The 288,358-nt window shown below is 46.9% G+C and overlaps 2 protein-coding genes across 7 annotated transcripts in view; both read right to left on the bottom strand.

Annotated features, from left to right (window-relative positions):
- MBNL3 (muscleblind like splicing regulator 3) overlaps window positions 1-82,116 on the bottom strand; it is a 117,855-nt gene extending 35,739 nt beyond the window's left edge. The window contains exons 1-3 of one of the 6 annotated variants that reach the window (XM_048514764.1): window positions 81,842-82,116; window positions 44,034-45,133; window positions 453-617 (exon numbers count right to left, since the gene is read on the bottom strand). In XM_048514764.1, the coding sequence (XP_048370721.1) occupies window positions 453-617; window positions 44,034-44,207 (339 nt within the window). In that variant the 5' untranslated portion in view covers window positions 44,208-45,133; window positions 81,842-82,116. Of the gene's footprint in view, window positions 1-452; window positions 618-44,033; window positions 45,134-73,249; window positions 73,570-81,841 lie in introns of those variants that run through there. The other 5 variants (XM_048514766.1, XM_048514767.1, XM_048514768.1 and 2 more) reach the window with 5 other exon arrangements.
- Window positions 82,117-113,294: 31,178 nt separating this feature from the next.
- HS6ST2 (heparan sulfate 6-O-sulfotransferase 2) lies at window positions 113,295-287,604 on the bottom strand. Its single transcript, XM_048514023.1, is given in 3 exon segments — window positions 113,295-113,980; window positions 113,982-114,204; window positions 286,810-287,604. Coding segments are annotated over 3 exon segments (1,257 nt in total). The 5' UTR covers window positions 287,349-287,604; the 3' UTR covers window positions 113,295-113,485.
- Between the last annotated feature and the right edge of the window lie 754 nt (window positions 287,605-288,358).

Here is a 288,358-nt window from a genome sequence, read left to right as displayed (position 1 = left end):
CAGTCCAGAGCATCCATAATTTCCCCTTCAATATTATTATAACAACCACCCTGTGAGGTAGGTCAGGCTGAGAAAGGGTTTGCTTGAAGGTCCCCTGGGTCCCACAGGTTGCAGTAGTCTGACACTCTTAAGTCCTTTACCACAACTGGCTAAGAATTTTTCTTCTTAAATCCAACACGGTATTAATACTCATGCAATGTGGCTAGCTTTGGCCAGTGCCTATCAACTATCTTATGACCCTAGTTAATGCTAACTATGGTTAGCATATGAATATAACACCGCAATATGACTGACACGAAAAAGGGAAGGGGTGGGATTTAACAGAGAAGGAAGAGTAGGAGGAGGAAGTGCACAAGCCAGGATATGTTCCCTACCTCTTAAAGAGGGCTGTGTCTACACTAGGCCCGAGTATCACAACATTAGTAAGCAAGAACATTATTTCTGCAACTTACAATTGGCTGTAACTGTGCTCCTGGTAGCATGAATTGCATTTGCTGTGCAAACATGGCTGCGGCTGTCTTCTGCTGAATCAGGTTGTTGCGTCCATTGATTTCGAGTTGCGTTTTTAAGTGCGGTGGAGGATGAAGGTATTTGCAGTTCTCTCGGGTGCAGCGGCCCTGGGGTGGGGAGGGAACACGTTTTGGTGAGCAGAGCACCCACAATAGTAGAAGGAAATAGATCTATTTATTTATCAGAACATTTAGCTCCTGCCTTTCCTCGTGGTTCAAGGCGGCTTACAATAATAGTTAAAAGCAACTTCAGTTAAATCCAAAAATAAAATCGCAAGCCCCAAATCTCTCCCTTGAAAGATACCTGCCATTCAAACCCCCTCAAAAGCCCTGGCAAACCAGCAGGCCTTGCGACTCTTCAGGGAGCCCATTCTGCCAAACCAGAGCCACGATGCAAAAGGCACGGGCGATGCCAGACGGGGCGCCCTAAGTGGTGGGATGGCCAATAGATGGCTGTCAGACAACTGCAGTTGGTGCCCAGGGACATATGGAAGGAGGCTATCCTTCGAATTATTATTCAAAAACTGGTAAAAAATGCATCTTACCACCCTGAAAAAGACTATATATTTAGAATAGAAGAATAGAATAGAATAGAATAGAATCTTTATTGGCCAAGTGTGATTGGACACACAAGGAATTTGTCTCCGGTGCATATGCTCTCAGTGTACATAAAAGAAAAATACATTTGTCAAGAATCATAAGGTATAACACTTAATGATTGTCATATAGGTCTAGTAAGCAATCAGGAAACAATCAATAGTAACAAAACCATAAAATGTAAAATCATAAAATAAAATGAATTAAAATGAAATGTCAGCACAGGCTATAGTCATACAGTCATAAGTGGGAGGAGATGGGTAATAAGAATGATGAAAAAAGTAGTGCAGTAATTATATAATAAATATATAATAAATAGTTTAACATTATCGAGGAAATTATTTGTTTAACAGAGTGATGGCATTCGGGAAAAAACTGTTCTTATGTCTATTTATATTGTTCCCACTTTCAGATCCTGGCTTCTATAGGATACACTGGAGCACAGAGACGTATTGCTGGGGTGACAAATTATGGGGTCAACAGAAACACCAACTTTTCTTAATATATTAACTATTATAATTATTTTATGTATTATCCTTGTACATTACCCTTTCCCCCCATGAATCCAGGGTAGAACACTTTGCTTTTTTCCCATTTTATCCTGTGAGATGCTGCTGCTATTGCTAATTTAGAAAAGCACACAGAAAGATACAAAGGCATTGAGTATTTTGCAAAGTCAGACCATGCAAGTCTCAGCTATGTCTGACTATCATGGATCCTGCAGGGACTAGGGGTTTCTGTCCTAGCCTAGCTGGCCCTTGACATTAGGGATACCCTGGCAAAAAAACAGTGCTGTTCTTGAGGCCGGTTAACTGTGCTTAAGGGCTACATCAAGGATCAGCAGGACAAAGCGCCTGCTAACCAGAGACACTTGGCTTAACCCACCAGAACAGCTGATTTCCCCAGGGATTCTTGCAATGCCTCTGAGGTGACTCGGGCAATTTCTTATTTCATACTGGAACAGGTACCAAGAGGGAGTGTAGAGTGGCTCTGTTAGTGTTGCTGGTCCCTTCAAGGCTTAAAAGAGAAAGAAGGAGTGATACCCTATTTCCTCCCCCAGGAAGGCATGTGTATGTGCACGCATGAGCACATTCTGGGGCTCTATGATTAGTGGAAGGGCCACTGGAGTGCATCTTCCCCAAAGCTTTCCAAACCTGCAGCTGGCTCCAACTGTTCTATATAATAGAGAATATTTGTGAGGGTTGTGGCTATATCTGCAAATCTCTTCCAGCTGAGGTCTCCCCAGACTTGATATGCAAGACTGACTCTGGAGACAATGAGCATTTCTACCAAATTTAGAAATTTGGATGTTTTTGCATGCAGAGGAATGAGTATGCTACTGGCTTCCCAGGCGGCATGATCCCCGAGCCAAGATTTAACTTGGAAATGTGTTATTTCAATTGCTGCCTTTGCAGAGAATTAAATCAGCTTGCGGACCACGTGGAGGGGATGAGGAGTTGAGCAGACTGAGGGTGGGGGCAGCGTTTGGTGGAGAGGCTCCTGAATCTGCATGCTGGAGATGTGAAAAAGCCTTTGTCTGAAAACAACTTTTTCACTCAAAGGTGCTACAAAATTCATCCTGTGAGAAAAGCCTGAAGCATTTCCATCCACTTCCAAAACTGACATGTCTGCCTCCCTTTCTCAGTGTCACCAATGATAGTAATTGTAAGAATATTCTACTCATTAGAAAAACCTATAAGCCAAATGGCAGAGAGCTCAAGCTTTGTACATGTGACGTTTTCAGGCCGAATCCTCAGCTTCTCCAATTAAAAGGACTTCAGGGAGGATGGGTGGGAAAAAAACCCTGCCGACCTGAGACCCTCCTGCAGAGCCACTGCCCATTAGTGGACAGCACTGGGCTTAGTGGTCTGAGGATCCGACTCAGTATAAGGAAGCTTCAGTTTAGCACTTGGAACATACAGCCAGTACAATCCTGGGGAAAGGAGACAAATTGCCCAGATTATATTTCTGAAAGGGCTCTTGTTGCATTCTGATCATTTTTGTGGCAAACATCAGTAATAAAAACTGAACAACTTGGAGGGACATCATATTCCTAAACCCAAGTTATTCTACAGGCTTTCATTCTTCTGCATTTGCTTCTCAAAAACATAATTGCCAGCTTATCTTCTGGGGTGAAAGATACACATCCTATCATCTTCTACTTGAAAAAAAATTTTTACCACGCTTTCTGCATCTTTAGAGGCTCTCTTATTATTGTGTTATCATTTCACACGCATTTCACACATTGTGTTATCATTTCACACAAGAGAAGCTGGCATCTGAACTACAGGTCAATCCTGGATACATATAAAATTTCACAAATTTCCGAGAGACCCCTGTATATGTGCATTTTGTCATGGGGGAGGGGGCGCATCTCAAATCCAGGTTCATTTTGATCGAGCTAAAAAGTAGGCTTCATCTAATCATAGTGACTAAAGGGATCCTCCATATGCAGAAGTATGAATGGCCCCTTCCGCACATGCAGAATAATGCACTTTCAATCCACTTTCAGAATTGTTTGCTAGTGGATTTTGTTATTCCGCACAGCTTCAAAGTGCATTGAAAGTGGATTGAAAGTGCATTATCTGCATGTGCGGAAGGGGCCAATGTAAGTGCTAGGGGACAAATGAGGGGAAGACCTTGACCCTGCTTCTTGGACTAAGTGGACCATTGTTTGTTTGTTGGACTTAGTAGACAACTGATGTGATTTACCAGGGCTCATCTGACATACAATTGATTCTGTGGCTATTTCTTACAGGATTATGACAGACAGACAGACAGACTGAACATTGATATTTTGTTTGAACAATGCATGTCTTATGCCTTAGAAGACTTTTGGAGGAGAAAGGAGGGATTGTAAATCAATTCAATAAAACAACAAAGGGCATACTCTCTGACATCCTTTTAATTGGGGATGCTGAGGTAGCAAACAGCCAACATAAGTTTTCAGATGGAGTAGTCTGATCTTGGGGAAGAGTGTGTCAGTGAGAGAGCAAAAAACTGCAAAGGTGATGAGGGCTGGCAGAATCTTCTCATTTGCATCATCCCTTATTCAGACTGTACCTCCAAACTATTTAATATGGCCACTGCAATGGAAAATCAGTAAACATAGTAGTCATCCCCACCCCACACAACACTTTCACTCAAATCTCATAATCCAATTCCACAACTTTCCCTGCCTGACTGAATCTCCCCCTCAAGGTCACTTGGGGATGACGCTCTCTCCGACTTTCCTTTGGACGTGTGTGTTGAACACTAAAGCCCAGCATTTGGCCTACCTCACACAGACAGAGCGGAGGCCATCCAGGCTCAAGAGAGTAAATGTCAAAGCACCAGATTCACACGTACAGATTGCAGTTGCTGCCACAATGCCTAAACAAATTTCTCATTATCCTGGACTGCAGACCAGCTCTAGACCTGCTTTAAACTGTTGGGGAGGGGGGGGCGGGTTGGTGAAAAAAGCCAGGGTGACTCATAAGAGTCTCAGGCTCTTCAAACAACCTGCGAAAAGTGTCAGGTCTACATGATGTCTTTATATCAAGCACACTCAAACGAAAGCGTGTTTTATATGGAATGCTTTTGTTTATTTAAAATACAGTGCAGACTCTCTTTTTAAGTAGTTGAAACCAAGACATATTGGGGCTACATGAGGCTGTTTAAGGGCCACATTTGGGCTACATACGAGGGGGTGTCCATTCAGTAAAAGCTGAATTTAAAAACCGCTGAAAAATATTTGGGAGCGTTCACCCAAAACAAAGGCAATAATTAAGGGGAGTCACAGGCAAGACGCACTGATTTCCCTGCAATTCTGGAACTGTGAATTTGGTGACACCCAAAAGGTATGGGGTATTCAGTAAGAAAAAGCGGTAACAAAAACACAGTATAAATGCACTCCTATGAATAACTTTGCACATTTTATGTCAAAGTTGTCAAGCGACGGGGGGGGGGGGGGGGGAGGGAGGTACCCAACCCAAGGCAAATTAATGTTTGTGTTGTTGCTTAGCCTAGAAATCAACAGCCTAATGAACATAAACAGTTTGTGGATTTAAAAATAACAGCCCATCTGAGCCGACAACTTGGTTTCAATCTGGAAAAACAATCTATGCCAGCAAAACATGATACACACTTGCAGGCTTGCCTGGAAAAAAATTCACAGAACTGGGGAGTGGAAGGCGATAGAGTTCTGACACTTCCTGTTTTTCTTTATATGGTGCTTGCAAACAGCTTCTTGCCTACAGTAAGTACAAACCCCCTCCTGGCAGGCAGGCAGAAGCATTTTATAGAAGTCAGTTCTCCCCACCCACCCCTTTCAGGGCACAAATGATTGATCTGGGCAAATTTAGTTATGTGTGTGAGTTGTAGGCTAGTAACTATTATGCGCTCGCTTGCAAAGCTTATACAGATTCAACAGTGTACAAAATAACATGAGCAACATAGACAAAGGCGTAAGGGTTGCCAGCTGCCTGGAGGAAAAGAAATGTCCTGTCCTTTGAGTAGAAGTTTAATGGGATGTTATATACAGGTGATGTTATTTACCTCCACACCATGAAAAGCTTCTGCTGCCCTTTCCCACACATTAAGCTTCTGTTAAGGGAGCTGGACATCTTTTCTTCATGCCTGTGGGCATCCCTAACAGGAGACCCTCCCTAGAAACAGCAGCAATGATAACAAAGGAAAGGCAGTAGAGAAGCCAAGTGGCCACGAAAAATTTTAAAAATTGGTTTGCTGCTACAAGAGGGGATTGCTATGCAGAAGTCAGTAGCTGAAGCTTTTTACAGCATGGCTGACAGTCTGATCACCTACTGTCATGGGTGGACTGGTCATATAACTTACAGGAAAGGGGTGTCCTAGCAGCCTGCTGGTGACCAAGCCCCAGAAATTCAGCCAGGACTACCCAAGTTTTCCTTATCTGCTGTAGATCATTCCCTCAAGAACACAAACAGGTAAAAGTTCAGGCTTGCTGTGTTTGTAGTTATGTGAAAAGCATACTAGGGACCTTGCCCAGGGATTATTGAGCCCTCGGGATCCAGGCTGCTGTGAACATAGAATGCAAATGGAGCAAGGGAACACTTCTCTTGCCACAGGCATCCCGGCCTCAGCAATTCCCCGTGGTGGCAGAACGTCCATTGAGCATTTATCGAAGGAACCTTCAATGGGCTGCCAGCTGACACCGGAAATGGTGTTTCCAACCGCTCTCAGGGAGGTAGGATGTGTTTTTCATCACTTCCTGTGAACTGCTTGTCACCCAATCTCCAGTAGATGACTGACGAGAGCAGGAGAGTCACTGGCGCGTTAGTATAATATAACAGGAAGCTTAATTAAACAACTTAATAAACTATAACACGCCAATGGTTAACAGCGAAAGGACAGGCTCTGGCGCCAACTTTTGAAGAATATGTACAATGCAGGAATCCATCATCGGGGATAATGCTGATCCAGAGGGCTATGACGTTTCAACGCTTCCAGTAGAAGGACCTTCTCGTAAACCAATGGACCGCTCTACTGACGTGGAAGGATCGCCTTGAACAACCCCAGAGCAGTCCCAAGATGGGTACGGATCACCTTCCGACGATGTGTTCCAGCACCGCCTACCAAAGGTGGCCCTGATGCTGGCGAGTGAAGTTTGTAGTGCCTGACAAAGGTTGATACTGAAGACCAAGTGGCAGCCCTACAGATGCGTTCTGGCAACCCAGCCTCAGCGCTTTTATCACGCCGCACCGCGCCGCGGTGGAGTGAGCAGTGATCCCATGCGGGAGAGGATGGTTCAATACGCCTGTAAGTCAATGATGCAAGCTTTGATAGTTCTGCTGATGGTTGCCTTGTTATGCCCCCCCCGTTGGGGGGAAACATTGATGAAGAGGCTATGTGGACACGCCACGGGACTCTGTCCCAACCATGAAGCGTTTTAGAGCTCCAATGGACGCCCGTTGTGCCACAGTTTTCAGTTGGTGTGACGGAGCGTACAAAAGGATGGTATGACTATTTGTTGAGACAGGTGAAACTTGAGTTGACTTTGGCACGTAAGGTGGGTCCAGTCTGAGGACCACCCGGGTCTTTAGGAAAGATGCAGAATTTGACTCTGGCGGAGAGGGCGAATTTCTGAAACCCCTTCGGCTACGAATTGCTAGAAGAAGAAAGCAATCCTTCATTCGCACCCACTTCAGATGGATTGTCTGTATGGGCCCCAAAAGCAGTTTTGGTAAGAGCTCTATAGGACCAGATGCAATCGCCAAGTCGGAAACCCAGAACAAAGGTCGGTGGCTGAATTTGTTTAACACCCGTAAGGTGGAATCTGATGACACATCAGGATGTCTAGAGATGGTAGTCCTTGAAAGGTTGGTAGGACCGTTTAGTGGCCGCTGATTCATACCAAGGTTGCGTCTGTAGGCCCTGGCTAACCATCCCGTGGTGTTCACAAGATCGGCAGTAGTCGGGCTATAGCCTAAAGATCTTCTTCCGCGACGACCTTCAACAAGGCCTTCCACCGCATGAGTTGTAAATGTTCTTGGTGAAGTCCTTCTTGATGCTAGAATGGTGTTGGAAACTAGTTCAGAGTAACCCTTACTCCTTAGAGGTTCCTCTGCTTACGCGGTCAGCTTGTACCACCTGTGGTTTGGGTGGGCGATTGACCGCGCTAACCGTGGTGTGGGAAGTTGAAGGTTCGGGAGGATGTGCCATCTCCAGACGACAGATAGCTAGGACGGCGGGGCCGTAATTTGGGCCATTCAGTATCACGCCGGCCTGTTCTGCTGCTATTTTCCTCAAGACTTTGGGAATGACTGGAAGAGGAGGGAAGGCATATAGCAGGGTTCCTGTAATACGGTGCTGGCGCCCCACCCTGGATGCTCTGGGTGGAAGAAGTTACATGAACTGGGAGTTTGATGTCGCCGATGCGCATGTCCCATTACTGTGGTGGGTAACCCAGCTCCGCTAATCCACTGGAAGATGGTTGGTTTCAGCTTCCATTCTGCTTCATGGCGGATTTTCTGTTTAGCCAATCGGCCGTGACATTCAACTGGCTCCCCGATGTGTTCCGCTGAGATGGATAGCAGGCATTCTCGCCCAGAGAGATCCGGAAACTCGCGCATTTGTGTTGACCCCGGACCCCCCTGATTGTTGAGGAAAAATGCCTGGTCGGTGTTGTCCGTACAACTAGACATGTTTCCCTGAAGAGCTGTTTGGAAGTGAAGAGTGCTGAAAATGGACCTGTCTCCAGGGATGCGTTGATGGTCAGGGACTCTTCCTCCGTCCAGAGACCTTGGGTCTGTTCCTAGGTTGCCCCTCTCATCCTCTGAGTAGGCTGGCGCCGGTGATTAGTTGACCTCCAAGTCTGAGTGGGAGATAAACTTTGCCTTTGAGTTGAGTTCGCTAACAACCACCATCTGAGCCCTTCTTTAGTCGGGTAGCCTACAGTTCATCTTTGTTTGTCGGCGATCTTGTATTGGGAACGCTTAGAAAAAACGGTAGGTCTGGCGTGGGAATCTGGCCCATTGGAGCATGTCGAACGCATACCATCAATCCCATCAGGCTCGCCAAGAGAAGGAGGGAGGCTGTTCCCTGGAGATGATGGAGATCACCGTCTGTTGGAAGCTTTCATGCACCTTGGTCGCTGGGATGAAGAGGGAATTTAGTGCCACCTGAGCCCTGCGTTCACATGCTCGGTGATGAAGGATCGCGCTCTTTCCAAGTTGACTATGAATCCGGTATTCTGAAGAACTGTTGAGCTGTCTGACGCCCTGTCGCCATTGGCCGCTCCCCGAAATAATCAGATGTCGTCAATATATGGGTACGCGACCTCTGTTGCCCAGCCGCGATGGGGCATAGAAGGATTTTGAGAAAACCACAGTTGTGGCTAATCCGGGAATAAATGCTCTGAACTGGAACTGCCGGCCTATCGCTGCCGCAGGAATTTTGTGTGTGTGGTGGATCGGAGCGTAGATATGTCGTTAGAACCGAAGAGGCTAGAAATCCCGTTCCAGGATTTTCACCATTGATCGCTAAGAGTTCGTATCCTGAACCGGTGGAGTTGCAGTTGATTGATGAACTCAGTCTGTGGGATTGCCCGCCAGTCTCCGCTATTGGCACAGTGAAAGTGAGAGAAAACACCGAGGATCTCTCCGGATTTAAGAATTTCGGCTCTATCGCCTGATGCCGAGCAGATGTTGAATAGCGATCTCGCTCCTCTGTGTTTGACCATGCTGGCGCTGAATTCGGAAGCGTCCAGCCGCTTGGGGGGAAGGCGCGGCACTGGATTGAGTACCTATGAGTGTAAGGACCTCCTGGGGACCACCGATTCACGTATTCTTCCATTGTTGTTTGAAGACCTGAAGAAGGCCTCCCACTGTAATGTGTAGGTAGTCACGTTTGGCTGATTATCGCTATGAAGGTCTCGCCGTCCTTACTCGGTATTGTTGTTGTTGTTACAAAGGAACTGTTGAAGTTTCCCGTGGCGCTTGTTAAAACCTTGCTTGGTTTCTTGCTAACGGGTTACCGCCTTCGTTGGAACCTAGAAGCGCTTTGTGTGACCTGGAAACTGGTGTGGGTTTGGAGTCAATCCTGTTCAGCCCAATCATGACCGGTACTGGCTTTTTTGTTGTCTTCGGTCTGATGAGTAATTTGTTCTAGTTTTGTCCCAAGAGCCGGTTTACCCCGAAAAAAAAAAAAAGCAATGAATTCAAGCCACTCAGGGTAAGTTTAGACAGCATGTCAGCGGCCAGGCTCTAAGCCATATCTTCATTGACTACGCTGTTGGCTGGCGATTTTGGCCGTGAGGGAGGAGTCCCTTCTGTTTGAGTCAGCTAAATAAGATGAAGTCTGTAGAATTCTTTCCCCACCCCTCTGATGGCTTTGGATTCTGGGTAGCATCTCCAGATTCTACCGTTCAATAGATGCCCGGCCATGGTATTGGCCAGGCGAGGAGTTCACGCCGCCGCGCTCCTGTTCGCCCGTCCATCGTCCGATCCCGTGCACCGTTCCGCCGCTCATCCACACTCTTGAGAAATTTTCGGCCTGCGTTCAAAATCCTAAACCGCAACCGTCCCCTGCAACGTCGAGAACCCCCCATATCTCGAAGAAACCACCGGAAACGACGAAAGCCGGGTTAACTTGAGGGTTGTTTCAGCAATTTGACGGCCTCTGTGTTCAGAGAAATGCTCGATTCCTCCTTCTGACCCCTCTCCGCCGCTTCGCAGCCCCGTCATCTCCGGAAACGCTATGTTTCCTATGTTTAGACTGCCCTCCGGTTGGGGCTCTATGTGAGCATTAGAGGGGACGGGGAACGCCTCCTCCTTCTTGACCCATGTTCCTTCCATGATGTCTGGATTTCTCCTCATGGCTTTTCTGGAACAGATCAACCAGTTGATTTGGGGAGGCATCTGCTGCACTGGGTTGTGGCAGAATAGGACTCAGGCTCCTCTCCTCTTTCCCCCACTGGTGCGCCTTTGCCTGGCGGGAGGCACGCCTCCTTCCTCATCTGTGGAATCAGCTGTGGCGCTGGGCCAGGCTGCGCAAGGCCCGGCGGGCGGCGTTCTCCGGCGCCGGAAGGTATTGAGGCTGGTGCATCCGGCCGTGAAGAGGGAGGCTCCCCGGTCCTCGGCAGCTCAACGGCTCCCCGAGGGGGAAGGAGGATGCCGGTAAGCTGGTCAGAGCAGACCGCGGAACCGGCCCGCTGGAGGGCGCTGCTCGGCCCGCCGCTCAAGGCCCTGCCTGACGCCGTCGCCCGGTCACGCTGCCTCCGCGCGCCGGCTTCTTGTAAAGGTGCTGAGGTTTTCCCCTGGGAGAGGCTGTTTTCCTTTCCTCTTGTTTTTGATGGAGGAAGCCCTGGCTTTCTGTCGACCATTTGGAGAAGATCTCCTTGGTAGGTGCCGGTCGGCCATTTTGCCTTTACGGAAGAAGTCTGGGTAGACCAGACTCTTCCGAGTAAAAAATGGAGAAACGGCGGGAAAGGGGCAAGATAGGGAGACAGAAAGGCTAGGGCAGATGAGACACGGCTGGCGACAGACACTACAGAAATCAAGACAGAAATTTTTGCAGAGCCCTCAAAGTTGTTGCCTCCCTGTTAGGCAGGGGAATTAAACTGGAGAATTGCGACCCATGAAGTTCATTGTGGAAGTGATGAAAACTACATCCTGCCTCCTGAGAACGGGTTGGGAAACACCATTCAAGACGCCCACGTCCAGTAGAACGGGTCCACTGGTTACTTATCGAGAAGGGTCCTTCTACTGGGCGCTAGCGATCGCCTTGAAATGGGTGTTTCCAACCCGTCTAGGGAGGCAGGATGTAGTTTTTTCATCACTTCCTGTGAACTGCTTGGCTCACCCACCTCCAGTAGATGACTGGACTTTGAGAGCAGTGAGAGCCACCAAGGCATAGTATAATAGCAACAGGAAGTTTACTCAAACAACTAATAAACTTTTATAACACGCCAACGGACAACAGTGAAAGGACAGGCTCTGGCGCTAACTTTTGAAGAATATGTACAATGTAGGAATCCATCATCGGGATAATGCTGATCCAGGGAGGGAAGAAGACGCCCTTCCAACGCTTCCAGTAGAAGGACCCCTTCGGCAACCAATGGACCGCTCCCACTGACGGAAGGACGCCTTGAATGGGAACTCCCAGAGCAGTCCCAAGATGGTGGCCGATCACCCTCGATGATGTGTTCCAGCACCACCAAAGGTGGCCTCTTGATGCCAAAGGCGAGTGAAGTTTGTAGTGCCTGACAAAGGTTGATACTCGGAAGACCATGGCAGCCCTACAGATGTCTATGCAGGGGGAACTCTGTTTCGAAGGCGGCGCTTAATACGCACTGCGCGTGGAGTGAGCAGATCCCAGCGCGGGAGAGGATGGTTCGATGCCTTGTAAGCTTCCAATGATGCAAGCTTTGGCTAGTTCTGCTGATGGCTGCCTTGTCATGCGCCTCTCGGGTTGGGGGAAACATTGATGAAGAGGCTATGTGACACGCCAATGGACTCTGTCCCAATCCATGAAGGCTTTTAGAGCTCTAATGGACGCCCAAGTTGTGCCACAGTTTTCAGTTGGGTGCGTGACGGAGTTGCACAAAAAGGATGGTATGGATCATTTGTTGAGACAGGTGAAACTTGAGTTGACTTTAAAACGGAAGGTGGGTCCAGTCTGAGGACCACCTCGGTTCCTTTGTGAAAGATGCAGAATTCTGGACTCCTATGGAGAGGGCGCACTTGAAACCCTCGGGCTGATGTAATTGCTAGAAGAAAGAACTTTCTATTCGCACCCACCTCCAGATGGATTGTCTGTATGGGCTCAAAGGGGTTTTGGTAAGAGCCGATAGGACCAGATGCAATCGCCAAGTCGAAACCTGTGAACAGTCGTGGTGGCTGGAATTTGTTTAACACCTGTAAGGAATCTGATGACATCAGGATGTCTAGAGATTGGGGTGGTCCTGAAAGGTTGGTAGGACTGCGGTTGAGGGTCAGCGATCTGGCGCCTCAAGGTTATGCCCGTAGGTCCTGGCTAAATCCATCCTGTAGGAACGACAAGATTTATGGTAGGGTTGGCGCAAGGGGGTCGAAGATTTCTTCAAGACATTTCCCAATGGGCCTCCACGGCGAGTTGTAAATGTTCTGTGGAAGTCCTTCTGGATGCTGAAATGGTGCTTAAAACTAGTTCAGAGTAACCCTTACTCCTTAGAGGTTCCTTCGTTTGGCGCGGTCAGCTCTTGTACCCACTGGGTGGTTTGGGGTGGGCGATTGGACCCCGCGTTAGCATGTCCGTGGTGTAGTTGAAGGTCTGGGAGGATGCCATCTCCAGGATTGATGATAGCCAGGGACGGGCGGGGCCAATTCTGGGGCTTTTAATTAGGCATCACGGGCCGGCTCCTGTTCTGCTATTTTCCCTCAAGACTTTGGGGAATGACTGGAAGAGGAGGGAAGGCATATAGCAGGGTCTTCTTTGGCCATGGTGTTAGCAGCGCCATTCACCCTGATGCCTATGGGGTGAAGCAGCGCGACATGAACTGGGAGTTTGATGGTTTTCTGGCTGGGATGCAAAGAGGTCCATTGTAGGGTAACCCAGCTCTCCCGCAATCCACTGGAAGATGGTTGGTTTCCAGCTTCCATTCTGCTTCGCGATGGATTTTCAGCTTAGCCAATCGGGCCGCGGACATTCAACTGGCCTCTGATGTGTTCCGGGCTTTGAGATGGATAGCAGGTGATTCTCGCCCAGGAGAGTGATCCGGAAACTTCCTGCATTTGTGTTGACCTGGACCCCTTGATTGTTGAGGTACTTTGGTCGTGGTGTTGTCCGCGGCTAATCCATAGGACATGTTTCCCTGAAGAGCTAAGGTTTGAAGTGAAGGAGTGCGCTTGAAAAATGGACCTTGTCTCTGGATGTTGATGTGGTCAGTAGGACTCTTCCTCTGTCCAGAGACCTTTGGGCTACCTGGGTTCCCAGGGTTGCTCCCCATCCCCTGGAGGCTGAGCGCCGCGGATTAGTTGACTCCTGTCTGAGTGGGAGATAAACTTTGCCTTCCCTTTGGAGAGGTTGGAGTTCGCTGGTCCACCATCCGAGCTCCTTCTTTAGCCGCGGGGGTAGCCTCACAGTTCATCTTGCTTCATTATGATCTGGTATTGGAATGGGCTTAGAAAAATTTGCAGGGTCTCTATGGAATCTGGCCCATTGGAGCATGTCGAAACGGACACTATCAATCCCATCAGGCTCGCCAAGAGAAGGAGGGGAGGCTGTTCCCCGAGATGATGGAGGTCACGGTCTGTTGGCTGGCGTAACCTTGGTCGCTGGGATGAAGAGGAATTTAGTGTTGGTATCGATGAGAGCCCCGCGCGGTTTGAGATGGAAGGATCGTGCTCTTTCCAAGTTGACTATGAACTGCGGGTTCTGAAGAACCTGTTGAGCGGTCTGGACGCCCTGGGTCAGCTACCGCTCAGCCAATCAGGATGTCGCCGTAGGATATGTGGGTATGGATCTTCTTGCTGTCGCAGTGCTGTGATGGGGCATAGAAGGATTTTGAGAAAAAACGCTGGGGCTGTGGCTAACCCGAATGGGGAGCTCTGAACTGAACTGTTGCTGGCCTATCGCTAAGCCGAGGAATTTCTTTTGTAGTGTGTGGTGGATCGGGATGTGTAGATGTTTCGTTAGATCCGTTGGAGGCTGTGGGAAATCTCCGGGTCTGAGATTTTCTACCATTGATCGGCAGTTTCCATCCCGAACCGGTGGAGTTGCAGGTGTTGATTGATGAACTTTAGGTTCAGGATTGCCCGCCAGTCTCCGCTAAGTGCTTGGGCACAGTGAAAAAAGGGAGAGAAAACACCCGGTGATCTCTCCGATTTGGGCACTGGCTCCATCAGCCTGATGCTGAGCAGATGTTGAATAAATAGCTGCGATCTCGCTCTCTGCGCTTTGACTATGCTGGCGCTGACTGGGCAACTGCTGCTGGGGAAGCGGCGAATTCGACAGCACCTGAGTGTAATGACCTCCTGGGACCACCGACCCACGTGGTCTCCTTTCCATTGTTGTTTGAAGACCTGAAGGCTCCTACTGGGATGCAGGTAGTCATTGCTTGGCTGGATTATCGCTATGAAGGTCTCTGCCCAATTTTGGTGGTATTGCTGTTGTTGTTGCGAAAGGAACCACAGTTTCGGCGCTTATGTAGTAAACTCCTTGTTTGGTTTGCTAACGGTTACCGCCTCCTCGCTGAACTCTAGGAAGCGCTTTTGGTGACCTGAAACTGGTGTGGGTTTTGGAGCTTTGGACCTGAATGGTCTGGTCTGGATGGACTTGGGTATGGCTTTTTTGTTGTCTCTAGTCTGATGAGTACTTGTTCTAGCTCTTGTCCCAAGAGGCATTTCACTCTGAAAGGAATAGCCTGCCACTCAGGTGTTTAGACAGCATGTCAGCGGGCCAGGCTCTAAGCCATGTTGTCTTCTGGCCACTCACGCTGTTGGCCAAGTGATTTTGGCCGCGGAGGAGGAGTCCTTCATGATTGGAGTCAGCTAAATAAGCATGAAGTCTGTAGAATTCTTTCCACCCCTCTCTGATGGCTTTGGACTTCCCGGGTGCATCTCCAGGATTCTAATGCTAGCCAAACAATAGGATGCCCCGGCCATGGTGACCGTAAGAAAGGAGGAGCTTGGTTAAGGCCGCTGGCTATCGTGGCTTCTCTCCTAAGAATGGCTTCGGTACGCTTGTCTTAGTTGGTCTTTAATGGTGCTCTACCCTGCCTTTAGAGACTAAGTCCCCCCTGGACTGTCAGGGCTACACTCAATCGGCCGTACTCAGGGGAACTTGAGCATGTTGTTGATATACCTTGGGACCGGGTATAATTCTTTTTAAATGATGAGGAGAGGTTTTTGGCCGAGGTGGTGAAGCTTCCACTCTGGAGAATGCCCCCGTGGAAGAATTCGGAACTGGCAGAAACTGGGTGCGGTTCCTGTTGTGGGAAAAATCTCCTTTCCTCCCTTTGGGACACCCTCTTAAGGGGTTTGGCCCTCGCTATGTATATGGGGTCTACTGCACAGAGGGAATCCTGAGATCTAACATGCAAATGGTGGTTTGGAGATGAGGTTGGAGATATTTTCTGCATTGAAGAATTTGGAGGGTTGCTCTGGTAGCATCAGATTCTGCCTCTTCAGGTTCAGAGAAATGCCTAGATTCCTCCCTCCGACCCTCTCCGCCAGCTTGTTCCTCATCAGTCTCCCCTGGAAACGCTATGGGTTTCCTATGTTTAGATCTGCCCCTCCTTCTATTGGGGCTGGGTCTAAGTGGGGAGGTAGAGCTGACTAGAGGGGACGGGGAACGCCTCCTCCCTTCTTGACCCATGTTCCTTCCTATGATAGGTCTGGATTTCCTCCCTCATGGCTTTCTCTGAAACAGATTAACCAGTTGATTTTGGGGAGGCATCTTGCCAAGAATTGGGGTTGTGGGTAGAATAGGGACTCTGCGGGCTCCCTCTCCCCTTCCCCACTGCTGGGGTGCGCCTTTGCCTGGGTGGGAGAAGGCATCGCCTCCCTCCTTCCTCATCTGTGGAATCAGCTGAAGGCGCTTCAGGGCTGCGGCGCCCTGTAGCGGGCAAGGCTCTTCCGGCGCCGATGGCAAGGCATTGAGGGGCTGGAGGCATCCGCCTGTGAAGAGGGAGGCTCCCGGGTCCCTCGGGTAAGCTCAACGTCTCCCCTCAGGGGAAGGAGGATGCCGGGTGTTGGCCAGAAGAGACCATCTGCTGAGCAAACTGGCCTCATGCTGAGGCGCTGCTGGGCTTCACTGCCGCTCATGCCCTGGCCTGGACGCTGTCAGTCTCGGCTTTCTTCCGCCGCTGCTGCCTCCGCTGCGCTTCTTGTGCTGCGTTATGCTGAGAGGCTTCTCCCTCGGGGAGAGGCTGTTTTCCCTTCCTCTTCTTGTTTTTGATGCGCGGAGGGAAGTTCTGGTATTTTCAAGTCAGACGCATTTGGAGAAGATCTCCCTCTGGCAGGGGAGAAGCGGTCGGCTATTTTGCCTTGGCGTGGAAGCAGTCTGGGTGCAGGACCCCAGGACTCTTCCCCGGAGAAAAAAACACCGGAGAAAACGAAGGGAAAGGGGCAAGATAGGAGACAGAAAGGCTTAGGCAGATGAGACACGACAAGGACAGACACTACAGAAATCAAGACAGAAATTTTTGCAGAGCCTCAAAAAGTTGCTGCTCTCCCTGTTAGGCAGGGAATTAAACTGGAGAATTGGGTGACCAAGCAGTTCACAGGAAGTGATGAAAAACTACATCCTGCCTCCCTGAGAACGGGTTGGGAAACACCCATTCAAGACGTCCTTCCACGTCCAGTAGAAGGAGTTGTTTTTGTAGTTAAGCATCTGCATGGACAGAATACTGGTCCTCAGTGTTCCCCATCTGTACAATGGAATAAATGTAATCTGGATGCACGTGTGTTGCGAGCTCAGTGCGCATGTCTTGTGCCCACAAAGCGAAGACAGAGCTGCGTGAAGGGGACGTTATCACCAGTGCTTAATTTTTTTTCTGGCACAGATTCAGTGAACGGCCTTGAGCTGGGTGTTTACCTCAGCGCCCCTTAACTGCAAATTGGGACAGATGTCCTGCAAGAGGTGTAAATGCGTAATTTTTTATTTCCCCTTTTCTGGCCCATGAGAACTGTTCCTGGCCCTAACCAGGTACTCATGCAAGGAGTGTTCCAATTTTCATTTCTGAAAGGGATGACAACATAGAAATGCTGTAAATTGCAAGAGCGGTATTCCAAGGGGCCTCTCCCCCATGTGTTTTGTTTCCCTCAATCCAGCCTGATGAGGAGTTCGAGGGAATTTAAAAATGGCTGTTGTGGGTTTTCCAGGCTATGTGGCGGTGGTCTGACAGCTTTTGCTCCTAACTTTTCGCCTGCATAACATGCAGGCATGACATGGTAAGATGTGAGGAACACAGCCACGAAAGCCTTCAAAAATACTTGGAATTTGAAAGCTTGCTATTTTGTGATATTTTGGTTGGTCCTAACAAAAAGATATGACATGACTTTAGGTTTTAGAATTTTCCTATGGGCCAGCTTGGCTACCTATGATCTTTGAATATTGGGGTTTGGTTTTTGTTGAGGAAGTGGAATGAGTTGTTAAGCCAAAAGGTAAAAAAGCAATTTTGAGGGGAGACCTGAAAAGAGACAGACAGGATGACCCCCCCCTTGTAAAAAGATCCCCTCCACAAGCAAAGAAGCCAGCAAATCAAGAGAGCAGCTGCAGATCAGCCTACTGCTTGCTGAGCTAATATTCTGCTTACAGAGACAGAAACTATCAAAGAAGAAGAAGAAAGGTTTGGATTTATATCTTGCCTTTTTCTCCTGTAAGGAGACTCAAGGTGGCTCACAAGGTCCTTTTCCTTCTTCTCCTCACAACAGACACCTTGTGACGTAGGTGGGGCTGAGAGGGTTTGGAAGAACTGTGACTAGCCCAAGGTCACCCAGCAGGCATCATGGGTAGGAGCGGGGAAACAAATCTGGTTCACCAGATAAAAGTCCGCCCCTCATGTGGAGGAGTAGGGAATCAAACCCAGTTCACCAGATTAGAGTCCGCTCCTCTTAACCACTATACCACACTGGCTCAACTTCCAAACAGAATCTCTCATGAGTATAATATATATATATATATCTTCCTTGAAATACTGTAAAAGGCCTGCTGTGACTTGCCATGTGGTGCTCCAAAATTACTTGTTTCTGTTTTGCTTTGACCTTATGAATTCGTCCATAACTAAACCCCATCAAAACAATCTGGATTAACACAGCATTTGCTAACATTCTCAAAACCTTTCCAAACCATTTATCTTAACAAAAGCTGCAACAACACTCTCCCCACATGCTTAATTTTCATCCCAAAGAAATCAATTTTTATTTAACTGCTCTATATATTGGACACTCACTAACCTGGCAGCCAATTGTTCCTCCCCACAAAAGCTGTTGTTTGGACAGGAGATGCACATGGAGCGCGCCCAAAGTCTGCACAACATGCTTGCACTGACCTCGAGACCTAGAAATATGCCACAGTCGTGACTGTATTGCCATTCAAAGCCCTCAAATCTAATAAAGGCGTTTCATTTTCTCCATGCATTGCCAAGAAGGCGGATTAACGGTAAATGCAATCATGACTTCAGAAGCTGGAAGGTTAATTCTGCAGACTCACCAACAAAATCTCTCCCTCCTTTTTCTTTTGTCAAGGCACTCCTACAACAAGCCAAAAACTTGGACAAAATTATTTGTAGGGTGTGTGGCCAGGGCTGCCCTCAGCTACCACAAGACTCAGACAGACATTCCTTCTGCCCAACCCGGGTTCACACATACAAGTCTTGATTAGAACAGGGATACTGCTACTGTCCTTCTGGATGGTGCCCCAGGACTCTCAGGACCTGGAATTTTATACCCCCGTGCAAGGATACTGCTTTAAGCAAAAACTAAGCAGTCTGGACCACAATCTGCTTCCCTATTCCAAGTAAAATTAGATGCATGGCCTTTTTGGTTGGGTTCACTATCTGAAATAGCAACTTATATGATCCACTGTTTCAATCACTAGCTTATTTTCCTGGAGTACGGTATGTGAAATAGAATATATACAATGCATTTCTTTGTTACTGATACCTGTGTGAAGATTCTCCTGTGGGCATACCTTTGTAATGGCTAACTGGAAGCAAAAATATTTCTGCTCTTTCCAAATTTACTGCGTTCTCAGTTGTACTTGTGAACATTGAGTGCCCCAATCTAATGGAGACCCTATGAATTAATGATCTCCCAAATCTCCTATTGTTAATAGTCTTACTAAAGGTCTGAAGTACGATAGCCTCAGTGCAGTCATTTTAGCTTCTAGGGAGAATTCAGACTCAATTTGGTCTGTAACCCGCTGATTTGTCCTGCAAATTTCTTAAAGGCTCATCTTCCAAAATGGAAATGATTAGCTTTCAGATGGAAAAAAATGTTTCTAGCCCTCATGGATACAAGGCATAGTAATATACTCCCCTAGCAGTTTAGATCAGCAGCAGCTTGAACAAAGAGCCCAGTATCTCCCATTTAGAAGTGATCAAATTCAGTCACCAAGCTGTGAATTCCACTTCTCCTGGGGATACTTTAATCTGCCCTCTGTTTTTCTATGCAAAGCTTCATTACCTCTGAGCAGTGGAATACAAATGTGCTGGCATTTAACCCACAGTGTCTCCACAGAACTAACATGTTGCATTCAAAAGGCACATTTTTCTTATGAATCTACTGTCTGAAACTGGGAGGGTAATTTTAGAGTAGGGGGAATTGACTGCTTTGCTCTGAAATAAAAACTCTTGACTTCACAAAGTTAACTTATACGATGTTGGTCTCCTAACCACTCACTTTCCCCCCCATTAATGTAATTTAAAGAAGAAAATATAAACATCTGAGACCAAACACAGTACCTTTCATTGGGGTGGGGGGTGGGGGTTCCAGTTTTTTAAACCATAATGTCAGCAAATGGGATATTGAATGCAGGCTATTTTCCTCAGGTATTTAGTATTTTACTCTCCCTGCCACATTTAGCTCTCCCTGCCATATTTTTCAATAGAGTGCAGAGCATTTGCACAATGAAAATAAGGTTTTTATTTGTAAAGAATCCATTCAAACAGGAGGCCTTGAGAACTGCCCTTAGAAAACCCAACGCTGTTTCGCATTTTCTGCATTCCATTCCCGCATGACAGCCAATTACCCAAAATCAGAACTACACAACTTGTGATCAACTATGTATAATAGCCCACCAGGAGACTGGTTTATTCATAGGTCTGCTCTATTAATGAATTGTGTGTGTTATTTTTAACATAAATGATGTGAGATGAACCAACACCAATGGGTTGAATCTGCATCCTCACCCTCTATCAGAGGTAACACAATCACACGAGTTGTGAATTCTCCTTAATTCCTGAGTGGATGGGGACTGCAATGCCCATGGAGGAGATTCAGCTTTGCCCCCGGCTACATTTTGCCGTGTGTGTGTGTTTGGGTGATTTGATCTATTGGGGAAACCCACATGTATCCCAAGGAACATGTGGGTTTTCCCAAACAGCACCCCACCAGATTGTTTCAGGTTCAGAAAATAGCACGGGGGAAGGCTGAAACCCATCTCCATGAGCAGTGCAGTCTTCAACCTAATCAGACATTACACACTCAGTAATTCAGTAGACCCTGCAATTCATATGGGATTCCGCAGCATTCTAGGCAGAGTTACTCCAGCCCATTGAAACCAATGATCTTAGACTGGAATAACTCTGCATAGGATTGAACAGTCAGTCACCCAAGCTCTTTTCTTCCCATTACAAGGTGTGAGCCAAAGCTGGAGGACAGTGCCTGAATTAACATGGATGGGGAGGGAAAGCAACTGGGTGGTAGAATCTGCCTGCCCCCCCCCCCCCATGTTATAATGTGACTAGGAATTCTAATGAACTTTACAGGGATGGAGTTTGGGTTCAAAAATGCTCATTTCAGTGTGTTTCTTCTTTATTTTCATGCTGTTTCCCCATGTCAAACATTCCTGGTAAATTTATGCATTTTTAACATTTGAGTCATTTTTGGCACAAAAGAAACAAATTGGAAACACAAGCAATGAACACAGACAAAGTTTATAAAAAGGATCACTACAACAACATACAAAAACCAAAAAGAAACAGAGATATGTTTCTGAATGTATTTGTAAATTGATAAATTAGATCCACAGTCAGTCGTCACATGATCAAATTTTGACTGTTGTCTCCAGGGCTGAAAAAAAATTGGGGGGGGGGGGGGGGGGCTGTTGCTGTCTAACCAGGCGATGATGCCCAGTTGTGCAGGCCTGTCCAAAAAAATGCCCAGTTGTGCAGGCCTGTCCTCCCCCCAAAAATCAAACACCATGCAGACAAATGTATGCTGTGTTTTGATCTCTGAAATACTGACTCAGAAGGCTTCTTGCAGTCAGACAAGCCTGTTGCGTTGCCCTGTCATGTGAGAGAATCAGGCAAAGCGGAGGCTGCAGTGGAAGGAGGGATTCCCATCAATGGTTTTTAAACACTGAGAACCTCAGTAAATCAATGGTGAGACATAGGAAACGTGGGGCACACAATTTGGCCAGGGTCTTTTATGCCGCTGCTTGTGTGGCGGTGCTTGAAGGAGCTAATCTCCGTGTGACTGTTCCCCCAGCTGGCTCTGAGGGATAATGTGTATTTAGAAAGCCACAATCCGGTAATGGACGCGTGAGCACAAGCCAGGCCGCCCTCCACTTCAATATCTCCCCATGAGCTCCCAACCCAGACGACACAATAAAGACAGACACTTGACATTCTCTAGCGACAGGCGCTGCTGAGGAAAGGTCGCCGGAGGGCAAGGAGCGAGGGGGAGGATGGGGGATACTTACACTCCATTTAAAAAACTCTCCCTGCGGCAAATTACAGGCAGTGAAAAACTTGAGAGGGGCAACAAGACAGGAAATTAAGAATTAATAAGTGGGTGGGCAAGATTAGGTCCCAGCCGCTACTGCTGGACTGAAGCCCAGAGATAAGAGCACTGAGGTGAATCAGAAGAGTTGTAGGGCTCACACTTAGTAAGCAGTTGGGGGACTTTGAGTGTGGTTTGGTAACTGCTAGTCTGAAGCATCTCAGCAGCACAAAGGAAGTGCTAACTGTTTGGGTCCCTCCAGGGCCAGAAATAGACTGCTACAGTTTACTGAAGAACTACAACCACCCTCTGCCTTCTACAACGGTGTATGGAGACATCTACTTTCAGCACAGGGAGTAGCAGACAGGCCCAAACTGCGTGTGCAAACTGTGGCGAAGTCGCAGCTGACTTGCAGCGATCCCAGCAAGGGCTTTCAAGCAAGAAGCAGAGGTGGTTTGTCCTTGCTGCCCTCTGCAGAGCCTTCCTTGGTGATCTCTCTTCTTAGTACTGACCCTGCTTAGCTTCCAAGATCTGATGAAAGCGGGCCGTTCCATGCCACCTTCCCTCCCAGGCCTGAGCTAAGGGTTACCTTACACATTAATTGGGAAGTGTTATGGTTTCTCCTGAACTCTTCATTTTCTATTGCAAGTAGGGGATTGTCTGAATGCTCTCTTCAGTCAGCAAGTGGGAAAAACCTTCCTGGCGACAGGAAGAAAGATCTTCAACATTCCAGTTTTAGATGTATAAGGAGCCGTATGTATACATTTTGCCCATTCTTCTGGCATTTCTCTGCATGTGTTGCTATACCTGCCTCCCAGTTAAGGACACACTTAATGCAGCAAAGGGGTGCCACAAGACTTCTTTTTGTTTCATACAGTATGGGAATAGAATCACTTTTAATCACTGGGGTGTGGAAAGGTCAAAGCAGAGGGAGAGGGACAAGTCTTCTGAGGTTATTCAGAAAGCCATGGGAAACCCAAGCAAAACGAATGCATTTTCCAAGAGTCTATATCAACCACTACCTGTAATATTTTTCCTGAGATTTGTTATGCTTTCCAGAAGAAACTATTAGAGGAGCTATCTAACTGCACCATAGGGAATACTGTTAGTTGTTATCAGAAGCATTTACTTTCTCTGTGTAGCCTGAGAGGAATTCATGCCAGAGGTGGTAAACTGCCTGTGCCAACTGACTGTGTATATGTTTATTTCATGAAAAATATGTTTATCTATTCTCTTTTCAAAATAAAAAATGACAGCATACAAAAGAGCACTTCAGACACATTATCTTGTTAGAGCTTATCAACTCATCTTAATATTGTTGTGTTTAAATCTATATAGAAGCAATTCGCCTAGCGAGTGCCAAATGGCTGCATTCTAATGTAATGACTTCAAATCCAAAACAAAACCATTTAGGGATGCGAATAAAGCAAGGCTAAGAGCCAAATCAACCTTTTTGAAATGATCTACACCAACTCTCCAAAAAGCCCCAATTTATTTCACTGGATCAACCTAGACAGAGTCTCACAGTGACTGTACCATTGGAGACTTAAACAAGCTGAGCTTTAATTCTGCAATTCCTCCTCTTCAAACTTATCAACTTCACAGACCAATGGAGTTCCGACTTTCAATTGGAGACAGTGATATTCAAAGGAGACCTGGCTTAATGACTAAGTGTGTGTCCGCTTGCACATGCATGCTCACACTGCAACCAACTGGTATTATAATCAAATACTAGCTTCTGCTGACCTTACCTAGTATGTAAGTGCCATCAAGTCACAACTGACTTATGATGGGGTGTTGTGTGGTTTCCGGGCTGTATGGCTGTCTTCTAGTAGCATTTTCTTCTAGTAACTTTTTGCTTGCATCAGTAGCTGGCATCACCAGAGGATCCTCACAACACCCCAGTGATTCCGGCCGTGAAAGCCTTCAACAATACATTGAGTTACGATGACCCCAGCAAGGGACTCCAAGGGAACAGGGAAGCAGAGATGATCTGCCATTGCCTTCCTCTGCAAAGCCTTCTTTGGTCATCTCCCATCCAAGTTCTGACCCTGCTTAGCCTCTGAGATCAGACGAGATTGGCTGCAACACCATGCCATCTTCTGTCCCCACTTCACTTAGTACAGTGATGATGAACCTATGACATGTGTGTTAAAGGTGACACGCCACAACGTTTTGGGTGACAGACCAGTGTTCCCCAACTCCCAACAACTGCTCTTCCTGTTTGAGTCATTTTTGTAATTATTTGACATTTCTTTATATAATGAATAGAACCACACATGACTGGACTGTATTTTTTAAAATAAATGAATATGCAAATAATTGCTTCTCTTTTGCTTGCGGGGAGGGGGTATGACATGCCAGTAGAGTCAAGTAGGCATTTTCCAAATCTTTGACATGCCCATCACTGATTTAGTACATCACCTAAAACTAAATTCCAGCTCTCTTAATGTAAGAACTACAATACTTTGCTTCTGCTCTGTGGAATAAAAGGGACTGGATAATTCAGCTAGGTGCTAAGAAAACCAATGATTAACTACTAGATTTGATTTGAATGAGTAGTCCTTTTTGTTTTCCTTTTAAGTTCCAGCACCTTCTGACTTACCTTGAAAACTGTTCTGCACCCAACATGGCCTAATACAATTAAGTCTGCAATATATCCTTCTTCTATTTTAACTGTTTCTGGTTTGGGCTTCTCTCCATCATGTCACAAAATGTAATTTTTCCCCCTACACCACCTATTTTTTTAACTAAACATCTAGTCTGATGAAGCATTTGGTATGACACTCAAAAGCCTGCTTGTTATTTTTTTATTAGGTTTGACCAAAGCATATTTCAGAATTGTGAATCCCCCCCCCCCCAATATTTTTAGGACCAACATGACAACCTGTAACTTTTGTGCCCTCACTTTTTCACAAAATTCTGAGAGGAGATCTACTCTGGAGGCATGTTTTATTCTCCCACTGGAAAATGTTCTTCTCAGAATGTAAAAGAGCTCATTTCCACTTGCCTTGGGGCATGGGAAGGAGACCAACTTAGAACAGTGACTCATACTGAGGTAGAACAGGCATGTTCATTCTGAAGATGAGTAACTATGCTGTGTCTTTTGTAGGGAGGGGGATGCTAGAGTCAACCTGGTGTAGTGGTTAAAGTATCAGACTAGGAACTGGGAAAATCAGGTTCAAATGTCCTCTGAAATCATGGAAACTTGATGGGTCACCTTGGGCCAGTCACACACTCTTAGACCTGACCCTGACAAGTATTTGGACGGGCCGTCTTCAAGGAATACGATGTTATGACACAAAAGCAGATAACAGCAAACTGCCTCCAAATGGCTCTTCCCTTGAAAATCCCATGGCCGTGGTGGCGAACCTTTGGCACTCCAGATGTTATGGACTACAATTCCCATCAGCCCCTTCCAGCATGGCCAGTTGGCCATGCTATCAGGGGCTGATGGGAATTGTAGTCCATAACATCTGGAGTGCCAAAGGTTCACCACCACTGCCCTATGGGGTCCCCATAAGTCAGCAGTGACTTGATGGCAGAAAGGAACAGAAAAGAAATGTCAACCCAATGCAAAGATACAGTGGGATTACACATATTCTGCAGATGATAGATCAGCAGAGGACAGAGCATGCAGAGCATGCAGAGATGCAGCAGGCAGCCTCCCAAATGTGTTAGTACTTTGACATGACAGTAGCCAATCACTGTTTTCTCACAGTACACCAACAGTTCTTTTGAGGCCTTTAAGTGGGACTGGTAGGCAGTGAGGGAATTAATAGTCTATGCCACCCTCTCCTGATCGTATACCTGAAGGTCATAGCCCTTCTCCACTCAGCGACTGCAATGCCACCGTTTTGGAGATCCCTCCTTCCCTCCCTCCAATTAGTGCTGTTTCTCAGGCTGTGTTTCAGCAAGCATTGGCTTGTTTCACTGAGTGACCTTATTAGTACTGATCATGTTTCTAATAATATCTGACATTGTCAGATGACCATCTGCTGCAGTATTTCACTTTCTCCCCCTACTAAAAAAAAGTGATAAGGGGTTTAGTTTGGGATCCCCCCACCCCACCCCCGGCAATTAAACAAAGCAAAACCATTTTAAAAGACAAATCCACAAACTGCCAATAAATTATACAAAAGAGACCAGCACCTCTTAAATTCACATCAGTTGTAATTCAACAACCTCAAAATAACAAAATTACAGTTGTCTATATCTGATATAGATTTCTTGGTTGGATCCAGACTAAATTGGCAATTTCCATGAGGGTTCCACGACCTCTGTCTCTCTCACACACTCACGAACACACACAAACAGAACCTTCCTTGTGGCTAATGATCCTCATCTTGCCCCAACACTACAGAGAATCTGCCTTTCTTCATCCTGACCACGATTCAAGATATTATCTAATCTCCTTCTGATGGGAACCTGGTCGCTTTTCCTCTGATTAAAAAAAAGAAGGAATACTGAACTCAGAAGCAATCTAGTCATCTTTTATACAGTTACCCCTTTTTCATCAAGGGGGTTAAATCTGGAAATCCACATAAAAAATTTTGGCCCTCCCTACCAGAGGAATAAGTTGATTTTTTTCTTTCTGCTTTATTTTAACTTTTTTTAAAAAAAATGTGTACATTTATGGTATTAAAAGATAAAATATGTTGATATTATACAATTCTATACACATATTTATACAATACTATACACATGTATTTCTGAGTTTCTAAATTTTTTATGTGTTGTCTGCTGGCCTTGCGTGATGTCTGTGGCTTTCTCAAAATGTCCAAAAGTTCCCATTTAATTTCTTATGCCAACCCGTGATGTATCAAAACCACGATGGGGAAAGTTGCAATGTGGAACAGATAATTGTAATAAGAAATTTTGGACAATTAAAGCTGAACAAATGGGTGTGGTTAAAAACCAGCGCAGACTACTGGTTTTACCATATGTATCCCAAGATGCTATTCTCCAGCTATTATTGTAGCCTAGTTGTTGCAGTATCACAGTGGCACCCAGTTCTCTTTTAGGTGGTCTCCAGAACCAGCACATAAAAGTAAAGGAAGTAAAGGGAAATGTTGAGGGTCTTTTACCAGGGAAAATCACTGACAGATATCCTACTAAATCGTGCCTCCTGCCCCAATAACAATAATATTCCCATATTGTCAAAAGGAGGGCATTGGAACTGCAGCCTGAAATCCCCTAAGTAAACTTGTGCACAGGTAAGATTTGAATCCAAGATCTTCTCATATCATAACTTCTAGCCAACCTGCTGCACATCTGAAGGAGCTGGACTGGGAACTCCATCCAGCAAAACTAGCATGAGGAAAAAGAAGAGTTGCCAGGTACAGGGCCTGGACAGGGCTGTAGCAACAGTAAGGAGGCCTTCTAATTCCATCTCAGAGAGAAAGTAATCCGGGGCGTTCCTTCCCACCATTTTAGATCGAATGCTTCTAGACTCAGAGAGGGATAGCCCAAAAAAGAAAGTCAAATGAGAGAAATTGAGGAGAAAAGCGAAAACCAATGAAGGGAATAGCAGTAATCAGAAGAAAATAGCCAAAATAAATTAGATTAGAGATAAGTAGGGTAGGAATGAAGTGATGAAAATACAGAGCCTACTTTAACTCTTGTCTCCCTTTCCTAGGCAGGAAAAGAACTGGAGAAGGTGACTCCCACTAGGAACAGGAACAGGAAGAAAAAAATTGCTCCTGCCTGTACCAAGAGGTGGGAATTACCCACTTAAGATGTCCTCCTGCCTTCAAGGGAGAAGAGTTGCCAGGTAGTTGGTAGCTGTTGCTTGGACCATCAAGGCTCTATGTCACTGACATGGTTGTCCATTAAGACTCTACAAAGTAGAAAAACTGACTGCCAAAACAAAATAATCAGAACGATAGTTCACAATATAATCAAGTTTAGGAGTCACTATTCTGGCTGATGCAGCTCAGTGCTAACTCTCCTCACTGTAAAGCCCCCACAAGCCTGGGGGAGGCAAATAAAAAGGGCCTTTTACAAACAAAGCTGTATTTAGTCAATGCAAGATCTACAAGGAATCGAAGCAAGCAAACGCTGCCGTTCAGAAAGGGACGCCACCACACCAGCCAACATGACCTGTTATTTTCAGAGTTTATCATTACCTTCTTTAAAGAGCGGTTTCATGACAGCAACCCTTAAGGCTTCCATGAAGACGTGTGTCTCAAAGGGAATTTACACAAAGACAGGCGAAGCACAGAAGAGCAAGCAGATGCTGAATATTTTATGCTCCTTTGGTTTTCAAGAGGGAAGAAAGGGAAGAAAAGGAGAGCCTCAGGTGGTTGAAAAGGGAAAATATGTTTTAGATCATAGGGAAACAAAATCTGTATTCTGCATCATAATATTAGAAGGTGAAGCCTCTAATATTTGTGGGTGAAGCCTCTGGCAGCAATTGGCTGGGATGTCATGATGTCACAGAGAGGCAGCAAGGCCTAGGAAATCCTCTGAGAGTAGAGGGCTGAGGAAATGAGGGATAGGAAGGGGGGCACTGTAGAAGATTCAGAGCAAAAACAGAAAGAAAACTAGGCAGAAGGGATGAGTCCACATTGCCTGAACCTGCAGAGTTGGGGAAATCACATATTTATTAGAAACAAACCAGTCAGATCTTCTGGTTAAATCTCACAGTAGGAACAAGAGCACTGTTGAATCTTGAGGAGATTCACAGCATATGCATACCTAAAGCATTCTCAGACTTTCTTGCCTGTAAGTAGATTATTAAAGTCAGCCAGTGTGGAGTAGTGCTTAAAGTGTTAGGCTCATTCCGCACATGCAAAATAATGCACTTTCAAACTGCTTTCAGTGCTCTTTGAAGCCGTGCGGAATGGCAAAATCCACTTTCAAACAGTTGTGAAAGTGGTTTGAAAACGCATTATTTTGCGTGTGCGGAAGGGGCCTTAGATGAGACTGGGGGAGACATGAAACTCACTGGATGATCTGCAGCCAGTCTCTCTCAACCTAACCTATCTTACAAGTTTGATGTAAGGATAAAATGGAAGGATGCTAGCATACTGCCCCAAGCTCCTTGAGACGAGATAAAAAATTTTTTCACAAAAAGAATAAAACTCAAGTACAAAACCCAGCAACTTTTTGCATAAAATAATTTCTTGAAATCAATACAATTTTACCTAAATAGACTTGCTGTTCTTAGTTTTGTTGCACTGTGCACATTTTATGGTGCCTTGGGCAATAAATTTTATTGGAAAAGCTGCTTAGCAGTGCTCCTGAGGAATGTAAATAACATTTCAGTTAGGTTTATTTATTTAAAATATTTATAAGCCCGTCTGCCTCCTAACCAAGTTGCTTGCTTGCAACCTCAACATTCTGATTCCCTAACCAAAATAAAACATTAACTGTGGTGGAGGGGAGAGAGAGAGTATTGGGGGAGGGGAGAGGAGAGAATAAACCCCTCCTCACAAAACTAAGCAGTAACAAAGACTGACAGTATAGCAGGCAAAGTAATGGCAGCTAGAGCCAACATGGAAAACCTGGACCATCAGAAGGCATGTGGCCATAGGAGAGAGGTCACAGGTTGAGAATGAGAGAATGCTGGGGAGATTCAATGACACGGCACATCATACCAATTAACCTTTTGCTTGTGTGTGTACTTCTATCAAATATTTCACATTTTAATTTGTAACCAGGGTTCTATGTGTACTTGACAACCAAAGCTAATAAATTCCTTGTTTTATAAGAATAAAATGCATCTTTGAGGAATCAAACACCTGGTACAAAATGCAGACTTCCTGAAAATTTCTAAAGCATACAGATCTTCTTATAATGGTATTATTTCCCAAAGCTGTTGACCACCTATGAACCACAATTTTTTTATTTAATACATTTTTAGCCTGCCTTTCTCAGAAAAGCAGGCTCAAGTTGGGTGAAAGAGGGAGATTGATAATCATTCTGTATACCAAAAACAGAATTAATATTTACACCAATCACACAACAAATCAATTGAGTTCACTTAGACTGGAATTCTGTATTCTTTCTTTTTCCCTGTCTACCTGTTGATGCTGTTGCTATGAAATGCACTACTATGAATTGCACTTTGTACAGGATGCAGGGTTAAGCAATGGGAGCACTAGGTAGTCATGACAATCTCAATGCTACCTAACAGCAGCCATCAAGTATAAAACTGGAAGCTGAACTAATCCAGTCAAAGGATATATGTCTACCAAACCAATCAGAGTGCAGTGCCAGATGACAATGAGCTAAACATTCTTAAGTATGAATGAGTCCCAGATGGAATTTGCTGTGCTAAAAATTGATGAATTTGATCTTGGAATTAAACCAGATTCAATTCTAAAGTTATCTTCGAACTGAAACAGACCCAGCACTTTCACATTCTACCAAATCATTTGAAGAAGCATCTTTCCAGAGGCTAGGTAACAGCAGTTTTGGAATTTCAGCTGTCGTAAAGCTACCTAAATATACGAACCCATAAATTTGAGCATTCTTACATTACACCTTCCTACTCCATCCCTTTATGGTGCTATTTAGCAGCTTCCATCCTATAGCAGGCCCCACAAGAAAAGCCAAGATAGAGTCTATGACAGGTTAAGTGTTCCAAGTGCACGCTTTAAACGCTAAACCCACCCGTCTCGAAAATGCTGTATTTGCCACATCCTGCTATGACCAAAACTATGAGAGTACTTACAGACAGATAATCAGATAATCAGAAAAGACAGAAGTCCTGAAACCTCACATGACAGAGCTGTGCCTTTGCTGGATACCAAATTGTACTGCATGTGAAATGGATGAGGGAAGGGTCACAGTCCAGGGTATTGAAAAATTCCTAAGTATTCTGGAACTGGAATGTCTGACCTGTGCTCACAACAAGCAATCCAGACAGCTTCAAGTCCAAGACAATCCAGACTGAAAAGTCAAGATACCTGCGTTGAGAATCTAAATTATAATGAAAACCAGCTTGCCTTTCTCTTGGCTTTAATGGGGTATCTTTAAATTCTGTCATGGGTTCATCAACAAGATAACTAATTATGGAGGACAAACTTCTCTGAAAGAAATCTGGATCACCACAAACCTGCTGCAATGTGCAATTGAACAGGATACTGGATATGCACGAGTTGGACAAGCAGTAAGGACCAACAAACCCACACAGATTCAGTAGAACATATGAAGAAGTCCTATGCTGCGTCAGGACATTGGTCCATCAGTCTCAGCACTGCCTACTCTCACTGGCAGGAGCTGTCCGAGGACTTCAGGCAGCGAAAAGACTTTTCAAACACCTACTTCCTGAGATCCTCTAACTCAGTGGCTATCAACCTGGGGGTCGGGACCCCTTTGGGGGTCAAACGACCCTTTCACAGGGGTCACCTAAGACTCTCTGCATCAGTGTTCTCCATCTGTAAAATGGATAAATGTTAGGGTTGGGGGTCACCACAACATGAGGAACTGTATTAAAGGGTCGGGGCATTAGGAAGGTTGACAACCACTGCTCTAACTATAGATACCAGGAACTAGACAGGAAATTTTCAGCAGTGATAGTATCTATTGGTTAAAGCGGAAGAGCATAACTTGATTGATGTTCATAGTACATATGAGTCACGTAATATTGTGGTAGACCATTGGTCCGTCTAGATCAGCACTGCCTATCTGACTAGCAGCAGATTTTCAGGGACTTAACTTGAAGTCTCAGGTAACTTAGAGTCTTATTTAATTTGAAATATCAGGGGATTGGACCACTGGGTTCATGTGTTCTAGGCTGAGCCACAGCCTCTTAGGGCATTAAGATTGCCTGAAGATTGCTGAACATGAGCAGTACCTGGACTACAACTGAATGCTCCTCTGAACATCACCACAATTTCAGGCTTTAGAAAGCCTCATCCCTCCTGCCAACAGAATCTCTATTGTCTTTCTTACAGATAAGAGAGAGAGAATGTGTTAGTTTGCATTCAGGAAGCATCCTCTCCCATGCTCCAACTACAGAACAAAATAATATGCATTTGACCATCATTAATGGATTGATAGTTATCTTAAAGAAAGCATAAACTTCCCAACTAGGATCCTTGAGCTCTCTTAGGATTTCAGGCAGTACACAAGAGATTTCCTTTACATGTGACTCCAGATACAAGAAACAATGATCTGTAACAGGAATTTTTCAGGACAACTGTTATTCAACTTCAGCTCACAACTGTTCTGATGTCAGGAGCTGTAGGGCTCCAACTGAGAACCCCACAGACTAATAACAGGTTATCTGCTCCCTGTGTTACCAGGGTTACTGGCTGGAAAAGCACATTGGGAAATTCAAGTCAGCATAATCACATTGTAGTCCAGAATGCTCTTAAGAACAGGTGACACCAGTGGTCCAATCCCATGATACTGCCTGATATAAAGATCTGTAGCTGTCCCTATGTCTGAGAAACTGCCTGATGCTCAGGGAGCGCCGGTATGAGCATTACCACTAAAGCAAGGATTGACTGAGTCCTCCAACTTCAGAAGTTTCTCAGCGCCTGGATATTATACCAACAATCACATCAGGCAGATCAAAACACCGTTTTGCGTTCCAAGTTGCATAAAGACACACCACCTCCATGTGGTGGAGGCAAACCCATTGGAGCAGGTTGGCAAAAAAGCACAACATGCATGCTACGTGCAAAGCATGCGATAGCGTGTGTAACAGCAAAGAGCTCCTGAAATATTCATGTCGCTTCTAGCTCAGTGTGATGGTAATTTTCCCTTTTTAGTTTGCAAGCTTGTCCCCAGAACACCCCCTCCAGCAACAAGGGCCAGCTGCAAATGTGAAGAGAATATAGGCTGCACAGAAAGGCTATCCAGCTATCTATGCATAGAAAAATACCTCTCCAAGAAAATCAAAAATACTATCAGATCTGACTTGTACCCAATCTTGTTCATGATATGACTGGCATCCAACATTGTGTCCCCCATCCCCCACAACTTGGTAAGATTTTTTTTACATCTTCATTCAAGAGAGCACCAATTCATAAATCCCCTGGATATTTGTGAGAACAAAGATACATGTTATAAGAAACTCAGGGCTGCCAGCAAAACGGCAGTCCTGTGTTGATTTCTCCTCTTCCTGTATCATACTATGTAAAACAAATTGCCTTGCATTCCAACTACATTTGTGCTGCATGTTTCGGGTCATCCTGCTCCACTTCTTTGGTTGCCATTGGCAGAAAAATACTGAACATAACGATGTCAGAACATGAGGTTGGTTGTGCTACACATTTCAGAATGGGAGATGAGGGAATTGCACAGAGTCACCATTTTCACAGGCAGCTCCATAGATCTTACAATACATAGTTCTGCTCATCAAAAACATCTAGGACTAGATGCTCACCTGTTCTGTATTAATTTATTTTCAAAGCAATGATGTGAGGGATGCAAGATTGAGAGACAGAGCACACTTCATATCAGAGCGGCTGTTTCATGGCTGAGCAAAGATTTAAATTCCTCAGATGCAAGAACAACACTATGCTCAATGTACTGTTGAAGATTTTCACAGCTGGATTCAACTGGTTGTGGTGGGTTTTCTGGGCTGTGTGACCATGGTCTGGTGGACCTTGTTCCCAACGTTTTGCCTGCATCTGTGGCTGGCATCTGGACACAGTGTGTAACAGACTTCCCTCTGTGATACACCTCTGAAGATGCCAGCTACAGATGCAGGCAAAACATTAGGAACAAGATGTGCCAGACCACGGCCACACAGCCCGGAAAACCCACCACAACCAACACTATGTTCCTTGATTTCTTCCTTTTGCAAGACCTGTTTGACACAGTTGTATCAGTTACATCAGGATTCCTCTGTCTTTGTTGATCCTGCAGGCAGTACTAGAATTTTAGAAGAGTTAAACCACCAAGGAAACCTCCATGAAATTACTGCCACAGCAGGTGAGACCAATCACAAAATGGTCACTACCACAGGGGGCATGTCCAATGAGAAGTTGCTGGATGTTCCACAAAATGTTGGTCAGTTCCTAGTCAACTGCCTACACAGACACTTGAATCCAAGAGGGCATAGTTCGATTCGATTCGATTTCGATTCGATTTCGAATACCTTTAATGGCATATAGATTGTTTAAGATTAGCTTAGCAAGATAATAACAGCCTTTACAACTTTACAATTTCTGACGAGTTAAAATAACACCATTTAAAAATTTAGCCACCGCTTCCAACAGCTCGTAGTTGTGGCTGTTTAAAAGATATATAACCTTCTGTTTATCTGTAATGCCTTCACTTCCATGCAGGAAGGGGATTATGTGCTTCTTCCTACCTATCTCATAAAAGGGACAATCCAACAGCATATGAGATACTGTTTCCACAGAACCCATGCCACACGGGCATTTCCTTTCTTTATGTGGGATTCCAAGGTGGCGTCCAAGGCTAAAGGAAGAAGGCAGGGCATTACACCTAGCTAAGGTGATTGCTCTACGCCACCGGGCCTCAACCAGGAGATAAAGGTACTGGGCTGCAATTAGTCTATCCATAGGTATTCCCAGAGAGATCGGGGAACAGGTTTTATTAGCTTCCTCTAGCATCTGTTGAAACTCTCTGTCAAAAAGTCTCTTCTTGATAGCCCCATAGACCTCCTGCTCTGTTAGCATTAGCAGGTCCTCCAAGGAAATGCCCAACTCATTAAGTTTGGCTCGATTTTAACCCACCACTGGGTTGTGTGGAGGATGGAGCGTCCCTGGGATGTATAGTCCAGTTCATCTCGATTAAAACAAATCCTGGCCCAAAACTTGAATGTACGGCACCAGGCCAGAGTTTCCAGCCGATGCTGGCCTGTTTCTAAGCACAGGGAATAGAATGGGGCAAGCCAAGGATTTTATACAGAAAGTATGACTGGACCCTTTCAACCTCTCTGCTCCATGCCCCTATCCAGATGGGGATCCCATAAAGGATTTGTTGACTCACTTTGGCATTAAATGCTCTCAACGCTGCAGGGATGTATCCTCGGCCTTTCCCATAGAGGAAGCGTATAATGGCTGAGGCACTTAATTTAGCGGCGGAGATGGCCCGATTTCTATGTAGTGTCCAGGAGGCCCTATGATGGTAGGTAAGCCCTAGGTATTTATATGACTGCACCTGCTCGAAACTACTGTGGCCTATCCGCCAATTGGTGGCTTTCCATTTATGGGTAAATACCACAATTTTGGATTTATCTAAGTTAAGTTAAGTTGCAAATCGTTGAGTGTGCAGTATTCTATACAACACTCTAAAGCTCTCCTTAGTCCGACTCGTGAGCGGGAAAGTACAACTGCGTCATCAGCAAACAGAAGCAGGGGTATGGAAGTTGAGTCCAGAGTTGGACTATGTACTTGGGCCTCACTTAGTGTGGAAGCTAGATCGTTAATAAAGAGCTTAAAGAGTGTAGGAGCCAATACGCAACCTTGTTTTACCCCTTTAGTAACTTGAATTTTTGGGGTTAACAATCCCTCCATGTTACATCTCACGTGGCAATAGGTGTTTGTGTGCAGGATCTTAATTAATTCAAGCAACCTTGGCTCTACACCTTGGCTGCTGAGTTTCTTCCAGAGAATCTCTCTATTAACAGAATCAAATGCGCCCCGGATATCGATAAAGGCTGCATACAAGGGGCTCTTTTTCCTCTTATATTTAGTTATCAAGCAACTTAACACCAGGCAGTGGTCGAGGGTTGACTTACCCCTTTGGAATCCAATTTGTTCCTTCCCTATGACATTTTTATCAACAATCCAATCAGTTAATTTCCCAAGCAGGTATTTGGCATAAAGTTTTCCCAAGACCGAGAGAAGACTGATTGGTCTATAATTAGATGGACTGTTAGGGTCACCCTTCTTATAGATAGGGATGATAATTGAGTAGCTCCACACAGTGGGAATTATGCCTGTTTGGGCATAGTTACAAAGGAGATGCCACATGGGTTCTACAGAACCCACTGCACTGATTATATGGAGGAAAGCCAGAATCAGCAGTGTGCTTTGAAGAAGACGACATGCTATTTGGTTTCAGTTCTTTGTGTGCATGCCCTCAGACACACATTTCTAAGACAACAGATGTTAGTAAATCTGTGTCCACGGCCAAGCAAGGATTCACAAGAGCCGAGGCACCTGCCCAAGGAGAACTCTCAAAGCCATGCTAGCTAGGTAGCTAGTAGGGATTGGTCCAACGTTTTCTTCTGTTCCATTCAGACCCTCTAGATTTCATCCCCAAGACTCAAGAAACATGGACACCAGGAAACATACTAGGAGACACTGAACGTCATCTTCTGGAAGGGCTACTTTTAGCTCTGAGCTCTTGCAATAGAGACTTTTCTATGTCTCTCTGTCAAAAAATATGTAGAGTAAGATATTAAATCAGTGAGAGGTTGGACTGGGCTCAAGGAAACCTGGGTTCAAATCTTCATTTTGCCATGCAGCTAACAGGGTGACATCAGGCTACTGGGGCGTCTTCTCTCCCTCCTTCTCTATTCCTGACATAATTCTCAATGTTTATTATGAGAATAAAATAGGGGAAAGAACCACGTGTACCAATGGAAGACAGAAGGGTGGAAAAACAATATAGTTATATATACAAAATAATGATTAAAGCAGCCCATGCAACAATAGCCTTGGGCTGGAAAGAAAAGAAAAAATGGACAATTCAGAAATGGTTAGAATATATTTGGGAACAAGTGACATTGGATATTTTCGATATACTAACCAAAAATAAGACGTGGCAAGACAAACAGAATGAAATTTTGAAAATATGGATAATATACGTGGACTGGATGAAAGAAGTTCGAGTCATCGAAGAAAAATGGGAGAAGAGGCTACAAAGAATGAACTTACTGCTGTTTGTGTGAAAAAACTAAGAAGAAGCAATGGGGGGTGGGAGAAAAGGGGGAAAATGTATTGTTTTGAAAATGTATGAAGAAAGAAATTATTATCATAAATTGTAAAATTCAAATGATACAATAAAAAATTAAAAAAAAAAAAGAACCACGTGTACCACTCCAAGTTCCTTGTAAATGTGACAGATAGAACTCTCTCAATTCAGCTCTTACACAGCAAGCTGATGCTCTAAGATCATAAGAACTGTGCAAAATGGTAGACTATCAAAACATGGACATGCCACAGAGAAAGGTAAAGAGCATTGCCATACTTAATTCTGTCACATTCAGGGCTGGATGTGCTTAGAATTCAAATAAGGCTTTCAGTGTTCCAGAGCATCACACACATATGATCACAGTAAGTCTTACAACAGCCCTGTAAAAGCTAGCCAGCATTAGCATCATCCAGACACTGTCTTGTGCTGAGATAAAGCAGCTCTTCTAAAGCTACACAATGAGTTCAGGACTAATACAAAATTTAAAATTGGCAACCAGTTCACAGTTCAGTCTCTTAACAAATATGTATGCCAGTTAAAACGAACTGTTTGGCATGCCTGAACATTTGATCTCTTTCCTAAGAGCTATTAACATTCATTAATGGCTACTAGTGGCTTTTTCCACTGAGATAATAATGAGGATGTACACACCAAAAATGGGCACAGAGATTTCTCCCCAACTTTACCCAAAGTAGCAGTTAGCACTTGGTACCCTGCAAGAGGTACAGTAATTAAATAATGCAAAGCTTGCTAGAAGCCCAAAATATCCACTCATACAGAGATGTCTGAAACTTTGCATTCATCTCTCTCCTTCCAAGAGACTGGTAAGTGGGAACATCTTTGCATCAGGAGTATTTGTGATACAGTCACTCCTGACAGACACACAACATACATAACCTCAGAGAAAGCTGCCTTGATATATTTCTGCTGCGGGCTTGCATCCATCCAAACAAACTTGAGGTAGCATACTTTACAAGGTTGTTGTCAGGAACATGGCACATTCCCCATACTCCATACAAATACTGCTGTTATACGCAGCAAAAATTCGTGCAAATGCACATACAGCGCTTCTGAATGTGTGCTCTTTCGTACTCCAAAGTATGCTTTTTTGGGAGGTGCAAATGTGAAATGTGCTTCTACTTCTAGTGCAAAAGAGGGGAGGGAAACATCCATCAGCTACCACAACTCTGGGAAATACTGATCTAGAAAGGTGGAGACTCACTACAATTAAAAACCATCCTGTGGAACTAGTATTTTTCCTCCCATTTGCTGTGTGCGCTTTTAAGGATCACTGTCAGTTCATTCACCTTAATTGCATAGCTCTACCAGGTTGAAACATGATCGGAAACATGACGGAGGGTTGCAGTGTCATAATTGCCACTGGGTTTTCGCTTAGACACAGAGATTTCTGGGCAGCTGTTTGCTTTTCCCATCAGATGGCGAGTGCAATCAGGCATCCATCACAAGCAACAAGCATCCCATAATCCCCCCCTTCCTGAAGATTTCCATGCCAAAAAAACCAGACTTCAAATGTGCTGGGTGATGAAGACCCCAAATGCCCCTCTGCAAGCAAAATTCAAAAATAAGAACAAAATCTCCCTAACGCTGTTTTTGTCAGTCCTCTTCAGTGAGTTGGGTTGAACAGTTTCCAAGAAAGAAAACAGTGTGCAAGAAAACTGATATGTTCTGGGATCAAAAAATTAGTCTGGTCACTATGTTGGATGCGACCCTTACCGGACTCAAAATGGATTCTTACACAAAACATTTCACTGATGTGTTATAAAAGCAATGCAAACATTAAATATTCTTGTCCACAATATTTGTGCTTCTGTTTGCCATGGTTCACAGCCTTCAAGGACACAGCAAAACAAAACTAAACAAACATTTTTAACAGCGACAAAATGACTATAGTTCAAGAAGCTATTGAATTCCTCTTAATGAAAACAAAACTGGGAAACTAATTTGTCTGCTATCCGATGGCGATCCATACATTTCCAATCGAGTGATGATGCATTTTATTATTTGACAGGGATATTTGTATTAGTGCTAATTAGTTTGTTCCAGTTTTATTGGTATATGGGGTGCTTTTGTGTGTGTTGAATCTTTTTATGTTGTGTATAAGGAGACTGTGAAGGCCAACAGCCAAGACAATAAATTTACTACTACTACTGAGATCAAAACTATAGGGTTATCTAGCTCCTGTAGCTTTTGAGCGTGTGTATGTTTGCAAGTCACAGCTGACTTATGGGGACCCCATACGATTTTCAAGGCAAGAGAGGTTTGCTACTTCCTGCTTCAGAATGGGCTAAGAGAGTTAAGAACTTAAGAAACAGCCAGCTGGATCAGACCAGAGTTCATCTAGTCCAGCACTCTGCTACTCGCAGTGGCCCACCAGATGCCTTTGGGAGCTCACGTGCAGGATGTGAAGCAATGGCCTTCTGCTGCTCCCGAGCACCTGGTCTGCTAAAGCACTGGCAATCTCAGATCAAGGAGGATCAAGATTGGTAGCCATAGATCGACTTCTCCTCCATAGCTCTGTCCAAGCCCCTTTTCAAGCTATCCAGGTTAGTGGCCATCACCACCTCCTGTGGCAGCATATTCCAAACACCAATCTGAGAGAACTGTGACTGGCCCAGGGTCACCCAGCAAAAGAAAGAGAAAGAATGGGGAATGGTGCCTGGTGCTTCAGATAAAACACTGCACTATGCTGGCTGTCTTTTGAACAACCACCTCCAGAGAAACCACACACACAAAGCAGAGGGACAGCTATTTCAGGCTAAAAGCTGGTACCTTAACTGGCATATATGCCAACATTCCTAGGGGGCTGTCAATTTCAGATAATTTGCTTATTTTTATATTAGGTTTCTACCCCGCCCTTTCCCTGCACAAGCCAGGCTTAAGAATTCTTCCAAAAACAAAAGCAAATCAGGACACAGACTGCTTCTTCTGCAAAAGTCTAAACAGTGGTCCTGTTCTATTGGTTTCTTTGCTCCTTCCCAAAAGGAGAAGAGGCAGCAGCCAAGCATCCTTCCATGAAACCTGGATGTTTCTCTAGCTTGCCCTTCTTCCAACTATCAAAACGTCATTAGCATGGTGACAGAGTAGACAGACAGAGGCCAGGAATATACCTGGACATAATATTTTTAAAAATCTATTTTAATTAGCTACATTGGTTTCTAATTGTATTATTTGAAAAAAAAACCCTACAGTATTTTTAATTGCTGCATCTGCTTTTGGATCCATTTTTCTCTGTGCAAAATTATTGTTTCACAGGCTCTGTCAAGTAGACCCTTTTCACTGTGCTTTAGGTAGGTTGCAGTTTGGTTCCCTCTATTTTTTACTGACTTAATGTGTTCGCTTTTAAATTTATGTAAGTTGCTTTGAGTCCCGTTGATTGGGAAGGCAGTCGGATATAAATATGCTAATTAATTAATCAATCAATATGGCTTGCGTAGGAGAACTTCTCAGCCGATTGTATTCTTTAGCTCTGAGGGGAAAGCTATTTCTGCTATCCAGTCAACTTTAACAATCCAATCCAAACTAACCATCTAAAAATATAATATAAAATTTGTGTTAAAGGAACAGTAAAAATCATCCAGGCAATTACTTTTGTCTCATGCACACCCCTTCTCACAAAACCGAATACTGGCAGTTCTAACCAAACCTAGCCAAATTCGTCTGATTTAATCAGCTTATGTATTTATGCAACTTAAATTTAAATAAATTCTGCATCCTGTAGAGTTTCCTAGAGCTACATTCCTGATTACAGGATCAACCAGGGTTTGGCCATGCACATAATCTCTCTACACTGCAATTCTCTCCTAGCAAGCATAGACAGCAAAATACAGGCAGCAAAACTGAGTAAAGCTAGCATGTTTCTTAAGCGTTCAAAGGTTTTCCACCTGAAAATCAATAAAGCTGTGTCTACTTCTGGAAAAACCAGCCATACTTGAATGACAGCTGGCAAACAGCCTAGCTCTTTCATTCCTATTTCAGTTGTACAGCTGCCTACCTCAGTATCCTTTCTACTAAGACAGCCCCAAGGTGTATCCCTGCTCAAATTCCAGGTATGCTAGCAAGAGTGACTGAATTCTTTTAAAAGGCTCCCTTGATTTTGACCAAGTTCTACCATCACCAAAAGTCTGTCCTACAGTCATAGTTAAGTTGTTTTCCTAAACTCAAACAATGATTTGCTGGTTTCAGCTACTAGATTTTCTGACCTCTTCATTTCTTTTTCATTTCCCCTTAGGGATGAAAGCTACAACTTCATCTAGACCTTGATTCTCTCTCTAGTGTCTCAGACAATATATACCAACTGATTCTCAGGGACTGAAGACTTTTATCACATAGGTCCCTATTCCCCTCATGGCCGGAGTTCAGGATTACATGTGAGCACGGCTGCCCTTACAGTCTTCCTCAGGCAAGACACTCCCTGTTCTGATGTGGAATCCTCAAGAAAGAAAGAATCCTCTAGAAAGAAGAGTTGAAGGAAACCACTTTGATGCTTCTCAGAAAGGCTGGATGTTGATTGTGAAACACTATCTGTAAACACTCTCCATGATCCTCTCCGGCTGCTATTTTTTCTCCCCATCTCTTGGAAGTCAGTTTCAAGTCCTACTTCATTTACTTCTGGTGAGGCCAGTAGGAGACAAAACTTTTAAACTGTGCCTAGGTACACAGTTTTCCTTATTAACTGCACAATGAGTTCTCTTTTTCAAGGCCAGTCAAATACTGTCAAGAAATCCGACAAGCAAAATTAGGAGGAACTGATTTATGGAGGGCTGAAGGAGGTCTTCCCAAGTCTTTCTGGTAAACTTCCCATTTCTTTCCACATAACATTTTATTTCTAAGAATTTTTCTTGTTGGGGGGAATAATCCAATCTGAACAAGAACACAGATACATGCAACGAACACCCCAAACTATTAAATATTACAGAAAATAAAGGATTGTTCTCAGTGGAGGGCGGGAGGGGGGGGGAGAGAGAACAGGAATAGAAACTCTTACAAGCAGCTTGTAAGAAGATGGTAAACTTTCATTAAAAAGAAATGTTCTAACTCAAGAACAGTAAAAGGATTGAAGTGATTTGGGATGGGAAAAGGAGGAGAATTCCACTTAAGGAATAGCTGGACTATTCACCTTGCCTTGGAGAGACTGGGCCATGTATCCTGACCTCAACTGGAAGAGACTGAAAATTGAAGGAAACTATGGTGGATTCCGCACAGAGCAAATATAATGGTGTAAGGTGCAATGCAAACCTTTTTTTTTTTTGGGGGGGGGGGGGACTTCACGCAGGTCCCATCCCCAAAACAAGTTTGCCCCGTTTTATTTCCCTCAACTTTGGATTTTTGAAAATCGCTAAGCCAGCAGTCCTTTTGCAAAATCCCAGATTGGAGTCACTCCCGGAGAATGGCCAGGTAGGAGGCACATTATTTCTCTCCCTTCCAGGTGTTCACTATAAGTTCCACGCCACTTGCCATCTGGGAGAATCTGCCCGCCTGCCATTCTTTGCAAGTCACCCAGCAGTCTGTGGGCAGATTCTCTGAGGGTACAAAGTCCCCCAAGCATGTTTTCTCCCCATGGGAGCAAGAGTATGTCCAATCTAAAGCAACACTGTCATTACTGTATTGTCGAAGGCTTTCACGGCCGGAATCACTTGGGTGCTGTGTGGTTTCCGGGCTGTATGGCCGTGTTAGGAGAGAATGCTGCTAGAACACGGCCATACAGCCCGGAAACCACACAGCACCCAACTGTCATTAATGTCATGCAGTTGAAGGGAGGTCCCCTTTTCTTTTCTTTTGCATGTTGCACATGCACAGCTATACAGGTGCAGCTGATCATATTGTGGGACAATCAGCATGGCTGCAGGGGTTCATTTCTGTATGCCTGCGAAGTTATGCATGTGCTGCAGGAAATAAAAAGAGAGAGAAGCATCTCCGTACGAAGGCGTGAAAGAACCCGGATTATTTCCATGGGCTCCAATTGCTGCCTGAGCAGCATGCATGTGAATAGGAAAAAGGAAACCGGGTTCTTTTATAACAACTGCAACCTACTATACATTTGCTGTGCAGAATCCACCATTGTCAAACAGCCTGTAACAGCTGAAATTATGACCTATGGTGGCCCGAGACATAGTATCCTGTCCACTGCCAGTCTGGAGTGCCACATGCCCTAACAAAAGAATCCCCTATCACATTCAAATCTGGAGTAGAAAGGAGGATCACAGTAATATTGCCTAACATATCTGCAAAATTGCTCAAAGTCACCCAATATAGAGAAGTATAAGGACATCTAGGTTTCTTTGTGACACCCAGCATTAAATTGGCTGGGCAAAGAATACACTACACACTCTGACCCCCAAGCACATTTGAGAAGGTACAGATTTAAACCCACAAAGGACTCAATATAGTCAGTGAAGGTCAGAGGTCAGAACTGATTCAGAAAGAACTGGGTTCAAATCCATGAAGCAACCAAACTAGGTGACCTCAAGTTGGTCACACTCTCTCAGCCTTGCCATCTTCACAGGATAACTGGAAGAATAAAAACAGGACAGCCCCTGTGTATACCACTCTGAGCACTTTGGGCAAAATACAAACACAGCAGATAGATCACTTCAGTGTTTCAGCCTTCCACAAATTCTCTGAAGAGCCCACAGAGTTCTAGTTCAAGTTTTGTCACAGCCACATACAGATTAAGCAACTTCAGGAAAGCTACTGTCTCTTTGCCTTGGGATCTTGAAAAGGGATTACTTTACAATTTATGCAAAGCAAACTGGACATTCTCTTAATCACTGTGTGCTACGGCAGACATATCACCTCTTCTCTCTCACATTTTCACTACCTATGAGCTCTTCTTCTACTCAGTCAGTCCACTGGTCCAGTTAGCCCCCAATGCTAACCACTCTGATTAGCAGAAGTTCTGAAAAGTGTCAGACAGTGGTCTTTGCAATTCTTGCTCCCAGAAATCCTTCTGAATAGAGATGCCAAGACCTTTTGCATGCAAAGCACATGCTGTACCACAGAGCTATGGTCTCCAATGTCACTCTCTGGAGGCAGCTGTATGCTGGCAAAGGAAATTTTTTCCTGTACTTCAGTTTGATAAATAAACCAAATGTCTGGTGAAGCAAGAAATGCAGTCTCAATGCAGAGTCAAAGACATAAGATCCAGCAAGACAAGTGTTAAGGCAAGCCTTACCTTGAGGGAGTCAAAGCAGGCGATAACTCGTCCATTTTCCACATGGCAACTCCGTGACGGGTGAGCAAACTTGCACTCTGTGTCAGACCGAGAACAAGTACCTCTCTGAAATTCTCGACATACTTCTAAGGTCAGCCATTTTGTATCACGAACCAAAGAAACGTTCATAGCCATATTTTTAAAAAGCACACACTCCAAAAAAAGAGAAAAATGAAAATGCAAGCAACTGCGCCCTTCTTTAGGAGAGCAGTGCTGATGATTTTAAAGGGGAAAAAGGGTTTTAAAAAAAGCTTTTTAAAAAGTGAAGAAATAACTAACTTGTTGCTTTGGTAAAATTTCTCTTCTCAGCACTTAGGTTTCCATTAAACTTAAACTGTGTTTGTTGAAAACAAGGATTAACATAAAGCCAATCATAAAATAGAAATCTCATCAGAATTAACTGAAAAATTAAATTAGAGGCCAGCTCCTAAAAGTGCAATTGTTGAAGTTAAAATAGAAATGTTATATATATATATGTGTGTGTGTATATATATATTTATATATATATATATATATATGTATATAATATTTTGTGCCACTGCCGAAATTATTAATTCAAAATAACTGGCAGACTTTCCAAGGGATTCTGTGCTCTCCAGTTACTGGTTTCAGTTATTTTCACCCAAAACAAACAAACAAACAAAAAAGCTGTTGGCAATGCTGCAGTTGTGGGATGATCCTGTGGTTGGAGGGGGAAGAACTCTGAAAGTTCTGAGTCCTTCTTGCTTCTACAAACTGATGGAGTTGCCAGTGTTCAAACAAGAGGAAGGATTTCCTTTTTCTTGTAAAATTTGTTTGCTACATAATCAGGAGGGAGGAGGCGATGGCTGAGAATATTGAGCGAATAAGGGGAAGGGAAAAAAATAAACCAACCAACTCCAGACGGATGAGTTGCTGTTAGGATGTCAACTGTAAGCAAATGCCAAATTTTTTTTAAAAAAGTTGGGGGAGTGAATATATATGTATACAGATATATATTTTAAAAAGCAAGCGAGGCAAAGCCCTAGACAGAAATCCAAGCAGCGGTGGTGGCGGCTTCAAGGAAGGCACTTTTCAGCAACCTGCAGGAAAGAAGAAACAGAATCAGCTAAGCCAAAGCAGTCTCCACCCCTGGCTTCCAGCTTTTGCTCGGAGAAGAAACCAGAAATTCATTTTAACAAGAAATCTCCAGATACTGACAGTGCAGTGTACTCAAGTCAGCCATTGTAGATATACATATATATATATATTAAAAGAGAGAAAGAAAGAGAGAGAAAAGAAGGGCATTTCCTACATGGAGTTGCGCATGGTAGGAGGAAGCAACCAATTACATTTACCGTTGCAGCAGAAAGTCTGGGCAGCCATCCAATAACAAAGATTGTTTCATATTGATCTAATTCTGGCAGACATTCTCCCTCGCTTTCTCTCTTTCTTTCTTTTCAGCGCCCACTGCACAGAAAATGCCTCCGCCTGGCGTCACGACGGACGGCCTCTGGTGCATCCATGATGTGTCTCCGGGTTTTAAACAAGAAGAAACCAGCACAGACGCCTTTCTGAGCATGCAACTGGCACCGGGAAAATGTGGCACATCGCTTACCTTATGCCACAAATCCCTCAGAACCATGAAACTCTTTCACTGGCAAGGTTAGGGCGCGAGAGGGAACTACCGTTCTTGCCCCCACTTTCCCCACACAAGCCGCTCTATCGCACCCTCTTGTAACCTGGAACGGCTGGTGGCAGCGTGCCATGATCAGAATGCAGCACGGCAGAAAACTGGGTGGGGAACCTTGGCCTCAGCAGACAAAGGCTAAATTAACTCCCCCTCTGTTCTTTTCAATGTACTATAAATCCTGGGAGGGAAGAAGTGTTTGTATACATTTGGGTCTAGAGGGCGGAAGATTTCTTCCCCCCTATCAAGCGAGGGTTAGCAAATGGAAGCCTAGATATTGCCTGTTTCATGTACAAAGAACTCAAGCAAAAGGAACTGCCACAGGCTCAGCTCTCTGTCTCACCCATTAACTGCTACATGCCCGTCATGAATTATGTTTAACCCACTGGCTGCTAAGAATAATTCACGCAGGAGAACTGTAGTCACAAGGTTTTGCTGGAGAGAGTTTCTTGTCTTGACAAAGTCAACAGAGAAGGTTGCTAGTAAAACAGGAGGAAGATTCCTTTTCTTTTTAAAAAAAATAACAGCTGTATTTTGTAGCATCTCCCAATTACTGGCATTTCTGACCAGTTCTATTAGCTCAATCAAAGAGTTCCTCTGGCAAAGACAGAATTAGAGAAGACGAGCAAAGCACTCTCAAACTGTTGATGAGGAAGCAGTGTCTGCTCTAAAAATGGGACAATACTTGTCAACCATCACAAAAATTGTTTTAATACAGGTCTTGTGAGATTGCAAAAAAAAGGTATGGACAGTTAATGAGATGAATGGGGATGCCATGGTTTGTGAAAGAGATTTATGGTATGATTTACTACCAGAGGCCTCCTTTAGAATTGGGGGGCGGGGCGGGGGGGATATGACAGAAATAAGACAGTCTTGTCAGCTGTGCCCAGAAAATGGGCCCAGAAGGCTATCCTTTGGACTTCAGAACCTGGACAAAATTAGTTGTTCACCAAAGATCTACAGCAAATGCTTAGAATATGGTGAAGAATATTACAGTGGCATGACAGTATTACAGTGACAATATTACTGTAACACCTTATGACCTCTGTATGGAATGCTGAACCTCAGTGATCTAGATTCTAGTTATATCACAGATTCATGTCTTTGCCTGCAGAATAACGTTCAGAATTGCTTTCAGAATGAAAAATAACTGAATGCATCAGATGAAGCTAACTCAGAAGCCCATCAAACTCAGCTAGCTGACTTTTTACTCAGCTGAACATCACGTATCAACAACTTTTATTACAGTCCAAAGACTCATTTCCAAAAGAGTTAAATAGGAATAAAATTGATTAACAAAGACTATAAAATTGTTTCCATACAGTATAAAATTGAAATAAGCAAAGTAAAACATTACATTAATAAGCTAAAACTATAAATTCATATCTTCATTAACTTAGCAGATCTAATTCTTAATGCTTCATATAGGAATTTTGCCACAGCTAAGATTAATTTAAAAACTCTATCCTTCAAGAGATATTTTACTAAGAGCAGTTCAGAACATAAAGATCTTTCGTTTGTCCAAGGCAGTATCAATTTCTGACAAGGAGGATTATACCAAGGACATTTAAGCAAGATATGTAACACCATTTCAATATCATTATTAATACATGTACATAACCTGTGTTCAAAGGGAATTCCCTTCAGCCGACCATGCAACACTTATGATTCCAGAAAATTTTATCTCGCCCTGGAAAACAAGTTCCTCTAGCAATTGATAGTTAGATTATTTAAATAGTCTGCAGCTTTAAATGGGTTGGGATAAGGCAACCCAAATAATATTGGAGAACAACTAGTAGCGGCACATGACCTTAATTCTGCATATGAAATGTGTTTAAATCTTTGATAAACATATTCTAATTATTGTATGTCTAATTCTTAACCATGCCATAGAGCAGGGGTCTGCAACCTGTGGCTCTCCAATTGGCCATGCTGGCAGGGGCTGATGGGAATTGTAGTCCATGAACATCTGGAGAGCCGCGGGTTGCAGACCCCTGCCATAGAGGATATGAGCTCTCAATTACCATTTTGGAGGTTACTGGGCAACTCCAGAAATATCAGCGAGCCTTCCAAATCTTGGTTTCTGCAACGTAAAGTCACAGGGGGAGGGGTGGACTTGGAGGCCAAAACAACTATGGAAAAGATCTTGCCCCTCTCCCCTGTCTTGTGCTCTGATGGCAGAGAACTTGCCAAGGACAGGCCCAGTGTTGACCATCAGAAACACGTCACCCAAACAACTTGGCCTGGTGGCGGTGACCACCATACATCTGGGCCAGACTTTATCCAGGTAAAGGCTGCCAGTGGAGGGAAGGAGGGAAAACTGAAAGGTATTGGAGACAAATGTAGGCTGGCCAGTGGGTAGGAAGAAGAGAAGGAAGCAGGAAGAGGGAAGAGGCTATGGGGGCTGTCAGGGAAATGAAAAATGAAATAGTGGAGAAGGGGATACATCATACAGGGGAAAATGAGATTCTTCCCACAAGTCCTTGCAGGTTCCCCATTTGTAATATACGTGAAATCTAAATCAAGGCTGGTTCATCCTTCGTGACTGTTGGAAGGATGGCTTGCACTGCAGTCGTTCTTATTTATCTGGATACCATTCATCTATGTACTTATACAATGAAAGTTTTTTTTTAAATGAAGCAACTCTAGACACAACACAACAGTCACTTTCACCAACAGTTCAGCATCCATCCCACCGGAGGAGCTGAAGACATGAAACATCCATCGTAAACAACAGCTTAGAACGAGCAGGGCAGAGCCCTGAAAACAAGCTCATGCAGGCTGTGGATGAGGGAAGACAACATGGAATTTTCTTAGGAAGTGTGCCAACCCAATTTAAAGAAAACAGGGTAGCTCTCGTTGGAAGACTAAGAGCATTCTTCCAAGTGAGGCTTTAATAGAAATCAACGTTCTGTTACGTCTGCTACATCACCTAGCTACTACTAGCCTAAATTTGCCACATAAATCATTGTGCGGAGATGGGCTAATTTAAGGCTACCCCCATTGCAACGTCCACTTTCAGTCAAAGCATTTCACATGTTAACTGAATTCCCTCTTTCACTCAAGATTCTGTTTCTTCATCTACAGACGTCACTATACCCTACAAGGATCTCAATCAATAAGCCCAAGTAGATCCAGTAGGTAGAGTGTCATTCTAGATCTAGAAACAGTCATGTTGAAATCCCAGCTCTGCCACAATGCTCAGTAGGCTACTTTGGCCCAGTCATTCTCTCTCAGCTAACCTACTTCACGGGGTTATTGGGAGGATAAAGTAGAAGACGGAAGGATCAAATATACCTTCTAAGCTTCCTGGAGGAAGGGAAAGATGACAGATAATTAAAATTCCCATTTGGAAAAAATGCACTGAGACGCACCCCTGGCCTCCTAATGGGAAAGATTGGGGGCCTTGAATGGAAAGTTTTACCTGTGGCACAAGGTTCTGATGTAATATTATTGCCCCTTAGCATGGTACTACCCCCAAGACATATGCTGGTCACTGATGACTCCTGCCCTATGTAACTTTTTTCCTGAACATGCCACAACCATTTTCCTGCAGGTTACTTCAACTGCTGCTGAATATTGCCCAACCCTTGTTCCCATCCATGAATTCCATTTTTATCCAACCCTTCCAGATCAAAGGTTACCCATGGAGCTTTACAGAGAGTAACTCGCTCACCCATGCCCTTGTCTTGGTCTCCCATCCTCGAAACATATCTTTCACCAGGTGGTTCCTAACTGGATTGACCATCCAGTTATTTGTCAATCCTGTGGCCACTCAAGGCTCTAAGTCAATAACGCAGACTACCTACAATGGGTAACTTCGCAAACTATAGCGATCTTTGAACTTAACCCCGCCAGATGCACATCCAAAACTCTTTCCACAGGGCCACACAGCTCTTTGCCATCCTTATGAAGCATCTAATTAACAAGAATATGCAATGCTAAATGTTATGAACACAAAAAACTCAACAGTTCAGTTTGGACCTTTGTGTCTTAAAGGCCCACGTTTAAAGTGTTACATGTTCCTCCTTTGCAGACTTGATACCTGGGCAAAAGGCACGTAACTAAACAACAGTTATTAAGGCAATATGGCAAACAAAATCTTAGCACAAAGTCAAAGGAACAGACCAAAAACCACTTACTCCAAGTGCCTATTTGGGGGAAGGGTTTTCAGAATAAACATAGGTATCTGTTTGTTTGTTTATTCAGTTTCTATCCTGTCTTTTTCCAATAAGTGGAGCTCAGGTCAGCTTAACAGAATTCGCAACAATTAAAATCTAAATATAACATAAAAAATCCCAGTTAATAAAACTCAATGGCACCCAAAACAACAGGAGGACCAATCAGAGGGGAAAGGATTTAATAGGAAAAAAGTAAAACAATAATACCATACTAATAGAAAAAGAGGAGAAGGGAAGAGCGAGACTAGCAGGATGAAAACTATTCCTGTCCTCAACCACAGGGCTGATGTGGAACATCTCAGTTTTGCAGGCCCTATGGAATTGGATCAGGTCCCACAGGGTCTGGGTCTCACTTGGACGAGAATTCCACCAGGCCAGCACCAGAGACGAGAAGGCTCTGCCCCTGGTTGAAGACAGCTGGATCATTTTTGGGCCAGGGACTGACAGTAAGTTGTCACCTAATGAATGAAGTACTTGGTGGTGGTGGTGGTGGTTGTGGTGGGAGGGGGGGAGGGGGGGAGGGGGTTAGCTAAAAAGCCTGGCTCCCAAGAGACTCAGTTAATGGGCACCAGGACCAGTCTGAAGATTAAAGGACACATTGAAGATGCTGCTAATGGCAAGATGGGTCTGAGACAGGACCCAGAGGGAGGCAGAACAGAAGCCCGCTCCACTCGCAATCAAATTCATCTTAATTTCATTTCCTCACCACTAATCCCTACTCAGTCACACAAGCATACTTTGCAATGGTTAATGGACTTCACAGAACTTGTCACCAGGCAGACAACTAGAAACATCACCTGACCCTGGGCTCAAAACAATGCTGAGCACAGGGGGATACACATACCATGTTTCCTGGTACACTGACCCCATTCAGGAAGGGAAGCTCCACCCAGTGACAAAGAAAAATGGGTGCACTTGTTTTTGATTACAGGCAGACACTATGTTTCTGAAAACAATGACTTACAAATAAGAACTTCAATACAACCCATGATGGACCTTTTGCATTTAGATATAGGCAATATACATATTTTGCCTCCAAAGTCATTTCCTCCTGCCCTGATGCCAAGATGTTCAGAATTTGAAAAACTAATACATGTCAGGTAAGGTTTTGGACACAATTAAAGGAAGTCGTACAGTTCATCGCTAGTCAGAGTAAGTTCTCCATCCTCTTCATTCCTCCAACCCCTCAAATCCTTCCTTCGCTCCTTCAATATTTCTCTCCTAAGTCACCTACTGCCCTGTGTCCATGGCTTCCTGTATTCTTTCACTCAACATTTTATTAGTTCCATGACATCCATAATCCTCCCTCCCTCCCTTTATTTATTATTATTTATTTTATTACATTTATATCCTGCCTTTCCCAACCAAAGTCAGACTCAGGGCAGCATAAGTGCAAGTTAAAAACATTAAACAATACAGGGATTTTACCATAAAACTAATACTAAAATCTAAACTTAAAATCCCTAGATGGCAGATAATCAGATACATGCAAACAATAGAAAGAAGAGGGGAAGATACACTAATGGGTGCGGTGGTGATTGGAAGGCAGGTAAGATGGAATCAGACAAGTGGGTGGTCTCAACCAAAAGCCAGGTGGAACATCTCTGTCTTACAGGCCCTGTGGAACTGATTAAGGTCCCTCAGGGCCCTGGTGTCAGATGACAGAGTTCCACCAGGCTGGTGCCAGGACTGAAAAGGCCCTGGCTTTGGTTGAAGCCAACTTCATGTCTTTGGGGCCAGGGATCATCAGGAGATTACTATGAGAGGACCGAAGTGTTCTCTGTGGGCAATATGGGGAGATGCGGTTCAGAAGATACAAGAGCCCCAGACCACTCAAGGACTCAAAGGTCAAAAGCAAAACCCTGAACGTGATCTGGAATTCAACTGGCAACCAGTGCAGCTGGTGTAGCAGGCTCATGTAGAGCTAGTTACAGTACTCCAACCTAGAGGTGACCATTGCACGGATCATTGTGGTCAGGTCAGAATGGGATAGAGAAGGGGCCAACTGCCTAGCCTGTCGAAAATGGAAAAGGCCACTTGGGCCTTGTGAGTGACCTGGGACTTCATGGATAAGGAGGACTCCAAGATGATGAAGAAGAGTTGGATTGATATCCCTCCTTTCTCTCCTGTAAGGAGACTCAAAGGGGCTGACAATCTCCTTTCCCTTCCCCCCTCACAACAAACACCTTGTGAGGTAGGTGGGGCTGAGAGAGCTCTGAAGAGCTGTGACTAGCCCAAGGTCACCCAGCTGGCATGTGTTGGAGTGCACAAGCTAATCTAGTTTACCAGATAAGCTTCCACAGCTCAAGTGGCAGAGCGGGGAATCAATGGCGGTTCCTCCAGATTAGAGTGCACCTGCTCTTAACCACTACACCATGCTCTTGGCAGATGAAACAGGTTGAAAAAGTCACTCTGCCTAGACATAGCAGCTGAAAACCCTCCACTGGCACCCCGACCCAGTCACAAGACCTCCAGCTTTGATGGATTCAGCCTCAGTCTGCTCTTCCTCAACCATCCAGTCACAACCTCCAGACACTTTGCCAGAACATCTGGGGCGGTGGCCAGTTGTCCGTCCATCAACAGAAAAAACTGGGCTTCATCCACATACTGATGATAATCCAGCCCAAAGCTCTGAACCAGCTGTGCATGTAGATGTTAAACAACATTGGGGAGATGATTTCATCTTCTTTCATCCTCCCCAGCCCAGTCTGCTCTCCTTCTATTTTCCTTTTGCCCAAGGCTTCTGCAACATCACAGCAGAGATCAACCAATGGTCAGGGAAGCTCACAGACAGAAAAGTCACTGACCTCTGGTTGAGCCCTGTTATGAAGTGCTGCTATCCTCAGAACAATCCAGTTATACTCCTTTCCCGCACCATTACTATTTGAACTGAGGCCTATGGATTCTACGCTCTCTGAAAACTCAACAAGTTAATAAGGTTTGGGGCATGTGTGCTTATTTGACGAATGCGAGAACCAGATGCGTTTCACTGCAACTATTTAAATCTGAGGTTTCGAACCCAGAGACCCAGGTGCGTCAGGACATCAAAATGGCATCTGTATGCTGAAGGGCAGTTGAAAATTATACGCAATGACTGTGGTGAGAGGCAACAATTGCTGACTGTTAAACAGCTTCTCCCCTTTGCATGTCTAGGCCCTCTTGCGCTCTCTCTCACTATCTCAATTAGAGGAAAACGCATTCTTCTTTCAAGTTAAACCAAAGGAGCTATTATATTAAAGCAAACACTCTGTGGGACTGATTAGACATTTGGAATATTTTTCTTCGTGAACATTCTGTACCTGGACACTTCCCACCCTCCGGGGAAAGTTTACTTAATTTAAGGTAAACCTTTGGCAGCTCAGAAGTAATAAAAACACTTTTGTTCTTCAAGCTGGCTCCCTATAAAAAGACTTGTGCCTTCCTGCATGCGTCTGAGAAGTGTCCAAGAAAGCTCTATTCACTGGCAGGTGGTGCCAAAAGCATGCCTATGTGGCACAGAGTCAACTCCAGCTCAGGCTATGCAACCAAGGCCAGACCTGAGAAATCGGACCACATACCACAGCTGTGGGCCAAATGTGCTGTATGTTCACTCCAGATACTGTTGGAATGCAGAGGTGCTGGCCACCAGCCTGGTTTGCCAGTTTCTGAAGAATGCTACATTACCAATGCCCTTTGAAAACCATCAGCATCCTTCTTCATTCTGTAGCAGCTGTAGTGAACACACAGTGACAAATGGGAAGAAGGAAGCATCAGTAGTGGACATATTTGGACATATTTGTGGGTTGTGGACCCACATTGTGGACCCACATTGCGGACATATTTTTGTGGGTTCATCATTGTTTGCCTCCAAAGGTATTTTGGGGAGAGGGAGTATATTACTGGCCTCTTCCACACAACTAAAATAAAACATTTTAAGGCAGGAAGTAAAACATTTCCTCCATGCAGTCCCTTATATTCTGAAAACATTTTATTTCTATCCTCAAAATGTTTTAAATGAATCCTCTTTTATAACAATTCTTGCGCCCAAAATGTTTTGAAAACGTTTTCTCCTTGTTGTGTGGTCAAACAAGAAAAGTTTTATTTCTCCCGCCTGAATTTGCAGCTCCCCGCCCCTCTCTCTTCTTTTCTACTTTCAATTCTCTGGCTGTCTGCCATTTTCTGCTGTTTCCTAAGCACGTTTTCTCATCTGCCATCACCACAGTCCGCCATTTCCTTAATGGATGTACAGAAATGCATTCATTATAGCCTGCCTATTAAACAAAACGTGCTGTTCTCTGCTTGAGATCTCTGCAATGTAATGTCAGTGGGAGCAGAAAGTACTGAATGACATGGACCAACCAATGCTATAAGGCAGTTTTCATCTCTTCAAACTAGAGTATCAGGCTTATCCAGAAGGGAGGGGTAAGTCCGTTGGGAGCAGTGGGGGCTGTGCTGGCGGATTTGCTCTCCCTGGGTTGAATCTGTTGGTGAGTGGCCGCCACAGCCCTCCCTGGCAGTGGGATGTGGCACAGGTCGCTGCACCAGCTTCCCTGTGCCCCCTCTGCCAGTGCAGCAGGGGCCGTCCAGGGGCACAGTCCAATGGGGGCTTCCTGGCAGAGGCTTTGGGGGCATTTTAAGACTCCCCACGCTGCTGGGAAGACTCCTTGGGGGCGGTGGAGTGGGGCAGCCACAGCCGGGCATCCCACTCATTGGATTGGGCTCTAAGAACGACTGCTTTTTCAGAACCACTTTCTCATGCTGATGGTGTGAAAGAGTTTCCTTAGCATTTTTCCATTTTGCTTAATAGCGACAGCAAGTATCTATAAATGGGGCCAGATTAAAAATGTGATATATTGTAAAACAGGCTAGTCTAAAGAAAGCAAGTGTCAGACAATAGTGACTTACCAGAACAAAAATGAATGAGAACGTTACCATTTTTAAGGGTCAGTAAACAAGCAGTTCAGTGCATAAGTTCCAAGAGGAGGGCAGCCAGTCAAAAAACAAAAATTCTATTCTGCAGGAAATTCCATGGTTTCAACATTTGTTTATGACCTGAAGTACAGTGATCTAAACCATTCTCAGGGACAAAAAAAGAAGGTCTGAAAAGTCTCTATTACAGTGCCTCTTCAGACAAGCAAAAACACCCTGGAATTCATGCTCTCCTTTGACTCATAGCCCTGCTGAGCCCCTTGACCTCAGCCTCGGGACCATTTTTCAGACCCGGAACAGGTTAACAATAACAGGATGCACATAAGCGTGGGTGGAGTGGAGTTCCTTCTCCACTGGATATTTGCATGTTCTAAGAGGCAGCTCAAAGCAGATGCACAAGGAATCTGCACTTTTAATTAATGTGCAAAGGGGGATGGGTGTTGCGCATCTCTTCAGCACTGTATAAAAGCAACAGAAATGATAGGTTTGGGAAAAGAAACTTTGCTAATAGAAACCATAAGGCAGAATAGCTTGTAAATATCTCTTGCCAGATATGCCTATTCCAGACCAATTTCAATAGAAGAGGGAGACCCTACCAATATAAGGTATACACAATTTAAAAAACAATTTGAAATTATATAAAAACAGCACAAAATAATTCCAGCTAATTTCCAAACCACTAGCAAAAAAAAAAAAAAATTCTTCACTTGCCCAGGGAACAATTCATGGATTCCCCAAAGAATCCTACTTGTTATAGCATTAGGGTCGCTACAGAAAGAGTCCTGCTCCTGTCAAATTACAATCTCATAACCAAAGTTGCTTTTATTTTTTCTTTACCTTTAAAGCTAAACATATGTCAACACTGAACAGCACAGATATGGTGGAAGCTGGACATACACACACACACGCTTTGTACTCAGAAGCTGAATTCATGGATCATATTAGGTTTGTTCTCCTAGGAGCATTCATTCATCCCTAGAATGTACAGCAAAGAGGGATCTTCAGGTCGGTGCTGGCCATTCCTTGACAAAAAAGTCATCCTGAAAGTCCTCGCAATCTCCATTCAGTAGAACTGTTAACTTTAATTGCATGCATCATAGTTTCTATAGGACAGTGATGGCGAACCTTTTCGAGACAGAGTGCCCAAATTGCAACCCAACACCCACTTATTTATCGCAAAGTGCCAACATAGCAATTTAACCAGAATACTGAGGTTTCAGTTTAGAAACGCGTTCTTCGGGAGTAAGCTTGGTGAAGCAACCATGCGACACTTCAAATGGGTGAATCACGACCTAGGAGGGTTTACTCAGAAGCAAGCCCCATTGCCAGCAACCGAGCTTACTCCCAGGTAAACGATCATGCCCAGGTCAGCCTAGATGTAGATGTGTGTGTGGGGGGTGTGTGTGTGATTTTCCGCCCCTCCACATGACAGACTCTGGGTATGCGTACCCACAGAAAGGGCTCTGAGTGCCACCTCTGGCACCCGTGCCATAGGTTCGCCATCACTGCTACAGGAAATCTGTTTATTGTTCAAAAACTTGGGGGACATGCAAGCCATCTTTGGCAATAATATACTGACCTGCTTTTTAATTATTATTATTTTTTTTGCAAAAAATACTGCATTCTTTAGCTTTCAGAACTACACCTCCCCATTCATTACATTATTTAAGTGGTGTGCTTAATACTGTAACCCTTATCTGGGCAAGTCCTGCAAGACTTTCCTGTATAAAAGGGATAATCATGAGGAACAAAGTGCTCTGATCTTGACACTCAGCACTCGCATCTATGAAGTCAAACAATGAGAAAAACAGGCATAGTTTCATCTGACCTGAGGATGAGCCCTGGGAACTTACTTTCAGTGTTCAGCTCCTGGACATGCAAAGTAGGGTATTACTGCATTCCTTCGATATCTCTAGCTAAAGAAGGAAAATCTTTACTCACAAATCCCTCTGCCACACCCATGAGTCAGATGCTACAAACCACAATTATGCATGCAGATACTGGAGTACACAACAGTAGTACTCAACAGTGGGGTTGATTAGACCATGCAGGATCAGATCAATGGTGCATCTAGTCCAGGGGCGTCCAACTCTGTGCCCCAGATGCTCATGGACTACGTTTCCCATCAGTCCCTGCCACCAATTGGCCATGCCGGCAAGGGCTGTTGGGAATCATAAACCATGAACAGAGTTGGACACCCCTGATCTAGTTCAACATCCTATTTCACACAACAGCCAACCAGTTGCCTCAAATTTTCCACTATGCAACTGGACCTGGCCCATAAGCCAGCACTGCACAGCTCAGCCAAACATTAAGCAAGGAGAGGCTGCCAGAGATAGGGAAAGAGGGAAAACTGTGGGGGTGGGTGGGGAAGAGATAAAAGTAGGTTGCCAAACATTATGCAGGAAGAGGTGACCAGGGGTAAGGAAAGAAGGAAAACTGATGGGGGGGGGATAAAAGTAGGATACCAAGTGGGCTGGAAGAAGAAAAGGAAGTAGAAAAAGGGAGAGGCTATGGGGGTTTCAAGGAAGGGAAAAAGGAAATAGTGGAGCAGGAGAAAATGAGAGGCCCTCTCCACAAGTCCTTGCTGGTCCCCCACTAGCACCATTCTAATTCCCACGCAGATTTAATCTGGAAGACAGCACTTTTCCCTACAGCTAATCCTAGATTTTAGTCCTATGTTGTAAACTTTGCGTTTTCACCTGTTTTCCATATTAAAAATCAGAAGAAATGCCTTATCACAAAACAACAACCCTTTCTGGATACCAATTATGTCTCTGTGTGCCAGCCAGGGAGAGAATAAGACTGCAAAAAGCAAGAAATCGACTATATTTGGGCAGACTGCAATCAAAATATGCAGCTACAGCCCTTTTAAAGTATGTCTGTTGTTAACAACTGAAATGTGGGTTTCTTATGAAACTGTATTACTACAGGATGTAAGACTCAGGAGGGGAGAAAGAACCTAATAAAAATAAGGAAACTGGGACAGCTCTGGGGAAGAAAGAACCTTGTAAAATAAGAGAAGTGGGACAAAGTTCTGAAAAATGGCTAGGCTGGGTTGGGAAATAGAAAAAAGAAGAAGAATTCTCTCTTGACCCTCGTATTTTCTCTATCAGCTCTTTCTGTTATCTCTTCCTCCCTGAAATGCAGACCTCTCCTTATCAGATGAAAACTAAACATTTGTTTTTCACAGGGCTCATCAGAAAGGACACTTATGACACTACTGGGGCATGCGAAAAATAATAATAATAGGAAGAAGCTTCTCTCTGCATGCTGGTAATGCCTCACTGGACAGGAGTCTGGAAAATTTATCTTGAATCGGATTTCTGGCAGAGGCAGACAAACCAGTATGGCTCAATGTCCTGTAGTTATTAAAAGAGAAATTCTTTTTCTAAAGGTTCTTCAAACGTTCCAGTTCCTGGGGAGGCTTTCCCACATGGAGTTTATTTATTGAGCAGGGCCTGTGGATGAGTGGCAGACTATCTGTTGTGAGTGCAAAAAAGTCCCTGGTTCAATTCCTGCCACCTCCAATTAAAGAATCCCAGGGAACAGGGAAGACTTTTCTGGGGCTAAAGACCCAAGATAGTCACTTCCAGAGTATAAGCAGATTTGGTAAAAGGCACAGATTTGGTACATTTACAGATGATCTTGAAGCGCACCTTATTTACTTATCTCTTCCATTTATACCTTCCCTTCTCCTCCACTGAGATCCCAAATAGATTACATGGTTCTCTTCCCCTGCACTTTATCTTCACTGTGAGGATGTAGTTTGGATAAAGATGTACCCAATCTGTGCATCTTTACCAAAGATGATCATTGGGCTTTCTAACAATACTGTGTACTCCAAATAGAAGGTTAGACTGAGGCTGTTTCTGAACGGCCCCAAAACAGCGCCCTATGGACGGTAAAAACACTGTCCCTGGGGCGCTGTTTGCACAACTCTGCAGCAGCGCCATGCTCTCCCCCCCCCCCAAAATGTCGGGAAAACGCTGCTTTCAAAACTGGCTCCATGAGCAAGTTTTTGGGAAAGCGGAATCTTCCCACTGGCGCCATGCAAAGAGCACTAGCGTGAGGGTGCAGCTTTCAGGCGCTGCCTGTTTGTGTGTTTTGTTTACCTTGTCTTCCCTCCGAGGCTCCGGAGGGAGAAGGGACATGCCCACGCTATTCTCCGACCCCCCCGTGGGTCAGAGGGCAGCGTGGGTGTGTCACTTCTGCCCTCCGGAGCCTCGGAGGGAAGACAAGGTAAACAAAACATGCAGATCGGAGGTGGCTCCATGTAGAACAGCCTCTGCTGTTCACACCAGCTTTGGGGCCGCCTGCATAAGACCGTGAGAATGGTCCCGTAGCTCCACCGGCATTAATCATGCCGGTGGACAGCCGTTTCTGCCACTGTGCAGAAATGGCCTGAGTGTGTGGCTGGCTCAAGGTCACCCAGTAAGCTTTGATGGCTAAGTGGAGATTTAAACCTGGGTGTTCCGGATTCTAGTCCAGCACTCTAACAACTACACCACCTGGCTCTCAACTCACATGGGGCACTGATCAGACCTGGCCTGCTGGACCTCAGCATTGTGAGCCTCAGAGCACATCCGATGCTCCTCTGCAGCTGTGCAATGTGGGGAAAGATCACTCATGATCGGCAAGGAATTTTTCGGAGAACCTTTATCTTTGCTGATCTCAGGGTGCTTCCTAGAAACCCCCAAGAGTCTCAAGGAACCCCACAGTGTCACTGACCAAAGTCCCACAGACCATAACACAGATCTGTTATTTCCACATTTTATTTTGTCAGGACACAACAGATGTATCTATTCCAGCTGCCAAGGGTCCAAATGCTCCTTACTTCTGATCTTGCAACCTGAAGGCTGACAGATACATTTTACCATCATAAAAGGACGAGTCTTTTTCTGCAGAAGTATTCAGAGTCCATATGCAAGCTTCAGACTGCAAAATAAGGGGGGGGGGGGTCAAGTAAACAGTATCTTGGTACCAAAAAGAAGTAGATTTGTTCCTGAACAATTTCTCCAGTATACTAAAATACAATTCATTCTTATGCAATGGCTGCCTTGTACGGCTGCCAAGGTCAGGCAGACCTTGCTTTATCTGCTGCAAAAGGCATGGCTGCACAAGTTTTAACTTGAGTGCCTGCTTATGTATTTTTTATTCTACACATTTGCTCCAGTTTGATTCCCCAGCCATCTGTATAACCCTGTATGCTGCACTCCCTATCTACACTCCATGCTATGCTGTTTATTTGTACAAATATTGTGTCCAGATATGAAGACACTAATGTGGGTTTCTCGGAAAAATTAAAAATTGAAAAATTTCCAGAAAATTATTCAATATTCTAAATAGAGTGTTATCTGATGTAGCATGTTTATTTTGACATATTTTATAAGAACATTTAAAAAGCACTTCAAGCTATTTTCCTATCCCAATAGCTTTAAAAAACACCTTGAATTGAAATATTTAATTAAGAAAAACATAAATCAAATATGGTTTAAACGTTATATTCAAACATTCAAAACGTTATGTGATTTTTTTCTAATGGAATAACACTTGTGCAGCTCAAAGATGATACAGCATTTACTTTTCTCATATTGTTTAAATTTAAAGAGGGGGAAACTCAAAGACATTAAAAACTGTTGACACAACTGTGTATGATGTACTGAGGACATTGTTGTCTGCTCCCTGATTATACAGCAGAATTTAACTCTCATCCTGGAGGTCATTGGGACACCTTATCATTTGCATTACTAAATAGTTCCATATCAGACTAGGGATTACTGGATTGTTTCTCCCATGTGAGAAGAGACCCATAAATAAGAATTTTGGCTCTGCGAGTGAAATCAAAATGAAAGCTAACCAAGTGAATTTATCACTTTCACCAAAAAACACAACAAAATATTAATTACAACTTTGAAATTGCTAATCAGCTTGCTTAACATTGTATTGGCAAAGGCATCCGTTCATTGTTATAAAACAGAGAATTTTCTGGAATTGATTTTTTCCCCTGCAAAACATAAAGCTCTAGAAAATGTTCAAGTTTTAGAAAATGTTATATCCCACAAATCTGTACGTAACCAGAATATCTTTTCTAAAACATCTATTGACTCTGAAGAGGCTACACATCAGGAGGAAAATAATGGAATGGTTTGTATAAAGGGAACTGATTTGCCATTCTGAGAGGCTGGTAGTCCAAATTCTCAGCAGCCTCAATCCGCCTACAACTGCAGGATTCTTTGAGGAAAGCAATTAAGCTGGTATCAAATTCATATCACTGTCCTCTGTGTATCTGTACTCCTTGTCAGTTTTGCTAAAATTGTAGCAGCCAATAAGATCCCAAACCAGTAAGTCCGAAGCCTTGGCTGCATTTTTGGAGGTTTCACCTACATGTCCAGGTGGCAGATGTTGCATAAAAGTACTTTTTGCCAGCTTGGCTTTCTTTTGGATAGAAGTGATATGAACTCTGTTAATCACACACTTGTTATATCCAGGCTTGACTACTGCAGTGCCTGAGAAGACTGTTCAGAATCATCAACCAATATGGTTGGACTAGGAATAGGAAGAACTTCTGCTCACATCCCCACTCAGCTATGAAGCTCTCTGAAACTCTGGGTCAATTTTTCTCTCAGCTCAGGTTAATTTTCAGGGTTACTGTGAGAATAAAATGGAACGGTCCATTGGTTACTCACCGTGAAGGGACCTTCTGCTGGACGCGGAAGGGCATCTTGATGGGTGTTTCCCAACCCGTTCTCAGGGAGGCAGGGTCTTAAACTTGTCACTTCCTGTGAACTGCTTGGCACGCCCATCTAGGTCCAGTAAACGACTGTCCAGAGTAGTGAGAGCTCTAATATACTAACATGCGTGCCAGGAAGCGACAGAATAACATGAAAAACGACAACTTGTCAACATGTAACAACAATAAACGCTCTGCAAGTGAACTTAGTGCTGTGCTGGAACGATTGAGAACCCATTATCGGGGACTAATAGCTGATCCAGGGAGGGCCAAGATGCCCTTCCGCGTCCAGCAGAAGGTCCCTTCACGGTGAGTAACCAATGGACCGTTCTACTGGAGGCGGAAGGGCATCTTGATGGGAACTCCCAGAGCAGTCCCAAAACGGGTGGGTCAGATCATTCCCCGATAATGTGTTCCAGCACACGTCTGCCGAAGGTGGCTTCGGATGCTGCAAGGGAATGTAGTCTGTAGTGTCTGACAAATGTGGATGCAGTTGACCAGGTAGCGGCTCTACAAATGTCCAGGAGGGGGACTTGTTTCCTGAAGGCCGCATTGGCAGCCGCCGCCCTAGTGGAATGAGCTGTAATTCCCTGGGGAAGTGGATGGTTAGACGCTTTGTAGGCTTCGATGATGCATGTTTTTATTGCCCTACTGATGGCTGCCTTCGACATTCGTCCCCCCAGGTTGGGGGGAGTGACGTTGATGAAGAGGCTGTGGGAAGTCCGGATGGACTCGGTTCTTATGATGAATGCTTTCAGAGTTCTCCGGACATCTAGGTTGTGCCACAATCTCTCTGTTGGGTGAGAGGGTGTAGCGCAGAAGGCGGGTATCACCAACTCCTGAGATCGATGAAATTTGGAATTCACTTTGGGCATGAAGGTGGGATCGGGTCTGAGTATTACCCGGTCCTTGTGGAAAATGCACAGTTCTGCCTCTACTGACAGGGCGTGGATTTCAGATACCCGTCGGGCTGAGGTTATGGCTAGCAGGAATAAGGTCTTCATTCGTAGCCATTTAAGGTGTATGGTCTGTACCGGCTCGAAAGGTGATTTGGTCAGAGCGGAGAGTACTAGGTGCAATCGCCAGGTGGGGAACGGTGGATCACTGGTGGTTGGATTTGCTTCACCCCCGTAAGGAATCGCACGACATCCGGGTTCCTGGAAAGGGGCATTCCTTGGATTACAGGCAACACCGTACTCAAGGACGCTACTTGTCTCCTCAGCGTGGAGCTACGCAGGCCTTGATGGAGTCCATCTTGGAGGAACATCAGGATTTGCGGAAGGGTAGGAGCAAGTGGGGAGATGGATTTTCGCCTGCACCAACGCACGAAAGCTTTCCACGAGGAGTTGTAGATTTTGATGGTGGAAGAGCGTCGTGATGCTAGGATTGTATTGGCGACCTGGTCGGAGTACCCTTTACGTCTTAGGAGGTTCCTTTCAAGCGCCACGCGGTCAGTTTGTACCACCCGGGGTTCGGATGGGAGACTGGCCCTTGGGTCAGCATGTCCGGTGGTGTTGGAAGTGGGATCCCTTGTGAGGTTGCCATCTCCAGAATGGAGGAGAGCCAAGGGCGTCGTGGCCAGTGTGGGGCCACCAGTATCACCTCGGCTTGCTCTATTACTATCTTCCTCAGAACCTTGGGGATGATGGGCAGTGGAGGGAAGGCGTACAGTAGGGTCTTGGGCCATGGAGCTACGAGGGCGTCCACGTCCATCGCTTTCGGGTGGTAAAACCTGGACATGAACTGTGGAGTCTGGTGATTTTCGGCTGAGGCGAAGAGGTCTACCTTGGGAAGTCCCAGGTTCCTCGAGATCATGCGGAAGATGTCGGGCTTTAGTTTCCACTCTGCTTCCGCTATGGTGGTCCTGCTGAGCCAGTCGGCCGTGACGTTCAATTGGCCTCTGATGTGTTCCGCGGACAGTGACATCAGGTGAGTCTCGGCCCATGTCAGGATGCGCATGGCCTCTTTGTGCATGAGTGAGGATCTGGACCCCCCTTGATTGTTTAGGTAGGCCTTGGCCGTGGTGTTGTCTGTTCTTACTAGAACATGGGTCCCCTGAAGGGATGTCTGGAAGTGGAGGAGGGCATTGAAGATGGACCTTGTTTCCAGGATGTTGATTGGAAGATCCGTTTCCTCCGATGACCAGCGCCCCTGTACGCACTGGTCCTGGAAGGTTGCTCCCCAGCCCCGCAGGCTGGCGTCGGTGATCACCTGGTTTCTCTCCTGATGAATGAAAATTTTCCCTTTCGACAGGTTGCGGTCGCAGGTCCACCACCTGAGTTCTTTGCCGAATTAAGTGGGGTTAGTTGGACGATGCGATCTTGTTTTTGCATAATCTGCCGTTGGAATGGACGCAGGAAGGATTGAAGGGGTCTGGCGTGGAGGCGACTCCACTGCAGCATGTCGAACACTGAGACCATCAATCCCATCAGGCTTGCCAGGAGTAGCAAGGATGACGTCCTCTTGGCGACAATGAGAGACACGGTCTGCCGGATGCGTATTCTCTTGTTCTGTGGAATGAACAATGAATTCTTGGTGGTATCTATGAGGGCCCCGAGGTGTTCCATCGTCTGTGAAGGAAGAGTTGTGCTTTTCTCTAAGTTCACTAGGGACCCGTGGTCTTGGAGCACTTTTTGTGCCGTCTGGACGTCCTTGACGGCTTGTAGGGCCGATCCCGATCGTATGAGGATATCGTCCAGGTAGGGGTATGAGTGGATCTTCTGTTCCCGAAGAAGGGTGATGGGACACAGCAGAATCTTGGAGAAGACCCTCGGGGCGGTGGCCAGCCCGAAGGGGAGGGCCCTGAATTGAAATTGTTCGTTGCCCACCGCGAACCGTAGGTACTTCCTGTGGGTGTGGTGGATCGGGATGTGGAGGTAGGCCTCGGTCAGGTCTAGGGATGTCATGAAGTCTCCTGGACGGATGTTTTCTATGATGGAGCGGAGAGTCTCCATCCTGAAGCGATGGAGGTGTAGGTGTCGATTGACGAATCTCAGGTTGAGTATCGCTCTCCAGTCTCCGTTCCGCTTCGGAACAGTGAAAAAGTGAGAGAACACCCCCGAGGATCTCTCCGATTTTGGCACTGGTTCGATCGCCTGGATCCTCAAGAGGTGTTGAATGGCCTGTTGAGTTCTTTGCGCCTTGTCTATGTTGGAATTGACTGGGAAGGCGCGGAAGCGTTGAGGGGGCAGGTGAGCGAACTCGATTGAATAACCTGACTGGATGACCTCTCGAGACCATCGGTCCACATGGTTGCCTTCCCACCGATGACTGAAGTGTTGAAGTCGGCCACCCACGGGAAGGGAGTGGGAGTCATTGTTTGGAAGGTCCTTCGGGGCGGAAGGTTTTTCCTGCTTTGGCGTTGTTGTTACGAAAGGAATTGTTGAAATGTCCAGTGCGTCTGCGAAAGCCCTGTTGAGCTTGCCAGCGTTTGCCGTCTCTGGAAGATCTGGGAAGAGTCTTGTGAGATCGGAAGGTGTGTGAAGGTTTGTTGCTTTGGTAGGGATGATCGGTCTTGACCGATTTTGGCATCGCTTTTTTGTTGTCCTTGGTCTGTACCAGGACTTGTTCTAGTTCTGGACCGAACAGGGTATCTCCCTGGAAGGAGTAACCCGCCACCAGGTGTTTGGATAGCATGTCTGCGGGCCAGGCTCTAAGCCAAGCGTGTCTCCTAACCACTACTGTGTTGGCCATGATTTTGGATGTTATCAGTAGACCTTCGTGGTTGGAGTCAGCTAGATAAGATGTACTGAGGAGGATCCTTTCAATCCCTTCCCTAAGTGCTTTGGATTCAGGCGGGAGCATGTCTAGGATTCTTCTTAACCATACTATGGCTGCTCTAGCCATGGTGGCCGAGGAGAGTAAAAGTTTAGATAAAGAGGCCAGGCCGTCATATGCTTTTTTAAGGATGGCCTCTGAGCGTTTGTCCAGCTGATCTTTAATGGTGCCAACCCCGTCTTTGGAGACTAATCCCCCCGACTGAAAGGCGGAGACGGGTGCATCCACAGGTGGGACCTGGAGCATCTTGTTAATATAGTCTGGTACTGGGTACAGCTTTTTAAAGGTTGGGGACAGATGTTTAGAAGATGTGGGAGAAGCCCACTCTTTAAGAATGCCCTTCTGAAAATATTCAGGAACAGGTAGGTATTTGGGGTTGCGGTTCTCATGTGGGAAGATCTCTTTCTTCCCTTTAGGGACGCCCTTGATTGGTTTGTCTGAGGTGGAAGTGGCTGTAGGGTCCACTGCGTCTGCGGAATCCCTGAGGTCTAACGCTGTGATAGCTTTTGAAATTAACAGGGAGATGTTTTCGACGTCAAAAAATTTAAGGGGTTGCTCGGTATCTGATGCTTCCCCCTCTGACTCTGAGAAGTGTTCAGAATGACCCTCTGATTCGTTCTCACTGAATTCCTCCTCCTCCCCTGGGAAGGTTAGTGGTTTCCTATGGCTGCGTCTAGTTGCCCTTGCTGGAGACCTAATAGGAGATGCAGGGGAAAGAGAGCGCCTTCTGCGCTTAGAACCATGCTCTTTTTTGTGGTACGACTGGATCTCCTCCCTCATTGCTTCTCTAAAAAGCCCCACTAGTTGCTGGGGGGAGGCGTCATGCCATCTATTGAAGCCAGGGAGCGCCACTGTATGGCAACTATGCCCCTCCCCTTTTCTTGCTGTGCGGCCTCGTGCGTGACTCACGGAGAATGAGTCACTTTCCAAGCTGCCCTCCGTTCCGCTATCGGAGGGGGCGCCATCTTGAGCCTCGGCAGCGGCGCCCTCTGCTGTAGCGAGCAGGGAGGGAGAAGAGGCGGCCGCCGCGTTGTTCGAGGCCTCCGGGTCCTCGACGCGATCGCCGGCCCCCGGGGGGGAAGGAGAGCGTCGGTTGGGGCTAGAGGAGACCCGGGACTGGGCGGCGCCCTCCGCGGAGACGCGGGGGTTGCCGCCGCGAGGTTCTGAGTGCCGCGTTTTATCTTGCCGCTTCTTCCCGCGCGGCTCTTCATTCCGCGGCTTTTTGGCTTTGGGTTGGGTCTGAGGGGGGGGGAGGAGAGGGGACGTTGTTTTTGCTTGTCCCCTTGTTCTTGCGGGTGGCAGCTCTAGTGCCCTCCGCTGAGGATCGTGCAAAGTTCTCCCTGGGGGGAGAAAAACGATCAGCCATGGCAGGGTCTTTTGGGCAGGAGTTCCCTGCTTAAGAGGGCCCTGGCGGTTTAAGGCAAAGGTAGAAATAGAAGAACACTAAAAAGGTAGAAGTAACAGACACAAGAGACAGACTAGGACTTACAGTACAGTAAAAAACTTGCAGAGACTGAGAAGGATGCTGCTCTCCCTATCAGGCAGGGAAGTAAACTGGACCTAGATGGGCGTGCCAAGCAGTTCACAGGAAGTGACAAGTTTAAGACCCTGCCTCCCTGAGAACGGGTTGGGAAACACCCATCAAGATGCCCTTCCGCCTCCAGTAGAAGGGACAATCATGTACATTATCCTAAGGTCCTTGGGGAAAGGGGACATTAAAAATGGTAGGTAGTCTGCTAGTCCAGAAAATGGCTGCTGACTTTTGTTTGGAATGAGCCATTAAGAACATTTCACTTCAAATCTGAATAAACTATGCTTGCTTCCCATCACTTTTCCAAGCACGGTTTGAAGAGCTGGCACCTCCCTTTAGAATATTGGGGAGCTGGGAATTTTCAAGTCTACTTACTTCCACATGAATTTGCCCACGTTCCCCTGTCCTTTGAAGTTAGACGGGCAGTTGTCAGAGAAAGGTTCTTCTCAATAGCCGCGCATCAGTTATGGAATATCAGAATGCCTTAAACAGAGTAAGGTACTTGGTCCATCTAGCTCAATACTGCCTACTCTGAGTGTAGTGGCCTTACTTATTACGACATTTATACCTAAATATTCTTTCATCCTGTCACACAAGAAGGCCCCTGCTCTGACCAATCTCATGCCTGCTTAGCTTCAGCAAAATTGCCTGTTAATCATACTTAGGGACCCTGAGATCTTGTATCTAGAGATGCTGGGGACAGAGCCCAGGACCTTTTGCAGATATTACACAATGGGCGCTAGAGCCTTTCTGGACCATCTTCAGAGATGTCATTCCACTTCTTTCACCAGCAAACATCGGAGATTGTTTTGAATCTGAGATCCTCAAACAGAAAACTCCCATCTCCAAAAACTGCGACGCTAGGGATTGTCATATTATCTCCTTTACACTGTCTAGACATCCCACTGAGCTATCACAGCTGATCTAGATGGATACACCTAATTTCCATGAATATGAGTAAAAATAATCTATTTTGTATGCCATCTTTCCTAAGTGGCTGTGGCATGCACAATAGGGATGCTTCCAGGACTTTTCGCCTAGCAACTAGTTGATTCTCTGACGGACTTCAAAGGATTTGAAAAATTTGTCCTTTGTGGAAAGACATTTAAGTGCCTGCTTATGGCTTCTGTTTTCTGCTCCTCTGGAAGGCAGCACATAGCTATCTGTCTTGTGAATTTATTGTATTTTTAATTGGGTCTTATCTGTGTTTCATTATTTGTTGATATGCAACCTGATTTGAGAACTTGTTACCAGGCTAATCACAGGGAACAGAAACACTAGCACATATGCATAAATGAACAAATGCATAAATGCATAGGCGGGTGGGGAAGGAATTTGATCTCAACCTTTTGTGGGTAGGAACCAGCTTTGTCACAGTTTGTATTAAGTACACAGAGTATATATAAGGAAACTGCAATACAATTTTAGATGGACTGCTAGAATATGATCCCATATAAAACAGATCTACAATATAATCCCAATTATTACAATGTCCGGAGAAGGCCAAATTGTCTTGGCTATAGAGTATCCAAAACATGCTACATTAATTGTCTTAATGTTTTTCAATAACAGATTTGTCCAGTAGGTCAATACTAGCACCCCCATGTTGCAGAGAAGGAGCTGAGGGACGTACAGAGAGAGACTTGCCAAAGATTGCCTACAGAGACTGTGCTGGAGGTAAAGTTCACACTTGGCTCAGAATCTTGTGACACGATTTTAAAGTTGCACCCAAGCAGCACTTGTGTTGGGGAGAAGATGGGACTATCCCCACCCTCTCAAGCTGCCCGCACTGGCAACCCACACCAACCCTGTCACTTTGCTTGTTCACAGCGTACAGAGCAGCAAGCAGACGTCCAGTGTGGATCCATGGGTTCTGCCCTGTGAGTCATACATGTGATCATTTATGAAACCTGAGTCTTCTGCTTTTGGCTTCCAGGGCTTGACACATAAATGCCATATGGGGAATGTGGGGGAATTGAATTTGGACATTTCTTGAACATCAGGTGGGAGGGAAGTCATTTTCCAATTGTGGGAATGGGAACTGGCAGACAAAAGTCAGACTCCACTGTAGGGACTGAGAAGCTCAGAAGGATCAGGGTGCATCAGAATCATTGAGGGAAATGCCTGATTTCCCACTATATTCTCTCACCCTCTTTCATGTAGCTATCTTTGTACTACAGAGCTAGCTATTCTTCTATCCACATTTTTGTTCTCTTTTAATCAAACTTGACGTACAGATGTCAGCTGCATCTCAGTTAAGTCAACAGGACTGCCACGGCCCTCTTACCCTTTGGCTGGATTCCTCAGACTACTGCTCCGTCTAGACCTGACCTCGATCTTTTACCCGAGAGCTTAATCCTTCACCTCGAGGGCAATGAACACACATTGGCTTCAGCTAAGGCTTCTCAGAGCCTGGTCCTCTGGCTGCCAGATACACTTTTATCATTCGATGTACAAAAACTAATTTAGCAACTCCAAAGAATCTGATTTTGGTGACTCTTCAAAGATATTCAAATTTAGTTAGGGATAGAAAATGCAAACTTGCCAAAGACTAATCCTGAAGAGTTCAGAGGTTTGTAAAATACAGAAGTGCATTTTGTGAGGGCCTCTGTTCTGTGTTCTAGACAGCAAGCCATTATTCTCACTCAAAAGTTGCCATCTGATCAGAATAAAATGGTCCAGCTTGCTCCTTTTTCTGTTAACAGCAGCTACGTTTGCATAAACTAGCCAGTAAGATAAACACAGTCCCCTGCTCACCTCTGTACTTCATGCTGCTGTTTAAAGCACAGGAGCAGCAGCCAGTAAAAAGAATTGGCAATCCTCTTTTGGCAAAACTGAAGGGCTTATTTCTTCAAGAAGATCTCATGAAGGAAATATGAACAAAGGTATATACAGACATTGGCTCATAGCAAGCACTGCTTTATTTAAAATAGTTTCAACTCACCTTTCTGGAATTGCGTAAGGTAACTGACTTCATTAAAATACATACATGAACACAGTGGATGCATCTCTTTTCCCTGTGGAAAAGGGGTGGGGGGGATCAGGATCATCCTCCAGCAAATTAAAAAAACTTTTTTTAAAAATCAAAAGAGGTTCTGCATCTTTTAGCGAGACCAGCAGAAATACTCCTGTTGAATTTCCACCTGCCATATAGCTACAAGAAGCCTACCCTCTCAGGAATAAGCAGCTGAGAACAGCAAAATATCTCTGCCTACCCACCCTGCAGGATCATTGTGAAGATGAAGTGGTAGGCTGATATACCTGCTCATCTGGAAAGAATTCTAAATAAATGAAAGGGTGGGAAAGGACCAGATTTCTGCATTGGCTTCTGCAGCTATAACTTTAATGGCAGCTTGATCTAGAAGAATTAGCTGTCGGGACGGCAAGTGGTCAGGGCACAGAGATAATAAACATTGCCACTTGATAATTGCTACATGAGAAGATGCCGTTAAAGGGGCAGCGACAGCAGTTGCTTGAAAGTGGGCACCCCTGGGTGAATATCTGGCTGTTTCCGCACGGCCATGCTGGGGGGGGGGGTGCATCGGCGTATACAACGCCGACACACACACACCCAGGACCGTTTGCATGAATGGTCCCGGTAGGGGCAGGGAAGACGGCGCGATGGCTCAGCGCCCGTCTTGATGCCTCTTGATCGGCGATAGACTCTTCCGCGACCTTCCGGTGCATCGCCCAGGCCAGGGGACACGCCCCCCTGCCCTGCATGACAGCTCTGGAGGAAGTCCAACTGAGAAACCCCAACTTCATGAATCTGTGATAGTAAACATCATGGTTGACTGTATTAGAGAAAATAAGCCTGGGGATCCTAAAAGAAATAGTGGGGGAGTGATAAATAACATTTTTGTTGCGGTTGGACCAGACTAAAGTCCACTTATTACAGCAAGAATCTCAGCAACCTGCAGGCAACTGGTGGCCCAGAAATTAGCTATTGATCCCACCAGTGGACCACAGTCTACCTTCTGCTCCAGGTCTTGGAGGTACAGGAGGATCGAGATAAAATATTTCAGCAAGGATAAGGGGAAGCCTACAATTTGTGTGAATTCTGGAGTACCTGCCCTACCAATCTCCAAAAAACACAATGCATACCACAAAAAGGAACTTTGTCAAACCAATCTGTGTTACTGGGAAGACCAATCATGGATCTTCCAGTATGATTTCTAATCCTGAAAAGCATGAATGATCTCATCAATGCAGAGGGAAGATTCACTGGCCATAAATATAAATCCTTCCATGTTAAGGTCTTTGCACATTACATCTCTTTCTGTGCCTTTTTTGTGTACTGTGCTTAGGTCTCTAAGCAGCCCAGAGCCACGGGTGGAATCGGATGCTGCACCTCATTTGCTCTGACCAAAGAAATGGTTTTGATTTCTTACTTGGCATTTGGTCCATCTTATCAACTAAGGCAAAATGCCAGATTCTTGTTAATTACAACCCCCTTCTTACAGAGAAAAAATTCACAAATCACCCTTCTCTTTCTCCTTGGGTGCCGGCACTTTGGTGCTCAATTGAATTCTGAGGGCACAAAGTAATTAAAAGAGACGCCGAAGATAACCCTGGGGACTAAACTCCACATTGCAAGGATAACTTTGTCAACTAAGCAAATCTGCAATTTGAACCTTGCAGTTTATGATGCAACTTGACTGCTGTGCTGAATCTATTTCTCTGCAACCCATGGGGCACCTAAACAGGGTTTTGAACCTCCCATGACATTACATAATAATGTCTCAGGAATAACTGGTTTTAATGCTTTGGAGATTTATTTATCCCTGAGAGGACAGTCTGCATAGCACAAACTCCCTTTGGCAAAAAAAAGGGTAGTTCTAAGAGAATACATCCTAGCTTGCCTTGCCTAAAACATGTATTACTCCACGTCAATAATGATGGATGGAAAGCCAGCAATGCATTTTACAGGTCACAAGTGGAGGTATTCTTTTTTGCAGGTTGCAAGTGGAGGTACACTGTTGCCTTACAGACCTCAACTATTTTATACCTGGATGGTATGTGCATATGCATACCATTACTGCAGCCACTCATACACGAGGACAACTAAAGGTATAAGTGGTACCACTAGTAAAAACGTACTAAAGGCAAGGTCATAGAAGAAATCAACAAGTTACCATTTTCCCAGCATGGAAATCATTTTACCTGTTGAACAAGTGTCCATTACAAAGATACTAAAAGCATCCAAAGCCAAAATTCTCTTCATGTGTATGTCTGCTCCTTTAGAACTGTCCAGTGTACTCTGAACTCTTATGCAACTGTTAAAGAACTAATAATTAGTTCTTTAACTGTTAAAGAACTAATATATCCTTCACATATTAATTTTACTGAAAAGGAGTCTAGTGTTTTGCAGTAACTGATTCAGTATACTTTTTTGTATTTTGTGTGTTATGTTCCTGACACGTCTTTTCACGTCACAAAACTTTGTTTTTACATTATTACTAAAAAATTTCCATGCATTGAATTAAAAAAATCAGTATATACAAATAACTCTTGTACCAGATTCATACCCATTTTGACATCACTAAGTATCTGAATACAAATGGTTGTACTCACTGTTTACCACAATCCCACCCAGCTGTGTACAAGCAGGGTGTGTTTTTAAAAAAACACAACTGTAATATCTCTTTTCCAAATTAAAATCAGAGACTTTCCTTTTTAAAAAAAATCAAGGAACACACAGTACCTGGGTCAGAGTTATGTTCTAAAGGAACAGAATCAAGCTATCAGATTCCTGGCATGGAAAAATGCAACTACTTTGACCCAAACAGCTTGAGAACAGGAAGTAAAAAGAAATTACCCAGTCCCGGCCTCTCGCGTTAGGAACCAGAGTGGGGAAACCGGCATTTCCTGCCATTGCTTGCCTTTGTTCTGACACTACCCAGCACTGCTCAGCAAAAGCTGCTGGGTTTCCCCACCCCTCCCCAAAACGGTCCAAATCTGCTGGCAGTACATTCCTTAGGAATTTCACTCAGGCTTTTTCTCAAGAGCAGAGAATAAATAATTTGGGCAGAAGCAGGGTAAAGCTTTGGGAGAAGACTGCAAAGAATTTTTCCCCTTCAGAATTACAATACAACTCACCAGGCCCAAACCTGGAAGCAAACACTCTCACAAACGTGTGACATTCTACACAGCAGCTCCACATCGGAGGTTACTCTATTCCCTACTTGTTCTGTTCCATACCTTCTCCCCCACACATCTTGAGACACAGGTCGGGTGCCCACCTTCCCTTTGCATAACCGTATGGTACAACCTACACATTTTATACAAGGGGATTCAGATACAACATTGCGGGGGGGGGGGGAATCTCAGACTCGCCTGCGCACAAATGCTTTTGCTCTCTGCCAGGTATGTAGTGAGAAAAAGACATCCAACTCCTACCTCATTCTTCTAAACTCTGCCATCTTCTCACTCCTCAAAAGAACAGCAGCTCAGAGGTTTGCCTCACTGAGTAAGAAACACTCCTTTTAGCACATACTGGTGGCACGGCCCAAAGATTCCGACTGTCTCCAAACACTGCCAGGTTTCAGTTGGGGTCAGGGGGGAGAAGGATGGGCTGTTTTCACGCTAAGGGAAGAACAATAAACAGCACTCGGCAGCCGAGTCAGAGAAGGTGCCGCCAAAACCTCCAACTCTTTTTCTCTCTTTTTTTTTTAAAAAGGGGGGAGAATGAGAGGGAGAGACTGCCCTCCCTTAGGAAGGCTGCCAACCAGCTCTCGATCATGAGGCTGTTTTCAGAGCTGAACAGAGATCTTATTGACACAGCTTACAGCCTTCTGCAAGACATTTGACAACAGATCAGATTACAATACACACTCACATTTGGCCTCCTTTTAGGCACTGGGGACCCTTTGGACACACAGTGGCTGGCCACCATAGGCAGCAATACTGAAGCAGAAATAGAGGAGCAGAGTTATGCCAGAAAAACTTTGTGGGCAGTTCCCTCTCTGAGTGACTCACCACGAATAACCAAGGCTGTTTACTGCGAGGAAAGCGATCAGCCTTTGCTGCCGAATAAGGTGCTAGTCAATATGAGCAATGCCAACAGCACCAAGAGAGCGGAAAGTACAACACTACTCATTTAAATTAAACAATATAGCACCTATGTTCTCACTACCGCTGCAAAATATGTACTAATAGCCGAGGTTCATCTGCCAAATCATTGTACTGTCAGGTCATGGTCATCAACACAGTCTGTCTCGCTGCAAAACGGATTCTAAAAAATTCTGCCAAGCGAGATTTTTTTTAAAAAAACCAGAAAACAGTCACATCTTTGGAAGAACATTACACAGAATATCAGTACCTGACATAAACCCATAAAAATATTGGAGATTCCTGCCCCCTCACCTCCCATTTCAGGGAAGGGCAGGCAACATATTCGACACCCTAGACAACAAGTTAAAGGACTGCACCTATTTTGCACACTTTTGTTCATGTGGGCTGCGTACTGTTTTTACAGTGCCAAATGAATTTGGCAAGAAGACGCCTCACTGGGCTCCTGGAAACATGTGGCACTTAATTCTCCAGAATTTCTGTTCTGAAACTGTTGCTGTCAGTTGTGCAGGGGTAGGAAGTCAGCACTTCCACATATCTCAGACTTATACAGCTATAACACTACAAATTGTAGCATTGAGCCTACTCATGTCAGCGTAACAGGCACTACAATTTGGCTACAGACATGCTGTTTAAGAATGTCTAAAAAGTCTTTCTACAAGCAGGATATTTGCAAATCAAGAAGAAGAGTCCTAGTCTATTCTTTGTTTGTTTGTTTACTATTTACTCTGCTTCACATGGTAGTTTTCAAGATGACTTGTGTAGCTCCCACCTGCACTCCCAAGACCCCTGCTCACACATAGAATGACCCCTTCCATGACAATGAGGCCAGAGGATACTTCCAGACAGAATGTCCATTAATTTTCAATTTAAAATGAAGTTTCAAATAAATGCGATTATGGCAGAGCTATGTGCCAGAATCAGATGGCCACTGGACACCTATCAAGGAGGGTGAGTGGTAACAATTTAGAGTATGCTTGAATAGGTTTAGAACTCTTCTCTGTTATCCATCTGTGTTTCCTTCTCCCATCCAGCTTTTTCTCCCAGTAGGGCTTACAGACCTGAAGTAATACCCTCTCTAATCACCACCATGAGGGCAAAAAAACTCTGATCAGAGGTGTTCTGTTTTGGTGCGAGGAAAGGCTGATCCCACCAGTGAGGAAAGGGGATGGGTGCAGCAACCTCCTCTCTCCCTCCCACACCCCCTTTACAGGAATTCAGCCAACTCCTACATGATCCTCAGCTCTGGTTGACCAACCATCGGCTTGTGGATGTTTCTAACACAATATAACTAAGTTCCCAGATTTAACACACTACAGTTCCCCAAACAGTTACACAAGGGAGGCCAAAGCAGCAACTGCAAATTCTAACGTCTCAGTCTTGTGGGATTAGATAAATTCACGGTCTATCTGCAGCCATGACAGCTAAAACTGTACTTTTAAAAATCAGAGGCACAGTCAAAACACATCACACCCATCCCTTAATGCTCTCATTTCTTCCTTTTTGGGGACAGAGGAACATATTTATTTGCAAAACTGTAAAGTACCATGTATATGGACAGAGACATATTAAGAATGCAAACAACTTTCACATCCTGCTGGGGTTTGTTTCAGAAGCCACGGTCTGACACGAGAGGATGCTGGGCTGGCCGAGATGAGTCTTTGGTTTGACCTGGCTGACCTTCTCTTCCAAGTAAGGAAACCTGCATCTGTCAAAATTTGTGCGCGGGGGCGGGGGGATCTGCAGAAATCCTGGCTCTCGCTTGAACCCATTCATCTGAACCTAGGCTATCTTTGGGGCCAGGCGGCAGACTGTGTGACCCTCCTCAAGGGCCCTCCCCATCCAGATACTGGTGCGCACTGCTGCTGCCTGCTTGGATGTAACGCAGCCGTGGGCGTCTGCTAGTCCCGCTGCCAGAGCCCGAACTGAAACCGCAGAGCAATGACAACTGAAGGAGAGGAGGGAGAACTAAATGTTGTCTGCCTCAGCCCTCATCAGCAATGTCCGCTGCCAGACGAATTCTGTCCTCAGGAAGCCTCGCTGCAAGCTGCTTAGTGCTACAGTCAGGAGAAAACAAAAAAGAATGGGATCTTGAGACCCGTTTGAAGGTTGAAAGCCATACTGCTGAGAAAGGAAATTTGCTTCCACCATGTGTGGATGGCAAGCTCATACAAGGCTGCCAAATCTGTATTCAACTTTATTTCCTCAGTGATCTATCACTCTCTCTCTCTCTCTCTCTCTCTCTCTCTCTCTCTCTCTCTCTCCTCTCAAACTCAAACTTTCGCAGATCTTCCCTGCCTCCCTTCTCTTCCAGCGCATCCCTGAAATTTGGCAAGAAAGGCCATCCGAAGTCAGGCAGATGACTTTCATGAGTGACCCTGTACCCTTGGTTTCCAAGGAGCCCAAAAGACGGATTTCAAGAAGATGGTTTGTTGTTGCCTAACTCTGCATAATGACCCTGGAATTCCTTAGTGGTCTCCCATCAAAGTATTAACCAAGACCAACCTTGCAGTTTGCATCTGAGAGATGAGAAGATCAGACTAGCCTGGACTATGCAGGTCAGGGTACGGTGCCCAAATATCACCCAGTTCAGATCCTTTTCATCTTGCTACACAAAACTGTTCCCACAAGCCACAGCCAGAAAGAGACTTCTCACAACCACTACGTGAGGATTCAAACACACACACACACACCAGCATCTTACAATTCAGGTGCATTCCCTGCTAGTTTTTGAGAACGGAGACATCAACTTCAGGAATGTTAACTGGTTGTTGCTGTTTGGGAGGGGTTTTTGCCTATAAAAACTGCCTTGGGAGACAGGAGTTATACAAACGCAAAAAAAAATTCACAACCTCCTCTCCTTTTCTTGCTCACTGTCACTTCTTTCCACACAGTGCAGCTTCACCACAAACAGTAAGGTTTTTCCCCCTTAATACAATCACAGACAATTAGGGATTAGAGAGGTAGTGAGATGACACCACGCAGTGATGCCACAAAGCAAATCCCAAAAGCACCATTTTACAGTCCTCAGGGGCAAAACTTTTCCACGTAATACCCCCTCCCAGATTGACCCAGCTCTAAACTCCAGGAAAGTACTTTCTGCCTCCTTTCTCAAACTGCCACTATGGGGTGGCAAACACCTCATTTTTGAAGGAAAACAGAAACAGCTAGTATCCCATAATTCCTTTCACCAAGGAAGGCAGCGTGACCAGAGTTGCCATCGGAAAGCTAAAAGTCAATTTTTTTCCATCCCCCAGGACGAGAAAAATGGTAACTATCAACAACAGGGACACCTGCACTATCCTGTTACCAGCATCTCCCCTAGAATTAATCACAGTGACTCAAATTTGTACGAAATTGTCTCATACTGAGTCAGAGCTTAGGTTCATTGAGCGCAATACTGTCTTCTCTCACTAGCAGTAACTTTCCAGGTTTTGTCACATCGAAAACCCTTTCTAACCACCTACCAATGGAGATCCTTTAACTGGCGATGCCAGAGATTAAACCTGGCATCACCTGCATGCAAAGCATCTGCTCCACCTCTCCCCGTATCACTGTATCATTTTGCAGCAATGTAACAACAAGCAACCTTGGATCAAGTGTGAAAACCCCGCATCCACAGCAGAAATACCAGCAGTGAACTGAGAATTATTTGCTGACACAGGAGAGTCTGTTCCCCGCCCCCAACTACCCTCTTTGTGTGGGCACAAGGGTAATCAAAATACCTTTAAAAACATCTATATTGACTGGGTTTCTGAGTGCTGCCTAAATGCTTCAGAAAGCTTCCTGCTGCAGTCCTTGACCATGTTTAATCTCTGTTTTCTGACCTCTGTAGTGGCATTTGGCTCAAGCACAAAGAGAGAATTGGGAGAGGAGGCTGATTTAACCAATGAAGGGAAAGGGCAGCCTCGGGACAGTGCAACAGGCAGTACGAACCACTGCCCAGGGTCTTAGAAGTCAAAAAGAGCTGGGTTAACTTTGGAAAACAGGAAAACTCAGGGGTGGGGGCACAGTAACTACCTCACCTAGGACGTTAAAGTCACAGCTTAAAGGCAAGAGACTTTCCTCCCCTCCCCCCCCCCCAATAACTTCCCCAAATGCAGTCCCTTCACCTGCAGAGCACGGCAAAGGATCTTTGACTGGAGAAACCTATGACAGGAACAAAAGTATACACAAGATGGGGCAGAAGTTTTCACCTACAGAGGGCAGGCAGATTCAGCCTATTCTGGACAATTCCTTAGGGTAACAGGAGCTGACACACTTCGCTTTTCCTCACAGAAGCCACTTAGTATAGTCCCCTACAACTGGTTTTGGTTCAGACATGTTGGTCAAGGGCCAGGGCCAGCTCTTTTGGTCGACACGGACTACTCAAACTCATTTTCCTCCTAGCAATATGGCAGCACCACACTCACCCGCTTGAAAAAAATAAAATAAAGCAATCACACTTATTTAAAAACTGGAAGACATGATGAGGGTAGGAAGTCTGTACAAGACAACTTCATCAAATTAGTATTTGGGAAGGGATGTGTGGAATCACTTTATGGTCAGCTCTTCCAGCTCAGAAGCAGCCATTAAATACAGATAGCCCTATGTGTTACCTACCATTTTCCTTTGTAACAAGATAAAAAGGTGGGGAGGAAGCAATCCTAAGCTCACTGATAGGAAGTCTCACTAGTGGCCTAGCAATGGACCAGTAATGGTCTCAGACCCTTGAAGGACAGCCTGCTTCATCAGTATCTGATTTTAGCCCTACCCCGGTACCTCCAGGTAACTAGGACAGACTCCCTAACAAAAAATCCTTTCAGCACCCCAAAAACTAATACATACATGAGTCACTGAGGTATCACAGGACTTTTTGTATCACTGTCTCTCAGAAATGTGTTGTAACTGCACAGCTAAAACTTAGTGGGTGGTGAATCCTGGACCTAGGATCTTCTCCTTCATAGAGCCTTTCTCTAGGCCAGATGAGCTCCTTCCCAGTTTTTAAAAGGGGAGTGCAAGAGAGTTTGTTTTGGTCAGACTTCTGACAGTAGCTGCGGTTGCTGTTGATTTTACTAGAGGCAGCCAATGCCTCATGTGACTCGCTCTTAAGGCTTTTATTTTGATCAAGATGCTGTTGTCATACAAATTGCTATTAACTTTTAACATCTTTAACATTTTAACATATTAGCTTTTAACATCTCTGAGCCCTTTTGCAAACCAAACTTGGGTAGGGGGGCGAAAAGGTAATCGACCAGCAGATGTAAAACAGAGCAAATGTGTGCAAAAATCCTCTGGGAAAAACAAGTGAATCCAAATGGATGAAGTAGGAAATGTTTCCCCATCAAAAAGACACACATTCTGTCCCTCACTTATTTCATCATTCTGCAAAGGATAAAAACTGCAGCTCTGACATCCTGTCATGGTACAGGTTCCTGGAAGGCAGCTAAACACCAAGACTACTGGTTTTGCTAATTTCTAACTCTTAGCCATTAGTCAGGCTATTCCAATTTTATCTTGCATGTTTTAAGGGTCTATGACACTTTTACCGTTACCCATTGCACTTCATCGCCTTTTGGGGATGTTACAGAATTTTCTCCATATCTGTCTAGCCCCAGCTTCATGCACCTGACAGAACATGGGCTCTGACTCCCAAGGGATTAATTTGTCCTGGTGCTCTCCAGGATTCGGACCAAGCATGTGATTTCAGTGGTGGGATTCAGCCAATGTCACACAATGGTAAGATTAGGGGAGAAAGCCCCCTAAAGAAGGAGATTGTTTTCCCACAAACTTGCATCTTTTCCCTCTGGAAGTCAAGAGCTGATTATGCCGCAATTAGGAGAGCCAGTGTGGTGTAGCGGTTAAAAAGTGTCAGACTAGTATAGTATCTGGGATCTCCAGGTTTGAATCCCCACTCATGCCATAAAAGCTTGTTGGCTGACCTTGGGCCAAGCACACACTCTCTGCCTAACCTACCTCACCAGGTTGTTGTGAGGATAAGATAGAAGACAGGGGAATGATGTAAGCCATTTGGGTCCCCACTGGGGAGAAAGGCGAGGTATAAATGAATTACAGAAATAAATACGGTTGTTGCGGGCGTTCCGGGCTGTGCAGCCATGGTCTGATAGATCTTGTTCCTAACGTTTTGCCTGCATCTGTGGCTGGCATCTTCAGAAGTGTCTCACAGGGAGAAGTCTGTGTGTGCAACACAGCCGAGTTTGAATCCGGCCGTGAAAACCTTCGACAATACAAATAAATAATTTGTTTACCATCAAGAGGAACAGCATTCTTTTTACTTTTGCCATGACACCCAGGAATTTCTGATTGATTGAAAATCAAAAATTGCCATTAAATTTTTTAAAAAAACTAGTTTTAGAATGAAAAAAACTCTACGTGATGTTGCAGGGTTCTCCGCTTCCTCCTGCTGGCCGGTAGTTTTGGACATCAGGAGACCCGTGCGGCAATGATTCAGCAGCCAGGAGGTGCCCAGGCAACCAGAAGGAACACGCTGCCTGGCAAGAGATGTTATCCTGGGCTGGCAAGTTCCCCTCCCTGCCTCTCCAAGGACTGCAGCGCAAGGCTGGGGGCCTCTCCAAGCTCGCCTCCTCAGCCAACACTCTGGGGGACACTTTGGGCAAGCATGGGCATCCTGGCCCGCAGACAGGGGGGACAGCCTGGCAGCACGTGGAGGAGGGGGGAGTGGGTGTGGGTGGGCAGATGAGCCACGCCAGAGAGCCCACGCCGTCCACTTCTTCGCACTCCTGTCCTTTGTTTCCAGGCAGACTACAGTGCGGTGGCAAGACCGGGCAAATGCGCATGCTTTCCCCCCTCCTTCCTGAAGGCTCTTAAAACACGCACACGCCCCACTCTCCCCCCCCCCCCACCGCCACTCTTCGCGCACTCCAAGCCTGCGTGGTTTATGCAAGGACAGGGCCAGCCACACGCCACTTTTGAGTACGATCCGCCCCAAATCCGCAAAGCACGAAATGCAAAAGATACTCCAGTTTTATTACACTTTAGCGTTTCCCTCCCGCCACCTTCAGATCTTACACGATATATATTTTCCTTGCCCGGAGATTTCTGTTCGGATTTGATTTAAAAGGAAAGACGGGACCGAATACTGCGAATCTAACTTTAACCAAAACAAACAAAAAACGTAGGTTTTTGACCGGCTATCCGAATTTGGAAGGGGCTTGGGGGTAAAAAAGCAAGCAAAATATATGCGGGAAAGCCCTCTCTAAAACACGCCCTTCCGCATTAAATACTCTTGACAGGTACGTCGCCTTTCCCAAATCAAGAACTTTGCCAGTTATTTTTTTGCGCCCCAAGAACCCACCCTGACAGTCTTGGGCAGAGCAGAGAACAATGTAAGCGTCAGTCGAGCCACCCAGATCGCTGCCCAACGGCTGTCCTAACCTTGCCTACATGGCACCGAGTGGGGAGGAGGGGAGAGCGGGGGAGGGCCGGCGTGAAAATAATTGCAACCCAAGTTCTTTCTAAACAGCAACAACTATTCTGCAAGCATGCCGTTTCTGAGGCCGCCGCCGCCCCCAACTCTCTCCATTGTCTCGCTGTTTTTGTGGCTCTTGCAAATCTCAAGAACACGCGCGCGCTGGGGGGGAGGGGGGGGATGGAGATCAGCGCTGCGAAAGGCTCCTGCTGCAAAGGAGCCGCCTCCGCAGCCAGCAGCCGCGCCTGCCAGGCCGAGAAACCTCCCCTGCCAAGCCCGACGGGGGGCTCGGGCGGCGAGGGGCTGCGGGGAAGCCACAAGGGTGCGCCCACCCGGAGGAGAGCGCGCCGCGGCCAGGCGGGCAGCAGAAGCAGCAGCGTGCCCAGCGCCCCGTCTCGCCGCCGGCAGGCAGGCAGGCAGGCAGGCAGACAGACAGAGCCCTTCCAGGCTGGGGGAGACGAGCAGGCGGGCTCCCCCCGACGAGGGCTTACCTTCTGCTTCTGCGCTGCTAGCAACGCGCGGCCGCCGGGCAGGGCAGCGGCTCTAGGCGGCAGCGGGCCATCGGCGCGTCCAAGGGCAGAAGCGCAACAGCGGCGGCGGCGGCGGCGGCCGAGTGGTGGCGGGGCGGGGGCAGGGCTGGGCCAGCTTCTCCCCCCCCCCTAGCATGGGTGCCTCATGCAGGCCGCCATTTTAAAAAGGAAAAAAAGGGGGGGGAGCGAGCTGGGCGGCTGCAAGCGCCGGAGCCGCAGAAGCGAATCACAGCCCGGCCTGCGCGCTCCGGGACGCCGAGGCGGCCGGGAGGAGGGACCAGGCGCGGCTGGGGCGGGGGACGCGGCGGGCGGGCGGGCGGGCGAGCTGGAGGCAGAGAGAGCTGCGCCCGGAGGGAGGGAGGGAGGGAGTGGGGGAGGCGCTCCGGCCCCGTCTGGCCCAGGGAGATGTGGAGCGGAGGGTCCGGTGCGCTCAGGCAGGACGGCGGAGTTTGGCTGCTGGCTGGGATATGCCACCTGGGCGCGGAAACGTAGCCAAAGCCTTCCTGGGCTGCGAATGGGTGTCGAGCACGGAGTGTGCAGCGGTGCGATCAAAAGGGCGGCAGAATTGCGCCTGGGTGCCCAGTTCCGCCTGGCAGTGGAGCTCAGGCTTCGAGGGAGTCCCTGCCCGACAGGATTCCGCGCGCCCCCCCCGGGAGGGCGAAGATTGAACTCCTAGCATGAGGCCTGCCGCCAGGCAATCCGCAAGGGGCGCTTGAGAGGCTGGAGGGCGCTTCTGGCACCGATAAATGCAAACCGCTTTGCTAGAATGCCTGGGGGCAGCCGGTGGAGATATCCAAAAGGCCTCTAGTGCTTCTGAGGAGAGCAACATCATCAGGCCTATAAGTTTTATTTTTGTTATTTTCAAACTTTTGCATCTCACAAATACTCATCTGAGTTTGTTTCTGGTGGACGCTAATCTGGTGAACTCGGTTTGTTTCCCCACTTCTACATATGAAGCCTGTTGGGTGACCTTGGACTCGTCACAGTTCTCTCAGAACTCTCTCAGCCTCACCTTGCTTACAAGGTGTCTGTTGTGGGGTGGGGAAGGGAAGGGAAGGGAAGGAGTTTGTAAGCCACTTTGAGACTCCTTACAGTTGAGAAAAGTGGGGTATAAATTCAAACTTGTCTTTTTCATCTTAGAGGTACAGGTAAAACAATGCATAAAGGCAACAATAACAGAGGTGTCCTAAAAATGCTGAGAAGGTAGAAATTAAAGACAGAATGGGAAGTGCTCAACAGAAACAGTAAAACAAGCAACAGTGTACCAACAGATCAAAATTTAAAAAACTTATACAATATAGCAGCATTATCAGTAAAAGCTCCCTGTTGGAGAAGCCAACAGAAGCACTGACAAAAATAAAACCAGATTTCCTAAGCTCATTAGATAAGTCATGCTTGGAAGAATAAAATATATCTACACCTGGAACCAAAAACTTCAGATGCCAGGCAGTTACAGAAATATCATTTTTTAATCAGGATGTGACAACCATGTTTAGTTCATTGGCCTTTGGACAATCAAGGGTCATAGAGCAGGGCCCTTCACATAATATTGACAGGTTAGCACACAGATCTAAACCCTTCTGTGGCTACTGCCCATTTTAACAGGCATAAAACAGTACTATAAAATCATAAAAACAAGAACCAAATAATTACCAATATTAAAGCAAGGTATTAAAATAAAGGTCATAAATATAGCCTAAAACTAATAACCAACTTTAAATTATATCAAAATACAGCTTTAAAAGATTAAATCCATCAGTTAAAGGCCTGGGGTGAAAATAAATGCCCTCTATAAATAAATAAGGACTATAAAGTGGTTACCAAGCCTCTGTCACATTTTGTTTTAAAACCCAAATGCATAAAAGAGAACAGATTGTCTCTAGTAATGGTCATGTGGTAATAGATTTGTCAGCAAGATTATTTTTTGCATTCTATTTGTGAAGCAACTTTCAACAAAATATTACAAGAATGTTATAGAACAGTAAGCAGTCTCAACCACTATCATAAAATAATGTGACATAAAAGGAAAAGTGCGTTATAAATTTTTAATAAATAAAATAAATTTGTCCTTTAACTCCTAAATTTAACATCTGATGAGGAATAGTTACTTCTGATGTATTGTTAAACTGAGTCCAAACTTGGTAAAATCAAATGTGAGTGGCATTGTAGCTCACCATTTTGCAAAGACAATGTGCTCCAGATTTCAACTGAAAATTGGCTCTCTTCCATTCTGTGTCTACCCTATGTCTGGGTTGGGTTTTTTTTACATGTGATGCTAACATCCCAATGGGGGGATGGGGGCGGGGGGCGGGACAGCAGAGCAGCAGTTGAGGGTGTGCCTCCACAAAAGAGGGTTCTAGTGGAGAAGGAGAACATTCTTTTCTTTCCCAGGAAAGCCCATTGTCCAGTTTGACATATGCCACACTTTTTAGTGTTGTTAAGTCTGTGCCACAAAAACTGGGTATTCCTGGACTGAAACTCCTCTGGGAGCTGACTAAAGTCAGCACCATTCTGGGAACACCCCCTCCACACCAGTGTGGCCTCCTCTGGCAGAGGATTGCTGGCCTCATGGGTGAACATCTAGATTCAGGCATCAACACCTCCCCTGCTGGGAATTGCACTGTAGGAATGCTTTTTAAGACCAAAACTTTTCACCAGATGAAATGTTGGATACTCTACTCTCAAAAACCACTGCAAGATAGATTCCTTTGAAGAAACCTCTTGGACGAAACACAAAGAGAATTTTATCTGAGTAATAAAATATATATTTTACCTACTTTGCACCTTTGGCCTTGATCTTATTTTTTTATCTCCAATTAACAATGTAACAACTTGCCTAAATCTGCCATTTGTAACTGGGGAAGCAACTTTGCCCCCAGAGCTGTAAAGAACACTGGTTAGAAGAAGTAACTTAAGTTGATTTAAGGAAATCGGTATCAGTTGCCAAGCCTGTGAAGTTGATGGATGAAGTTGATTCATGACAAACAGAAGCAAATATTGCATTAGTCAAATCATAAATTCATGGCATTCAGATTCAGTCTCTTAACCGTGGTGGCTAAAGTGAATGTCAACATTCACAGGCAAACAACCTGTGAATACCACTGGAGAGGGCTTGATCCTTGAGCTCTATTTACTGGCCTCCCAGTGCAATTCATTGGCTATAGCGTGAAACAGGATGCTGGACAAAATGAGTGGTCTAATCTAGCAGGGCTCTCCTTATGTACAAACCACACACAAGGGGAGAAGGCTAGGGTAACGTAAGTTTGACTCTATCGAATGTTGGAAATAGAAGATGGAGTGATGCGTCCTTCTTGTCACTGATCCTGCCTCTGCTTGGTGTCAGAGGTATCAGCTTTAGCCACCTGGCTTTCAAAATGCCCCGGGCAGGATTTTTTTAAGCCTATTACAGGTACTGCAGAGATCCAAAGCTGATATGTTCAGGCCTCAATCAGTTCTCTCTTCTGGCTCTCAAATTAATCCAAATCAATGATTATTGTCTTAAAAAGAGGGAAAGATAATTTCCTTGTTAAAGCAAACACTTGTGTTCAGAGTTTTTGATCTTTGAAAAAGTGACTTTACAGATGGCATTGGGAAGTTATTTGTGATTAATTAAGCACTTTATAAATGTAGGCAACATAATAATAAATAGTGAATAAAAGGATGTGGCTCTCTGGTTGAAAATGATGTCCCTTCAGTCTGACAAAGGTTGCAACTTGCAAATCAGATGTAAAGTTAAAGATGGCGTCAGAGTAAGATTTCGGCTGTGACCTGGGTAACAGTGAGAGTCAAGCCCCAAGTGGATATTTTGTTTACCACTGAATATAAAAATCGTTGCATATAATTACGAGAGTTAAGCTTGCTCAGGGGAGATCCAGCTGGGAGCACACGCAATGTTGCAAGGAAGGGCTGAGGTGTAATCAGCAGAATGACGCGAAACAAAAGGAGTATGTTTGCACATCTCCTGCAAACACTGGCAATTTATACTTAACCAAATCCTAATAGGAGAGAATTTGATGGCCCTTATTTACACCAGCTGGGATAACAGCCCCCAAACAAGCTGCTGTCTAAGCCTTCTTTCAACTTCAGTGTGGCTTAGTCATTAATGATGTGTGCCTGCAACTGAGTTACCTGTGCAGCAAATCATCCACTTGGATAGACTCACCCAACTAAGAGGAGGATAGGAAAGCGGGTTTATCTAGTTTGCTTAGTCTACAGGTTGCAGTTTTGAATTTACATCTGGCTGGCCGGGGTGGCAAATTTGCAGCAGAAAGCTGGTTTGTGCTGGCTTTTACATTTAACCTATGTACTTGTTTTGAAGAAACCATGGGTCTGCAAAAGAGAGCAGTGAATGTTGCTTGGGACTTCTCATCCCCTGGGAAAAGGGAAGGAAAATTATTTTAAAGTTGATGGGATGGTTATGAACTTTGCATGTATATCCCACATCTGATGCTAGGGTTGCATTCAGGTGTAATGATAAACCATGAGTCATTTACCTGTGGTTTATGCAACTAACTAGGCAGTTCTATCTGATATAAGTAGCAAGTCCTTGTATGTCTGCATCTTGCCTCTGTCCTTTAAGTAGAAAGGGCACATCTGTCTGCTACTGTCTCCAGCCAAGCAGCTGCCGTGGGTAGTGTGACTCAACAACCTGTAGGTTCTGCTGCCAACCAATAATCCTTGTTGATTGGTGTTCAGATATCAGAACTAAACTAGGCTTTTGATCTGTTTATATTTCATGATTTCTCATAATGTCTACACGTCACCAAGATCTAACTAACCAGCACAATTTCCTGTCTATGGTTTTTTAAAAAGAGATGCCTAATAGTTATTTCTGTTAAATGCAAAATAAAATTAAAATATTAATACAAAAAGTTAAATACTTTTACTGCCTAAATATGTGTGGGCAAAGAAAAATACAAGTCATTCCCAGAATCTGTAGATGGAGCAGCAGGATTCCAGACCCATTTAACCAGCAAAATAGGTCATGCTTGGGGGGGGGGAAATCAATTCTGCCACATGCTGATCCATCATAAATCAGAAAAGATCCACTTAAATGGGTAAATCTCAAGAGATACAAAAGAGCTATCTGAAGGAATAAAAGGGAGAGTAGGAGGAAGATTTTTGCTTTCTCTCCTCCTGCTAGAAGTTGGGGGTCACCAAGTATAATTGATTTACAGTAGGTTTAAGAGGCAAAATGTCACAATACACAGTTTCACACAATGCATAGCTAACTTTGGGAACTTTCTACCTCAAGATGTTGTGTAGGTCAACCAGTTTAAATGGCTTGAAGAACAGTATTCCTAGGGAATAGATATTAGTGATGATAGCTAAATGGAACCTCCATGCTTAGAGGTAGTGAACTTCACAAGGGAGTGTGTTACCAAGAATTCCTCAGCTGCAGTGTCAGAATCTGCTACACTTCTTATGGTCAGAAGACACAGTGCAGGTCGTATCCAGACATCCTAATTGTATAAAGAAGTTTTCATCAACAGACGCAGTCCTTGCAGTTTAGCATGGTGGTTCCTGGTCCAAAGAGTGATGTGAATGAAAGTTTTCTCACCTGGACATACCTCCTTAACTGAACTGGGGAGTGAAGCTGGGTTTCTCAGCCTCCCCAAGTGAAGTCACCCTACTCAAGAAATCTACTGTGCTTGAGAGTCTCTGGGATGGGAATGGAAGAGGGAGAGGCTTCCAATTATGAATCTCATTCATAACTTTCTAATTAAACTCTGATACATTTTCTTGTATTAAACATGCAAATGATATTCAGGAAACGACTGGGTCCTTCAGTTCTGTGTTTTAGTGCAGGGAAGCCAGTGTTTAGGCATTCACAGTTGATGAGGCATATGCATATGCTTCACCATTTACTGTCAGGAAATGAGGCTGTTACGTGATGTGCAGCAGGATTTGCATTCACCATTAAGCAACCGCACCCAAACCCTAATCCCTAGAAAGTTGTACCTGTGAGTAGGTGTGCTGGCCACATTCCCATGGTACGCTTGCAGGTGTTCCTTTGAATCAATTTAGGCATAACCTCTGGGTGGGCTTGAATCCCACAATCCCTAGCAGCTTGATTTCACAAGACAGACCCTCGATCCAAGTGTGTACATTCCTCTCTGGACAACTTTTGTATTCTTGTGGTGCCACAAAGATGGATTTCTAGATAACAATATTTATGAGCCTAAAATGGTCAGGAAGAATATCCTCCGAGCATATCCTTGGCCTCTTTCTTCCCCACCTTCAGTCTCTGTTTCATTTTATTCAGGTCCTCTGCAGGGACTTAAACTGCCTATTAGAATAAATTCAGGTTATTTTCAGAATCTAATCTGAGAAAACAAATTAAAACAGCCAAGCCCTTCATTAGTTCTCAGGGAAATCATTTCTCAAGTCAAGGAGGGCAACAACATGACAGGCACAGGCCCAATGAGGGGCATTTATTAATTAGCCCCTTGCATACATAGACATGGCAGAAAGCTCTCCCGGAGGTGCAGAATAATAGCCACTCACAGCAGGCACACACATTTACTTATTTAGTTGTTTAACCCTCCTTATCGCCTTTAAAGTATCTTGCAGTAGCTTCTCTGTGTGTACATGTGTGTGTTTAATCCACCGGTGGCTTCCTTAATGACTTCAGATAATTTGTCTGCATTAACACACACCCTCTCTTGAGTCACCATGTTCTCTTTCCTTATATTTATCTATATTACATTTATTACATTTATTGGCAACAATTACAAGACAGAATGACTCATGCACACCGTTTAGGAGGATTGACAAGAAGAGATTTGTGACTTCATTTATGCCCCCCTTTTATCCCTTCTTCAGATGTCTCAGTCCAGGAATAATCTGAATCTCTTAGAACGGCGGTTCCCAACCTTTTTTTCACTTGCGTACCCATTTCCCTAAAATTGTACACCCATATTAGCAAACCCATTGTGTAATTTTTGTGCACCCCCAAACGCCTACCCTTGGGGTACCTGGGAACCACAGTTCTAGAGTACTTCAAGAAAGTAAGAGAACAATCTGGTGTGGCTGGATTGTTCCTATGAGCACCAATGGGATATCTCCTCCCAAGTTCACCTCAGCTCAACTGTAAAAATGCAAGATGAGCCCTGCTGGGTCAGATCACAAGACCACCTTGTCCAGCATCCTTTGCACCACAGAGATCAACTAGATCCCCCCCCCCCCGAGGCCTACAAGCAGGGCACAAAGCTGCCACCTGTTGTTTCTTACAAATAACTGGAATTCAGAGATATATAGTACCATCCTAAACAGTTGGTCTAGACTAAATCTATTGAAATCAATTGAAGAGGAAGGGTTTGGATTTATACCCTGCTTTTCTCAACCTCAAAGTGGCTTATAAACTCCTTTCCTTCCTCTCCCCACAACAGACACCCTGTGAAATAGGTGGGGCTGAGAGAATTCTGAGAGAACTGTGACTGGCCCAAGGTCACCCAATGGCTTTATGTGTAGGAGCAGAGGAACAAATCCAGTTTACCAGATAAGAATTCACCACTCAAGTGGAGGAGTGGGGAATCAAACTTGTTCTCCAGATTAGAGTCCACCACTCTTAACCACTGCTCCATGCTGGAGTAACTCTGCATAAGGCTGCATTGATAGTACCTCTGTATATGCAGCCAATTACCATCAATGTTGCTGTACTTCGCTAAGGTAATGAATCTTCTTTGGAAGTGTCTCAACAACTTTAGAATTGCCACTGGAGACCAATTATCAGCACCTATCTTGTGGGATGCCAAAGGGTACAATCCTATCTTCCATACTCTTCAGTGTTTATATAAAGCCCATAGGCCAAAGTATTTGCAGTTAGGTGTGGGGGTGGGGTTTGGCTGTCATGAATATGCAGCTACTACAAAGCTATATATATCATTATCCAAATCTCCTAGTGATACAGTAGAGGTCCTAAATCACTACCAGGTTGCTGTGGTTAAATGTCTAAGAGAGAACAAACTGAAAACAAATCTTGAAAAGATGGAAGTAATGCTGGTAAGGAAGGTAGAGGTCTTGCAGGGCGTTTTGCTCCCAACTTTTGGGTCCATCTGACTGTTGCCAATTCACTTAAGAGCCTCAGGTTATTCTGGCCCCAACATTGTTGCTGGAGAGGCAAGTTGATACAGTTGCAAGAAAAGTTTTCCTCCAACTCAGCTTAGCTGGAGCTGAGCTTTACCTTGATATGGCTGATCTGACCACCTGGATCCCCACCATGGTGACATCAAGATTAGACAACTGTAACGCAATAGATGTTGGTCTCCCCTCAGAATTAATCTGGAAACTCTAGCTGGTACAGAATGCTGCAGCTCAGCTATTATCTTGAGCTAGATGGAGCATGCATATTTCTCTATGCTGCAGTCACTACATTGGCTACTCATCAGTTACTGGGCTCAATTTAGGGAATCATGTACAAAGCCCTTCATGACCTGGGACCCTCATATCTGCAAGACTGCCTCTCCCCCTATATTCCACCATGAAAGGTTCATTTTATCTGAACTGGGCCTTCTGTAGATACCAACCTGCAAATGGGCAAAGTCAGTAACTGCTCATACACAAGCCTTCTCTGTATTTTGCCACACTTAGTGGAATAGTTTGCCTGAGGTGGTCAGGAAGGCTCCCTTCCTCCTGGCTTTCTGCAAACCACGCAAAACTGAATTATTCAAGAGAGCATTTTCTACACAAGCAATAGGGTACCACCATACAAAATCCTTCACAAAGTTACTCTGTACTTTGCTGTGGATTGGAGCCTCTTGTGTAATTTTGAATAATTTAGTGTGTCATGTTAACACTTATGCTTTGTTTCAGTTCTGTTTTTCAGACATCTGGTGGGTTCTACAATACAAGTCCTATTTTATTGTTTATTGCATGTCCCATCCTGATGTTTTTATGGACTCGCACTGTGTCATCTGCTTTGAGTCCCAGTGAGAAATGTGGACTATAATTAGCATAAACAAATACATAATTGGCTGCTTCTGAATTTTAGTACTTGGGGTTGGGGAGGACATTTTCCACCACCATCTCCATAAATCTATTATTCCTCCTGCTGCAGATCATATTTTTTTCTAATCTGAAAAGCATCTTGTACATTTGGGTTGCTCATTATGGTACCTTTTCCAGGGGTGTGCCACTGTTTTTTGAGATGGGCAGTCATATCAGGCCATGGGTTCTGAACTTCCCATTTGGTCAAGGTAAGTGATGATGCTGACTTATGCCATAGGGTCATCAAAGATGCAAAGTGCCTCTAGTGCTCCAGTGAACAGCACAAAAATGCAAATAATCTTTTTATAAAGACCAGATCCTCCATGGCTGTCATGTAAAGCCAATATTCAAAACCCCTGGTTACTCCCATTTACATGTCCTACTTGGCAACATCAATACATGTAAAAAACTATCAGTTTGAATACTGACGTATTAAAATGTTGAGATACTTCCAATGCAGCACAATGGAATCCTGTACGTCATATGGGGGGAGGGGGGGCACAACCCCAAACAAACAACAAACAGCAGTCTGTAATACTAGAGTGGAAACACAGTAGTGGTATTCAAGCAGAATAATTCCTCTGTAGTCAGTTTTTGGGGAGTTTCTCCTAGGACTTGGATTCTGATGGTGATTAAGGACATGGACAACATGCAAAAAAACATGCAAATTCTAAGTTTCATCAACAGATTTTGTGGAGAACCTGCTCGGCCGTGTTTGATTCTACTAGTGCCATTTGTCCAGCTATTCTTGCAATACTGGAAATATTGGCAGGCCTGTAGCTCTTATGTTCACATGAAAATGACTTCACTAGTACCAGGCTCCAGATACGCACTGCACGATCTAAATGGTTTCTGAAAAGAGAAGTCCTTGACTGGACACTTCAAAGCCTGCAGGGTTTCCCTAAGCATAGAAATTGACAAGGAAAATGCCACATGCCTCTCTTTGCGTTTTATGTGTTGGCTGGATGAAACACAAGATTGTTTGAGAGCAAGCTGGCTGAAGCTGAATCCAGTGAAGACAGAGGTTCTGTCGGTGGGTCAGGGAGAGAGACCGGCTGACTTTTGCCTGCCTATGCTGGATGGTGAGACCTTGCATTTGGCCTCATCTATCAGGAGCTTGGGAGTGACTCTGGACTTGGCACTGTCACTTGAAGCCCAGGTCACTAGGACTGCCCAGGTGGCCTTTTACCATCTGCGGCAGGCACGGCAATTGGCTCCTTATCTCTCCCGTTCTGACCTGGCCACAGTAATCCATGCAACAGTTACCTCCAGATTAGATTATTGTAACTCGCTATACCCTTGTCTGTGCTCTGGAAATTAAAGCTTGTCCAGCACGCAGCAGCTTTCAGGAAGCTCCTCTAATTTCTGGAACATCTTAGGCAGGGACCGGATTTACCCCCGGTCCCTATTCCTTGAACTCTTTCACTTTGGCTGCCAATCATATTCAAGGTCTTGGTATTAACCTTTAAGGCCATTAGTGGTCTTGGACCAGCATACCTGAGAGACCATGTCTCCCCGTATTGCCCTGTTCGGTCCCTCTGCTCCTCAGAAGGAAATCTTTTGGACATCCCTGGCCCACAGGATATCTGGCTGGCCAATGAGAGCCAGGGCTTTTACGGACCCGGCCCTATCTGGTGGAATAAGCTCCTGGATGAGATCAGGGTCCTGTGGAACGTGAATTGTTTCCGCAGGGCCTGTAGGATGGAACTTTTCCACCAGGCATTTGGCCGACTTGATCTGAATGTTATTCTGGCTCCTGTGGGCATGGCGGAGAGGGAGGGAAGTCGCCATCTGAGCTGAGTTGTTTTATTGATTTTATTGGATTTTATGTATTTTATACTGTTTTATCGTTATTTGTTGCTTGCCACCATATAAATGGAAAAATAAAAATAAATAAACAAAGCATAGGACTTTACTCCAGTCATACAACAAAATACTTTCTCCTATGCAATTAGCCCCCTCTCCAAAATACGCTGTGTTTGGAAACATCGACGTTTCTGCTCATGCAGCCTTTTCAGCAAAGCAAGATGGCACAATCTCTGCTGCAGGGAGACACACGGTGATGCAAGAGGCCAGACGGGGATGCTTGGGATGGTGCTTAATGACTTGTTGAACAACAGATTTACTACTGATCTCTGCACAAGGCCATCTTTAAAATAAGGAAAGGCAGACTGGGTGTCGTGGCAACCGCCGTGGCACTTCTGCTCTCCTCCCTGCGGATCTCGCTGATTGAGAGGGCAGCCACAACAACAGGAATCAGAGACATGAACCTTGGATGTTCTGGGTCTCTGGGTGGCCCTGAAGGGGTTGCAAGAAATTATTGTCTTCCCTGTGTTGGTGCAACCAGTTAGAGAACCTTGTGGAATCCAAGCACACAAGCACCTATGGACTCTTGCTGGGGTCTGAGTCCACCTGGGTTCTCTCTGTTAACGGGGAATCCAAGGGTCACTCTAGTCAGGGCTGGTCATAAACTGCAGCTGAGGTGGTCAACTTTGGCCTTGATTCTACCACTTCAAACAGCAGGTCCACATCTCCTATGATGGAATGCCACTCCCCAAGATTCATAAATGCAGAAAACTAGATTGTTGGAGGGTTGCGAACCTTCTGCCTACAGAAACTTTATTTTGGCATAGAGAAGCATTCACTCAGGAGAACCTCCACCCATCCTGCCAGACTCTGAAGCAGAACAGAAACCAGGTTCTCCACCTCCTCTGCTGTTTGTGAGAATATGGATTTCAGTGAAACCTGAAAGGGAGTTCTGGCTGGGCAAGGCAGAGGGATCAGTGCACTGAGCGGAATGCACATTTACAACCTGGTAGGAAAGAGAGAAGAGGCTTGGGAAAAGCAAGTCAGGTTTATTGCAGGGATGATGTAATGCCCAGGGGGCAGCGTTGCCTCTTGCTGGAAGCTTTCCAGGCAATGGCCCCACCTGCCGCGCAAATGATATTCCCTTGATGTGGGGAACCATCCAACAGGGTAGGCTCAAGGCGGAGATGCTAATCTCAACCATGCTCTGCACAGCTAGCACATCTGGTGATCTTCCATGGCAAAGAAGGGTTTGAGATATACTGTGCCCTTCAATGCTGGATGAAAAGAGTCACAATTTCTCAATTCAGTGGTGCAGGTGTGCAAGTTTGAAGCAAGGTGGAAGCTGCCCCACTTACTTCAGTGCCAGAGGAAACTGGCAGTGACTTATTGGAACTGGCAATGTCTGGTTTTCCAAGACCTTGCAGGGGTCAGGCAAGCAGTCAGCTAGACAGGGATATAAGGTGAAGGACCCTCCATCCTTTCATGTGTCATGCTTGTCTGTCCTTAGATAGATATTCGCAGGCAATTTCCTTCTTCTCAGAAGTCACTTTCTCCGTTCTCTCCTTTTAGCCAGCAAGGTAGCTAGAGGCTAACCCCGTCCCTTAGCTTTCCTAACTATAATGTAGTTCTCTAATTAAGATATGCTTTTTTCTTTAATCACTGAGTCTGCCACTTCTCTGCATAACTAGCATCCTGCCAACAGCACAAGCAATCAACTAGGGGAGTGGAACACCCCTTAAAAATGCAAGGCGGTATCTGCTTGCCAAGAGCTTCATGCTAGGGGCCCAACAAAATGACACTGTTGTCAGCTCCAGAACTCCCAACAGTTTTGCACACGGAGGTGGGGGGCATTGCTCAGTGGCTTGGGATCCACTTCGTATACTGGAGGTCCCAAGTTCAATCTGCCTTTAATTAAAGGATCAAATAGTAGGGAATTAAAGGATCAAATAGTAGGGAATATAAAAGAAGACCTCAAGCTGAGACCTGGAGAGTTGCCACCAGTCAGAACAGATGCTGGTGGATCAATGTTTTGATTCAGGATAAAGCCATCTTATCTATGAATTGGGTGGAGTTGCTGTGGAGTAGCTATGGAAACAAAACCAACTGTGGTGTTTGCTTTCAACTTCCTGGGACTGCTGATCCAGCATTTGATTGCAATGTGTGAGCTTTAGGAGCATGAGTTCTAGTACGTGCCGAGTGTAGTATTTTTCCTTACTGGCATCCCCTTTCGCATACCACCACTCTAGACTTGCCTTCAAATTGCCTTTAATCAAGGCCGTTAGGCAAGAGTGCAATCAGGGATCATGCACAGAACTGATTTTATTTGCATTTGTAAAGTTCTGCAGTGAGCTTGCATAATGCCCCCCCCACATGCAATAAATAATAATAACAATAATTCCTTCACACACACACAGGTGGTTCTCTTGAAGTGACACATTCTATTAGTCATAAGCAAAGGCTCTTTGTTTCTGCTTGCTTTAAACTGAGTATGCGTGCAGTAGGGAGGAGCTGAGCACCTGACCCAAAGACACACAAGGCAGTATTTGGGTCAAGGACATTCGGCCTGTAACATGGCCAGCAATCCAATTCTCCTCCATCAGGGCTCTTAGTTAACTCATGGAGCTGATTTGCAAGCAGAGTTCTATAAGGACAGTAACCCCCAAGAACTGTTTCCCACAACTCATGGAAAAACATTGAAGGCAAATGGAGAAGCTCTGTGTCCATGCTGAGCGAGCGAGCACAGAACTGCTTATCTGTGTGCAATTCCTGCATTTGCAGTGCTTGCAACGTTGGAAGCAGTTGGATTTTTTAATGCATCTTCAGACAATTGCGAGTGGACAAGAATCGTAAGGGGGAGAAAAAAACCAATAGCAGAAACCTAGCACATGGATACAGGCTTTCCGTCAGATATTCAGTTGGGCATGGCTGCCACCTGCAGGCTACTGCACGCAATTGCAAAGGGCTCTTGTGTTTTGACAGTAGGAAAATCAGAGTAGAGAGCTTGGGGTGGGGCGGCGGGGTTTCCTCTCTTAGGCTGGCCAAAACTCCTGGTGAACCTTTGGGATTCATAGGCTTAAAATGTTTTAATAACAGAACTTTGTGCCCTGGCTACTTTTGCGAGCCCTACTACATAACAGAAGCAAATTCCTCCTCTGTTGCTCTGGTTTTGTTCATAGCAGACAGCGGTCCGCTACGGAGGCTACTGTTAGCAAACTCATGAACCAGTTCTAGGGGTAGCCAAGTTAGTCTATTGCAGCCAAAGCAACAGAGCTGATTGTGGTATAAGTTTCCATGAATCAGCATCCCTTTTGTCTGATAAACGGGCTCTGGCTCTCAAAAGCTCGTGCCCCAGCACATGCGTTTTTCTTAAAGGAATCGTTAACCAGAGGTTTCAGCAATATCCCATCCTAGTGTTTTCCAAACTGAGCAATGTTATGCAGAGTTCGGGGCTGCACACTACTTTCTGAGCAGTGGCAATGCTTCTGGGCTCCCCTCAGGCCTGTTGGTTGTAACACAAGGCACATCAAGGAATCCTGGCGCAACTTTATACGTAACCCTTGGGATGATGTTACTCCTCATCCACTGGCAAACAGGAGTGAGAAATCAGTGCTGCACAGGATCTGTACTACTCTGAATGCCCGCTGGATGCATCCCATGTGGTAAATTTTGCAAAGCCAGTATTATAGCTTTTGGAATCCCTGTCCTGATCCTTATTTGTGAGTGGAATGACAAAGTCTAATGGCCTAGTGCCCCCTAGTGGCAACATGTGTATTTGACACTCATTTAGAGACTTCAATGCCTGCTTCCCCTTTCAATCCATGCTTCACCAATTGATTTTTTAAAAGGTGCTTACTGGAGTTTAAGTGTGCACTTTAAAAAGATAATATTCCCAGTGGGGCAGCTGTGTCAGTTTGTTGCAATAAAAATAAATACGAATTTTGTAGGGATTTTCTTTCTCTTTGAACCTGCAGTTCACCATTTTTTGTCATCATCTGTAACCTATTTTTCTTCCCAAGGAGACCTCCAAGTGACTTATACATTATTTCCTTCGTTTTTCTTCACAACAACCTTGTAAGTAAGTTAGTTAGGCTGACAGAGAATGACTCAAGGTCATCCAGAGAATTTCCACAGCACTGTGACAATTATTCCTGGATCCCCAGATACTAATTTAACACCCTGACCGGTGCCCCAGATGTGGAATGGCACGGTATAGCCTGATTTAATCCGATCTCAGAAGCTAAGCAGGATTTGTACTTGGATGAAAGATTACAAAGAAGACCCTGCAATGGCAAACCACCTCTGTTTCCCACTTGCTTTGAAAGCCCCTTGCTGGGGTTGCTGTTAGTCGGTTGCAAGCGCTTACGTAACCAGTATACCACACAGGCGCTCACATATCAACTCACACATGTCTGCCCAATGGGAGCTAACTACATGATAACAAAAAAATCAATCAACACTGACTCAAAACAGGATAGAAACGGGAAAGTCCACATTTCCTGTGCCACCTGGTGATGGATAGTAAAATAGTTGGGGAACGAAGGTCCTGTTTCCTCCAAACTCCGCTTGGTAGCTGCTACTCTCTTTGCCAGACAGTGGAAAGGAAAACATTCCAGGACAAGTCACAGTTTCCCATCAATATGACAGTTTCCTGCCACACAATGCAGGCAATGGTCTTTAATGGAAGAGAAAGGGGCTTCTACAAAAAGGTTAGCTTAACGGAGCTTCTGTGTCCAAAGGCAGTATTTCTCAGAAGACTAAATGCTGGGGTCAACCAATAGCGATCTCCTCTCTCCACTGCACTCTGCCCACAAATGCTCCAGATATATCTGTCTGCCTGTTGCTGGAGACAAAGCAAATAGCAACGGAGGTGACAGTCTTATAAGCAAAACGAGTCCAAGGAATTAAAGAGATTTTTTGGTAGCCCCACACAACTACAGTCCTCAGGACCCTTGAGGGCAGGGGTGTCCAACTCTGGCACTTCAGATGTTAATGGACTACAATTCCCATCAGCCCCTGCTGGAATTGTAGTCCATGAACATCTGAAGTGCCAGAGTTGGAGACTTCTGCTTTAGGGGAAGCCTAAAGTTAAACTGGCAAAAAAAGAAGCTCAACTTGTCAATTGAATCCATTTGCTGATTCCCTCCTCCTCCACGTGGCGGCTTAATGTGTCGCTGGCAACAATACATTTACTTGATTGGGGCTTTTTTTCCACAGTGGTGGGAGAGATCTTTTCAGAGAAGACCTATTCTTACCCTCCCTGGGGATCACTTTAGTATTCATCAGTTCCTACTCACTTTTTGGATCAATAGTGCCGCACAGCTTTTTCAATTCTCCCCCTTCAGGAGGGGGGAAGACTGAACTATACAGAAGAGAAAAGCAGACAAGTTTGTTAGCATTAAATAACAGAGCAGAGAGTTCAATGTATTTTGCACTTTATTAAAAAGTATCCATAAGCAAATCCAGAGGGTGGGGGGCATTTGGGGTCACATGGGGGTGCATCTTGGCCCCTCCCCCCTTGCGCCTAGCCCCTGGCTAAACTTGCATGGAGCTCCGGGTCTGCCAGCCCCATTGACCCCGTTTCCGGGTCTGGGCTGACCTGCTACTGCCCGGGCACCCTGGGTGCCCAAGGCAGGGCCACGCAGAGCCTTCTGCACGCTGGGGAGTGGGAGGTTCACAAAGCCCCATTCTCTCTCCCCCTCCCTTCCCTTCATCCTTGGGTGGGAGACGACCAGATGATGGGCCTCCTCTTTCCCTCCCCTTTCCTCCCCCTGGGGTGGGTGGGCCACAACATGATGACGAGCCCTTTCCCTACTTTTCCCCCTAGGGTGGGTGGACCATGACCCTTCCCCTCTCCCCCTCCCTCCCCTTCCCCCAGGGTGGGTGAGCCTCAACCAGATAATGGGACCCCTCCCCTCTCTCCCCTTCCCTCCCCCCTCGAGGCTAGGGGGCATGGAGCGCAGCACACCCTGGAGTGGCTGCTGCTCAGCCCTGACTCATCTCTCCTGGCAGTTCACCCACATCCGGCTGTCCTCCCTATCTCCCTGCCACTGGCCTCTCCTCTCCTCCTCGGCATGGTCAGGGAGTAGTGAACACAGCAAGCTCTGGAGCCCCCCGCCCAGCACTCCCTCGCCTCTCCTGGCAGCCTACCCATGGTTGGTTGGCCCCCTCTCCACCTGGCACCAGCCTCTCACCTAGGGGCACTGTGGCTTGCATGTGGTGGTGGCAGGTATGCAGTGGAGTGGAGGGAACGTGCGGCTTGCAGCACCTGGCCCCCAGAGTGAGTGAGCGCCAGCCTGGCCTGCCCACTTTGGAAAGGAAGGGAGTGGTACACACCCTTGGGGAGCGCAATTCCAGTGCTTGCACCTGGCCTCATTTTTTTCAGATACGCCACTGACAGTATCATAAAAATAAATGGGGTGTGGAATTTTGCTACGAGTAATCAAGTGAGCAGTTAATGTCCAGAAGTTCTAATATACCAGTAAGTTAGTCACCAAGATGTAAGCTTTCATAAACACAAAGCTTTACCCAGGGGCATTGCTGTGGAAAACAGTGCCTAGGGCAGTGGTGGCGAAGCTTTGGCACTCCAGATGTTATGGACTACAATTCCCATCAGCCCCTGCCAGCATGGCCAATTGTAGCCCATAACATCTGGAGTGCCAAAGGTTCGCCACCACGGGCCTAGGGTAAGCACTGAAAACACCTCTCCCTCCATCCCTCACCTGCAGTTTGGCCATGTCCAGCATTGAACTGTGTGTACTCCATCCAGCTTCATACTGTTGGCTTCCAAAGTCCTTGTGACTTTAGAGGCAGAGCTTGGGAGGCACAGTTAGCAGTATAAAGCTGGACACAGTTAGGCCAAGCCTGCAGTTCAATGCTGGGATGGGCTTGGCCAGGTCCAGCTTTAATCTGTAGGCTCTGACTCCAGCCTCCACATGGACTTGGGAAGTGAAGCCTGCAGTTTAAAGCTGTACCCATCTGAGGTGGAGCAGAGTTCTTGGTTGGCAGTGAGGGGGCCACATGACAGAGGGTATCCCCCTTCAAGTGGTACCCAGGACTGATGCCCTGACTGGCCATCCCTAGGTACACCTCTGGCTTTACCTGCTTCAGGATGGCATTCAAAGGTACCATGAACAGCACCAGGAAGACCCTGAGCTCTAATGAAAGTTTGGCCGAGTGGCGTTGTACCTGGAGCTCCAAAGCTGAAGTTTTTGAAAACTGACTTCATTGTGCTCAGTCAACAAGCAGCTCAGACCTAAATGGGTCAGCTAACTTCAAATTTCAATTCCATTCTGACAGGCTTGCCAGCTTCCAGGTGGGGCCTGGAAATCTCTAGGGCAAATGGTTGGTTGCTGGCACAGTAAAGGACTAGACAGACCACTGATAGGGTTTCAAACCTACAGGTGAGTCCACCATATTCATTAAGGGGGTAGGTGCACCAATAGGTAATGTGAAATGTGCATCAGCAGCTATAAGTGCTAATGTACCAAAAACCATTCACTTGTCTCTTTTACAGCCATTAATTAAAAGATGCCATTCATAACATACAGTGAAAAAGTCAACAGGTAACACTCTCAATTTTTGTTCAACAGATCAACACCTTCACAATATTTGGCAAAGAAGACAGAATGTCTATAACCAACATTCAAAATGAAGTATTACAATATATTGCAGTCTAGTGTGTTCTAATTTACATATGGTCAGTGTCAACCTGATACTTCCAAACATATAAATCCTCTAGCAAAAACCTCTAACAAGAGACTGCAGTGTCCTCTGATGCTTTAGGTTGTTGTTTGTAAGTTATGAATGGCACTTATATCAATGGTTGTAAAAGAAACACATGGAATTTATTTGGTAAGTTAGTATTTATAGCTGCTGGTGGAGAGTAGTCTTTCACATAATTTCCAGGTCGGGCCTGACCATCTCCAGAAACTTCAGTTGATCTCTAGACTTCAAAAATCAGTTCCTTTGGAGAAAATGGCCAGCTTTGAAGGGTGGATACTATTATTCCCCATTATACCTCACTGAGGCCCCTCTCCTCCCAAAACCCCACCCTCCCCAAGTTCTACCTCCCAAACCTCCAGCAATTTCACAAGCCAAAATGGGCAACCTTAGTGTTGAAGTTCAGGGCTGGGCCTAACTGAGCTTTTCTTGGCCCACTTCTTCCAAGGACTGAGTTAAAGGTCATGTAACCACATAGCAGGGGTGGCCAACCTATGGCACCCCAGATGTTCATGGACTACAATTCCCATCAGCCCCTGCCAGCATGGCCAATTGACCATTGCTGGCAGGGGCTGGTGGGAATTGTAGTCCATGGATATCTGGATTCAATATGTTGGCCACCCCTGCATACAGCCAAAGAGCCAGGGAGGCTCTTTTATTTTTTATCCCGTGTTCAGTTTGTGTGAGACTGTATTCTAATTTATGTTCAAGATGTTTTAGGAGCAATACTGAACCATATGTATATGAATTAACTAACTTGCAAAAAAACAAACAAACAGAAAGGGGGACAGGTAAACACGAGCTCATGTGATGGCAAATTTCAAAATCTGTTGCAGCCCATATAGCACTCTTGTGACAGCTTGGAAACCTGCAGAGTGGTTGTGGGCAAATAGAGAATTGCACTCAATTGACAAATACATTTGCTTTTTATTCAACCTTCCTCTAAGGAGCTCAGTGAGGTGTACATGGTTTTCTTTCAACTATTTTATATTTCGCAACAACCTTGTTCAATAGGCTGTGCTGAGGGAGAGTAATTGTATTTTGTATTTTATGTTGATGTTGTACACCGCCCAGAGCCCTCCGGGGATGGGGCGGTATACCAAAATAATAATAATAATAATAATAATAATAATAATAATAATAATAATAATAATAATAATAATAATTGGCCTAAGGTCACACCATGAGGATGTAAGGCTGAACACACTCAAATAAAGCCGACTTTATGAAAAGGAACAAACTTTATTGATTCATGTCACCATACAGGGTGCTGGAACTGAGGGTTCTTGCCCTCAGCTCCAGTATATATAACCGTGGTGGCGAACCTTTGGCACTCCAGATGTTATGGACTACAATTCCAATTGGCCATGCTGGCAGGGGCTGATGGGAATTGTAGTCCATAACATCTGGAGTGCCAAAGGTTCGCCACCACTGAATAAGGTGTGTGGACGGGCGGTTCCCTGTTACAGCAGGAACGGAGAAATGAAACTTACAGGAGACCCGGAGAAGCGAAACTTAGCCCTGACAGGGGAACTGAACTCTCATTGCCACAGTTTTAGTCCAACACTTTAATTGTTATGCAATACTGTCCTACAAAAGGGTATAAACAGAAGAAAGGGTTGGGGGTGGGAGACTTTACAAAGAGAGGCCAGAAGGCCAGGCTTTCTAAGACATAAATTACATTGTCTGAACACAGATGAAAACAACATGGAGTCAATCAATCCTGTTAGAAGTGGGGCTAGATTACTGTTAACTGGGGATTTGTGTTTAGTTTAGCAATGCAACACACACCTTTCTCCTGGATTGCTGGGTCCATGAGAATTAAGCTTTGTAATGACTTTCCCCATCTCTCTCTTGTAGTCACATATGTATTATTTGCAAGTCTCTACCACAGAGGGGAATGCATCTAACAGAGGACTCTGGCTCATGCAAACTGCCACAATAAATGTGTAGACCTTCTGATACCAGAAGATCCTCTGTTCTATGATGACACAAACAAGCTAAAAACTGCTCTAACAATACCCCTTGACAGTATAAAAAACTTCTGCCAAATGCTCTGCTAAGGCTGTATTTGGCAATACTGTCCTGGGTAGACCCAAGAGGACCGCTGTACCAGCTGGCAGGCTAGCCAAAGGCTGTTTCCCAGAAGAAAATCTTCTCACAGATGTTAATTGACAAATTACACTGGAGCACTCTCAGTCTGGATTAATCAATGTCCTACTTCCATCGGCATAGTCTTGGTTTAAGGTTTAAAGGAAACTGCATATATTGTAGCTGTAGATTTTTTTTTAAAGGTTGCAGTAATTGGCTCAGCAAAGTTCTTAGAAAGTCAGATTCCTCTTCGCAGGAAAATTGTCAGGGTCCCCCTCCAGAGTACCGCGGGGGAGCCCTGATGCCTTCCCTCCAAACCCTACCCGGGGTTCTTGTTCCTGGCCTCACCCCTGTTCTAGGGAGGGGTGGTCAAACAGTGGGGCCTAAACCCCCTCAGGGCCCGCCTGGCCTCTCCACACAGTTCCCCTTGGAGAGCCTGTTCCTCCCACAGGACTCCCCTTTGTTTCCCCGAGGGAGCTTGTTTGCTCCACAAGTCTCCCTGTCACAGAACTGGGGGGCCTGTTCTCTCCACAGGCCTCCCCCACTCCCCTCCTGTCCCTCAGCTGGCCCTTCCCAACCTCTCCTTCTCCTTCCGCTCTCCAGCCCCTCTCTGCACACCCTTCCTTCTGCCTCCTGTCCCACAACTCTCCCAGCTGCTGCTGTTCTTCTCCTTTTATCCCTCGCCACTTCCCACACTCCTTAAAGGGCTCCTCTCCTTGCCGGCTCTGTCTTCCTCCAGACTCCTCCGGGCCCGCCTTCCTGTCATGCCGGGACGAAGCCTGGGAGGGCCGTGACGCCGGCGCCGGCGGTGGGCAGAGCCGAAAGTCCCGCGAGGCTCCTCCTGGGGAGCGGCCGCCAGCAAGTCTCCTCGGGCGGCAGCGCCAAGCGCTGCGGGCTGCCGCTCCCTCGTCGCCGGGGCGAGCCCGTCCGGCCGTCCCCGGTCGCTGCCTCCCCCTCCGAGCCAGGACTGGCCGCATGGAGGCTTAGTATGGCGGGCGGGCCGGAGCCCGCCGGAGCGTCCAGTGCCGCGCCGCCGGAGGGCTCTCCCGCCCTGACTGTCTGCCGCCGCCCGAAGCCCTCGGCCGCCCAATCCAGCCGCTGGGGAGGCGTCGGGCGTGGCGGCGAGGCGGCCATCGAGTCCGTGGCCAGCGGCGGCGGTAAGTCCGGGAGGGGGGGGGCTCGCCGCTCCCGGACAAAAATACTGTGGTTCTGGCTTCAATTAAAGGGAGAAGAAGATTTGGTTTTTATACATTGCTTTTCTCTACCTTTAAGGAGTCTTAAATCACTTTCCCTTCCCCTCCCCACAACAGAAACCCTGTGAGCAGAGGTGTATCGGGGGGGGGGAGGGAGGATGGCGCCCGGGGGCAACACCTGCTTTGGGTGTCCCCACCCCCACCCCCGTTGCCCACTTACCTTTGCAAGCCTGCAGGAAGGGGGGGGGGGGCTCGGGAGGCAGTAAGTGACTCAGCGGGTGCCTGAAGCCGGCTCCTGGACTCCCCACCCACTAGAGATGGGGAAGCCAGCAGAAGCCAATGCCGGGCCAGCAGCCTGCTGCAAGCCCACTGAAGTGCCCCTTGAGTCAAAGGGTGCCTGGCGGGCCCGCGGCAAGCTTTGGTGTGTGTGTGTGGGGGTGATTCTGCACCCCCCATATGACCTGATGGGCAGCGCACAGGGACAGGAGATATCCCCTGTCCCTCTGGCAGGAACACCCCTGTCTGTGAGATAGGGGAGGCTGAAAGAGTTCTGAGAGAACTGTGACTAGCTCAGTCACTGAACAGACTTCTTGTGGAGGAGCAGCAAAAACAAACCTGATCCACCAGATTAGATTCTATTTCTCTTGTGGAGGAGCGGGGAATCAAATCTGGTTCTCCAGATTCCAGTCCGCCACTCTTAACATCATGCTGTTTGTGGATTCAGAATATATCCGGATGAAGCAAACCTTGGAATTCAAAGGATGATATAAGTTAGAAAAATAACCTGAAGTTCTTGGGGAGACTACAACATGAGGAAGATAATTATTCCCAACCATTTGATGTAGGGCCCACTCCGCATGGGCCAAAAACAGTGCCCCAGGCACAGTAACAACACCGTTCCGGGGAAGCACTTTGCATGACTGCCACCTCTAAAACTAGGAAGCACCATGCTGTACCCTCCCCCCCCCCCCACCAGCAGGGAACTGGTGTTTTTGAAACTTGCTCAAAAACACTGTTTTGCACCCAGTGTTGACTGAACAGCACCGTGTGGGAGGCACCACTTTTAGGGGCATCCTGTTTTTTTTAAAATGTACCTTCTCACCCTTCGCAGCTCTGCAGGGACGAGGAAACATGCCCACGCTGCCCTCTGACCCCTGAGCTGTGGAGGGCAAGAAGGTAAGTTAAAAAAACCAGGATGTGCCTCTGGGCAGAGGTGCCCCTGCGGGCCACGGCAGATCTGGGGCCGCCTGCACAGAAGCATGCGAACGGCCCTGGGGCTCTGCCAGAATCATGTATGCAGTCGCTGGCCCGGGTGGAAAGGGCCTAGGAGGCGGAGAGAAGACTCCCCTCAATATCTCTTGAAGCTGCCACAGGAAACAACAGCCCCAAAGAACCAAAGGCTAAAAAATGGGATATGTCTCAGCAGAGAGGTAGGGTGGGTATATGTGTCTGCACAGAAGACAACTTTATGAACAACAGTTACAGGTAAGTGCAGCATTGTTCTTCCTATTCATGATCATCTGTGCAGACGCACACAGGAGAGCAGCAAGCTAGCTAGTTAGGCAGAGGGTGAGAACAGTCATGCAAGGAAAAAATATGCATGCACACTTGAGAAAAAAATGCACAAGTAACAAGAGACTGAGCTTTATTGAATGAACCCAATACACCTGCTGCTGTACGGCTGGATGGGAAACAGAATCACACATATGTGAGTGAATGTCAATAACCATAGTACATAAAACCCTTCATCACGTTTTTTTTTTTGTACAGGTTCATCTGAGCAAGGAATGGAGGATTGCCCTACCTATGGCCACATCCCTCTTGGAGTCCATGTCCATGGCATAATGGTGGGCAAAAGTAGAGGCAGATGCCCATGATGCTGTTCTGCTGATGTCAGCAAGGTCCAGTCTTGCAAGGAAGGCAGCAGAGGACACCTGAGCATGTGTGGAACGGGCCAAGACCCTAATGGGACAGTTTAGTCCCACCAAAACATAAACTTTTACAATTGCTGTATACACCCCAATGTGACAAAGTTTGGGCAGAAACACCTTTGCCCTTATGTGACCCCGAAAAAACGATAAAGAACTGTCCTGCCTAAAAGGTCTTGTCCTTTCTAGGTAAAAAAGCAATACCCAGCATAGGTCAAGAGTGTGCAATGCCCTATCAACCTCCAAAGAGGAGTTTGGGGAAAAGGTTGGTAGAACGATAACATCACCCATCTCCACATCAGATCCATGAGAAGACAAATGCCCCTGATGCTCCAGTGTCGAGGCATGGCACTGCACCCACTCCAATGATTTTCCAATTGGCTCCGCTCTTTGATGTGATAAGAGTGTGAACTCGGTGTGATCTTGAGGAGTGCCTCCTCCTCCCCTGGAAGGTGAGGAGACGGAGGTGGTTGGCAACCTGGACCGCTTCCAGCGAGCTCCGTCCGACCTCCCTGATGAAAAGGAACGTTCCACGTGTTTGGAGAACTTCTTACCCTTTCCTTGCAACGAAGGAAGAGGCCCTGCCATAGGCTGAGGAATGAATCTTCTCTGAGGAGATAGGTGAAAGATGTCTCACTGAGGGGATCTTAGTGGACTTCTTAACTTTAGCAGAGGTATCAGGGGCAACGGATTGCTCATAAAGGGCAGCTTTCAACTCTGAGGCTTGAATACTCTTACCCTTCGGCATTTTGAGCAGGCCCAGAAAGAGGCCGGGATGTGCCCCTCACCCAGGCAGAGAAGGCAATTTTTTAAACAGAGGCTCACTGTGCTCCATGACTAGAACCAAAATTCCTGTCAGAAGCACAGCAGGCAAGCTGAGAAGCTAACACACGTTCTCTTTGCATGGCGGCGTAGAGAGAACTGAAAACTACCACATCTGAAAATTTCCTTCCTTCTACTTCATGGGAGGGGGAGAGAATGCTCAGGAGAATTCCAGATGATTCTTCAGGGAAGCTAACTAGTCTCTTCTGCAGCTGACTTGCACCTGTGCAGACCCCATGAGTAGGAACTTTGTGTTACTACAAAGAAACATTTTTAATGCAACAGTTCAGCAACAGTTTAATATGCAAAAAAAAGTTACAAATTTTACATTATAATTTCACATCTGCTGACCTCTGGTTTTCCCCAAACCATTTTTAACATTCATCATCACTGAAACTGTCTTCTGAGTCCTCAAATTTCATTGTAAAGGCCATATTTTCTTTCCTGGTTGCCACATGCATGAAATTTACACATAGCAGTGTGAGTAAGTCCACAGGACAGGCATGAGCAGTTTGGCAGTTCATAGGAATGCACACACTTGTGTGAGTATTTACAGAGGAGTTAGGATCTAGCAACCCATTTGGCCAAATTCCTGCTGGCCAAGCAATACGAGAAACAATGAGCAAAGTTACTCGAATACCAGGAGGAACAAAGGGATGTAGCTGTCGGTAAGTACTATCTGATATCACAACACAGAAGCATGTTTCTATACAGTACAGTAAGATGACACATCCGCATTTCCATCTGACTACCATAAAAAAGATGAGGCAAGTGGCTAAGTTTTAGTTGACCTGATGGTGAACACTTAGATAAAAGGTTTGTTACCTTACCTGGTACCAATATGTCAATTTTTGCATCTTCGGTCACAAACTATACGCTTAACCTTTTAAACTAAGTGCTGGGGGTAACAACGAGGGGAACTTTGGTCTCTGTATATTAGGTCTCGAACCTTAAGCCAATAAACAGACTCTGTATAGTTGATCAGTAGCATTTATTGAGAAGCGTCAAAGCACCAAAGCTTGGCAAAGCACCAAAGCGTCAAAGCACCAGTACTGGCAAACCTGGTTTTTGCCACCCTCTTTATCCCTGGCAAGTCCCCCCTCCCGAATTCCCAAGAAATTGTGAAAAACTGTCTCTGGAGCTGAAGCACCCAACGTCGGTGGCAGATAGTAAGAGAAAGTCACCTGGCTTCCTGCCCCCACGAGAGAACAGATATGGCTCTGTTTCTCTTGGGATCAGGGTGTCAGGGGAAAGCATAGATATCTACAAAACGTGTGAAGCCATAAAGATCAAGGAAAGAATGCCCCAGATGGCAGCGGTAACGTATAGCAGGCTGGTTACATATATCTTTCAGCAGCATTTGATTCATAGCGTCAAGCAGTTACAATGAGGTAGGAATGCACCTCAATCATCCAGATACAATCCCCCTGACACCGTGCTTTGATAGATGGCCACTGTGTGCAAAGGGATGCTGGACTACATGAACATTTGGTCAGATCCAGGACAGTCAATATTACGGCTTGAATCCTAAGCAAGATAAGTATAGTTAGAGAAAGACACGTTCTCCCCTCTACCAATGCAGCTCTCTTAGTTTTTAAAATTGTCCTCTTGTGGGTCACTGGACTCCCAGCAACAGTATGAGGGGAATCAGCAAAAAATGCCCTCCCCTCCACCAATGACATTTCTTTGTTAGGCTGTGCCTTCCAGAGGATGTGGCTGCCAGGGCATGGCAGACCATAGCTATAGCCTCATTCATTGGGAAAGAAAAGAAGTCCCCCTCACCCAAGTCCCCCTCTCCCTTGCTCCACTTCTTCTCCTCTGAATTTCAGACAGAGGTCTGACCTACCCTCCTTGGCTACCCCTGCCTTTTAAGGGATCTCCTGTGGCCAGGGCAGCCCTGTGCTCATTTAAAGCCCCATGAAAGGGAATATGATTCTGCTGGGTGTCGGCAACCAAGTTGGATGGGTTCCCAGCTCAGGCTTTCCCTTCTATCTCTTTCCTGGGTTGAGCTGACCTAATAGATGTGGGCCACTGATGGCCTCATCCAGGGGATTCCTGGTGGGCGCACCCGGCCCCCATTCGGTGCGGGGTGGAGACTATGGCCAGTATGGGGTGTTCCAGCCAAGTTCCCTGTGTTACAGCATCACCCCCGCCCCCTTGGCGCTACATTACTGCCCCACAGGGCTGTTCTGGGGCCAGCCTAGGCAGCCCTCCCCCCAGGGCCTGGCCTGACCAAGTCACATTTATGTCATATCCGGTCCTCATAACTAATGAGTTTGGCACCCCCCCCCTAATTCAGAGGAATAGGAACTCACCTGGCACTCTTTGCTGAAAACCCTGACCAATTTGGGTCTGTGTTCCATCACACTGGAGTCTTCCTCTGGTTTAAGTGACTCTTGAGATAGAGGAAGAATTGGGAACCTTAGGCTACAGGAAGGCTTCACATTTTGCTGAGTGGTGGATTACAGGTCACTTCAGGATCTCTCTACTCTCCAGCAAGCTGGCCAAGAGGCTCCATCAAGTTTTATGGAGGTCATACTAGGCCTAGAATTTGTAATTTCATATTTGTTTGCCTCCTCTCCAGTCTCACTTTCAACAACTGGGGGAGGTTCAATTTGTTAAATGAATGTATTTCCATTTTTTTAAAAAAAGATCATTGAACATTAATTGGCATCTCTCCCTCAGTAGTGCCTCCTCACACTTTCATAACACAAGCAAGTATTTAAATATTCAACCCACAATCAAAGACTGCAGTTAAAAGTTTATTTTATCAACGCTATTGTTAAATTACACAATCAAAGTCAGTGGAATACCCCCTCCTTTTTCATTGTTGTAAATCTACACAATTAAGATAGCAGTCTACAATGAAAACCCAAATAGTTATGACAACATTGTAGCTTTATGTGCATACATTCCCCTATATACAATGAACAGTATACACAAAAGAAATTAAACATATTTTTTTCTGTAAACCATGCACACCACAGCATTAAAAACAAATGGCATCTCTCACATCCTTCAGGGCTCTTTGAACGGACAGGGGGCATACCCACAGCTGGGCAGCACCTTCCAAATTCAAGAGCTGATTGTTTCTCCCTATAGAAACCCAAATTCCATTGGAGATGCAATACTTGGCTTAAAAAAAACAAAACAAAACAAACAAAACACCACTGTATGTAAAATGACTTTTTGCGCTGATAAAAAAAAATTGTGTTTCATTGTTTTTCACCCCTTCTCCCTCCCATTTCAAGGTTAGCATACCATTCAGGGGTACAAATTGATTGACAACTTTGGAAAATTTAAAAGGGGATGTGTGTGCATTTTTCTAAACCCTCTTTAAAGTTGCATCTCCATTCTTGATTGATTAACATCATGGATGAAAGCCACGGGTGCAAAAGCTGCTTCCCCCAAGAGTCAATATGGGTGATGCCAGGAAATGCGGTTTTTAGATGCCTCAGCATTGATAGGTGAGAGGGTGTAGAAACACCCTAGTCAGAAACCCAGCTGTGAAACATACAAAAGGAAATTAACACCCACTGTCATGCCTGGAAATCTACCAGCATAGATAGACAGGCTTCTGAACTTCCTTTATCACTGTAATCTTCATGAGATTTCTGCATAGAGATTCACACTGTTCAAGTGCATTAACTCATCATATCCCAGGCAAGACTGAGACATTAAAATAGCTCAGAAACAAAGCTGCAGTTCAGACCTGATGGCAGCCACAGGCAAGCCTATATCTATTGTCTATATTTTTGTGCTGGTCTATGACCGTAATTAACAATTCATTCATTCATCCATTGTTGTTACTATCTTCAGAGCACAGTGGCCCTTGTGATGCTGCAGGCACTATTCAGTCTTGGCTTGACTTGCTTTTGTATCTCCAGGCTAGCTCTAGGAGCTAACTCATTAAATTAAAGGGCCAGTCAACCTGAATGGATCCCTCGCTGCTGCCTGTACTGTTTCCTGATATCAGCAGGAAGGTCTATATACAAGAGTGATCTGCATCCTGCTTGAGTAAGAATATGCATTCTTTCAAGTTAAGCAGAACTATTCAGTAGCACTGATTATGTGAAGTCCGCTGTCCCTGGTCCAATTGTCACAGTGCCCTCACAAATTATGTTAGAATATATTTCAGAAAAGGGAGGCATATCTTGAGTGTCAGAGTGTAGAAACAGAATCTTGGGGTCCATTCTTGATATCTCTGTTTAAATAAAAACCTCATAGGTCCTTGGGTTGAGAAAGATCCTACATGTAAGACACCTGAAGGGCACTGCCAGAGGAGACAGACCAAAGACTTGGGCAGCTTGGTAGGTTCATCTTTGCTGACTGGCTGTTATTGGGGCACAAGAAATCAGTAGAAGCCTATTAAAAGATAGGTATTTTAGGCACCCATGGTTGGCAATGACTATCCCTGAAGGTAAGGCATCATGCAGCTTTTTGACTTTGGCAACTGTCCTCCAAAAGCAATGGGTTTGATTCTACCAGTGGATGGTGCTGATGGATCTGTTCCCCTCCCTCAATTAGCCACCTGTGCGTCTCAGACAGGCGATGCTGAAAACTGGAGAGCACAACAGATTTTTAAAAACACACAATATGGATGGTCTTAACCTAGCAATGAATTGGACCCAACATGATGTCTGCAGCATTATCTTTTTTGGGTTATCAGATTCATCTTCTCATCCAATCTTTATTTAGAGCTCACTCAACACAATACCAGTATGTGTATTTTGTTGGTAGATGAGAGGGTCACTTCTATACCTTTATTCATAAGAAAAGCTTAATGTACTTGAAGCACAAATAGTTATGAGCAACATGAGCCATATCAGGGGCATGCATCTCTAACCCACTGCAAGATGATGGAAAATGTGTCCCTCCTGTGTATTTTGCACTACAGATGGGAATCGCATTGGATGCCTTGCATCTAGAAAGACAGCTGCACACTTGAATGTGTTATGTGATTCCTCATCCAGTGGGGGAACTCTGTACAGAATCTTATGGGACTTTTCTTGCTAGATTGAGAGGGACAACATTAACAGGTAACATAGAGATCTCAGTCTCAGAAAGTATTGCAGTTTTATTCTAGAGATGACTCCATGTGACAGCTCTACATTTCTGGCGGGGGGAGGCAGTCATACAGATCACAGAATGATTTTGCCATGTGCAAATGCATACTGTATCAAATGTTGTCAGGATTCTTAAAACTAGGGCCAACGCAAGGCCGAGTCTCAGCTTTACACTATGTTCAACATTGTTCAGCCTACTAAGAGGCTAGTCAAAGAGGCAGGAAAAATCTGCATTTTGTGTATCATAGGAAATAAAAGACAGCAGGTTCAAGCACATCCTCTCCCAAGTGATCAAAAAATTTCATCATAAATATTGTCCATATTGGAAAAGTTTTTCTGGATAACAATGCACAAATGTTAGACATTTCCAACTTAATTGCCAGTTATCAAGTCCTGTTAAAAGAAAGCATTTTGAACTGCAAGAAGAATGGATAAAATTTGACAAGAATACAGAGGCATAATTTGACCATATTCCTCTCCTTAAAAACACACATACATTTTTTTAAAAATTCCCTAAACTTCCAGAATGTATTAAAATTCTATTGCCCTGAAGAAGCCTTCAATAGCTTTTTCTGATGTTGTATTAGGTTGAGATAGATGCTTTCCATATCATTGGGATAATACTTCCCTCCTCCCCCCCGCAATACAAAACAAAACACGCCTGAACCCCATTTAACAGCAGTAGGCAGACTTTTAAAAATATTTATAATTACTAGACAAGCTCTTTCTATTCTTTGTTAAAAGCTGATATATGCAGACATTAGTCAACATTTTCTTTTACAGGTATCCCATTTGCTGCCATTTATATTTGGTATGTGCCATAAGCAGAAGGGCAGCCATTGGAAAATATATGTATTAAATAAGACCAAATATCGGGCGGGGTGGGGGGTGGGGAGATATTCTACTGAAATCAGCTAGATTTCCCCTACTGGGTGGTGTCGTGGTTAAGAGCATGGACTCTAAACTGAAGAACAGGGTTTGATTCCCCACTCCTCCACATGAGTGGCAGACTCTTATTTGGTGAACTGGATTTGTTTCCCTGCTCCTACACATGAAGCCTGATGGGTGACCTTGGGCTAGTCACAATTCTCAGAACTCTCTCAGTTCCACCTGCCTCACAAGGTGTCTGTTGTGGGGAGAGGAAGGGAAGGAGTTTGTAAGTCACTTTGAGACTCCTTACAGGAGAGAAAAGCATGGGATGAATCCAAACATCTTCTTAACTTCTCAACTTCCAAATGACAAGGGTAAGAGATACACCTGTCACCCTTCTCTTTACATAAGATCCACATACATTGCCGATTATGGGAATGCCATATGATGTGGGATGGAGCTTGCTGCCCCAAGTGCACAATGTTAAACAGGACTCACTATGGCTGTGCCCTCAACAGCCTCCATGGGCTGCATCAAGTCAGTACCAGCCCATTGTAGCCTTTATCAGCAATTCTGGTATTAAATTGAACTGGCTCTCAGTCAAATGGCCAATGGGAAGTACATAGAAGTATAGGGTTTCACCAGAGAGATACATGTGCACCTTGTGAGACAGCTTTTAGTTTAGTACAGGAAGTTCTGGCTGTTTGTTACTATTCTTTGTATCTCATCTCTAAAAATATGCTGGGGATTTCCCTGGAGGGCCGCAGAAACCAGCCCGTTACAGACATCTAAAGAGTTCTTTCTCAACGTCCTAGGCCTCGACATGTTTTTGTTTTCAAAAGCCCAAGCAACAGTTTTTTATAGTGATATTGGGTTTTATTTGCTCCACTTAATAATAGATCAATATTAATTTTTTTTAAAGGGACAGATCTGAGACACATTGAGATTAAAAGGTTAACCCACATATGGAACAACATTGACTGCAAAAGCATTCGGCAAAGGCCACAGGAGAACCGTTTGCATTCTTCAACAGCTAAAGAAGCCGAGTTTGTCTCTTCTGCAGTTTGCAATTCTGTTTTGGCTTTCAAATCAGGACGCTGAAAAACAACTCAGCCTCTATTACCGCCACTGCTCCACATTCCCTATGTAATCAGTAGTTGAATTTGTGTTGGTCTGTTCTTTGTTGTGAACGTGTTTGGCCTTTTTCCTTTGCTCCTGACGCTTCCTCCTGGCTTCCTGATGTTCTTTCTGTCTCATGTACTGATACCTTTGCAGAAAGAGATCTTTTGCATAATCGTACAGCTCCATGTCTAAAAAATTGAGGGCCTCGATGCCCTTCTGAGTCTCTTCATCAATGTCCACACTGGAGGCCCTTGTGCTATTGTACTGCGTGAATGGCGAGATGAAATTCATGTTAAATGTTTTTTCAAAAAGATACTGAGTCTTCCTTTGAAATTCTGTCAGGCCGAAGAAGGCCATGCATTTCAGGTTCTCCTTGGCACTGTCTAGGAGAGAACTCCTTTTGTTCCGCATAAGTTCTTCTGGCATGACGGACAAAATTCGTAACATCCCCACCCAGGCTGGAGGTATCAGCTTTCGTAGCATGCTTAACCATGCGCTTATTGTTGGCTAAATTGTACGGACAATCCATGAACTCCTGCAGAGAACAGCCTGACCAGTCATCTCCTGAGTAACAGCTGGGCAGCTCTTCAGAAGTTGGTGATCTCCCATCGCACACGTGCAACGAAGCCTTCCAAGTCGCTCCTCTTTGGACGTGCCGCCATTCACTCAAGTACCGGGACACAGGGTCCCGCAAGATTGTAATGTAGTAGAAATTCCTGAGGAAGGGAGAGGGGGGGAGAGAAACAGATTTTTAAAAAAGACAGCACCAAGTTGTACTTTTAAAATAGCAGCTGGCTACAAATGTGAGAAGAACTAGCTAAATGTCTTGGGGAAAAAATCTAGCAACATGCGAGTTTCCTCTATTATTTAAATCTACTTTGCAGACTCTACATTCAATAGGATTTTCATATAGAAAGTGGCAGTCTGATGACCTGGCCAGGAAGACAAGGATTCAAATCCCAATACAGACATGGGTAGCCAAGTACAAATCACGACACAGCCTCTCTGCCATGCTCGTGTGTAAAATAAAGGGTGACTTTTGTCCGCTGCCTTAAGCCATAGGTAATTGGCATATATTTTCAACCATTTAGGAACTTTTTCCTTGGAGATTTCCCATCCAAACATTAGCCAGGGCCAACCCCGTTTAGTTTCTGAGATCAGAGGCTATCCAGGTGAAGGTTTCACAGAGTAAGAATTTCATATTTTCCTACCCTGTCAACCTGCTAAGCCTTCCCATCCAAAATTTTGTTGCTGGGTGTCAATGGACTACCTTGGGTCTTAAGAAGATGGGGAGAAAGATGGGCACATAAATATTTTAAATAAACAAATAAATACATATCATAGAAGACAAAATGGGAAGGGAGAATAAGTGAAAGTCACTGTCTGCTCCTCCACAAACAGAGCTGTTCCATCAAAGAACTGCATGGTTGGATTCATACCAATATTTCTGTGAAGCGACAGCAACACCATCTGTATTTTGTACAGGATCCCATGTCATATTTTTATAGAGGTTGAGACATTTCCCAGCAAGATCAAAATGCCTGGGTTTCAGATATTAATATACCTTATAATTACCCTACCAATGCTATTGGATGTTCATCCTTTAGGAAACCCCTACAGGAATGCATGCCTTTGGCATACATACATAATATCTTACCCTATATAAAATTGTTCGTAACAAGGGTAATTCAGTATCTAAAGCCTGAGAATATTTCAGAGATGCACCTAAGGTATAAAAAATGGCCACCTTCTGATCCTTTGGATTAGCCCTGATCTAGCATTTGTAACTCCATAACCAACCAACTGTAGTCGGGGGTGTGAATGGGCAATGAACATACCTTCCACCAATCCTGATGGAAGTAAATCAAGTGGTAAACAACATTAATTCAGACTGTGACACTCATATCAGTATGTTTAGAGGAAATCCAGCAATGCATCATGCTACTATTTCTATTTATTGAAACCATTTGTATTCTACCCCCCCCCCAATACAGTTCAAGGTTGTTCTCAGCAATCAATAAACAAGATTAAAACTGTTTGAAAACAAGTTAATACAAAAATGAAGAGAAAAATAAAGCAAGAAAAATATAAAATCAAAAATAGATTAGGTGAACGAATCTAAGGCCCCTTCCGCACAAGCAAAATAATGCGTTTTCAAACCACTTTCACAACTGTTTGCAAGTGGATTTTGCCATTGCGCACAGCTTCAAAGAGCACTGAAAGCAGTTTGAAAGTGCATTATCTGCATGTGCGGAATGAGCCTAAGAGTCAAAGCCAACCAACTTAACCAAAATTCAACAAGAAACAGAACTGCCCTTGCCAGTGGTTCAAATGCCACTAAAGATGGGCCCCAATTAACCTCCAGGGGAGGCCACTCCTGAGAAGGTCCTCTTCCCAAATGCTACACCTCCTCTCCGTGGGAGAACCCTTTAAGATGACTCTAACATGACTATGAGCATAAGAAAAATGATACCCTGAACTACATTTAGGTGGGGAATGGGTAGAAATTGGGGAAAAAAGACTTTTTATAGAAAAATCTGGCTTTGTAGGTCAAAAGCAGGACAATATTTTGTCCTATAAAGGATTCTGTGGATGCTGCTGACTTCTGTCATAAACAAGGTGCCAGGAACACGATACCATACTTACATACTTAAAACATACACACTCTTAAACCAAAATGCTTAGCACAGCAGCAACATAAAAAAAGTCCTAGAAGTGGAGTTTGCATGCCGCTTGGTCCAAAGCATATAATGGGAATGATGCAGTGGTCCCTTTCTCCAGGTTTGTTCATATTGGATGGGCCCTGAAGAATAAGACACATCTGTAAATTCTGACAGCTGCTCCAGAGCCCAGCATGCTCTGCAGGCAGCTAATTTAATTAAGTTAATAACTGTAATAAACAAACAACCCTAGTGTCAATGATGACCACAGAAGAAGAGTTACTCTGCCTTAAAATGGTGGCAGAGGCAAAGAGTGGGACCTGGATTCCACCAAACCCAGTGGCCATTGCCAATCTTCCTTCTCATAATAGTATTCAGGTACTTTCTTCAGGGGAGCTGCAGAGAGAGGCTTGCACTGAGGACATACTAGACTCTGCTGTAAGTTGCACTTATTATTTTATTAAAAGAAAAAAAAGCTGGCGCTCTTAAAGCTGGCTTTATTGCTTATGTAAAAACTCATACCAAGCTGCGTCACTACAGAAGATATACTGTCATGGCTAAGCAATACCAGGCAGTCTCTGATTTAAATTTCTTCTCTGCCACAAACTCAGTAGAGAAATCAGAAGACTCTCAGTCCCAATACACCTTTCATCCCATATCAGAAATATAGCAACTATACTGGTCCATTTTATAGGGTGTTTGTAAAACTACCAAGACACTGTACATGAAAGTGTACCAAAACTACCAACTACCACTGTACATGAAAGTGTACCAAAACTACCAAGACACTGTACATGAAAGTGTTTAAATAGATGTGAGGTATTACTTTCATGCTTATATCTCTACCATTTTATGTTAATATGCTGATGCTTTTATGTTAATATGCTTTATGTCAATATGCTGATGACACCCAGCTCATTCTGTTGATGGAGGGGGGAGCGGCTGCCGCCCCTGCAGCTCTCCAGCATTGTTTGGAGGCCGTAGCTGGTTGGTTGAAACAGAGCAGGCTGAAACTGAATCCATCGAAGACGGAGATCCTTTGGCTGAGGCGTGAGGGTGGGGTGGGGGACTTTCAGCCGCCGGTGTGGGAGGGAGCTATATTGGCATCAGCCCCTTGTTCACGCGATCTGGGAAAGTCCACCTGGATTCGCCTCTTTCGATAGACACACAGGTGGCCCATATAACCCGGGTATGCTTTTACCTTTCATCTTCGGCCAGTGCCCCGGGGCGGCTGGTCCCCTTCCTCTCCCAAGCTGGCTTGGCCACGGTGGTCCATGCAACGGTCACCTTCCAGGCTAGACTAGTTTGCAACCTCGCTCTACGCCGGGCCTTCCCTTACAGCCTCCGATTCAGAGAGATTTCAAAAAATGGTCCAGACTGGCAGCGCCAGATAGTGCTCACGGGAGTGTGCCATGAGAGAACACATCATACCTGTGTCTGGCCAGCTTGCACTGGTTGCCACCGAATAATTCAAATCATTTTCAAGGTGCGCTGGTGTTAACCTTTAAGGCCTTTACGCGGCTTGGGACCTCACGTATCTACGGGACCAGCTCTTTTACCCCATATGTTCCCGAATCGGCCCTCATGCGTTCGGCAGGAGGCCAACTTACTGGTGATCCCTTGGCTCCCTCAATGATACGGCTGGTTCTCCACCCAGGCCAGGGCCTTTACTGCCTCTGGCCCTGCCTGGTGGAACGCTCTCCCGCTTCAGCTGTCTCAAGGCCTGCATGCGGATCTTGTTGGAATTCCGTGAGTAGGGCCTGCAAGACAGAGTTGTTCCACCGGGCCTTTGGGGAGTCTAGCCGTTGATAGGGGCCCCCTACCCCCCCTCCTGTTATGATCTTATAACATCAAGCGGATCTTACCACCCGTCCCCTTTGAAGTTTGGGAGAATGGAAGCTGGTGCCATCTTGTTTTAATGTTTTAATGCTAGACTATTGTACTGTATTTTTAATGGGGTCGGGCTTATTTTTATTAGAGCTGTATTTAATTTATATTTACTGAATTTTAACTTATTATTGTGCTCTATTATGTATTGTCCACCACCCTGAGCCCTTTGGGGGAGGGCGGTTTATAAGCCCAATAAATAAATAAATAATAATAAATAAATATTAAGTGACAAAGTCAAAGGTACTTATACATTCATTAAGTATCACTAAAACCCAATTTTACACAATGTGTTTATGACACCTAGTATGGTATAATGAATAGAGTTTTGGATCAGAACTGGGTTCAAAACCTCTATCAAAAATGAAGTTGAATGAGTGACTTTGGAATAATCACTATTCTAAACTACCCCACCAGGCTGTTGTGAGGACAAACGTGGGATAGGAAAACCATGAACACCCCCTCAGCTTCTTTGAGAGATAAAAATTAAAAGATCAATGACACTCTGCTCCAAATTCCTTTCAAAAATCGATGCCTTTTTTAATACTCCCTCAAAAAATAGTCCAAGACCTTTTTAAAATGGTAGCCTACTTGAAGCAGCCATGCTAAGGCAGGAGAAGCTGGCTATGCCAGCACTCAGCTGCTGTTGTCGTCCTTGGATACATACAACTATAGCCTGCTATTGGTTTCTTGCTTTTTTGGCTAAGATCAACTGCAGAACATAGTCAGAGATCAGCATAAGCAGATGTCCCAAGGGAGAGAGAGTTTAGTAATCCAGAAGGCCCTGTCTGATACACCCGTTACTTAAAAATAAAAAGGCATACTACAGGCATGCTAAATGTTTGCTTCCTATGCCAGTAAAAAGCCACTAGATGTCACTGTTTCTCTGAAAACTGAGAGCAAATGGATTTCCTAGAAAAAGCCGGTGGAAACAAGCAACTTGAAAATCTGATGAAGCTGTAAATGTGGGGTGTTTTTACTGTGATAATTTAAAATACAGAGAAGCTAAAAAGAAAGAGTGGAAATTACATTTAAAGCACAAGAGAATGTGTGGGAACAGCTCGCCAGGTCATCCAGCCAAGACACAAAATCCGAAGAGCAGATGCCAAAGGTGTTCTTTTCTCCCTGCTTTCTCTAACCTTTAGGTAAAACCATATCAGACCAGCAGCCACACAGCTTTGCTTATTCGCCATTAACTGTATCTTGCCCTTAATCCAAGGAGTTCAGGTCAGCTGATGAGGTGGAATCCCCTCCTTTTATCCTCACAAAGCTGTGAGGCTGTTCCCCCTGCAGCGGCTTCCCACCGGCATATATGATGCTGGTAGAGCCCCAGGGCCATTCACATGCTGAGGCTGGACCCCCAGGGGCCGAAGGGCAGTGTGGCTCCGCAGGGAGAGAAGGTAATTGTGTGGGGAAATGGAGGGGCTGAAAAACAGCGCCTCCAACCCAGTGACATTTGCATGGTACTGGCTGGGAAACACTGTTTCCCAAAAGCCTTGCTTATTGAGAGAGGCAGAGAAACAGCGTTTCCGTCCCGGGGGGGGGGGGGGGGCCCGGCATTGCCTCGATGCAGAGGTGGCAGCTGTGTGAACAGCGCCCCTGGAACAATGTTTTTACCTTTCCAGGGGTGCTGGTTTTGGCCTGTGTGGACTCCGCCCTAGCTGAGCCTCCAATGAGCTCCAGGGCTCACTTAATTATTGGAATGAATGGTTGCCACTGACCGGCACTTCCCAGGGAATGGCATGATGCTCTGGTTTCCTTCGTCTCCTCATCTCACCATTCCACAACTAGTAGGAAAATGTGGGAAAATGTCTAAAGGGGACAGTCATGTTGTACTGTTGAACAAACATGAAGCCGCCTTACACTGAATCAGATTGTCGGTCCATCAAGGTCAGACTGCCAACAGCTTTCCAAGGCCTCAGGGAGAGGACTTTCACCTGAGTTCCCACCTGATACTTTTAACTGGAGATGCCTGGCGATTGAACCTGGGAACTTCTGCATGCTAAGCAAGGGATCTACCACTGGGCCACAGCCCCTCTGCAAGCAAAGGATCCCACGTTTGATTTAACATATGCTTGGGGTGGGATGTGTGTGTGCTACATCTTGATTTTACCACATGTTTCTGAGGAGACAGACAGAAGTCAGGCACCCCCCCCCCCCCTTGCAGGGCCTTGGCTCTGCCTCCCTCTCCAATACAAAACCCAATACCACAGCTACTAAACCACCTTCGAGTCTCAAGAAATTCAGATTCTTGCCACATCACCACATGATACGAAATAAACACCAGAAGAATCTGGAAGATAAACTATCTCACAAGTCACTTGCCATGAAAACCAAGATTTCCCCAGTGGCTGTTTCGGGGAGTCGTGTGGTTAATTTCTAAACCCAGAGAGGATTCAGGGCTGAAGCTTTCTCGAAAAGTTCTGATTCCTGTTCCTGGATGTGTGAGAGCATGTCAGCACTGCTTAAGAGAATCTGGGTCTCCACATTCAAATGTACAAAAAGATTTTAAAAGCCCTTTTTAATTTTGGCCAGAAACGTATTAGCAGGAACACAGGAAGTCTGTAGAATTCTGCTGCTTGACAATCTCAGTTCCCCTGTAAGTCAAGCCCCTAGCCCTCATTGTTGGTTGGGACAATACTCTTAAATGTCTGCAAAAATCTCAGATGCTAGAGAGCTAGCTTAATATATTTTGCAGCCATGAAGTAGTGGTTTTAAGATCCCTTAGAGCTGCTTGTGGAAGAGAAGGCAGCATGGGACACCCTGATCTTGTCAGATCTTGGAAGCTAAGCAGGGTGTGTGCATGTGCGTGTGTGTTTATCTACATACTGTCAAGTTACAGCTGACTTATTAGGGTTGTCAAGGCATGAAACATTTGGAGGTGGTTTGCCATTGCCTGCCTGCATGTGGGATCTGGGTGAGCTGGCAGCACTGTGGAAAATGACGTTCAAAGTCCATAAGGGCCACACTGGAACAAAAATTTCTAATTTCAGTATATGTTGACAGAGTCTAAACTGGCAGAAAATTAGAGGGAGAGTGATTTTGGAATTGCAGCAGGCAGTTTGATGAAAATGTCAACTCAATGGATAGTAGCAGTGAGAAAGGCAAACTCTATCCTAGGGATTATTGGGAAAGAGTTAGTCTTGTCCTTCCATAGGCAGATCTAGGGTGCAACCGTGTTCGGGCACAGATCCAGTAGCAGCATCTAAGAAAAAGACTGCAGAGTTGAGAAAAGTACAGAAGAGGCCAAATCACAAGATTGGTGCACAACTCCTATGAGGAAAGGATAAGGTGTTTGGGGCTTTACAGAATACAAAACTAAACAGGGGACACTGTAGAGTTTCATAATATTATGCATAGGGTGGAGAATGAGCCCTTCGGGGGAGGGCACTATACAAATCTAATAAACCATAAACCAGAATGTAGATAAAGATAACCTTTTCTCCTTCTCTCATGACACTAAAATTCAGGGACAGGGCACCCAAGGAAGTTGATTTCGCACTGGGGAAAAATTATAACTTCACTCAGTACCTAAGTAAGTTGTGGAATTCACTGCCAATAGATATAGTTAGGGTCACTAATTTAGATGGCTTTTTAAAAAGGATTAAGAATGATGGAAAAGAGGTCCATAAGTGGTTATCAGTCATGGTGAATAAAGGGAACCTTCACATCCAGGGGCATAGCTACACTGAAATTGTGCCCCTTTCAAACATCCTGGCTTTGCTAAAGGAGATAGCATACCAGGGTGTCTGTGAAGTTGGATCCCAGCTGTGCAAAGGGTGGGGGCTATCAGCAGGGTGCCTGTAAAGATGAGGAGAGTTCTCCTGATCTCCATAGACTGGATTCTAGCTTTGCAAAGGGGGGGAGCCAGGAGGTTGGTCACAATACCTACCCCCAGTCTCTTCCTGGTTGCTTGGCTGGAATTAAGCTAGGATGCAACATCTGGCTAAGGCAGGGGTAGGGAACCTGCGGCTCTCCAGATGTTCAGGAACTACAATTCCCATCAGCCCGTACCAGCATGGCCAATTGGCCATGCTGACAGAGGCTGATGGGAATTGTAGTTCCTGAACATCTGGAGAGCCGTAGGTTCCCTACCCCTGGGCTAAGGCCTGAGTCTCTGTGTCCTGCATGTTGTCCCTCCATAGCAACTTGCTGGTCAGTGCAGGATACAAAATACTGGGCCCATTAACCACTGGCCTGATCCAGCAAGACTCCACTCCACTTTTGTTTTCATATGTTATTCAAACTAAAAGAAACCAAGCATATTTACATAATTTAAACAGGTCATGGAATTTAGCTTTTCTTGGCATGGCATACAGATTTTGCTGGCACAATACTCCTTCCCTTCTTTTCTTTTGCACAGAGTGCTAAACAGATATTAGACAGGCAGGAGTGTTTGAGGCAGGAGTGGTGAAGGGTACCTGCAGAGAAGATCAAGGCTTTGTTTCAGGGAGGCAGCCAACAAAATCATAAAGACAAAGGTCTTTGCCCCAATCAATAAGACATTAATGTGGAAGGGAAACAACCCTTTTGCCAGAATCAATGCAATGCAAGTCTCAGCAGAGCTCAGATTCTTTTAACCTATTTAGTTTTGTGCTCTCAGGTTGCAGGTGATGGAACAGGATGATTCTAGTGTTAGTTAAAAGAAGGGGGGAGAAGAAAGAAGACATTGATGGATCCACAAAATGAACTGAGACCACCAATTGTTTTGCAAAGCAGCAGCAAGTCTCCAAGAAAAATAGCTTCTCTCCCAGCTGAAGACTCCCATAGCAACAGCTCAGGAGCTGCTCTAGTCCTGTGGAAATGCCTCCGTTAACACAGATAGATCTCCCAAGCTAACTAGTATTGATGCTCCAATTCTGGCAGACAACATAAAAAAACAACAATTAGGAAACATTAATTTGGGGACAGGGTTCATCTCTCTAAAAGGAACGGCTGAATAAGGTGGAACCTTGAGCTCAGTTGTGTGATTTCAAGTCTTTTGGGTTGCGTGTGTCTGATTAGACACAAACACATACACATGCAAAAACCCAGTACCACGAATGCTTGATCCCCATGTCATATAACCAGGGATTATTTCTGACCCTACTGAGACTGCTACATCTCCTCATCAACCACAGATGTAGAAGCTTGTTGTTGTTTTTTTTTTAAAAAGGGTGACAAGTCTTATTCCCAGGATCAGATTTGGATCTTGAATGCAGAACCAATAAATAAACGGATCCTTAGTGTGAGTATATTTTTATTTATTTATTTATTATTTAGATTTTTATACCGCCCAATCCGCGTATAGGGCTTACTCCACCCAAAAGAAGTTAAACAATGTCCCATAATTGGAACACATGCTCTATATTAAGGCCTCACATTTCTCTGCAACTCAGAATTCCCTCTCTTCCTCTTCCCTTGAAATTCAGAGGAGAACCTTTGTGGTGGCTGTGGGGGAAGCTGTTGGTTAAAGCAGGTGCCAGAAGGAGACAAGAGCTTCTTTTCCTCTTCCTCCCCAAACTCCTTAAACATCACTGGGCAGTGAATCCAGTCAGGGGTGTAGCTAGGGAAAATGGAGCCTGGGGCAGACTCTGAGTTTTCCACACACCCCACTGAGTTTTCCACACCGGGGCAGACTCTGAGTTTTCCACACACCTTCTGGCCGGGCAGGGCAAGAAGGGAAGGAAGAGGGGTGTGGGGGCGATTTTCCGACTCCCCCGTGACCCCAATGGCATCCGACCAAGGTGCCTGTCCCCACCCGGCCCCATGGTAGCTACGCCACTGCATCCAGTACACCTTTGGAAATGTAGCATCCAGAGTGTCAGACATTATTTATCAGACGCTTAGGGGGCTTTCAAAGGGTGCAAGAAGTACACCATGGCAGAGGAAAGAGGTGAGAAAGAGGCTTCTGATCAGTTTATGGGCTGATCAGCTGCTTCCACCACTTTCTTCACAGTAGCTCCAAGCAATTTGGCAGGAGAAGGGGAGGGGCTTTGAGAACCCCACTGCGCTTCTCTCAACATTGTTTGGAGTGCTCTGAAGAACTAAGCTACTTACTTCCAAAGATCTTGATTCATCTAAGCCTAATCCTGAGGTAAGTCAGGGTTTGTGCCTGGCTTTTAATTCGTTTTTGTGGTGTTGTAGTTCATGGAGGCTAGAGACACTTCGCTGATGAGAGAAAAGGTACCAATGAGGAAAACTGGACCAGTGCCTGTAAAGAAATCAGAGGTTTTAATATTTAGGAAAAGGTGGAATATCATCTGGAAGCTAGGACTACTGGGTTGAGAAAGGCCTTGGCCCAGGACGCTGGAGAGTTTCTGGTGGCCAGAATTGCCATTACAGTGCTAGCTTAGAGGCATGAATATTCACAACGCCTTCCTCAGAAATGTGATTCAACCAGCATTAGAATGCTGATTTTGAGTCTGCAGATTTCAGAGTCTTTCTAGCAACGAACAGCTGACTGCAGGGGAGTATTAAGGCTTGTTGCAAAGGTACATGACAGCTGCTGGTGCTTTTAATGGCTCGCTGAGGTAAAGATAACAGACAAGAGATCATGTAGCAGCAGTTACCATACCATAAAAGAGGAAGAAGAAGAGTTTGGATTTATATCCCCCCTTTCTTTCCTGCAGGAGACTCAAAGGGGCTTACAATCTCCTTGCCCTTCCCCCCTCACAACAAACACCCTGTGAGGTGGGTGGGGCTGAGAGAGCTCCGAGAAGCTGTGACTAGCCCAAGGTCACCCAGCTGGTGTGTGTGGGAGTGTACAGGCTAATCTGAATTCTCCAGATAAGCCTCTACAGCTCAGGCGGCAGAGCTGGGAATCAAACCCGGTTCCTCCAGATTAGATACACGAGCTCTTAACCTCCTATGCCACTCCTACGCTATCAACTCCTTCCAAAGCAGTTTTCTTGACAGAAGGATGAGCTAAGGATTGGGAGGTAAGTTAATTTAAACTCTCCAAGGTCTTGGGCAGTTCCCAGCCCCAGCTCTAACCTCTACCATCGCTTTATCAGGAAAAAAACCCATGATCAAACCTAGGCCTCTTTCCAGGCAAAGCAATGGATTCTGCCATTTAGCTATGCCACAGTCTCTTCAGCCGGATGGCTATGGCAGCACTCCAAAGACCGGCAAAGATCTTTCCATCCACCTCCACAACCCTCTGAGATACTTTATCCAGAGATGAACCTTCTAGATGCAACCCTTGCCTCCCAAAGACTGCAAGGTGGCTAAGCTCCAAGAACAAATGGCGCCTATGGGGACTAGAAAAGTTTTGAGTCTAACATGCATGTTCCTTTAGGGAATGGCAATGAAAAGGGAAAACAAGCAATAGGAAGGGAGTTTACACTCCTTTCCCGACTGAGCTTTGTGAGAGACAGAGCGCAAAGCCCAAAGCAGGGATTTGAAGTTCCTGAGGCATGAGAATGGAATTAAATCTGCGCTTTGGGGGATCTGCTGATAGGGAAACAGAGAGAATCCGGGAACCCAAGGGAAAGCTGCAGCAGAGGAGAGTCAAGAGTGTTGGCACTGCTATCCAAACAGAGAATGGTGCAGATCAGCCAAATTGCCCAGTCATCATCATCTGTCTTTTAATGACCATTTTTACAAAAATGCAAGGGCATCTGAGACACAGAGTGGTTCTGCTTCAGTTACTATATTAATTTATCCTTTAAAAACAACTCTGGTTACATTGACCTGATGGGTTTCATCCATTTAATCAACACTTAATGTGATTTCAGACGTTTTCTGCAGGAGCATCTAAAACGCAGAGAGCTAGACTTAAAAAAAAATAAAGGGAGGAGCCATATATCTGAGTGTTTCATTTGCGTTCTTTTAAAGCTGCTAAGCTGAGAATCTGCTGTTCTGGATATCACCTGTGGCATCAAACTCCGATCCTCACCTTAGCAGTCTTAAAGGGAACTGAAGCACAAAGGAGAGCTTAGGGAGCTTGAAGACACAAGTTGCCCTACCTAAAACCCCAATACTCAGAAGCACAGACTCATCAGAGGTTTTAATTTGGGATAATTATCACCATGAAAAAAGAGCCCAATTCAGATGGGGTGGGAGGATGGAGCAACCCTCCCACCTGGAGAGATACCCAGCTGTCTTTTCATGCCTAGGAAATGTGGCCCTCCAGACAGAGCTCCATGGAGCTGGGGTTGAAGAAGGGGAACCACCTGAAAATCAGTGAACCATTTTGTTGTGAGTCTCCCTGTCACAACTATGAAATCAAGTCTGGAGAAGCTACTTCCAATCAGGACAGACATTACTGGGCTAGATGGACCAATGGCCCTGAGTCCCTAGAAGCGGCTTCATATACACAAACTTACAATAAAAGTGTGCATTTAAGAACATTTTTCTAATTGGAGCTCATTTTTTGCTGTTGTATTTAACACACTACCGAATAAAAACCCAATCTATGTACCCAGTGGAAATGTACAGTGTTAGAATAATTTTATCCAGGTTGAGTGCCATTCTCAAGGTCAAATGTAAGGATTATTCAGGAGAAAAGATGAGGAAGGAACAGCATGCTGTCTGGTGGGCAATGCAGGAGGTGTATTCCTGTCTCCATTCCTGACGGCACAGGAGACTCATAAAAGTTCCAGTTTGGAGCCATGGCCCATTAGAGATAAAGACACCATTTTTTCCCCAAGCTGTGAACAAATGTTTTCAGTGAGCATGAATGTAAAGTGCCTTTTAGGAACCGATCTTATTTGCTCTTGTGAGCATCCAGTGAATTAAAGTATCGTGTTACGAACAAAACCTCGCAACCACTGTCTTCAAGCAGAGTGGAGTGTGCAGGCTGCTCTGTGACTGAGCCTATGAATGCGCTACTGAGCACCGATGGCTATGACTGGGGTCCTAATAAATCAGCAGAAAGTTCCACATGCTCAAGGGGACTTTGGCCTGGAGTTTCTCAAGCAGCACCTCCCTCCCACTACCATAAGGAAACAACTGATGCTACTGAGATGCTTTAAGAAACAGCTTGCAATGAAGCATGGGGGATTTATGCAAGAAAAAGTCAAAGACACCACTGAGAATTCTCACCATAAGTAACTCTAGACTCAGCCTGCATTTTGTCAAACTAATTCAGAATCCAGTCAGAGGGAGGTCATCTGGTGTTCCTTGTACTCCGCTTAAGCATTACGAAAGCTGCTGCATTAATCTTCAATAAGCCATAATAATGCTTCCAAGCTTCTATCCTGTTTCAAAGCGTATCATTTGCTTCTAAACTGCCAATCGGTTCAGCAAACAGCAGAGCAACAGGATTCTCGGCTCGGGTCCAGGATTCTCAAGTTACCCAAGACGCAGCAGTGATGCCCCAGCCGTTACCAATGATCAAACCAACAAGAGTACCCACCAAACACTTATTCTCCAACATGCATCAAAGCCAGAGTGGGGTGATAATCAGAGTGCCTGATCAAGACCGTTGAGAGCCAGGTTCAAATCCCCACCCAGTTATGAAGCCCACTGGGTTCTCACCCTCACTTTAACCTACCCTCACATGATTACTGGCAGGACAAAGTGGAAGAGCAGAAAATCCAGACATTCCACCTTAGCTCCTTGGAAGAAAGGAAGGACCCAAATGTAATAGATATTTTGTGAAACCACATTCATGTTAGCTAGAAGCAACAGTGGGAACTGGTTTCAGGCTGTACTCTGAAGTTTCTGCAGCACGTGACCAGCAAGAGAGTCACCGGGCCAGCTTCCCATCAGCAACGGCTTACAGAGCTCAGAGGGAGGCAGTTTTTCATTTTCCAAAGTCCAGCCACCCTCCCAAGAATCTTAATGCCTCATTGATTAATAATACAGTACATAAAGATTTCATATTTTCCCTCTGCCCTGCAAAGGGTGATATATTATGGAAGCAAATCTATTTTGCCACTGAAAAGTTTGCTTTGGGAGAAAAATTTGGAGCTTTGACATTTGGGAAATTACAATCATCTGTAAAACACGATTGATATGCCATGGCTAACATTTGCATCATTTGTTACGTAGCCAGAATATTGAGGGTAGAGTCTACGTTACAGCTTAACAAAAGGTATGTTCCTTTGGAGAAAAAACATCTGTGAAATAAAGTCTCCACTGCCATCCTGATGAGGAAGAGCAAGATTGCAACATCTGGCATCAGATGCTGGGGAGGTGGCACCTTTTTGATGCTTCCTTCTTTATGCATACACAATATATATTTAACCAGGTCCTGATATATTCTGAGTTTGAAATCTCTTTGCATCCAGTGTAGAAAGTCTCTCTGTGTGTAGTGGTTAATGTCAGATCAAGATCTGGGAGATCTGGGCTCTGCTGCCATGGAAGGTCACTGGGTGACCTTGGGATAATCTCCCCCTCTCAGCTTAGTCTACCTCGTGAGGTTTTTGTTGGGATGATAAAACAGAGGAGAAGAAGGTTGTTAGCTGCTCCAAGTGCTCACTGGGGAGAAAAATGGGGTATAAACATCTAAATCAGGGGTCCTCAAACTATGGCCCTCCAGATGTTCATGGACTACAGTTCCCATCAGCCCCTGCCAGCATGGCCAAGTGGCAGGGCTGATGGGAATGGGGGGGGGGGGGTGGGGGGGGGGGGGGGTGGGGGGGGGGGGGGGTGGGGGGGGGGGGGGGTGGGGGGGGGGGGGGGTGGGGGGGGGGGGGGGTGGGGGGGGGGGGGGGTGGGGGGGGGGGGGGGTGGGGGGGGGGGGGGGTGGGGGGGGGGGGGGGTGGGGGGGGGGGGGGGTGGGGGGGGGGGGGGGTGGGGGGGGGGGGGGGTGGGGGGGGGGGGGGGTGGGGGGGGGGGGGGGTGGGGGGGGGGGGGGGTGGGGGGGGGGGGGGGTGGGGGGGGGGGGGGGTGGGGGGGGGGGGGGGTGGGGGGGGGGGGGGGTGGGGGGGGGGGGGGGTGGGGGGGGGGGGGGGTGGGGGGGGGGGGGGGTGGGGGGGGGGGGGGGTGGGGGGGGGGGGGGGTGGGGGGGGGGGGGGGTGGGGGGGGGGGGGGGTGGGGGGGGGGGGGGGTGGGGGGGGGGGGGGGTGGGGGGGGGGGGGGGTGGGGGGGGGGGGGGGTGGGGGGGGGGGGGGGTGGGGGGGGGGGGGGGTGGGGGGGGGGGGGGGTGGGGGGGGGGGGGGGTGGGGGGGGGGGGGGGTGGGGGGGGGGGGGGGTGGGGGGGGGGGGGGGTGGGGGGGGGGGGGGGTGGGGGGGGGGGGGGGTGGGGGGGGGGGGGGGTGGGGGGGGGGGGGGGTGGGGGGGGGGGGGGGTGGGGGGGGGGGGGGGTGGGGGGGGGGGGGGGTGGGGGGGGGGGGGGGTGGGGGGGGGGGGGGGTGGGGGGGGGGGGGGGTGGGGGGGGGGGGGGGTGGGGGGGGGGGGGGGTGGGGGGGGGGGGGGGTGGGGGGGGGGGGGGGTGGGGGGGGGGGGGGGTGGGGGGGGGGGGGGGTGGGGGGGGGGGGGGGTGGGGGGGGGGGGGGGTGGGGGGGGGGGGGGGTGGGGGGGGGGGGGGGTGGGGGGGGGGGGGGGTGGGGGGGGGGGGGGGTGGGGGGGGGGGGGGGTGGGGGGGGGGGGGGGTGGGGGGGGGGGGGGGTGGGGGGGGGGGGGGGTGGGGGGGGGGGGGGGTGGGGGGGGGGGGGGGTGGGGGGGGGGGGGGGTGGGGGGGGGGGGGGGTGGGGGGGGGGGGGGGTGGGGGGGGGGGGGGGTGGGGGGGGGGGGGGGTGGGGGGGGGGGGGGGTGGGGGGGGGGGGGGGTGGGGGGGGGGGGGGGTGGGGGGGGGGGGGGGTGGGGGGGGGGGGGGGTGGGGGGGGGGGGGGGTGGGGGGGGGGGGGGGTGGGGGGGGGGGGGGGTGGGGGGGGGGGGGGGTGGGGGGGGGGGGGGGTGGGGGGGGGGGGGGGTGGGGGGGGGGGGGGGTGGGGGGGGGGGGGGGTGGGGGGGGGGGGGGGTGGGGGGGGGGGGGGGTGGGGGGGGGGGGGGGTGGGGGGGGGGGGGGGTGGGGGGGGGGGGGGGTGGGGGGGGGGGGGGGTGGGGGGGGGGGGGGGTGGGGGGGGGGGGGGGTGGGGGGGGGGGGGGGTGGGGGGGGGGGGGGGTGGGGGGGGGGGGGGGTGGGGGGGGGGGGGGGTGGGGGGGGGGGGGGGTGGGGGGGGGGGGGGGTGGGGGGGGGGGGGGGTGGGGGGGGGGGGGGGTGGGGGGGGGGGGGGGTGGGGGGGGGGGGGGGTGGGGGGGGGGGGGGGTGGGGGGGGGGGGGGGTGGGGGGGGGGGGGGGTGGGGGGGGGGGGGGGTGGGGGGGGGGGGGGGTGGGGGGGGGGGGGGGTGGGGGGGGGGGGGGGTGGGGGGGGGGGGGGGTGGGGGGGGGGGGGGGTGGGGGGGGGGGGGGGTGGGGGGGGGGGGGGGTGGGGGGGGGGGGGGGTGGGGGGGGGGGGGGGTGGGGGGGGGGGGGGGTGGGGGGGGGGGGGGGTGGGGGGGGGGGGGGGTGGGGGGGGGGGGGGGTGGGGGGGGGGGGGGGTGGGGGGGGGGGGGGGTGGGGGGGGGGGGGGGTGGGGGGGGGGGGGGGTGGGGGGGGGGGGGGGTGGGGGGGGGGGGGGGTGGGGGGGGGGGGGGGTGGGGGGGGGGGGGGGTGGGGGGGGGGGGGGGTGGGGGGGGGGGGGGGTGGGGGGGGGGGGGGGTGGGGGGGGGGGGGGGTGGGGGGGGGGGGGGGTGGGGGGGGGGGGGGGTGGGGGGGGGGGGGGGTGGGGGGGGGGGGGGGTGGGGGGGGGGGGGGGTGGGGGGGGGGGGGGGTGGGGGGGGGGGGGGGTGGGGGGGGGGGGGGGTGGGGGGGGGGGGGGGTGGGGGGGGGGGGGGGTGGGGGGGGGGGGGGGTGGGGGGGGGGGGGGGTGGGGGGGGGGGGGGGTGGGGGGGGGGGGGGGTGGGGGGGGGGGGGGGTGGGGGGGGGGGGGGGTGGGGGGGGGGGGGGGTGGGGGGGGGGGGGGGTGGGGGGGGGGGGGGGTGGGGGGGGGGGGGGGTGGGGGGGGGGGGGGGTGGGGGGGGGGGGGGGTGGGGGGGGGGGGGGGTGGGGGGGGGGGGGGGTGGGGGGGGGGGGGGGTGGGGGGGGGGGGGGGTGGGGGGGGGGGGGGGTGGGGGGGGGGGGGGGTGGGGGGGGGGGGGGGTGGGGGGGGGGGGGGGTGGGGGGGGGGGGGGGTGGGGGGGGGGGGGGGTGGGGGGGGGGGGGGGTGGGGGGGGGGGGGGGTGGGGGGGGGGGGGGGTGGGGGGGGGGGGGGGTGGGGGGGGGGGGGGGTGGGGGGGGGGGGGGGTGGGGGGGGGGGGGGGTGGGGGGGGGGGGGGGTGGGGGGGGGGGGGGGTGGGGGGGGGGGGGGGTGGGGGGGGGGGGGGGTGGGGGGGGGGGGGGGTGGGGGGGGGGGGGGGTGGGGGGGGGGGGGGGTGGGGGGGGGGGGGGGTGGGGGGGGGGGGGGGTGGGGGGGGGGGGGGGTGGGGGGGGGGGGGGGTGGGGGGGGGGGGGGGTGGGGGGGGGGGGGGGTGGGGGGGGGGGGGGGTGGGGGGGGGGGGGGGTGGGGGGGGGGGGGGGTGGGGGGGGGGGGGGGTGGGGGGGGGGGGGGGTGGGGGGGGGGGGGGGTGGGGGGGGGGGGGGGTGGGGGGGGGGGGGGGTGGGGGGGGGGGGGGGTGGGGGGGGGGGGGGGTGGGGGGGGGGGGGGGTGGGGGGGGGGGGGGGTGGGGGGGGGGGGGGGTGGGGGGGGGGGGGGGTGGGGGGGGGGGGGGGTGGGGGGGGGGGGGGGTGGGGGGGGGGGGGGGTGGGGGGGGGGGGGGGTGGGGGGGGGGGGGGGTGGGGGGGGGGGGGGGTGGGGGGGGGGGGGGGTGGGGGGGGGGGGGGGTGGGGGGGGGGGGGGGTGGGGGGGGGGGGGGGTGGGGGGGGGGGGGGGTGGGGGGGGGGGGGGGTGGGGGGGGGGGGGGGTGGGGGGGGGGGGGGGTGGGGGGGGGGGGGGGTGGGGGGGGGGGGGGGTGGGGGGGGGGGGGGGTGGGGGGGGGGGGGGGTGGGGGGGGGGGGGGGTGGGGGGGGGGGGGGGTGGGGGGGGGGGGGGGTGGGGGGGGGGGGGGGTGGGGGGGGGGGGGGGTGGGGGGGGGGGGGGGTGGGGGGGGGGGGGGGTGGGGGGGGGGGGGGGTGGGGGGGGGGGGGGGTGGGGGGGGGGGGGGGTGGGGGGGGGGGGGGGTGGGGGGGGGGGGGGGTGGGGGGGGGGGGGGGTGGGGGGGGGGGGGGGTGGGGGGGGGGGGGGGTGGGGGGGGGGGGGGGTGGGGGGGGGGGGGGGTGGGGGGGGGGGGGGGTGGGGGGGGGGGGGGGTGGGGGGGGGGGGGGGTGGGGGGGGGGGGGGGTGGGGGGGGGGGGGGGTGGGGGGGGGGGGGGGTGGGGGGGGGGGGGGGTGGGGGGGGGGGGGGGTGGGGGGGGGGGGGGGTGGGGGGGGGGGGGGGTGGGGGGGGGGGGGGGTGGGGGGGGGGGGGGGTGGGGGGGGGGGGGGGTGGGGGGGGGGGGGGGTGGGGGGGGGGGGGGGTGGGGGGGGGGGGGGGTGGGGGGGGGGGGGGGTGGGGGGGGGGGGGGGTGGGGGGGGGGGGGGGTGGGGGGGGGGGGGGGTGGGGGGGGGGGGGGGTGGGGGGGGGGGGGGGTGGGGGGGGGGGGGGGTGGGGGGGGGGGGGGGTGGGGGGGGGGGGGGGTGGGGGGGGGGGGGGGTGGGGGGGGGGGGGGGTGGGGGGGGGGGGGGGTGGGGGGGGGGGGGGGTGGGGGGGGGGGGGGGTGGGGGGGGGGGGGGGTGGGGGGGGGGGGGGGTGGGGGGGGGGGGGGGTGGGGGGGGGGGGGGGTGGGGGGGGGGGGGGGTGGGGGGGGGGGGGGGTGGGGGGGGGGGGGGGTGGGGGGGGGGGGGGGTGGGGGGGGGGGGGGGTGGGGGGGGGGGGGGGTGGGGGGGGGGGGGGGTGGGGGGGGGGGGGGGTGGGGGGGGGGGGGGGTGGGGGGGGGGGGGGGTGGGGGGGGGGGGGGGTGGGGGGGGGGGGGGGTGGGGGGGGGGGGGGGTGGGGGGGGGGGGGGGTGGGGGGGGGGGGGGGTGGGGGGGGGGGGGGGTGGGGGGGGGGGGGGGTGGGGGGGGGGGGGGGTGGGGGGGGGGGGGGGTGGGGGGGGGGGGGGGTGGGGGGGGGGGGGGGTGGGGGGGGGGGGGGGTGGGGGGGGGGGGGGGTGGGGGGGGGGGGGGGTGGGGGGGGGGGGGGGTGGGGGGGGGGGGGGGTGGGGGGGGGGGGGGGTGGGGGGGGGGGGGGGTGGGGGGGGGGGGGGGTGGGGGGGGGGGGGGGTGGGGGGGGGGGGGGGTGGGGGGGGGGGGGGGTGGGGGGGGGGGGGGGTGGGGGGGGGGGGGGGTGGGGGGGGGGGGGGGTGGGGGGGGGGGGGGGTGGGGGGGGGGGGGGGTGGGGGGGGGGGGGGGTGGGGGGGGGGGGGGGTGGGGGGGGGGGGGGGTGGGGGGGGGGGGGGGTGGGGGGGGGGGGGGGTGGGGGGGGGGGGGGGTGGGGGGGGGGGGGGGTGGGGGGGGGGGGGGGTGGGGGGGGGGGGGGGTGGGGGGGGGGGGGGGTGGGGGGGGGGGGGGGTGGGGGGGGGGGGGGGTGGGGGGGGGGGGGGGTGGGGGGGGGGGGGGGTGGGGGGGGGGGGGGGTGGGGGGGGGGGGGGGTGGGGGGGGGGGGGGGTGGGGGGGGGGGGGGGTGGGGGGGGGGGGGGGTGGGGGGGGGGGGGGGTGGGGGGGGGGGGGGGTGGGGGGGGGGGGGGGTGGGGGGGGGGGGGGGTGGGGGGGGGGGGGGGTGGGGGGGGGGGGGGGTGGGGGGGGGGGGGGGTGGGGGGGGGGGGGGGTGGGGGGGGGGGGGGGTGGGGGGGGGGGGGGGTGGGGGGGGGGGGGGGTGGGGGGGGGGGGGGGTGGGGGGGGGGGGGGGTGGGGGGGGGGGGGGGTGGGGGGGGGGGGGGGTGGGGGGGGGGGGGGGTGGGGGGGGGGGGGGGTGGGGGGGGGGGGGGGTGGGGGGGGGGGGGGGTGGGGGGGGGGGGGGGTGGGGGGGGGGGGGGGTGGGGGGGGGGGGGGGTGGGGGGGGGGGGGGGTGGGGGGGGGGGGGGGTGGGGGGGGGGGGGGGTGGGGGGGGGGGGGGGTGGGGGGGGGGGGGGGTGGGGGGGGGGGGGGGTGGGGGGGGGGGGGGGTGGGGGGGGGGGGGGGTGGGGGGGGGGGGGGGTGGGGGGGGGGGGGGGTGGGGGGGGGGGGGGGTGGGGGGGGGGGGGGGTGGGGGGGGGGGGGGGTGGGGGGGGGGGGGGGTGGGGGGGGGGGGGGGTGGGGGGGGGGGGGGGTGGGGGGGGGGGGGGGTGGGGGGGGGGGGGGGTGGGGGGGGGGGGGGGTGGGGGGGGGGGGGGGTGGGGGGGGGGGGGGGTGGGGGGGGGGGGGGGTGGGGGGGGGGGGGGGTGGGGGGGGGGGGGGGTGGGGGGGGGGGGGGGTGGGGGGGGGGGGGGGTGGGGGGGGGGGGGGGTGGGGGGGGGGGGGGGTGGGGGGGGGGGGGGGTGGGGGGGGGGGGGGGTGGGGGGGGGGGGGGGTGGGGGGGGGGGGGGGTGGGGGGGGGGGGGGGTGGGGGGGGGGGGGGGTGGGGGGGGGGGGGGGTGGGGGGGGGGGGGGGTGGGGGGGGGGGGGGGTGGGGGGGGGGGGGGGTGGGGGGGGGGGGGGGTGGGGGGGGGGGGGGGTGGGGGGGGGGGGGGGTGGGGGGGGGGGGGGGTGGGGGGGGGGGGGGGTGGGGGGGGGGGGGGGTGGGGGGGGGGGGGGGTGGGGGGGGGGGGGGGTGGGGGGGGGGGGGGGTGGGGGGGGGGGGGGGTGGGGGGGGGGGGGGGTGGGGGGGGGGGGGGGTGGGGGGGGGGGGGGGTGGGGGGGGGGGGGGGTGGGGGGGGGGGGGGGTGGGGGGGGGGGGGGGTGGGGGGGGGGGGGGGTGGGGGGGGGGGGGGGTGGGGGGGGGGGGGGGTGGGGGGGGGGGGGGGTGGGGGGGGGGGGGGGTGGGGGGGGGGGGGGGTGGGGGGGGGGGGGGGTGGGGGGGGGGGGGGGTGGGGGGGGGGGGGGGTGGGGGGGGGGGGGGGTGGGGGGGGGGGGGGGTGGGGGGGGGGGGGGGTGGGGGGGGGGGGGGGTGGGGGGGGGGGGGGGTGGGGGGGGGGGGGGGTGGGGGGGGGGGGGGGTGGGGGGGGGGGGGGGTGGGGGGGGGGGGGGGTGGGGGGGGGGGGGGGTGGGGGGGGGGGGGGGTGGGGGGGGGGGGGGGTGGGGGGGGGGGGGGGTGGGGGGGGGGGGGGGTGGGGGGGGGGGGGGGTGGGGGGGGGGGGGGGTGGGGGGGGGGGGGGGTGGGGGGGGGGGGGGGTGGGGGGGGGGGGGGGTGGGGGGGGGGGGGGGTGGGGGGGGGGGGGGGTGGGGGGGGGGGGGGGTGGGGGGGGGGGGGGGTGGGGGGGGGGGGGGGTGGGGGGGGGGGGGGGTGGGGGGGGGGGGGGGTGGGGGGGGGGGGGGGTGGGGGGGGGGGGGGGTGGGGGGGGGGGGGGGTGGGGGGGGGGGGGGGTGGGGGGGGGGGGGGGTGGGGGGGGGGGGGGGTGGGGGGGGGGGGGGGTGGGGGGGGGGGGGGGTGGGGGGGGGGGGGGGTGGGGGGGGGGGGGGGTGGGGGGGGGGGGGGGTGGGGGGGGGGGGGGGTGGGGGGGGGGGGGGGTGGGGGGGGGGGGGGGTGGGGGGGGGGGGGGGTGGGGGGGGGGGGGGGTGGGGGGGGGGGGGGGTGGGGGGGGGGGGGGGTGGGGGGGGGGGGGGGTGGGGGGGGGGGGGGGTGGGGGGGGGGGGGGGTGGGGGGGGGGGGGGGTGGGGGGGGGGGGGGGTGGGGGGGGGGGGGGGTGGGGGGGGGGGGGGGTGGGGGGGGGGGGGGGTGGGGGGGGGGGGGGGTGGGGGGGGGGGGGGGTGGGGGGGGGGGGGGGTGGGGGGGGGGGGGGGTGGGGGGGGGGGGGGGTGGGGGGGGGGGGGGGTGGGGGGGGGGGGGGGTGGGGGGGGGGGGGGGTGGGGGGGGGGGGGGGTGGGGGGGGGGGGGGGTGGGGGGGGGGGGGGGTGGGGGGGGGGGGGGGTGGGGGGGGGGGGGGGTGGGGGGGGGGGGGGGTGGGGGGGGGGGGGGGTGGGGGGGGGGGGGGGTGGGGGGGGGGGGGGGTGGGGGGGGGGGGGGGTGGGGGGGGGGGGGGGTGGGGGGGGGGGGGGGTGGGGGGGGGGGGGGGTGGGGGGGGGGGGGGGTGGGGGGGGGGGGGGGTGGGGGGGGGGGGGGGTGGGGGGGGGGGGGGGTGGGGGGGGGGGGGGGTGGGGGGGGGGGGGGGTGGGGGGGGGGGGGGGTGGGGGGGGGGGGGGGTGGGGGGGGGGGGGGGTGGGGGGGGGGGGGGGTGGGGGGGGGGGGGGGTGGGGGGGGGGGGGGGTGGGGGGGGGGGGGGGTGGGGGGGGGGGGGGGTGGGGGGGGGGGGGGGTGGGGGGGGGGGGGGGTGGGGGGGGGGGGGGGTGGGGGGGGGGGGGGGTGGGGGGGGGGGGGGGTGGGGGGGGGGGGGGGTGGGGGGGGGGGGGGGTGGGGGGGGGGGGGGGTGGGGGGGGGGGGGGGTGGGGGGGGGGGGGGGTGGGGGGGGGGGGGGGTGGGGGGGGGGGGGGGTGGGGGGGGGGGGGGGTGGGGGGGGGGGGGGGTGGGGGGGGGGGGGGGTGGGGGGGGGGGGGGGTGGGGGGGGGGGGGGGTGGGGGGGGGGGGGGGTGGGGGGGGGGGGGGGTGGGGGGGGGGGGGGGTGGGGGGGGGGGGGGGTGGGGGGGGGGGGGGGTGGGGGGGGGGGGGGGTGGGGGGGGGGGGGGGTGGGGGGGGGGGGGGGTGGGGGGGGGGGGGGGTGGGGGGGGGGGGGGGTGGGGGGGGGGGGGGGTGGGGGGGGGGGGGGGTGGGGGGGGGGGGGGGTGGGGGGGGGGGGGGGTGGGGGGGGGGGGGGGTGGGGGGGGGGGGGGGTGGGGGGGGGGGGGGGTGGGGGGGGGGGGGGGTGGGGGGGGGGGGGGGTGGGGGGGGGGGGGGGTGGGGGGGGGGGGGGGTGGGGGGGGGGGGGGGTGGGGGGGGGGGGGGGTGGGGGGGGGGGGGGGTGGGGGGGGGGGGGGGTGGGGGGGGGGGGGGGTGGGGGGGGGGGGGGGTGGGGGGGGGGGGGGGTGGGGGGGGGGGGGGGTGGGGGGGGGGGGGGGTGGGGGGGGGGGGGGGTGGGGGGGGGGGGGGGTGGGGGGGGGGGGGGGTGGGGGGGGGGGGGGGTGGGGGGGGGGGGGGGTGGGGGGGGGGGGGGGTGGGGGGGGGGGGGGGTGGGGGGGGGGGGGGGTGGGGGGGGGGGGGGGTGGGGGGGGGGGGGGGTGGGGGGGGGGGGGGGTGGGGGGGGGGGGGGGTGGGGGGGGGGGGGGGTGGGGGGGGGGGGGGGTGGGGGGGGGGGGGGGTGGGGGGGGGGGGGGGTGGGGGGGGGGGGGGGTGGGGGGGGGGGGGGGTGGGGGGGGGGGGGGGTGGGGGGGGGGGGGGGTGGGGGGGGGGGGGGGTGGGGGGGGGGGGGGGTGGGGGGGGGGGGGGGTGGGGGGGGGGGGGGGTGGGGGGGGGGGGGGGTGGGGGGGGGGGGGGGTGGGGGGGGGGGGGGGTGGGGGGGGGGGGGGGTGGGGGGGGGGGGGGGTGGGGGGGGGGGGGGGTGGGGGGGGGGGGGGGTGGGGGGGGGGGGGGGTGGGGGGGGGGGGGGGTGGGGGGGGGGGGGGGTGGGGGGGGGGGGGGGTGGGGGGGGGGGGGGGTGGGGGGGGGGGGGGGTGGGGGGGGGGGGGGGTGGGGGGGGGGGGGGGTGGGGGGGGGGGGGGGTGGGGGGGGGGGGGGGTGGGGGGGGGGGGGGGTGGGGGGGGGGGGGGGTGGGGGGGGGGGGGGGTGGGGGGGGGGGGGGGTGGGGGGGGGGGGGGGTGGGGGGGGGGGGGGGTGGGGGGGGGGGGGGGTGGGGGGGGGGGGGGGTGGGGGGGGGGGGGGGTGGGGGGGGGGGGGGGTGGGGGGGGGGGGGGGTGGGGGGGGGGGGGGGTGGGGGGGGGGGGGGGTGGGGGGGGGGGGGGGTGGGGGGGGGGGGGGGTGGGGGGGGGGGGGGGTGGGGGGGGGGGGGGGTGGGGGGGGGGGGGGGTGGGGGGGGGGGGGGGTGGGGGGGGGGGGGGGTGGGGGGGGGGGGGGGTGGGGGGGGGGGGGGGTGGGGGGGGGGGGGGGTGGGGGGGGGGGGGGGTGGGGGGGGGGGGGGGTGGGGGGGGGGGGGGGTGGGGGGGGGGGGGGGTGGGGGGGGGGGGGGGTGGGGGGGGGGGGGGGTGGGGGGGGGGGGGGGTGGGGGGGGGGGGGGGTGGGGGGGGGGGGGGGTGGGGGGGGGGGGGGGTGGGGGGGGGGGGGGGTGGGGGGGGGGGGGGGTGGGGGGGGGGGGGGGTGGGGGGGGGGGGGGGTGGGGGGGGGGGGGGGTGGGGGGGGGGGGGGGTGGGGGGGGGGGGGGGTGGGGGGGGGGGGGGGTGGGGGGGGGGGGGGGTGGGGGGGGGGGGGGGTGGGGGGGGGGGGGGGTGGGGGGGGGGGGGGGTGGGGGGGGGGGGGGGTGGGGGGGGGGGGGGGTGGGGGGGGGGGGGGGTGGGGGGGGGGGGGGGTGGGGGGGGGGGGGGGTGGGGGGGGGGGGGGGTGGGGGGGGGGGGGGGTGGGGGGGGGGGGGGGTGGGGGGGGGGGGGGGTGGGGGGGGGGGGGGGTGGGGGGGGGGGGGGGTGGGGGGGGGGGGGGGTGGGGGGGGGGGGGGGTGGGGGGGGGGGGGGGTGGGGGGGGGGGGGGGTGGGGGGGGGGGGGGGTGGGGGGGGGGGGGGGTGGGGGGGGGGGGGGGTGGGGGGGGGGGGGGGTGGGGGGGGGGGGGGGTGGGGGGGGGGGGGGGTGGGGGGGGGGGGGGGTGGGGGGGGGGGGGGGTGGGGGGGGGGGGGGGTGGGGGGGGGGGGGGGTGGGGGGGGGGGGGGGTGGGGGGGGGGGGGGGTGGGGGGGGGGGGGGGTGGGGGGGGGGGGGGGTGGGGGGGGGGGGGGGTGGGGGGGGGGGGGGGTGGGGGGGGGGGGGGGTGGGGGGGGGGGGGGGTGGGGGGGGGGGGGGGTGGGGGGGGGGGGGGGTGGGGGGGGGGGGGGGTGGGGGGGGGGGGGGGTGGGGGGGGGGGGGGGTGGGGGGGGGGGGGGGTGGGGGGGGGGGGGGGTGGGGGGGGGGGGGGGTGGGGGGGGGGGGGGGTGGGGGGGGGGGGGGGTGGGGGGGGGGGGGGGTGGGGGGGGGGGGGGGTGGGGGGGGGGGGGGGTGGGGGGGGGGGGGGGTGGGGGGGGGGGGGGGTGGGGGGGGGGGGGGGTGGGGGGGGGGGGGGGTGGGGGGGGGGGGGGGTGGGGGGGGGGGGGGGTGGGGGGGGGGGGGGGTGGGGGGGGGGGGGGGTGGGGGGGGGGGGGGGTGGGGGGGGGGGGGGGTGGGGGGGGGGGGGGGTGGGGGGGGGGGGGGGTGGGGGGGGGGGGGGGTGGGGGGGGGGGGGGGTGGGGGGGGGGGGGGGTGGGGGGGGGGGGGGGTGGGGGGGGGGGGGGGTGGGGGGGGGGGGGGGTGGGGGGGGGGGGGGGTGGGGGGGGGGGGGGGTGGGGGGGGGGGGGGGTGGGGGGGGGGGGGGGTGGGGGGGGGGGGGGGTGGGGGGGGGGGGGGGTGGGGGGGGGGGGGGGTGGGGGGGGGGGGGGGTGGGGGGGGGGGGGGGTGGGGGGGGGGGGGGGTGGGGGGGGGGGGGGGTGGGGGGGGGGGGGGGTGGGGGGGGGGGGGGGTGGGGGGGGGGGGGGGTGGGGGGGGGGGGGGGTGGGGGGGGGGGGGGGTGGGGGGGGGGGGGGGTGGGGGGGGGGGGGGGTGGGGGGGGGGGGGGGTGGGGGGGGGGGGGGGTGGGGGGGGGGGGGGGTGGGGGGGGGGGGGGGTGGGGGGGGGGGGGGGTGGGGGGGGGGGGGGGTGGGGGGGGGGGGGGGTGGGGGGGGGGGGGGGTGGGGGGGGGGGGGGGTGGGGGGGGGGGGGGGTGGGGGGGGGGGGGGGTGGGGGGGGGGGGGGGTGGGGGGGGGGGGGGGTGGGGGGGGGGGGGGGTGGGGGGGGGGGGGGGTGGGGGGGGGGGGGGGTGGGGGGGGGGGGGGGTGGGGGGGGGGGGGGGTGGGGGGGGGGGGGGGTGGGGGGGGGGGGGGGTGGGGGGGGGGGGGGGTGGGGGGGGGGGGGGGTGGGGGGGGGGGGGGGTGGGGGGGGGGGGGGGTGGGGGGGGGGGGGGGTGGGGGGGGGGGGGGGTGGGGGGGGGGGGGGGTGGGGGGGGGGGGGGGTGGGGGGGGGGGGGGGTGGGGGGGGGGGGGGGTGGGGGGGGGGGGGGGTGGGGGGGGGGGGGGGTGGGGGGGGGGGGGGGTGGGGGGGGGGGGGGGTGGGGGGGGGGGGGGGTGGGGGGGGGGGGGGGTGGGGGGGGGGGGGGGTGGGGGGGGGGGGGGGTGGGGGGGGGGGGGGGTGGGGGGGGGGGGGGGTGGGGGGGGGGGGGGGTGGGGGGGGGGGGGGGTGGGGGGGGGGGGGGGTGGGGGGGGGGGGGGGTGGGGGGGGGGGGGGGTGGGGGGGGGGGGGGGTGGGGGGGGGGGGGGGTGGGGGGGGGGGGGGGTGGGGGGGGGGGGGGGTGGGGGGGGGGGGGGGTGGGGGGGGGGGGGGGTGGGGGGGGGGGGGGGTGGGGGGGGGGGGGGGTGGGGGGGGGGGGGGGTGGGGGGGGGGGGGGGTGGGGGGGGGGGGGGGTGGGGGGGGGGGGGGGTGGGGGGGGGGGGGGGTGGGGGGGGGGGGGGGTGGGGGGGGGGGGGGGTGGGGGGGGGGGGGGGTGGGGGGGGGGGGGGGTGGGGGGGGGGGGGGGTGGGGGGGGGGGGGGGTGGGGGGGGGGGGGGGTGGGGGGGGGGGGGGGTGGGGGGGGGGGGGGGTGGGGGGGGGGGGGGGTGGGGGGGGGGGGGGGTGGGGGGGGGGGGGGGTGGGGGGGGGGGGGGGTGGGGGGGGGGGGGGGTGGGGGGGGGGGGGGGTGGGGGGGGGGGGGGGTGGGGGGGGGGGGGGGTGGGGGGGGGGGGGGGTGGGGGGGGGGGGGGGTGGGGGGGGGGGGGGGTGGGGGGGGGGGGGGGTGGGGGGGGGGGGGGGTGGGGGGGGGGGGGGGTGGGGGGGGGGGGGGGTGGGGGGGGGGGGGGGTGGGGGGGGGGGGGGGTGGGGGGGGGGGGGGGTGGGGGGGGGGGGGGGTGGGGGGGGGGGGGGGTGGGGGGGGGGGGGGGTGGGGGGGGGGGGGGGTGGGGGGGGGGGGGGGTGGGGGGGGGGGGGGGTGGGGGGGGGGGGGGGTGGGGGGGGGGGGGGGTGGGGGGGGGGGGGGGTGGGGGGGGGGGGGGGTGGGGGGGGGGGGGGGTGGGGGGGGGGGGGGGTGGGGGGGGGGGGGGGTGGGGGGGGGGGGGGGTGGGGGGGGGGGGGGGTGGGGGGGGGGGGGGGTGGGGGGGGGGGGGGGTGGGGGGGGGGGGGGGTGGGGGGGGGGGGGGGTGGGGGGGGGGGGGGGTGGGGGGGGGGGGGGGTGGGGGGGGGGGGGGGTGGGGGGGGGGGGGGGTGGGGGGGGGGGGGGGTGGGGGGGGGGGGGGGTGGGGGGGGGGGGGGGTGGGGGGGGGGGGGGGTGGGGGGGGGGGGGGGTGGGGGGGGGGGGGGGTGGGGGGGGGGGGGGGTGGGGGGGGGGGGGGGTGGGGGGGGGGGGGGGTGGGGGGGGGGGGGGGTGGGGGGGGGGGGGGGTGGGGGGGGGGGGGGGTGGGGGGGGGGGGGGGTGGGGGGGGGGGGGGGTGGGGGGGGGGGGGGGTGGGGGGGGGGGGGGGTGGGGGGGGGGGGGGGTGGGGGGGGGGGGGGGTGGGGGGGGGGGGGGGTGGGGGGGGGGGGGGGTGGGGGGGGGGGGGGGTGGGGGGGGGGGGGGGTGGGGGGGGGGGGGGGTGGGGGGGGGGGGGGGTGGGGGGGGGGGGGGGTGGGGGGGGGGGGGGGTGGGGGGGGGGGGGGGTGGGGGGGGGGGGGGGTGGGGGGGGGGGGGGGTGGGGGGGGGGGGGGGTGGGGGGGGGGGGGGGTGGGGGGGGGGGGGGGTGGGGGGGGGGGGGGGTGGGGGGGGGGGGGGGTGGGGGGGGGGGGGGGTGGGGGGGGGGGGGGGTGGGGGGGGGGGGGGGTGGGGGGGGGGGGGGGTGGGGGGGGGGGGGGGTGGGGGGGGGGGGGGGTGGGGGGGGGGGGGGGTGGGGGGGGGGGGGGGTGGGGGGGGGGGGGGGTGGGGGGGGGGGGGGGTGGGGGGGGGGGGGGGTGGGGGGGGGGGGGGGTGGGGGGGGGGGGGGGTGGGGGGGGGGGGGGGTGGGGGGGGGGGGGGGTGGGGGGGGGGGGGGGTGGGGGGGGGGGGGGGTGGGGGGGGGGGGGGGTGGGGGGGGGGGGGGGTGGGGGGGGGGGGGGGTGGGGGGGGGGGGGGGTGGGGGGGGGGGGGGGTGGGGGGGGGGGGGGGTGGGGGGGGGGGGGGGTGGGGGGGGGGGGGGGTGGGGGGGGGGGGGGGTGGGGGGGGGGGGGGGTGGGGGGGGGGGGGGGTGGGGGGGGGGGGGGGTGGGGGGGGGGGGGGGTGGGGGGGGGGGGGGGTGGGGGGGGGGGGGGGTGGGGGGGGGGGGGGGTGGGGGGGGGGGGGGGTGGGGGGGGGGGGGGGTGGGGGGGGGGGGGGGTGGGGGGGGGGGGGGGTGGGGGGGGGGGGGGGTGGGGGGGGGGGGGGGTGGGGGGGGGGGGGGGTGGGGGGGGGGGGGGGTGGGGGGGGGGGGGGGTGGGGGGGGGGGGGGGTGGGGGGGGGGGGGGGTGGGGGGGGGGGGGGGTGGGGGGGGGGGGGGGTGGGGGGGGGGGGGGGTGGGGGGGGGGGGGGGTGGGGGGGGGGGGGGGTGGGGGGGGGGGGGGGTGGGGGGGGGGGGGGGTGGGGGGGGGGGGGGGTGGGGGGGGGGGGGGGTGGGGGGGGGGGGGGGTGGGGGGGGGGGGGGGTGGGGGGGGGGGGGGGTGGGGGGGGGGGGGGGTGGGGGGGGGGGGGGGTGGGGGGGGGGGGGGGTGGGGGGGGGGGGGGGTGGGGGGGGGGGGGGGTGGGGGGGGGGGGGGGTGGGGGGGGGGGGGGGTGGGGGGGGGGGGGGGTGGGGGGGGGGGGGGGTGGGGGGGGGGGGGGGTGGGGGGGGGGGGGGGTGGGGGGGGGGGGGGGTGGGGGGGGGGGGGGGTGGGGGGGGGGGGGGGTGGGGGGGGGGGGGGGTGGGGGGGGGGGGGGGTGGGGGGGGGGGGGGGTGGGGGGGGGGGGGGGTGGGGGGGGGGGGGGGTGGGGGGGGGGGGGGGTGGGGGGGGGGGGGGGTGGGGGGGGGGGGGGGTGGGGGGGGGGGGGGGTGGGGGGGGGGGGGGGTGGGGGGGGGGGGGGGTGGGGGGGGGGGGGGGTGGGGGGGGGGGGGGGTGGGGGGGGGGGGGGGTGGGGGGGGGGGGGGGTGGGGGGGGGGGGGGGTGGGGGGGGGGATCCTCTGACGATGCCAGCCACAGATGCAGGCGAAACGTCAGGAGAAAATACTACTGGAACACAGCCATACCACCCAGAAAACCCACAACACTCTAGTGATTTCAGCTGTGAAAGCCTTCGACAATACACTGATAACCCAAACCTTCTGCCATGGATAATCATAAGTATGCAAGAGTTCATTGCTGAGTTCTTCAGCATAAGGCAGCATATTCATTCCCAGGGAGAGGCTCAGTTAGCAAACTTGTTTACTTTACTATGGTCCCTCAGGGAATCCCTCTGTTTACCTGTCCTGGGACCCACAGGATTGGTGCTCATCTCTTTACCTACACATTTGTGTTTCTGCTTTGTACCTTTTGCCCTGGAGGCTTCACATTCTTCTATTCCGGTTGAAAAGATCTAAATGGAAGCCCCTCAGAGACCTGTCAAGTACTGCTTCTGAACTCTCTCTGGGGCCCAACGCTGGGAGACGTAAACATGGTTTTCTGTCCTCTAGAGGTGGCAACAATTTGCTCCTATGCTGAAAATAGTGTACATGCTGCAGCAGACAGCTGACCTTATTTTATTAGTATGTGCTTCTCTCCTTCTCAGCGTCAAGATAATTTAGAAGGCAAGACATAAAGAGACAATATAATTACAGCCACCTTCAGAAAACCATGGCAGAGGCATGCAGGAGGCAGAGAGAAAATGTTGAGAATCTGCTAGTACTGCTTCTCTTAAGAAAAAGAGATTAGCACAAAAACAGGGGTTTGTGAGAAAATGCTGGTAGAAGGGAATGGAAAGAGGCATACAACATATTCCACTAAAAGCATAACATGGGGCAAAATTGGTATCTCTTAGATGAAAGGGGCTGCTAAAACTGGGAGCAAGTTCTTGGTATATGCACTGCTTCTGCTGCTTCCAGCTGGTTTCAAAGCAATACTGCACAGGGTTACCTAAATGGGATACCTTTGTGCAAACACGTTTTCCTTTCAGTCACACTGCATTATAAGCTTTGTAGTCTGTATTTACTAAGCAACCAGATTCCAGTACATGGAACTTCCTCGGCAGTGTCCCCCCAACTGTGGAATTCTGTACCCCGAGAAAGCCCCTTTTTTTTGCTTTTGACCTTGCAGAAATTAATCAAAACTACTTTAGACTTTATACAAAACTACAATATACTTGCTGGTTTTATGATTTTTTTCAAAAACTGTTTTATCTATGAATTTTTGTATTTGCTGCTGTCATTTTTAATAAATGTTTAATGATTAATAGTTTTTAGCTTCTGCTGAAGTTTAATTTTTGGCAGTCTTTCTTTTGCCATAAACTCTTCTCTATGCTGTTTCAATAGCAGGAAGGGAAGGAGAGAGCATATACATCTTTCAAAATAAAATAAGTATATTTCTAACATGTTACACATACTACACATGGACAAGAATACAAGGATGTGAGTGTAGAAAAAGACAGATTAGAAATGTCACCATATAATGCAACTGAAGCAAACCCTATATGCGCAAAAATGCTCAGGCTGCAATAACGTTAAATACAAGAAATGAAAGGACACAATGGACCAGCACAAAAGGAACCAGAAGCGCTTTGCAGAATGAAAAGATACCCTGTAGTGAGTCACTCAGCATAAAATAGACCCTTCAAGGCACTGGGCAATTGGACAGAAGCGCTATTGCCAGGTGAGCAACATCATCATTTAAGTTGACCCCAGACTTAATCATGCATCCACTACCTTCAGCAGGGAAATCTTCCAGAATTATCTAATCGGCTTGGAGAATACAAAAACATACACGGAGAATGCAAACTGGCACAATGCCTGTGTACGTTTCCACTTAATGAAGCCATTTCCCTTTCATGATATGTAATAACCATGGCCCAAATCGAACTAGCTCTCATTGAATGGTCTGCGGGAAAGAAAACTTAATCTTTGTAAGGCTCTCTGCTGAATGCCTTCATCTATCTTCACCGCCATGAGCGCCAGCCGAAAAGGAAGCCACTGTTTGGCTTGTGGTATCATTGTAGCAATTACTCAGGAAACTTTCTGAGGGAAATCATGCATGGCTCCTCTTCTGTCTCTGAATGTTATGAGGATGTCATATGAGCTTATCTTAACTTTGTGCATGGTCTTCATTAGGATCATCATAAATGGACACTTTGCCCTCTCAGCAACAGGCATTCAAAGACAGATTGCTTTAGAACCTGAAGGTTTTATTTAGCTATGATGACTAAATCATGGACAGACTTGTCTGACAGGAACCATGCTGAGTTTCCTGAGGCCAATTGCTCTCTTTCAGCCTAATCCACCTCCAAGGGTTGTTGTGAGGATAAAATGGAGGAGATACCATGTATACTGCCCTAAACTTTATGGAGAAATGAAAGGATAAAAATATGATAGACACAGATTGGAATCTGTGGTTAATTATGCATTGTGTAAAGTAGTACTTCCTTTAATCTGCTGTAAATCTATTGTCCAACAATTTCACTAGTTCTGAGGAAGGGCAAAAAGTTCTCTCTGTCTCTCTGTTCACACGATGCATAATTTTGTAAACCTCTATCCAGTCAGCTTTTATTTTCTAAACTTAACCAGGCAACTCTTTAGCTTCAGCCCTCTTCACCCTTTCAATTGCCCCCTTCTAGCCCTTCATTGCTCTGAGGTGGTGTTAATCAGGAAAGAAGTTAAGTGATAGAGTCCTGAAATAGGCAGAATGGGGAAATCAGATTTTTGATCCTCCCACACACATTGGCAGTCTCAGAATTTAAAAGGCCCTAAACAAACAAAAAGGTAATAAATCAAAACACAGGTTGGACTTATGCTATTCTACCCAACATGCTAATTTTCTACTAGCAGGGAAGAAGTGGGTTTTTAACAAACATAAACAAAAAGACCACATTCAAAAAAGTTATTTTCCCTCTCACTGTTACCTGCAGTAGTGCAGCCTGCTCTAGCCCCCCAAGAGTTTAATACAGGGGTCCCCAAACTTTTTAAACAGGGGGCCAGTTCACGCATGGCCAGAGCCCAGCCGGGGGCCGGACCAAGTGCCGCCCGCAGGGGGGGGGGCACCATCCATCCGCCCTCGACCCGCCCCTGGCCGAGCCCCCCACCCCCGCAGTCCCCTTCCAATCCGGCCCTGAAGCTCTGCCACCTTTTTCTCTCCCCCCTTTGCCACATTGGTACGGTCCCCTCCGGCCGCTTGGAATGAGCAGCGAGCCGCCCACGTTAATGCTGTTTGTAAACCTGGGGAAAAGGAGATAGAGAAGGGGGAGATCCGCTTCTGCCCAGCGGGCCAGATAAATGTCTTCCGGGGGCCTGATTTGGCCCCCGGGCCGTAGTTTGGGGACCCCTGGTCTAATACTACACATTCTGTTGCATGTATAGCCAAGGCAAATCATCAAATGCACAACAGAAAAATAAACAGCAAACAAGTGATGTACAGGCACATGTGAACCAGATGTCGGTGACTGAATGTTAGACATGACTCCATGACATGCTGATGTCAACATAGGGATGCTGATGTTCTACATGTAGTGTCAGTCATGCAACAGCCCATTTGTGCAAGCAAGTAACCACTTGATACGCACAGCACGCAAAAGCCTTCCAGTGACGCTCCTCACAAAGAAGTCATCATGCATCACATCAAGGAATCCTCAAGGACCACACTGGCTGGAGAGTGGGCCATTTACCAGGAAGCAAATGACAGCTTCTCTTTTGTTGGTGGGTGGGGGTAGGAGACCCATTTCCCACTGGCATTGAGGGACACTTCACATTAAAAATGGTAAATGTGTTTTCAGTGTATTCATGTGAGGATACCACTATGTCTGATCAGGCATACATTTCTGTGATGCCAGAAGATGTTTGCTGTATCTCTGCTTTGGACATTATGATGGTCCATTTGGTCTCCTTCTTTGAGGCTTGTCTAGGAAGGATCAGAGGAGACCATAGGAAGGGAGTCAGGGAGCCAGCCTCTTGCAACTGGACAATCCCAATATACTACTCCAGATCAAGCGACCCAGTGTAGTATAGAGGTTAAAAGCAGTGCCCTCAAAGGAGGAGGACAAAGTTTGATTCCACACTCCTGTACATGAAGCCTGCTTGGTGACCTTTGTCCAGTCACAGCTCTCTCAGTTAGCCCATGTGGAGGCAGGCAATCGCAACCACCTTCAAGCAACCCTTGCCTTGGAAACCCTATGGGGGTCACCACAAATCACACACATTCCAAATCATCCCTCTAAGAAGCATTTTTTATTTTATCTAGTATTAATGGCTATGTATTGTATTTAATTTACCTTAGACTTTGATTCCTATGAGCTGAAAAGCATGGTAAAAATAACAAGCAATATAGAAGTATCACCTTGCGGGATGAGACCAATGTCTGCCTACTCCAGCACTCTGATTCCATTTTAATAACTGCTATCTTGCTTTCTGCCAAATGCTTAAAACCACATTTAAAATTAAAAATACTGAATCAGAAAGCTTGGGTAAACAAGGATGTTCTTGGCAGACACCAGAAAATTAGCACTCTATAACCTTTGTGGGGAGGACATTCCGTAACTGAGTACCATCTCAGAGGAAACTTTAACTGGGCTACAAACTTAAGAGTGCAATCTGAAGTAGGGGTACAACCCTTCTACATCCACTAATTTAATGGATGTAAAAGGGGAGAACTACATCTAGTACTGCACTGCTACTTTCGGTTAACAGCTGCCAGTCAGATGTTTCTCACAAGTTAATTATTCTATTACAATTTGGTGTTGCTTTCATAAGCCGCCTTGACTCTCTAGAGAAAAGCAGGGAAAATTTTAACGAATACATAAATTGGCCTTTCCTCCATGAACATCTCCAATATTCACCCACACCTTTCAAAGCCACCTAAACTAACAGCTGTTAAGTCATCACACAGCCTTTGAACTACGAAAGACTGTGGAGGCACCTTAGACTTATATCTTTCACTCCTAGGAGTGAAAACAGAGGGCATATTCAAACAGTGGCATTCACAGTCTACATTTTGAATGCATAAAACATTATGGTCATTACAGTTTCACCTTAACACTGTGAGGCTTTGTTGTTGCCGTGACATAACTTATTGCTGGATTAGAGCCCTCGGCTCAGCAAAACCATTCCTCACCTCCTCCATCCCCACAAACACAACTTGGAGATGCAGGTCATGCTCTCTATCAGCACTGTGCTTACCACACGGCGATTGCAACACATCCTATTATGACTCTGCCTGCCGAGCCTGCATGCCCGGCACGGCTGCCGGCATCTCCTAATGGAATTACATAATTGGAGGCATGTCATCTAAATCTGAACAAATTGGATTCCCTTGTCATGTGCTATTGAATCAAAAATGGGAAGGAATATTCAAGGCTCTCATCTGTGGCAAGCCAAAGAAAGCAAAGGCAGCGACCCAAATGTTCCAATAAATGCAAGTCATAAAAGAGAAAGCTTACAATAAATCGGATGAAAAAATGGGAAAAAATAAGGGTCTCTCCAAATCAATCACTTTATGACAAATATATATACATGTATAAGGCAAATTGAGTACAGGGATTTTACCCACATTTTCTGAAGGAATTTCAACCAACATCTTTCACACAAACACCATCTTGGTCACTGATTACTTGAAGGATACATAATTTGGCTCCAGAAAGCCATCTGTTAAGACAAATTGGAATAGGGATATGTGTCAATTGCTCCTCTTTACCTCTTCCTGCCCACTCACTGACCCAAAACAGAACTGCTGATTCCAAACCTGGTGAAACATATCACTTCTAACCTCTCCTGAAAAATAAAAACCCAACAAGAATTCTCCAATTAAATGCTAGCCCCCTTTAAAGCTCTGAAAGTAATATGAAAAAAAATACAAGTGCATCAAAAGGCCTATTAAAATTTCTACATTCATGCATAAAGCAAAAACTGCCTAAGCTGACCATTTGCCTTGCAGGTTTGAGGCAGACATTTCAAAGCATAAGAAAATGCTGCCAAAGTGTCCCCAATATAGACCAAAACAGAAAAAGTAAGAAATTTGCTAAATAAGTACACTGCTTTGACTCTGGATTATTTTTATGTTCAAACACTGACAAATTTTCTTCAGCTTTAGGAGCCACTCTGAAAATTTAGACGTATTTTTCAGTCTTCAAAATTTTGTTTTACTGACCACACCTTCTCATTATTCCCACCACTAAACCTAATCCTAACAGCTACACAGATTACTGCTGACCATTTTAAAAGCTATAACAAAAGTGCTGCAGAGTATAAATAAATATGGGGTAACCTGCCTTTCACCACAATCAAAATCTAACCTCTATTACTCACCTAAGTAATCTTTGTGCTTCTACTATGAATCACCAGGAGACACTGACAATAAATGACAAATGGAAATACTAAACTGATCAAATTTCTAGACACCATGAAGCCTGGGATTTGTTGAGATGTCTATATGCTGTGTCAAAATAAGGTCTATTTTCATTTTATTTACTTAAAATAGTATATCCTGCCTCTCTATATCTCTGTACACAGAACAAGTTAAAAGAAAACATAGCCCATTGTTTTTCAAGTTTATTTCCTGTCAACATGAGAGCTAGAAACCTACTTTTCTGGAGTTCAAGCCTTTTATTGGTATATTTGAAAAAAAATCTGCCCAAATGCCAAGGTCACCATACTGAAAGCCAAATTCCACAGTACTCTGTACCACACTTGAGAAAAATAACATTTGCCCTTGAATCAGCAATACTTTATGAATGCTTTACCATGAGGAGAAAATGAACCAACCCATTTCTGTCAAATTCTGAGTGGATATTTGGATGGGAACCAATAGCATAGAGAAGAGTGGGCTGAGCATTTAAAAAAAGAACACCCCCAACCTCCAAAAGGTACGACAAACAAATACTCTGAGAAGCTGCGCTGTCAGCCATGCACAAACAAGCGATTCATCAAATAATAAGTGTAGACTCCTTTCAAAGAAAGGAAGCACAATTATTTTATAATTATGGTTTGCTCTCGTCTTCAGAGGGCAGAAAAACTTCCTGCATTCATAGAATCCTAATCAGGACTCATCAAAGATCTGTAAAAACAAATCAATACCTGCTCTTGGCAGAACAAGTTAATTAATACCAGAGTGCTCTTCTGCATTGCCTCCGCAGCTGTCAGTCTTTCTGTGTTAAGTGTAGTTCTTCTTCAGTGCTCAATAAAAACTACCTTTGCAGACTCAACTTGTGAGTTTAGAAAAATTACCTCTCAGCACTAGTTGTCACTGAAATGGTACGAGCCAACAAAACCCTGTAACTACTTGCACCCCTTCAAGATGGCAAGAGAAAGCCTCTTATGATTAAATATTCCATCTCTTATAAGAAGAAATATCTGCATACAGGAAGCTAGCAAGTCAGGGAGAAGACATTCTCGGTTTTTATCTGTAGGAGCTATTTAAATAGAGGAGGAGCATTCAGTCATTTAAGCTCTCACCCGGTGTCTGAAGGGGAACAGACAGAAGGTTACCACTTCAGTGGGTCCCCTCCTCTTGGAAGAGATGGGTTGAACAAATAGTCCTTCTTTTGGCTGCTGTATGCAAAGTAAAAATGGTGGCCCTTTTGGGATGGGATACTCTTTATAGGGGCAAGTCCTTGACCTCTCCAGCCTCTGAAGCCAGCTCTACTATCTAGCAGCACTGCTGTGCCAAAACCATGCATGGAAAAGGTTGAAGCATTATTACCAGGCATGAATTTTATGGTTAAAGAACCACAGGTCCCCCTCCTTCCCATCTTTAGCAGCTGGCTCAAAACCATCTTCTCTGATTGGTTCACCGGGGTCTCAGGCATAAGTCTGTTGGGATGGGGGGGGGGCCTTTATAGGGCTGAGTCCTTGACTTCACCCACATCAGGACTTGGCCCTATTATCTAGCACCATTGTTGTGCTAAAAGCATGCATGGTAAGGATAAATGGAGAATTATGGTTCTTCAGGCAAAGATAAGGCCTTTTTATCCAACACTTACCGGTAGATTACTTCATAAATATCCATTTATTCCACCGCATCAACATGATCTTAGCCAAAAGGCCAAGAAGCGTTGATAAAGAATCCATTAAATTTGTACTTAGCAGAGCAGATATAATGTGTCCTGGTCTGGCGTCTCCAGAAGCGAAACTCCACCCTGTTGCTGCAGATATGATTGTGGCAATAATGGCAGAAGGAAAGTAACACGCGCTGTGCATTGGAGTCATGAAGAAGTCAGCAGGAGACATTAAGAAAGGCAACAAAGGAATTTCCACCAAAAATATCCACTGTTTGTTCTTCTGATTTTTAACCTGCCCTTTTCCAATCATTTTGGACTCAGGGATGCTTGTAACCATATTTCACAACAATTAAAATGACATTTAACAATTTAAAATCATCAATGACTACTCAATGGCACCCTAATACATATACAATAATGGGGAACAGGGCCAAGAGGGAGAAAAAAAGGCAGAGGAACAACTGGGAACTCTGATTAAAAGAGAGGAAAAAACTACAGGTAAATTCAAACAACAGTTAAAAGAAAGGGGAGAAAGGGAGAACAGTTAGATGGAAGCTATCCTCAACCAAAGGCTTGGTGGAATATCACAATTTTACAGGACCTGTGAAATTGCAATAGGTCCTGCAGGGCTTGGGTCTCACTTGAAAGAAACACCAGGCCAGGGTCAGAACTGAAAGGGCTCTGGATCTGGTTGAGGACAGCCAGACATACTTTGAGAAAGGGACCACTATTAAGCTGTTTCCTGCTGAGTGTAATGCTCGGGGGGGGGGGGGGGGGATTGAAAAAAAAAAAATCCCAGACCATTAACAGCTTTGAAGGCCAACACCAAAACTTTGACCCTGATCCGGTACTCGACCTGGAGCAAGTGTAGCTGGTGGAGCACTGGTTGGATAAGTATCTTCCACGGGGAAGGCCCTGAACCACTGCATTCTGGACAAGTTGAAGTTTCCAGAGCAGCCTCAAGGGTAGCCCTGCATAAAGTGTGTTGCAGAAGGCTAATCTGAAGGTGACTATTGCATGGATCACAGTGGCTAAGTCAGGGTGAGACAGGAAGGGAACAAGTTGCTGAACTTGGCAAGGCAAAGATGGAAGAAAGTCACTCTGGTTTGTGACCTGTGGCTCTATTGTGACTTGTGCCTCCATCGATAGAAAGGCATCCAGAGTAACACCCAAACTCCTGACAGTTGATGCTGGTGTCGATTGCATACTGTCAAGAGTTGGGACCTGGCATCCCAATCCCAGGTCTCTCCAGCGCAGTCACAAAATCTCTGTCTTTAATGTTTTCCATTTCAGTTGATTCTGTCTCAATCATTTCTCCACAGATTCCAAACATCTGGCCAACATAACTGGGGTGGCATCCCCCCCCCCTGCCCCAATATATAGCTGGGTGTCATCTGCATACTGCTGACAAACCAGCTCAAAACTACAGACTAGCTGGGCAAGAGGGCACATGTAGATGTTAAGTAACATCTGGGGAAAGGACTGTCCCCAGGGGACTCCACACACCAAACAGGTCTAAACCCTTTAAGCTCTAGCATTTGAAGATATGCAAATGAACTGACTGAACATTTGCAGCCCCCAAGGAATACCCATTTAATAAACATGGGCTACCTTGTAATTCTTATTTTTAATGTGTGACTGAATGCACAAATTTATTTTGTTCTGTGGCTATGCTAAATAAATCAAGTGAAAGCTGAGTTCCTGTTAAAAAGAGGGAGAATGAAATGCATGGATTCTGTGAAAAGGAATCCTGGGTCCGGTGCTTGTGTTTCACTCATGCACAGCCCAACCACAGCACTCTGCTCTATCCCTCTTCACTGCTGGATGGAGCTATTAGCTTTCCAAGGAGCTAAAGGGCATCGACCCAGCGCTGTGGTAAGTGGTCTGGTGACCGCGGTCCTCAATTGATCCATTCGGGCTCCATTAAGAGGTTTTACTGTAAATGGGAAGCGCCAAAGCAGTGAGAGAAACAGAGGCCACGGAAGAGCGAGCCAAAGCTGAGAAACTCCAGTTGCAAGGTTAGGGAAGGTCTCCGAGTCAGTTGCCCATTCCCTCTGCAACCTCTCCACTATTTCATGGGCTGGATAAAACCAAAATGGCAAGAGCAATTCAAAACTTGCCTTGCAACCAAAAGCCCCTGCAAGAATGTCAAAATTTGACTAGGGGCCCAAAGAGGATGTGCAAGGGCACCCCCAGCCCTTACACTCTCCTTACCATAAGTCACAATCCAGACATAAAGAGAAATGCTCTTTCTAAACCTTGCAAACCTGAGACCAGGTCTTAATATGGTTGCCTGATGCAGGCACCATCTTCCTAGGTTTTTAACCATGAGATGTAAACAGGTGTTAATCTGTTTGGAATAGAAAGCCTTACAGGCACACATGCATGTGCCTCCAGCTCTCTTTGCCTGCCTTCATTCTGCACTGTCCCTCGTGAACACCATTCAGAGAAATAGTTTTGAGCACAGCCCTCTACAAGTTCCACTGGGCTGGCAGAAATCACCTTCCTTTTTGACAAATCCATGCCGAGTGGACTTGGCAAGATCTTGGGTAGGCACTCTGTATTTCATGCCAGCTGTGGTCGGCTACTCTAATGGGTGTATGTTGCAGCTGCCTTTTGATATGCATTCTTGATAATATGGGCTTTGTAGGGTGGAACGCTAGGAAGATGCGAGAGCCTCCAAACATCAGCTGCCAAGTTTTACAGAAACAAACAACCCCTGCAATGCTGGAATCTACCAAATCCTGCCAATTTATCCCAGCTAGAATTAATGTCTAGCCCATATACCCAAGCATTATGTGCCAGTCCTTTTCTCTCTTTAAATTGTGAAACTGCAGACATAAAGTGTGCCACGCCTTAATTAAAATTTAATCATGCAGCTGCAGGCCAGAAACCATTGCGCTGTGTGCCAGGCCTGGCCCACTGGCTGTCAGTTAGCCATCTCTGCTCTAGGCTGAATGAAACCAGTTACTGTGGCTGGATGTGCTTCCAAGATCTGATCACTGAAACATTCTTTCCAACTGGTGGTTGTGGGTTTTCTGGGCTATGTGGCCGCGGTCTGGTAGATCTTGTTCCTAACTTTTCGCCTGCATATGTGGCCGGCATCTTCAGAGGTGTATCACAGAGGGAAGTGTGTTACAAACTGTGCAATGTTCGGAACAAGATCGACCAGACCACAGCCACACAGCCCGGAAAACCCACAACAACCAGTTGAATCCGGCCGTGAAAGTCTTTGACAATACATTATTTCCAACTCTTCCCAGATTCTCAAAACTCTTCACAAACTGTTCACCCAAACTCAAAAGGGTCCTTGGATATGCGTGTGCAGCTTATCAGGAACCAGGTCTCACAGATTATTTCTCATCTCCATCAAATCATTTCATAATTACTGGATACAGGTGAGAGGTTACAAGCCTATTAGGCATATTACTACCATGTTCTGCAGATGATACCTTTTAAAAAGAGGTGTGAGTGCTAGTTAAGGAAGATGCAAAGTGTTACCCAGGATTACATTCTCAGATCTCCCATTTCACTAATACAAATACAAATGGGTAATCTCTGAGTCCAAACAGATAACTTTTCCCCAAATTTGGACCTCCAACTAAGAACCTTAATACATACCTTTGGTCAGCATGACCTTAGGTCCTTTTGTTGGCACAAATCATCACCCAACCCAATTTTCTGCCTTCAATTTTAGCCATGTACAGCATGGCTTGAACTAGTTCTTCTTCACATAATCCCAAAGCAAGGAACTTAAATCCATCAGATCTACTCTTGCCCTATGGAGATGCACTTACTATAAAATGTGGCAAGTGCTAACATGCAGAACAATGGAGAGTAGTCTTATATGGATCCTTCAGTCCAGTCTATGGAGATGTCCCAGCTCTTCAAACAGAGGTTTCCAGCTACTGAAGATCCTTTACCTGAAGATGTCACAACTGGAACTTGCAGGCTCTCACACAGAAAGCACATGCTTTACCAACTTTCCCATTTGGCCAGCGCAACTGAGAACTTCATTCGAGTTGTGCTTTTCCAATTGCCTAACTTCGTCTGCTGGCCATTTTTCCTCTCTCCCAACTACAATGCTTTCCAACATGCATCTCCAACTAGTGCTGGCACGTCACGCATTAAGACCCTGCACGTTAATCCTGGCGACCAGCAGCAGCTGAAACGCATTTTACACCAGCCCATGCAGAGCCCACCTGTAGACTTAATAAAGACCATTGGGCTTGGCAAAATTTTTATATCTGTCTACCTAGTCCGGATGCGAAAAAGAAGATGAGATTTATCATTATAATTGCTTGATCCCTCAGAAGTTAAATGTTTCTGTCTCTCAGCCGCTCCGTTTCCCTTGAACTCCCAGCCTTTTTGTTTCTCCCTCTGCTCTGAGATGCCAAAGACAGGCAGGCAGAAGGGGAAATGCCGCAGACATCCATCTTGCACAGGTCTCATCTTTCCTGTGGATTTGGCAATTACTGCAAACACCACAAGAGCCGAGCTCAAGAGCAGGTGAGTGAAAAATTAGACCTGACAGCACTAATTGAGCCTGAAGTCCCATTTACTGAAAATGATCTGGCTGAATTAAAAATTCACAACTGGAGGCTCGTTGTGGTAAAAACTATACATTATGGGCTCTCTGAAATACTCCAGGAAACAAACCCTCTCCAAGCTCTCTAGGCACACAGCCCAAACACTTCGCGCCATTATCGATAAGGAAAACAAGCTGAGCGCTGGGGACAAGCCATAACCTCCAAAGGTCCTTAAAAAAACAATTAAAATAAAGACCTGCAGGGATCCTCATGCTCTTAGGCAGTAAATCTGAACTGCAGCCAAAGCAAAACTGCAAATGGCTTAATAAAACACAGCAACTATCTGAGTTTCTATCCTGTATTCTTATTTACTATGTCTTCTTGTGCCCTGACCTGGATGGCCGATCTTATCAACTCTCGGAGGCTAAGCAGGGTCAGCTCTGGTAAGAACTTGGATGGGAGACCACCAAGGAAGTTCAGGGTTGCTATTCAGAGGCAGACAACGGCAAACCATCTCTGTTAGTCTCTTGCCTTGAAAATCTTACAGGGTCTTTGTAAGTCGGCTGCAACTGGACAATACTTTCCACGACAACCATAACTTCCATTCAGTTCTTACTGTGTCCTATTTATACCTTGTATGAGTTACAGAAGTTTTCAGGTCTCTTTCAAAAAAGTTGCAATCGGACAGATCCATTTACAGAAGCCAAGCCAGTACAAAATGGCATGGTGGAACTTGCCCCCTTCCCTCACACTTTTCATTACTCAAACAGCCTGGCTGCTAATTCCTACCAGTTCCATCTCTTGCCACTGTGGTAGGAAGCAAAGGAATGAATCACCAGAAGATGCAGATGATGTATATCCTTCCGATATGTCTCAGTTTGATTCACAAGGCAACCTAGCAGGTTGTTTTGCCTGCTACCCGGAAGTTGATAAATTAAAGCAAAAAGCAAGAGATGCATGTACCCTCTGAGTATGCTTCTGAAGTCTTGTGCAAAGGCAGAACTATTACATCTACCCTGCACACACAGGCACAAATCACTGCTGTAAGCTTTCACATGCAATACTACAAAGAATAAAGCTCTGAACTTGGTCATCCAAACCATGGTCCAAGTCAAGTTAATTTTATGGAGAACTTTGTTTGCATGGTGCTACTCTCACAGCAAGAAGACCATTACCATGAGTCAAATACACTTACAAATATTTGCCAGCAATAAAGAAAGCTCAGGGTGTGGCAAAGAAGAGATGTTGAAAGTAAAGACTGGTTAACGGGAAAACAGAGCACAATTTGTTCAGAACGCAAACACATCAATGCTAAATTGCAAGCCTTAGATAATTTATAACTGCACCTAACTTTCCATTTATAAGTGTTTTAATAACAGTGCTCATCTTGCCAGAGAGACTGAACTGAGCAGAAGACTGAAGGGCAATAATCTAATACTCCATCACTGCTCTTCACCTCTGACAGGTGGGATGCTGAAAGGAGGATAATTATTTCATGATTTGTAGTTCTGAAGGCCAATCGAGATAAAGAGACAAGTTTTTCTCCCTGTATCTTGAGTGTTGCATCAATCTAAGACTTAAAAGCCACAACATTATTTATTTGTTCGTTTATTTTTTCTTCTCGTTTCATTTTATAGGCTGCCCTTCCCCATCTGTGCTCAGGCGCTTTACAAACATTGGTTGACAACAATAAAATCAATAAAATTACTCCATTGTATCCTGGCACCATAATCTCTACTAAGGGGTCATCGATGAAAATTTGAACTATCTATCCTTAAAAACCAACATTCACACTAATATTAAGGAAAGGGAAAAAGAGAAGGGAAGGGAATGGGTGGGGGAGGGGGAGAAGGAGAAGGAAATAGATGGATCCTTTTGCTAATGGAACAGTTCTGTCTCTCAGTCTCTGTCTCTCAGGCCTTCAAAACAGTATCAAGTCCTGCATGGCTCGGTTGTTGCTTGACAGAGAGTTCCACCAGACTGAAGTCAGAGTCAAAAAAGCTCTGGTCCTGGTCGAGAACAGCTGGACAAATTTCAGGCTAGGGACCACCAGTAACTTATTTGCCAAGTGTAATGCCTTTGGGGAACTTATTGTGAGAGCCAGTCCCACAAATATGAGGGTTCCAGACTATTCAGGGCTTTGAAAGTTAGCCCCAGAACTTTAAACCTGATTCAGTACCCCACCAGAAGTCAATGCAGCTGGTGGAGCACTGGGTGGGTTTGTGCCCACCATGGGGTCCCCATAAAGTCCCACACCAGCTGGAGTTTCCAAAGCACTCTCAAGGGCAGTTCTGTGTAGAGCTGGACTGAAATGGGTCCAGGAAACTGGAACAGTTATGCAGCTGCTCTCTCAACTACCTTAACCAGGCACGGAAGATGGGAACCTTAAAATAACAACAACAATGAAACCAGCTCTTTGGATAGCTACTTCTGACCCATATATCAGACAGAAATCCTATAATGCTGCAAACTTTTAAAACACATGAAGTTTTTATCAAGTGGCTGCAGACACTTGCTCAAAAGTTTCAGTGTTAAACAACCACACTGGAGAAAGGCTGGAAGGCCTCAATACCAGACCATTATGCAATCTAAGGCTGTTTCCGCACGAATGCGGAAGAGGCCGGGTCGGCGTTTCCAACACCGACCCGACGACGCTGGGACCGTCCGCATGGACGGTCCTGGAAAGAGCCAGGCAGCCGGCGCCGCGGAGCGCCGGCGCCCGGCCAACCCGGCATGTCCCCGGGCCTCCGGCGCGTCACCGAGGCCTGGGGACATGCCCCCCTGGCCCTGCGCGCCTGCTCCAGCAGGGCAGGGGGGCGTGTCCCCAGGCCTCGGCGACGCGCTGGAGGCCCGGGGACAAGGTAAGTGCCGGGTGGGGGAGGCGTCTCGAAGCCACTGCCGTTCGCTCGGCTTCAAGGTGGCGTTTCCCCAACAAGAGTGCTTCCGAGCGCTCTGGGGAAACGCTGACTTTGCGGTGGTCGGGCGGCGCGGCTGCGATGCAGCTGTGCCCCCTGTGCGAATGGCGGCCTGGAGACGGCGTTTTTGCCGTCTCCAGGCCGCCATTAAATGCCCATGCGGAAACGGCCTACGCTAGTCACGGCTCTCATCTGAGCCCACTATGATGTTCACCCCTCAACATTTATCAGGTGTCAGAAACTTTCGAGCTTGAACTGGGAACCTCAGAACTTGAGGTCTTGTTTGGGGAACTACCTGGGACTGCATGAACTCAGACCAAGGAGCCCTCTTCAGCCACAAAAAGGACAGGGGAATGCAGAAGCAGTATGAAGCTGCCATCCCGGGTATAAATATTAAGAGCAAGAGCATACATGGTCAACAGAGCAGGACTTTCTGCTTGCTGCACTTCAGGTTCTGGTGACTGGCTCTGGGTGAAAAACACACAGATACCTCTTGATTTGGGAATGACTGTCCGAGCCTGGCCTCAGCACACTATAAAAATGGATATATATATATATTTAAAGCATGTCTGTCATATTCATACATCAAGCTGCATCACTTCACAAAGCCTTAGCTCCAAGGCCAGAACCAATCCAATATGAATATGCTGAAGCAGCCATGCATCACCAGGTTTTTCAACCATGTTAATGTGCATAAAGATTCCCCCCAAAATTGGCGGGGAAATGCTGTTTTCCTGCCTCACTCAATGAGCGAGACTTTTGGGAAACAGTGTTTCCTAGCCGGTGCTGTGCAAATGGCACTGGGTTGGAGGCGCCGCTTTCAGGCACCTCATGCTTTCCCCACACTTACTTTCTCTCCCTGTGGAGTTCTGCAGGGAGAGAAGGTACGTGTGGGGAAACAAAACGGAGGCGCCTCTGCAGGCTGTGGCCACTCTGGGCCACTCACACCTCAGAGTGCGAACGGCCTGGGGGCCACACCAGCATCATATATGCTGGTGTGCAGCCACTGCGGAGGCCCATGCGGAACGGGCCTATGACTCGTCAAGCTCAGTGTCTTGCCTCCAACAATAAACAGCCACATGCACTAAGAAACTCATGGGCATGGTAACAAGCATCTCTGACTGTCTCCAACACATGGGGATCATATGTGGTGTTTCTGAGCTAGCCCCATTAATGACAGATCTACCACTGGTGAATCTTTGTTTTGGTTTTGTTTTGTTAAAAACACACCTAAGCTTGTGACCATCAGCACATTTTGTGGCAGTGCATTGCGTAAGTAAAATTACACCATTGTGAGAAGTACTTCTTGACCCTACCATTAACCAGTTCTGCTGAATGAGCCCAAATATAAATGGCATAAATAAGCTTTGCTGGAATCCACAAAATTAGGAATCTGAGTGTTCTAACAATGACAATGCCATTTTGGAAGGTGGGTACTGGGACTTAGCTCCCATTCTCACTCTGCTAAATTAATTACCAACCATGGTTTGAAGATAGGTCTTTAGCTTTAATGACAGTTTAATGCTGGGCTTCATTTGGGAAACCATCAATTTCCACCAGCACTCCTGAAATGGATTCTCTGTGCCTTAATGCCCTTAAACAAATGGACATGTGGATTAGAGGTGGAAAGCATCCATTAATTGATGTGATTAATCTGTTAATTCATTAATTGCTCAGTAAGAAATAAGTCAGGGTAGCAGCCAGAAAAAGCTGATCCATGCTGATGGCATTTTTGTAAGGCATTGTTCCACAGGTACTTAGACTCCAAATAAATGATCTGTCTGCACTATTCTGTCAAGAGAAGCAGGGACTAGGATGGGGGGGGGGGGGCAGGCAAGGGAGAGAAAACACCAATTCAGATCCCTAGGTAAGAGCCTCAATCTCCAGGAACACAGGATCAACTTTACATGCTGCCCAAAAAACTCCTGGGTACCAAATTCTCTCCCATTTACTGGGTAAGTATCCTCTTCCTCAATAGGGTGGCAAGAAGCTGTTCATTTGTAGGAGCCATAAATTTTGCAGAGTCCACTAACTCTCTACAGATCATGATTCTTGCTTTGCATGGAGCACCCAAAAATGGTGAGGCCATGAGAGAGAGGGAGGGAAGTGAATTATGAAATTGCATCCCTCACCCCTGTAAGGATAACCCAATGATGTTTTGTTGTTTTCGGGCTGCACAGATGCTGGAGTTGTTCTGGCTCCAAGGAAGATTTGAGCATCCTTAAATGGAAGGATCTCCCACATTTTTTCTTTGTAAATTTCCTGACAAAGAAGTTCATCTGTCAGTTGCAGAAACATCTTGCTTCAGACAAATTCATATTTATAGACACTGACATATTTGGTCTCCTGGGCTCATTTATTGCAACAAAGGCCAACAAAACAGGAAAGTATATAATCAGAATGCATAAGAGATGCAGTGACTGAAGCAGAATTTGCATAACTTGCAGCACCATTGTTTTCCCCCCCCCCCCCCCCACTGCAGCAACTGAACTAGGTCTGAATATCTCTCTCACATCAACGGGGTGGCATCAAAGAATGCAGAGGTTAACAGCCACCTTGGTTCTCGCTTAATTACAAAGTCATGTTGAGACCAAAGCAAACAAAGGTTCAGCTAGCCATTCATTCAGAGGGAAAGTCTTTGAATTTAACCTCACTGAGTTGTTCTGCATCATAAACAAATGTGATTCTCCCAAGTTCCCACTTCTCTGGGCATTTTCCAGCCCTGGACCAGGAGTTCAGAGAGCCTTTTTCAACTAGCAAATAATCAACTTCCAATTTTAAATAAACACTTGAAAAGTGTTCCCATCTGACAAGCAGCCCTTTCGGAAACCATCAGACAAAGCTTGTTTTTTTAAAAGCGTCCTTGTAGCATGGAAGCATGAGAGGAAGAACAATACTAGCACCACCCAATAACAAAAATAAAATAGAAATGCAGAGGCACTATCAGAGAGCAGCAAAGTAATGGACCATGTTGCCTTGGCCTGCATATTTTCAGTATTAGGTCAGCACACCTTCGAAATATCAGACCTTGATCCTAAAATTGGGCTTGCACTTAATGGAATTAGATTAAAAACATTTTATCCTCAGACTTTACTAGGCATTGGAGTATATTGTACAGTCAGGGTTTAAATCTGTTACAGCAAGTGCCTTAATTTTTATTATTCATGTCAGTGATTTGCATATACATTTAGTGAATTTCTACCTTGCTGTTCTGATGAAAAGTACTGAAAGCAGCTATGGACACAGATTAGATGACAGACAGACAAGACAGACGGACAGACATCCCAAAACCTCAGGAACCGCACAACCTAAAGAAAATACACACACATTCTTGCCTCTTAGCCTTGATCCTCCTTGATCTGAGATTGCAAATGCCTTAGCAGACCAGGTGCTCAGGAGCAGAAGCAGCAGCAGCAGGCCATTGCTTTCACATCCTGCATGTGAGCTCCCAAAGGCATCTGGTAGGCTACTGCGAGTAGCAGAGTGCTGGACTAGATGGACTCTGGTCTGATCCAGCAGGCCCTTTCTTATGTTCTTATGTTTTTATTAAACATGATTTAATATAATGATTAACATGATCATTAATGTGTGTCATTCATCATAAACATTTACTAATATGTTTTATTTATTATAATTTTATTCTGTCCTGCCTCACTGTATTCTCACAACAACCCTGTGAAGATGTTGGGCTGAGGAACAGTGAGGAGTGCCAGAGCAGGGATTTGTAATGAGGTCTCCCTGGTCCTAGACTTGACACTACGCTACAAAAACTCCCTCACTTATATGTGATCGTAAACAGCCTTGAATGCCAAACTGTGGCAGGAAGGCAGCAGGTTTTTGTTATGTTTCAAAAGAAATAAAGTTGAAGTCATACGTGATGGAGCTGCTTCCATAAAGCACTCCGATACACCTATGTGTATACAAAGGAAAGCATGACCTTTTGGGCGTGCTGGAGTCTCTTTCCCCTTCCTCCTTCAAGCTGATGAAACATCAGCGAGTCCTGCCTTTCTGACCCCAATATAACATTTGCAATGAAAGACGAAGTGACAGGGCAAAACCAGACGCTGCATGAACATCTAGGGGAGCAGTTACCTCTGGAAAAGGACAGTGGACTGAAGAGTATGGTGAAGGGGTGTCAATGAATGCAGTTTAGCCCATGGCAGAGAAGCAGAGGAGAGGGCACTGAAGCCTGCTCAATTTGTCAACCAAGCGAAATATGAAGGGGAAAAAGAAAGATGGGATAGAGAGGAGGTTAAAAAAGCCATCCAATTCACGACACAGCTAGGATTGCTTTGAAGTTGGTTTTACTGGCAGACGAGGCTTGCAAGACATGATTGTCTCCAGTAAACCAGACAGCTACTGGAGGGACCACCTAGTAAGAGATTTCAATATACATGGGGGAACCCCCAGAGATTCAGGAAAATATGAGCGTCTCCCTTCACCCACCTCCAAACAAGTTGCAAATGTGTATGCATGCACACAAACACACATGGAAGGAGAAAGACTTCTGCTCATGCAGTAATTCCTTCATGATGCCATGGAACCCAAAAAGGAAGGGTGCCAGCAAAAGTCCTCATTCTGCCCTGTGCCCTTTAAAATGAGGGAGAATTTCCTTCGCTTTGCAGGCATTTGTGGTATCTTCCACGTGATCTGAAAATTAACATTTCAAATACTTGCCCAATTTTTTTAGAGATATGCTAGAAACAAGATTCACTCACACTGCTTTTCGTGTCATATTGCAGAACTCTGCCCTTTCACTCAACACAACTAAACGTGTGTGTGTGTGTGTGTGTGTATGTTCATCTGACAAATGGAGGTATGCTGAATATATGATGGCAGTCATAGCATGAACCCTTCCCGGCCCTCCCTCTCTGAAGAATTAAGTTTTGGCTCATGGTATTTCGTTCAGCTGAAGAAAGACTGGCAGCCACAAAAGGAAGGCTTTTTCAGGGGTGGCTCTCCATTATGAAGAATGCTCTTCCCCTGCTGAAACTTGTATTACTATTGACTCCCTTCTGATCTTTAAAAGACAATTAAATACTGTAAGTAAGGCTGTTTCCGCACGGGCGGAATACAGCGTCCGAGGGACGCTAAAAACAGCGTCCCTGGGGAGGGGGTCGCACGGCAGCCACCGCCGCATTGCTGGAAGGCGCCATTCCCCACCCTTCCCGAACGCCTTACCGTCCCTCCGACCTTCCAGCGCGTCGCCCAGGCCAGGGGACACACCCCCCCGCCCTGCGACTCCAGAGCTGTCGCGCAAAGCAGGGGGGCGTGTCCCCTGGCCTGGGCGACGTGCCGGAAGGTCAGAGGGACGGTAAGGTGTTCGGGCGACGGCGTAGCCTCCGCGCAGGCTGCGCCATCTTCCCCGCCCCTACCGGGACTGTTCGTGTGAACGGTCCCAGGGGGGTGCGTCGGCATCATATACGCCGACGCACCCCCCCGAATGTGGCCGTGTGGAAATGGCCTAACTTTTAGAAGTATGTTTTTTAATTTGATGTGGGGTGTAGTGATTAAGAGCAGTGGACTCTATCCTGAAGAACCAGGTTTGATTCCCCTCTCTTCCACATGAGCAATAGACTCTTATCTGGTGAGCTGGATTTGTTTCCCTGCTCCTACACATTAAGCCTGCTGGGTGACCTTGGGTTAGCCACAGTTCTTTGGAACTCTCTCAGCCCCACCTACCTCGCAAGGTCTCTGTTGTGGGGACAGGAAGGGAAGAAGTTTGTAAGCTTCATTGGGACTTCTTGCGGTTGAGAAAAGCAGAGTATAAATCCAAACTCCTCCTCTATTTGGAGGTTTTTTTTAAAGCAGATGTGATTTTTGGTTGGGATTTTTATTTTAAAAAATGTTATGAGCTGCTTTTTGGACCCAGAATTGGTAGAAAGGAGAATAAGAGGCATATTATACACCCATCAATCTGCTGGAACAATGAAATTAAGGACTCTTTGTGCCACAGTACAACATTTCCTTTCTCGCTGTTCTGAACAGCAAATGTGGTCCCCAAAGAGGAGCTCTGAAGAGGATCCTGGCGAGCTAGGCCTGCACTACAGTAAGATGCTACACCCTAATGATGGTTCAGACCATTCAATCTCTCGCAGTCAGCGGAGCCAGACAGAATTCACTCTTTGGGGGAATAATCTAAACAGAATTTGGCAAGAGCACTGATTGAGCTGGATCTGCAGGCATTTATTTCCATTGCAGTAAGGATAGCAAAACAAAAAAACTAGTGGGTGCTTTGGAGAATCCAAAGCCAAGATAAATATATGAAGAGAACATGCAAAAAGGTAAGGGAAGAGAGAGACAGAGTGTCTGAAAAAATCTGCAAAGCTAAGAATAATGTAAGGGTTTCTCTCTCTCTCTGAGTCATTTATGGCCTCAAAGGAAATAAAGCTACCCTTCCTATCATCTTGGAGACAATTGCAGCTTATCCTATGTGACTAGGCGTTTAAAAGAGAACTGTAAACTGATCCAGTTTGGAAAAATATAATTTAGGAAAAAGATTGCAACACTCTCGAGTTTATTGAGTTTATTGAAATATGTGCCCATGCAATAAGGTATTGATTTAAATCAGTGCAAGATATGCAGAGGCCCTCAGCACCACATTCTCAAACTGTATTTTAAATGTATTTATTGAAGATATTTATCTCCAACTTGTTTCCCAAACAATGGGACTCAAAACAACTGACATAAACTGTAGTATCCAGTAGTTCAGGGTCAGCCCAAATAAAATAAAGTCATAGGATGATACCATAAGCTTCTCCTTCTAATTTCTGGAATTTGTATCTTCTCCTTCCCAGATAGATTTTCAATTAAGCTAAAAAGGCACACTCTAAAACAGCAACATGTAATTAGTGTCTTACAAATAACAGCTTCTTGCTGCCAATCAGTCCTTTGATAAGCATCTTGCAAGCACATTGTTAAGGTCCCTGCTGCAATGGTTAACAGACATTGAATCACCAAAGCATGAAATTATTATTTTAATGGTACAGGTGTTAATTTAAAAACCATGAAGACATACAGGTGCATTTGTCTAATTGGCTAGAGTTCTTTTTTTTCAGAGCTCCATCTCTCTCGTTCCACATTTAGAAGGTCCATTTTTAGCTCAAGTACAATTTAGTTCTGTATCCAAGAAAGATCCTTCGTAAAGCTGGAAGGATTTGTTTTTCCCATTTGCTTCTGACGTCTGTTTCAGGTGCTGAGTCTGACTATGACCTTTAAAGTCCTTTACTGCCTAGGACAAATGTATCTATAGGACTGTCTCATCCTATATATCCCCGTATGTCATATATCCCCAATTGGCCATGCTGGTAGGGGCTGATGGGAATTGTAGTTCCTGAACATCTGGAGAGCAGCAGGTTCCCTACCCCTGTGCTAGCTGGTCCCACACTTAGGGCTCCCCACCCAAGATCAGCTACAGCCTACGACTATTCTGTCACAAATCCCACTCTATGGACCATGCTCCCTGAGTAGGGGTGGGGGGGCACCATCTCTAAAGGCATTTAGGAGGTGCTGCAAAGCTACTCTGTTTATTACGGTTTTCAATGCGGTACACCCAACTTGAATCTTTCAAGGAGGGGAGGCAGACTATATGAATTTGTAATTTTTAGATTTGGATTTCTAAGCTGCCTTTTGCTATGGGAAAGGCAGGGTATGAACATTTTAAGAATTTACTTCCTTGAAGATGATAAAACCAGGGGCACCCATGTAGCCAAAGCCAGGACCGGCTCCTGTATTGCAGCTGTACAGCCAGCCCCTTTGGGAACACGATGCAGGGTGTCAGAACAGGTTTGTGATGAGGTTCACTGCTCAAAAACATGGTTGGGCACTGAACAAACCATGAGGAATGGCTAAACTAGCATTCATCATCTGATGCAAGCACTTCAGAAGCAGCCTTGAACCAAGGAGTCCAAAAACCCACACAGTTAAGAACTGTCAATGAAGGCAGCAAGCAGGAAACAAGTACTTGGCATATGAACACTGCTAAGGGAAGAAGTCTCATAGCAAATTTACCAGCGTGGCATGAAACTCCACTCTAAGAGCAAGTCAGCTCCAAGCCACTAATGCAAATATTCCCAGAGATCTGGCAGTGTGGTATTGAGGCCTCCACATTCACAAAACACTTGTAGCCACAAAGAGACATTTCTTGACCTCCTTGTCTCCTTCCCTCATGGACATTTTTTCAGCCCTTCATTTGCCTCTGGCCATGAGACAGCTTTTATGGTCAGGATGGGATTTGATAGCTGCGCAAGGTAAGGAGGAAGGGATTTAAGCTCACCTGCTGCCTCTAGTGCACACGGACAGATGAGGTTAAGGAAGGAACAGTGTTTCCCCTCCCTTCTTCTTGTGATCTGTGAAGGGCCCCCTGCTGAGAGGAGACAATGGCTCATGGCACATAATGATCATACTGCAGCAGTGACCTTCAGCTTGCAGTAAAGAAAAGGAGGATTAACGGCTCACGTCAATGGCGTAATGAAACAACTTGGGGGAAGGCCAGCCTCCGCTGCAACTTTTATTCCATTAAAGAACCAACAAAGCAATACACGAGAGAGACAGAAACAAAAGAACACACGACAAACCTCTCGCTTTTTATTTTAAAAAAAATTCCCCAACTTTCACATTATTTCAGTCACGACAAAATCGAGGCAACAAACAAGCTTGCAAAACATGAAGGCAAACACTTTTCACAGTCGTATTTTCTATTCCCTCCTTACGCCACCGGAGAGTTAAAAAAAGAATATGAGGAAAAATTCCTCTCAAGGGCTATCCAGAGATGCCTGAAAAGCTGAACACTGATGCACAGCAGGAAGGCTCTTCCATCAGCGTTTAAGTGTTCCCATGCCAGGCTAGCTCAGAGCCTGCTTACCTGATGAGCTAACCTTGGACGATAACCCCAGAGCTCCCACCTCTGCTTTAAATTGGGAGGTTGAAATGAACTGAAGGGAAGTTAACAAGTTGGATTGAGGCCTACAAGGATCTTGAGTCATTTCTTTTTCTATATCTGACTGCATAGACTTTCAGAGGGGTTGTTATCTTTCATGGGGTAGAGAATGAGCGTGCAATCACACAGTCACACATTCAGATGACCAGGATGTCAGCAGAGTTCCAGATCTTCCTGTATACTAACATACCTGCATGGTACACTGGGTTTGGCTAAGGCAGTGCCAGATTCCAATCCCCATACAACCACAGGCAAGGAACTGTTTCTCTTAGCCCAACATATCTCATTGCACAGTCTGTGATCAAATGAGCAAGCAGAAAATTCCATTCTATAAAAACTGAATATATATTACATCAATAACTGACTATCTTACTCACCTACTTCCTTAAAATTCCCCTCCTATTTAATTTTTAGAAGTCCACCAATAGCTGCTAGACAAAGGTGAAGAGATGAATGCATTACCCACCAAAACATTGTACTTCCTACAACTGCTTTCATGAATGCATTTGTCTTGATGCATTACCTTTACTTTGGAAGGGTTCCCCCAACTAGCTTCCCAAGTGCCGGTTTCCATGAGACAGGTGTGCCTGCGTGAAGCCTCCAATGCATAATTATAAAACCAAGAAAGGTTCTTTTAAAGTTTTGGTGCTGTGTGGTTTCCAGGCTGTATGGTCGTGTTCTAGCAGCATTCTCTCCTGACGTTTCGCCTGCATCTGTGGCTGGCATCTTCAGAAGATCTTGCATTTTTATCCTGCCTTCTTCTAAGAAGTGTGGGACTGTGTATATGGCTCTCCCTTCCTTGTTCTCACAATAACCCTGGGAGGCAGTTAGGTTACAAAAAATGTAATTGGTTCAAAATCATTCAGCAAGCTTTATGCCACAGTTCTCCCAGATCCCACTCTGACATTCTAACCATCACACCACATTGGCCCAAGCTTCAGGACTAGTTTCCAGACTCTATTTCTGAAAATGTGCCCAACCTGAAAACAGGTACTAGTGACACTTCCCTTCCTCAGCACATACCTGAGCTATGGGTGTACATGCCCCTTGATCATGGAAACAAACTGATGAATGCAACATCTCACCAATGCAGAGTCTTGTCCCAGAAATTCACTTCTGTGTAAGGGCTAAGGGGTGTGTGTGTCTGTTTTTTGATCTTACACACTGTTGGCTAACTAGGGACGGGAGTTGCATACTTGCTATTTCAGATAGCTCCTGAGACGCACTCCAGGATTTAGTAGGTTCTCTGGCAAAAGGTCATCAGTTTTCTGGACTGACTCCATCCATCCATCCATCCATCCATCCATCCATCCATCCATCCATCCATCCATCCATCCATCCATCCATCCATCCATCCATCCATCCATCCATCCATCCATCCATCCATCCATCCATCCATCCACCCACCCACCCACCCACCCACCCCCAGTGGTGGGATTCAAATAATTTAACAACCGGTTCCGGTGGTGGGATTCAAATAATTTAACAACTGGTTGTTTACAAGCACCATTTTAACTACCGGTTCTGCCGAAGTGGTGTGAACCTGCTGAATCCCACCAATCAATCAATCAATCCATCCATCCATCCATCCATCCATCCATCCATCCATCCATCCATCCATCCATCCATCCATCGTGCCCTTCCCCATGCAGGTTCAGGGCAACATACAATAGCAAGTTGTTGTTAGCCGAGCAAAATGCCATTCAGGGCTTTGAAGATTAACACCAGAACCATGAACCTAATTTGGTACTCCACTTGGAGACAGTGCAGCTGGCAGAGAACTGGCTGGATGTGTGTCCACCATGGAGTTCCCATGAGGACCCTTGCCACCGCATTCTGCACCAGCTGCGGTTTCTGAAGGAGCCTCAAGGGCAAGTCCCATGTAGAGTGAGTTGCAGTAGTCTAATCTGGAGGTGACTGTTGCATGGATCATTGCTAAGTTGGCTAAATTGGGTTGGGACAGATAAGTAATATTACCTGGCACCATAGACAAGGAAACAGGAAACATCCAGGACTACCCCTAAACTCTTGATGGTGGACGTAGGTGTTAACTGCACTCTGCCAAGAGTCAGATATTCTTTTGGTGGATTCAATCAGAATTCACCAGGTATAGACATTTACGCCATGCTACCAGTGACAACACACATGCATGTATGTGTGGTCAAGTTTGACCTCAGACCAGATGGTTAAAGCCCAAGTTACCACCTGGCTCATTCCTCCCCATATTTGTAACTGGAACCTCTCAAAACAAAAAAAAGACAGTGGGTACAATGTATTGTCAAAGGCTTTTACAGCCGGATTCAACTGGTTGTGGTGGGCTTTCCAGACTGTGTAGCAGTGGTCTGGTAGATCTTGTTCCTAATGTTTCACCTGTTAGGAACAAGATCTACCAGACCATGGCCACACAGCCCGGACAACCCACAGCAAACAGCGGGTACACTTAGCCTGGTAGGCTCTCCATCAGCAACTCAACAGTTTTCTCCCTGCCATTTCCAGTGGGGACTTGCTTGCCCTGGTTAGCCTAGGACAATAATTTGCCCTCTGCTGCTACTCATAATAGCTCTGCTCTGCCCACTTTCACAGTGAATACCTGCTCCCCGTGTCCAATTTCAATAACCTGAGGACTGCATGGAAAAGGGCACATATAGGCCACATAGCCTTGCGAGGCTACATCTGGTGCTCAACTGAGTGCTTAATACACAGCAGGCATGTGCAGCCCCTATACTACCTACGCCCTTTGGCCCACCTAGCCCAGTATTGCTTGTTTTGATAAGCAGCAGTTCTCCAAGGTCTCAAACAGGACTCTGCCCATGAGCACCGAAGATTCCAACTGGAGATGCCATGGAGTAAGCCCGGGATCTTCTTCATGCAAAGCAGGTGCCCTAACATGGAGGTTTTTCTTGCAAGTTTAACGAAGCTATTCATGGATGCTCTGCTTTAGAGCAAGACAAAGTAAGCTCCTCATCACGCCTGAGAAAGTACATCTTCCAGCGAGACAGTAAACACAAACTGAATTACCTCAGGACCTTCTCACAGGCCGTATCGGGCCTGAATTAATGCAGTATCGACCCAGACCTTATCCAAGATTACATAAGAAAACAACATATATTTCAATCATTGGAAACTCACTTTATTTAATATGGCTTTGCTAACAAAGTTAAGCTGCGACAACAAGCTATTCCGTTAATGCTCACAGTGTAGCAGTTTACAGAACATGTTGTGGCTCAGAAAGTCCCCCATTTTTACTTCACCACTGCTATGACAGCCAGTGTGGTAGGGTACAATGGTCAGAATGCCAGAACTCAAACATGGATGCTAATAATCATTCTTCCTCAGTGTAATCTACCTCACTGATATATTGTATGGTTTCTATAAAAGAAAAGGGGGGGGGGGAGAACCACTGGCACTGTCCTGAGCACCCCGGAGGGACATCTAATAGCTTACTAACACTGTTATCCCAATCAGAGTTACACCTTTCCAAGTCCACTTAAGTCAATGGTCTAAGGAGGGTATAAATTTGGCTTAGGTGGCACTGTAAGTGGCCTAGGGCAAGCCATTCACCCGAGGCTCTCTCCTTCCCTATCTCCCAAGTACGTATAGCAATACTGACTATAAGGATGATAAGATAATAAACCACTGCAGTTCTGAGGCTGCAGGCAGAACTCTCTCATCTGCTCCCACACTCAGCCGCAAGTCATCAAATGTGAAGCAATGGCATGCAGAGAAAGGAGCAGTAGACTTGCCAGTCGTTCGAATCAAACCTGACTTATCAGTATCAAACTCTTTTCAGAGCCACAGAAAATAGTAAGATTCCCTGGGAGCCAATGTCTTTCAAGATGTATTCAGACAAGCAGCACGCACCAAGCATACCCACTCTGAAGCTTACAAATGCCGCCTGTGATCACACACATGTAGCAAGTTCTTGTGGCCTCTATCTGTGGCCTTAAACCAGGCGGTTCAACCCAGAGTTACCACCATTTGTGGAACACCTCACACCAACTTAAGAATCAAACATTCTGAGATTAATCTCCTTGCCGCACCCAGGCTCTGCAGGAGGAGTCAGCCCTGTGTACTACCACCAGAGGCAAGCTGGGTGGCCACTAGGGGCGGGGTCTTTTTCATGGTGGCACCACGGTTCTAGAATGCTCCCCTTAAAATAGTTTGCCTGACATCATCTAAGTTTCAAGAAGAGGCAAACTTTTGGGGGGAATGAGGGATAGATTGATTTCCCTTTGATTAATAACATTTGATTGGGTGGCTAAGTTGCAGATCCTATTAATGTCCTGGATATTATTGGGTTTTTACATGGCTATTTTGGGTTATTGTAGGCTGCTGCTGTTGTATTATCTTGTCAGTGTGGTTTTATCTCATAAACAGCCTCAGGAGCAACATGTTAAGAGGGAGTCTAAAAACCTTTTAGACAAACAAACAGAATCCAGTCAGCAGGGAAATCTGCCCTGCAGACTCAACCACTATACTGATGTCCAAGCAAAAGACATTGCAGGAAGAGGTCAACATTGTTTAAAGCCTCAGGTGTACTTGGCCCGAGCAATGTTAGTTTTCTAGGGACATGTCTAATTTCCAAAATAATCTGCCAAGGAGAATCCATCAAGAAAGCAGATTCCCTCTGTCCATCAGATAAGGGTGCACGCAAGTCCTGTCGGGTATGTGATTTTTAATCATGCAAATTTCCTTCTGTTCCTGATGCAGATTGATTCTGTCTAACTCAAGTGTTAAATTACTTTCCTATAGATTGCCTTGATATTTACATAACTGGGGGAGTGGGTGGGTGCTTCTTTAAGAAAAAAAATATATGATCAGTTAAATAAATTGAGAGCTATGGAAATAACACTTCATGGATTAAAAGTTCTCAATGCATGGATGTTTTAATTATTTCTAAGTAAATCTTATCTAGATTTATGATTTCCCAGGACTCTTATAATAACTTTTCCTCAGTTGTGTTGATTTAAACTTAGCCAAAAAGGAAATTGCCTAAGGAGACAGAATTTTTTTTAGAAACTGGGAGGGGGGGGGGGCAGGCTAGAAAAGGACATGATGTGAATGCAATACTCAGGTTCAATGAAGCTTGAGGGAGACAAGCCACTTTAAAAAAAGTGTTGAACAAAACCTTTCAGCTAAAGAAAGCCACCTTTCAATGCTACCTTACTGTCAGCACATCTGCTTGAAAAAAATGTTCCTTAAGCTCTTAAAAATGTCTTTACTGGTGCCAATCATCTTCCGCCAATTGAGAACCTCAGAGGAAACTGAGGGACAAAATATCTGGCAATGAGTATCTCTTTCACATTATGCTTTATAAGTGTACAAGTTTAGGACCTGTGAGAAAGGGGGGATACCATTCCTCTCCCCTGTCCAGCTCTGCTTCTCTCCTGAGTTGAGTCTACTTCGCAATTCTTATTCTTCCCCTCCATATTCCTGTCTCCACTCCCCAAGCTCTGTTTTCCTCTCCTGCACCACCTCCTCTTTCAGGAAATATTTTAGGTTCCTACTTGGCAGCCATTTGAAACCAACCTGACCTATAGTCAGTATCAGTCACTGCCCGCACACTTTGCTCCCTTCCTCCTGCTCTGCAAATGGCGACATAATATATGGAAAGGGCTATGAATACTTGTCGTGAGCTATGTTTATATGAAAGCTGATAATTATATTACTATTATTTCTCTTATTTGTTTACAAGGTTTCTACTCCACCTTTCTGTCCTCATCAGGGTCCCCATTTCTGCTCAAGTTGCTCAAGTTCATATCTTCCTGGTCTGATATAGGAATTTCATTAGTTATGCTAAGGATTATTGAGCTGAAAACTTCTGCAGAGCTCAGCAAGGGTTTCTGGGATATGTAGTTCCCAAGGTATTCCTACTAACTCAGGAACAATAGAAAACTACTAGTCCCGGGATCTCTGAAACTCTGCCATTTGCATCCCATGGCAGCCTCACAGAAAGGTCTCACAGTTACTCTCTCCACTAAATAAGGGTGTGGGAATTCAGGAGTAGTGTAACCACTATAAAGACAGTCATGTCCACTGGGCCCCTTCTACTAACACAATTTCCTTTCCCTTGGAAGCGTCACCAAGTGGGAGCTTGGGAATTTCCAAGGCAAAAAGCAAGACCTACATGGGAGTCTGATCACCTGTTTGACTGCTTGTTCATAGGCCAACAACAATAAAAAAAAGTCTCTGCTTAACTACCCATCACCATCCAAATGAGCTTTACCTTCCACAGTTCACTGCCAATGGAAACATATATAAAGGAGTAGATGGGGTGAGAGACCCAAAACAGATGATGCGCTCGTTTAGGCCACGAAGCACTTTAGGCACCTACTAAAGTGCTATTTATGGCCTCACACTCCACTTGTAATAAATGTGGATTGGATTAAAAACCCCTTAATAGTTCATATTTTATTAGGAGGGTGAAAGCCACACTGAAAGACACTCATAAAAAAATAAATTATATGTACGCGCCTGCACGAGCTCAGAAATTCAAATGAGATTCCATGCTCTCCCAGTATTAAATCAACCTGCCTCTTAAATGAAGTGGTGTTGCATTATTTCAAGGGGTTTTTAAATCAGCCGTTTCCCTATTGGTAGTTTTTCTGTATGTGTTTTGAGCTACGAGCAAGAGGATCTGCGCGCCTGATACAGGGGGAGGAAGGACAAAGCAGGAGCGGATGCAAAAGCAGGAAGTCTGTCCACAGTGTTCCCTGAACCCTTGCTCTTCTGGAAAGGCAAAAAAGTTGTTTCTTCATTCGCAAGATCAGATACGTCCTCCACGCTTAACACAAAACTGCTCATATTTTCACAAACGCTTCCATTGGGGCACTGGAAACTGTGGAATGCAAGCACAGACACATGCAAAAACACCTTGTCTCCATATTGCAGATGTTATGGGGGGGGGGGGAAGGAACCCCTTTTGGGGAATGGAAATTTAAAGAAGAGTTTTTCCCCTTGGAAATTACTTTTCGTCATCTTACACAGTGTGATGTCCTGCAAAGGTTAATGGGAAGTACAGTTTCTATAGCCTCCTGAACAGAATGGCTGAGAAAACCACAATTCTCACTAACCCCAGAATCTAGTAAGTTTTGATGATGTACCTACAGCAGCGATCAGACAGCTGAATGCTGCCAATGGCTATGATTGAGTACACTAAAAATATTGCTCACCTTCAGTTGTGAATAAATCAGCAATGTGGAATAATGGGGAGCTCAGCTTCACAGAAAACAGGTGCTGTGAGCAGCATTAGTTACATTTTGGGCTCATTGCAAGGAACCACTGCATCATTAGTATTATTCCATGACAATGAACTTACCAACCGATATTAGGCTGGAGGAAGAGAAAGAGGGCAGAATCGAGACTGCTGATAGCTTGTGAATAGCCACTTGGCTGGTCTCCCTTTGACACGTGAGAATCAGTCTTAAGTGACAAAGGAAAAACTATCAATAGTTCACTCCCCCTCTTTTTCTTTCCATATCCTAGACGATCAGTGCAGTTAAGTGAAGGCAGGTAAGCTATTCCCTTTTTAAAAACATATTTGAAAGGTCACTTTCCGCAACACAGAGATCTTCCATAGACAAGGAGCCCTAATGTACACAAAGAATTCCATACTCACCTTTTGAGAAGCAAAAATTCACAACAGCTCAGTTATATGTGAATGGAGAGGTCTACATGAGTAAAAACTCCAAGTGCGCACTGCAGCACACACTGCAGTTTGGAGCCAGTGTGTTTACATGACAATGGAGCTCTGGGTCCTTGCAAATGGTCCCAGAGACCATTATCCCTTCTGCAAGCCAGCAAAAAATATACAGTAGACCATCAAATGTTAAAAATACACTCCAATGACAGCCTTGGATGCAAATTTTAAAGCTGTGGCAGACCTCTGGAAGCTATCACAGGTAACACAGAGCAAACACAACCGACTAATCTGCTTACAACCCAACTGCAGACCTGTCATTGCTGGCTATGGGTGATGAGACTAAGTACCCCAAGACAATCTCTCACAGAATTAATGTTTTCTCAGTCTATACAAAGGCAAATGAGTTTCTGGAGCTGAACAATTAGTGTGGCTGTTAATTACGTGTGGAGGCTGGAAATAACACCAAGCTTCTGGGACAGCTTCCATTTTCATTGTTTACTTCCTGTTCTGCGTAACAAAAATATATATCCCAGGCAGCTAAATAAATCCTTCATGGGCGCTGATGGTACTTCTTGCTCACAGTGAGCTGTTATGCAAATTGCTAATTATGAAGGCAGAGATAATCATAATTTTGTGCATTTCAAGGCAGCCACATGTAGAACAACAGAGGTAGGCACAGCAGTGGTTACCTCATTTATTTTTGAAAAAAAATCATCATATTGCAATTTTAATAATCCAACAATGCAGCCCATGAACAATTGGGGGGGGGGGGGGGGAGAACCTCAGCAACTTGTGGGAAGAGTTCTCAGCTTTCCAAATCATCATGAAATGCCTATACAGATATTGAAAGGAGAATTTCATGATTACAACAGAAAAGAACAATTCTGCATCCCCCTTCTGGGGAACGAATTACAGAAGTCCAGATTGCTTCAGACGGGCCCCCCTTTTTGAAAGCAGCTACAGCTTTTCTCCCTCATAGTTCAGATAAACCTGCAACAAATTCCTCCCTTTTCGAACTGCCTTGCCTTATTCTGCATCTGCAACAAAAAAAGAGGGGAGGGGGGGGAGAAGAAAACTTACCTAAAATACGATACCAATAAGGTGCAATAATAGTTTAATATAAAATGTCAAAGGCAGTTCAGAGATCTTCTGCAGGGAAATTTTATTTAGCAATTCAACACCTCTGCAGCATCTCCTTCTGGCAAGGCAGAGGAGCTATGGTGCTCATCACGACTGAGAAAGAGCTGCAGTCTGAGTCTGCTTAACTACTAAATAAATTCCCCTGAAGATCTACACAATGCACTGGAAGTTTTCATTATACCATTATAGCACCTTGTTGGCTTCTCTGTTAGCCTATTTTTTTTTTAAAAAAACAACAACACCTTTTTTCATCTGCTGCTTCCAGTCAGGATCTCAGAAAACAGATGAATACACCCCACAGGACACTGAACTTCTACTTCTGGAACAACAGCCCCCCCCAATCCTTGGTACGAGGAAATATTCAGCCAAGCCCCCTATGTCCCTAGAGGGAAAGGAAGGTGCCATTTCCTCCAACCTGTCTCAATCTGCCGTGCCTTCTTCAGGCACTCCCTGCTCCATGCCAGACCCTTGATCGAATTTAACCTCTCATGTTAAAGATAGGGTGTTCTACAGCCCTGATGTCTGCTCAAACAATTCTTCCTGCCAGAAGCAAAAAGCAAAGCCAGTTTAGATGACATGTTTCTGACCAAAGTGTGCTTCATCCCACAAGTCCTACACTCCTGGATTCATGGCTTTGTCCTCAGGAAGGTTGACCAGAATGAACTCTAATCAGAGATCTCTCTTAACCAAGGCGGATTCCGCAATGGCCAAAAACAGCAGTGTGAAAACAGTATAAATCCTTTTACACCATTTTAAACCATTTTACACCCTTTTCACACCATTTTCACACCGCTGTTTTTGGCCCATGCGGAATCTGCCCAAGACTTCAAACCTAGTTACAAGGCAATATTGGGTTAATGGCAACTAACACCTATGTAACTGCTAAGTATTGCTATATCTGGCAGATGATATTGGGATGTCAGAGAGAATGGAAATGGAGGCCTTCATGCAATTCCACTTGGTCCTTTAACCATGGTTGTGTGTATAAAGTACTGTCAAGTTATAGCTGACCAGTAGGGTTTTCAAAGTGGGACACTTACAGAGGTGGGCTGCCACTGTCTTGCTAAAACAGGGCAAATATTACATCAGTGCTTGTTCTGGGTGATGCACATCAGGTCAAAACTGTTAAGATATTCTTAACCATCTCTTTAAAAATCTGCCACAAATTTCAGAACTGCTTGAAAGAAAAAAAATGGGGGAGGGCTGTCAGTTGCCTCCAAATCTCTGTACAGTTTTTAGTTTCTTTGTCCTGCAGTGACAATGCACATGTGATTGCTATTTCTGTCCAGTTTCCAACATGCAGCTTGAAAGCTTAATAAATCTACCACTGAATTATCTCTGCTGTGGTTCCCAAGGATCTCTCCCTATATGACCTGATAGCCAGCAAACCCAGCCCAAATCCTTACAAAAAAACCTACACAAATTGCATGCCAAACTCTTCCTCCTTAAGGGGGTGCAGGTGAGAGAGACGAAGGGTGAACAGAACATATTGGATGGGAGGAGAGGGCGGATAGGAGTGTCTACTGATGGAGGGAGACATCACAATTCACTTTTCTTGGGCATCAATGGTCATATATGAACTATTAGCCTCTGTGGATCTATATACCGGGTTGACTAAAAGGAGTAATTTCTAAAACATGCATTTTAGCAATCTGCTGAGCGGACTCAAAACCTACCAGGGAGAACTCTGACAGTGACATGAACAAACTCTAGCAGAGTATTGTCGAAGGCTTTCTAGCAGACATTTTTTGCTATGAAGAATATAAGGCATTTACAGACTCATACCACCACAGAGGAACACATGGAATAAATGATAGATGGGCGTGAATTCCCATGTTCTTTTGAAAAGGCTCATGCTGTTTCAAATGTTGCAGTAAGAGTGGGTACCCAATGGCAGCATTCATGTATTACAAAACAACAACAACCAGTAATCCTCAAGACTACAATTCTCCATCATCCTCTTGTTCAGGGCCTGGAGCCTACAGATATCCTGGACTGTATTCAGTCACGACTAGGGATGAGCACAAAGAATTGTGCTCAGTAAATTTCAGGTTCAGATTTTTAAAACCTAAACATTTTTGGTAAAGCTGAATAAAGCTGATACCCCTCAGCTTTATTAGTAATTTAAGAGAAAATTTCTTAGGTTTAAAAAACTTGAAACTGAAAAATTTCAGTTCTCCCACTGCTGAAAATCAGGAGAGAGGGAATGCCTCCCATAAGGTGGGACTCTGCTGTCTGCAAACAAAGTCGAAAAAGCTGAAATCTATCTGGCTTTTTCTGCACTAGGCGAATTCAGTTCTGCCAAGTAGCCTGTCTTTTTTTGGTAAAAAAGACACAGACACACACAGACACACAGACACACACCACACCCCCAAAATTGGGAATCTCGTGCAAGACAAAGCTGTGATTTGCTCTTTTGCTAGTCCTAGTTTGTAGGAGAATAAACCATGGGTTGTTTCACTTGATTCAGACATCATGGCAAACTACTACGAGTTCCAACCCAGGACATTTGTGCACTGTGTGAGTGCAAGAGGCAGCAGGCAAGTTAACAAGATTCTTCAGGATTGTTACCAGGATTGTTCATGAAGGCACTAACCACTATGAAGTGGCTTTGTGTATTTTTTTCTCTTCCCTTAGCATGGAAACTCCCAATTGTGGAATTTCAGGCAAAGCACAGAACCCAACAGAATGGTTCCATATTGTACACACAAGGTGTGTGGTTGTTGAAGACAACTTATGGCAAATTCCTTGTTGCAGTGGATAATCACATCATTTTTAACGTCTACCCATTTCTACTGTGACAAATGAAGTACAGTTCTGTTCAATCCAGAAAAAATATATAAAATGAACACCATGTCCCATCATTCTTGCATGTTTGCTCCTTCTTATAGGATGCTATCCCTACAACACAGAGAAATAAATATACCACCACAGCAGAGGTGGGATCCAACCAGTTCTCACCACTTCTAGAAGCGGTTACTAATTTTTTCTGAGTGCTGAGAAGAGGTTACTAAAGCAACCTCCCTGCCCAATAGGGACTGGAGGTGCGTGTGTGTGGCGGCGCCACTATTTGAATCCCACCACCATCGGAACCTGTTATTAAAATTTTTGGATCCCATCACTGCACCACAGGCATAAAGGTTTCTCAAAGGCTTATTAGGTAGGCTTACCTGGAAATTGGTTGTTCCAAAAAGAATCATTTGTCGGGTTGAAAGGTCACATTCCCAATCCAGTCAGAAATTTGGAAGGAATGAGTAGGAGGAAGACAAGAGGGGGGAAAAAAAGACAACCAGTTAAGAAGAATACATACATTTAGAAATATTATTTTATTACTCCTAAAAAAGTCATATCGAGTAGATCAAAATGAAAATGGACCATTCAGAGATTTTTGGCCATGAAATCTGTCTAGCAACTGGGAACTAAAATAGAGTGAACAACAAATTCTGACTGATCTTTAATCTTAGATCACTATAGTAGTCTTCAACTCCAATATGGCTAACATTTAGCTGTGTGATTAAATCACTAACTTGTGGAAAATATATTTGCACTAGCAAGTTCTCCATTAGGCCAGGGAAGCATTAACTTTCTTCTGTGTCTAAGCTGGTCCGTGAGGGTAGAATACCCTCCTAGTAGATGTTCAGCTGACTTTGAACATGCTCAGCTTTTGATGTCAGCTTAAAATACACTTGTTTATCTAGGCTTCCTATTGATTACAGGCTTTTCATGTGATCTGTGATTGCTTACATTATTTTTTATTTATCTATAAGTTGCTTTGAGTGCCTTTGGTGGACAGAATGGGACAGAAATCATTAAAACAAAGAACAAAATCCTATTGTGTTTTTGAGTTTAGTGTCATTGTGTTAATCATAACAACATCTGTAAACTCTCTTAATTTGGCACTGAATATAATCCCAAGGAACATTCCCCTTTTAAAGATTTAGGTTAGGAAATCTGCAGTTTTCCTATGGAGCTTTTTAATCCTTCCCACCACTACCCTCACCCCCTGCTAGAAGGTGTACTTTGAATTCATTCTTTTACTTGTGGAAATCAAAACAAGATCATAAGAATTTCATTTCTGCCCTGATGGTGCTAGCAGCACATAAAAACTTGGACAATCAAGCCTCGCATTGGTGTAATAAAAGAAGACTTTGTAAAACCCTGGTTTATAAACTCTTGCACACACATTTAACACAGAAAGAGTTTCTCCTTCCCCACTTACAGTACGACATTTCAAAGATATTTCCAGAGGCCTAGACGGGTTGGTGTGAAGAGCAAACTGCCCACATCTAATACGAGCATCTGCTGCCACCAGCACCAGCGGGGCATCTTTGTGAGTCAGTCCAGTTAATGGGTTTGGAAGTTATTTGTCTTTTCTTCTCTGAAGCTGTGCATAGAATTTGGTGGTCCTGTATGCATTTTTAAAACTGTGTTTCTCTTAAACAGGTTAAATGGACTGGAATGAATCAAACATTTAAAATCATAAATATTCAGGCAAGGAAACACAGACTACTGATGCCTCAAGAAAAGGCAATTTTCTTGCTTCTTCCCCTTCCCAAAATTGTGACTGGGGGAGGGAATTTCATGTTGAGGGGTATGGTATGAAGTGGGGGTTCCATCCCCGGATAGCAGAGTTGCGCAACACACACTGGAACACAGAAGGAACGTAGACGCACACAGCAATTCACCTTCACAGAAGCGGTCCTACTTTATTCAGTTCACAGAATGTTGCTCTCACAAAGTGCTCTGCCAGACGGTGCGAAGACAAGTGTCTCACAATGCTAAGCACGGTGCTGCCTTATATACAGTTTACTAACCAATCACAGTCCTCTTCCAATTAATCCCAGAATGAGGCTGTGTCATGAGGCAACTGTCATTTAGATTTTGCTGATCAGACAGTGCCCTGACATTCCATGCCTGGGCAAAAGCAGTTACTCACCTTCAAGAGACATGGGACACTAGATGGCAAACAAACAAACAAACAAAAAGCGAGTACCACTGTCCCTCGATAGACCTGTATATTGATATATCTTATACATAGGTCTTGTCCCTCTTCCACATATTTACACCTGCAGCAACCACCTCTTGGGAACACTGAATAAAGTGGCCCTAAAGCCGTGGTGGCGAACCTTTGGCTGATGGGAATTGTAGTCCATAACATCTGGAGTGCCAAAGGTTCGCCACCACTGCCCTAAAGCAAGCAGCTTTAGATTGGCCCACCTCTGAGTTAAAACAAACCTCTGGTAAGGAAAGCTATACCTGTCCAGTTCCACAAAGGAATACAGTGAACGTTGCCAACATTATTTCCCGTTGGGCTGCCCTTGATGTATTGCTGATGCTTCTGCTGGAAAATGCAACAGCTTGTCTTTGGAGGGGGCGTCACATCACAATCACCTAAAACTATTTTTAAACAGCATCACAGACTACTGCTTTGTTTTCAAGCTCGATACATGCTGGTTCTTACCTACAAAGCTCTTCATTGTCTAGGATCCCCACATGCCCGAAAAAGGTGCTCTCTCTCTCTCTCGCTCTCTCTCCTTGCACACTCTACTTGTGAACTAAACTCAGTTGAGAAAGGTTCTCTGAATTCTATCTGTTCATCAGTTCCAACTGATTTGTATGGAAGGCACAATCTCTTTCGGTGATGGCCCGATTCTCTGGGACACCTTCTGCAAAAGGTATACACTATCCCTTCCCTATCCTTTTTTCATCAAACATGCCAAAACAATGCATCCACATGGATTTGTCAAAGGTTGTCTACTTTGAACATCACTTGATTGGAATGAGTTATGAGGCAGTTCCTTTTTCCCCTTTTTGAAACGTATTAAAGGGGGGGGGGATTGTATTTCTATTGCTGGCTTATTCTTAGCAATTGGGAGAAAACAAAAATAACAGGAAAACGATGTATTTATAAATGTAAATAAATGTTTACAATTAATTACATTTCAGAGCTCAGAAAGAAGTTCATTATTCACTGAAAGGAGCAATGACCTTGAATTACAGCAAAGGTTCATTTTTATTAAATAGAAATTAATATCTTCCTAGGTTGACTGACAGTTCTGTACTTTGACACTAGCAGAATTTCCTTTTCCTGCACAGTGGACCAGTATCAAAATTTCTCCCACAGCACACATGAAACCGGGTTGTAGGTACATTCTTGGGTTTTGTTGTAGGGAAAGTATCTTAAATAAAGAGACCCTTGCTCCCCCTTTTACTGTGCCAGAACAAATTTCAGACGGAGTTTTCAATTCTTCACATGCCCCTAAATGCTATTTATTTATTTATTTATTTGCTTGCTTGCTTGCTTGTTTGTTTTATTTACATTATTAATAGTCTACCTTTCTCACACAGACTCAATGAAGATTACACAGATCACACGGTCAATAGGACAGCACAATCCCAAAACTATGCAATAGGATTAAGGTTGTAGAACCAATCAGAAATCGAAAAACCGAACTGAGGCAAAGCCGAAGTATTAGCCCCTGAGGAAGCAGAGGTGTACCAGAAGTTTCGGAAACATCCCTAACATTATTGTGAATGCTTTTTTTCCAAATTAAGAATCAAGGCCAAAGGGAACACAACAGCTCAGAGACCACGCTAATAACAAATCACCTTCTCCGTTTTCCCACTGCATACATTAAACCTTGCATTTCTCATACCTGACAGGTTTCTGATGAACATCCTTGCTTTTACAATTCTCAGAGGGTCATTTTGGCCAGACAACTGGCGAGAGGTGCATGCATGGAAGGGGGGAAAAAATCAATGATATTTTCAAAGTATTTTTGTTCTAATGAGAGTAAACCAAGAAAGTTAGGAGCAAAGCCACGGATCAAAAGAAAAAGACTGCAAAAATTTGCTGTGATCACAGGAGGGCTGCAGGAGCCAAGAATGCTCTCCTCCTCCCCAAGGCCCAGGAACACAAGCCTACCAGGAAAGTTACTTTCACAAACATCTGAAAGGGAAGAGAAATGCAATTTTAAAAGGATCAAATAAGAACACTGTAAGGAAATATAATAAGATTGACACCATCAGGAGAGATATGGAAGAAAGAGACAGACAAGTACTAAAAATAAACCCAAGGCTGGATTAGAATGAATTAGGATCCCACTGGCTTGATTCAACCATTGTGAACAAACTAAAGGAGGCTCACCATGGCCATGAACCTGGTTAATTGTCGGGCTTGTGCATTCGCTCCCCCTGCCTGCTTCTCATACTGCACAGCGTGCTAAAACAAAGGTGTAAATCTCCAACCTCACTCCAACTTGGAATGCTGGAGACTTAGTAAAGTGAAGTCAGCTTATTTCCTAGTCACTGCGGCCCCCTGTGCACTTACCATTCATGGCGCAGCTGTGTGTATTACAGTGGGGTTTCCCTGTGGTTGTCCATTTTGATTTGATTATTCTGCTGCAAAATATTCCTCACCGAGCCAATTCAACCCTCCATTTTGCCTGCCCACTGCTGCCTTGCTCGCTTCCTCCTAAACTCTATCTTGGTGCCTTTTTTTGTTCCCCATCTTTGATCCAGGGTTAATTCACTGGATTAAATAGGGTCCATTGCTTCAGTGCTAGATTTACACTGCCACTGTTCTTTAAAAGCCCTTCAGATCACTTTCCCCGCATTTGGAAATGGCAGCGATTCTCTCATCTGCGGCACCGTGAGTTTGGGAACAGGGAAAATGTGTGCACAATTGAGAATCTGACCCAAAGCTTAACCTGAAAAGACCAAACATGCTCAAAAGGCCTGGGATTCTTAAGTGTGGTTTAACTCAGGTTATGAGGGAGAAGACTACTCAATACTCACATTCAGACATATCCAGGGACAGGGCTGCCTCCCAGCACTTTCAGACATATCCAGGGACAGGGCTACCTCCCAGCACCACCCCTCTCCTTGTCACATGCAGCCATCCAGGGACAACTGGCAGTCTTGCCCTTGGACTTACCAGCAGGAGCCGAGACCTCCAGAAAGCCAGGGGCTGGGAGAAACTTCAGAGAAATGGTAGGAGAACCTCAGCAGCAAGAACAAGCCCCAGTGGTTACAAGGAAAAGGGTGGAGACAGCACAGCACTAACCAAGTTGCAATCAGCAGCCCACTGCAGCCATAGAAAATGGGGTGAGGCAGGCACAATCCCAGCCAGGCTGCAATCAAGGTGGAGGACCAGGAAGGAGGACCAGGTACCAAGCCAGCAGGACAAGACAGACGGCTCACCAGCCACTAGGAGGCTGGGACAGGAGGCTCCCAGGAGGGAGGGAACCTCCTGAGAGGAATAAAAGAGAAACAGGACAAGAGGGAGGTTGGTGTTATGCAGTGGTTTAAGCTTGCAGGAGTGCTGTTAACTATCTGATGGAAGTAAAGAGCCTGTGAATAGAGGTGGCCTACTCTGCAGATATGCTGGCCGTTCACAAGACATCAGGGCACACTGATGCCAGCTAAAAAACCGTGTCAGAGATGAGGGGAGGAAGGAGAGAGTGTCCAAATCTGACAATTACCTGGGCACCACTATTTGATGGAGGAGTCTTTCTTTCTTTCTTTCTTTCTTTCTTTCTTTCTTTCTTTCTTTCTTTCTTTCTTTCTTTCTTTCTTTCTTTCTTTCTTTCTTTCTTTCTTTCTTTCTTTCTTTCTTTCTTTCTTTCTTTCTTTCTTTCTTTCTTTCTTTCTTTCTTTCTTTCTTTCTTTCTTTCTTTCTTTCTTTCTTTCTTTCATATAGAGCACAAGCCAAAGTCTTCCCATTAGTTTCTTTAGCACTAGTCGGTTACAGTAGTGTGTTTTCAGCAAAGATTATCAGGTGAGTGTTATAGCCTTGACTAAGAATCAGGGGGTGGGGGTGGAGGTGGGGTGGGGGAATCAAACTGCTGGGCTGATTGCTACTACCCAAAACTCTTTCTCTGGAGGGATTTCTCCCTACTTCCTGTGGTTAAGTGATACAGATCAACACCAGCCATGATCAAATGGATTCTCTGACTAAAAGGGATTCTTAGTCTAAATTTGCACTGCTTACAATTCCTCCTGGAAAATGCAATGGTTTTTCAATGAGCTGAGGCTGAAATGTTCAGCAATCATGCAATAGACAAGCGTGTGGGAACAGACCCCACATCTCCTACCTTAACCACTGAACTGTTAATATTCTGTTCAAAGGCAGGTTTCAAACACAAAAGGCCAAGAGTTCTAGAATTCCATTAATAAGTTAAACCAGTTTTTCATCTTCACTTTGCTTACTAATAGCGCTTAAATTAGAATACGTATCCGGCTGTATTCATTTTATCCATTCAAATGCTATTTCACTGTCTAATTTCAGAGATAAACATCAGAGGTTCTGTTGAGTCTTCAATTTACTTCAAGAAAAGATATTTGCTCTGCAATGTATTCCATAAAAAGTATCAATCACTGCACCCCCTCCTTCTAAGCTAAGTGGATTTGATGATGGAAACTACTGAACAATCTCAAGCAAGTGGCATTTATTACCTGGGAGAATGTTAGCTTTGCCGTGCTGATGGATATAACCATTCCTGTCATATTTATAGCTTTAGATTCCACAGCACTGATTGTGAATTACTACACTCCTGAAAATATGGTCATCTGGATATTTTGATGATGCCCCTTCCAGCCCGTGCAGCTAAATTTCTACCCATATTTGAAAACTTTCAACTCCTACACACACACACACACACACACACACACACACACACACACACACACACACACACACACACACACACACACACACATCCACACACACACACACACACCCACACACACACACACACACACACACACCCACCCACCCCTTTTCTTTCCTGCAGCAATACCAAGATTAGAACAAACTCAGTTTACCTCTTTTAGTGCAGAGTTTATTTTCAAGTATTTTTATTCAACTGCTTTCAGCATAACTTGAATTTGCTCAGGCTGTTCTGGGCGTTGCAAATAATCTGAGTTTATCGGAGAGTCATATCTGGCCAACACATTCCCCACAAATTAAAACAGAGACATTGTAGATAGGAAGATTTCTTTCTTTCCATTTAATTAGTATGTGAACATGACAATGGATAGGACTTCTTGATGTTTGTCACTTAACTTGTTCTGAACTTGAATTTTTCTCTCCCCCTCCTGCTTAACATTTTTGGGGAACATAAAAGCTTGTGCTCACTATTCTGTGATATTATTAGTTACATATGTTCGTCCAGAGAAAAATTATGTGTGTTAGTCCAGAGAAAAAGCCAAAATCAGTAGTGATGTAATGCTTTTTTGGTTAGCAAAAAAGCATTACATCACTACTGATTTTGGCTTTTTCTCTGGACTAACACACACAATTTTTCTCCCTCCAGCTGAAATCAGAAAGCCCTAAAATCAGTTAACTTTGGCTGGGATATGATCACAATTATTTTGAAAAAAACCCACACAGGGTATTTCAAATATTAAGTGGGGAGAAGAAGAAAAGAACTCCCCAAAAAACTTTTTACCCTGGGATGTCGAAAATTTCATGATCAAGAGGCAAAGGACACTTGCCACTAAATCTTGTGGTTTCCCCCTCTGCCCCAGAAGTCCAGACAAGCCCAGCTGAGGAAATGGGGAGTCACAAGTGAGGGGAAGGGGAATCAACATGCCATGTTGCAAGTGAACATTCACAAACTGCATGTTTACTGCCCTTCTGCTTTGCAGAGACCAGAATGAAAAGAGACAGGCTGGAATGACTGTCAGCTTAATTATGATCTGTACATACCACACTGCTCTGCATACCAGAAGGGCACACAGTTCAAAGAAGGAAAAAGGAGGTGGGGGCCAAAGCAGCTCTGAAATTTTCCTGCCCGGAGGCATCGGCACCTCCCCAAAGGCCACCCGAGCCTTGAGCATCCTTCTTCTGGAACGTGCCCAGAGCAAAAACAAAACCTGTGAGAGATAATCCCCCTCTTCCCCAACTCATCAGTGTAAAACTGCTTCTCAATAATCTAGGCTGCACTGAAGTCAAACTGGAAATTCAGATGTAAATTCTGCACCCGGACAATTCAGATTCAGCACCAAGAAATGTCGGAGTCCATCGCCTGTAAAACCTATGAAAATTAATGTAATTTGCCCTTGCATGGCACGACATAGTCTAGTTTTGCTGGACGTGAGGAGGGAGACATTAAACCCTGCCCTTAACCTCCAGAATGACACTGCTGTGAACAAGTTTTACTTGCAAATACAAATATTAATACCAGAAACATCTGCAAGGCGTTCTCTGAGCAATACCTCTTGCAACTCACGGTGCTCTGAAAAATCCAAAGACCTGGAGCCTGATTAAAATTAATTCCTCCTGCAAGGAAGACTTTCACTTTTAATCACTCTGTTTCAAGGTTACTAATCGTTTTCTAGCCCTTATACATAATTAAAGAGAGACTTTATCCCAAGCCAAATGTCAATTCAAATTTCAGGCCACAGAAAAGTAATTTATTTGCATGTCCAATGAACAAACCAATTTTCAGGGGTGAGTAGGAGTGGAGAGGCTTCAAAGTGCCAGGCTCATGTATCATGGATAAAGGAAAGAGAGCGGCACTTAAAAGTCAGAAAATATGGGACCTCCTTGGAGATAAAATCCAACTGGGATATTCAAGAGTTGTTGAACTCACAGTTCATAAACTTCATTTTTCTTCATTTTCTCTATCAACATAACTATCAACAAGAATCACCACATAGAATAGTCATATACAGAGGCAGTCTACCTCTGGGAAACAGTATCATCATCATTTCCTGTATGGAAATTCCATTGCCACACGGTAAAGTTTAATAATCCATATGTAAAATTTGGCAAGGTAAATAAGTATTATCTCTCGACATTACAAACAAAAACCAAGACAACAACTAAAGTCACTCAGTAAACTCATGACTAAGCTGAGATCTGGCATGTAACTCATAATTTTCACCACCACATTACAACAGCACAAACTTAAAATCAGAGGTGTAGCAAAGGGAAAAAACGTCCGTTTCACTGGTGCATCCTCTGCCCCTGGAATGCCCTCGCCACGCCCCCACAGGAGCGTGTGCCCGATGCGCTGTGTGCCCCCCCGTCCCCTTGGAGCTACGCCTCTGCTTAAAAGCCAAATATTTGAATCACTACATTCTACCAAACACAAGGGCACCCTTAACAAACCAGAACCTCTGCCCCAGGAATCTGGACTGGGACAGCAGCAACACTTGCTAAACTGTAGAGTCTGTTTGCATTGGTTCTTGGCATGGAGGTAGATAAATGAACACATGGAATATTATTCGGTCTGACAAATCCTGCAATTAGTAAGAATGCAATGCAAAGTTTATCCAGTTCACTGAACAGTACACCTTTGCAAAAACAACCTTCATGCAGCTGGAGAGGTCCCAACTTGGTTCTCTTTAGTCTCTAGGGCCCCTTCCGCACACGCAAAATAATGCGTTTTCAAACCACTTTCACAACTGTTTGCAAGTGGATTTTGCCATTCCACACAGCTTCAAAGAGCACTGAAAGCAGTTTGAAAGTGCATTATTCTGCATGTGCGGAATGAGCCTAGGCTAGAGGTTCAGATGTGACTGCCATTCTTGTAGTGGCACTGATGCTTTGAAACTCCCTTCCCCAAGACATGTGTTTGGCCCCATCCCTTTTACATTTCACAAAACTGATGAAATAAATTTTCTTTCAGTGAGTTTTCAGTTTGATCCAGCACAGTATATCAATTAAGGTGTCAGACTAGGGTCAGACTAGGATTTGGGAAAACAAAGTTCAAATTCCCCACTCATGCCGTGGAAGCTTGCACCATTCACACACTTTCAGGCCCAACCCTTGCTAGTATCTGGATGGCAGTCTTCCAAGGAATACCTGGGTTGTGACATGTAGAAAGGCAATGGCAAACCACTTCTGAAGGTCTCTTGCCTTGAAGACCTACAGGGTCACCTTAAGTCAGCTGTGACTTGATGGCCAAAAAAAAGCAGGGATGATGCGGGGAAATATTAGATGCTTGATTCTGGTTTTGTGGATGCTGAATTTTGGTTTAGTGGGGCTCTCTGGTTTGTCCCAATTTCAACTGCTGGTTGTTTCAGTCATTTTATCGTTCAGAAGAATTGCTCTGAGTATTGTAAGTGAACATCAAGAAGACAAAACTAATGACTGATGAAGAATTATTCAGCTTTAGAGTGGTCAATGAGGAAATTGAAATCACTGAAGACTTTCTATTCCTTGGCACCATCATCAACCAAAAGGGAGACTGCAACCAAAAGATCCAATGGAGATTGAGGTTGGGAAGGGTAGCCATGAAGGAACTAGAAAAAAATCTTAAGTGTCAGGATGCATCACTGGCAACCAGGATCAAGTTAATTCATGCCATAGCAGTCCCTATTATTACATGTAGGTAAGAAAGCTGGACAATGAAGAAAGGTAACAGGAAGTAAGTAGATTTATCTGAAATGTGGTGTTGGAAGAGAGCGTTATGGATACTGTGGACCCCCCTCCCCGCCAGATAAGTGGGTTCTAGACCAGGGGTAGGGAACCTGCGGCTCTCCAGATGTTCAGGAACTACAATTCCCATCAGCCTCTGTCAGCATGGCCAATTGGCCATGCTGACAGAGGCTGATGGGAATTGTAGTTCCTGAACATCTGGAGAGCCGCAGGTTCCCTACCCCTGTTCTAGACCAAATCAAGTCTCAACTGTCTCTAGAAGCTAAAATGCCTAAACTGTGGCTGTTACATAATGAGAAAACAAGTGTCATTAGAACAGACAATAATACTAGAAGGGTGGAAGGCAGGAGGAAATGAGGAAGACCAAACATGAGATGGATTGATTCTAAAGGAAGCCACGGCCCTCAGTTTGAAGAGCTGAGAAAGGCTGTTAGTGGTAGGATGTTTTGGAGCACATTGATTCATAGAGTTGCCGTAAGTCAGAAGCGATGGGATGGCACTTAACACAATACGTCCATTCTTAGCCACTTTGGGGACTGCACTGAAAAGCAAGGTATACGTTTTAAATAATATTACAGGAATTATACTATAGCCAAAAGGGAAATTGGGAGTGGAGAGAGAAGGAAGCAGTTCTAGATGGCATTCACGGTTAATCCAGTCTCCTGCTTGGGAAAAAAAAGCAGGGGGAGTGAATGCAATGAAATGCAGTTACTGCTGTGAAATTGGAGCTGGGGAGCATCGGAGTTTTGTAGAGCAAATAACGATCTCATACAGGCTGTTTTATGCCCTATTGAACAGCCAGCGGTTTATGAAAAACAAAATTTCATAAAGAGCATGGCAGGATTCCTGGCGGAGGTTTCCAACAACTGCAATGGGTATGAGAAAGAATGAATTACCCAAAGGCTTATAATGTCATCCAGAATTTTGCTCCCCACCCCACCCTTCCTGAAAAGTAGAGAATGAGTCACAGAAGTGTGGGCCTGGCCAGAGGCATTTGGGCACCTGAGGTAAAAAAAATCCTAGGCACCTGTCATCAATATCATTTAACAATTGAGAGTTTGCTAACCTTTAATAGTAGTCAAAATAATACCCTGATATGGTGGGCCCCATGAGTTTCACAGTATGGCCAACACTAGAACCAGGGGGCATTCATTGAAAATGCTGGGGGGAAGAATTAGGACTAATAAAAGGAAACACTTCTTCACAGCGTGTGATCCAGTGTTTGGATTATGTCTGCTACAGGAGAGTGGTGATGACCCACTAACCTGGATAGCTTTAAAAGGGGCTTGGACAGATTTATGGAGGAGAAGTCGATTTATGGCTGCCAATCTTGATCCTCCTTGATCTCAGATTGCAAATGCCTTAGCAGACCAGGTGCTCAGGAGCAGCAGCAGCAGAAGGCCATTGCTTTCACATCCTGCATGTGAGCTCCCAAAGGCACCTGGTGGGCCACTGCGAGTAGCAGAATGCTGGACTAGATGGACTCTGGTCTGATCCAGCAGGCTAGTTCTTATGTTCTTATGTACTGAATGAGAGTCTGTTTACAAATCAGCTGTCTTGGGGTTGTGTGTGAGTGTGCCATGAAGCCACAGCTGACTCATGGTGACCCTAGGGTGTTCAAGGTAAGAGATGTTCAGAGGTGGTTTGTCACTGCCTGCCTCTGTATGACTGAGAGAACTGTGACTGGCCCAAGGTCACCCAGTAGACTTCATGTGGAGGAGTGGGGAATCAAACCCAGCTCTTCATATTATACTCTGCCACTCTTAACACCTACACCAGGCTGGCTCTCATATTTTGGGGCTAAAATCTCTCAGCTCCCTTCAGCTTTAGATTGAAGAGGAGAAAAGAGACAGCTGAAGGACAAACCCATCAAGATCCAGACCTGCGCTGCCTTCATCCCAGTCACAGGAAACAAAAACTGGGTTGTTCTAGGGCAGTGAGTGGAGTTCACAGGAAGACATCTACATATCAATGTACCTTGACCATTTGGATCATCAGTAGCCTTGCCATCTCTCCCAGGCTGAGTTTTTAATACTGGGACTTTAATTGTTAACAATGTTTATTGTCCTGTTTTTATTATGTTTTATTTCTGAACAGGTTTTCTAGGGAGGCAGCTAGAAAGTTTTTTACATGAATAAATCAAATAAGTATCTTGATTTTTAGTCAACTTATGCTGTGTCAGACTATCAGTCCTAGCCTCATAAGCTGATAGCATCTAAACGAGTCTTATGCATAAGAGGATCATTCCCAGCCCTGCTACAGAAGTCTGAAACAAGATCTTGGGTGTACAAAGTACATGCTCTACCAGTGAATTACAGCCATAGCCCCTTCCAAGTTGTGTGGAAATATATAGCAGCCTTGTGAAGTACCTTGAAACCGGTTTCTATTGAAAGGGACTGCTATCTCAGGACAACAGGCCTAGAATTGCGACCTAAGCTTAACCCAACACATCAGAATCTGCTATACATGAGCAAACATATCAAGACTAGTGCCGTGTGATTCTGAGGAATGCAAACAGTGATAATACCTTACAGCGTTTAACCAGGTGTAAATGAATTTTATCAGAAGCTTTTGCTATCTCTGTTTCTGTGCTAAGGTAGGCATAAGCTGTGGTTACATTCCGACAGCTCTTTCCTTATGCTTATCCTTCACGTACAGAGACCAGTTTGCAGCTCACTCAATGCAAATGTAGCAGACACTTTTCAGCCAGGGATATGCGAGGAACAAAAGAAATCTATACTTTGCGCTGCAGATTTTGCAAGGGGCAGGGAGAAGACTCATGCAACTTGTAATTACGAAAAACAAAACAAAACAAAGCATATCTACTTCACTGAATTCTGCTTCAGCCTGAAACAGATATGGGGGAGGACTTAGATCAGGCATCACAATCTCTGGAAACCATACCCCCAGCTTCACAGATTTTACTTCACAGATCTCATCAGACACTGAATGTACATTTTTCAACTTGCAAATCATAAGAACTAGAAACTTACTTTTATTTTAAATTAGAACTGTGGCTGTCATTGAGCACGAGAATAGTACAGTGGTTAAACTGTCATCCTAGGAATGGGAAGACCCAGGTTTAAGTCTCCTGCGTAGGTTTGTTTAGTGACTTTCTCTCTTTCTCACAGTATTGTTGTGAAAATACAATGGAGGAGAGACATAACTTATGCTTTCCAGAGATCTATTGACATTTTTATCCCACCCTTTCTCTTAAAAGCTTAATATTACAGTCAGTCATGAATCTCTCTCTCTCTCTCTCTCTTTCTCTCTCTCTCAGTCTAACCTTCCTCACAGGGTTGTTGTGAGGATAAACAGGAAAGGTGCATAGTCACATGCACTATCCCAAACACCTGGGAGGAAGATTGGGACAAAGCTGTGATACAAAGACAAAGATCTCAGGGCAGAATACATGGTTCAATTTTATTTTTACAGCAACAACTCTGGGAGGTAGACTAGGAAGAACCTGATTCAAGGTCACCCAAGGTCATAGTGAATGGCAATTTGAACCCAGACTCCTCCAGGGTAACATGCTAAGCACTGCTGACTCTTGGAGAAAGGCTGGAATGGGGATCCTAGCACACGGATTTATGCTGTCTCTCCCAGCCACTCTCAAATTCTCAACCTGTGCAAGGAAAACATACAGCATTTGGTACACCGCCTGTGGGCTAACAACACATACGCACAAGCCTGGAATACATATCACCACCACTCTAAAAGAGGATCCCTGACATTTCCAGCTGCCTTGGAAAAGTTCAGCTTTCCAATTCAAGTCTGGATGGGCTCTTTCATCTCAGGTGAAGCTTTAATGAGCAAAGGGTCAGCCCTTTGATGTGAAAGCGTTGTCCAGCGTCCCCTGCTAGCCCACAATCTATCGTTGAACCACCTCTTGCCTCCATCACTGGATATCCTGAACTTAGCCAAGCTGAACTGTTTCTTCCTACAACGTCCTTTTGTGTTGATGCTTCACCCTGCCTGGAGAAAAGAGCGGCTGAGCCTCTCCCCGCTTCTTTGAAGGTGGAGGGTTCCTCCTCCCTGCGGAACAAATGCTAATTTCCTTATCTTGTTTTGCAGGAACAAGATGGAAGAGAAGGGAAAGTTCCTAAACAAACAATATCAAGGCACAGCCAGCCACAGTTATCAGGAATCTGATCACGCTCTGCTCTCCTAACAGTGCATAGAGAATGCTCGCAGGATGAAAATTGCCGGGGTTCCATAGTAATGGCCCTTCCTTGTTAAATGTGCTCGTGCAATCAGCGCCTTCAAATTTTGCTATTTCAAAATGGTAAACATCTTTCTTTGGAGGAAAATGAGATCCATTCATCCAGTAGCAGTAAAAGAAAGGGGGAAAATAGTTACTTATCAGAGTTAGCTCGGTATTAAAGGGATCATTAGGGCAACCCTGTTGACTGGCTCCAGAAGGTAGCAACATTAGATATTAGTTGGGCCCCAATATGTACAACAGTGGCCCTGACAAATCTACCTTTACACAGAGTGATTAGGAAGACTGCAGGCACCGTGACAGAGTTTTTGTTTGTTTGTTTGTTTTGCAGGACTCAAGTGTTTCAGCCTAAGGAAGCCCACTGAGAGAGTCTGGTCTTTAGCCTCTCAGGTTCTGGAGATAATGCTTTTTATCATTCTGTGAGAGCTTTTCCTAATTCTAGTTTGGGATCTGAATGCCAAACCAGACAAGTGTGCTACTAAAGCAAGAGGTACCACTCATGATTCAGCATTGCTCCTGGGTACATTTCACAATTATATCCTCAAAAATGGATCAAGCCCTTGCAACCATTGAGGTGTTGCCTGCTGTGCTTGAAGGAGTCAATGGGTGAAAATGCACAGGTCAGAAGTTCTCATGGTCTTCACAGTGGACTAATAGCTAGGCATGTGTTAGTAGATAGACCAAAAGGGGTCTGACCATGAGCATGCACAATACAGGCATTTGGTTGTATAATACTAGGTTTATGATATCATTCAGTGACAAAGGGAGGGGGAACTGCACCCAGGGCTTGAACTGCCCACTCACCCACGCCACGTGACTGCAGTGGTGGTGCCTGGGGCAAGTTGCCCCAGATGTCCTCATTGCAGCAACGCCCCTGATTCCATTCAATGACAGACTCTGGATTTCATCAATCAGAAGCCTTTATTGAAATTAACATTGAGTCCCTGGCTTTTGCAAAGCCCATTCTAACCCGTTCCCTAAACGGGTTAGAAGTGGAGGAAAGCGAAAGTCCATTCACTAGTTCTAGGGGAAGACAGAGAGCCATCTGGCCACCCCAACCCACCCCGCTTTGCAGGCAAGGCCAGAGATGCCACTGTTATCTACAGTTGCTAGCACAGAGAGAGAGAGAAATAAAAAATGAATTGAAAGATTCAGCATTGGAAGAGACCCTGAGGCACAGACATTAAGCACCCCCCATACTGACAGATAAATGGATGTGGTGTGCTTAAAATGAAGTAGGTGTACAGTTGCTGACTCCCAGGACCACAGATAGTCCCTCTTGAATGTCTGCTCCTTTGTCTATTATGCCCAGACTCAATGAACCCCCCCCCCCCCCCCGGCTCCACATTTGGTTGATAATTATAGCCCAGTCAGCCAGGATCCGAGGCTACCTTAAGGACCTGCTGTACTAAAATACGTCTTCTGTTTTGAAAGCTGAAATGAAAGCACAAAATGCTGAATATTATTAAGTAGCACATTTTATGTATGCAAACTGAAACACTAATTATAGCGTCAGAATTCAAAAATAGTGGGGTAGGGCAGGGGAAAAATCGGCTGCTAAAAAGTTTGATTCTTCTGTGGCCCATAAATCCAGTCTAAATAGCCTGAGAAAAGGTTTGAGCCATTAAACAGTGGTTTACAAAAGCCACAAATCCAGCAGTCCCAGAAGTATAATCTGTTGTCACTTCAGTATTTTTCATTTCTGCTTCCAGTGAAAAAAACTGAACTGGCAAGATCGAGAAGTCACAACAAGAAATTACAGCTCCAGTGCATCCGTGAGGCCCCCAACAACCAAAGGAGGCTGCAACATGAAGCCATTCTCAAAGCTCTTATCAACTATGGTTTAGTGAGTCAATCCTTGTTATGTGTACGCACTATGACAGTTCGTTACACTAAGCATGTCAGTCGTTAATTTAAAAAGAGAGGCAGAAGGAAGGTTTCAGAGGCAGGTTTATCCAGGTAATACATTCAGTGGGAAGGTTCGGTTCGTGCCTCTTCAGTCAAGCACAGCCGTGCACATAACGAAACCTGAAGAGAAGAGCACAAAGCAGAGGGTACTGTGCAGGTACTTCAGGTACTGTGCAGGGATGGAGAATTGTTATCAGGTTTTCATGCAGTGGCATGTAATATTATGAGGGGGAGGATACAAAAGATTTATCCAGAGGTCTCTACATGGAGATATTAAAGCAGAAATGTTCCATATGGAGCAAGTCTCCAGATTCAGACGTACTAAAGATTTTTTGCAAGGGGGGGGGGGGTTAAAAAGGAAATAATTGGTGCAGACATATTAATAAATCCAGCAGTTGTTATGGATATTTATAGCAGCTGGCCTTCATTCGGGTTTGTGCTCTTTGTCTGGACTGCATCTGTCTTTAGTCACCTCCTGATTCTAGACCAGGTGAGCCTTGCTAGCTGAAGCACCGGTCCTGGAATTTGGATTTCAAAATCCTGTTTATACTCAATCTGTTCAGGAAACAGAGAACCAACTAATGCTTGTAAAAGTGCTTAGGTTAGATATTTCATATTTTTATTACTTGCTGTTCACTGCTGTTCAGTGTCATGGTGAGATGTGTGCTATGGAAGAAGAAGAGTTGGATTTATGTCCCCCCTTTCTCTCCTATAGGAGACTCAAAGGGGCTTACAAACACCTTTCCCTTCCCCCCCCCCACAAAAAACACCCTGTGAGGTAGGTGGGGCTGAGATAGCTCAGAAGAACTGTGACTAGCCCAAGGTCACCCAGCTGGTGTGTGTTGGAATGCACAGGCTAATCTGAATTCCCCAGATAAGCCTCCACAGCTCAGGCGGCAGAGTGGGGAATCAAACCCAGTTCCTCCAGATTAAAGTACACCTGCTCTTAACCACTACGCCTCTACTGCTCACTGCTGGAGAGAAACACATCTTACCATGACATGCCTCTGAAGATGCCAGTCATAGATGCGGGCAAAATGTTAGAAGCAAAAACTACCAGGCCACAGACACACAGCATGGAAAACAAAAAACAGCCAGTCTTCAGATGAGCCAGTAGAATTGGAAAATGCAGATGTGGAGGCAACAGAGGCATCTCTTCATCGGCTGGAGGTGGGGTGGGGTGGGGGGAAGAATGTTGTGCCATTTCAGGTTCAATATTGTTTAGAATACATACCACCCCCCCCTTCACATAGATCTGGTTTAGGCAAAGAGGAGCTAAATTGGAAATATAAACAAAACCGCCATTCTTCTGTCCCAGATATTCATATTCCTCGAAGAACAGCAACACTGTAGAGATGACATTTTAAACCCAAGAGCTTGGTCCTTTTTTGCCATTTGGAAAGCACGCAACTGGCTTGTGGCATGTATATCTGTCAAAGGATGCATGCACAACCGAGCCTATTTCAATTCTAATTGATTTTCTTTTATGAAAGTCATTTCCCCTTACCCTGTCCAAGCCCTGGAGGATAGGGTGGGCTATAAATCTAAAGAAATGCAGTTTTAAAAAAGTCTAATGTTTTCCATGTCCTCCGATCCATTCGGGCAGATTAGCAGGGCTGTGGTTAAAGGAGAGACAGAAGAGCAAGCAGTGAACACATACAGGTTGCAGTCATAATTATCACTTCAGGGATTTTTTTTACAACAGGAAAAAAGGGAATAGGAATTAAACTAACTCTGAAGTGTCACTGCAAAGCAAAGGAGAAGTCATGCCAGAATTCTCCTGTGGTTCGTGATGACAGCTTGCTAGACAACTTAATGCCACCTGTGGAAAAAAAAATGAAGACTTGCCAAATGCCCCTCTGGAAAGGCGATGCCTCTCTGCTAAGAAGAAAACTAACAAGCTTGTTGCTACTTTAACACACATAGTGCCCTGAGCCCTTGCAGACGTCACATGGTACGTTACTTGGGGAGCCTGGGAAGGAAAGACGGTAAATCGAATCACATGGAGGGCATAATGAGGGGGCCTGATTCGAGCTGACTGGTGCGCTGCTTCCTCTGCGGGACCGTCTCTCGTTAATAGGACAGAGAGGCAGCAGTCACGTCTTGGCCTGTCATTCTCTCTGGTGCGTTTACTGCCTGCCCTTGAGAGATATGATTACCCAGAGACCCACTTTCTGCCAGCAAATCCCTTGTCTCTAGAAGGCAGAAGGCAATCAACTTGATTTGCTCAGTCCTGTTCACGGTGAAAGATTCACAGCATCTCCTGACCAGTTTGTTAGTCAAGCCTGCTCATTAGATCCAAGCCTACTTTTACAACATTCCAGCCCCATAAAAAACACTTAGCACAATAACTCTAAGGCAGAACGGCTAGACAAATTAAAGTATCCCGTGAACTCACTGAGAAGGCTGTCCATTCCTTTTTTTTTGGTACTCTCTGGCCTTCACGGCTGCTTGTAATGCCTCCACACCTGTACAGGGGTCAGCCTGGACCAGCCAATGGCTCTTGAGGCAGAAATGCAGGAGAACCAGCTGCCCCTTGAAGCAGGGCACACAGAACAGAGGCTCACATAAAATTACAGGGGGCAGACTCCTCTTGACAACAGGTAGCCAGACTAAAAACTGACCCAAATTCCAGTTCAACTCTCAAAAAATGTTATCAGTTTTGTGATTCTCTGCAGACAGGACAGCGGCAGCTAACTAAGCCTCTGTGGATGAGAGGGAGACAGAGGGAGACGTAAGACATAAGATAGCTACTTGCCTTGGAGGTACATGCAAGAAATTGTGTATTAACAAGCCAACAATTTGATTTCAGCCAGCCTAAGCATTCGGTTTGATTCCCCTCAGGCAACTCTCCCTCGCCAGTTCTGGCTTCACAAGCAGCAAGACAGCCTGTGCGGCTGAATGCAGGGGTCAGCTCAGCCGATCCCAGCATTCAGCTGAGTAGAGCTAGTATTTTTCAAGTTCAGCTTCAAAAAACTGAATTTTTTTTTAGTATGGGGGTATCAGCTTTTGATATAGGGTATCGGCTTTTTTAAAATTTTCCCAAAAATTTCAGGTCTTTTAAAGCTGAATCCCAAAATACAGAGGGGGGGGGGATGGGGGACAGGTAACCACCCCTACTATGCCCTGCAAGAATCCAGGTAGTAATTCAGTTTTCAACCCATGCTGCTTGCGTAGTCATCAAATAATACCCAGGGCTTGGATTGCATCTCTAGAAATGGACCAATACACTGTGCGGAGGGAAAATCAATGGACTTATTTTTACCCTGACTACAGGTTATGACCTCATATTTAATTTTTGCAGCTCAACAAAATGGATTTTTTTTCACTCCAACATATGGCTCATAAATATTTCAGGTTTTTTGACAACCCTGTTTTATGACTACTCTTCGATCTAGGTGAGAGAAGGAAAGCATTTAGACTTTTCAGCTGTAAAGACGCTTTCCAAAAAGCAAGAATGATGGGTCAGCTGCTACCCGACACCAACCAGTTGACCAGGACAGACCCTTAACCTGTAGTGGAGAGATGACAGAAGAGTGAAAAATAGTTGAGGCATGAAATTGGTTAAAAAATGATGAAGTCAAGATCTAGAAATTGGGAGGGGATTCAATTATTTTTATTCTCCCTTCCTTCAATGTATCTGGTAATACCAGCAAAGGGGACCACTAAATTCCGTCAAAGGTTGACAGGCTTCTTGAGGTTGTTTTTTTAAAACAACATTTTGCTTCCTCTCCACTTGCAGTCAACAATGTCACTGTATCCTATTACCTGAGACTTTGATGCAGCTGACCAAAACAAAGGTCTTTCTTGATGCACAAGGGAAGTGGGGGTGGGGGTGGGGGAAATTACCACTATGGCCGCAAAACTTTTTTAAAAAAAGAACCTTTCACAGTGTCCAGGTTTTGTCAAACAACCACTGGTAGTCTGTGCTGGTTCTCAGATTTTCTTAAACTAAGTTGCTTGGGTATTCTGTTTTAAATGTTTATACCTCACTTTTTCAGTCAAAGTGATCTTTGAAGTGGCTTACTAACAACTTGCATAAATACCAAAAAACAGCCACCACTTCCAAATTACTCAGCAACCCATATTTTCGGGGTGGTGGCAGAGGTCAAACATCCTCCAGCTCTAGAGCAACTGATAGTCATGCACAGAATTCTTTCACACAGGGAGGGAAGAAGCAAACCGTCTGTGGTCAATCCAGCTCTGCCTGATGGCTGGGGCCAGGAAAGTTTGTCCAAACTGAGTTCTGAGGAAGCGACAAAGCAGCATCGCTCAGGTACTGGATGGTAAGCAATGGCAGAGGCATAGCAAGGGGGCAAAGCGCCCGGCGCACTGGTGCGTCCCCATCCTACCCTGGAACGCCTTTGCCACACCCCCACAGGGGTGTGTGCCCAGTGCATCGCGGGAGCTCCCTGCCCCCTTGGAGCTACACCTCTGAGCAATGGTTAGACACACATTACGAGAGTAACTGTAAACCAACATCACTACAGTCATACAGCAGATGTGAGGCACTAGATTGAGGCAATGTGACTTTCCAGTAGTCACCTGGTAAACTCATGGCAGCAGCGAAATCTGAATCAGAGCCCTTCCAGCTCACACCTTCAACACTTGTCTGGTATGATTATTTCAACGAGCGTATTTTCCCCAGTCCTCAACCAAATTGATTCTTGGGTTGGATTACAGAGAAATACATGTAGAGAAGGAGCCGTGTGGCGTAGTGGTTAAGTGCTTGCACTGCCACTCACACGGTCAGGAGTTCGAGCCCCCTGTGGGTCAGATATCCTGACAGCTGGCTCATGGTCAACTCAGCCATCCATCCATTCCTTGGTCGGTAAATGAGTACCTAGCACATAGCTCGGGGGTAAAGAATACCCGGGGAAAGCAATGGCAAACTATCCCACAAAAACGGCTTGCCTATGAAATCACTGCTTGCAGTGGTACCCCAGGGTCGGACACGACTGAAGGGGAAACTTTACCTTTATATGTAGAGAAAAAACAGGTTGCATTCACTCTCTTACAACGTGCACACAGTTCAGGATATCTTTAATCTCCCTTCATCTATTAGCTGATAGCCAAGGGCACCACAAGTTTCAACCACAAAGAAAGCTCTATGTTCCTTGTTGAAATAAAGCAACTGTAGCATTCCTCAGTCTTGGCCTCTCGCACCAAGTTCAACACACTAACAATTCCACTCAGTGTGGTATTTACTGGAAAGGGCGGAGGGGGTACAAAAATGGGACCAAGAAGCCAAGATTCAAGACTTCTGGCAAAATATAAGATTTCTGGGCTCTTTTTTTGCTTGCAAAGGACACAGCACCCACACAGGCCAAGGGAAGCAAGAGACCCAGTGAACAACCTTCTTTGTCTGGCAAGCCACAACAGGCTGGAATGGCTTTCTAGTCGAGCCCACTCAGCCACAAATGCTCACACGGTCCCTGCACACACAGAGAGAGAGAGAGCAACAAGGTCTTGTAGAACCTTAGAGACTGACAGATTCATTGAAGGAGATACTTTGTGGGCTACAGTCTGTTAGATAAATCTGTTCATTTTTAAGATGCCATAAGACTCCTCATTGTTTTGCCTGCAGTAGACTAACAAAGTAACTGGACTGGAATGAGAGGCACATATTATGCTGCAAATTCAAGGAATATACCTTTCTACTTTAAAGCATAAGTTCTACGCCCTTCTACAAGTACAAATAAAAAAATAGTCTACAATCCGGTAAAACCCACTCATCTTTGAAAGCCTGGGAGTATCACTGTTGTCAAGACTGCACATCAACACTCCCTAGCGTTTGGTTCTCTTGGCTTCTTAATGTCACTTCCCTTAATATTCAATAAATATGACTGTTTCATTATAACATACCTGCACACAGGGCTGGAACAAATCTCATCACCTGTTGATGATCTCCTATTTGACAATGACCAAAGAACCCATGAATGTCATGGACAGGTGGCCACTTTATTCTTTATGCTGCAATTAAACTATGATTTTCTTCAAAACTGTTACGGATTGTTTACTTAATTTCTGATTAATTATAGGTTCACCCTAGAATTCCAGGATAAAAGCCCCAGACAAGAATTGCTCAGTGACTTAATCATATTAACTGAAACTTTCTTTATTGTTGTTACAGGTTAAAACAATTTTTAAAGCCTATTTCACCGTTCTACAACTGTGGTTAACTAATGTGCTTTTTGTAATTAGCATAAATATCAAATGTGCTAATGTTTAAAAATTTTGTTCTAATAATGTCACTGCATGAACACACTTTACTGTTATTAGGCAAACATTTCACTGGTCAGTTAATTAAGGCTGCATTCAGGTGTCATGCCAAGTTATAATTACATTGTGACTGTCTGTTGCTATGGTCTTCTGTGCCTCTCGCTCCTCTCGTCCCCTTTTTTTGTGCTCTTCCTTTTTTGATCAAGAACGATGACATCAAAATGAGAGCAATCTGGTGAACTGGCACTTCTTTAATTCACACACAAAAAAGGGTTCTAAACCTCCGTTTAATCAAAGTTTGATTCTTACTCCTATTCTCCGTGGTGCCCATGGTCAGCCATATCACAGCAAACTGCTGCTTGAGCAAACTCAGCTCCAAACTCTGCACAAAAAGGAAGGCAAAAGGAGCCAAGGGAATATGTGAGCACAGCTACCAGCTATGTTTATGCAAAGAGTTTAACTGCTCTGTACGTGAGACAATACAGCACCTGCTCTGTACACAGTAGGTCCTAAGTCACTCCCCAGCACCTCCAGGCAATGTGAAAGACCTCAATTGGAGACCTTGGAGAGTAGCTATCAGTTTCAGTGGATAATCTAACTAAGGGAGCGTTGACTCTTGAAAGCTTATACCCTGAATCTATTGTTGGTCTCAAAGGTGCTACTGAACTTAAACCTGCTTTACTGCAGACCCTCATAGCTACTACCCTGTGAGACTATCTTGATAAACCAAGGGTCTGACTCTGGATAAAACAGCTTTATGCAAGTCCAGTGATGTATGAATGCAACTCAAATTTCCCTGGACTAATCAAGCACCCAAGCCTATCTATACCTGGCAAAATCTGATACTTTCCAAGGCACTGTGAGAACTATTAATTTGTAATAGCTTTCTCTCCTGTGCTAAAATGACAGACCTCATTACATGAGGATGCATTAAACAAAAAACATTAGTTGCTGGATGAAGCAGCTATATTAAAATTTAGTCATCGTGGGGGGGGGTAGAAGAATATAACATTTAAAAAATTAAACCTGAGAGGAGGAAGAACGGAGGCAGCACAACACCAATTCACTTTGTCTGCAAGAATATTGTCAGAGATGGACCTGCTACACCATTTCCCCAGGTGCTTCCATCCAACATAGACATAAATCAACTTACACGCCCCTGTTCACAACATACTGCCGCAAACATATTTGTTACCAACTACAAGCGCAACAGGCATACTGTCCAATCTTACTCGGTAATATTCACTGTAGCTGGCTCACAAATTGTATTTTATTTGGCAAGTTTCAAGACGGCTCTTATGTTATTAAAAATGATGCCATTTATAGACAATACAAAAGAATTACAGAAAACTCTATTGATATTAGCAAAGAGAGAGAGAGAGAAACCGCAACTAATCCAATATTGCCATCAGACAAAAAAAACCTAATAAAAAAACGTTGAGAAAATAGCATTGAAAAAAATCACTCAATAGGATTCACCCACTTGAAACCATTAAAACCACCAGAAGCCATTAAAAGCCTGATAGAATATCTTCACCGGTGAGCTAAGAGACAGGAATGAAATTGCTACCTGGGCTTCCAAAAGGAAGGATTTCTACAGCACTGAAGCAACTTCTGAGACCTCTTCCGCTTGCAATAAACACTGCCCTGTCTGGATGGAGTGTGGAGCAGGCCTCCAGGGACAGAGCTCAATGAACAGGAGGGTATTTTTAGGGGGAGTGAAAGGGCGATAAGCATACCAGTGGTGCAATTCCTCCTGCACATGCTCTACTGAGATGGTGCTACACAAAAGTGGAGTAGAAATAATGTCATGAGGGACTTGATTTGTCCAGGTCAGACATCATTTTTACTGCATACACAATCACATTTTTACTTGTATGCTTCAAATCACTTCATGTGTACATGCAAAATCAAACCAAGCTGTCCTGTGTCAGGTTGCTCCCACTTCTTTGCTAGGTACCAACGAGGTAGAAAATTGCAGGTATCTTCAGTAAATGCCAGTTAAAATGGGACAACCTTGGGGAAAGGGTGGGGAAGGAATACAATTTAATATCCTTTGCTCCAGAATATTTCCTCCACTGAAAGAATTAGCCATGCAGAACACGAAGCGCAAGGACAATCTTCTGTACACGACCAATCAAAATGAAGGTGATTTGGGCAAGACCCTTCCACATCTGAGATCCCTTTATTTTGAGACGGCAGCTACTAAATACTCCATTCTGAACCAGAATGCGAACACTGGTTGGGTGCATCTATGCTGATTTATTTTGTTTTAGCTGCACAGTTTCTTCCATTCAGTCAATGGGCACTCATCCCTGGTTGCCTCACACAATAAACAAAAAAAAAGTCTGAATTCCATTGAGCTCTATAGAGTCCATGCATTCCCTAACAATTTGTATTTATGCTTTGTTCACCAAGTGCAATCTTCAGCTAGACCAAAACCATTAGATCCATTGCAATTATATCTCAGACCATGAATGGATCTCCCTGCACCCTACTCATGATAATTACTGGAAGCCGTGCAGTCTTCTACTTTCATCATACAGCAATTACGAACACTTAATGCTTTACCAGCCACAGAGCTACATTCTTTGGGTCCAGCCATGAAGTCACACCAGGCTAACTGCAGCTTGCTTGGCACTCTGTTCTAAGAGGAAAGGAATTTGGGTGTGTGTGGGGAGGGGGGGGGTTGTCTCAGAATTTCTTTCTGAGATGGAGGTGTGATCCTGTGTCAGCAAACGAGGTTCTGCAAAGCAATAATTCATACAGAATTTCTCTCTCACAAACACATGAGTTGGAGTCTTGCTGCAAATGAGATTTCCAAAGCATTTGCTTGGAGCCACTTAAAAAAAAACGAGCTGCCATAACGGCATTTCATGGATGAGCTGATCCATAAAAGGTATCATCATCAAACAGCAATTCTCCATGACATGGATGGGCACAGCTCTTGGGATGTATAGCAGCAGGGTAACGTTTCTGGCAGATGGGTCCCAAGAAAGAACAAAGGTTTTTTTCTGTATTCACTTTCGTCTTTTCAAGGCTTATATTATGACTTTCTCCTAATACACTATTGAGCACTATTGTCAAAAAAGAAAGCAAATGACCATACAGGAGAAACCAACCAGATACAGAAAGTTCTCCTGAATCCACCCCAATGAAAAACGGGGGAGCTGGGAAAAAACATAACAACACTCCCTTCATTTCAATAGAACTTGTGTAGGAGCACTTCCTGGGAGATCAGATACCAAGACGTCAGAACGCGTTAAGGAAGCTGACAAGTTATCCTGAACCCACTTAAATGGGAGCATACACCACTGGAATAAGTAGAATTTACCTCAGAGTAAAAAAAGCTTTAAATGAGATCATTGGCCCAGGAAGCTTAATAGTCGCATTTATGGAGTTTAATAATACTCATGAAAAAGAAATACCATCATTTCCACTGCTAGGTTCTTCCCTCATTTAAATTTTTTTCTGAACTCTCCAAAAATGCACTTACTGTGACCAAAAGAACCATACTGTGTTCAAGATTAGGGATGTATGAACCTGCCTCTTTTCATGGTTATCGGTTTCTGACCATTGTTGTTGATGAGTCTTTTCAGTTCATCACATTTATACCCAACTGTTGCAAGCATAAAACTAAAAATTTTAAGGAGAAATTTGGCGCAGAGTAACTGAGTTGCATAAGGAAGACATAGAAACAAAATAGGGATTTCAGTAGCTGTGGAGCCGGATATAGATAGCAGAGGATAATGGTCTGGTCGGTACATCTTGCCCATTTACATACAGTTGTTCTGTATACCGTTTTGAAGGGCACTGTCATCATTAGCAGGAACCTTTTCAACAGAAATTTGCTAGGGTGTTTAACACAAAGGGTCCATCAAAAAATTAAGGAATGAAAGGACAATGTGTAGAAGCATTATTCTGCCCTTCCAAAGGCTCTGAGATGGGTTTTTTTTTGTTTGATAACAGGGAAAGGAAAAATCCCAAGAGAGACAAAGATGTACAACAAGCTAACTGATCAAAGGGTAAAATTCTCCCTAATGTTCATGACTGTAGGGCAAACACAGGAAGCATATCTGAACTGGCAAGCGATGTTGTAAAAGGGTAGCATGTTCCCACTAAAGGGGGTGAGGGTCATCAAATTGAAATGTCAAACCAAGAAAAACAATGGCAGCTCTTGTTCTGTGGGAACTTCCTACTTACATCCACTCCTTTTAAGGATGCAATTGCACTTTGCATAAAGAAACATTCCAGAAGTTTCTTCCCAGCACATTTGGCAGCAGCGTCATTTAAACGGCCCTGATTCTTTTACAATGGAGTAAGTGGGCCCTCCATCCTATCAGTTTGAGTAAGGCAGCTTGCCTCAGAAATAGATTGGTATTTACCTATTTATTTCATTTATGCTTCATTTTCCCCATCAGGAGACTCAAAATGGCTCACAACATTCTTCCCTACTCCATTTTATTCTCGCCAACCCCCGCAAGGTAGGTTCAGCTGAGAATGTGTGATTGGCCCAGCAAGCTTTCATGGCAAGGCGGCAATTCAAAACAGAGGCTGTTTCCGCACAGGCGGAAAACAGCGCCCTAGGGACAGTAAAAACACTGTCCCTGGGGCACTGTTCGCACATCACATTGCAGCAGCGCCGTGCTCACGCCCTGCAAGCGGTGCAAAGACACCGCTTTTGAAACTTACTCCCTGAGTGGGGTTTTTCAAAAGCTGTATCTTCCCGCCAGTGCGGTGAGAAGCGTGCCAGTGTGAGGGTGCCACTTTTGGCCCTTCCGGTTTCCCATTCACCTACCTTTCCTCCCTGCGCAGCTCTGGACGGCTGGAGAGACACGCCCACGCTGCCCTCCAATCCCCGGAGGTCAGAGGGCAGCGTGGGCGTGTCCCTCCAGCCATCCAGAGCTGCGCAGGGAGGAGAGGTAGGTGAACAGGATGACCCGTGGGCCATGAGGAGCCACCTCTGCGGGTTGTAGCAGCCTCAGCGCTGCCTGCATGAGACCGTGCAAACGGTCTCATGCGTCCACCGGCATGAATTATGCCAGTGGAGAGTCATTTCCTGCCGCTGTGCAGAAACATCCTGGGTCTTGCAGATCCTAGTCCAACACTGTAATCACTATACCACACTAGCTCATTATTAAAAGTGAGCATTGTTTAGACTATATGGGCACACTGACTGTCCCAACGGTTTTTACCAATATATCTGCCTTTGCTCAGCCAGCCATCAGCATGACAGCTGCCACTGACAGGGCTTTGGGTGGAATTGAGCAGTTGCAGTCAGTTCTCTTCACCCTTGGCTGGGGGTGCTCCCACACACTAGATGGTCATATCTAAGCCATCACCTGATTAATCACTCTAGGGGAGCCAAAAGGTAGCTGGATGGACTTCCTGCACTTGCTAAGATCAGAAACCACACTAATCCTTGATAATGGCAGCAGGCTTGGATAATGCAATCCCCTCTGCCATGCTAAAGAGCATAATGGCTCAGTTCCTGGCAGAAATCATATCAGGACTCAAGTATATGCCAAGCTACTTACTCACACTGGCAGAACAGCAGTAGGAAACGGAGGTGGGAGGAGAATAAAAAAAGCACACAGTGGCCAATTACAAACAACGTGCTTACTGCATGATAGGAGTGAATGTCCATCACAGCAAGATTCCTTGTGTGAACCTGTTTCTTCAAGGCCCGCTTTCACTTTTATTCACTCCGTGGCACCACTTGTAGCACGATTTTTCATTTGCTTTGCGCTCAGAGTGGGACAGATTTGCCAGTGAGCACAGCTTTGCCCTGGAGATCTTCCTTCTACCTACAGCCAGCCTCGAGCCGCTTTACACATCTTCCCCCTCATCCCCCCCTTCCATGTTGCCAGCTGCTTCAAGTAACAAAAAAGAAGCTCACTCACACAACTTCTAATTTTCTTGATATTTTGAGATATCTACATAAAGAGAGCTTGGAAATAACAAATCCTTTGGTGGCACCAGCACCAGCACCAGCACCAGCACCAGCACCAGCACCAGCACCAGCACCAGCACCAGCACCAGCACCAGCACCAGCACCAGCAAGTGCTGTGAGGAGGGGAAGGGAGGGGAGGGGAGGGGAGGGGAGAGAATATCACCTCTAGAATGGTCCTCTTCTTTAGCAGCCTGTGATCCAGGGAACTGATTTGCCTCTTTCATTGGAGGGGGAGAGAGAGAGGGTTACTTTTGGAATAGTAATATCGATGTAAGTGCAGCTTAAAGGGCTAAGCCAGCAGTCTTGACTACTAGCTGTAATCAGATCTGTGCCTTTAAGAATCACTTGTTGGGTGGAGTTAAGAGAACCAGGCCTGGAGAGCTTTCTGCAAAAAAACCAAACCCAACTCTGGGGAAAGGAGGGAGTGTCTCCTCATGTGTAAACAGAGAAACACAAGGAGAGCCCTCTGCAAACTCACTGTGCAGAGAAGGGTCCCAAGGGAAGTGTTCCATGCATAAAATAGGCCAGTGTCTCAAGACTGCATAAAGAACTGACAAGGACTCAGCCAAGGAGGACTCACTTTCCTTGAACTTGCAGACATGGCTGACAGTAAGAGGAGTGGAGCTTTATATAACTCCCTGACCTCTCATATCTGAAGAAAGGCCGTCATGAGTCCCTAACATATACCCATCAGTATCTGGTATGAACATATGTAGATGTTTTGGTGGGTCCGGCTCCTGCTTGCCTCACATTCTATGTGCCCAGAGAAAAGCAGCAGTGGTCCATATTTTGCCTCCACGTAGGTTTCTGACTGCATGAAGTGGAATCATTACCCCCGCTAAAAGCCAGGGAAACTAATCTGGTTCCAATCATACTCGCCCAAAGGACTGCAAACAAACTGCAAACAAATATAGAATCAAAATCTAATGCCACTGCAAATATGCATTTTGGTCCTAAGACAACAATTGGTTATGCAAACTAGGATAGAACTAGGAATTCTTACTGCTCATGAGTAAACCTTGGTATGATGTTTGTATGTTGTGAAAACTGATCAGCCTTCAGAAAAAAAAAATACTCAGCAAATAAGTATTCAAAAGCATGACTAAAAACCTCAGGTTAAATACTACTTGGAGCTTGTAAGATACAAATGAGATACTGTGGCTACAGGGGTTTTCCCCTGCTAGTTTTTTTGTTTAAACACACCCTTAAAATAGTCCCATATGAAAATGAATAATAGATAAGTAGTAGAAAGCACCAAAGTTCAAAAAATATATAGCCTTGGATTTAGCATCCTGTACCAAGTAATGAAACTCCAGAGTATTAGAAATTCACACTGCTATGGAAGAGGAAAAAATTAAATTGATCAGACACAGCTAGCCTGGTCCCTCTGTACAAATGAATATAAACAAGTAGCAGGGATTCAACAGCAGTGTGTATGGCTGGCCATAATTTCCAGTGATTAGAGACTAAAAGTATATGCAGAGCAGCATCCCAAGGTGTTAAATCAGTGGAAGGAAAAACCATAAACCACATTAAAAATGTGCATGTAAGAAAGTGGGAGGGAGAGATCTCAGATCTTTCAATAAAGGTCAAGGAACAACATTAATTATGCTACTTCAGTGAATGTGTTTTTCTCCAAAATGGGATACTAACAGCAAACTGTGCCAGAAAAGAAGACTGATTTTTTGCACAACTTCCGCAAAATGGGCCCATTAGCTCAAGCTGATACAAGTGGATTTTCAGAAAGAATGCAAGAACACAAAACTGTCCTACTGAATTAGAGCACCAAGACCAGTGCTCTAATTCCTGACACCAAACAAGCGACACTATTGTAAATGTAAATATTTATTAAGTGTCATAGCCACAATTTATTAAGTGTTATAGCCACAACAACCAAATCAATAGAACAGATACAGTAAAATAAAAATATTCATTAAGATAAAAGACAATAATCAATTCCATAGCCCAAAACAAACCTTTTCCTTAATTTTATTGATGAATGCATAAAAAAGGCGACCGTACATGAAATCACTAGGTTTACACCCACCAAAAGAAAACAGATGCGATCCTCATCTTACTCCACAGACTGTGGAATAAATTGGCTCAGTTTAGATTGAATACTGTCATATAATGGACAATAGAAAAAAAGTGGGCCAGGTCTTTTACATGGTTAAAGGCACATAGGCAGAAATGAAGATCAGTAGAGATTTTACCACATCTGCCTTGAATGTAAGCTGAAGGCACAGTCTGAAATCAGGCTCTCAGGAATGCTCTTCTTAGAGATGTATCCATACGTTCAGATAAATAGTGTGAGGATTTTTTAACTGGCTTAAAGTGAGGCTGCCATCTTGAAAACCTGCAATTCTGAGTAAACCAAATGTCCTGACAAGCTTCCTTATCATTTACCCATTCACAAATGTTATTATAGTGCCAGGATTTAATAGTCTCAAGGGGAGAATAGGAGTCAAGACCTTGAACCAATAGATTTCCTTCAGGTAAAAGCAATATTCTCATGAGGCCACCAGCATATTAGAGACACTAGCTAATTTGAGATAAAATTGCAATTGCTTTTCACCAGCATCTACCAACCAGGAGTATACTACCTCTATACATGGAGGTTCATTTTTAATCAACAGTCAATGATACTCATCTTCCACAAAATCAGATTTGTCAGCATATGGAATTATGCTAGTGCTTATTCTGAATCCATTTATATGGAAGGTGAGCAGCTTTGCCTAAGCAGTGTTGCTAGCAAACAAGAATTGGACAACCTCACTGATAATTTTTAAACTGACCAAAGAATAATACAGGTAACCCTCAGGACACTTAAGGAATAAGCTATTCACCTGCTCAAGTGCAAAGTGATGCTGATGCTGTGACTATCAAGCCAAATTAAAGGCAGTAGCACACTGTGCCACGGGTGATACTTTATACAGATAAAATGCAGAGCCAAGGGAAGTCAGCACTCACAGTTTGGTATCAGAGCATACTTATGCTTCTCATGCATATAAAAAGGTCTAAAGCAAAGACTTCAAGGGAGTTTAGGCTGATGGCAAAGAGATAAATCCGAGCCTTGGATGAGAGGCCCAGATAAAGAGGGGTATTTGAAGGTTGAAAGAAACAGGGCAGTATCTCTTAAATCCAAAGGATTAGTCCTTGCGGCTGCTAAGGGTTTCTGACAAGTCTATTTTATCTTTCTTATTCTTTGCTCAATAGTGAATTTACATCCTGCTCATAATTTACAAGCAAACTGAGATTTTTATTTTTTAAAAACCACCCTATGCCTAGTACTACATTTCCCATTTTAATGAACAGATAGTATTTGTTTTCTTCACACAACAAAGCTATTAATTATTTCCCTGTCAGAGGTGGGAAAAAAAGATGAATCTGTGGGTTCCAAATAATGGTGAATAGATTTCAGTACCAAAACATGTAACCTTAAAATCTGCAATCAGAATCAACAACACAATTAAAAACATTTGAATAATTCAACAGTCCTCCAAAATGCAGGTTTAAAAAAACAGATTCCCTCCCCTTGGAAGCCCCCTTGGCTAGGTATATTCAAGTCCATGAATAAAATATATCAAGGCTTCTTGGATGGATTTCATTAACCATTCTGAGTGTCCTTCTATGAAGGCAAACTCTCAAAGTCAAGCCCAATCTCAGAGAACAGCAAGCTGGAAGAAAGAGTTACAAAAATCACTACTTCTTTAGCATTGTGTGCTCCTAGTCAGAACATATTCATCTTTGTAGTAGTTGCTTCTCGGGCTTCCCCTTTACTTTAAGGCCCTTTCCGCACGGGCCGTATACGGCGCCCTGGGGACGGCAAAAACGCCGTCCCCAGGGAGCCGTTCGCACAGGGGGCGCAGCTGCTTCGCAGCCGTGCCAGCCTCGCTCCGCCTGAGCAGCGCGAAGTGGCCGTTTTCCAACCTCGCTTCTCAAGCGAGGTTTATGGAAAACGGTGGCTTGGAGCCACTGCTGTGCGAACGGCAGCGGCTCCAAGGCATCTTCCCTCCCCCCATGTCCGGTAGACCTACCTGCCCTGCGGCCCTCCGGCGCGTCGCCGAGGCCTGGGGACACGCCCCCTCTGCCCTGCGACTCCGGAGCGGTCGCGAAGGGCAGGGGGCGTGTCCCCTGGCCTCGGCAACGTGCCGGAGGGCCGCAGGAGCGCTGCGCCGTCCTCCCGGGAGGTTCTGGGACTATTTATGTGAACGGTCCCAGAAGGGTCGGGTCGGCGTCATGTACGCCGACCCGACCCCTACCGTGGCCGTGCGGAAACGGCCTAAGCTTCCTTTATGCAATTTCAACTGATTCTCTTGTCCTGCTCCTCCCTATCGCCTCCTCCCAAAAACCTACTTTGCAGGTACCAATCTTCTAGTTAAACCTAAAATTATCCTCTCTCTGTTCCCTACCTGTTTCCGCCAACTCTTTTTATGCTACATTCAAGTATCTACTTAAGACATATCTAGTCACTCTGGCTTTCCTGATTAACCTCTATGATTTTCCTTAGCACTAATGTGTCTTGCTTCCATCTTTAGATTGCAAACCTGCAGGCAGGACTTGTTTGTTTTTTGTATGTTTGTACAGCAGCTAGCAATATTTGAAAGCAAGAAAAGTAATAAAAACTCTTAATAAACAGTTGGTGCACAGTAATATTTTGTTCAGCATTTCTGGCCAAGGATTTGCTCAGTTTTCCTTGTAGGCAAACTAAAGTAATTGTGTGAACCACCTCAAAGTTCTAATGCTAGTTTAAAAAGACATACTAACTACACATCAAAAGAGATGGGGAACTCCGCTCTTTTAGCATGCTGATAGCAGCTGGAATTATGTTAAGGGGTAACTAATCTGCCTTAAACCAATTTAACATACTAAGATTCCAAATTGCTGTATTATGCATAATCTGTGTTAATTTTTAACACTATAAGAAGCATGCCCAACTAATTTGCTGTGGAGGATCAAGTAAACTTTGAAAAATTATTGCGTGCTATGCCTCTATATTGATTTTCTATAATATTCTGGTGAGCAAAATTCTGTCTTATACATATTGCAAAGCTTTTGTGGCCCAATCAAGTCCTGCAGATGTTGTTCTACAAATTCTACAAATCCTTTCCTACTACAAGACTGGCATACCTAAAGCAAGTACAACTAGAAGGTTACAAGACAGCAACCATGAAGTTGGTGGAGAGCCAGTGGGTAGATCAGAGTGTCAAACTAGGATCTGGGATATCCACACTATGCCATGGCAGCTTGGGTGACCCTGGACTAATCACACATTCTCTGCCTAATGTACCTCTGAGGCCCTTTCCGCACATGCAGAATAATGCACTTTCAATCCACTTTCAATGCACTTTGCAGCTGGATTTTACTGTGCAGAATAGAACAATCCCCTCCCAGGAGGTTAATGCCGGACAACATCTATTTATTTTAATTGTGGAAGATCACTGCTGCTAGTGTTTTAATGTTTAATTTATTTATTGTTTTCATTGAAACTATTTGCTGTCTTCAAATGTTGATTGTTTTGTAAACCGCCCTGAGCCCTTCGGGGGTAGGGCGGTCTATTAAATGTAAATAATAATAATAATAATAATAATAATAACAACAACAACAACAACAACAACAACTTGCAAACAATTTTGAAAGTGGATTGAAAGTGCATTATTCTGCATGTGCCACAGAGTTGTTCTGAGGATAAAACAGAAAAGAACAATGTAAGAAGTTTTAGTTTCCCAACAGAGAGAGTGGCACAGTATAAATAAAGTAATTAACTAACTGAATAAGGACAGACTCACCCAAGACCAAGCAACTTCCATATGAATTGTAAATTTCCCCAGAAGTAAAGCTGGGTGATTTCCAAAACCAAGGCCAAGACCACACTGATTAGACAGAGTTTCCAATATATTAACTGAATTGGTATTCTGTTCTTTGTGCCCAACAGCAGGCACCAGTGGGGTAGCACCCAGGGGACAGGGGGTATCTTGCACCGGGCGCGCACTGGTGCGGGGCGTGGCAAGGACGAGTGAGGGTGTGGCAGGGATGCAGAGGACACACGTGCCCCGCGTGCAGTTCCCCCTCGCTACGGCTCTGCCAGGTACAACCACTAAAATCCAGAGCTCCATCAGACTGTGGACTAGAGATGGAGCTGGAATTTGACTAGGCCATGATGGTTCCTCCACCCCCACCCTCAATCAAACAGCCTTTGTTGGGGCTGTACCAAGTACTTGGGGGACATAAAGTTCTTGACAAACCAGATCTCCTCAATACAGGCCAGCTTTGCTCCATCATCCAGGAAAGCTATTTTTCCAGGGACTGACCAGGGATTCAGTAACAGCACCCATACATTCAGCGGCAGAGTGACACAATGAGCAGCAGATGTTAAATAAACAGGTAACATAATGTTCAGAAGTCAGGTTTTTTTGTTTCTGACAAACACTTAACAACAGTAGAGCTTTTTCCCCTTAACCGGAAACACGACACAAAGGCAGCAGAGATTCCTCCGACTGCCACTGCTGGCTTGATCCCAACAACATCAAAGCATTTAAAGGCCTTCAGAAAAAGCCTTGGTGCCCTCAAGACATTTAGAAAGAATGAATTCAGGGTGGAAAAAGGCATTAATAAAACTAGCTTCAGTTTGTTTTCACAGAAATACAACACTTACAGAGTGTAATCAAGTTAATACCGGATTTGACAAATGTTCACAGTTCGACAACAGAACCTACAGACTTGAGGGCACAGTGACTTGGCTTTAACTGATGAATGTATGATGTTTGGGTTCTGCTACTGCTGTTTCTATTTCTGCTGCTCACACGTGAACAGTATGTGTTTTAAACTGTGCTTTTATTAGGGTGCTGTGGGTTTTCTGGGTTGTATGGCTATGTTCCAGTAGCATTACAACCACTAAAATACAGAGCTCCATCAGACTGGGGACTAGAGCAGGAGCTGGTATCTATGGTTAGAGGAAAATTCATAAAAGACTAGCTGAACTTCCCTGGCTTGTCTCTCTCTTCTGCCACCAAATCTCCATATGCCAGTAAGGGGTAAGGTTTAAGAACGGCAGACTTTAATCTGGAGAACTGGGTTCGATTCTCCATTTCTTCACATGAAGCCTGCTGGGTGACCCTGGACCAGTCACAGTTCTCTCAGAACTTTGTCAGCCTACACAGAGGCAGAAAATGGCAAACCACATCCAAACATCTCTTGCCTTGAATACCCTACTGAGTTGCCATAAGTTGGCTGCAACTTGATGGCACTTCCCATCACAAAAGGCTACAACATGGGCATTGCCAGGGCCCCCCCTCAATGCAACATGGCTATCACTAATTTCATAAATGAAACCTTGCATGTGGCTGTGTGCCACTTCTGTGTGTTTTAAGGGCAAGTCTCAGGGCTAACTCATATTTTTCCTCCTTCCATAGACATCACAGTGAGTCTTACTTGCTTCCAAGGACAATGTATGCACAGCCCCTCTAAGACACACACAACTTCTGGGAAGGGTGCACTCTCACTATAATCTGGGTGTCTGCAGCAAAACGTATGACTGATCGTACCCAACTTTCCAAAATGCAAATTGCCATTTATGTTAAATCAACACAAAGGTTCGTTAGGGATGAATCCTCCCTATCCACTTGGCATTTTATCTACAGAGACGGACCAAATGTTCCTACAGATGTTAAGTAAATGCGAGGCTCTCCTCCTCCAGATAAAGACGTGACAAATCTACTTTCTCTAGCAAACCCAAAGCCTTATTAGGGCCTAGTTCAAATCTTTCTTTGCTGAAGAGGATTCTGACAGAAGAAGTGGATTTTTCTTCTCCTATGCTCACCATCCCCTGCTTCAGAAGAGATAAGATGCCTTATCGAACACAACCTGAAAGATGAATTTAAAAGGCCAACATTTTTCTACTCATGCTTCAAAGCCTTACCGAGCTTTTTTATTATTATTTCCCTATCTCCCCTACTGCCATGGAGGCTCATGAGGAGAGAAGATAGCCACGTTTCTATTTCTCCAGCTCAGTTTTGTCCTACACCCATCTCTCACACTACCACATGTCAGGCGATCACTGCAGAGGTAGAGTCCACAAGGTGAAAGATTTGGGTGCTTGGTGAGGGGCAGAAGAGATGAAGCTTATGGGACACCATCTGTTACTAAGCTCTTCTGTCCAAACTCTGTTTGTTTCATTAGGGCTCGAACAGGAAGACTTCCCAGCAGTTTGCATCATATGTTCTTTAGCATGTGGAGGAGTGTGCACACACATAGGTACACCAAACCAAACCCAAGCCCCTTTCTTTTGGCTCCCCTGCCTGAAATGCATATGGTTTGACTTACGTAAACATATATTAATGATAATGTTCATTAGTGCAGTCCATGAAAAAACAGCTGGCATTTATTACTTGACCCCAGATGAAGGGGACAAAATGGGCCTCCACCATTAAACCCAGTTAAGTGAGGCATGGTGGGACCCACACTTGGTTATGTCTGCTGGGGTTCTTAGTCCATCATCCATGAGACTCAATGGTCAAGGAAGAGTCACCATGATCTACACATGTTCCAGCTCCCTCTCTGTGCTGGGGAATAGAAGCAGGGCCTGACTCCACATATGCTTTTATTCCCCTTATAATTCTGCAAGAGCTTAATTTAACCTTGTTTTCCCTATTTTCTGTTGTTTCCTGGAGGAGTCAAAACAGACATCTGTAGACCTGGAGACATCTGTATGATTGTGCATACTGAAACAAAAGGAAGGAAGTGCCTTTAAGTGTATGATCACAAAAGAGTGCACACACAATGAGGAGCCTACCTAGTACCACAAAAGGCAGCTGGGGCACGAAAGGAAAGGTATTCCCTACACATGTTACAGTTGGATGATAAACATTTAAGAGCAACTGGAGTCGCAGCTGGATTGGCCTCTCTGGTCTGGAAAGCAAAGCAAAGCAAGGCAATTCTGATTCAGCAACAGTCAATAAGAGTCCCTGATTTTCAGTATGATCCATAAACCTCATGGGGAAATGGGGAGTTTAGATTTCATCCCGCAGTCATGTCTCTCATGGGGGTCTTGGCCAAGAGAGAGATAGAACAAAACACAGCCAGTCAACTCAGACAACTTCTTGATGCATCTCTTTTTGCTGTTATGACTATGGCGGAAGGAGTGACAACAAACACATCCATGGCTCCTAAAAGTCCCTTACTGCAAGCTTAAAGAGAGGGAGAGAAAGGCGGAGGGAGGGGGGGGGTGCTCAGCAGGTGGCAGCTATGTCTCCAATTGAGAAACTGTTTTTCAGACTCAGTCCCTGAAGATACAGAAAATGTTATCATGTCGAGAGCACACTCAAAGTGTACGAGATGCATTATTTATTAGTAGAAGCTGACGGGAAAATATCGCTCAGAAGCTCCCGCCCTCCCCTCTAAACCTCCACCACCCGGTACTGGTTCCTTTGTCTGCATCCACATTCTTCTTAAACAATTCAGACAACCACTTCATCTATTCCTTAATAAGTCTGTGTCTTGGATAGCCTTACCAAAAGGTGACAATGACCTAAACGCTCAGTTTCATCCCAGATACAGCAATGTCCAGCATAACAAGGACTGGTTGAGAAGCCTGATGTCTTAAAGGACAATATGCTTCCTACTTTAAATGGAGTTAATTGGCCCATTGCTGACAGCGAGCTTAGGGATTATATTGCACCCAGCATTACTGTTTATTGACCAAGTTAATGCAGATTCATAGAATAGTTTCTTCCAACTTGACTTGACCAATCTGGCCACCTGAATCCATGTCATGGTAACACTATTGAAATGCACTTTCTATGGGTTTGCCCTTGAAGTCAACTCAGAAACTCCAAATGGTAGAAAATGAAGCTCAGTTATTATCAGGAACTAGGCAGGGCATGCATATTACACGCATTCTGCAGTCCCTCCACAGACTGCCATCAGCTACCATGTCCAGTTAAAGGGGCTGGTTATCACATACTGACTATCACAAAGCCCTGGCTATCACATACAAAGCTTTCACAGCCTTAAACTCTCATACCTACAGGACAAGCTCACCTCCACCAGAACAGCTTCGCTCATCTGAACAGGGTCTTCTGCAAGTGGCACCATGCAAATGGGCAATATCAACCACTATGTTTAACATATCATGTCTCATACTTATACTTTACTTCATTTTTCTGTAATTCCAGTCCTATTACATTGCTTATTAGATGGTCAACCTATTGATTGCATTGAGCCCTTCGGAAGTAGGGTGGTCTATTAAATTGAATTATTATTATTATTATTATTATTATTATTATTATTATTATTATTATTATTATTATTATTATTATTATTATACAAAACAGTTATACACAGCAAACAAGATCAATATGCTGGATTTTGTATTACATCACACGTCGGACACTTCCCAAGCATCTAGGACTGTGTGATGTATCGACGAATAATGCGTGCAGAGCCGAGTAGGGTGGCCTTTTGCAGCTGACATATAGTGATTTTGTCAGCGCCAATTGTTTTTAAGTGCCGTTCAAGATCTTTAGGCACTGCACCCAGTGTGCCGATCACCACTGGGACCACCTTTACTGGTTTGTGCCAGAGTCTTTGTAGTTCAATCCTTAAATCCTCGTATCGTGTAAGTTTTTCCAGTTGCTTCTCATCAATCCTTCTGTCACCAGGAATTGCAACATCAACTATCCACACTTTCTTTTTTTCCACAATCGTGAGGTCAGGAGTATTGTGTTCCAAAACTTTGTCAGTCTGAATTCGGAAGTCCCAGAGTAGTTTTACGTGTTCATTTTCAGTGACCTTTTCAGGTTTGTGATTCCACCAGTTCTTTGTCACAGGCAGATGGTAATTGTGGCACAAGTTCCAGTGAATCATCTGAGCAACAGTATTATGCCTCTGCTTGTAGTCCGTCTGCGCGATCTTCTTGCAGCAGCTAAGTATATGATCTATTGTTTCGTCTGCTTCCTTGCAGAGTCTGCACTTGGGATCTGTAGTTGACTTTTCAATTCTGGCTTTGATGGCGTTTGTTCGAATTGCTTGTTCTTGGGCTGCAAGAATCAAGCTCTCAGTCTCCTTTTTCAAAGTTCCATTTGTGAGCCACAACCAGGTTTTTTCCTTGTCAATTTTGTCCTCAATTTTTTCTAGGAACTGTCCATGGAGAGCCTTCTTTTGCCAGTTTTCTCTTCTGCTTTGCAGTGTATTTTTACGGTATTCACTCTTTGTCTTTTGCACTTTGAGCAGTTTTCTGCTGTTGACTTCCATCAATGTTGGTTCTTCACTGTTTTTCACATAATCTGCCAGTGCATGTTTCTCTTCTTCCACCATTTGTTTCACTTGCAGAAGCCCTCTACCTCCTGATTTTCTGGGTAGGTAAAGTCTGTCAACATCACTACGCGGGTGTAATGAGTAGTGGATTGTCATCAGTTTTCTTGTTTTTCTGTCCAGATCATCCAGCTCTGCTTGCGTCCAGTTCACAATTCCAACAGTATATCTGATGACGGGTATGGCCCAGGTGTTGATAGCCTTGATCGTATTCCCGCCGTTTAATTTGCTCTTCAAAAATTTTCTGACCCTTTGGACATATTCTCTGCTGACCACATTTTTCACATGTCCATGCTTGATGTTGTCCAGCTGTAGTATTCCCAGGTATTTATAGGATTCAGGTTGATTGCACTTTATGGTTTTTCCATTAGGCATCTCTATGCCCTTACTGTCAGAAATTTTCCCTTTCTTCATTGCCACTGTGGCGCATTTGTACAAGCCGAACTCCATATTAATGTCATTGCTGAAGATTCTGACTGTGTTGGTCAGTGACTGAATTTCAGTTTCTGATTTTCCATAAAGCTTTAGATCATCCATGTACAGCAAGTGGGAAATTTTTGGTGAATTTCTTGCAGTTTGATAGCCCAGGTTTGTTTTTTGTAGAATTGTTGACAGTGGGATCATTGCAATGATGAACAACAATGGTGACAGTGAGTCACCCTGGAAAATTCCTCTCTTGATGTTGACAGTTCTGTAGCTTTGGTTGCCCACAAACAACTCAGTTGTTTTAATAATAATAATAATAATAATAATAATAATAATAATAATAATAATAATAATAATAGTAATAATAATTATTAATTTACACTATGAATTACATAGTGTAAATTATTATTATTATTATTATTAATAATAATAGTCTCTGTCTCTCTATTATTAATAATAGACAGACAAACAGATAGATAAAACACCACAGTAAACTGCAACCTGACTATATTCACCCAATGTTATCCATCCTAAAAAGGCTGATTTGAACATTGTTATATTTACCAAGATGAATTTATTTCAATTTTTCTGCAGATTGAACTTTACAGAGAGGCCTGTCACACAGTAAGCGCTACCAAGTCAAGCTCTGACTGCACTTCTGAAAGACTTATGCCTCACCACCAAGAGCAGTATTTCACCTGAGCCATCTCTTAATTATACATGGCCAGGTATTAAGGAGACTGCAAAGTCCATAAAGAAAAGTTCTGCTTTACAAAAGATATTTACCTATGAATCAGCAGTTGGGCTAATTCATTATTCAGCAGGCCTGTTATTTACAGCATATTACTGCTTCGTAAATAATTTATACACGCCTGTCTCTTGTCTGTGTGCATTCTTCCCTTAAAGAAAGAAGAACATTTCTAAGCTCCCTCACAGAGACGTTGTTCTAGTCAGAAATATGATGCTGAAGCATCACAGAGAGGTTGGCCTCCAGCGTTCTTCCTCATCTCTGCCTTGCTGCTTCTGTTTTTATTCCTCTTGTATACATTCAATAGAAGAATCCAGAAGCTCATCTACTCAACCAATCCCAGAAGTTTGCCATTATAACATGCCAGTTCAAGATGAGTATGAGGAAGGAGGGGCGTGATTCATCACTGACAAGCATTGTAAAGAGCCTCAGGATGCTTTAATAAAGCAGAAAATGACTCCTTTTCCACAAGCCAATAATGCATCATGCATAGCAAACAGGTAGAAAGTCTACTAAATGTTTATTTAGGCTACTGACTGCTGTAGACTTAAAGTTAAACTATACATTATGGAAGCTTCTGGGGTATCCATGGGTAGAATCCCCCACTCCACTCTATGATACATTTCTTTTTATGACAATGTTGGGATAGCTCTATTTCCCAATCCCAACCACTAGCTGCCAGGGGAATACATCATCAGGGTGATCCAGTGCTGTAAGAGATGAGTTACACATTCTGCAGCAACAGTGGCCCTTTTCATCTGTCACCTTAAATGGGGCAAATGTGCTACATGAACTTCTGATACATGCAACCACCATTTCTTCTAAAAAGGGCAACAGCTTAATCTGGTGTCTAGTATGTGCATTCTGAGGAGAAAAAAACTGTATGTGGCCCCTTACAGAAGAATTGGCAACTACGGGTATTGGAAAAATTGCATGTCGTACATTCATTCCATACACACTGTCACAATGCTAGGAAAATAGTGACTGAAGGCAGCTAATAGGAAGAATGCTATTTTCTATGGCAATTTTACCTCTCTCCTGATATTTGTTTTTATTTTGAATGCTACCTATTGGTCAAAGGCATGTCAAAAGCAATCTCCTTTCACAAAAGCACAAATCATTGAATTAATAAACCACATTTCATGGAATGATGGTTACAGTTACAAAGTTATTTTGATTTGTGTTGTATACAATTGGGGTGGATCTTACCTGTAACTTACCACTCCACTGAGCAAAGTCTGCCACTTGGAAAACTCCATCCTAAGCAGCCTTCCTCCAATTTAAGTGGCTTTTTCTCCAAAAGAGTTTTGGGGGAAGGTGAGGGACAGAGAGAAAATAACTGGAAGGAAAACACATTCTTCCAAGTCTGAAGATATCCTGAGGATCAGTTACACCAGTGGTGGCGAACCTTTGACACTCCAGATGTTATGAACTACAATTCCCATCAGCCCCTGCCAGCATGGCCAATTGACCATGCTGGAAGGGGCTGATGGGAATTGTAGTCCATAACATCTAGAGTGCCAAAGGTTTGCCACCACTGAGTTACACCAATGATCATGTGCAAAGCAAGTCTATAGAACCCTGATCTAAGTTAAAGAACCAGGATCCGTAACATCAATATACACATGCAAAACAAATCTGTAGGACCCTGATCTAATAAGCTAGAGAAGTCCCATTCTTCACCCTCAGCTCAGAGGACTTCCCTGAGCACTTCTATTGAGAATTTTACTCAGGAGTTCTCCCACAGGTGTTATTTTAGGATTAAGTAGCTTCTTCCAGCCTTAATTAATGGCTGGAGATGGAAACTTCTGGAGCCTTTTTCCTGTAATTGATGCTGAAGTTTATGATGTAATAAATAGAATGCAATATCAATAATTATTATTGAACTATTTGTCAACTCCAAGGGCAGTGACAGTTATACTGGTGTGGTGCATGAAGGATCACAGCAACACAACGGCCCCTCGAGTCCTAGTCAATTTTTTAGAGGTGATAAACACATTCCACAAACCTCAACCCATTTTACAACACAATACATTCAACAAGGTATGCCAGCCTGAAATTCTGGTTAGCATGTGAATGGAGTTTGGAAGCTGTACATCAAAGAAAGAAGCCACAAATTACCTAAAATCTCTTTGAATTGTTTACATTCTCAAGCTCTGTGATCAGAAAAGCAGCTAGCGTACTCTTGGATACTCTCTTTAGGACATTTGATTACCTCCAAATCAAGCTTCTGGAATCTGAGGCTGTTTCTTGGTATTGTGCCAGAAAGCAGCGGGGCTGTACTTCGGCATGGTTCTTGCTGATGCGTGTCTCCCGGGGCCATTCGCATGAAAGGCCCCGCTGGCTGTGCAGCTGGCCGAGCAGGCTCGCATGGCCGCGCAGCTCCACAAACGGCTCCTTACCTTCTCCTGGGCTTCCTACTACCTGCTGGTGGAGGCCAGGAGACATTCTCCTAGCGGCCTGGGCGGACGCACTGCAGGAACGGGAGGCTGGGAGGCGTGTCCCCTGGCCTCCACAGAGCGAGGAAAACCAGGAGGAGGTAAGGAGCCGTTTGGGGTCGTTGTGGTGAAAACGCCGCCTTCCTCCCACTGCCGTTTGCACGGCAGCAGGTGGAAGATGCCACTTTTGAAAAATCTCGCTGCCCGAGCGAGGTTCAAAAGCGGAGTTTTTCCCCCCCCTTTAAAAGTACTTGAAAGCACGGCACCTGGAGTGAATACCAGGCGCCCTTGCAGGGACTTTTATTTGTACCTTTTAATCCTTCTAGGGTGCTGTTATTGGGCTGTTATTAGCCTGAGTCTCAGCAAGACATGGAGGATGTGGGGCCACTGGAAAAGAAGACAACCAACATAGATACGTATTCATTCAGGCAATATGTCCCAAAATGGAATCAGTAGTCCCTGTCCTGCAGGTTTCCTTGCCATTCAGCATGGGAAGGAGGGGTATATTCCCAAATCCAAATCAGAATCCTCATTCCCCACCCCCGCCATCAAAACATGAGAAGAACTTCATCATTAGACTTATTAAAGACTTATTAGATTTATTTCCGCCCAACAAGACATTCTGCAAAGTGTCTCAAATGTGCCTTGTGATCTATAACTTAAAAATGCAAGTAATCTACAGTCTTGGGAATTGTTTCTGTACCTAGTCACCATTTATAAAAGGTTCAGCTGCACAACTCTTGCAAATTCTACATGCACAAAAACTCCATTAAAAAAAATCTTGTAGCATTAAATTAAAAGGAAATGCAAGTTGTATCAGTTGAAGCCATGCTAGGAATCACCAATTTTCAGGCAACTGCTGTGCTTTCAAAGGCTTCGTGTCAAGATATTTTGGTGTTTGGGTTCCCTGTCCATTCCAATTTAGCTCAGCCAACATGAGTCATTTGGTAGCCCCCTGAGCAAATTAGCACTCCTAGCTATGCTGTGTCAGATCAATATGAACAGCACAGAATTGCCTTCCTGCCAAGAGGGAGAAAGGGAGGGGACCACTCTGACTCTTCCCTCCTACAATCTGTTTGCTATTACATTTTTCAAAAATTGCTTTGAAAAACACCTAGCGCAAGCACACTAGAGGGGATGGGGGAGGGAACGATGAACCCACCAATGGCTTCTCCAAACGACATGTCTGCAATTGCTTCAGTGTGTACAATGCCAGCTTGCGTTTCGTAATCTTCATCATTTCTGGACTGCCTATCAGTTTGGCCACAGCCGCTGAATCCAAGTAAATAAACTCAGTACATATATTATGAATAGAATTACTCTTTTCTCCCCTTCCTACACATATACATACAAGGCAATTTTAAGGATAATCCTAACCTACCGAGTAGTATACAAACGAGCCCTTTTGCTAGCTTGGCATCCTTCTGAAAATGTCTAGAAAAATCTCCCCCCAAAAAGTACTACACTGAATACATCTTGTCAAGTGCCCCTTGCGGAACACCATCAACAATACTAGTGCATCTGTTTAACAGATACTCTGACTGTATGGCCCGGGTTACTGTTATGGGATGAATGATTTTACCAACCGGGCTGAAATGCTGCTGTTGATCTGCAACTGGAGCTAATGGTAAGGTACAGTGAACACAGTCCTAAATGCTACAGTATCATATGGCTTCTCCCTCAACTGTAAGCACATTCACATAACAACATCCAACTGCGCAAGCAAGCTTTCTAGCAGATGGTCCACATAGCAGGTTTCTTCACAGAGGCAAGACATCTCAACCATTTTGAAGCATCTGCATTAGGCAACCACAGAAAAATCGGCTGGAATTACATTTTGCTGCTTCCAGTGGCTTGGAAAAGTTACCGCTAGAATTCCCAGTAAAAATCTCAGCGGGGATAATAACCTCTTTACTACATGGAGCAGGCATCTTCATTTTCAGGTTGATCTAGGCTTCTGGCTGTGATTTCAGATTGGTCACCTTTAAAGTCCGGGACGGGGTAGCGCGCGCGCGCTAAGCATGCGTGCGCCAGCGCTGCCGCTATAAATATCAGTTTTGGGGCGCTCCCCAGTGACAGGGCGGGAAACGGAAGTGCCCCAGAAGGCAGTGTGGAGGCTGCCGCACTGCCTTCTGGGGTGCTCCCCTGTTTCCCGCCCTGTCACTGGGGAGCGCCCCAAAAGGCAAAATCAGGACAGTTAAAAAACCCCGCGGGACGTGGGACAGATTGGTTTAAGGTGGGACTGTCCCACCAAAAGCGGGACGTCTGGTCACCTTAATCTAGTTTCCTACCTGGAGGATTTCTGTTTGTTTTTGCATGGGAAGAGAACAAACCACCTCAATCCACATATGGGTTTGCTATTTTATTCCCTGCTCTTAAAAAAACAATGTCTAATAGAAAGCTTTCTGAAATTTGGAGACAGAGGTGACAGTGTGTATGTGTATGTTTCTCAACAGGCTGCAAACATTTAGCCACATCCTTTTCACGAATGATTTTTTACCAGACTCTGAAAACAAGGCTGATTTTTCTGCCTGGGAAAAGGGCAGGGGGAGGGGGAGAGAGGGAGATTCTCAGGCTGGCTGCACAGAACAATCCATTTGTTCCACTCCGTGATAACTGGCATAGACCATATGCTGGGCAGCCTATTAATTTCACTCCTAAAATTGACCTTGCATTCATTCTGTTCCTGCACTTACCCGGGCTTGCAAAAAACGTTCTTAATGTGATATTCAAAAGGATATATCTTGTATTGTCTCCAAAAAAAGAGGGTGCATTTTTGAGGAACATACCCACAGCACAAAAGCACAATGTCAGAATCTAAACAGAGCTCTCCCCCCACTTCCTCTGGGGAAATTACAGCCTCTCCCAGATGTTTCCCTGCACGCATCCAGACAGCCTTTATCCAAGCACCCCAGTACATTCAGCAGTCAGCAAGCATCTTTTATCCTTTAGTTTTGATCCACCCAAAATCTGCAACTTCCTGCTCTTTTGTTCTAAAATGCAGCAGACTTGGACAGGCAGGCACAGTCCCAGAAACATAAGGCAGCCTCTTATCCTGTCTCTTGAAATAATTTCCTTGACTGGAGTATATACAGCTGGGACCTTTAGTTTCTGCTCTTGCTTCTCTCCTGAACTTTAAAGGGATAGATCGGCCAGTGCCTTTTTAAAGTCTCATCTCATTTGCTTTCTGTTTCTTGTGCCTCAGGTCCAAAGCTGAAATTAGGAGAGAAGACCTTTGCAACGGCAATACTGCAGATACCTGTCTATCACTCTGACAGCATCAAAGCCCAGCTGGTACAGTAACACAGCACTTGTAGACTTAAGCTCCAGAATATGCAGTCTGGCACTCCTAATCTTCTAGAGCCCCCTGCTCCCAAAGAGACTCTCTAATTCCTATAGATCAAGCACTTCACTTCCACTGTTCCCTTTTACAGCCTTAAATATGCAGGAACAGAGTCTCTCTTTTCCGTTTTATTCCCATGACAACTCTGTAAAGTAGATTAGGGTGAAAAAGTATGATTAACCCAAGGTCACCCAGCAAGTTTCCATGGTGATGTGGGGATTTGAACCAAAGTTTCCTCTTGTGAACTCCTAGTCTGATACTCTTTGCTATAAATGAACACTCTACCACTGAAACTTCTTTTGGATCAGAGAGCAGAGGGAAACTCAAGAACTGCTGAATTTAATGGTCCATTCTAGTATGGTGAGCACCTTGTTTTAATACGTGGTAGCTGGCAACAGGTGCATGTAATAAAAAAGACTCTGTTTTCTGTCATCCCTAGCACTGGTATTCAAAAAGTTACTGTTAGTCATCATGGCTAATAGCCATTAAAGGACCTACCCTTCAGAAATGTGCTTAATCAGGTATAAAGCCAACTCAACTAGTGACGATTTGTACATCCTATGGCAGGGAACTCCAAAAGTCATTCCACAAATAAGAAGAGTTTGGATTTATATCCCCCCTTCCTCTCCTATGAGGAGACTCAAAGAGGCTTACAATCTCCTTGCCCTTCCCCCCTCACAACAAACATCCTGTGAGGTAGGTGGGGCTGAGAGAGCTCCAAAGAACTGTGACTAGCCCAAGGTCACCCAGCTGGCATGTGTTGGAGTAAACACGCTAATCTGGTTCACCAGATAAGCAACCACAGCTCAAGTGGCAGAGTGGGGAATCAAACCCAGTTCTCCAGATTACAGTGCACCTGCTCTTAACCACAACACCACGCTGGCTCTTAAGCCTGGTGCTGCAAAGGGGATGAGGTCAATGGGGACATCTTAATTTCTTTCCTATCATTACTGGTTCCTCAAAGGAGTCTACAACACACCCTAGGAAGCAAAAAATAAACAAAAATCAAGAATAATTAATGGACCCAAAAGTGCTAGCTTACAGTGACTCTTTTCATCTTCTTACCCCTATTAGTGGAAGCACTACCACAGGTATATGAAAAGGAAGCCTTTGTGAAGGCCAAGCACCTACTTTGTTTTTCACAAGTACTGGGTCCTTACACACATTCACATTCTACAGGCTGTCATCTCCGTATTTCCATCTTTCCTCCATCATGCATGTACAAGAAGAGTGATTGTATCCCTCTTACAGCCCAGAACTTGCTCCACCTGTAGCCATCCAGAAGTTGCTTTTTTTTTTAACTGGACCAAAGAGGGCTTATTTTTTATCTGGTCTAAAGAGGAAAGCTTTGAGAAGCCCACGAGACATGCTCACAGTAAGCACAACGTCATATGGATGTTCCATTCAAATTGTTCCGTTCAACAAGGGGCTTCCTGCTTTCTATGCAGGGAACAATTCCCCTGTGGAAGCAACCATGGTTACGGGTGCTGATGATTTCTTTGTTCCTTTTATGCAGTTTACATGCCACCAATGGAAAAACAACATTGAAAATGTACTCATTTTAAATGGGCAAGATTTGTCATGGAAAAAGAAACCAATGCAAAAACAACATCTCAGTTTTGCTTCTCATAAGGAAGAAACAAAATCAAAATGGGAATGCACAAATCAGCCTGCAAAATCAGTCTTGTCCTTAGTTTTGCAACATCAAGGCCCTATTCATTTGGATTTCAATCAGCATCATACAACTATTTTCATGGAGTTCTCTCAAGCAGAGTTAACGCAACCAGTCTTCAGCTGCTGAATTCTTCGACTTGAGTTTCTTCAAATGCTCACTGGACACCACCTTTCTCTAGTCAGTGAGGCCACGAAGCCTTCTATATTTATGGATCAGAAGATGCAGGTGAATGGCTTAGAGACAGCTTCTATCCTAGAGCTGTGGCTATGTTAAACTCTATGGCGATGTGTTGACGTGGTGGTAGCTGTGTAGGCCAGGATGGCTTGTAAACCGGGGCAAGTGCGGACTGGGTAGATGTTCATCGGGGGATGCTCTTTGTATTTTCTTTATTTTAGCATTTTGGTTGGGGTAAGCACAAGGCAATACTGCATGCTACATTAAATGACATTAAAGTTATTCTAGTTCTAATTCTTCTCAAGCTAAAAGTGTCATCTTTCTAAGCAGAACATTGATAACCAAAGAAACCCTAAAGGGATACTTATAGTCACAATCAACACTCCAGCAAAGTGATGCTCATAGCAGCTTCATGAATATGAAATTCCTCTTTTTGAAAGAATGGCCATGGAGCCACTTCTTACTTTCCAGTCATCATCTCACTCATTTTCAGCCAGGTGAAGGAAGAGGGAAAAGTTGCAGAGATGTAAACTTTCTGGAAATTTTGAAAACACGTGAAAAAGACTCTACCCTCTCACCTTTTTTTAGTAAAATGAAAATTTTTTTGCAGGGAAATCAAAACAGATGCAATACTTACTTTCCTATCAAACTTCACTTCTTTTACCAGTTGAACAATCCAAAACTTGTCATTTATAACTTATTTAGCATATAAAATAGTACTATCTGGCATATTTATGAAATTCAAAAGAATAAATATCTTCAATTTGTGCAAATATGTCCAGTACTTGAGAAGGAATTGCAAATTGCTGTGCCCTGTGCAATGCGTATATGTATAACATTTATAAGCCGCTTTTCTCCCTTGCAGAACTCAAAGTAGTTCACAACATAAATAAAGCATTTTTAAAAACAAATAAGGTATGATACAAATTTTGTATCTAGTGGGAGTTTCTTTTCATATTACCCTGAATTTTCCAATCTTTCCATTGAAGAAAATGGAAACAGCAGCCTTGGGAAATTTTCCACCTTTTCCCATTTTTTCCAGGCCCTCACATCTCTGGAAGGTGGGCAGAAACCTCTTACTTTGTTATTTATGTGGAATAAATGCAAATGTTTTATAATTACAAAGTCATATTTAAAAGGTATGGACACAATGCTGTTTTGCTGTTACAGTTCTACAGCTAGAACAAAAGAGGCATAGTCTTGTAAATAAATAATATATAACACGAAAGGTGTAGCATAAGAAAGAGAATTTCATTTTCTCTAGCTCAGATGGCTTTCCACAAGATTGCGGGGTAAATGCAGGACAGGATTGTCAACAATGACTGCTGAATCCTCGTCTAGAGGAAGGATACCTGTGTGTGAGCCTCTCCCCTATCCACCTCTGATTCCTTCTCTGTCTCAGCAGCTATTCTCAACCCCAGAGCTATGCCTTTCCTTCCTCTCCACCTTTTACAGGAGGAATCCTCAATCTTTCTGAGCTTATGGCCACATTTGGCATTCTAACACAGCATGGTGGATGCAGCCACAGAATGGCTGCCACAGGAGGCAGAGTCAGCCATATAACGCTGCCACAGCTAGCTGTCAATAACACAGTGAAGATTTTTTTTGTTGCGGAGGCAGTTGCTGCCAAAGCAACATTTCAAAAAATCTGCATAGCCAATCAAATCTCCAATGGCCAATCAGAAGCCTTGTTTGGCAAAAGCCCTACCTGGCCTGTCCAACTTTCTAAAAACCCTTGGAGCGCACCATGTTGATGAATCTCTCATCTCTCGGTAGAACCCTTTTAAGATATTTTGATTCCTATCCCAAAATTTCTTTACCATCAGTGCTAATCCCTGATTCCCCAGCCACACCTGGCCTATTCCTGGGAAGTGATGATTGCCAGACCTTCTCCGGGCCTCAGTGCCTGGGCTGCTGTTAGGCTTGAATGACTTTTCCCAGCCCCACCGTAGTCTCCTTTGTGACTGCTGGTCCTGGGCCTCACTGGGTACCCCTTGTCCCTGGGAGCCACTCTTCTGGTCAGCTGTGTGGCTTTTGCAAAATCAGCTTTGAACCTGTCCTGAGGGCACGTGCAAAAACAAGATAGCAGGACTCTCCTAAGGCCTCCCAAGAGCTCTTCAGCCCAGCCCCTTGGACTCTCCCTCCCTCTTTCCTCTTCCTCCCTTGCTTTGGAAGCGGGATAGGAGTTCTCCGTGGGGGCGCCCCGGGAGACAATTTGTCTCCGGGCACCATTTACCCCTGGTACACCTCTGCCTTGAAGTCTGATCTAGCAAGGCAATTTTCACTTTCCCATACAGAATGTATGCTAACCTTAGAATGTAGAATTGTCACAGAATATGGGATCTACTGATTCAAAGTAGCAGTTATCCAAGATGGAGGAAATTAGAACAAAGGAAGCCACTTTGGGTCCTCACTGAGGGCAGGGTACAAGTAAAGTAATTAAGATATCCTGTGCTGCAGGCTTAGGCAATCAGACATCTAAACATATAGAAAAATGCACCACCCCCTGTGCTGAACTACCCATACTCCCAGCACACTATAGATAAAAAGGAAGAATGTAAAAGAAACTAAATTGTGAGATGGATAAGAAATGGCCTATTCTCCTCCTGGTTACTCCCTGTCACATCATATAATCAAGTATGCAGCAGTAATTATTACAGAGAATGGCATCTCTGCGACAAAGAAACCAAGAAGCACAACTTTCTTCCTTTTTTACTTAACCTCAACAGTATCGTGATCAGTATAAACCCTTCCACTTCATGTTCTGATGCTGCTCTTCCAAGCAGTACCCCTTGATAATCAGTGTTAACCTTTGTCATGTATGTGGGGTAATGTGGAAAGATTGGGGGGGAGGGGGGGAGAAGAGAGATAACCTAGCTTAGGGGAAGTGACAAGCCTTTTTTATCGTCCTTGTTTGACGTCTGGGTGCTCCAAACCTGATGATTATCAGAAGCTGAATCCGGTGTTCCTGCACACAGCAATGCAACCCAATATATCCAAACCTCAGCCAGGAAAGATAGCTATTGAGGGAGACTGCCAGAAACATTGCTTTGGCTCTTCCAAGCATGTTCTAGATTTCTTTGTTTACGATCAAATTTCCAAAGCAGCGTTAGCTAGAAGAAAAGAGAAACTCCTGCAGGAGATTCAAATGCATCAACAAAGTGATATTATTTCCCATGGAGATGAAGGCCAAAGATGCATCTGTCAGATACAGAAAAGAGAAAAAATGATGGGATGTTTTGAAGTGGATAATTTATGGGTGATTTCTTGGCAGACAGGTCAATGAGAATGTCAACCCAGTGTGCAGTGGCAGCAGCAAAAACAGTGGAAACCTCCATACTTGGGGCTGGGAAAAATGCAAGAAATTCGGAGATCATAATACCTTTGTGTAAATCTAAGGAGTTTCTAGCACTCTAGAGGGAGGGTTGAGGAAACAGTTTTATTTAATCTAACTTTAGCAGTTCTTCAGTACTGAAGAATTCAAAGCCACTTATACCAGAGCCAACATGTTGCAGTGGTTAAGAGCGGGTAGATTCCAATCTGGATAACCAGGTTTGATTCTCCACTCTTCCACATGAGTGGCAGACCCTAATCTGGTGAACCAGGTGTGTTTCCCCACTTCTCACTGATTTCACCAACTAACTGATTCAGCTAGTAATCTGTGATCACCTGTCTTTCTTGTATGGATATTGCATATTCACTCATATCCAACTTCAATTCCTTTATGTCTCATATTACACTCAAATAAACTGCCCAGGCTCTGTATTTCACTGCAAATTATTATTTTGGTAACAACATTTTATTTGGATTCCTGAAATTTAATGTATTTTGTGTGTCTATACACAAGTGAACTGTCTTGAATGCCCTTACTGCACAGACAGATGATATATAAACAAGGTAAACTGAACTAAAGATTCCTGATGATCTGTCCATTCAAAAAAGGAGTCTAGTTTCTAGTTCTCATAGAACAGAGCAGATGTGAAACATGTGTTTAGCACCTACCAACGACTCCATGGTTTGAGGCCAAATTCCTCAGTACTTCAAATGGCTCACTACTTGTTCTGTCAAACCATCTAATCTGATGGTATCATCAACCAAAACAGCCACCCTGGCATGAGTTCTGCACTTCAAGAAGGCTCACAGCTTACCTATTCTTTCTGTAGAGGCTGTTTCAAAGTGGGAATCACCTGCCAACTACAAGCTCCACCATGCAAGGATCTTGCCCACTTTCCTGGGTCACAGGACAGGTGCCACCAGGGGGACAGTGCTCAGAAGAAGCGGAGATGGCATGTCAAATTGTCACATGTGGCTTCCAAGCCAATGAGTAGGTAGCAGTGATCTGAACTTATGTACAACCACCACATTGCATCCACCTTTTATTCATACTACTCTGGCAGCTGGATCGTTCTGTGTACCCCCTCCCACATATCACATTTTATTAACTGAAACACCTTGCACAAGATATTTCCTAAACACTTATACACTTGTAGTTAAAATATTTATACCCCTCTTCTCCCTATATCTCAAGGTGGTTAACAAACAACTTTAAAAATATCAACAGCTTTTACAAATTAGAACATGGCATTTACACTTTCACAACAACAAAAACTTGATTTCCTACAACATACACATACCTTGACGCTTCTGATCATCAAGAAGTAATGTTTTCAGTTACTATGTTGCAATAATTACTTTTAAAGCAAAGTCCAATACATCAGGAGTTTTTATTCCCACTTGTTAACTTCTAAATAGAGTTATTTTTAAACATAGTTAAAAGGCAGGGGATTTTCCCACCCGTTTTGCAAAAATTGAGAGGAAATATATCCCTTTTAGCGTGCACCACTCTTGAAAAGGTTACTGTGGCCTTTTCCAAATACCACATGCTGAGCGCCATACACAGCGCTAATGACTCCAAAGATGAACAGGTACTTTCTAATACATTTTAACCTTTGAAAAATGGGGCCCTCATTGTCTTACCTCCGTAAGCAGTTTGCTCACCCTGTGTCATTTCTCTCTTGACAAAGGCCATCCTGGTTGAATATACATACAGGGTGTAAAACTTGCTTGTCTTCTGTTGGCAGTTTAAGAGAAGATAATTAAGCATTGATTACAAGGTGCTAATTTCCTTACACATACACACACCCGCCCTGGCTACTACCTACCAACTGCCTCTTGTAAGTAGCTCCTTGAAAGAGAGAGTTCAAAAATCCAGGACTTTTTCCCCTGATGATAACCAAAAATACAAACAACTATATTCACATACAGAAGTCTTCACAGGTTGTGATGGCAGCTGCTGCTGGGGTGTTGCAAGAACATGCACTATTGGATGTGAGAAAACCAGCTGCGGTTCCTAAGCTGTGAACCCACCCAAAGGTATACTCAGCACCATCTGTGCAGGTCTTCTGGTATCACCAGCAATATACATTTGCTCCATAGTGCCTTGGAAAAGTTTGCTTCATTGTCCTGAAACCATAACTTGGCTTCAATTGCCTTTGCATTGACGATGTTGGTTTAACTTGTACATTTCCAATAGTATTGTGGATGATTCTATATGAATTATTTTAGCATTACTGTCTTTAGCTGCTCTTGAACATAGTTTCACAGCAGAAAGGTGAGGTAGAACTCATCCTAACTAATCCATTAATTAAACACTTGGCACGCATTTTGCAAGCCAGCCTCCAGAAGTGACCGACTGGTTGGTCTGAAAAATAATGGGGAGAATCAGCAAAGTGCCAACCTAAGCAGCTACACCTTTCTAAACCCATTTACTTCAATGGAGGAAGAAGGGAGCAAGTCAGTTCAGGATTTGGATTGCAAAACAGCCTTCCAGTCTACAGTAGCTTCTCCTTCCTGTTCACTCAGTGACCAGTGCTATTTGTCATGGGCAACCACACATCCAAACTTAACTATCAACATCTTTCCTTTCTTCCATTTCACCAGCAACCCATGTTTCCTAATCATGAACTCCATGTAGGTAGGGAAGAACTCTCTTCTCCCAGCGTGGCTCTCACTGAGCAAGTAGGAAAAAGTCTCAATTATGTTATTCAATGAAACCTCAGAATAAAATAAATCCTTACGTTCAAATGAACCAGCAAAAAGTTGAAGACACAAGACACATTTTAGCACAATGTATCATCAATTTATGGAACACACTGCTACAGGATACAGCCATGGCCACTAGCATAAGGCGAACTCATGAAGGATGAACAAACTGGATGCTACGAGCTGTGGCAGTCGGAAGTTCAACGTATTTTCAGAGAACAGCAACAGCAACACAATCTTTTGGATAATCAGTAACCCTTGATAGATTATTTAGATAACACTGAAAAAATACATTGATGAATAATGGTTTTGGAGGTTGGGGATTGATAAAAACAAGGTCCGATAGAGAAAAGTGTAACTTTTATTGGTAAGAACTGTAAAAATCCAATTTTATGTATGTTGTTAAAAGGCAAGGTTTTTTTAGGGTTAATACCTCAGCACAGACAAAACAGAGAGTCCTTGTGGAAAATTTACTTCTTTTTCTGTGATTCTTTTTCGTGTCCTTTGTGGTGTAAAGCTGTTTAAGTGCTAATAAAAAATTTAACTGACAAGATGAACGGCAACATAATCTTAAGAGGAGTTACACTCCTGGATGCTACTTAGAAAAGTGTGACTCTGCTTCCTAACTGCACTAAAGGTGCCTCAGATTAACAGGTGCTACAAACTATCAACAGAGATGAATTTTTATAGAGAGCAAGATATCAAGGCTAACATTTAGATGCTGAGTGACATTGGCCTACTCTAGTAGGACTGCAAATTTCTTAATAACACAGGAGCAGTCAGACCAGCTATCATCATCTGCATTCACGACAGCTTCCTTCCAATTCATTTGATTTGTAATATATCACCATCTATATGTATATTTCCCACTTTCTAGTCTGTTTTATATGTTGCTCCGAAGTTCACAGAGAGAGCAGATTCATCTGACAAGCTCTGAGGGAAGGGGAAGAGACAGAGAAAAATCAATAAGAAATCAACTATGATTAATGCTGTTTGACAATTTTTTTGCATTAATCACATTTCCTTGCTCTGAAGCATGCAAAGCGGGAGGGGGAAAAATCTATGTTCATGAAAGTGTAATTGGGTACATTCTTTCTACTTACATGGAGGCCAGGGTGGAAAGGGAGGGAATGGTGACCAGAATTACAAATCACTAAAATCATCCAGATGATAAAAAGTGCTCTCTATTCAAAGCTATGGGGAGAATTATAAAAGACACATCAAACCCTGCTTACCACTAGCTTAAATCATTCTCTCTGGAGCATCTGCTTTCGGGAAACAAAACTTGGCACCATTTGAGTATAATTTAAAGGGGAAACACACTGGCATGTATGATCACCCACCACAACTACATCTCCTCTTGAGAGTCAAATACCAAGATGACTACATAGACAAAGATATCTTAATTAACTCGCCCAGCAATGATTCCTTCAGTGTAACAAAGCCACTGGCTTATCACAGAGTGGAAGCTTTTAACACCCATCAAGGAAAATATAAAAGCATCTCAGGAATTTTTTGATTAATCTAATACTTCTAGGACATAAAACTATATCAACAGTGGTGGTGGGAGGAAGCTAACTCTGCACTGATACACAGCATATATGTGGGTAGTAACAATATGTTTGGCTTATCTACTCATCATGACCAACACAATAATGGGGTTCAAATGCAATTGGTAGCTCGTACATTCAAAAATGAGGTGAAGAGAAAAGATATCACTGCATTGGAAAGATTTCTGTAGTTAAACTGGTGAACAGAAGCAGAAGTTTTGTTCCACGACTGGAATTCTGTAACAGTGAAGACAGTAAGAGAACAAAACAGAAAAGCTTCACTTAGGCCCTTTCCACACGAGCGGAATAGAGCGCCCCAGGGATGGCAAAAATGCTGTCCCTGGGGAAGCATTCACACAGGAGCCGCCCCAGAGCGGTGTGAAGCTGGTGCTTTAAACCTCGTGAAAAGCGCCATCTTCCCACCGGTGCGGTGTGAACTGCACCGCTGGGAAGATGCCGTTTTCCCCTTCCCTCCACTCACCGTCCCGTCCAGCGTTGCTCTGGAGGCCTGGGGAACATGCCCGCACTGCCCTCCGATCTCCAGGGGTTGGAGGCAGCATGGGTGTGTCCCTCCAGAGCAGCGCTGGACGGGATGGTGAGTGGAGAGGGCTGACAGAGAGGTGGCTCCGTGTGGAGCCACTTTTCCATCTGGGGAGAAAGTCGGGGCTGCTCGCACGCTGCTGTGCGAGCAGTCCTTGAGCCTCCACCGGCACAATTCATGCCGGTGGAGGGGTGTTTCCCTGTGTGTGCAGAAACAGCCTTAGAAAGGATTTCTCTCCCTCTCCCTCTCGCTCTCACATACACATACACACACTTCTCTCTTTCTCCCTCAGCACTCAGAAAGCCAGAAAAATATGATAAAGAACTGCAAGATGATTCAACAATTCATGGGTCTTCCAAGATAACCAACTAGTTGAAAATTTCAGAATAAGAAATTAACACACAATAGGACTTCCCAGTTTTGCCTTAAGAACTCAAATCTTTGAGGAATCTTTAATACTCAAAAGATAGAGCTGTTAGACAAACTGCAAAAGCAAACAGGAATACAAAAACCACAAAGTTATATCTCAGTTTTGCCGTGAAAGTATCTAGAACAGGGGTGGGAACCTGCGGCTCGAGAGCCACATGCGGCTCTTCTGTCCTTGCGCTGTGGCTCCACGAGCCGAGCCGCCGGCCCCATCCTTGCCGCGCATCCATGTGCTTCTCAGAATGAGCAGAGTAAAAGGTTAAAAAAAACCCTATATATATAGTGTTATCTTTATTTTAAATGTCAAAAATTATTTGCGGCTCCAAGTGTTTTCTTTTCCCGTGGAAAACGGGTCCAAATGGCTCTTTGAGTGTTAAAGGTTCCCTACCCCTGATCTAGAAGCTTGAAAAAGAATGCCCAGTAGTACTCACAAAGGAAAAGACACACACACATAATCCCCAGCCGTTAGAACCACGAAATCTGTTTCCCCAAAACTCAAGACCACACCCTATTCCAACTGCCCAGCCACTTACCCCCCAACCCCCCCCCCCTGAAAATTTCTAACAGATTAGTAACAAAGGAGCCCAGCTTATCGCCCCTGGAAGGCCATTCCACATGACAACCAAAGCAGCACAATTTGGGGCAACAGGAAGGTCCTATCTATTGAGGGAAGAGGGTAACCAGGTATTGGAACACCACTGGAACTAGGTATTGCATAGCAGTAACCAGGTATTGGAACACCACTGATACATACATCTGTATTGGGAGAGATAGTCCTTATAGAACATTTGCTTTTATATCTCATCTTACTTCCACTATAAAACTCAAGTTGGCACACACAGGGGGTTCACGAGCAATCCCCAACCCAACCCTAACCAGACTTGTTAGCTTCAGAAACAGTGGAGGGAATTCCAACAGTTTTTTGACCAAACCATTTGACTAACAAACATTTGACAAACAAACAAGAGTATTTTAATACAAGAGAGCCACTAGAGATCCACCAAAATCAGAGGTGGCAAATATCTCTACCATCCACTCAACAGCCAGCCCTCCATGAGATCTCAACAATTTAATAGAAACAAGAAATCCTTAACTAGCCCTGTTACAGATATCCCCAGCTTGAGATTTTGATTTCTTTCAGGTTGTCTGGAACAAAACTTGACAGGCACACTTTCTAGAATGACTAATCTAATATAAACACACACACACAAATTATGCCACCTTTATAGTTCGAGATGGTGTTGCAAAGTCAATATTCTTCAGGTTGAGATCCTCCTATAGGTGCATTTGTTATTGTCTCAAGTCTGTCAGGGCTGCCCTGGGGCAAGCACCTTTCAGCATGAAGAGGCGGAATTCAAGCTCAAAAAATGGAAGCAGATTAGTAGGTTTCCCATTATGCTCAGCAAGCAAACAAATCATTCAGCTTCTATGAATTGCACAAACAAATTCACACCCTTTTAATCCAGATGAATACTCTGGAATTGTTGATTTTGTACTTACAATAATCAACTTGCATTAAATCTCCACTCTGTACATGTGCTAGCTGAATATAGCTGATAACATAACCAAAGGGCAAATTGCACAACCAGTCTTGCCTGCAATTTCTTTGTGCCACTGGCTAGTCATTCCAGTAATTCCAGCACAAAGATATCAGCTGGCCAGCGGGAGGGGGGGATGATGGGAAATGGGGGAAACATTGACAGTAACTCCCCATATGCTTGGAAATGATGTTAATGCTTCATTGGGGAATGCAAGGGAAGCTTTAGCATTTAGGCAAAATTCTATAGTATAACCATAGAGTTTTGCCCAAATGCCAGTGTCCCTCTGGTCCTCGAGCAACACACTGCCTGGTAACCCCACTAGCTATACAGCAGAGTCAGTATCCATTATCTCATGTACACGACAACCCTTCCACCTCAAGATACAACTTACAGTACCTTTATGCTTTCCTTGCCACTGTGTTACACACATTTGCTGGGCCCGTTGCACAAAAGATTTATCACTTAATTAATAACTTCACTGTGAGCAATTAAAGGTGTGTTAGAAAGGAGATAATACATTTTTTTCTGCATGAAAGCATCCGTTTTTCCTTCAGCGAACAGCTGAATGCATGCAGTAATTAAACAAATGTTCAGTTTGGCACACAGGATTCCACTAGCAACTGCATAGGTTTGCTTACAGCAGAATTTTAGTGCTCATCATGCAAAAAGAGAGAAAGAGAGGAAAACATTCTCTCTCATAAATCCTTCTCAATAGTTAGTTCTCCTTGAGCACTGGCAGGGCCCCACGACATGCAGCAGGAGCTGAGCAAGTGATCATTTGTTTCCCCCCCCCTCCCCCGCATCTATTCTTTCCTTTTCATTGCAAGGGACATGGAGGAAAGAAAAGAGGCTCTCCAGGCCCAAGACCAGCTCCCTATTTGACTGCATATATAGAAGGAGGGTAGAGAGGAAATAAAGCCTAGCCAGATCCCAAGCTCTAAGAGGAAGTATGTCTAAGCACTGATGAAGAGAAGGATCGTCACAGGCCCATTTGCCAGGTACTTCTGCCTTCTGAAATTAGGCAGGGAACCGTCAGGGTAACCGTCAGGTGATAGTCAGGCCTTTCTGCAGGCTAGGCTCCAGAGCAAATTCCCTCCAGAGCATCATCATCATCATCATCATCATCATCATCATCATCATCATCATCATCATCATCATCATCATCATCATCATCATCATCATCATCATCATCATCCTTTATTTGGCATAATAATAATCATCACAATAAAAAAACCTGAGATAAAAGGTATACAAATACACAGGTTTAAGATAGAATATAAATTATTGATTGTGCATCACCTCCAGTAAAAATCGTGCTACCAATTCACAAGTTTCATTGTCAGAATTGTCCAGAAGGGAAAGGAAGTCTACCTGATTCTCCCATTTCACTAGGTATCCTAGAAAGAATATTGGAATATTTTTATCTGATATTAGCAGATTTAGGGCAGCAAAGCAGTTGATGTGCCAATGTTTCAATTTGTTGTTCACCAGAGCAAAATTCACTTGACAGAGCCAGGCAAAAGCTATACAGTTCGTCCAGGCTTTTGGGGGGAAAAACAACAACTATATTCGACTTTTTCTCTGCCACATGACAAAAAACAGCCCATGGTACTCTTTTACAAGAACCCACATTGTGAAATGCAAGCTTTAAAAAATAATGTTTTGGATGGCTGCTCCCCCCTACACCCCCCCCAAAAAACCCCCCTACTGTGGTATTTTTAATGGAACATTGTGATCTGCTTATTATGAGCCATTTATTGCTGCATATCATTAGTTGTTTGCTTTCCTCCTCAAGTTTTCATATTTCGTTATCTACAGTTATTGTAAGCTGCTTTGTCTGTTCTCTGAGAGCTGAAAGGCAGGGTACATAGTGCCCAAATAAATAAATCTGGCTGTTTTATTCTAATGGCCTGATTTTAACCTCCTCTTTCATTTTATACCAATTTTAAGGGGTTTTTTAATGCAATGTGAAGATATAGTCATTTAGACCATTAGCACCAGGACAAGGTTAGGCAGCTGCAGCAATGCTGGCAAGAAAGGGAAAATCCACTCCACACCCACATGGCCCAGCAGAACAGCAGCAGCAAAGTAATGGAAGCAATCACAGAAGGAGGGCAGGATGACCTCAGGATGACTCACTTGCCAAGAGCACCTGGTGAGGGAGCAGGGATCAGGCCTCACTAGCTCACCGAGGGACAGCTAGACAGGGAGATACAACCATCACCTGTCAAGGGAGTAGGCCTGAGGCAGGAGTCACAGGAGGAGCCTAGAGGCAGGAGACAGTGGCCATTTACACACTTGTGTTCTCTTTCGCATTCAGCGTACATTCCCTTTGGGTTTGATTCTCAGTAAAACACACATTTCCACTTCTTCAGCAGCCGCCCCGCCTTTAGATCAGAAAATTCCCATGGTTTCCAAAAGCTCTGTGACTTTTCTTCTCCCGTCACAGGGAAAGCAAAGGAGATCAGCATGAATTTAGCTTTCTTCGGCTTTTCTCACTCCTCCCTGCCTTCCCTGCTCACAATTCAGCAGTTCCCAGTGTTTGGGTTACCATTTCAGAAAGATCAGAAGGGTTTTCTTGTTTTATAATTCATGCTGAATGACTATCACTGGAGCAAGAGACCCAGTGAAATTGACAAGAAATTGATTGGGTGTCTGGTTAGGGTTTTATTGCCATCTGTTTTCTTTTATTGTATTATTGTGAAAGTTTTAAATGATACTGTTTGTGCCGGTATTGGTTTTATACTGTCTGATTGTTGTGTTTTTATTGATGTTTGCCACCCTGAGCTCTGTGGGAAGGGTGGGAAATAAATTGAATGAATGAATAAATATGCTATAGGAAACTAACTTTGGACTAAAGATAGCAGGGGGAATAAAGGTGGCAGGCAACTTCCCCAATGGAGGCTGCATGAAAACAATGAGAGATGGTGAATTGGCTCAGCTAGAGACACTTCACAGGAGAGAATTCCTGGGTACACAAAAAAACTGCAGGGAAACCCCACTGCAAAGAAAACCGTCATGGGGTAAGTAATGCATGCATAAATGACCACTGACTTCCTGGTAACAGCACCAGCCAGCAGAAGGTTGGCTCAGGTCAGGCAGGGCTGATGAGAGAGGAAAGCACAGAGAGGGGCCCATTGGAAAACTCCAGGAAACAGGGGAAATGAGTCAGGCTCCCACTGCTTAATTGGAGTGGTACTGGCCCGGCAGAGGCGGGGGTGGCTCCCCACCTCCCAAACAGGCCTGGTGGCTTAGGGTACAACCCCAAGGCAGTCTGGGAGGAAAGGCCCAGTCACATTTAAGCAGTCAGAGGGTGATCTGAGGGCTAGGGAGTGAGGGCCAAGGATGTTGTAAACCACCCTCCTGCCTTATGGGGGGTGTGCCAGAAAAAGGAAAAGACTAGAGTGTGCAGCCCCCCAGAGCTGCCCAAGAGGTGGAGTCTGACATGTAAATATGAGCACTGACGTGGAGTGGTCATCAGAGACATTGAGGGAAATCTCAGTGGGCTGATGGTCCAGGGGTCTACCTCTCCCTGCCAGGATCACATTAGCTCCTAGCATGGAGCAGCCTTTGCTTTGTTCAGCGAGGCTCTTGTAGCTGCCCCCAGCAATCTGGCAGCCCTGGCCCCATTCAAGGCAAGCAAGTCATCTCTGTAAGAAGCACGTCAGTTGCCTCAGCCCCACGCAGGGCAAACAAACTGCTGGTAGCCCCATGCCTGAGCCAGGCAAGCCCCCAGTGTCTAAAGAAAAAAAAAGCTCTTCTACCTTGGAGGGGATTCAAGTATACGCTTAAAGACAAGACTTACAGTAGAAGAGGCAGCACAGAGACCTTTGGGCTTGAGATACAATGTCCGCAGGGCCTAAGTTAAGCACAGTCGCCAAGACAACCTAGGGACACCACTGGTTTTAAATCTATAAAGCTCTTAAACCTCTTTTATGGCATCCACATCCCACTGCAATGGCCACAGACTTAAAAGTCACAGCTGAAGCGCCCTCAGGCACATTTTTAAATATTTCGTTTTATAATCCCACTGCACCAAATTGATCTCCCCGCTCTCTTAATTCAACTACAGTGTCAACTAGACCAGTCTGCAGACTTTGGGACAACCAATTAATTTTGGCACTGTACAGGAGACTACAGATTTTGGAGACAATGCCACAGTTTTCTGGCATCTTTCAGCCACAAGGTTTGGAAACACTGGTGAACATGCATGTGCAGTGTGGTGGTTGTTTTTTAATGGGCTCCAGCCCACTTTCATTTCTTTTTCTCTTATTAAAACAAAACAGCATCCCCACTCATCCGCCTACCCCCCCACCCCCACCCCAATCTCTTCATGGCTTAACTTTTCTAAATGCAAAGAAAGCAAAACCCAGCATTAATAAAAGGCAACATTGCAAGCTTAGAATATTATAGTTCAAAACTATAATTAGTGAAAACTGTGCCTAGAGAGGAAAAATTACACCTGCACTGTATTTAGAAAGTGGTCAAAGGTACCCCTGCAAGGGGAAACCCCTGGCTCCTGTGTCTAAAATATCCCTGGAAAACTATTGCCTTTCCCTTTCTCATTATGAGATCTATAATACCATGTAGGTTCCAAGAGCATTTTATGATCAAGGGTGTTATAGGGAGGAGACAGGTGACCTCATTAATATTCTGCTGCATTCAAAATATGATAAACATTCTACTTACTAGTAATTCATTTATGCACTTCACTGCCACAAGATACAACAAAAGCAATTACCTCAGATCGCTTTAGAAAGGATTGCAAAATATACATGGAGAACAGACAAACCAATAGTGTATGCCTATGATACCCAGATGTAACTTTTTTTGCACAGACACAGCATATGCGGGAATGCCAGATACTGGGGACAAGTAATACAGGTTGCTGCACCCTCCTTGCTAATTTCCCCAGATACCCAAAGGTTTAGGTTCAAATTACCTGAAGATCTGCCTGTACTCTTGAGATTTTCTGAGGAGGAACTGCTGCAGAAACCAGGGCAACTCCTTTCTGCAATTCTTACGAGACACATTTAGTCATGAATGAAGTACTACTGTGATCTCAAGGAATTTACTGCTGTTCTGGCCTTCACCATAACCATTGGAGGGCATGGGATGGGATCCTTGCCACTCACAGTAGAAATTGTGTAGAGTTTAGGACGAGGAAGACACAAGTTTAAATCTGAGCTCAATCCTACAGCTCACTGGATGATCTTAGACTAGAAACAAATTCTCAGTTTAACTTACCTCACAGGACTTTTTGACATGGCCCAAAGGATGAGGTATAAGCTGGTACTTTTGCTCTTCCACTCCCTGCTCAATTTATCATGCATGGGCTTCGTAAAGGTCTGTTTCAAATTCCATTGATTGCAAACAAGGGGTAGCCAAGGGTGTCCAACCAATAGGAATGCTTTAGAACAGGCACAGACAAAGACCACCAGAAGTCCAGTGAACGAACACAACACCACTTGTGACCTAATCAAACTTAAATGAGGAGATGTGGTTGATTTACCCTTGACAACAATCTTTTTGTAAAATGCTGAGAAACCAGCAAATGTACAGAGGAGCTGAGGAGACAGGTAAGCGTGCTTGCAATGCCTGTTGATTGATAACCACTCAGCAACCAGTTGATGGGAGAACGCTGGGAAGAAAATTCTGAGGTTGGGCACGCCAGGCCATTTCTACAGTAAATGTTCAAAACAGCCATCAAAGGATAATTTTGCATGAGAACCAGTGCCATATAATGGCTGGAAGATTGAGCTATGAATCAAGAAGTCTTGTTCAAATCTCATCCACACTACGAACCCACTCAATGGCCTTGGGCAAAACACTCAACACCCACCCTCCTGTAATATAATTATAATTCAGAGCCATCAAGTTGCAACCGATTTATGGCAAGCCCTCAAGAAGTTTAAAGCAGGAGATGAGCAAAGATAATATTAAAGCAAATTACAGCAAGACAGGGTGTAAAGATTCTTTAAACCATTTCAAGTGGTATACAAATTCTGAATATTATTTATTATGAGTAAAGAGTAGCCAAAGCTATGAGACTAACTGGAGAGTAAACTGAGGAAAATCTTGCTGTCCATTTACATTAAAGTCCATTGCATGGAGCGCTTCCCACGACACTCCTAACCCAGCAGTGCCTTCACAAGGGGAACCTCTCGTGTTTCCCTGTTTACATGCGAGGAGGTTCCCTGCTGCCTGCTGCATGGCTTGTGCGGTTTGTCTGCCCTCACTTCCAGGCTGCTTCTTTGTCCAATGCAAGATTGAAAATTGCAGGCTTTTGTTTTCTGTCTCAGTTGTAGATCCCTGCAAGGAATGGAGGGGGAGACAGCCACTTCCCCCACTCCTTGCAGGGATTGATGGCAGCATTTCCTTAAAAAAACAATGATAGCACAACATCAATATAAGAAATATCAATTGTGAGGCATTGACTCTCTGCCCTTGCCCCCTTGTGTTTGCTTCAACCCACCTTACCACGCTCCCAGTGTCAGGGGAGCAGTGCAGACTGCTGAGGCATTTGAACCACAGGTTGGGTGTTTAGGTGGCTGTCCCTACCCTAGGACCCTCCTCGCCGCTCTTCCGATAAAGCCTCTCCAATGTGCTCTCTCTCCAAGCCTCCACCTCACCCTACCTCCGTTCAGTGCTTTTCTGCTCGTTTTCTCTCTGTCCTCCATCACTCCAACTCTCCTCTATCTCCTTACTCCACCCACCCCTTTCGCCTGTCTCCCTCTGTCTTTTATGTCCTCCCTTAATGTTACTCCCCTCCCCCAATTAGCTACGGTACCCCTGGCTGCCTCCTGAGTTCGCCCAGGCTGCTGCCTGTTATTTTTAAGCGTGGCCCTCCGGGCTAGGGCCACATTGGTCGACGGCTGGGTTTGTCTGGGCAGGGCTAGTCCCGCGCAGCTCTGGGGCAGCCCTCAGGCTGATGTTTTCCTGCCAGTCCCTCCAAAGGTTCCTCTGGGCCCACAGTTGGTTTTCCCCCCTCCCCAGGCCTGGCGCGGCTCCGTTGGCCTACTGGCAGCTTGCTGCTGCATCTTGGGTGAACTCCGTGGCCCAGCTAGGGTCTCTAGCAGCAGAGGGCCATCTGCTGGCCCCACCTCCCAGGCAGCTGGTTGCTGGCTTGGTGCGGCTGCCTGGGGCAGCTCGTGGGTTTCCTGGCTTGCCACCCACTGTGTCAGCGCTGCCGGGTGAGGCAGCCTCCCCAGCTCTCCGGAAGCTCCCCTGCTTGCTGTCTGGGGCCGGGGCACTGGCTGGTGGGGCCGTGTGCTCAGGCCAACCCGGACATCAATATTATGTTTAAAGGGCTCAAAAATAAAAGCTGGCAATCTTCAGTCTTGCATTGGAAGGGGGAGTAACCCAGAAGGAGTGAAAACCCAAAGCAAGGGGAAAACATCAAGGTTTCCCCACTCTCGCTAACTGCAGGGCTTCTGGAATCCTTGGCACCGCAAGTAAAATCACGTCAGTACAGAAATCTCTGCCCCAGAGGAAATGTACCCTTGTGCAGGGCAGAGCACCAGTGAATAATCAGCCTAAGTTTGTTGCCTTTGCCTTGCAAGAATTTAAAGTGTAGGTGAGGACACAGACATACCCAATGTGGGAGAGGGAGAAGAGTGAGGACTTTCTTCCTTTCTTAAAGCTTGGCTGGAGCCAGTCATAACTCAGGACCAGCCTAGGATCTGCTTCTTTCTATTGTCCAATTTTTATTTGGAAAATTGTACTTTGGTGTTTGTTTGGGGGTTTTTGTGAGCTGCTCAGGGCCCCCACTCTGGGAGAAAAGAAGCACATAATGCTTGAAAGAACAGAAGGAAAAGAACGACTAGGAAAGAGGATTTAATAACCTCTCTGATTGCTAAATTTCTCACTCAACGGGACATCTTCATTCAAATAAAAGAAAGTCATCCTCGACACAAGAAGAGCTGGGAGGGGAGGATAAGTCAAAGGATTTCTATTAGAAAGATCCAATTGCTTATATGAGAGGGAATTTAATGGGCAACATTAGCTTGAATACTCATCGTGCCACTGACACAGAATTCCTACATCTCTTGTTCTTCCTTGCCAGCCCCTCTTCAGAACATCTTTGTTACCAAGTTGGATTGGAAGGGACTTCTTTTTTGGAACACTCACTTGAATTAACTTTATTATGCAGGATGTCAATGTAAATCAACAAACATGAACTGAAGCAATGCAGCTTTATCAGGCAGAAAGATACAGAATGGGCTGATACAGCTATAGATTATAGAAGACTAGCAATAAAGCCCATTGTGCAAACAAACAAACAAAAAACGGGCTCTAGAAAACTAATCCTCTCAGGGCAAGAGATGTGGACAGGTGCGTATCTACAGGAAATGGTGGCCAGGGAAAATATTGAAATTGTGCACCCTCCAAAACAGCCCAGCTTTGCCATGGGTGGGGGACAGCAGGGTACCTGTGAAGATGGGGAGAACTCTCCCCATCTCCACAGGCACCCCCCATTTGTAAAGTTGGATTCCAGCTTTGCAAATGGGGGCAGCCAGCAAGGTACTTGTGAAATGTGACATGTTGCAGAGCAGAACACGTCTATTTAAGCACACTGGTGAAGGGAATAACATCTAATAGTGGCACTTCTTATAAACCCATATTCAGTTAGTGCAAAGCGTGAATTGATGGAGACACATCAGTACCTTAAGTGGCCTCCAAGGGAACACATAATTGCTGGTACGGCCAAACCATTGTCCTTGTCTCAGAGACCTGTATGTTAGCAGGAGGGAAGTGTCCAGTAGGAAGAGTTCAGCATGCTCAAAGACACTTTTAGGCCAAGGGAACAAATTATGATTATGATGTAATGCGGGTCACAGTCCTACCAGGATGTCCAGCTGCCTCACCACTTCTTGCCTAAAATGTAGATAACGTGAGACTGTCTATAAAACACAAAACTCTTGCATTATCTGAAAAATTAACATTTATCACTACATGTGTTTTCATGTGCTGTAGCCTACAGCACTGGTGGGTTAATCGTCTCATCCACAACAGCATCTGCCACAACAAATCTGTTAAGTCTTCCAAGTGCTACAAGACATCCTTTTAGTTTCTGCTGTAACACAGCTACCCCTCTGGAATTTGTCATCAGCAGAAAATGGCTGTGCATTTCTCTCTCCACAGTATAAATGTCAGTTTTCTTAAACTGACACAAAAAAAGTCCCACAACAATCCCACCATTCCTTGCACAGCTGAAGGTAATGAGGAAAGATTAGCAATGAGATAAGAGTGAAAAAATACCAAATTGATTATGATATCTCAACTTTTCCTCCCACTTCATTAATGAAGGCTTGCAGATAAAATCTACCAAATCAACAGGGAATAGTGCAGGAGGGGGGAGATAGGGTACAGAGGAGAGTACTGAGGAGGGTTCTAATTTGTTGTCGAAGTCTTTCCTTCATGTTTTATCTGACTCCTAGCTTGCAGTGTTTTTCTTGCAGCAATTCTTGACAGTGAAAGCGATTTGGGTCCACTGTCTCATCCCAACAGAGCAATCCTGACCATTTATTGCACAGCTTTCACTTGAAATGAAAAGACCTCAGAAAGAAGAAAGGTGGAAGACCATTAAAGTATAAAATTTATTGTAAAAAGGGGAAAGAGATTAGAACAGGGTTGTCTATGCTGGAAGTACCGGTAGTTTTCAGAAAGAAAATATACAAATCTGTCTTATTCTGGCCTATTTCACCATAGTATTGGTACTGGTTTACTTTAAACAACAGCAGCTCTCCAAGTGGAGACCTTTCCCAACTCTGCTAGTCAAGATCCTTTTAGCTGAAGATACTGAGAATACGGCATATAGGCAAACCCTCCATTCTGAAGCCACACTATTCGCAATCAGAAACCCATGGTTACTATTGGCTGTCTGCACTCCTTGGAGTCAGGGAGGGCTGGACATGAATCAGACAGACTTGACAAAGCTGTCACCTGTCTCCAGGTGCTGCTTCAATGCAGCCCTCTCAAGGCATTTTTCTGCTACCCAGGAAGAGAAGGCACTGCCCATCTTGGCCAATAATAAATACTTCCAAAATGACAGCTTTCAGGAACTGCTGCTTAGGCACAAACCTCAGGGAACAGCTCTCCTGCATTCTCTGGATTTACTGCCTCTTCATCTCTGATCTTCAGAAATCCTCCTTTAGGAAATCCTTTAGAGTTTCCTAAATTCTATTACCCTCCTACTACCCAACAGCATCTTGACAGGTTCAGAAGAATATTTAATTTACAAAAGACAGCTTTATTAGAGTGTCAGGTCTTTGATGACAGGGGAACCTGTGACTGGACATGCTAATGCCCTTTTAAAGTCAATGTGATACTGTTGGTTTTAGCAGCATTTTCTACAAGGCGTTTGCAAAACCCACACATCCCATTACCCCATCATGTTCAGCTCATTACCATTTTTTTAAATACACTCGAAATATTCACTTAATTACTCATGGTCCCATCAAAAGTGTAATATTAGCCTGTTAATGTTAATGAGAAAAACACTGGATGCTCCTTCATTATCGTTGACCTTATACGCTCCAAAAACAAGCAAATTCCAGATGGCATTGAAGTTGAAATTTTTCAGATTTGGTATTGGTGAATAATTAAACCTGATATCCTCCAATTAGTCATCTAGTTATTTAAATGTTGGCAGCAGATCTGTGCTAACTTTACTATCTGAATTACATTTTTACATTTTTGCAGGAAGAGAACTTCCCCCGCAAAAGAGACTTTTGCAAAATTGCAGAGTGGGAGTGGATTTTGCATATGCCTTGTTGAAAAGACTGCTAAAACCAACGGAACCTCATTGACTTCAAAAAAGCATTAGCACAGGTTCCTCTGTTATCAAAAATCTGACATTCTAATAGAGTTCTCATCCTGCAAAAACTATTTTGCTCCTTTCCCAGGATCTTTCTCAACCAGGTAAAATTATTGTTTTGACAGGCCCCAATACTGAGGAAGAGATTAGTAAATTATGAACTCAAGGTGCATGCCCTCTCCTCCAACCTTACCCCACCCTGTTGTGACAGCTGATTGGTGTATCATGCATCTTCCTCCTTCTGGCCTTCTTTCATTCTATTCCAAAGCTGCAGAAAGGCAGACTCCCATTTCCTCCAGATAATTAAATAAAAATGGCAGCGTTAATTTTCTGCACTTCTGTAAAAAAACAAAAAAACCTTGACTTTAAATCTGCAGGAAACCTGATTTTAAACCTGCAGGAAACAAGCAAAGTTCCTCTATCAAAAGTTCCTTCAATCTCAGCCAGAACTTTTCACCATGCCACCCTACTGCAACATTCATATACAGAATATTACCAAGTGCTATGGCCTGAGAACTAGGAGGTAAGTAAAATACGCCACACAATAATAATAATAATAAACCCTCAGAATCAAAGCTATCTTTGAAGGGCTGCGAAGTTAGTATCACATGCTGGATGCCAGGCCTGACCTCCAAGTGAGTAGGCAAAGTACAATGCAGCCAACGTCTCTCCTAGAATGCTACAGGCAGCTGAACTGTCCCCCTACAACAGTTAAAAGCAGACAGCAAGGGACTTGTCCGCCCAGATCATTTATTTAACAAGAGCTTTGAGAAGAGTGGTTGCTTGTGAGACCTTTAAAGGTGATCATGCGCCTATGGCACATTTCATGAAATACTCAGAAAACTGAAACAAAATAAAAGCAATAGCTAAACACAGTATGGGAGTCCAGCAGGGCACACGCAAGTCTACAGCATTCTCAAGTTTGCCCTGTAGGCCTTTGACAGAACTCCAGTCAACATACAGGGGCAGTCGTAGGACAGAACTTTGTATGAATATAGTGTGGAGAAAATAACCAAGGTCAGAACAGAGTTAGTAAAATCTTTCAAGAATCCAGCGTATGAACCTATGAAGCAGTCTTCTACCAAACCAGGCCATTGGCCATTCTAGCAGCAAGTCTCTATGACAGCGATGGCGAACCTTTTCGAGACCGAGTGCCCAAACTGCAACGCAAAACCTACTTATTTATCGCAAAGTGCCAATACGGCAATTTAACCTGAATGCTGAGATTTTAGTTTAGAAAAAACAGTGGACTCTGAGGTGTGCGTTACTCTGGAGAAACCTTGGTGAAGCAACTGTGCAACGCTTCGAATGGGTGAATCATGACCCTAGGAGGGTTTACTCAGAAGCAAGCCCTATTGCCAGCAACTGAGCTTACTCCCAGGTAAAAGATCGTGCCCAGGCCAGCCTAGATATGTGTGTGTGTACGTGATTCCCCCCCACACACACACACACATGATGAACTCTGGGCGTGCGTGCCCACAGAGAGGGCTCTGAGTGCCACCTCTGGCACCCGTGCCATAGGTTCGCCATCACGGCTCTATGATTTCGCACAGAGAAAGGTGAGGTTGTCTTCATTACCTGGTATATGCGAGGACCCTTTCACTGTAGATGCTGGGGATTAAATCTGTGATCCCCCAGAGACGAGCAATGTGTCTCACAGGGACGTAGGTAAGGAGGGGGGGTTCATGGGTTTAAACCCTTCATTACATGTCCTGCACCCCAGATGAGTGCCCCTCCTGCCCCAGCTGTGCCTCCCACCGGGCCCCAGCAACCAAGTGGCGGCACTGCAAAAATGAGAGGCCAGTGCGTGGGGGGCACTGCTGATACCACCCAGGTTTGGTGCATTTTGGTTCAGGGGGTCCAAAGTTATGGACCCTCAAAAGGGTAGCCCCATCTACTATTAGTTCCCATTGGAAACAATGGGGGATGGGGCACACCCCCTTTGGGGGTCCATAACTTTGGACCCCCTGAACCAAACATCACCAAACTTGGCTGGTATCATCAGGAATGTCACCTGATGATAGCCTGAAATGTTGGTGCCACTAGCCTAAAAACTGCGCCCCCTGCCAGCCAACAACGTAAAAACACTAAAAATACAAACAAAATAGAAATGAACCCAAATTCTTCTGCACTCCCACGTAATCAAATGGTGGGTGCCTGGGACATTTGTCCCCACATGTCCCCATGGAATCTATGCCCCTGCTTTGATGGCATTCTTAGCACAAATTCAAAATTGACATCATTATGTCACAGAAGTGTTCTAGGATTTAATTAAAACCCCATGGTAAAACCAAGAGCTTCACCCCAGTGCAATGGCATCAGTGCTAGGTTTGTGCCAGAAATGATGTTTCACCATCACAGCAAGGTAATTTACATGTTCCTGCACCCCCACCCCCTCACCCCCTGCCCTGTATCCTGCAGATTGCCAGCACTAGGCTGGCAATCCTAACACATCCAGATATATAGAATGACTCAGACTGCTTAACTTTTATAGCTCTTCTGTAGAATAGTCAGATTTATAATTCTGTCAGTCTTCCTACACTTCACAACCCTCATGTGATCTTGGCCATGGCTTGCTTGTCCTTGTGCCCCCTCTGCCTTCCTGCTGTCTGGACATGACCCTCTCAAGGTTGGGAAAGATTTCTGGCCATCCATCTCCCATAAGTTAACACACAAGTCAAGATTTGCTTGCCTGAATTCTGTGAGCAACAGTGTTCCTTGTCAGTTCCAGCACCAGTAAACAAAAAAGATTGCCACAAACACAGATTAATATTAGCTTTTCCTTTTGAGTTTTCTACATCCCTTCATTCTCCCAGTTAATGGAGAGCAACAGTGTGAAAATGTAGTGGATGCAATTATCTACAGAGGAAACAACTGCACTTTAGCAATTAGAACCACACTGTAGGTCAATGTCCAACTTTTTAAAAATGACATGAAGTTACCCAAGGCAGGACTTTAGAAAAGTCATTGGTCAGTGTCCTGAATACTAGAAATGTTTCTTTTTAATAGAAGCAATTCAGCCCTGAAAAGCAGAAACTATTTTAGACACCCTCGCTTCTCCACAATGGTACATCAAGAATTCCTTTAGAGATTCCTCAGCTGGCTCCCTGTGCCGGAACAAAGCCAGAAAACCACTAACAATAACACTAAAAGCGAGAGCTGGAAAAGCCAATTTTAAAGATGAAGAATGTCATAAAAGTGCACTTATTTAATAAACCTTACCGAGGGCTGAGATGCAAGCCAACAGCTGCATGCTTTGCACAGATATTGTTCCAAAAGAGAGAGACAGAAAAGTAAAAATTACTTGTTTTAAAATGTGCAGATGATAACATGTAATTGTCAAGCTGCCATTTTCTACAATTAGCACAGTAGCCTTTGACCTCTCCTCACAGAATGTACCTTTAATAAGTTTTGTGGTCTCAGGTATGACCACCTGAGGAGCAGCAAAAACAGTGATAGCTAAATGAAAAAAAACCCTCCGGAAAATTCAAGCTGCAATCGTCCTGTTTGGCCAAGAACAGAGACGGGCTGAATCATACTGCTAGAAAACAACTTTTTGTTTTGTTTTAAAGACACATGCACTTAATTCGTTATTTACAGAAATATCTGGAAGAATCAGAAGAAAACTTAAAAATGTGCAAATGCACCCCAAATGCAATATTTGTTTATTTTTATTTACTTAGATGAAAATTCCTACACTGTTAATTATTTGCACAAAACCGCTTGCAATTTTTTTTAAAAAATAAAATTAGTAAGCATCATAAAAGCAACTCATAAAGTTGATCCCAAGTACACCAAGAGAACAGTCTATTTGATACTTACCGTGAAGGGCCCTTCTCCTGGTAGGCAAGGAGGCTATCTTGTGTGGATGATTCCTTATCCTTCTGTTAGGGAGGCAGGAATGAAAACTTCAACTTCTGGTCTGGGTTCCAGCTCCATCTTAACTCCAGTAACCAACTGACAAAGCAGTAACTAGTAAAAACGATAACTACAGAACAGGAAGTAACATACTCTCATAACATTTATAACATATATAACCATCAAGGTTTTTCTTTTTGTTGTCTGTGTGCTTGTTGTGAGCCTATTTGGTTGCTTTTTTGTTGTTAGCTTGGAGCACAAACTGTAATCTCAATGACAACAGGAGGGAGGGCCAAGATGGTCTTCTTGCCTACCAGGAGAAGGGTCCTTCACGGTAAGTATCCAATGGACTGTTCTCCTGGAGGCAGAGGCCATCTTGTGTGGGACCTCCCAGAGCAGTGTCCCAAGGAAGGGTGGGTCATCATTAGTCCCCCAGAACGTGCTCCAACACTCTTTTCCCAAAGCCCGTTTTCGCAGCCGCCCAACAGTGTCACCTATAATGTCTAACAAACGCTGATGTGGATGACCAATCACAGCCTTACATATGTCCTCCACGGAAACATGTTTATGCAAGGCTGCATTAGTAGCTGCACATCTGATGGAATATGCTGTAATGCCGTCAGGTATAGGCAATAGGGTTGGTCGATACCCGCGCCCGCAAAATTCGGATTTCAGTTGTTTTTAGCATAAAATGATCTGTATGCCTGAATCCGACTCTCGAGCAGCCGATTCTGGATATGCCCTGAAAATTCGGCAAATCCGAAAAAATTTGGGGTCCAGCTTTAATTTTTTTGTAATTTTTTGGGTGTTTTATACTGCTTGCCCCAGCAGGGGCGCATTTTTAAAGCTAGCGGCAATCAAAACCGGTATCATCTGAGACAGTCCTTATGATTCTCCTAAGTTTGGTGAAGTTTGGTTCAGGGGTGTAAAGTTATTGACCCCCCCCAAAGCAGTGCCCTTATCTCCCATTGTTTCCAATGGCAGCTAAGGAGATAGAAGCATCTCTTTGAAAAGTCCAACTTTGGTCTCTATGAACTCAAACTGCACTAAACTGTGGGATGTCATCAGACAGTCCTGATGATACCCTTAAATTTTGTGCCGATATACCGCAATGCACTTCTGTAAAATCTCAGAAATTTCTTAAGATTGTTCCAGATTGTTGATTAGTTAAATACTGTAAGAGGGGAGCTGTGGGGTGCAATATGTTGAATGCAGCCACAAAACTTCCGCAATTTGGTAGAAGGATTCTGGATGACACCATCCAGTAGCTGGGGAACTTTTGCTTCAGGGGCAGTGGGAGAGAGCCCTACCCTTTTTTGGGTTCCCACAGACTTAAACCCCCCCCAGAAGCAGCCCCAAACCCGACAGCGGTCATCCAGAGACTTCCTGGAAGGATACCTCCTGAAAGTTTTGTGGACTGTACATTCTACGTGCACCAGCCTCCAACAGAAATCACCAATATTGACAGCAATGCAGCTAAGTCACTGCAGAACAAAAGAATTTGGGAATTTCTAGTAGGTGCTCGTAGGGGCAATATTTGTAGACATATCAGCATCATAATTTCAGGGTATCATCAGGAAGATTGTCCTGATAGATTCACCGTTTGGGTGAAGTTTGGTTCATGGGGCCAAAGTTATGAACTCTCAAAGAGGCAGCCCTATCTCTATTAGCTCCATCAAACAAATGTGATGCAAATGTTCCCTTTGGGGAGTCCATAACTTTGGCCCCCTATGAACCAAACTGCACCCAAACTTGGGTGGTGTCATAAGAATAAATCTCCTGATGATACCCTGAAATTTTGGTGCTACTAGCTTAAAATTCTGGTTTGGTGTGTTTCACCGTTCCTGCACATGAAGCCTGCTGGAGTGAGTGGAGTGGTGAAACACACAAACCAGCATTTTAGTTAGGACATTACTAGAATATCATGAGACTGTCCTGACCTCCCAAGTTTGGTGGCAGTTTTGAGGGTCCATAATCTTTGGCCCCCATAAACTGCACTAAACTTATATATCATCAGACAGTCTCCTGATGATATCCTGAAATTTTGGTGCCGATATGTCTAAAAAAATGCACCCTGCAGGTACCCTCAGAAATTTCTACAGATTTTGGGCCACTGCAGTGCCATGGAGCATGGGAGGAGGATTGCCGTATTCCATGCCCATGCCCCAGTTTGTACCGTGCTTTGAGTTGCCTCCCAGCACCTGGGATCTCATGGGTGTGATCCACATGCTTTTAACTATGTTTTGTGCTACTGCAGTTCACGGAGCATGGGATCCATGATTGCCTTTAAAAGTATACATATGTCTAAGGTCTTTGCTATAAAGTGGTGGTGGTTTTGGGGTGACTTAGTATGTAAACTCTGAGGATCCTTGAACATCTCTGTTTTAGGTAGGTTTTGCACCATTGGTGTGCCAGGGAGCATGTGGTGAGCGATTATTTTACTCGGGACATGTGGCTAAGGGCTGGAGCCGTGATGTGTTGGTATCAGGTAACTTAGTGCAAAATCCTGTGGATCCTTGAACATCCCTGTTATTGGTAGGTAGGTTTTGCACCACTGGTGCCAGGGAGCATGTGGTGAGTGATTATTTTGGTCAGACATGTGGGCTAAGGCTGGAGCTGTGATGTGTTGGTGGTTTTGTGGTAACTTAGTGCAAAAAACTCTGGTGGATCCCTTGGAACATCCCTGTTATTTAGGTTTTGCACCACTGGTGCTTCAGGAGCATGTGCTGAGTGATTGTTTCCTTCGGTCAGACATGCGGCTAAGGGCTGAGCTGTGATGTGTTGGTGGTTTTGTGGTAACTTAGTGCAAAAAATCCTGTGGATCCTTTTGAAGATCCCTGTTGTTTTAGTAATGTTTTTATGCCCACTGAAAGCGCCCAGGGAGCATGTGCTGAGTGATTGTTTTGGTCAGGACATGTGGTTTGAGCTTAAGGTTTGTAAAAGTTTCTTTAAACCCAATGTAAATCCTCCCCTTTTCTCAGCTGATGGTGGGTTGGAAATGTAAACAAACCTTCCAAAGCCCCAGTGCACCAGTAGCTGAGAGATAGGTGGGATTTGCAGGGTTTTTTTTAAAAACTTTGCATAATCCTTTGTGAGTAGGCTGAGGCATGATTATAATCCCACCCCCCCCCCCCCCCCCGTTGCTTCATGAGGTTTGTAAATGTTTAAAACTGGCAATTCAATTTTTCTTCAGTTGAAAGTAATGTGGGCTTTGGAAAGTTTGTTTACATTTCCTGAAGCCCCGCAGCAGCGAGTTTGAGTCTTTTCTTTTTTTCTTTTCTGTTTTTTGCTGACTGGGGAGGAAGGAGGACGGGGGAGCCTCGTTTGTGTGTGTGTGTGTGTGTGTGTGTGTGTGTGTGTGTGTGTGTGTGTGTGTGTGTGTTATATTCGTGGCAGCAGCAGCAGGGGTGAGTCTTTTTAAATCTTTTTTTTGCTGGACTGGGAGGAAGGAGGACGGGGAAGCCTCGTTTGTGTGTGTGTGTGTGTGTGTGTGTGTGTGTGTGTGTTATATTCATGGCAGCAGCAGCGGGGGTGAGTCTTTTTAAAACTTTTTTTGCTGAACTGGGAGGAAGGAGGACGGGGAAGCCTCGTGTGTGTGTGTGTGTGTGTGTGTGTGTGTGTGTGTGTTATACTCGTGGGCAGTGTGGGTGAGTCTTTTTAAATCTTTTTTTTGCTGGACTGGGAGGAAGGAGGACGGGGAAGCCTCGTTTGTGTGTGTGTGTGTGTGTGTGTGTGTGTGTGTTATATTCGTGGCAGCAGCAAGTGGGGTGAGTCTTTTTAAAACCCTTTTTTTTACTCGAACTGGGAGGAAGGAGGACGGGGCTTCCCGTGTGTGTGTGTGTGTGTGTGTGTGTGTGTGTGTGTGTGTGTGTTCGTGGCAGCTGCAGCGGGGGTGAGTCTTTTTAAATCTTTTTTTTGCTGGACTGGGAGGGAGGGGGACGGAGAAGCCTGCGTGCTGTTGAGTCTTTTTTTTTGGACTGGGAGGAGGGAGGAGAAGGAAGCTCCAAAGTGCTTTTATCAGTGGGGCCAAAGCCCGGACATGGAGCCGATCCGGGAATTCCAGGCATCTCGGATCGCCCAGATTTGATCTCAAACATTCGTTCCATGTGGACTAATTTGTCCGGGATTAATAGGATTCGACTCTAATCTGAGATTCGGTTTACTCGAATCTCCAACCCTAATAGGCAAGTTGATGGCTTAGTGTGCCTCTATAATGCAGGCCTTTAGCATAAAGCTGTGATCACCCTTGATTGTTGAGGTAGATCTTTGCTGATGTGTTGTCAGTGCATATGAGGATGTGGCGTCGAGTGATGAGAGGTCTGAATTGTCTGAGCGCAAGTACTGCACGAGTCTCCAGTAAGCTGATGGGAAGTTGAGTCTCGTTCTCGAACCACGTACCCTGGATGAAGCGTTGGTTTAGGGTGGCTCCCCAACCTCACAAACTGGCATCTATGAAAATTTGGGAGTGATCCGGAACAAAACGCTGAACAAAGCACAAGTAGCAGAGCCTATGCTAGAGCTGCTCTCACTTCAGAGGCAGGAAAGTAACTGGAGTTAAGATGGAGCCGGAGCCAGGACAGGAATTTGAAGTTAGTTCCTGCCTTCCTAACAGAAGGATAAGGAATCACCCACACAAGATGGCCTCCACCTCCAGGAGAAAGAGTTTATGCCATTGCAACTGGAGGGGAGAAAATCAATCAAACAGTAACAACTCACAAAATCTCAGTTACCAAAGACCTACTGCAACAGGACTGCCTAGGAAATTCCTGAACATAGCAAGACAAGTACTCCATATACCTCCTCTGGAAGGCTGTTTTGGAGGGAGGGAGAGAGAGAGAAACACACACACACACCCCATTGCTTTTGTCAACCTCAGATGTACCTCAAAAAGGAAATAATCAGCAACAGGCAACATTAGGCAAGCTTAAACTGGTTGGGAGGTTTGTAATAAAGGAAATATCCTATCCCCCAGTATGCAAAAAAACTTTCAACTTAATATGTCAGTAGACAAAAAACATTTAAAAGTCCTTGGTCACATGATCTTAGGGCTATTTTTGGCTGCTTTTAGGAAGCCACAAACATCAGTAATGCTGACTGCTGTTATCTAGGCAATTCAAAATTGGCTACCAAAATCTCACCATGAGATTTCAGTTGCCATTTATTCCCTTGTTAAACTGAAGGGGATGAATTGATGAGGAAGAAGGAATAAGAAGAGTAGTCACAGAGGCAACGGGAGGGAAGAGAATGGGGCTGACCAGGGTGGAAGTATACAAAATAAGAAAGTGTGGAGGGGAACAAGAGAAGCAAGGCTAGGTAAGAAAGCAGAGAAGACAAGAAGGAAAGTGTGTGTGTAGGGCGGCGGGGGCGGGCAGGCAGTGAATGGGTAAGGAAGAGGAAGCAGAGCCAGAATAGAGTGTCCTTTTCATGCTTTGCCCCTCCTGACTCCTTTACATTAACTACATGTAAATAGCTACTACAGCAAATAACCTGTCTCTTGCAGTCTCTCAGGACTGCAAAACTACTGCAGAGGTGTCATAAAGTATACAGCTGGAAAAAAATGCAGTAAAAGGCACAACACCTCTCAGCCTAGATAATCAGCCATCCATTCAGTTTGTCTTGGGTGAAAAGACCTAGAAGCAATTTGTGGTCAATTTCGATTTCAAAGGCACAACCGCACACACATAATTGTGAAATGCCTTCATTCCCACAATGATATAATCAATGCTTCTTTAGAAGTCCAGGCATAGACTCTTTTATCCAAATTACTGTCTTTGAATACAGGGCAGTGCATTGATTAATCAGGGTATGACTAGGAAATCCAACCCCAGAGAGTGAAGAGGCACCACATACAATGGACAGCAGCCTCTTGACACCATTATGAACAACAATCAAGTCAAGGATCATAAATATACCAATATTCAGTAAGGCTTCATAGGGAGCCCACTTCTACAGAATTACTTTATCCGATATTGGTTGAAGGGGTTCGCTAAGCTGGCTTCAATTTGCAAGAGGTGATCAAAGTTGAGTAACTTTAGAAAGGCTTGAAGATCTTGTCTACACCTTGGGTGGGGGAATCACATATCACCCTTATCTGGTCTGCTGCTGGATAGGTATCACACGTACCAATTCAGTATCTCAGGAAATGAAACTGGAAACTGCAAGTTGGCATATCTCTTTCTAGACTCTGATGCCCGATCAATCACATCTACTTTTCCTAGTTGCCCTTGTGACAGACCATTATTGGTACATCTAAGTATGGAACAACATCAGTTTCCCCCTGTTTTTCCATAAAATGCTGAAATATTCCCAGTGTTACAGAAATTAGAGGGTTTAACACAGAAAGTTTCATGATGTGATATGATTAGGTCAAATCTGCGGGGGAGGGGGGACCTTTTTCCTCTTCCAAAAGCACACAATAACCGATAAACAGCAAACACTGGGGGCTAGTTCTGATTAAGTGCCTTATTTACTGTACGTCCATTGTCACAAAGGCATAATTCTTAACTTGGAATAGCGGTACCATCACAGCTAGACAGATGTACGTTTCCATCAATGATGACCCCAAGTCAAAGTGAATTTTGCAATTCAGATAATTGCAGTGACCTCAATAGCATGGAGTCCCAAATATGAGTGGTTTGGAAATGAGCAGGTTTATCACCATCTCTTTGCCTGTCAGAAACAGCTGAAAAAGCCTCAGAAGCAGTTTTCTATCCACATATCTTCAAAGTTCCGAAAAAGTTTACACCACTCCAAAAATAAGCTGTCTTCCTAGTCAAAATTATCCTTAAGTACTTTCAAAGATCCACCCTGCATTCCAAAGCCCTTCGGGGATTGGGCGGTATATTAAGTCAAATAAATAATAATAATAATAATAATAATAACAAAGTAGGGGCAAGGGCGTCGGGGCAGAACTTGAAAAAGAACTCAGAATTTTTTTTTTTAATGGAAGGGAATGCAAAGTTCAGAAAACCTGGAAATCCACCTCACAAAAGTAATGGTTTCTATGACTGGGCTGCTGGCTGAGAAACACACACACAAAGCCTGACATGAATTGTGAAAAGAAATCCCAGAGATTTGGCAAGGCTTTCCCTGTAAATTCCAGTATCAATTGGGGCCTGAATACTTTGAAGTAGGTGCGATGAACCTAGCATTCCAATGTGCCCTTTTGATCTCATTAACGCGAGGAATCGACAATCAGCAGCAAAAGAAGGAGGGGGAGAAACACCTCATAGACCAACTCTAGCAAAAGCTCCATTCAAAAAGATTACACATGTAAAACATGTTGTGCATTTACTTTCCTTAACGCAGAAACATCGTGATTCAACAAATCAATGCAATCTATAAGTAACACTAATAGCAGGAATCTCCCCCCACCCCAGCCTCAAGGCAGGGCAAACCACCATCGACTGAAACACAAGCAAATCCTTTCAGAAACACACAGTGGGTTTACTCAGGTCCCTGGACTGCCTAAGCCCACTATTCTCTGTTCTGTCAGGCAGCCCCGCTCTGGGCAGGGTCTCAGATGGGCCTAGCCATGCGTATCTCTGCTTCTGAATCCATCCGGTGCTTCTCAAACCAGACAAGGAGTGGTTAGTTCTGCATTCAGAACTCTCAGGGGTCTCTTAAACTTAATTCTCAGAGGTCCTAATTTAGATTGGAACCACGACTTTTGGGGATAGGGCTTAGGACTCTGGGCTCTGTTTCCAATCTGAAATAGCCCCAGTGAACTCTTATTTGCCCCTTTGGGATGTCCTGCAGGTATTGATGCACTGCACATATATTTCTTCAACAGTGTAAACATCAGCTGCTCGCAGTCGAGAAAATGGTGTAGTGGGGAGGGCTTAATACTAATTGGGCCTGAAAATTTAGTTTCAAAAATTGGCAGGAGCTCCAAACACAGAACTCTCCGTGCACATCAGGTCTGAAAGGATCTACAAACCATACAACATGTGATTAGGCCGTCTTTCCCTGCCTCTTCTCCGGGTTCCATAAAAAGGAGATGACACCAATAATGTTATTCCTGACTGCCGTTTTATCTTTTAGGATATTGTACTGACTGCTGTTTTCTGAATTGTTTTATTTTAGCGTTCATCATGTTTTTACCTTTATTTGTTTTTTATCTCACTACTGTGAGTCACTATATGAATAACTGACATATCCTAAAAATAAAATAATGAATCGCCTTCTGGATTCCTGACCACATAGAAGCACCAAACAATCCCTGCAGTTATGATGGTTCGGAAGAGTTCTTCGTAGCATTTTTTTCCAACCAGAGTCTAAGAAATCTCTCAAAGTTCTGACCTAACCACTGTTAGAGAAGGACAGATGCTTCCCACTGTCTTCATTAGCAGATCGGTCCAAGAAGATGTGCCCATGGCAGCCACAGAACGGTCAGCAGAAAGTAGAAGGGAGTTTTCTGCATACCCCTTACCCCCTACACTTCTATCCCAACCTTCTTTCCCTTTCCTGACCTATCCCCCTTTTCCAGGCTCACTTCTTGCCAAAAAACTAAAACGCTGTTTAAGGTAGGCGTTGAAGTCATAAATGTTAAGATGTACCCGGCTTGCAGGCATTATTGTACCAGCAAAACTGGGACTTCTTTTCAGCGCAAGCATTGGAACGGCAAATGAGAATTTTCACCTTTTATTTAGCCTCTTTTTCCTAATTCTAAGAACTCCAGATATCTGGATGGATGCACTGACAAAATGACAAAGCAGGAATGGGGGGGGGGGGGTGTTTTGAAAAAAATCAGTGCAGAAAGACTGGATCATAGTATACTTAATATTCCTCCCATCTTTTAAACAAAAACCAGTGCTATATACTCGTCAAAGAAGTGTTACCAAAAAAAGGATACGTGGGAGAGATGCAAGCAAAACAGTAGGGAACTTTTGAAGACATAAAGAAATGACTAACCGGAATGACGCAAGTCAACAAGAAATGTTAATTAAGCAAAATGCAAAGCAGAAATTACAAGAAATTCATGACCTTGTCCGGAAAAAATGTAACCACAATTATGCTGAGAGCAAACAGAAGTTGCTACTTAACAAAATAATTGCACGTGGATATAATCTAGCTACCCATTTCTAAAAAGCCTTTCAGGAGAGAAGGAACAAGGCAAGCTTTCAGTGCTGAAGATGCATATCCTTTTAAAATGGCTTCACAAAGCGGCATCTTACAAAATGGATTACTGCAAAAAATATTGGCTGTGGGGAAAGGCTGCAAGACTACACAGAGCTTCTCACGTCTTTCCTATCCATTCCTTTCTTTTTTTAAAAAAACGTTTCTGGTCCTCACAACTGGAAAGATAGTATAGTCAATGCCTGCAAACAATCTGCAAAATAATGCAATTTAGCAGAGCAGGGGAAAGTATGTGAGTAGGTTCCATTTTTGTTATATTATTACGGATCACAGAATTGAGCCCTGTGGTGCAGAGTTAAATTCATGTTTTCCTTTCCTTTTTTTAAAGTAGGGAGAAGACACAGCTGGAAATCCATTGCCAGACAATGCTTATGAAAAGTCAAACCAGATATACTGCAGGAGACTGAGGCAGAGGAGAACCACCAGACAGTCTCCCTGGCATTAAATACTTTCTCAGAATAAAATGAATCCAGGAAATAAAACAGGGTGAGCATTTATTTCTATCATCATGTTTACAGCTGTCTGTCAGGAGGCATCCCACCTGAGGAGATCCCCTGCTTTCCTGTTAATTATGGGCATGCCTCCATTGCAAGAACAAAAGCAAAAAAAGAATTACCCCCACTGGAACCAATCCAACAGATACTACAGACTCCTCTGAGCAAACCATCTGCCCAAATGGTCAACATCCTCCACTCATATGTATACTCACAGACATATTACACACACATACCCTAATCTGGATAGCCCAGACTAGCCTAATCTTGTCAGAGAAGAATTGACCCTGGCAAATATTTGAATAGGAGACCTCCAAGGAATACCAAGGTCATCAATCAGAGGCAAGGAGTGGCAAACTGCTTCTGAGCATCTCTTGCCTGGAATACCCCACAGTAAGGCAGATACAACCTGACAGCAAAAAAAGAAGTATTTTTAGCTGGGTTTTAACAGTTTTAATAATGGGGTATTCTTTGCTTTATTGTTCTTTAAGACATCTTTTTATTAAATGCATTTTTAATCTGAGACACCTTGCTGGGCACTGTATGGGAAGATGGGTCATTGTGGCCAAATTAACTTTTATGGTGGCCCATTCCCAATTACTAGATTTTTTAAAATTCAGAAACTATTTATAAGCCTTGTAAGAGCCTCAAGATTCTTTGGAACAGAGTCTGGTCCAGAACTTATAAAAGTGAGTTAGATTACAAGAGCAGAAATGCACTTTTAAAAAAAAAACATGTGAGGAACAGGAAGCAAAGGGAATTGCCTAAGGCCAAAAATACACCCCTGTCAACATGCCTGTCAATCTAAATGCAGTCTTCTGGCAAAAGTATCACACTGCCCATCACCATCTAACAGTCAGCCAATGCAAGAAAAGCATCAGAATACTAGCACACCTGTGACACCAATGGAAATTCATCTCAGAACATACACAAATCCTCTCAAGGAGCTGACACTGTTTATCTGTCAAGGATAGGAACCATCTCTCTTCCACACACACTCACAAATACAGATTTAAGGCTATTGAGATTGAAATGCCGAAGCCCATCTGTTTTTCCCTGTTCTTTTGGCATCAGACCCACCAAAAGTCCTTCATGTGTGCAGCCACACTTCATACAGCTCCAAAAAAAAGTTCTCTTTTCTCTCACACTATGGATAAGAAAAACAGAAAAAGCTTAAGGCTTTAAAAGGACAAGTCAGATGTGGACCATCTTATCCAGTATTCTTGAGACCATAAGATGAGGTTGAAGGAAAATAACATATTCAGAAACAGACATCAAGCAGAAGCCAGCGGAGTGATGGGAGTTCCCAGCTTATTTTTTAAACTGCATTAACCAAAGAAAAGGGGACGAGTAAAGAAAGAAATAGCAGCAATGGGTGCAATGTGGTAAACATCAAAAATACAGTGAATGATGGCCTTTACCAATAATTCTGAAGACTTTCAGAAGCCCAAAAGAAGAGTCAGGAAAGTTTGACATCACCCAGATTGTGGCATTTTTATTTACAATCTTTATATTCCACCTTTCTCACTGAGACTACAAGATACAAAACAGTGCAACTAGACAGCATATGACAACCAGTGGCCAATGCAACAGAACTAGTGTTACAGAATTAGAGAACAGTGCAAGCAAAAAAATATCTAAGGTATACTATAAACAAGTGGATTACAAGGTATAAGACAAAGCAATAAAAGCAGATGATATCTGCAATCTTTGTTGCCATGGTCTACAATTCTATTATATCAATCTGTTTTTAAAATGCTCTCCAGAACATTTCCGTGTGGGCAGGCTGTTCCACAAGGTGAGAGCCACCACTGAAAATACCCATGTACGGGCAGCAGCCAATCTTACCCATTTGCAGAGTGTAACTTCAAGAAGGCTTTGCTCACCTGAGCAACGCTATCAGAGGAGCATAATGGAAGCGGTGATCCTGCCTTAGTTAATGACAGAAATGAGGACAGCATTTACTGAGGGCAAATATTTTAATAGTTACTAGTAAATGTCAGAATTCATTGCCATTTCCAATTGAAAATCTTAAGATTTACCAAAGGACTGTAGTCTCTTACAGCATGGAAGAACAATATCTAGAGAACCAGGCAATGTTTCTGAAATAAAACACACTATTAAGTTTGTACAAACAGGAGGACAAGGGGGAAAAAATAACTGGCCAGTAACCTTATCTACAAAAACTGAATTATGTCAACATTCACCCAATTTTCAGCATGGTCCGCCAATTCACCTTTGCATCAATATGTTCTGCTGCAAAAGAAAACTCCTTAACTGATCACATATAAAGACAGGAAGATGGGAGGAATGCACAAGGTTGTTCAGGTAGCTGTAAACCATGATTTACTCTTACAGACGACCCAGTATGAAGGAAATGAAACAAAATAGAGTGCTAGCAAATATGTACAGTCTTTCCCTCACCACCAAGGAATACAAATATTCCTGGTGAGTCAAGTTACACAGAAATCAGCGCAAGATACACTGCTTCATTTACCCTTGCAGTTCCAGGAGAAATGCAGATTGTTGAAGGAATTTTAGTTCACAGTGATCTCCAACATGATAGTTTACATGGGCACATATACAACCAAGATTCAGAATCACAGAATCCTACAGACATCTGATCTCTCAGCCTCATGGACTAAGAATAGCAAGAGCTATTACAGATTCTGCACAAAAGGGCACAGATGGGACTGGATGTCCAGCAGCACTGCCAACTAACAGACTCCCCACCCCCCACCCCCATATGCACAATGTCACCGCGGAAATATGTTCCTCAACAGAGGCCCATCGCACATGTGGCTTTTATCGGTTTTGGCCCCAAACTACTTTTGACTTTTTTCTCCTTATCCACATGTTTTGCCCCCTAAAGAGGTGGCTTCAATTTCTGCAGCATTTCTCCAGATTTTTAGGAGCACTTTTATCCCAAGATTTTTTTCTCAAGCCGATTCTGAGTCAGCTTCTCTCAAGGTGCAGAAATACTCCATTCAGGTTTTTATTTTCACCATCCACTGATGTCCAATCATACTAACATCTTACCTCCCCAATTGGTTCCCCCTCCCCTCCACCTGGGGCTTCCTTGCATTCTTTTTTTTTACATTTTAAACATGCAAGATTAATGCTAGAACACTGAGAAATATGCCTGCACACAGCAAGATTTTTCTGGTCAGCCTCACTGCTACAAACCTGACCAGAAAGCCATGTGATTATGAAACTGACCAGAAGTAAATTGATCTGGTCAGGTTTTTTTAAATGGCAATAAAATATTGTTAGATCACTGGAGCGTTAAATCAACAGTCTCAGCAGATCCTCTGAAATCCCAGCTTTCATTTTAAAAAGGTAAGTCTCTTTCCCTTTGGGAAAAAATGTAAGGCAAAAGGAATATCTCCATGAGGGAAGAAGCTAGAGACTTACTTTAAAAAAAAAGAAAGTTCAGAGAACCTGCTAAGACTTAATACTTCAGTGATCTAGTGAGATTTTATAGCTTTTTTAAAAACAAAAAAGGAAAAGAAATCACTTTGTCTTCAGACACCAATTCTTCACATACTAAGCTGTGCATGCGGAATAGCCCATAGTTCCCACAACAAAAAGAATCCTAGTGCACCTTAAAAAATTCATTGTCAACAGGGAGCCAATCTTTAGAATGCTAATAAATCCCACCCAGGAACTTCTGCTAGCATATCTAGAAACCCTCTGGTACACAATGGCACTCAAGAGAATTAAAGCTTTCAAGAGAAGCACAAGCATTAAAGAGGCAAGGAGGAGTAATTATTCCAGAGATGCTTACTTTTAATTACTTAGCTGGGTAAGAGTGTATTTCAGATTTCTAAAGCACTGGCTACAAACCTAACATGTGTTTGAAACTGCTCTTGCTTGCAGACAATTCCTTTGTTTTATTTTCATTCGAATATGCTTGTTCTTCAACGGTGAGCTCCTCAAGAGCCCCTTGTGATCACAGGCAAGAAATAAATTCAACAAAAAATAAATAAATGGGGAGAAAACAGGGCAAAGCTGGTTCCATCATATTTTGAATGTTCTCCTACAAACCCAAGTTCATCAACCTTGTCACAACTGCGGCAGGATACTGGATCTAGTAACCGCATCAAAGTGGTATGTAAAAAAAAACTAGCTTGTCCATCCCGCTATTTATAAAGCACTTCTGAAAATCAGTCATATTCCAAGTCTATACACAGCTCCTTTTGAAGGAGGAGGAGAAGGAGAAGGAGAAGAATAAATTCAAAGGGGCTGACAATCTCCTTTCCTTTCCTCCTCCGCCCCCGCCCCCGCCGCCACCACTGCCACAACAAACACCCTGAGAGGTAGATGGAGCTTGATGGTCCCCACCTGAACTCAGAAATAGCTCAAGCTTTCTTGAGTACAGCTAACTCACACATGGACAATAATAACCATCCTCCAATCAGGAATTCATGAGCAGTGTCAAATCGTGCAGTGCTGTATTGTGCCATGTGTTTTCTTGGGGTGCATCCACCACCACAGCAGCTATAACAATGAACAGGGAGTATGAAATGCCCTTCAGTGAAGAAGGAGCAGTCATCCAAGCCAACTCTTACACTGAAAAATAAAAAAACGAGAACGAACAAAGCGCTCAGGCAGACAACGCTGCTCATGCCTGACCCTCTTTTTCGGCTCTGCTGGGAACAGCAGAGGGAGCACCACATCATGTGTGTGCTGAAGAGTTTTCAGGTGTGCCAAAATGCATCCCTGAATCCTTTCAAATCCCTTTGTGATGACGTGTCCTTGGACCAGCAGCTGCCCTTGCTGCCAATCCTGAAAGCACAAGAAAGGCTGCTTCAGATCCTGGAGAATTCCTTATGGATGTCGGCCAGGAGACAGGCCCATATGCTAGCTCTGCAGTCATCCATCATCAGGACAGATCACTGTTCCCAAAGAAAGCAGCCTTTTCCCTCAGCCGGCATTCAGACTTAAATCTTCTAAGAAGAGCTGGCATACGGCCTACACAAAACCTGAAAACAATACAGAGCTGGGAGAATATTTCAAAATCCCAGGGGCCCCACATCCATTTCTGAAAAGCTGGCATCAAATTTTCAGTTCCCTGCCCTGCAAGAGGCAGAGTAAATACTTCAGATGCTCCGGCACCAGCATCAAATTTCTCGCCACCTCAGAGACCAGCTGCCAGAGCCTATTTATATTCATCATCCGTGTGTATAAACACCCTTAAATGCATCAAGGTAGCTTTGTCAGTACAAAGGGGACCCCTACCAGCCTTTTCCAAGAAAAAGACTAACAGCTGGGGCCATTAATTCAGTCACTCTTTAACAATTTCAAAAAGAGAGAGAGAGAGAGAGAGAGAGAGAGGGAGGAGGAGGAGGAGGAGGAGGAGGAGGAGGAGGAGGAGGAGGAGGCAGCCTCTGTAGTTAGAGAATGGTGTAATTTACTAATTTATGTAAAACGCTTGTTGTCACCTTTGGTAACTTTACCCACAATTACTTTTCAGCTGCACTGTCTCAAGTCTCTCACATGCGCACACACACACACACACACACATACACACAAGTTGTCCTGCCAACTGTACTCTCCAAGAGGTTTTTGTTAAGCTTTTGACAGCAAATTTCACAGCTCTGGAACAAGAGAAACAAAGCAAAAGTGGTGTGTGAATAGGAAGAAGCTTTCTTTGTTAATCTATTTATTCAACACTCCGTGTCTGAGTGTCTTAGACAGCAAACCAGTATAACAAGAGGACCAGGTTATGGAGAAAGATAGGCTGTGACTTAGCCTTAATCTCCTGTTAAGTGCACCATCACTGCCAAAGATTCTGCTCCCTCCTTACTCATCTTTTGCCTGTGGATTGGAACTGGGAAGGGGGGAGAGTTGAGGATGGTATTTAATCTGAGGGCCCCCACCTGCCAGTCCTCCCTCCCTCTCATTGCATAAGGACACTCCCTTGAAAATGGAAGAAGGCTGTCACTTTTTAACCAGACTAGTTTTGTGAACAAAGCAGTGGTTTGCAATCCCATACCTAGCCCTCCAAATGAAGCAATCAAATTTAGGGTTTTTAAAAGTTATTTAAACTCAGATTGCATAGCAGTATACACATAGCTCCCCTGGGCCCATTAAAAATAAGCACACAGCACAAACTCCCAGATAAATGATGTCACCCGGGTTCTGGGATTGTTACTGTTTGCTTCTTTCAACATTGCTAGAATTGGGTGGGGGTGTGGAATGGTATGGAATAGTCCAATCTCATCAAATCTCAGAGGCTAAGCAGGGTTAGTACTTGGATGGGAGACCATCAGGCTAAGATACTGAAGACGCTTGTGGGACAGGCCTCTCCAAGTTTCTAGAATCAGCCAATCACAAGCTGCTGACGGAAAAAAGAGAGATTTTCACCAGACTATCCCAAACAGAAGGTTATTCTTTCAAGAAAGCCATGACACCAATCACCTAGATCTGGCCAATTCCTATCCCATTCCTAGAAAGAAGGAGGGGGCAAACTACGTGAAACCTGAGACCAAGAAGATCAGCATGCACCTAGCTTTCTCCAGTTTTTCTCATTCCTTTCTTCCTTCTCCCACACTCAGCAGTTCTTCCCACTCTATGGGACAACAATTCAGAACAATCAGAATGGCTTTCTTTTTAAAAGTTTTCAGCTGTATGTCTATTGCTGGAGGGATAGTCCCAGTGAAATTGACAAGAAATTGACAGGGTCTAGCAAACTAGCCTTAGAACGAGAGATGGGGGGGGGGGGGCCGGCAGGCAACCTCCACAAATGGAGAAACAACAAGGAAGAGGAGGTTGGGCAAAATGGTGGATTGGCTGGGCTGGGGAAACTTCTATGAGAATCCTTTTAAACATGGAAAAACCTCACTGCAAAACAAACTGCCACAAGGTAAGTAGTCCCTGCATAAATGGCCCTTGTTAACAGGGTAGGAGAACAGAAGCAGACAAATGTTCTTAGGATGTCCCCAGAAGGCAAAACAGAGTTCCCTGGCTGCCAGTTGCTTATTTGCATTCTTCAGCCAGAACCACTCAAGATAAAAGTTTGTTTTAGTTAAGTTGTAAAACCCAGGATTCTTCAGTTTCCATGTTTTATTTCCACAATCCAATTCCATTTGCACAGTCTAAAAAAATACCTTCTGCTTCAAAAAGTACCATCCAAAGACGGAGACCTCTCCACAGCACATTAACTTGGCCATTTTCATGTAAAGCTGCAGTAATCTACATGACTTAATTTGTGCAGATGCCATGCCGAAGGACTGTCTTTATTATTACAGTTGCTGGAGAAACTAGGATTAATGCGAGGGATGGCACACCAAGGCCTAATCCATTTGATGTAAATCAATGCCTCACGCATTTAAATTGCTCTGCTTTCTTTCAGGAAAAGTACATTGAAGTGATTCATTAGGCGCTGCACTGTTCGCAAGAAACTGAGCAATTCTCTTCGGCATGCTGGAGCATCTCTGGTAGTCAAATTTAAAAAGCAATCAAGTCTACTAATACCTTCTTCTCCTTACAGACATTTACAGCAGTGGAGAAGACATTATTTGTCTATTCTTTTTAAAAAATAAAATAGAGACAATTTAACCTCTGTTAATATGGGACAGAAATGATACCTATCTGTTAAATTTATACATTTCTCCCCATTAGACATTATGCTGTGACATCACCCCAAGGGGCAGGAACGACCTGGTATTTCCACAGGGGACTATGTTTATCTTTCTACCCATTATTCTTCCAAGTTTCGAGGATATTTGATACTTTAATATAAACACACTGCCAAGTTCAGAACAGATCGCAAGTTATAAATATGATGCTTCCCTACAGCTTAGATGTATTTCAATATCATTGCAAGCAATCATTTACAGCACCATTTTAAAATTTATAATATCCCAGAAAGGCAAAAAGAATACTGCTTGATGTACAGAAAAACTGCTTTAACTGAGCACTGGAAAGCATTGCTTATGCGTGGAAAACCATCGACTTCTAAATAAGGACTGGCACGAATGACAGATTGGATGAAATGGCACATAATGAATAATTTGTGCTAGCTGGGTACAGCCGGCAAATTCCAGTGATATATTTCCCCACAAAGCAACGCTGTATCTCTGTGTGGATATCAAGCCATTCACAGCTTTCACCACGACCATACAGCTGCTTTTGTATGCATTGCTAAATAATTAATTCTGCAATCAAAATCTGGACAAGGAGAAAATGTGGCCACAATCCAGAATCTGCTGAACGTGCACAAGTACCTGAGAGCTTTACAGCCCAATCCAGAGGGGGGTGACTGAAGGGACTTGTGGAGGCGGTACAGGCCTATGCCAGCAGATTTGCCCTTCCCGGGGGCTTACTCCAGCAGAGCGGCAAATATACCAACAGGTAGCCACTGTGGTCCTTTGGGACAGCCAGAAGTGGCACCGAGTGCTGCATCAGTGCTCTCACTGCACCGGCAGCCACCCACCCCCAACCCAGCGGGGCCACGGTGGAGGTGTTCCCAGAGGTTAACTCAACCTTAGTTGGATTCCACCCTGGGTTTGTGGCAGCTGCATCGTAGCCCCAGCCCTTCGACTTAGTAATGTAAGTCCATTAAGCCCTATGGAGGATTTTTTGACATTAGGGGTGTTTTTGGGTGTGTTTGGCACCCCCTCCGCTCTGCCAGAAAAGCCCTCTGGAGGCAGTTCCTGAATATTCACAGCTTTGGATTGGGCTGCCCCTCATATTGCTGCAAGTTTGAATATGTGCTATTTTAAGTTTGTGCGTATCTTTTTTAAAAAAAATATCACATTGGGAGCAAGGGGAGGGGTTGCCTCAGCTGGCTTGTGAGCCTAGTAAGTCCTCTCAAGGTAGCCCCCCACTCTACTTTGGGCTCGCTAGTTCATGCCACCCCCTAGCGCCATTCTGGGGTTACCTGAGGCAGCTACTTCCTTCCCACAGGGCCCAGCCCAACCAATTCAAATTTATGTCCTATCTGGTCCTCGTAACAAATGAGTTTGACACCCCTGCTGTAAGGTTTTCAAGGCAAAAGGCTAACAGAGCTGGTTTGCTGTTGCCTTCCTCTGCATACCAACCCTGAAATTCCATGTTGGTCTCCCATCCATATACTAACTCAGGATGACCCTGTTGTGGTCTGACAAGACTAGTCTAGCCTGGCCTTTCCCAGTATCAGAGCCAAATCAAAGTACAGCTGGCTGCTAGGGCGGGGCAGAGTATTTCCCAAAGGCACAATTACTTCCTGCCCCCTAGTATCTCTTTTCTCCTACATGGTTTTGTTCTAATTATAGCTTCTTCCATATCACCCTCTTCCTCCATATCACTCTTGTGTGGCAAGGTGCAGCACATAGGAAAACTGTCAAAGAGAGAAACAGGATTTTCATCCTCTACAGATGTAATCATATACATACACCTCAACAGGGAAACAGTTTTTAACTAAGGCAGCGGAACGGTTTGACCTGGTCCTGTCTATTGTGAAACCCAACATTTATTTTCATATATTTAAACAGCATATTCAGAAGAAGAATCCAACAGCTCTTGAGAACCTACCAAGGATAGCAGGTACCACATGTTCACCAAATTCAGAGGAAAACATACAAGACATCTAGCCAGCCCAGAAAACACCAATATAAAGCTGGTGTCTTTATATGGCTCCCACCTCTTCAGAACATACGACAGCAGCATCCCACACCAATACCAAAAGCAGCCACATTTGACTGGCTCTGCCTATTGATGGGTAGTCAAACACAGGTGGGAAGAGAAAGCCAAAGTAACATGTTTATCCTTATCCCTCCCCACAAAGACTTGCAAATTCCTTGCGTTTTAAAATCAATAGGCCAATATTTACACACAATTTCTAGATCACAGCCTTCGTGTTCAGCTCCCCAAGAGAAGTGCTAGTCCATGATCCCCAATGCAGTACCGAATGATGTGTATCTGATTCCTAATATTCACTTGCTACCTTGCTTCCACACCCTTCCATCCTCCTCCCTTATTCATGTTCAAATTCTCTTCTTTTTTGTCCTCCTTTGTCTCAGTCACACTCCCTCCTTTTCTACTCTTTCTTTCACATTCCCTCCTTCTCTTTCCTGTTTCCCTCTTTAATATGTCCTTAATCCCTACCCCAGTGGTGGCGAACCTTTTCAAGACCGAGTGCCCAAACTGCCACCCAAAACCCACTTATTTATTGCAAAGTGCCAACATGGCAATTTAATCTGAATACTGAGGTTTTAGTTAAAAAAAAAAGGTTGGCTCAGAGGCATGCGTTACTCGGGAGCAAGCTTGGTGGTTGTCGGTGGCTTTGCTTTGAAGAAACCATGCAACTCTCCCAACGGGTGAATCACGACCCTAGGAGGGTTTACTCAGAAGCAAGCCCCATTGCCAGCAACTGAGCTTACTCCCAGGTAAAGGATTGCACTTTAATTCTTTGCATGAAAATCTGTGGGGTTTAATAGCACTTAACAGGGTTACCTACACTGCTTCCCCAAAATTAGGTCTTCGGTTTAATGCTAATAATCGAGCCCAGTGGCCCAGACCAGCCTAGATGTGTGTGGGGGGTGGGGGTGACTCTGTTTGTGTGTGCCCACAGAGAGGGCTCTGTGCCACCTCTGGCACCCATGCCATAGGTTCGCCACCACTGCCCTACCCCATACCTCCATAACGCACTGAGATGTGCTAAAAGACCACAGGGTTAACAGCATCATTCCAGTAGTGGCTGTGGAACCACAGGAAGGGAGCAGGACCAAGCTCTACCCATCTTTCACAAAATCTGGGCAGCAACTGGATCTTAAACATTAGTGGGAAACTGGGCTCACATACTGGCTCTTCTTTAATGCTCAAAACTTTTTCAGACCCAAAGGGCCACCAGCAGCAGAAAGGAAGAGAGGCATCAGCCCTCAGTACAGGAAGTGAAAGTAAAGTCAGATAAGCAGATGATGCAAGAAGAGGATTTATGCTCCTAAAAACCCAATCAGGGAAACCTACCCCACCTTCTTAGCACCCACCACATCCAGAATAGCTAAGCATACTAAATATAATCCATGCACAAAGACATATGGACTCCCAGTACTAGATTCCTGTATCAAAGAGCTCATAATCCCACAAACGCTTCTAAATGACAACGAAGGCCACCTGCCATAGTTTATTTCAGCTGAATACACATTAGCGCACTCTGAGGCAACTACACTACTGACAAAAAGTTTTCTTCGAAGATTTCAGGAAGTATCCCCTGCCAAGTAGCCTGCAACTGAAACTTTAACAATATACACTGAAGGCACAGCAGCACAGCAACTATGCTGTGGTACCACTGACTAGCCATGGTATTTCAGGGCCACCATGCCAGTCATTTTGTAGTGACACCTACTACAGTTCTTCAGAATGCCAGACATGCCTACAGGCAACATGGGAGACCTCTGTAATACACGGCTTTGCTAGTGCTCCTAATACAAGGCATTGTTTGAATTGACTATATGGTCAGGCCAGCCTAGTGTTCGGGCAGTATCTGCAAAATATTTTAAAACTGACAGCGTGCGTTATGTCCCTGCAAAAGTGTCTTTCCTGGGCACAGTTTGTTTGTCTTCTCTATTGGTGTCTCAAATCTTCCATCTTTTCCGCCGCCACCCCAGTCCCCGGCATCATGCGCACACGCTTCCATAGGATTTGTGCGTGTTATCGATGAAAGAGGTCTATTAAAATGACATCTATGGCAGGAATGAGAAAACGCCCGTGACACCTGAAGTAGCTTTTAAAAGCTATTATGCTTCCACATCCCTTCACTACTGTCAAAGAGAAAGAGTTCAGGAGATTGTGAACAATTGGAATACACTGCAAATGCACCCTTTGTTCTACAACCAGATAAGTTACCACAGCAATGGCACAAAGGGTACCAAGGCCAGCTCCTAAACTTTCAAGGCTAACACCCTATTGGGAAGCTACAGTCACACCCTATTGGGAAGCTACAGCTACACTTGGCCCCATGGCAGAAACTCTCAGGGAAATTGCAAGCAGGCTCTTGAAAGCTGAATTTGGGAGCTGGGAAAACGAGGATTCAAGTTCACTCATGTAGTCTAAACTACAAATGTGTACTAATTTAATTCCAAAAGAGTTGTTGCGGCTTTCCCTCAAAGAATCCTGAGAATTGTAGCTTAGCAAGTCCCTGACAATTCTCCAGTAGTGACTATCCAGAGTTCCGAATGTTCCTCTGGAGCACAAGTGGACATCAAATCGGTTTAAAGCTATTGTGCAGATATGACAAGTCAGTTCCACATTCGACCACCGTGAGAAGCCAGACAGATGCAGCGGGTAGTCCTATGTGCAGGGCAACAGTCAACCAAGCATGGTAGGTTCCCAAGCATTTCGCCACATAAGGACTGATTTCGACTAAGCATTACATATAATGGACACAAAATTCATATTTGTCTATCATGCAAAGTAACAGCGACTTCAGTTTACCAGTTTCAGTATGTCATGTTGGTGAGGGAGCAAGCCTGTTTTCTGCTGCTCCAGAAATGAGGACCAGGAGTGATGGGTTCAAGGTGAAGGAAAAGAGATTCCAACTAAACATCAGGAAAAGGGCTGTTCAACAGTGGAAGGGCTGTTCCACATTAGAATGCACTACCTCAAGAGTGTGGTGGAGTCTCCATCTTTGGAGGTTTTTAAAGAGAGGCTGGATGGCCATCTGTCAGGAGTGCTTTGACTGTGTGTTCCTGCATTGCAGGGGGTTGGACTTGATGGACCTTCCAACTATATGATTCTATGATTCTAATATTCTTTTTAAAAACCTTCTTAGCTGGTCATTGCAATAGGAAACCTTTCAAGAGTCCATATTTCTGGGTAATTTCGGGCTTATTATCATAAGGCACCTTGAATCATGAGGAATGACAGAACAGAAACATTTTAAATAAATACAGAAATACAGCTTGAACCCAACTGCTACTGCTTTTGGTATATGTGTATAATTGCACATTTTTACAACATGGGCACTGAATTTATTACTGTAGACAAGTTAAGTAGGTACTTTACACATCAACTAACCATGGCTGGCAAGCTTTCCGTTTTTCGATATTCTCTCACCTAGTTTTATTTCAGATATAATTTTCTTCTTTTCTTGCCAGAAGCTTCAGTGCTTCTACAATCAATCAAGTGACCCTAGAAAGTCACATTTTCTCCTTAATCCAATCTGCCATAATAAACTCCCTCGCTGCTCATTTACATTCTTAAAACATTCAAGTAAAGGACCATATGCCCTTGAAAACGGACTGAAAGCTGGAGTTGGTATAGAACCCAGCAGCTAGGCTTTTAGCCAGTACATCTGGCCAGATACACTTCACTCCAGTGCTTAAGAAACTGCACTGACTCCCAATTTGCTCCCAGGCCCAATTCAAGGTGTTTACATTGACATACAATGCCATAAATGGCTTAGGCCCTGCCTACCTGAAGAAGCGCCAGTGACCATATGTAGCAAAAATGGCAGTGGCAACCGAAGGAGTGCAACACTGGATTTTGCAGCTTTGTACCTTTCAAAAGGTATTTTTTCCTAAACTTTTCTTGTCCCAGTCTACGCAAAATTGACAAAAAGCTTCACCTAAAAGATTCTGCTGGCTCCCAATTTGCTTTGGACCCAATTCAAGTTGTTGACATTGATGCACAAAGTCCTAAATGGCTTGGGCCCTGGCTTCCTGAAGGAGCACCCGTGCCGACATGTACCTGCCCAGACACTGAGATCACAGGGGGAGATGCTGGTGGTACCTTCTCCCTCCAAGGTGCGGGGCGCAGGGGCATGTGGGATATTTTTCCCTGTGATCGCCCCCAGGCTTTGGAATAGTCTCCCCACAAAGATTCACCAACACCTTCTCTTTATGGGTTTAGGACATGGCATTTGGTTAACCTTCCTGGAAACCCCCTCTACAGCTGCTGGTCTGGGGTTGGGTTATTTCAATGTGATTTTTATTGCTGTTTTAATTGTCATATTTTATTCATGATGTTTTGTTGTGGTTTTTATTGGGTTTTTTTTTAACCTCTGTAAGCCTTCTACAAACGTTTTATTGATTTATTTATTTCATTGGACTTCATAGACCGCCTCATTCCCGAAGGGCTCGAGGCGGTTCACAACACAGACAATATAAAAACCAATAAATTACTTAAAATACGTCTAAAAACATTAAGATCAATATGCAGCATAACAATGTTAGTATGAGGTGGGGTATAAATATAATAACTAACTAATAATTTAATAACACAAGATACTCAAATACCCAAACCTGCGATGCTGGAAACTGTGCTAGAAAGCCTTATTTTCCAGCTGTCTTCCACCGTTGAGGAACTAGGTCCGTGATGGCGAACCTATGGCACGGGTGCCCAAGGCAGCACTCAGAGTTATCTCTGTGGGCACGCATGCCGTCATCTTCCCCTTTCCCTTCCCCCCTCGCCCAGCCAGAGGAGGTTGCCAGCAAATGCATTGGGAGTCATGCTGCACAGGCTGGTCGTGCACAAGGCACTCTGCCGGCTGGGGCTGGGCTTCAGGGAGGTCCTCCTGAGTCAACCTGATTTGCTGTAAGTGCCATCTACCACCCCACAAGTACACCCCCTCCCCCCCAAAGCTTGGGAGACTGGAGGCTGGCACACTTTTCTTGGCATGTAACTTTTGGGACCAAACTAAAACTTTGAAGGTAGGATTAAAAAGCAGCAGTCAGGGTGAGGGGCTTCCATTGGAAGGAGTGCGTCTGCCAAGAGCAGGGCAGGCAAAGTGGTGGGATTCAGGCGCTCGCCCCGATTGGAGTGAACTGTTTGTTAAGGACCCCCCTCCCCTGGGAGAGAGAGTGATGGGGCTTTTAGTGCCTGGGAGCCCACCGCGGGGAGGAGAGATCTTGCAAGTTCCCTAGGCGCGCGACGCCAATCCCGTTCCCACAGGATCAAAGCAAAAGTACAAAAGACAAAAGGCATTTCACACCGATAAAGAATTGAGCTAAACCAGTCCCCAACCAACTGGTAGGAAAGGGAGAGGAGCATCCCTTACCATCCTGAGCATCCCTTCCCCACTCTCCTTGTCAGAATTAGAGCCATTCTGACAGAGGCAACTGTGGGACACAGAGGTCCATTTCAACATATTCTCCATGCTTTTATTTTTCTGTTCCTGTTGCATTTTTGTGGGAAGTCAAGTGCTGTTATGACATGTGAAGGAAAATCAGATGGCTGCTCCACAAATTTAGCTTTCCTGAAGTTATCCCACCCCTCGCACAGAATTATTGCTTCGGATTGCCTTCCTTGACTGCCTTTTTACTTATATTTTGTGGTAGTGGGGTTATTGGGTTTCAGAAAGCAAAAGTTTTACTTCCCTCTCCCCCTGGACCCCTTCCGCTTCCCCTGCCAGGCCCCCAGTGTGATAATAGTGTAATTATTTCAGGGAGATTATTAGCATTTAATTTCAGACCTAGTTTTGGTGAAGCAGTGTAGGTAACCCTGTTAAGCACTGTTAAACCCCACTGATTTTCATGCAAAGAACTAAAGCACGATTCTTTACCTGGGAGTAAGCTCAGTGCTGGCAATGGGGCTTGCTTCTGAGCAAACCCTCCTAGGATCATGATTCAACTGTTTGAAGTATTGCACGGTTGCTTCAAAGCAAAGCCACTGACTACCACAAGCTTACTCCCGAGTAACGCACACCTTGGAGCCAACTGTTTTTTCTAAACTAAAACCTCAGTATTCAGGTTAAATTGTCGCGTTGGCACTTTGCGATAAATAAGTGAGTTTTGGGCACTCGGTCTCGAAAAGGTTCACCATCACTGAACTAGGTGATAGATACCAGTCAAACAGATTTTGGACAAAAAGTCCACGAACTTCCTACAGAAACTGTTAAAGATATGGCAAAGAAATTAATCACTCTGTTGCTGGATAGGAAACTGTGTTAATATGGGATTCCTTGAGCACAATTCATAACACGTCTTCCATCAATTCTCCTCTCAAAATATGAATACATAATTTACCAGAACTGGCGTGGGAACATCTGGAAATGAAACAGGATTGGGAAAGCCACAACACATAGGCCTATGTGGTCTGCATGCTTAACTAAATTTCAAACCTCTTATAACTATAAGGGCTTTCAGGCAAAGAAGTCTGGGAGGTGCTCAGCAAAGGGATAAAAGTCTCTACTGAGAATTTCTCCATATATACCCACTATTCAAATGGTTCTTCCTAGGGAGTCAAAATAAATCAATTTCAACCTGATAGTCCAATCCAGAGAGAGGAGGGGGGGGGAAGAGAGAGAGAGAGAGAGAGAGAGAGAGAGAGAGAGAGAGAGAGAGAGAGAGAAAATGTGTGCATGTGTGAAGGATTTCCTGGAGGCAACACAGCCTTATGACAGAGAGAATGTGTGCATGTGTGAAGGATTTCCTGGAGGCAACACAGCCTTATGCCAGCAGAAATGCCTTCTCCGAGTCACTTATCCTGGGGCAGGGGGCAAATCTGCCGGAAGGCAGCTGCTGCAGCCTCTCGGGATTTCTGGAAGTGGTACTAAGCACCACGTCAGTGCCACTGGCAACATGATGGGGGCTTTCCAGAGACATTAATCAGCTTCCACCCAGATTTTCCCTCCAGATGTGCTGCAGTCCTGGGCTCCAAACTTCACCCACCTTTTGGTGTAGATCCGTGGAGCCCTTTGGAGAGCTTTCCTTTAGCAGAGAGGGTTTTTGGTCTTTTTTCCCCTCCTCACACTGCTGAAAAGCCCTCTGGAGGTGACGGAGCAGCAGCAACTCTGGCTCCACCCACCTGGGCCTCTAGATTAGGCTGCCCAAGTTGTTAAGGAGTCCTATATTTTCTTTCAAATGAAATAGCCCAGTATCCTGCCCCTGTTCCAGACATCTCAGATAAGTACGGTATTGTGCCAAACTTCTGTTCTTCAAGCACCCTTGCCAAACACTTGAAAACATTCGACAGATTTGCAAGGGTTCAGTTGGATGGTCACAAAATATCAGCACATTCTCACACACACCTATCCTACTCCTCAGCAGTCCTCCACCCACCCACCCACCCCCACCCACCTTACATTTCTAAAGGGAGGGGGGAAGAACCTGCCAGAGAAGTGGATCTTTAAACAGACTATATCCTAGAACTGGGCATATGTATCTTGAAACATTACTCTTCCCCATCTGGACTCCCTGCTGGGGCAGACATAGAATCCAAACTCTCCCAAACTTAATCCCCAAAAACTATGCACTCACACTAACTCCAGTAATCCAGTACATTCTGACCATGCAGCAACAGCAGCTACTGGCCAGCTGCCTGTGTAGTGACTGCCAACCGCACAGATGCAGACACACTCGACATATTGCTTGTTTTATATTGCAACCAAGTCATCAGCATGAGAAGATGGGTCTGTGGGAGCTCAACTCAAGAGAAAACAAGCATTGCAAATTGGATACGTTTGATTTTCAAGCATGTCCCACTGCATTATTAGTTCACAGTGTTTAGCAACGCCTCAACTTCGCAAGGCAGACGATCCTGAAAAGCAATGAACGGTTCTCTCATGGCCACTCAGTGATATTCAGAGCCAAGCAGGAAATGAGTCTAGTTTCTTGACATCCAGGCACAACACTCTAGCCAATGAAAACCCTCCTAACTACGATCCTATAGGGAACCCACCAGAAATCCTACTGCCATTTTAAGCTGCTTCTATTCTGCATACCAAAGACTATCTTCCAGATATTAATGCACCACATATTCCAGACTGGCATTTAAAAGAAACATGGAATGGCCTACACCAAAATAAAGGAAAGGCTCCAGAACTGTAGGAGAAGCCATCTTTTAGAGTAAGACTCTCCCAAGAACCACAGGGAAAACCTTTCACAACACAGAGCCACAATGGAGAGGCCGTACCACAAATTTACAGCAAAGATTCCAATTAAGTGTATTTTACCACCTTATGGTGGAAGCTTTTGAGACTACACTATAATATGAAAATACTAATCTGTTTTTAAAGGCATCATGAAATCCTTGTCAAAAGAATTCAAACAAAAAATAACATATCAACAAAGATTTGTCTTCACTTTATGCAATACAGATATTAAATGTCCCGAGGGGAAATAAAGACAATTTCCTCCTTCTTTGGCAAGGAATGTGGAGGACAAATAAATATCCCAAAGGAAAGAGGTCCACATTATAGAGGAGACCACTAAGAAGGTCCTGATCATGGTGAATATCAATCATAAATCCACCAAGGATGGAATTTTGAACAGGGCATCACCAGCACTTCTCCAAACAGCAAGAGGATCCATACAGGAGAACGCTCTGCTTTTGCTTTATGTGATCTACTGGTTCATAGAGCTCAGCAGTATGACCAGGAAGAAGAAGAGTTTGGATTTATATCCGCCCTTTCTCTCCTGCAGGAGACTCAAAGGGGCTTACAATCTCCTTGCCCTTCCCCCCTCACAACAAACACCCTGTGAGGTGAGTGGGGCTGAGAGAGCTCCGAAAAGCTGTGACTAGCCCAAGGTCACTCAGCTGGCATGAGTGGGAGTGCACAGGCTAATCTGAATTCCCCAGATAAGCCTCCACAGCTCAGGCGGCAGAGCGGAGAATTAAACCCGGTTCCTCCAGATTAGATACACGAGCTCTTAACCTCCTACGCCACTGCTGCCCTCCCCAGTCTCCACAGCCACAGCTTTCCACAGTCTAAGGTCAAAACTGTTCCAAGATTGCTTCATTTATATTCTGTTTTTTTCTCCCAATGGTGACCCAAAAGCAACTTACGTCACTCTTCTCTGTGTCATTCTATCCTCACAACAACCCTGTGAGGAAAGTTAGGCTGAGAGTGTGTGACTGGCTCAAGGTCACCCAGGGAGCTTCCATGTCACAGTGAGAATTCAAACCTGGGTCTCTCGGATTCAAGCCTGACATTCTAATTGCTATACCACTGGCTCTCAGTAGGACTCTCTACTGAACCTTAAAAAGTGCCAGCAATGGGACTGGCAGTAATCTGTCTGTTTTAGCCCACCGCAAAATTGAGGGAACAGCAAGCGAACATAGTCTCACACCCACAAGCCCTGTTGGGCTGTAAGCAGGAGATTGCAGGGTGTGTCCACGTACAGTAAGCTTTCTCTGGGATCAGGCAGTGATGAAAAAGAACTTCAGATAATCTCTTCGCTACCTAGTGACTGCAATATTGACAGCACAAAGAAAAGGAACACAAGCTCATCGAACAGGTGTCAGGAGAAGCAGAAAAAACACTGCTCACACCCCATCTTTCCTTTTTTAGCATTTGCAAGCTGCAATCCAAATAATTGCTAGGTGTTTTGGGAATTCTCATCATAGCTATTAGGCAGGCTGTGCAATTATTTTATTTGAAAAGTACATAAGTAGCAAAACTTGTTATTGTTGTTTTAAACAGACTTTAAAAAAGTAGAAGCCCCTGCAAAATTCAACAGACTAGTCTTTGGAGATGGCTTCCACTTTAGCCCCTAATCCACCACAGACAACTAAACCAAACATGCCCTAAACAGTAACAGGCTAACAAATCACTTGTTAGCCCACCTATTAACACAGAACCCAAAGTTACTAACTTGTGGCATGCTGACTCCACAACAATCTACTTAACTTTCAGTCTGCAAAAATTAATTTCTCTCTCCCTCATCCGGGACTGAGTTATTCCCACAAGCTGTATTGCAGCCTCTGTGAAGCAGATGTACTCTGCAGCATAGCCTAGTGGTTGAGGATGCAAGCTATGAGCTGAATAACTGTGGGATTCCTTGCTTGTTGGCTATCCTTAAGAACATTTCTTTCATTATATTCATCTTCTGTATAGGGATACAGGAAACTTCCTAATGCATATGGGGGGCCCAGGAGGTTTTCCCACCCAGTTTTTTCCAACTAGACACATTTAATTTCCATACGTCATGTGCCTTCAAGATCCTCTGCCAGGATACATGTTAGTGCGCGCATGTGCGCATGCACACACCCCTCATCACAACATAAAAATCCTTACTCCTGTGGTTTTTTTACCAACACAAAGATTTGGCAGGGGAGGGAAACAGTCCAAATTTGAGTCAAAGTTTTGCCCATCATGTTCTCTTTGGTTTACCTACTTTTCCGACTGGGGTATAGGAGCAGTTCACAAATACTATTCAATAAACCAAAGGCTATTTCACCACACAACTGCTACTTGTGCATTCCATTGGCTCTGTTATGTTCCTGCTCTCTTAAGGGTTGAAAGAAAGAGAGAGAGAAAGAAAGAAAGAAAGAAAGAAAGAGAGAGAGAGAGAAAGAAAGAAAGAAAGAAAGAGAGAGAGAAAGAAAGAAAGAAAGAAAGAGAGAGAGAGAGAAAGAAAGAAAGAAAGAAAGAAAGAAAGAAAGAAAGAAAGAAAGAAAGAAAGAAAGAAAGAAAGAAAGAAAGAAAGAAAGAAAGAAAGAAAGAAAGAAAGAAAGAAAGAAAGAAAGAAAGAAAGAAAGAGCACATAGGAAGATAAAAACAAGGAAAACATCATCAGGCCATGCTCTCTTTCTGAAAGGCAGAAGATAATGATGCCAAGCCTTCTCCATAGATGGCAGTGTGGTGTTTACTGAGGGAAAAAGAAATTCTAGAAAGTCACTACTGCATTTGGTTTGAAGTAAAACTGTGCATAGCCTCCATAATCTGAAAACACAGAAGTTTATTAATACTTGAATATTGTGTTTATTAATACTTGAATACTGTGTTTATTAATACTTAAATTCAGATGTTATAATTGTGCCACAGAATTGCAATTTGGCTTATTGAAGTATAATAACACAGCTCCCGTCAGTTCCCATCCCGCTTATAACCGACACACATTGTGTACTTTATGTCCCAAATATAGAAGATATGAACAAATGTGAATTCTGTTTTTTCTCATGCACCCAAGTCACTGTATAAAACAGGCACAATTCTCTGCCTCTTCTTGCCACTGTTATTTTTACTTTTTAAATGACTGCATAATTGCTCAGAACCAGGAAACAAAGCAGAAAATGACAAAGTTTATGCTGAACCATTTTGTGCAAGCCAAATCCATAGCATATCGTGTGTTTTTTAAAAAACCCTACACACCAAACAAGACAACAAAATTAAACAGACAGTTTATAAGTGTGCCTGCCTGATTTTATTTATTGGCAAATGCCGCTCTTTACCTGATAATTAATCTTAATTTTGCTCAGAAAACAGTGGAAATAAATCACCATGGGACAGATTTTCACCTTCCAAGTCAGCAACTGAAGCAGGACTCTCAGAAATTACCAAGGCTCATTTGTATGAGAGAAAATAATCAAGAGCGCACTTCAAGAAGCCGCTTGGCCCAATAATTGCTCTTGGATTTACCCACAAACTATAAGGATTCTATAACCAGCACAATCAAAACTGTCTGCAAGACATACAACTTGGGCAAGCCACCGGCTTTGTTCCAACATCCACTGATCAAGATGAACCAAACTGCCCGTAAGGCCCTTTGTTCCAAATACCTACTTAAAGATGGGCGTCTGCTTCGTCTCTAGCATTGTTACCCTCTCCCTCTCTCCCCAAAGAAAAGAAGCAGATGGCTCAAATTCACACATAGCTCATTCTTTGAGCATCTGGGGACCAGGCGCTTCTCAGGTTCACAGGTAATCCAGACGAGCTGCACTTGCTAGCTAGATGCACTGAACACATTAGAGAGATCCAAAAGGCAGCCCAGAAATATCTCCTGGTGCATTATGTCACTGTTGCCAAAACGGGTTGCCAGCTAACAACGGAAGATCTTTCTCTGTAAAGCAGTCTCCAAAGACCTTCCACAACAAAGAAACAAGGAAAGCAAAATGACCGAGGGGGATCCCAGAGGAGGGATATGACTGGAAAAGATTGGGAGGGAAGAGCGACCCCAACTCTCAGGAATACTGACACCAGAAGTCTGCAAAATTGGACAGTTGTACAATAACTGTATTTAGCTGTTCCAAAAATTGTTCTTTTGTATGCTATGTAGAAGCTGTGTTTCTGTGGTACCATACCAAGAGCAAAGCCACTGTTTCAAATTCTGAGACACGAGAAGGCTGGAAGTATTTCAAACAGCAAAACCAAACCCACCACTCTCTCCCAGCTGAGTATTTGCAAGTGGGCCAATTTAAGTCTATTCTCTACAGCGGATTTGTAATGGGTTGCAATCATTATAAATGGACTCATTTTCCCATGGAAAACTAATTCATTTATAACAATTGCAACACGTTATAAATCTTCTGTGCGGAATCTACCTTAGCAAAACAAGGAAGACAGTGGGAGCAAGTCAAGCCAAAATAGGGAAATCAGTAAGGAATTAGTCTCATACATTCTCCATCTCTCAGAAATTTGCTCCTTCCACATCGGCTTCTCTACACTGTCACATCCTAAGAATGGGAGTCTCTACACATGATGTTTCCTTAGTAGGGAAGGAAAATAATATAATTGCATGAGCACGTCTAAGCCAATGCATGAGCTTGCCGGGATCTTCAGAGTCCACTCTCCCCAGTAAGAGCCAACATTAACAGGGCAGAAAGAAAACAGGCCTCCCAGGAGATGCGGCTCTAAAAGTTAAACTACCAGCTTGACCCTTAAGGAGGAGTTTGCTCAGATACTCAAATGAACCTTCCTAATGTAGGACAACCTCCACGATCAAGAGATGACCAAAGTTTTCCATTTTCAGGGAAGAAGGCTTTCATGGCCGGATTCAACTGGTTCTGGTGGGTTTTCCAGGCTGTGTAGCCGGGGTCTGGCCACACAGCCCGGAAAACCCACCAGAACCAATTTTATTATTTCTTTTTTGCCAAGCCCAAGTTTCGCTTTGGCCATTGTCTGCAATAGGATCACACATTCTGAGGTCTCACTGAAATCAGGGACCATCAGAAGCAGGAAGTGGTGCTGAAACCATAGGAGAACATCTGTAATAAATGCTGCCAAAACATTTCAAGAATCTCCAAGCTGTACTGGACTGTGAGTCCTCTGCCTCTCTGAAGAACAGCAAGACTCTGCGCATAGAGGAAATAGGCAGCATCCAACCAAGATTCAGGGATCTCCATTCCTGTTTGGATCTGATGAAGAAAGCTTTGACTCAAAAGCCTATACTCTGGAAACCTTGCTTGTCTTTACGGTGTGACTCAACTTGAAATCTTGTATTTAGTTGGTTTTTCATTTTTAGCTCAAACTCAGGGCCAGGTAATAGGCAACTTAACTTTGTACTGATTGGGGGGGGGGGGGGGGGGCTTTACCTGCAATGTAATGCACAAAAATTCATTAAATGACACATTCCTACATCAGCCACAATAACAACTGCTCATTGCTGGGGAGAGGGGAATGACACTTTTTTAACCATTCCAAGTTCTAACTGGCTTGATTTATCATGCTGAAAAGCTTTCAATTTTTCTTGAGTACCAGAAGAACTGCCAGAGCAAAATTTCCAAAAGAACGGATGCCTTAGAATTGTAGCGTGTCCAGAAATGGTCTCTTGTTACCTTCTTCAGAACTGTGAAGTAGAAACAGTAGGGCAGTGGAATACACCTACACACCCACACCTGAACACACACACATTTGGGTTTAGGGGATCAAAGGCGTTCTCAAGTAAAAATTAACCACCCATTTAAAGAACCTGACTTTCAGGATGTTAATGATGCTAAACCAGCAGAATGGCTGGATTTTAAGTTCAACCATAACTCTGAACACATTATACACAGCAATCCTCCTAACCCCATTTACTCAGAAGTAAATCTGGCTGGCTTGAATGGGCTTTACGAGTAAAGAGAGTATAGAAGTGCAGCTGTTCCTTGAAAGCACTGGCATACCCCCAACCCCTGCAGTTTTGCCTACCCGATCCTGGCCCACGTTTTCCTCAGCAGCCTGCCCCACCGAGACCCAGGCTTGCCACCTCTGTGGCTCGGCATGGGAAGGGGAGGCCGGCTCACCTGGTGGGGCGCAGTTTGGCGTCCTTCTTGCTGTCCACCACGGCCGGCACGCAGTTGGTGAGCTCGGTCCAGTCTGCGTGCAAGCCGCAGCTCCAGCCGGTGGAGAAGCGCGAGAAGAGCCAGGTCTCCTGCTTCCCGGGCCGGTGGCAGGTGCACTTCTTCTGGCCGGCTTTACACTCGCAGGGCTGCTCCAGCTGGATGTTGCGCACCAGGTGGCGCCCGAAGGTGGTGCCGCCCGTCTTCTGGATGTGCAGGAAGACGATCAGGTCGTCGCCCTTGATGTTGAAGTCCACGCGGCGCAGCAAGTCCCCCGCCGAGAAGTTGAGGCGCGGCACGAAGCGCGGCGGGCTCTCGTCCTCGGCCCGGTACGGGTCGGCCTGCCGGCGGGCCGACGACGACCCGCCGCCCAGCGCCCTGGCCGCCTGCAAGCGTTGCCGCAGCTGGCACTCGCTGCCCGGGCACACGTACTGCAGCACCAGCCCGCCGAAGAGCAGCAGCATCACCAGCGCCACCAGCACTTTGTGCCAGCGCTCCTCCATGGCGCGGGCGACGGCGGGCGCATGCCGGCCCCCGCCGCTCGCCCCTCACCGCCCGGCCCCCTTCCCCATGCCCGGCGGCCCCGAGCGCAGCCCCTCGCCGCCGATCCGCCAGGGCGCACGGCCGGAGCGCAGCGCGGAGAGAGCGCGTCCACGGGCGAGCGCTTCTTCCGGCCCGGCTGGCGCTGCCCGCCTCGGCCCGCCCGCTGCGGCTCATGCGCCCGCCCCTGGCCCGCCCCTCGACGGCTGTCGGCCCCGCCTCTCCCGCGCAAGCCTTTGTCCTTGGCCGGGCGCCTCCTCCGTGCTCAGTGGTGGTCGCCGGCGGCGCTTTCTCCGCGCCGACTTTGGAGGCTGCCCCAGGCGACGCGCGGCTGCCCTTCGTGCAAACACGTTGCTAACTGAGACCACATGTGCGCAAGACCCGGCGGCACTCTTCCTCGGCACCCCAGCTCTGCGTCACGCTCAGTGGTCCTAGGGCCACCATCCCCCTCCCCGGACAATTTCAGAAACTCCCCCTACCCAGCCCATTCTTTCCTCCATGTCCGATCTTTATGGCACTCCCCCATCCCTATTCCCATGATCTCGGTGCAGAGAAAAGAAACCTGAGCCCTGCCTTGGAAGAGGGTGGTGGTGTTTCCCTATCTGGCCATGGCAACCGACTTCTTGAGCCTGCTGCCCTGGTTCGGGTGGGGAAGGGTTAACTGCACCTGCTTATGGCTTTTGGGGTCCGGTTTGGGCTCTTGCTGTTCCGCAATACACGAAGACTATCGATGGCCATGTCGGTCGTTACAAAGGTTCCAACAAGCCCATCTTGGACGGATTTTCTTTTTTAAGACCTACCACAAAATAACAAGCTTTCCAGTTCCCCCGGAACTGCTCATCAGATGATATTCACTACCGGCAGGGAAGAGAGGTGTTCCAGGGCCTGGTGGAGAAGTCCCTATCTTGCTGTTTGAATTGTTTTAAAATAGAACTGAAGATCTGTTGTATACTTACTGGATTAGGCGGTGTAC

Source organism: Sphaerodactylus townsendi, linkage group LG13, assembly GCF_021028975.2.
Source record: "Sphaerodactylus townsendi isolate TG3544 linkage group LG13, MPM_Stown_v2.3, whole genome shotgun sequence".
Lineage (NCBI taxonomy): Eukaryota > Metazoa > Chordata > Lepidosauria > Squamata > Sphaerodactylidae > Sphaerodactylus > Sphaerodactylus townsendi.
This window is presented reverse-complemented; position numbering and strand designations above follow the sequence as displayed.